Source organism: Lepidochelys kempii, chromosome 6, assembly GCF_965140285.1.
Source record: "Lepidochelys kempii isolate rLepKem1 chromosome 6, rLepKem1.hap1, whole genome shotgun sequence".
Classification (NCBI taxonomy): Eukaryota; Metazoa; Chordata; order Testudines; family Cheloniidae; genus Lepidochelys; species Lepidochelys kempii.
Genome location: NC_136385.1, coordinates 10,831,802 through 11,100,958, shown reverse-complemented (window position 1 = coordinate 11,100,958; position 269,157 = coordinate 10,831,802). Strand labels below are relative to the sequence as shown.

Here is a 269,157-nt window from a genome sequence, read left to right as displayed (position 1 = left end):
ATAAGCATGGGGGTGGTTGATGGTGGCTCTCCATTGGATGGGATTTTAATCCAATTCAGCCAATCCAGTTTAAATGCAACCTCTTTAGTTAATTTTGATTAATTTTCCTGAGCGTAGACAAAGCCTTTGGAACTTTGGACAATCCCACTCACATGGATGACAGCAGCGCCACTGTATTGCTCATGGCTGGGGAGGAGGGGGGACTCTTGCCCTACTTCATGTGGCCCTAGCTATGCAATGAGTTCTGGATGTCTGCCAGGCAGAGAGAAGGGTTTTAGCAGCTCCTGAACAGAGGCAGGGAGGTAGCTGGGCGCTCCATGGGGAAGCCAAGAGATACCACACTCAGGTCATGCTGCTGCCTGCCATAGCCCTAGCCATTCTCTCTAGGCAGCGGACGCATAGGGATCACAAACATTTTGTTCACACCGGTGCTAGCTGCATACAGGAAGCACCTGGGCTACAGCACTTTTGTCCTTGTGGAAGTAATGTGGTCAGTAATCTGGCCAGTTAGTTGTGTATACAGAGCTGTGGGAAGTAAAACCTATGGATGAGAGTGATGTCACATCTGAGGACTCAAGGACCATATGGGTCCAGCTACTTAGTCTCAATGTCTCCCTACCAGTTCGGAGGGGACAGGACCAAGCAGCTTCTGAGAAGAAAATCAAGACTGAGATCAGAAGTAAAGGAGAGTAAAGGGGTCACCTCTACTTGAATAGTAACTGAGTTCATTCATGGATTTTTATTAACCAAGTGCAGAGTGGCGTTGTGGTGACTGGGGGTTTGTGGCTGTGGCCTTCAAAAAGTACCAACCATACTTATCAGTGAGTCCCCCACTCCTTGGGACAGCTACCTGGGGTGTAGGAACTCTGAGGCCATACAAGTTCTTATCATCCCTTCCTGACCCGTCATTCAGGAAGCTGTTGGGTTTGGATACAGCATAAAACTTTCTCACTAAATCTTTTTCTTTTTTAAACTACCAATGTTGCTGTTTGCATGTAACCACTTCTTCTTAAAGCACAAACCGCTCTGGCCTGAGCTAAAAGACTTCCCTGTTAATCAAGGCTGGAGCAGGTTCATCAGCTGCTGCCTGGGCCAGTTACCAGTAGAGGGGGCCAGTGTGCTGCACTGAGCAGATGGGGGTCACACTTATTTGAAAACCTAAACATCAGTGGGGTGTGTGTGTGTGTCTGTCAGTGGAGATGGGGCATCTCTTTCTCAAAGCTCCACTCCAGTTCAGCCAGGAGTTTTGGGGCTGGAGGCAGAAATCAGTGTGGGAGATTCTCTGGCCTCAACATGTTTTTTACACCCAGGACTCAAGAACTGGGGCCAAAGCATGCTGGGTTGAGGGGATCCAGCTGAGGAATGAATGGCCAGAGGGGACTAAGTGAATGCAGAGTGTGAATGTCTCCAAGACATGCTGCCAAACATTCCTCTGTGAAAAGGCCTTTACACCATAAGAATGATAATTGCAACCCTGACCCTGTCTATTCAATAAGACCCAGATCTGACCCTTCTATCCCCAAATCCCAACACTAACCCCCTTTCTACCTAATAAACCCCAGAACCTTGTGACATCTACTGTTGGCCTTTTTGCAACATTAAAATAGACCATTTTCCCTCCCTTTTGTTGCTGCTCCAGGACGGTACTTTGCCATTCATCCTTCAGAGCCTCTCATGAAGTCTCACGGGCCAAAGCCTTTTTAAAAGTTCAAGAAATGACATCCATGACTTCTCCTTTAGCCACTATTTTATTGACACACTCAAAGAATTCTAATAGGTTAGTGATGCATGGTTTCCCTTTGGGGAGGCCGTGCTGGTTAGACACTAGCATATATCACTATCTTCTAGATGTTTGGTAACTCTATTTTTGTTTATTGTTTCAACCGGATTTAACAGATACGGAGAGGTAGGGCTCACTGGTCTGTCATTCCCGAGATCGCCCCTAACAGCTTTGGTAAAAATCACTTGCAAAAGACATACATAAAAGAGAATCTTTCGCCCCTACACTCTGCATTGATGTAGGGATTTCTAGTTGAGGAACTCAAAAGCTCTTTACTCATAGATGAATCCTCACTAGCCCAGATGGACAGGGAGAGGGGAAGTCAGTGGAAGGGCTGCTGAGAGAACCCAGGAGTCCGGGCTGCCCAGCTCCTGGCCTAATCACAAAGATGCTGCCTAGATTATCGTGTTAGAAAATAAAAGCTTTTCCCAGAAAGCGGTTCATGCTTACAGTGAGGTTGTCTGCATATCTGTCTCAGAGCAGAAGGAATGAATATCATTCCCTGCCTGTGTCTGCTCTACAATATTTTGTGTAGCCTAGGTGCTCTCATTATAACTGCATATTAGTGACAGGAGCACTTTCAAAACTGGGACTGCCAGACTGTATCGAACCAGGGATTCATCTAGCCCAGTGTCTTATGACACTGGACTGGCACCAGATGCTGCAGAAGAAAGTGAGAGGAACCCATGTTTGGGATCATCTACCCACATGAACGTCTCATCCTAAATCATAATAGCTAGAGATCACCTTAAACCCTGGAACTTGAGGTTTTATATTCTTTCCAAACCTGCTTCTTTATCATTTACTATCATACAGGTCTTGTTATCCACATAAACAACCAGTCCCTCTTTGAATCTGGCTAAGATCTCAGCTACAGCAGCAACCTGTGGCAGTGTGGAAGAGTCCTGAGGAATTGGTGGAGGGCTGGAACCTAGTTTTGCAAAAGGACGAAGATGGACATGCAGGTGGCAAAAAAAGGTGAGGGACTAGCTCGAAAAGGAGGCTAGGCACAAAGATCAAGTTTCCAAAAAAAAATCCTCTAAGCTTAAAGGTCTCTAGTTTCCCTCTATAGCTCTTTGAATACAGGAAGAGGCTCTCAGTCTTTGGCAGCCTGGTGATTAGGGCTTTGCTGTCTTCCTGAGCCAATCGTGGGTTTGAAGCTTGTGGAAACTGTCCATTTCTTCCCACAATTACTTTCCTGTCTCTTAGCTCCTTTCTGATTCACAATAGCACCTCACCTTTCACCCTGTGGTTAACAAAATTACTTAGCAGTCGTCTTAGTTGTATTAGACCCCAAAGCACAATCTCTCATTTCCGCATCCTTCTTAATAACAAAACTCCAAAGGAGTCAGCAAAATGAGAAGTTTAGTTTCAGTGTCATCAAAGATTTGCTAAAGACGAGAGTTGTACAATGGTCACCTAACAGAGAAAGTGAAATCTCAGCCACTAGGGATATGCAGAACAAGACTGGGCCAATACACTGTTTGATCAGTTCTGCATTGGACAGGGAGGCAATGGACAGCAGTACATGTAAGTGATGTAAACCAGAGACTGTGGTTGACTGTGTCTGTGCAGCACTGGGTGTGACAGGGCCCTGATCTCAGTCACTGTGGGTCTGTGCAGCGCCCGGCATGACGGGGCCTGATCTTGGTTTGCCTCCATGTGCCATGGCTGCATCCTGCTTCCCTGATGGAAAGGAACAACCAGGGCCATCCTGATGCAAGATAGCCTGGGTTCTCCAGCATGTCCATGGGATGTCCTGGTGGTCTCTTTATAGGGTCCCCTTGCTCGGAGGGGAGAGGGGGGAAGCAGGGAGGGGTCCCAGTGTTGCCTTGGCTCCTGGGGATCCCCATATGGGGTCCATAATAGGAGATGGAGCTTGGTGATCCCCATATGGGGGGATCCGAGAGTCCCAATACAGGGCCCCAGGCTCAGGTAGGTCCCAGCACAGCTCCCCTAGCTGAGATGTGTCCTCTGGTGTTTGCTGAAGGCTGAGCTCCAGCAAAAGCTCTTGCCACACTGGCCGCACTGGTAGGGGCGCTCGCCGGTATGGGTGTTCTGGTGCTCTAGCAGGTTGGCGCTCTGGCGGAAGCTCTTGCCGCACTGGGGGCAGCGGTAGGGGCGCTCACCAGTGTGGGTGCGCCGGTGTTTGATGAGGTGCGAGTTCTGGCAGAAACTTTTACCGCACTGGGGGCAGGTGTAGGGGCGCTCGCCAGTGTGGGTGCGCTGGTGCTGGATCAAGTTGGAGCTCTGCCGGAAGCCTTTGCCGCACTCGGTGCAGCGGTAGGGCCGCTCCCCAGTGTGGGTGATCTGGTGCTTGGCCAGATAGGAGCCCAGGGCAAAGCTCTTGCCACAGATGCCGCAGCGGTGGAGTTTCTGGCCGGCGTGCGTGCGCCGGTGCTCCGCCAGATTGGAGCTCTGGCTGAAGATCTTGCCGCACTCAGGACACTTGTAGGGTTTTTCACCGGTGTGAGTCACCTGGTGCCGCAGAAGCTTGGAGCTCTGGCCGAAACTCTTGCCGCACTCGGGGCACTTGTAGGGCTTCTCAGCCATGCGGCAGCTGCGGCGGTGCTCAGCCAGCCGGCAGCTCCACAGGAAGCTCAGGCCGCACTGTGGGCAGCGGAAGGGTTGCTCTCGCTGGTGATGTCGCAGGCCAGCACTCTGGGCATAGCCCTTGCCGCACTCAGAGCACTTGAAAGGTTTCTCCTCCCCGTCGGCGCTGTGCCGGGTGCGACGGTGCCGGGCCAGCTTGGCGCTCTCCAGGAAGCACTCCCCGCAGTCGGAGCAGGTGAAGGCCTCGTCGCCGGCATGGGTGCGCTGGTGCACCAGCAGCGTAGCGCTTTGGTGGAAAGCCTCCCCGCACTCGGAGCATCGGTAGGGCTTCTCGGCACCATGCTGGCTGGCTCGATGGGCAGCCAAGGCGGCGCTCCAGCCAAAGCCCTCCCCGCACTCCCCACAACGGTAGGGGCCTTGGCCGCCGGTGTGGGTGCGCTGATGCTTGGCCAGGTCCGAGCTGACCACGAAGCTGCGTCCACACTCCAGGCAGTGGTACGGCTTCTCTCCGGTGTGGGTTCGGCGGTGGGTCACCAGCGTGGACTTGCGGCCGAAGCTGCGCCCGCACTCGTCGCAGCGGTAGGGACGCTCCCCGGTGTGGGTGCGCTGGTGGTGCACCAGTGTGGAGCTCTGGCTGAAGCGGGCGCCACACTGGTGGCAGCGGAAAGGCTTCTCGCCGGTGTGGATGCGCTGGTGCTCCAGCAGGGTGGAGCCACGACTGAACTTCTTCCCGCACTCCGGACAGCTGTGGGGCTTTTCGCCAGCATGAGATTTCTGGTGCTCCAGCAGCGATGAGCTCCAGGTGAAGGCCTTGCCACACTGGTGGCAGCGGTAGGGCCGCTCCCCGGTATGGACCCGCTGGTGTTTGATCAGGTTGGAGCTCTGGGCAAACCCTTTGCCACACTCAGAGCACCGGAACGGCTTATCCTCCGCATCGCAGGCCTGCTCTCCCGCACCTGCATCACGCCATCTACCCTGTGGCCTCTCAGAGCTCCCGCAGGAGTCGTCCCCTTCGGAGCGGGCTGAGAATGGCCCTTCTGGCTCCCCATCATCCTCGTCCTGCTCCTGCACATCGTCCGCCTCCTCGTCCTCACTCAGGGCGCCGTCATCTGGCGGAAGGAAAAGAGAAAGGGAACCCAGACACACGTCAGTCATGCCAAGGGGAGGAAGTATCTAATGGGGAGGGAGGGCCCTGCACTGAGTCATAGGTGTCAAGGCCACAACAGCCCACTGTGCCCATCGAGCCCGGCCTCCTGCCTAAACCAGCCCAGAGCATCTCCCCCAACCATTCCTGCCTCCAGCCCAGTAACTCCTGGCTGAGCTAGAGCAGTGCTTGGAGGAAGACACCTCTAGGGTTGGTCAGGAACGCCAGAATGATTTTTCTGACGGAAAATAACTGTTTCTGCAAAATTTAAAATTTGCTACGGGAAAACTTCAATTTTCTGTTACAAAAATTGAAATGAAAGCTCCCGCTCAGCAGCTCTTTGACACTCACAAGGTAAAGGTGCAGACCCAGGGCTCGTAGGCTCCCTGGAGGAGCTGGCAGCTACTTCAGTACAAACAGTAAATAATAAAAAGGGGTCATGCAGTGAAAGTGAAAGGCAGCAAATTCTAAACCTTTTTCGTATGGTGTATAAAACAGCCCATGAAACTCATTGCTACCAGATGTAGTGGAGGCTGAAAGCTTAGCAGGACTCAGAGCAGTCCTGGCTGTCTATGTGGATAACAGGAACATTCAGAGCTACTTAATGCTAATGGCTCGAGCCGATCTCTAACGATTAGAAACCACGATGGGATCGAACATGGCAGCAGATTAGCCCCAATCTGCTACTGCAGGTTCTCCCACCTTCCCCTGCAGCATCTGGTGCAGGCCACTGTCGGTAACAGGAGACTGGGCTAGACAGACCTGGGTGCTGATCCGGTCTGGCAACTCCCTACGGTCCTGCTTCCACTGCAGGTTCTCTTCCGGAATTCCTCACCTGTCAGGACAACTCTCAGTTCCTCCCGCTCATCTGAGTCGGCGTCACATAGCTCCTCTCCTCGCTCCATCCATGAGAACTCGGCTGAGTGTGCCATCGGGAAGCTTGTGCATGGGAAAAGAAGACAGGAGACAGCCATTGGTATGGGTGAGACACTGGACCCCAGTTCGAGGCTGGTCCCCGCAGGGGGGAGCTGACAAAGTTAACACATTTTTATTGCGAGCCATAAATCAGTGCCAGCTCAGACCTTGAAACCACCCTTTCACAGGGCGGCTGCCTCTTTAAAGGGAGATAGGTCTTGGCCCCACCCAACTGTCCCAGGAGGGTGGGGAAGGAGGAATGGAAAATGCCATGTAACCCAATCAGGCCTCTGGGGCAGATAAGGAAGAAGCCTGGGAGAGTCAAGGCAGGAAGGCATGGGAGGGGGATTGGCGGGGCTGCAAGCAGTGAGAAGGACCCTGGACTTCAGAAAAGCAGACTTCGACTCCCTCAGGGAACAGATGGCCAGGATCCCCTGGGGGACTAACTTGAAGGGGAAAGGAGTCCAGGAGAGCTGGCTGTATTTCAAGGAATCCCTGTTGAGGTTACAGGGACAAACCATCCCGATGAGTCGAAAGAATAGTAAATATGGCAGGCGACCAGCTTGGTTTAATGGTGAAATCCTAGCGGATCTTAAACATAAAAAAGAAGCTTACAAGAAGTGTAAGGTTGGACATATGACCAGGGAAGAGTATAAAAATATTGCTCGGGCATGTAGGAATGATATCAGGAGGGCCAAATCGCACCTGGAGCTGCAGCTAGCCAGAGATGTTAAGAGTAACAAGAAGGGTTTCTTCAGGTATGTTGGCAACAAGAAGAAAGCCAAGGAAAGTGTGGGCCCCTTACTGAATGAGGGAGGCAACCTAGTGACAGAGGATGTGGAAAAAGCTAATGTACTCAATGCTTTTTTTGCCTCTGTTTTCACTAACAAGGTCAGCTCCCAGACTGCTGCGCTGGGCATCACAAAATGGGGAAGAGATGGCCAGCCCTCTGTGGAGATAGAGGTGGTTAGGGACTATTTAGAAAAGCTGGACGTGCACAAGTCCATGGGGCCGGACGAGTTGCATCCGAGAGTGCTGAAGGAATTGGCGGCTGTGATTGCAGAGCCATTGGCCATTATCTTTGAAAACTCGTGGCGAACCGGGGAAGTCCCGGATGACTGGAAAAAGGCTAATGTAGTGCCAATCTTTAAAAAAGGGAAGGAGGAGGATCCTGGGAACTACAGGCCAATCAGCCTCACCTCAGTCCCTGGAAAAATCATGGAGCAGGTCCTCAAAGAATCAATCCTGAAGCACTTGCATGAGAGGAAAGTGATCAGGAACAGCCAGCATGGATTCACCAAGGGAAGGTCATGCCTGACTAATCTAATCGCCTTCTATGATGAGATTACTGGTTCTGTGGATGAAGGGAAAGCAGTGGATGTATTGTTTCTTGACTTTAGCAAAGCTTTTGACACGGTCTCCCACAGTATTCTTGTCAGCAAGTTAAGGAAGTATGGGCTGGATGAATGCACTATAAGGTGGGTAGAAAGCTGGCTAGATTGTCGGGCTCAACGGGTAGTGATCAATGGCTCCATGTCTAGTTGTCAGCTGGTATCAAGTGGAGTGCCCCAAGGGTCGGTCCTTGGGCCGGTTTTGTTCAATATCTTCATAAATGATCTGGAGGATGGTGTGGACTGCACTCTCAGCAAATTTGCGGATGATACTAAACTGGGAGGAGTGGTAGATACGCTGGAGGGGAGGGATAGGATACAGAAGGACCTAGACAAATTGGAGGATTGGGCCAAAAGAAATCTGATGAGGTTCAATAAGGATTAGTGCAGGGTCCTGCACTTAGGACGGAAGAACCCAATGCACAGCTACAGACTAGGGACCGAATGGCTAGGCAGCAGTTCTGCGGAAAAGGACCTAGGGGTGACAGTGGACGAGAAGCTGGATATGAGTCAGCAGTGTGCCCTTGTTGCCAAGAAGGCCAATGGCATTTTGGGATGTATAAGTAGGGGCATAGCGAGCAGATCGAGGGACGTGATCGTTCCCCTCTATTCGACATTGGTGAGGCCTCATCTGGAGTACTGTGTCCAGTTTTGGGACCAACACTACAAGAAGGATGTGGATAAATTGGAGAGAGTCCAGCAAAGGGCAACAAAAATGATTAGGGGACTGGAACACATGAGTTATGAGGAGAGGCTGAGGGAGCTGGGATTGTTTAGCCTGCAGAAGAGAAGAATGAGGGGGGATTTGATAGCTGCTTTCAACTACCTGAAAGGGGGTTCCAAAGAGGATGGCTCTAGACTGTTCTCAATGGTAGCAGATGACAGAACGAGGAGTAATGGTCTCAAGTTGCAGTGGGGGAGGTGTAGATTGGATATTAGGAAAAACTTTTTCACTAAGAGGGTGGTGAAACACTGGAATGCGTTACCTAGGGAGGTGGTAGAATCTCCTTCCTTAGAGGTTTTTAAGGTCAGGCTTGACAAAGCCCTGGCTGGGATGATTTAACTGGGAATTGGTCCTGCTTCGAGCAGGGGGTTGGACTAGATGACCTTCTGGGGTCCCTTCCAACCCTGATATTCTATGATTCTATGATAAGGCTGCTGCAGGGGACACCAGGGGAGAAGAGACTCCAGCTCAGTAAGGGGGATTCCAGGCAGAAGGCCTGGGAGCGGCTGGATGAAGAGTCGGGAAGGATGGAAATATAAACCTCAAAGTATATCAGCTTCCGACTTGGACTCTCAGGGCTTTATTTTGTAGCCGTTTATGATAACAAACCAGCCCAATATGGGTGTTACTGGTTATGAGAAAGCCTCTGAGAAATTACTGAGGAAAGAGAAACTATGGCTGCAGGGCCAACCCATGTCTCAAGGGGGAGCTGTGGAGGCAGAAATCATTACATCCCCCTACAACGCAGTCTGATCCATTATTATTGTAATTTGTGTTATAATTGCACACAGCCCCTGCCCAGAAGAGCTTACAGTCAAAACAGACAAAGGGCAGGACAAGAAACTAGGCACAGAGCGGGAAAGTGACTTGCCTGAGGTCACACAGCAAGCCAGTTTTATAGCTGGGAGTGAACCCAGGTGTCCTATGCCCTAGGTCTAGGGCTCTAGCCCACACTGACTCAGTGGATTAATACAGATGGATGCTCCACCCTGCACTGGGCCTGTTATTTCGAAGCTGGGTCCACCCAGGTGTAAGGGTCAGATCACATGATCAGGGCCCACACCTGTAGTTAGAACCTTTCCTCTGTGACTCAGGCTTTAGCTACACTGGGGCTTAAGCAGCAATTCCAGCCCTGGTGCAAATCTCCCATGTAAACAGGGAAACAAGTTGTTTCCATAAACCACCAAGATTTGCATCAGTTTAACTCTGCTTCTGAGCAGGCTCCATCAGTGCAAATAGAGGGCCACTGTCCACATGGGATGAGGGGCAGATCGTGCACTTAACAGCAAGTGCCTTACAATGAACATTTGATCCCTGAGCTGGGAGGCTGCTTTGGCCTGGCCCTAAAGTTAAAGATGACTGAAGAGATTATTGCTCTTCAAATCCTTGCCCTGAACAAGATAGCACTGACCAGCCGCTTTGCATGGTTCCCACGCAGCCTGCGGCACTGGAACAAGGAACAAATTGCAGCGATCAGGACAGGAAAAAATGGGGAAGAACAAATTGTTGGCTGTAAATAAGTTGGCCCACAATTCTGCCAACCCAAAGAGTTCAAAAAAGACAAGTCAGGCCCCCAAAATATCAGAGCATCTTAAAAATGAGATTATTTTTATATAGCTACATTTTTTTAATTCTGCTTTTGGAACCTTTAGGACCCCGCCCCTCCAAACCACAAGGGCTGGAAATATACTCCCCCCTCCCCCCCAACATAAAAGCTGAGATTTTCCCATAAATACAAGGACCCAGTTGCTGGGGCTTTGAGGGGAAAAAAACAGGTAAATATCCCGACGCTTACAGTAAAAAAAAAATCACCAGAGCTGACAACACTGGGTGAACGAGTTATTTGATGCTAATAAATTAGCCCAGCTATAGCACATAGGGATTACTGGACTGCCTCAGCACCATGGTCTGTCTAGCCCAGGACTTGATACCGCAGAAGAACGAGCAAGAAACTCCACCGTTTATAGATTCATACATTTTAAGGAGAGCAGGGCCCATTGTGCCCATCCAGTCCAGCCTCCTGCCTAACCCAGGCCAGAGAATCTCACCCAGTGATTCCTGCCTCTGACCCAATAACTCCTGGCTGAGCGAGAGCACAGCCTTGAGTAACAGACACCCTATCTCCACTGACAGGCTCCCACTAATGGAAAATCCACCCAGTCCCTAGGGGAGCTGTTCCAACCATTAATTCTCCTCCCTGATAAATTATTTCTTATTCTTAGCCTGAATTAGTCTCCCTTCAGCTCCCAGCTATTGCACCTGGCTTTGCCTTTGCCTGGATGTTAAAGAGCCCTCTGCCCTCAGAAATCTCCCCCCATATTGGTGCTTAAAGACAGGGATCACGTCAGCTCTTAACCTTCTCTGAGTAAACCAAATACATTGAGCGCTGTTAGTCTCTTCATGGATGACAGGTTTTGCAGACCATGAATCATCCTTGTAGCTCTTTTCTGAACCGTAACAATTTCTCAGCATCCCTTCTGAAGTGTGGGCACAGTACCCAATAGTGGTCTCAGCAATGCCATAGAAAGAGGTACTCGATATTCCCCTGCTTACATAGCCAAAGATCAAGTTTGCCTTTTCAGTACAGCATTGCACTGGGGTCTCCTATGCCAGATGTTTTCACCTGTCCTTTCTAGAGTCACTGCTTTCCAGGATACAGGTTCCCATCCTGCATGGGTGACCCATATTCTTCATTCCCATGTGTGACCATGCATTTGGCTGGGTTCCAATGCACATTGTTCACATGAGCCCAGCTTACCAAGCAACATGGGTCTTTCTGTATCCCCACCACTAACTACCACTCCCACCTATACTTGTGTCACATTTTGTCAGCAGTGATTTTTATATTTTCTTTATGATTCATGTTCCAATTAGATTTTCAGTTAGAGGATACAGGGACAGACGCCTCCACTCCTTGCTAATAATGGAGAGCACAAGCAGATTGCGTAAAGATGCCCATATTATTATTATACTGTGGGTGCCTGTCCAGCACCCACAATTGGAAGCGGGTTTTCCAGGCAGTTAAGTCAGTGGTTAAATTTCCTAGAGCGCTAAGCACGCAGCAGCTCCCACTGAGAACAGTTAAAGTCCCCCTGGCCCTAGCATTTTGCTTGTATGTCACCTGTACTTTACTGTGTGCCTGGTGTGACTAGTTAGACTGTAGGCGCTTCAGGGCAGGGACTCTCACTGCATGTCTGTGCAGCGCCCAGCACAACTGGATCTCACATTCGGTCACTGTGTCAGCCTGTGACATGCCTGGCGTAACAGGGCCCTGATCTTGGCCACTGCGCATCTGTGCAGCGCCCAGCAAGACTGGGCCCCCTATGTGGTCACTGTGTGCCTGTGCATGACAGGGCCCAATCTCAGTGGAGATTTAGACTACACTGTAAAACAGATATCTAACAACAAAAAGATTGGCTCTTGCCTCTAAAAGGTATGCAGAGGATTTACAGATTATTCATATTTACTACTGATATCATGATACCACCAAGAGACCATAACTGAGGTCAGGATCCTGTCACTGCTAGCATTGCACAGACTGGGAATCGCTGGCCCAATAAGGGCTCCCTGCGCAACCAGCTAAAACCATTCTCCTCACTTTACTGTTGGAGAAACTCAGGCCCAGGCAGAGTCCATGACTTGTTTGAGGTCACCCACAAAGCATGTGGCAGCAGGAACTGAACCCGAGTCTCCACAGTCCCAGGCCTAGACCTTAACCCCAAGGACACCCTGGCCAAGTAGTAAGACCATCACGTGCTCAGCCCTATAAGGGGCAAACAGGCTTGGGCCATTACCTCTCCTCGCTGGGATCCTCCAGTGGAAAGGGGCCATTGCTCTCAGTATCAACCAGAAAGTCAGGGTACGTCACAGACTCCACCTAAGACAGGAGAGACAAGGGAGTGTGGAGGGATTTACGCTGGCCTGGTGGGACAGGGCAGCCCAGCTGAGATGTCCCACTGAGCCAGCTCCTCAAAGAGAGAAAGGGGTTGCTCCCAGCTCCAAGAGCCTCTGTGCTGGAAAGGCCCCCACACACCATAGGCCCCTGCCCCATAGGGAAAGTGAACACACAGGGTCCAGGGTAAATATCACAATCACATGCACATACACATAGACCCTTCCTCCAATATTGAAGGATCACACACACAAGCATTCTGGGATAAGTTACACACACTGGGGGCTGAGGCAAATCTCACACACCTGCACATACACACACTAGCATCTGCATGGATGTGCACACACACACAGGTCCCACGGTAAATCTCTCTCACACACACACAGGTCCCAAGGTAAATTACACACACTGGAATCCTGGGGGTAAACGACCCAGGCATGCGTGCAGACACACTGTGGTTCCAGGAGTAAATCACACAGGTGAGTGCACACAAGGGTCCCAGGAGTAAATCACACACACAGGTCCTGGGGGCACAGCACAGACAGACAGACACACACACACGGGTCCTGAGGGCAAATCACGCTCTCTCACACGCGGAGGTTTACAGGGACAGATCTCTCTCGCGCACACACACACACCCTGGTGTGGGGCAGGCGGGGGGACAGACGGGTCCTGTCCCCGCCGCAGGCCCCGGCCCCGGGCAGCGCGACAGGCTCCAGCAGGCCGCAGGGCCAAGCCAGCCCCGGGCCCCTTTGTCCATCTGCGCCTGCCCCGCGGCCTCCCCGCCGCGCACCCGAGCCCGGGGCGTTCCCCACCCCGCCGCGGAGCCTGGCCCGGGGCGCCCGCGGTGACAGGCCCGGGGTAAGACCCTGGAGAGACGAGAAGAGCGGGGCTGGCCTAGCCTAGCCCCCCACCCAGGCCGATCCCTTAGTGCACCGAGTCCGGGTGCGGGGGTCTCCGCAGCTTCCCCGCTACAGCCCTGCACCCTGATCCCGCTGCACATGCCCCCACCCCCCGCACTCAAATCGGGGCGTCCGAGTCCTCGTGTCTCCCCCTGCACATGGGCCCCTCCCCGGTGCCCTGAATCCAGCCGCTGAGGTCGTGGCATCTCCCCCGCCCCAGCGCCCCGCTCCCCTCCTTCCCTGGGGCCCTGAACCTGGGCGCTGAGTGCGTGGGACTCACCTTCTCCATCTCCCCCCTGTGCCCAGCGCCGGGGCCCACCGCAGCCCGCGAGGGGTTAAAAATCCACAGACAATGCTGGGGCTGGGAGGAAGGAGGTTGTGTGGGGTGGGGGTGGGGGGGGAGGAAGAGGCGCCTCCTCCCCGCTCATGCCATTGGCAGATCTGCCGTCCCCATCAGGAGCAGGCAGAGCGATTGATTTGCCTGCGTAGCGTGTGTCTGCTCCAACGCCCCCATTACCCAGGCTTCTTGCCGTGGGCCTACCCCCCCGACATTTCTGGGAGATCAGTGAGCTCCCAGCGCCCACGTGAGACGGTGTCCCCTCCCTTTCAATAACTGGGGTACTGGGTGGGGACACCCATTTCCAGCTCTGCCACTGACCTGCTTTGTGACCTTGGACATGTCACTTCCCCTCTTTGTGCCTCCATTTCCTCTCCCACTCCTTTGTCTGTCTGGTCTGTGAACAGTGTAAACGCCTAAGGGCAGGGATTGTCTCGCCCCACGGGGCCTAGAGCCTCTAGGCACTTCCGCAATACAAACAACCGATGCCTTCTGCACAGTCCCCAGGCTCAATCACGCCAGTGGCTTCTCTACAGCCTTACAGGCTGTTTGTTAGCACTTGCTGGCTGGCTGAATTTAATTAGCGCCTGCCAAAACAAATTCAAACCTAGAGTTAATTAGATTGAGCTCCATAATTCTATGTATCATTTGCACCTTTAAAGCGTAGTCTAGCCAAAGCCATAAACTCACTATGTCCCGCCTCCAATCCACTACTCTGAGCTACAGGCGTAGAGTTAGTCTACTCCAAAATATTCTCGTGTCTGGTCATTAACCAAGGTAGTGATCTGTCTCTTTTTTGTTTCTAGATGCATGTGCAATGGTTAACCACTAGCCAGGACCTAGAGATACCTAAGTTCAAATCTCTACTGTATTATAGACTCCCTGCGAGACCTTGTGCAAGTCACTTAGAGCAAGTCTATGCTAGAAACTGTTTGCTGATATAGCTGTAATAGCAGACCCTCATACTATAGACCCAATCTTCTGACAAATAAGTGCTTTTGCTGGCATAGCTTATATTGGTTCCATGAATGAAATAAGCTTAATTGACAAAAGCATTTTTATGCCAATATAACGGTGTCTAGACTAGGGCTTTTGCTTGTACAGAAGTGTTGTTTTTTAAATTGCATCCTTAACTGGTGTTACTATGCCAGCAAAAGTTTCTACTATATACTTGCCCTCAGTTTCTCTGTGCCTCAATTCTCCATCTGTAAAAATAGGAATATCTCCTTACCTCAAAAGAGTTTTGTGAAGATAAACACATTAAAGATTTACTTAGTTACTATGGTGAAGATACCTATAAAGTATCCGAGATCGACAGACATGAAAACTACATTCTTAAGATTGCAAAGTCAGATACACAAACATTAGGAAATGCCAGAGTTAAGGTTACCTGAACTTTAACTCTGCCCCTTTGTGCACGTGCATTAAAGTGCAATCTCTCCAAGGTGCTCCCAGCATTTATACTTCTTGTGACATGGACTGCCACTTACACCTGTCTGTACAGCACCTAGTGCGAATGCAACAAATAGATAATAATTGTAATGGGGCCCAATGTGATTGAGGCCTTTAGGAATTACCACAATATCAATGTTAAATAAACCAACAAACAGCAATAGTTGAATTTTTTCAAGCAAAAAAAATTTTTGTGAGAAACTGCCTTTTGAAATATAAATATTTTGTGAAAAGTTGACAGTCAAAAATGTTCTTTTGGTGCAAAAATACTCTTTCCTTTTAATTTTTATTTTAAAAATTATTTCAACATTTTTATCAAAACACTGATTTTGTTTCCCAAAAACTAGGCATTTGGTAAACAAAAAATTTCAGTACTATTTTTGATTTAAAAAAATTGTAAAGAATTCATAATAAATTGCAAAAAATACAAATTAAAATTAGATCAGTTTTAAATACTTTGAAATAAAAAATTGACATCTTTCCTTAAAATGGATTTTTTATCAGTCCTAGTTGTTAATCAACATTACTATTCATTCTATTAATAACATATTAATTGCATCATGTACTTTTTCCCCAATTGGGGCAGAGTCAAGGTTGCACAGACAACTTTAATTCTGATATTTCTTAATTTTTGAATGCTTGACTTTGTAACTTTAGAAAATCCATTTAATACAGTTTTGCAGTATAGCTGGGGGATATAGTTTCCTAGATTTTTTTTAGAACAATGACACAAAACTACCCAGAAATTCCAACATGTGGAGTTGTAATGACCCCAACATCTCCAGTGGAATTTGAATCCAGGCTTTGAAATAAATATCTAAGTGTCAGCTGAATGTTATTTACTTTGATGTGTGTGGTCCTAATAGTGATCTGCTGGTTTCTTTTCCTTGTCTAAGGTAAACAGGACTCCTGGGTTCTATTTGTGGCTCAAGGAGGGGAGTGGAATCTAGTGGGTGAGAGCAGAGGGGTAGGGTGCAAGTCAGGATGCCTGAGCTCCCAGCTCCCCTCTCTGTGCCTCAGTTTCCCCTTCTATAGAACAGGGACAATGATACTCCTTGTAAAGTGCTCTGAGGCCCACAGATGGGAACTGCTGCCTGCAGATTATTACATTTGTGTTTACCACAAATCTCAGTAACTGCTGGATATGCTGAGTAAGGAAAACAAGGCAGCTTTGAGTCCATCACTTTATGAATCCTATTGAGCAGGTGCTCCAGCATAGTGCATATGGGGAAGGATACCTCCAGGGTTTGTACTAACCTTGCTTTCCCTGCAGACGAGGTGAAGATGCAGCTGTAGAAAGCTCAGCCTTCATCCTCGGAGTCTGTCTTGGGGTTTGTAAATGTCCTTGCTGTTACTGATTGTCCCAGTTGTTATGCAGACAGATCGGGTGTGTTGGGGCCAGTGACCAAAACATCAGACAGGTGGGATTTCCAAGGAGGGGCATCTTTGTGTATTCCCAATGATTCACATTTATTTTTTTCCCAATGTATTAACATTGTTTTCCTTGTCCCTCTCTGACAGCTGGGACTCTACGCACCACACCAGCTTTTTCCAAACCAACCCGCTGACAAGTATCACCCAAAGTGAAAGGCCAGGCACTGAGCGGGATAAGGAGACCTGAGTTCTGTTCTTGGCTCTACCACTGAACTGCTATATAACCTTGGGCAAGTCCCCTCTGTGGTCAACTATTTGTTTATTCAGACAGTGAGCGCTTTTGAGCAGGGACTGTATCTCACTTTTTGTCTATGCAGCAAGGGGGCCCACATCTCAGTCACCGTGGGTCAATGCAGCACCAGGAAAAATGAAGCCTTAATCTCGGTCATGGTGCGTCTTGGCAGCAACAGAGCCAACATATCATTTGTTGTGTGCTTTGCAGCCCCTGGTTGTCGTGTGCCTGTGCCCAGCATGGCCAGGCCCTGATCTCCGTCACCACGCAAAGCGCTCAGATACTACAGCGATGGGTGCCATATGTCCCTCAGATAGATGTGTCTGTGCAGGACCTCACATGACAAGGCCCCAGTCTCCATGGGACCTTTCAAAAACTACTGTACTATAAATAATAGCAATCATAAATTAAGTCTGCCACCAGTCAACCTCCCGCAACCTACTCAGCTGTAGAAGCCTGAAAACAAAAGCTTTGAAAATCCCATAACAATCCTGTTGGTGCACTGGGCTGGAGTCTCAACCAGCCAGGATCGTATCCAAGCTCGTAGTCCGCTTAATCTATCTGGCAGAATGACCAGAATGAGATTCAGGGCAGGTGAATGCCTGGAGTGTGTTAAGGGGTGGATGGACAGGCAGAGGGGTGAGATGTATGGGGAGAGACAGTTAGATAGGTGCATGTGGTGATAAAAAGATAGAGGGGCAGTACGGGGATGAACAGGTAGAAGAGTAGGGCTAAGGAAAGACAGACAGTGTAGTGTTTATGGGGATGGGTGGATGAATAGATGGAGGGACTTGTTATGTTGTTATGGAATGGATGGATGGACAGACAAAGGGATGGTGTGTATAGGGAGTGATCAATGGGGAGAGAGAGAGAGGGAGAACATATGATTAGATAAAACATGTCTGGGGTTCGATAGAAGAACAATGCTAAGGTGCGACAGACAGAGTAGTGTTTTTGGAGATAGGTAACCTGTTTCTTCTCTATCCAGGAGAACAATGCAGTAGTCCCATCATCTCTGCATTGCAGTACTGTTGTTAAGTTGTGGCACTGGGGCCATTCCCATCTCACATGTACTGGGAACCCCCAGCTGCATCACAACCCCTTGTTACAGCAGACTCTGCCTCTTGTCCCCAACTAAGCTGGCGCTGTGCGCTTTCTGCAAGCCTCTGGCCTCTCCTTCTTGCTGCACCGCTGGTGAGAAATGAGTAGCCCCCTGCTGCGGAAGGCCTCCCCGCATCCCGCACACCGGTAGACCCTCTCGGCCGCATGGAGCCTCTGGTGCCTTGTCAGATTGGAGTTGCGCCCAAAGCTCTTGCCACACTGGTGGCAGCGGTGGGGTTTCTCGCCAGTGTGGATCTGCTGGTGTCTTGTTAGGGTGGAGCTCTGGCTAAAGCTCTTTCCGCACTCACTGCACGTGAAGGGGCGTTCACCACGGTGAATCACCTGGTGGATCAGGAGGTGGGAGTTCCGGACAAAGCTTTTCCCACACTCAGTGCAGTGGTGGGGCCGGTCCCCCCGGTGGATCCGCTTGTGTCTCAGCAGGTCAGAGCTGCGGCAAAAGGTTTTCCCACACTCAGGACATTTGAAAGGCCTGGGCTGGGGTTCGGGCTTCCCCAAATCTGGTAGGGGTGGGGCTGGTTCCACCTGCCTTTTCCCAGTGGGGCTCCCATGTTGCCTCCCCACCCTGCGCTGAGTCCGTGATGCCTTCCCTTTGTATCTTCCCAGGGACACCCTGCGTGGTCCTGCCATCTCTGTCTCCTCCTGCTGGGGACTTGCGCTCAGCACCACATCACCTGCTGGAATGAGAGGAGAGAGAATCCAGAGGTAAGTGGGGGGCGGGGGGAAGATGTGTTGCCAGCTTTCATGATATTTGCTCTCAAAGCGCCCAGTTCCTGGAGTCATGTGATTACTGGAAAATCATCATTTTTTTTAAGTGAGTCAATTCCTAGCCCTACTGTTTGAGGAGCAAACCTGGAAAATTTTAACCCCTAATGGCTCAAAATCCAGAAGGTGAATAAACAGAACCCAGAATGTACTAGTATTTTTTAAAAATCATGTTTTTTAAGCATTTTGGGGTTTGTGATATTTGTAAAGGAGACTGCAACTGTTACAGATCTGAAATCTAGAGCCAAACTCACTCCCTCCTCCCCACCGCACACATACTGAACCCTTTTCAAAGAGAAGGGAGCAATTTAGCTATTCCAAAACTCAGTGGGGGTTGAGTGACTGACTCCTTCAGGGTCCATCATTAGTCAGTATTTTCATAAATGACTTGGATAATAGAGGAGAGAGTATGCTCATAAAATCTGCAGATGACACCAAGCTGGGAGGGGTTGTAAGCACTTTGGTGAACAGGCTTAGAATTCAAAATGACCGTAACAAATTGGAGAATTGGTCTGAATTCAACAAGATGAAATTCAATAAAGATAAGTACAAAGTACTTCACTAAGGAAAGAAAGATCTACACACAACTACGAAATGGAGAATAACTAGCTAGGTAGGAGCACTGCTGAAATGGATCTGGGGTTATAGGGGATCACAAATTGAATATAAGTCAACAATGCGATGCAGTGGCAAAAAAACCACTAGTATCATTCTGGGGTGCATTAACAGGAGTGTTATATGTAAGACACAGAAGGTAATTGTCCTGCTCTACTCAGCACTGGGGAGGCCTCAGCTGGATCCTGTGCCCAATTCTGGGCTCCACATTTTAGGAATGATGTGGACAAAATGAAAAGAGTCCAAAGAAGAGCAACAAACACGATAAAGGAGTTAGAAAACCTGACCTATGAGGAAAGGTTAAAAAACTGGTCATGTTTAGTTTTGAAAAAGCAAAGGGGAACCTGATAACAGTCTTCAAATATGATAAGGGCTGTTATAAAGAGAACTGTGATCAATTCAGTGGACATGGAGAACAAGTAATGGGCTTAATCTGCATGAAGGAAGATTTAGGTTAGCTATTCGGAAACTTTCTAACTATGAAGGTAGTTACATTCTGGAATAAGTTTCTGAGGGAGGTTGTGGAATCCCCGTCATTGGAGGTTTAAAAGAACAAGTCGGACAAACACCTGTCAGGGATAGTCTAGGTTTATTTGGTTCTGCCTCAGCACAAGGGACTGGACTTGATGATTCTCAAGGTCCCTTCCATCCCTACATTTCTATGATTCTATGAGTTTAAGGGTTTGCTCTGAGAATTAAAAAGGAATTTATTTGTAGATTTTAAGGCCACTATGTGAATACCTTCACCTACAGGTCAAAACCCAGAAGTGTTATCATTATAATAGGACAGTGCCATCCTAATGTATCTGAAGAAGCAAGGAGGTATTACCCATTCCTGACACTCAGAGCATGTGAATCTCCCATATAACTATATCCCAGACATTGCAAGATATTTACGTGTCAGATATGGTAAACATTCATATGTCCCTTCATGCTTTGGCCACCATTCCACAGGACATGCTTCCATGTTGGTGACGCTCGTTAAAAAAATAATGCATTAATTAGATTTCTGACTGAACTCCTTGTGGAAAATTGTATGTCTTCTGCTCTGTGTTTTACCTGCATTCTGCCATATATTTCATGTTATAGCAGTCTCAAATGATGACTCAGCATGTTGTTTGTTTTAAGAACACTTTGACTGCAGATTTGACGAAACGCAAAGAAGGTACCAATGTGAGATTTCTAAAGATAGCTACAGCACTTGACCCAAGGTTTAAGAATCTGAAGAGCCTTCTAAAATATGAGAGGGACGGGGTTTGGAGCATGCTTTCAGAAGTCTTAAAAGAGCAACACTCCGATGCGGAAACTACAGAACCCAAACCACCAAAAAAGAAAATCAACCTTCTGCTGGTGGCATCTGACTCAGATGATGAAAATGAACATGTGTTGGTCTGCACTGCTTTGGATCGTTATCAGGAAGAACCCATCATCAGCATGGATGCATGTCCTCTGGAATGGTGGTTGAAACATGAAGGGACATATGAATCTTTAGCGAAAATGGCACATAAATATCTTGCAACCCTGGCTACAATAGTGCCATGTGAATGTCTGTTCTCACTTTCAGGTGACACTGTAAATAAGAAGCGGGCAGCATTATTTCCCGTAAATATAAACAAACTTGTCTAAATGATTTGCTGAACAAGAAGCAGGACTGAATGAACGTTCAGGCTCTAAAGTTTTACATTGTTTTGTTTTTGACTGCAGTTATATAACAAAAAAAATTCTACATCTGTAAGTTGCGCTTTCACGATAAAGAGATTGCGCTATGGTACTTGTATGAGGTGAACTGAAAAATACTAATTTTTTTGTTTATCATTTTTACAGTGAAAATCTCTGTAATAAAAATAATGTAAAGTGAGCACTGTACACTTTGTAGTAACTGAAATCAATATATTTGAAAATATAGAAAAACATCCAAAATATTTAATACATTTCAATTGGTATTCTATTGTTTAACAGTGTGATTAAAACTGCATTTAATCATGATTAATTTTTTGAGTTAATTGCGTGAGTCAACTGCGATCAATCAACAGCCCTACTTTGTATATTTTGACATGTGGATAATTTGTATTTTAACTGTTATAAGCTTTAACTTTTTGAATCTTTGTGTCTATTGTCATTTAATAATTATTGCCTCCTGCCCAAGTTGTCTGATTCCCTCATAATTTCCTGTAACTTTGAAAATTTAAATCATTAAAAACAAAAAATGCTTAAAAACAAACTGATATTATCTGTCTACATTATAAAAAAAATGAAAATCAAATTCTGCCAAGCTTAATTATAATACAGTCTTTAATTACATGATCACATACACTTTTTTCCACAGGACCCCTGTCTCCTTTAGTGCATAGGATGGTCTGTGTCATGGGGATGAGTCAGGGTTTTGTAACAAAGGCGGCTGTACGACAGTTGGCTCATTTGTCGCTGAAGTCGGAAGGTGTACAGAGAATGAGGCAAGGGATTGAAGGAAGAGGTCTCTTGGTTGAGGCAGTTAAATGCCGCCCTAGAGAAATAGATTCTGTTCTTGCCTCTGCCATAGAGTTCCTATGTGATGCTAGGCAAGTCACTAAACCAAATTTTCACAGGTGGCCATTGTGTGTTTCTCATTTTCTGGGTCCCCAGCCTGAGTCACCAGGGGTCAGAGCTGCAGATGTGCTGAGCACTCCGCTGTAACTTAGATCAATAGCTGTGCTTTGATAATATCCAGTGCTATAAAAATGCTAAGTAATCTGGGCCTGGCAATCTCAAATTTGAAACCCGAATTTGGTAGAGACTTTTTGATAACTTTGACCTTCATTCCATAGATCTAAAGTGGGGATAATACTATTTCACCTCACAGGGGTTTATGAAGAGAAATGCATTAATGTTTGTAAAAAACTAAGATATATGATGAAAGCAGCATAAAAAAGTCCATGAGGAAATTAATAATTCTGTATTCAATGCAGGGTTTGGATGGTGTGCAGTGAATAATGTCTGAAGCCCCACTCTGAAGGTGAAGGATAAAAAGAAATATTAACCTACCCATCATCCTGTGTTCACCATCCATTATGTGCTCTGAATGAGGCAGGGGGCCTGTGGAAAAAAACAGTATGCAACAATGTAATTAAAGAGCGTATCATCATGCGTATGCATGAGGACAAATTATAGGTTAATTGATTTTAAGTCTTGGAGTGACTGTTACGATTATCTGGTCTGTCCTCCTGCATAACCCAAGCCAGAGAATTTCACCCTGTGATTCCTATATTGAATCTCTGTGCATGTGAATCTCTAGTCAGCATGTTGGGGGCTTAGTTTCTTACATCAGATGCTGTGGATGCCTCCCTTGTAATCTGGGAGTTTGGTTTGAGCAACTGCTGCTCACTTGGGTTTTAACTTTTCCTCTCTAATTTTTGAATAGTGATATAAATCCCGCAGACGTTAATGTTTTTTCCTCATAATGAAATATTGATCCTAAAATCCCCTCAAATTCCTCTCATTGTCTAATTATTAAATATTGATAGAAAAATCTCAAAATTCACATTTTCCCTCTCTAATTACTGAAGGAGATGAAATCCCCTCTGTTCGTGAGGGAAACTGTTGCTCTGGTTTAATTATCCCAAAGTGGGGGCAGAGGGGCTTAAACTCCCTAAGGATCAACTTTTTCTCTTATCTTCGAGGGAGGGTCACAAGAAGAGAAAGGGAAAGCAGGTGTCCATGAGAAGGGATTGGCTACCCAAGGAGTTATTCCAGAATATTTTCTGTGGAATACTCTTATTCCAGAAAAAGAGTACCTTGACCCGCTATAGTCCAATCCACCTTTGAAAATGGCTTAAGCTAAACAGGAACAAGGAGGCACTCTTCTCTGGCGTAACAGTGTCCACAGAAAGAGTTATTCTGGAATAGATTTTCAAGTCACTCCCTGTCTTAATCCCAATTAACTTTCAAGTATAAAGAAGCCCTGATGAGTCTGCCCAGCCCCAATTTAATCCATCCTAGCTGCTCCTCAGACCCCAACGACCCAACCTAGCTCCCCACCTCCCCCTGCCATTCACTCACCCATCCCCCTCTGATATCCCCTCCCAACTGCCAGAGAATTCTCCGGAACTTTTAAGGTCCCTTCTAGCCCTACATTTCTATGATTGTACAATGCACTCCCCCCACCCCCGAAATACACCTCTCTCAAAGCACAGGACTCCTTATTGCCTATATCAATGACAGGGCCAAGCCACGGTGGCAGGGGATGGGGTAGGGACTGTCTAGCTATTGACTGAAATCTCCATGGGGACATGGGAGATCAGGTGGAGAGTGATTTCATCCCCTTTTCCTCTAAGTATCAATGATTGTTGGAAAATCTTAATTTTCCCCTCAGATTTTTCCATTTCTCTCTAATTTTGAATATTGATAGAAAACTCCCTCTAGTCTGACTTCCTGTACGTTGTAGGCCACAGAACCTCCCCCGGTTTCTCCTGTAATAGAACCTTAATCTCTGGCTGTGTTACTGAAGGCCTCAAATCAGGGTTTAAAGACTTCAAGTTACAGAGAATTCACCATTTACACTAGTTTAAACCTGCAAGTGACCTGTGACCCATGCTGCAGAGGAAGTCAAAAAACAAAAACAAAACCCCAGAGTCTCTGCTAATCTGATCCAGAGGAAAATTCCTTCCCAACCCCAAATATGATGATCAGTTAGACCCTGAGCATGTGGGTAAGATCCACCAACCAGACACCAGGGAAAGAATTCTCCGTAGTAACTTAGAGCCCTTCCAATCTAGTGTCCCATCACTGCCATTGGGGATATTTGCTGCTAGCAGTTGCAGATTGCCTACATGCCATTGTAGGCAGTCTCATCATACCAATTCCTCCTCCAAATTATCAAGCTCAGTATTGAAGCCAGTTAGATTTTTTGCCCCCACTGCTCCCTCTGGAAGGCTCCCTCTGATGGTTAGAAAGCTTCACTTAACTTCAAGCCAAAACTTGTCGATGGCCAGTTTATATCCATTTGTTCTTGTGTCCACATTGTATTTTTGTGGCACTTAACTTAAATACACTAGAACCTCAGAGTTATGAACACCAGAGTTATGAACTGACCAGTCAACCACTCAGCTCATTTGGAACTGGAAGTAGGCAATCAAGCAGTAGAGACCCAAAAAAGAAGCCAATACTGTACAGTACAGAACTGTGTTAAATGTAAACTACTAAAAAAATAAAGTTTAAAAGAAAGATTTGACAAGTAAGTAAACTCTTTCTGTGCTTCTTTCATTTAAATTAAGATGGTTAAGGCAGCATTTTTCTTCTGCATAATAAAGTTTCAAAGCTGCAATAAGTCAATGTTCAGTTGTAGACTTTTGAAAAAACAACCATAATGTTTTGTTCAGGTTTACGAACATTTCAGAGATATGAACATTTCAGAGTTACAAACAACTTCTGTTCCCGAGGTGTTTCTAACCCTGAGGTTCTACTGTAACTTCTCTCTCTCCCCCTGCTATTTATCCCTCTGATGTATTTATAGAGAGCAATCATATCTCCCCTCAGCCTTCTTTTGGTTAGGTTAAACTCTTTGAGTCTCCTCTCATAAGATAGATTTTCCATTCCTCGGATCATCCTAGTATCCATTCTCTGCACCTGTTCCAGTCTGAATTCATCTTTCTTAAACACGAGAGACCAGAACTGCACACAGTATTCCAGATAATGTCTCACTAGTGCCTTGTATGATGGTACTTCCCTGTCTCTACTGCAAATACCTAGCCTGATGCATCCTCACACTGCATTAGCTTTTTCATGGCCACATCACATTGGTGGCTCATAGTCATCATGTGATCAACCCACACAACTAGGTCTTTCTCCTCTTCTGTCACTTCCAGCTGATACGTTCCCAGTTTAGTAAAATTTCTTGTTGTTAGTCCCTAAATCCATGACTTTGCACTATTAAATTCCATCCCATTTCTTTTACTCCCATTTTCAAGATCATCCAGATCTTCTTGTATTATATTCTAGTTCTTCTTCTTATTGGTAATACCTCTCAATTTTGAGTCATCTGCAAATTTTATTAGCTCACTCCCAATTTTTGTGCCAAGGTCAGTAATAAAAATGTTAAATAAGATTGGTCCCAAGACCAATCCCATAGGAACTCCATTAGTAACCTCCCTCCAGCCTCACAGTTCACCTTTCAGAATGACCCATTGTAGTCTCCCCTTTAACCAGTTCCTTATCCACCTTTCAGTTCTCATAGTAATCCCCATCTTCTCCAATTTAACTAATAATTTCCCATGTGGAACTATATCAACGCCTTACTGAAATCCAGGTAGATTAAATCTATTGCATGTCCTTTGTCTAAAAAATCAGTTATCTTCCCAAAGAGATCAGGTCAGTCTGGCATGATCTACCCTTTGTAAAACCATGGTGTATTTTATCCCAACTACCTTTAAGCTCTATCTGCTTAACTACTTTCTCTTTCAAAATTTGTTCCAAGACCTTGCATACAACTGAGGTCAAACTAACAGGCCTGTAGTTTCCCGGATCACCGTTTTTTTCCTTTCTTAAAAATAAATACTATTTTTGCAATTCTCCAGTAATAGGGTACCACCCCCAAGTTTACAGGTTCATTACAAATCCTTGCTATTGGGCTTGCAATTTCATGTGCCAGTTCCTTTAATATTCTTGGATGGCAATTATCCAGGCTCCTTGATTTTGTCCCATTAAGCTGTTTGAGTCTGACTTCCACCTCGGATGTGATAATTTTTACTTCTATATCCTTATTCCATTAGCAACCCTGTCACTACCCCCAAGCTCTTCGTTAGCCTCATTAAAACCAGAGGCAAAGCATTTGTTTGGGTTGTTGGGCCATGCCTAGATTATCCTTAATTTCCACCCATCCTTCGTGTTCAGCCCTCCCACATCTTCTTTCCTTATTTTCTGTTTCTTTATATGGCTGTAGAACCTTTTTACTATTGGTTTTAATTCCATTTGCAACGTCCAGCTCTGATTGGCTTTCAGCAGTTCTCACTTTATCCCTACACTTTCTGATCTCCAAGAGATAGCTCTCCTTGCTGATCAATCCCATCTTCCATTTCTTGTAGACTTTCTGCTTTCTCTTGAGATGCTTGCTCATCCAGGTTGGTCTGAAACCTTTCCCTATGATTTTTTTTCCCTTGCTTGGGGTGCAGGCTTCAGATAATTTCTGTAACTTTCACTTAAAGTAATTCTAAGCCTTCTCCATCTTCAGATCCTTGAGTTCTTCAGTCCAGCCCACTTCCCTAACTAATTAGCTTAATTTTTTAAGGTTTGCCCTTTTGAAATTAAGGACCCTAGTTGCAGTTCTATTTTTGTTTATCCTTCCTTTTAGTTTAAACTGAATTAGCTCATGATCACTCAAACCCAGGTTGTCCTCTACAACTAGTTGTTTGAGGTCCTCAGTACTCACCAATACCAAATTAAAAATGGCATCACCTCTTGCGGCTTCAGCAATTATTTGGTGGAGAAATCTGTCAGTTATCACATCCAGGAAAACCCAGGCTCTACTATTATTAGTAGCACTTGTCCTTCAATCTAGTTCTTGGAAGTTAAAGTCTCCCATAATCATACAATGCCCAGTAGTATTTATTTAATTAAAACCATTAAAAGGTCTCTCTCTATATCCAAATCAGATCCCGGGGTCTGTAACACACTCCAAGTCCTATCTCAGGGAAAACTTTAGTAGCTTTCTTCCCCAAAGTGATTTTGGCCGAAACTAACTTTCTTATCCATTCCATCACTTCTAATTTCTTTACAGTCTACCTCATAATTAGCATACAATGCTACTCCACCACGTTTGTTGTCATTTCTGTCTTTCCTGAACAGCCCATACCCTTCAATCCCTGTACTCCAGTCATGACTACTAGTCCATCATGTTTCTGTTATCCCTATAATATCTGGTTTCTCTTCTTGCACCAGTAGTTCTAGTTCCTTCATTTTGTTACCCAGGCTCCTTGCATTGGTGTAAAAACATCTTGACTGGTGTTGCTGCTGTTCCCTCATTGCTGCCCTCTCCTAACTGTCACAGAACCTGCCATCCTCATCTCCCAACTGCCAAACAACTGCCCTTCCACCACCGCTTCCCTCTTCCAACTGTCATGGAACCTTCCAGCCTCATCTCCCAACTGCCAAACAACTGCCCTTCCACCACCGCTTCCCTCTTCCAACTGTCATGGAACCTTGCAGCCTCATCTCCCAACTGCCAAACAACTGCCCTTCCACCACCGCTTCCCTCTCCCAGCTGTCATGGAACCTTCCAGCCTCATCTCCCAACTGCCAAACAGCCCCTTTACATGCTGCTGTCCCTCCCAACCGTTTTCCTGCTCCATCCTCCCCACCCTTCTCCTGTCACAGCCATTTTGCCCTGTGCTCCTGGCTGCCTGTGCAAATGTTTGGTTGGGAACAAACCCTCACTTTCTCTAATTATCAAACGGATGTACAGTCTCCTCATATTTTACCACATTTCTATATCCCCCTTTTTAACTTCTGGTTTTAGAGGGAAACAATTGCCCTTAGTTGACATATCTTTTAGCCTGTCAACTTTCAAATATAAGACTTACTATGTGACAAAGGTCCAAAAGCATTAATAGAAATATACTATTAATTTAAATTAATAAATTATTAATATAAATCCCCTGGGATTTTACCCCTTGCCTCCCCCATCTAATTATCCAGTACTTATGGAAAATCTCAATTTCCCTCTCAGGTTTTGCCATTTTTGTCTAATTCTTGAATATCAATAGAAAATCCCAATGTGCTTTTCTCTAAGTAATGACCAAACATTGATCAGATTCCTCAGATCCCCCCAATAATTAAATATCAATATAAAGTCCCCTCAGACTATGCCCCTCTACATATCAATCAGTTATGTGACATCTCCTCAGACTGCCATTTTCTGTTTAATTATCCAATATTCATATTTGATATGAATAGCAAAGCTCTTTCAGATTTGGGGGTTTCCCACCCTTTTAAAGTGCCATAAATTCTCCTTATTTTGGAGGGGAAATGTTGCCTTGAGTCATTACCTCAGTTCTCCTTAGCTACCTGCTTCCCTAGATTGGTGGAGTCCCTTGACACCCTTGAACAGGCAACCTTAATTTCAGCATTTCCTAACTTTTGCTGCTGGACTTTGTAATTTTAATGTTCTTTTAACGTAGGTTTTTTAATGTTATTGATTAATACATGCTGCCTAGTGTATAAATATGCATCATGTAATGTATTAAGCACCATTAAGCACAAATATTGTAACAATGATATAGCCTAAACTGACCTATACCATAATCTTGTACACTTATACTAAGTATCCCTAACACCTTGAATTAGCTGAAGTAAACCTTGGCTTGAGTAGATAGAAAAACCGTCAGTATCCAGACAGATGATTACATCTTCATGACGGTAGGAAAGGAGTTACACACAAACCTAGGAGGTGCTTTCAAGTCCCTTAGTACTTGGAATGCATGTGCTCAAAACAAAAATAATGGTGCATCGTGACCTGAAAGACATAGGGTGACCAGATGTCCCAATTTTATAGGGACAGTCCCGATTTTTGGGTCTTTTTCTTATATAGGCTCCTATTACCCCCCACCCCTTGTCCTGATTTGTCACATTTGCTGTCTGGTCACCCTAGAAAGACATGGGTTCAGAACAAAAGATAAAGGAGTAAATCTGGTATCAAAACCAAACAAGGTAGAAAGCTGATTAATTAAATCCAGTTTCAAATGACGTATGTGATGCCTTTTACTGGTAAAAAAGTAGGGTACAAAAGAATGGCTTTAGGGGTGTAACTCTGGGAGGACACCTGTGTGAGATTAATATAACTTCGCTGCATGGGACTGATCCTCAGAAACTGGTATCATATAGTACCTTTTTCCTGTACCATATTGATAAACCTGCCTGACATGTAATATTTGGTCTCGGGAGTATATTTCATAACACAATAACAAGCCAAAGTATAGTCAAGCAATTGACTATACAATTTATCAACAGTGTAATAAAAAAAAAAACAGATCAAGCTTCTTGAACCTCCCACTGTAAGACATTTTCCAGACCTCAAATAATTCTTACAATCTTGTATTCCTTTTCTTACACTTGTTCTTGTAGTTCTTTTCTGAATCCTTTCCAGTTTGTCAAAGTCCTGTGTGAAGTGTGGACACCAAAACTGACACACAGTATCCAGCAATGGTCTCACTAATGCCATACACAGAAGCAACATCCCTTTCTCGGTCCTACTTCATATTCTCCTGCTTATACATATGAAGGCTGCATTCAGCCTCCCAGCTACACTATTGCACTGGGAGCTCATGTTCATTTGTTTACCTATCATGACCCCTAAGTCCTTTTCAGTATCGCTGCATTCCACGATACTATCCCCATCCAGGGAATGTAACCTACATTTTTCATTCCTAGATGCGTGATCATGTATTTAGCTGTATACACATGCATGGTGTTCAAATAAAACAATCCAGATTGCTATGTATAAATGGCTTGTCCCCATTGTTATTTGCCACTCCACCTAATTTTTGTGTCATCTGCAAATTTTACTACCAATGATTTTGTATTTCTTTCCAGATCACTGATAAAAATACTGAATATCATTAGGCCAAGAACAGAGCTCTGCAGGACCCCACCAAAAAAATAAACACCCACATGCACATGAGGAATCCTAACTTACAATTACTTTCTGAGATCTAACAACTAGCCAGTTTTCACTCCATTTAATATGGGTGCCCTGGTTTTGTATGGTGCTAATTGTTTAATCAGAATGCTGTGTGGTACTAAGTCAAATGCCTTACAGAAGTCTCAGTACATCATGTCAAGAGAGTTACCTTTGTCAACCAAACTTGTGATCTCATCAAAAAGTGACATCAGGTTTATTTGACAAGATCTATTTTCCACAAAACCAAACTGACTCACAGGCATTAGTTCTTTATTGATTGCAACCCATAGCAGCTGCTCTGTGATCTTCCCCAGTATTGATATCAGGCTAAGTGACCTAGAGATACTCAGGTTTACATTTTTAAATATTGGTTTGACACTGGGGAGTTCCAGAGGACTGGAAAAAAGCTTGGTGTTCCAGGATTTCTTAAAAATCACAATTATTCTCACAAATCTCCAGAGGAGTGAGAAACAGGGGAGAGGGGGCAGAGATGAATGGTGGGGGATATGAGCCTGGGGCTTGGGAAAGGGAGAAAATGAAGGAGCAGCCATGAGAGGGGGAGATAAGCAGGAGCAAATAAGATGCAGAAGACTGGAGCACTGAGCTTGATTAATGTGTATGTGACTTTCCAGGGACTTCCATATTACATTCAAAACCGTTATGTAAAACACAGTGTTACGGTTGCAAAGATGAACACTCAAAGGTTGGGAATGCCAGAATTAATCTTGCCCATGCAACCTTATTTCAGCTTCCTTGTGCATATGCATTATTATAGTCTTTAATTACATGATCACAAACTGTTTTTTCCTCATTCAGAGCACAGGATGGACAGTGTTCATTGAATGGTAGCTATTCAACAACCCTTTTTATCCTCCACATTGATCGTGTGGTCCCATGCGTTATTCACTGCACACCATTCAAACCATGCACTGAATACAGAATTAATGATTCCTCATGGGCTTTTCAATGCTGCTGTCATCGTAGTATCTTAGTTCTTTACCAACGTCAATGAATTTATCTTCACAACAACCCTGTGGGATATGGCGTTATTATGCCATTTATACACAGGGAACTGAAACACAGAGACGAAAGCCAAAATTGTCAAAAATGTCTTCTAATTTTGCATGCCCAATCAGAGGTGCTGAAAACCTGATTTTTCAGAGTACTTAGTATTACATAGCACCATATCTGTTCAAAGCAGAGCTTCCTTTGACCTCATTCACATTTGTGGTGCACAGCACTTCTGCAAATCAGACTCCAGGCTCTCAGTTGGGCACCTGGAAAATGAGGAACACACAGAGTGTGTCTACACTGCAATGTAATCCCAAGGTGAGAGGGACTTGAATCAGTTGACCCATGTTAGGGAAGCCTGTGAAAAGTTCGATTTAAGTGGCTTGCCCAACATCATATAGAACTGCATGGCAGAGGCAGGAATATAATCCAGTTCCCACACAGTTGTCAGAGAAAACTCCCCATATAGAATCATAGAAATATAGGGCTGAAAGGGACCTCAAGAGGCCATCTAGTTCATCCCCATGCACAGAGACAGGATTAAGTATCCTAAATGATTCCTGACTGGTCTTTAACTTGTTCTTAAAAACTTCCAGATATCTTTGCCCCAACTGGCATCTAACAACATATGAAATGCTGCTGGTCAAAGATTTGGGGAGGGGTGTATGTGAAAAATGTTGAAAGAAAATTAACAGTTTCATTCAAAACTTTTCACTTCCCCCTTCATTTTTTTAAGAAAAAAAAGCACAGTGAAATTTTTCAGTTAGAAATATTTTGTTTATATTTTTTTCATTAAAAAGTTTGGACAGAAAAAGGGGATAAAAATCTGTTTTGAAATTTTTTTTCTATAAAATTTCAGTTTGTATTCTGAATATCGCCTGTATTTCTCTCCAACACTGGAAGTGGACGGGGGTTTTCATATTCCATCGCTCCCCACCCCCAAGCAAGCCAGTACTCCCTAGTTCCCGCAAATGTTCAGCCCTGGGTGCTCACCTCTCTGCTGCCCCCTCAGCCCCGCACCTTCCCCATACCTGGCTTATTATTTATTTCCTGGAGGATCGGGGGCTCCTCTTTGGGGACACAGAGTGGTTCATACTGGTGTCCTGGGGTATCAGCTCGTCCCACCTCCTCCTGGGATACACATTCGTGATGGGGCTGCAGCTGCTCTAGCTGCGAGCCGGGAGCATCCCATAATGCCTCAGGGGAAGCAATCTTCTCCGAAGTCACTTCCTCAACCTTCACACGCACCGTGACCTGAGGATGAGCCAAAGACATCACAGTGTAGCTGGTCCCTGGAACCCACAGGGGAGAGTGGAGTCTGAGAGGGGAGCCTTCGGGGAACATCCTCAAGAAACACAGAGATGGTGGAAGGGACCACAGACCCAAGCTAGATTTCCAGGCTCAGCAGGGGGCACTGTGGAGGGCAAGTAACAAAACAGAGACCCTTACAGTAACACAGGAGCATAAGGAAGAGAATGCCCCTTGAACACACTCTGTGCAGGGCCTGAGGCACCATGTCAAAAAGCCAATTAATAATAAGAATAGTAATAAGCTAAATGAAGTGATGCCCACACAACCAGGTTCTGCCAGGTCAGACAAACAGATTGTCAGAGGCTTGTGAAATTAGGAACCCAGGAACTGCCAGACTGGATCAGACCAGTGGTCCATCTAGCCCAGTATCTCATCTCTGACAGTGGCCAGCACCAGACGCTTGAGAAAGAGGTGTAAGGACCCCATCATTATGGGGAAATCTTCTCCCCAGGAAAGATCGCTCCTGATCCCCAATCTCTAGAGGTCAGCTGAGGTAGGTGAAGTTGGATATATACTACAGGTTGTACCTTGCTGGCCCGGCACCCTCGGGACCTGACTGGTCCCGAACCAGGGAACTTGCTGGGCTGGGGGGGTCAGGTCAATGCCGGCCCCTCTGCTGCTGCCAGCCGTGGGTCTGTGCTCCGGCGGCAGCAGAGGGGCTGGCACTGACGGAGCAGAGACAGGGTGGCACTCCGGGGAAGAAGTGGGGCAGCTGCAGAGCCCTGCAGCCAGGGGCCCAGAGTGGAGCCCCGCAGCCGGCAATGGAGCCCAGGAGCACTCCTGGCCCCTGGACACAGGGCTTCACAGCTGCTTTGCTTCATCCCCTGAGCACCACCCTTTCCCCTCTCCTCTCCCTCCCTCCCCGAGCTTGAAAGCGGCAAATCAGCTGTTTGCAGTGCTCCAGAAGCTCTGGGAGGGCGGGGGAGGAGTTTCTAAGCCTGGGGATGTTGGCTTTTCCCTGTGATTGCTCCAGCCCCGGAGCACCCACGGGGTCGTAGAGGATGCTGGACCACAGATGTTGCTGGACAAGGGAAATCCAGATTAAAGAGGTACAACCTGTAGTATAATCCTGGAAAGTCCTTCTATCCATAAATATATCCAATCCATTTGTTGTACCCTGCTCCATTCTAGGCTTCAAATAGCATATTGTGTTGTGTGGAAACGGACTTGAAATTTTACAGTTTGCTTTATGCCTAGTGGCTTGCCATCCCCTTATTCATGTAATAGGAGACAGGGTGAATAAAAGATCCCAGTTCAATGCCTCTATGATATCCCTTCTTATTCTTCTCCTTTCAAAGGTATGCTGGATCCCTTTCTTCCTCTAGCTCTGATCATGAACCAAAGAGAATCTTGCAGCCCTTTAGTACCAGCTCCTACATCCAGCCATCACTCCCCGCCTAATAGGAACAGCCTTTGCTCTCTGCTTGCTCTAGGGAGAGGGACTGGATGCTGAGTTTACAGCACAGCAGTCTGGTCTGTGAGCATCCAGTCCCATCTGGAGCCTGTCTATATATTTGGCCTCTTCTTTCCCTCCCCACCAGTCTCCACTGGGATTATCAAATTAAAATATTCTTACCTGCTGCTCCCATAATCCAGCCTCTGGCTGCCTCAGTTGGAACCCCTCTGCCAGGGCCACCGCTTGGGCGCAGTTCTCTGGGCCACGTTCCCAGACCCAGTTCTGCATTTCCTCTGGCAGGATGGTCAGGAACTGCTCCAGGATCAGCAGCTCCAGGATCTGCTCCTTGGTGTGGCTCTGCGGCTCCAGCCAGCGATGGCAGAGTTCCTGGAGGCGACTGTAAGCCTCCCGGGGCCCCTCGGCCTCTTGGTAGCGGAATTGCCTGAAGCACCGGCGCCGTGTCTCCAGGCGGGTGTCCTCCCCTTGCAGGATGGCAGCTTTCACCTTCCCATAGTCTCTGCTGTCTCTAGCCTCCAGGCTGCTGTAGGCCTGTCGGGCTTTTCCGCTGAGTGCTGGCACGAGTCGCGTTACCCACTCTCCTCTCGGCCACTGACAGGCATTAGCCACATGCTCAAAGTTGGCCAGATAGGCCTCGATATCGTCCCCTGGTGCCAGCTCAGGTAGCTGTAGTGTCACTGGGGCCGGCACAACTTCAGGAGGGGTCCATAGGGCCTGCAGCACCTCCTGCCACTGGACTTCCCAGCGCTGGGGCGGCTCGTCCTGCCTCTGAGGCCTGGACTGTTGTGGAGCCGCCCATCTCAATAATTCCCCGATGGTCCCAGAGCAGACAACAAAGGGAAGGTTCTCTCCTTGCTCCACTCCTTGCCCTGGCTCGGGGCCTGGTGTGTCTTGTTCCTCCCTTTTTACTGGGGGCTGCACCCCCTGCTCTAAAGGCACCTGTAATTGGAGACCCAAATCTGCACTTGTACCCAGGTCTGTGGCCATGGTCTGTCTCCGGGGCGGCTGCACTTCGAGCTAGGGCCTGGACTCTCAGACGCCAATCTCAATAAACATGAGTGGAACCTGTCGGGAGCATCCAGCCTCCTCCTTCGCAGCCTGCAGCAAAAGATCCATATGAAACACTACATTAAAAGTATGGTACTTAGGTTGAAAAGCCAACCACTGGAATGTTAGGACATTCCAAGATTTGCCCATTCAGCATTAACTCTGCCCACTTGTGCATCCCTCTGGTGCCCTGAGTGTGTCCTGTGGAAAAAAATAGGATGAAACTATCTAATTAAATTAATGCAGATGAATAAAGCAGGCAACCGTGAATCTACCATTTCCTAACTTATGGGTGCTGCTTGACTTTGCTACCTAAACAATGTTCTTTTAACAGAGATTTTTGTACGTAATTTCCAAATATTTTTTATTTTAATACAGACATTCCCAGTACCGTACCTGCTGCTATTGGGTCATTGAGAGGCCAGCCTTACAACATTTCGGTGTTCAGCTATTATTTTGGCAAGCTGCTGACGTTTTCCTGAGGAACAAAATCAAGAGGAGGGAAATGGCAATTTTTAGCAGTTTATAACTCAGTAGGGTGACCAGGTGTCTTGTTTTTGGGGAGCTTTTCTTGTACAGGTGCCTATTACCCCCCACCCCCGTCCCGTTTTTTTCACAGTTGTTATCTGGTAACCCTAAAACTCAGCCAAATCTGAACAGAATTTCATGGGACAAAGAAGAGGCACTTCTCCAGCCTGCTGCAAAGAGCAGAGGAATGGGAGCGTCTCAAAGAAAAAGTTGCAAGAATTTTTTGTACAGAAAAGTGTTTGGTGACCTAAATACTAGAGCCCCCTGCAATAAATGTAGTGAGGGCAAGACCCACGACTTGTACCCCCAGCTCACTGTCCCCCTCAGCACAGACAGGTCCCTCCTTGACCCTCCCTCCCCCCCATCTCTTGCGGTGGGGGCTCTTGTTCCTCAGGTCCCAGAGGGAGCTGCAAAGAGAAAAGCCCCCACCGGGGGGACATGTCCTGAATGGGCATGTCCCCCTGAGCATCGGGGTGATGGAGGACTCCCCATTGACCAGGGCAGGAGGCAGGGGGCGGCAGCCCTTCTCCCTTGTGGCTCCTGCAGTGGGGACGTACCTGGGGCTGGGGTTCCTGTTCTTCCGATCCAGCGCCTCCGTCTGCTCTGTTCTCTCTATGTATCCAGCAACTGCTGAATCCCCGCCCCGGAGCCCGCAGGTGTTGGGGAGCTGGGACACTGGGAGGGGGTGTCCCTGAGCAGGGGAGCCCTAGACGATGCTGAGGGGCTGGTCCTACCTAGGAAGTGACAAGGATGCTGGAGAAGGGTTAATCCCACCTCTGCAAAACCAGGACTGGCTGGGCTTGCTGTCAGTCCGGCCGAATCCCTCCCCTGCCTTGACGGCCAGCCCCTAATTGGGATTGGATCATGTGGGAGTATTGAATGTCCAGCACTCCCCCAGGGCAACAGCTGCAGCCTCTTGTGAGGAAGCCTGACAGACCATCCCCTCACACAATACTGTAATACAGTGGTGAGTCTGAGTGTACTATCAGAGCCCCCCGGGATAGAATAGAATAGACTAGAATAGCCCCTCACTGTAATGCCACAGGACCAGTCTGGCACAGAGACATTTAACTTCAAATCCGCATGTTCTGCGGTAATTGGGGGATGCTGCACAGACACACAGTGACTGAGATTATTGTGCCAGCAGGCGCTGCACAGACATTCAGGGAGAGACAGTCCCTGGGTTGAAGTGTTTGTAAACTAAATAGGCTAGAGAGGCAAAGGGTGGGAGAAAGAGCGTATTGCTCCCATTTTACAGATGTATGGATTCTAAAGCCAGGAGTGATCACTGGATTATCTAATCTGACCTGCCTAATCTAAACCACATAATGAGATCTCAGGCACAGAGATTGAGTGACTTGTCTAAAAGAAAGAGGAGCAGAAGAGGCAATTGGGCAGAGGCAGAGTGGCTTGGTGGGTAACGGTGCTAGACAAAGATCTGGGAAACCTGACTTCTGTTTCTAGCTCTGTAACCGAGTTCCTCTTTTCCTCTCTCTGTGCCTCTGTTTCCTTTCCCATTCTTTATCTATCTGGTCTATTTAATGTGTATGCTCTTCAGGAACGGGATATTCTGTCACAGGATGTCTGTACAACACCTGGCACAACGAGTGCTGATCTCAGTCACTGTTTCAGAGTAGCAGCCATGTTAGTCTGTATCCGTAAAAAGAAAAGAAGTACTTATGGCACCTTAGAGACTAACAAATTTATTAGAACATAAGCTTTCATGAGCTTGCGCTCTAATAAATTTGTTAGTCTCTAAGGTGCCACAAGTACTCCTTTTCTCAGTCACTGTGTTTCTGTGCAATGCCCAGCACAATGGGGCACCAATTTCAATCACCTTGTGTTTGTGTAGTGCCTGGCACAATGGGGCACTGATCTTGGCTGCTGTGTATGTCAATTTCTAAATGTTTCTACACTACATCCAAAGAACCCATGTTAAAAGAATGTTAACATTGCAAAGTCAAACACTCAAAAGTTAGGAAGCACCAGAACTAAGGTTCTCCATGCAATCTTATTTCAGTTCCCTTGTGTGTATGCATTATGATTACAGTCTTTAATTACATAATCACATAATGTTTTTTTCCACAGGACCCCTGCCTTATTTAGAGCACAGGATGGACTGTGCTCACTGAATTATGGGTAGCTGCTCAATAATATCCTCATCGTTCAGTGTGTGGCCCCAGGCCTGACTTACTGCAGACCATCCACCCCCTGCTCTGCTCCCACAGTTATTGATTCCTCCTGGGCTTTTGTATGATCTTTTTCCATCTTCCCTCATAGGTCATGTTTTCTAGACCTTTAATCATTTTTGTTGCTCTTCTCTAGACTCTCTCCAATTTGTCCACATCCTTCCTGAAATGTGGTGCTCAGAACTGGACACAATACTCCAGATGAGTCCTAATCAGTGTAACCCTTCTGCCTGTCAGAGTTGGCAGCAACAAGGGCTGGGTTCAGTATCTAGGGGTTCCATTCCAATAACACAATGCAAAACCGGCTTGAGCCTCTACCCAGTGACCTGGGACAAATATATACCACCCCCTCTGGACGCCTCCAAGAGGCAATACTTCCCCTCTCGCAAGCACATAGTCTGAGTGTAGCAAAAGTCTTTTAATAACAGAGAGAAACAATGTGGCATTATGTTGGGGAAACACGACCAACAGGGTTCATAACACAACCCATGAGCAAAAACCCACCCCAAGCAAATTGGGGCATGTCCTTTCCCTTTAGTTCTTGAGTCCAGCAACCCAAAATCACCCAAAGTCCCAAAAGTCCAACAACCCAAAAGTCTCTGTCCCTGGTCAGGGCAGCCCCAGAGTTCAAAAGTTTACCTGCAGAGTTTTACCTCCCAACCTGGGTGGAGATTGGGGGGTGGGGGGTTAAGGGGCACCTTACATGGTCCAAAGCTGATGGCCCCACCTCTCCATGGGGCTCCACTCTGCCAGCCACCCATGGGCTGCTCTAGGCATCCAACAAACTGCTCCGCTCCACCAGCCGCTCCGCTCTGCTCACCGTCCCGCAAACTGCTCCACTCCGCCAGCCACTCCGCTCTGCTCGCTGTCCCGCAAACTGCTCCACCATATATCTTCAGGCTCCCCCACTACTTAACACAACACTCAGCAATTGCAGCTCTTAGTAAGTTTAGCTCTTTTGTGATTTCAGCTTGTAGTAGGGGAGCCTCAGTGCTGGTGCACTATTAGCCCAAAATAAATTCAGCTCAGCAGCCTGTAACTAGACTCCTAAGGGAATCAAAATTAGCTCTAATATTCCACAGTGGAAAGATGAAGCAGTACAATTGGCATATAAGACCCTCACTAGGGGAACTATACTACCAAGTACTAATACCTATCCCCAACCTCTCTCAATTCACAGAGTTTTGGAACCCATGTCCCTTGCCTAGCGAGTGCTACTTAGTTGATGGTGAGTCCCTCCATCATAACAAAAGGCCAAGTGCAGTTCCACTGTCCTTGATTCCCATAATCAGGGTAATAACAATTTATTCTTCCTGCCCCAATAACAGAGACACTGGGGATCCCACAGCAGCCAAAGTGACCATTTGGGCAGCTATGGCCTCATTCTAGGAGGGGTGGGTGTGCCTATGCAAATGAGATCAGCCCCTGAAGTTCTTTTCCACAACTTGCCACACCTCACCACCAGATGTCAGAGTGGAGCGCATCCTGACTCTGCTTACATCAGCATGGAGTAGAGTGGAAAAATTACTTCTCATGTCTTGCTTACAACACTCCTGTTAATACATCCCAGAATGATTGCTTTTTTTTTTTTGCAACAGTGTTACACTGTTGATTCATGTTTAGCATGTGATCACTATGATTCCCAGATCCTTTTTCACAGCTTGTTCCTAGGCAGTGATTTCCCACTTTTTGTGTGTGCAACTGATTGTTCCTTCCTAAGCTTGCATTTGTCCTTATTGAATTTCATCCTATTTACTTCCGGCCATTTCTCCAGTTTGTCCAGATCATTTTGAACAAAAGTAACATAAGTACAGCCATACTGGGTCAGACCAAAGGTCCATCTAGCCCATTATCCTGTCTCCCAACAGTGGCCAATTCCAGGTGCCCCAGAGGGAATGAACAGACAGATAATCATCAAGTGATCCACCCCCTGTCGCTCATTCCCAGTTTCTGGCAAACAGTGGCTAGGGACACCATCCCTGCCCATCCTGGCTAATAGCCATTGATGGACCTATCCTCCATGAATTTATCTAGTTCTTTTTGTAACCCTGTTATAGTCTTGGCCTTTACAACATCCTCTGGCAAAGAGTTCCCTGGGTTCACTGTGCATTGTGTAAAATAATACTTCCTTTTATTTGTTTTAAACCTATTAATTTCATTTGGTGACCCCTAGTTCTTGTGTTATGAGAAGGAGTAAATAACACTTCCTTATTTACTTTCTCCACACCAGTCATGATTTTATAGACCTCTATCATATCCCCTCTTAGTTGTCTCTTTTCCAAGCTGAAAAATCCCAGTCTTATTAATCTCTCCTCATACGACAGCTGTTCCATGTCCCTAATCATTTTTGTTGCCCTTTCCTGAACCTTTTCCAAGACAAATATATCTTTTTTGAGATAGGGTGACCACATTTGCACACAGTATTCAAGATGTGGGCATACCATGGATTTATATAGAGGCAATATGATATTTTCAGTCTTATTATCTATCCCTTTCTTGATGATTCCCAACATTCTGTTAGCTTTTTTGACTGCCGCTGTACATTGAGTGGATGTTTTCAGAGAACTATCCACAAGGACCTCAAGATCTCTTTCTTGAGTGGTGACTGCTAATTTAGACCTCATCATTTTATATGTATAGTTGGAATTATGTTTTCCAATGTGCATTACTTTGCATTTATTGACATTGAATTTCATCTACCATTTTGTTTCCCAGTCACTCAGTTTTGTAAGATCCTTTGTAACACTTTGCAGTCTGCTTTGGACTTAACTATCTTGAGTAGTTTTGTATCATCTGCAAATTTTGCCACCTCACTGTTTACCCCTTTTCCCAGATCTTTTATGAATATGTTGAATAGTACTGGTCCCAGCACAGGCCCCTGGGGGACACCACTGGTTACCTCTCTCCATTCTGAAAACTGACCACTGTTTCCTATTAACCAGTTACTGATCCATGAGAGGACCTTCCCTCTTATTCCAAGACAGTTTAACATGACATGAATTTTAATCCTATTCTCCAAAGCACTTGCAAACCTTTCCAGCTTGGTATTGTCCGCAAACTATATAAGTGTACTTTCTATGCCATCATCTAAATAATTGATAGAGACATTGAAAAGAACCAGACCCAGAACTGATCCATGCGGGACCCCATTCGTTATGCCCTTCCAGCATGACTGTGAACCATTGATAACTACTCTCTGGGAATGGTTATCCAACCAGTTATGCACCCACCTTATAATAACTCCATCTAGGTTGTATTTCCCTAGTTTGTTTATGATGTTGTTGTCCTCTTACTTCTTTACAGACCTTAATACATTTATATCTTCACAAACCCCCTGTGAGTGTAAGGAATAATTGTTTTCCCTATTTTACACCAAAATTAAAGCCAAAATTGTTAAAAATGCCACAAATTTTGGGTGCTCAACTGGAGATGCCTAGGGCCAGATTTTTCAGAGCACCGAGCATTTTTACAGCACTTTATATATTCAAGCACAGCTCCCATTGACCTTAGTTGCAGCTGTGTGTACTCAGCACCTCTGTAAATCAGACCCAGCTATCTAAAGTTGAGCACTCAGAAAATGAAGAACATACACTATCTAGTGGCTACCTATGACAAGTTGAATTTAAGTGACTTGCCAGGTCAGCATTCAGCTTCTTTAATCAGAAGACCTTCATCTTCCACCTTGTTGACTACATGCCTTCTATCAGAAGGGTAGCCATGTTAGTATGGATCTGTAAAAGCGGCAAAGAGTCCTGTGACACCTTATAGACTAACAGACATATTGGAGCATAAGCTTTCATGGGTGAATACCCACTTCGCCGGATGCATATATTCACCCACGAAAGCTTATGCTCCAATACATCTGTTAGGCTATAAGGTGCCACAGGACTCTTTGCCGCTTTTACATGCCTTTTGACACCCTGGTAGGCCAGTCTGTACTCCACTCTAGTTGCACATCTTGCTGGGGATGTTAATTGGTGGCTCCTCCATGGAGCTGTTACTGGTGTGGAGTTTGCCTCTCTGCACAGTTAGCATAGCCTAACCAAGACAAAAGGGAGCCTTTTAATCTTTTAGAACTTTATAAGGGAAAAACATCAAAATTGTACCAGGAGCATAAATACTGTAGAACATTACCAAAGACTTACTACTTATTCTAATAAACCATAGGTTACCAACTCATTAACCTTTGTGAGCTTGTACCTGCTGTGCAGTTAGTACCAAATGCATTGTTATGAACAAGAACAAGAGTTGACTCTCTGATATACTGGGTCACTTCGGAGAAGAATCAACTTTTCCTCTCCTTGGCAGCAGGTCCAGCTCCACTCTTGCTGTCCTGTTCTTTGCTTCTCTTCAGCCTGAAGTGCTCCGAAGAGTCGATGTTCCTGTGGCTGTACATCTTTGCACCGAGTTTATCCACAAGCGGGGTTTCTTCACCTAGTGGGCCCTCACTTCTCCATTAGGCACCTTTGAACTGTATTCCGTCAATAGATGTTCACACCGCCATTCTCTTTGCTCGTGTAATTTAAGTCCTTTGTGGGTGGGCATCTTGTTTTCCCTTTTCAGGATCTCTTTGCATCTAACACAGATCAATCCCCCTTTCCCTCAGTCGCAGTTCCTTCCAGTTTTTCCCTTGATCCTCTCTTTCTGAGTAAGTCTGTAGATTTTCTTTCTGTCCACTTCCCTTCTCTCATAGCGCCTGCTTGTGTACCCAGGTCTGTTTTTTTTCTTCTTCTCATGGCTCAACACCTTTCCTATTTTCCGTCTTTCACTTCCCAGTCCCTCACTTTTATTCTCTTGTTCTTTTTTTAAAAAATCACCTCCCCTTCTACCTAAGCTCCAGTTCATCCGCTAGCTCCACATCTCGATTCTTCTCCTTCTGTAACAGCTTTTCCCAGCTGCCCCTTTGAGTGCATTCCCAGCCCCCTCCCCAGCTCAAGCTGCCTCCTCGCTGGCTGTCTCTCTCCCCAGGACAGCAGTCTGTGCTGCTGCATCACAGCTGGATGGTAGCAGCAAATTCCATCCTCTGTTCTGGTTTTCTATACATAGGCAAAGCTCATTCCAGAGACAAAATAGCTCCATTATTTTGTATTTCCTGAAATGACAACCTAGTCTGAGCTGAGTCATGGCAGGATAGTTCAGATTATTCCTACAGTGTCCCCCATGGTCGATTGTGCAGTGTAGCCTTGTATAATGGGCTTAGTCGTGTTGTTACGCGGAATAGTAATAATCACAGAGCAAACACTTTTCAAAAAAGTACTGAAGAAAAAAAAAGTACTTTTACAAGCCTAATTTAACCATATTTTTTACTTTAATTTTTCTTCCCGAGTAGACTTTGTTCTCATGATAGAACAATGTTGTTTGGCTCATTATACTTGCATTATGTTAAAAAAAAATCCACCACCACCACAACCTTGAGAACAATACAGATGCAACCATGCAATGGGAAAAGGGGAGGGAGGAGAGCGGCGAGTGACGGGGGGGAGAGGGGATGAGGAGTAAATGGAGGGTGGGGCCTTGGGGGAAGAGGTGGACCAGGGGGTGGGGGGAGGTACCAGCACTCCTGCTGTACTGTCCAGTTTTGGGAAATTGGAAAGTTGGCAGCCCTAAGGCCATCACCGGCCGCCACTCTGCCAACATATACAGTTGTTTTTGGGGGGCAACACCCCCTCATTTGCCCCCAAACTCCACCTCTGGCAGACCACCTAGGACTGTGTTGTGGCTCACCTTTGGGCCACAGCCCACAGTTTGGGAACCCCTGCTCTAAGACACCAGTCAGAAAAGACTCCAGCATGGTAGGGGAGACTCCGGGCAGAAGGCCTGGGAGTGGCTGGATGAAGGATGGATGTATATAAACCTTAAAATATATCAACTTCAGACTTGGACTTTGATGGTGTTATTTTGTAGCCGTTTATGATAACAAGCCAGCCCAATATGGGAGTTATTGGTTACGAGAAAGCCTCTGAGAAATTACTGAGGAAAGAGAAACTGTGGCTTCAGGGCCATCCCATGCCTCAAGGGGGTGCTGTGGAGGCCATTATACACCCATACAATGCAGCCTGCAATTTGCGTTATAGTCGCACACAGCCCCTGCCTGGAAGAGTTTATACTCAAAATAGACAAAGGGCAGCACAAGAAACTAGGCCCAGAGCGGGACGGTGACTTGCCTGAGGTCCCAGCAAGCCAGTTTTAGAGCTGGGAATGAACCCGGGTGTCCTGTGTCCCAGTCCAGCATGCTAGTCATTAGATCCCATTGACTCTCAGTGCTGCATGTGGATCAATACAGGTGGATGCTCTTCCCTGTGCTTGGCCCTAGTCATTCCAAAGCATCAGCTCCATACAGGTATAAGAATCAGATCACATGATCAGGGCCCAAACATGTAGATTAGAGCCCTTCCTCTGTGACTCAGGGGAACAAGTTGTTTCCATAAACCACCAAGATTTGCACCAATTTAACTCTGCTTCTAAGTAGGCTCCATCAGTGTAAATAGAAGGCGTCCGTCTACCCGGGATGGAAGGCAGGGGGTAGATCGTCCCACAGAGCACTAAACAGCAAGTGCCTTATGATTAGCATTGATCCCTGAGCGGGGAGGCTGCTTTGGCCTGGCCCTAAATGCCAAGATGACTGAAGAGATTCTGGCTCTTCAAATCCACGCCTTGGACAAGGTGGCACTAACCAAGTCCTTTGCACCAACCGCACAGGGCGGGGTTCCCACACGGCCTGCAGTGCTGGAACAACAAGGAACAAATTGCAGAGAATAACGGGGAGGAACAAATTGATGGCTGCAAATAAATTGGCACATAATTTTGCCAACCCAGAAAGTTAACAAATGATGAATATCAGAGCATCTTAAAAATGAGATTATTTTTAAATAGGTACATTTTTTTAATTCTGTTGTTTTAATCTTCAGCGCTTATCTCTCCCCCACCCCCACCCCAACCTCTAGGGCTGGAAACATACTATTATTTCCCCAAACATAAAAGCTGAGATTCTCCCATAAACGCATGGCCTCAAGTGCTGGGGCCTTAAGGGAAAAAATAGTTAAGTATTACAAAGCTCGTAGTAAAAAATCACCAGAGCTGGCAACACTGGGCGTGAACAAGTTGTTTGATGCAAGTGAATTGGCCCATAGGGATTACTGGACTGGCTCAGCACCGTGGTCCGTCTAGCCCAGTCTCTTCTCTCTGACAATGCCCAGCGCTTGATACTGCAGAAGAAGGTGCAAGAAACCCCACAGTTCACAGATTTGTAAATTTTAAGGCCAGCAGGGCCCGTTGTGCCCATCCAGTCCTGTCTCCTGCCTAACTCAGGCCAGAGAATCTCACCCAGCGATTCCTGCCTCTGAGCCAGAGCTGGAGCGGAGCTTCGAGAGAGACGCCTCATCTCCACTGACAGACTTCCAGTGATGTTTAGGTTTTCAAAAAAGTGTGCCCCCCCCCCCCCCCGCAACACTTGCTCAGTGCAGCACACTGGCCCCCTCTAGTGGTAACTGGTAGCCGTACAGCAGCTGATGGAGCTGCTCCAGACTTTGTTAACAGGGAGGTCTTTTAGCTCAGGTTGGTGAGGCTTGTGCTTTAAGAAGTAGTGGTTACATGCAAACAGCAAAACTGGTACTTTAGAAAAAAAAAGATTTAATGAGGAAAGAAGAAAGTAACAGATTCATGAGAATGGGAAGGAGTGCTGTGGATAACTGACCTTAGATTTGGGTTTCTCTGGTGAGTTCCTTGCTGTTGCTATGACTAAACGTTGCTTTGCTGATAAATAAAATTATGAGTTGTTTTTGCTAATGCTAGGAGAATAGTTAGCCCACTTGGAGTAACTAGAAGTTATGTGCTTTGTTTGAATAATCTATAAAAAGATAAGTAAGAGTATGTAATGTAGATGAGTTCAGAGAAGTTTTTCTACAAGCAAGAAGCTAACATCTTACTCCCCAGCAGCTAGGAGGAAGGCTGATCACCTGAAACCTGCTGTTACCACTCAAAATCATCTCAGACTTTGGGTAACTATATCTGGGGTGCTCTAGACTATTGCTATTGCATATGTGCTTAAAACTCAATGAAGAAGGAGCTTTGGTTGAAAGCACTCTTTTTTGTACCACTGTGATCGGGTCTGCTTACCCCCACACTAGCCCAGACAGGGTTAATCCCATATTATTGACAGCAGAAGTCCTGCCTCCCAGGTGGGACTGGGCATGCTCCAAATGCTATAGCAGTATAAAGGGAGGAAGCTCAGCTTATTCTAGGCAGGTGGCCATAGGAGGAAGGATCAGTCTTGGAAGCACCTGTGGTGGACTCGCTACAGCACCTGTACATGCCAGGGACCAGAGCTTTGCTGGACCTGCTTGAACCCTGGCAATCAGAGAAGCTGGCAGCAGCAACTTGCACAGCAGACCATGGAGGAGCTGTAGCCTCATGGGGAACCTTCATGTTGATATTGGTAGGAAGTGACCCAGGGAGGGTGTTGGAGTGGTACCTCCCACCTGAGAACACTCAGCATGTTTTGGTAGGACCTCTTGCCACCCCTGCTGAGCCAGTGGCAAATTACTTGGCCACTGTTAGGGCCCTGGGCTGGGGCATGGTGGAGTCAGGTGGACCTGGGCCCCCCTACTGGGGCCACCATGTTCATAGAATATCAGGGTTGGAAGGGACCTCAGGAGGTCATCTAGTCCAAACCCCTGCTCAAAGCAGGACCAATCCCCAACTAAATCATCTCATCCAGGTCTTTGTCAAGCCTGACCTTAAACACTACTAAGGAAGGAGATTCCACCACCTCCCTGGGTAACACTGTGTGAGTGACCCCCTCCTGTGGGACTCCCCCTCCATGCTGCCCTAACCCCAGGGGACATTGCTTGTGTTTCAGGCCTCAGAACCTGACCCAATTGTCTGAGAAGCCTGGGGGTGGACTTGTAGGTGGTGCCCCTCCACCCTTAACACCTGTCGGTGCGAGGAGGTGGACACGCAGCGCCAAAGCCACTCATTTATCAACCAGTGGCACTGAGACATCCCTCCCCCTGCACTTGATTGAAATCGCCTAGAGAGAAAATTGTAAATTACTACAGATTCAGGCTCAGATAATCCCAGGTAACAGATTTTGTGAGCTAGCCAGGAGTAGTTTGTTGCAATAGGGACTAGAAGATGGAGGGAACAGGGTCGCAACCTGTAATTCCCATGTTGTAGTCTGCAAGTCAGTTTACAGGTGTAGTCTATTATGGGGACTTAGGCTGGTAGCCTGGTTGAGGGAGAAAATATGACAGACATAAAGAGAACATCTGAAAAAATGAAAAGGTTGGAAATAGTTTTGGGTAACAGCTTGACAGAATATGGTAATGGCCCCTGGCAGCGTGGAGCCTTCACCAGTCTCAGGGCATTCCCTCAGCTCTGTAAGCAGTGGGAAACCTGAGTCAGCATGGAGAGAGCTCCAAATGTTAAGGTGAAGAAACGGGCCACATTGCAGGGTTTGTTGTATGGTAGCAATGGCATTAGATAAAGAGCGAGATAAGTTAAAGGCAAGAGTGAACGAGTTAGAGACAGATAAAGTTGAGAGAAAAAGAAGCAACTTGCCTAAAGGCAGAGTCAGACATGCTCAGGGCTATGACCCTGACTCAGGCAGCACAGATAGTGGCAATGAGGAAGCAAGTGTGTGACAGTGAGAGAGAGGGGCTGGAGCTGGGGCAGTTGCCCCACACAGGCCTGGAAGGGGTTAATAGCAGCCCTTGAAGAGGCTATGCAGAAAATGGCCAATCAGGGCCAGGCTGGGCCCTATAAGAAGGCTGCAGAGCTGAGAGGAGCTCAGTCTCTCCTGGGAGCTGGAGGGAAAAGGACAGACTATCTAGAGAGATTTCAGAGTAGCAGCCGTGTTAGTCTGTATTCGCAAAAAGAAAAGGCGTACTTGTGGCACCTTAGAGACTAACCAATTTATTTGAGCATAAGCTTTCGTGAGCTACAGCTCACTTCGTCGGATGCATTCAATGGAAAATGCAGTGGGGAGGTTTATATACACAGAACATGAAAAATCGGGTGTTATCATACACACTGTAAGGAGAGTGATCACTTAAGATGAGCTATTACCAGCAGGAGAGTGGGGTGGGGGGAAGAAAACCTTTTGTAGTGATAATCAAGGTGGGCCATTTCCAGCAGTTAACAAGAACATTTGAGGAACAGTGCGGAGGGGGGTGGAGGAGAATAAACATGGGGAAATAGTTTTACTTTGTGTAATGACTCATCCACTCCCAGTCTCTATTCAAGCTTAAGTTAATTGTATCCAGTTTGCGAATTAATTCCAATTCAGCAGTCTCTCGTTGAAGTCTGTTTTTGAAGTCTTTTTGTTGTAATATTGTGACATTGGTAGATGTGCAGGTGAACGAGCCTCTGATAGTGTGGCTGATGTGATTAGGCCCTATGATGGTGTCCCCTGAATAGATATATGGACACAGCTGGCAACGGGCTTTGTTGCAAGGATAGGTTCCTGGGTTAGTGGTTCTGTTGTGTGGTATGTGGTTGCTGGTGAGTATTTGCTTCAGGTTGGGGGGCCGTCTGTAGGCAAGGACTGGCCTGTCTCACAAGATTTGTGAGAGTAATGGGTCATCCTTCAGGATAGGTTGTAGATCCTTGATGATGCGTTGGAAAGGTTTTAGTTGGGGGCTGAAGGTGACGGCTAGTGGCGTTCTGTTATTTTCTTTGTTGGGCCTGTCCTGTAGTAGGTGATTTCTGGGTACTCTTCTGGCTCTGCATCAGATGAAGTGAGCTGTAGCTCACAAAAGCTTATGCTCAAATAAATTGGTTAGTCTCTAAGGTGCCGCAAGTACTCCTTTTTCTTCTGGTTCTGTTAGCCACACTATCAGAGGCTTGTTCACCTGCACATCTACCAATGTGATATATGCCATCATGTGCAGCAATGCCCCTCTGCCATGTACATTGGTCAAACTGGACAGTCTCTACGTAAAAGAATAAATGGACACAAATCAGATGTCAAGAACTATAACATTCATAAACCAGTCGGAGAACACTTCAATCTCTCTGGTCACTCGATCTCTGACCTAAAAGTCACAATATTGCAACAAAAATTTCAAAAACAGACTGCTGAATTGGAATTAATTTGCAAACTGGATACAATTAACTTAAGCTTGAATAGAGACTGGGAGTGGATGAGTCATTACACAAAGTAAAACTATTTCCCCATGTTTATTTTCTCCCCCCCCCCCCCCCCCCGGTTCCTCAGACGTTCTTGTTAACTGCTGGAAATGGCCCACCTTGATTATCACTACAAAAGGTTTTCTTCCCCTCACCCCCCCGCTCTCCTGCTGGTAATAGCTCATCTTAAGTAATCACTCTCCTTACAGTGTGTATGATAACACCCATTTTTTTCATGTTCTGTGTGTATATAAATATTCTCACTGTATTTTCCACTGAATGCATCCGATGAAGTGAGCTGTAGCTCGTGAAAGCTTCTGCTCAAATTGGTTAGCCTCTAAGGTGCCACAAGTCCTCCTTTTCTTTTTCCCTAGAGAGAGTAGCACCTCAGACAGAGCAGTGCTGGGCAGGCTCAGGGGAGCAGACGTGAGGGAGCTCCTGCCAGACTGAGGTCACTGACTCAAAGGACTGAGGAGGCAGTAAGAGGCTGCCATTCGAGGGTCCCTGGGCTGGGCCCCAGGTTAGTGGGTGGGCCTGCCCACCCCCTTTGCACCACTAGCTGCTGGAGAGAGTGGCCAAGCAAAGGACTGCGGCTTGCCCCTGAGCGAGGGCCTAGGCTTGGGACTGCAGGTCACTGTGGCATGGGGCCAGACTGAAGATTGCCGGTTCCCCCGGAAGTAGGGAGAATGGAGTTGGGGGCACAGCCGGAGGGCCATCCTGTGAAGAGGACGCTGCAAGCCAGGGAGCAACATGGGTCCCAGATGAAGAGCAGGAGCAACAATGGTGCGACACCACCAGAAGGTGCTAATTCCCAAAGTGACCAGCAGGAGGCACCATGGGGTGAGTCCCAACCTTGCTACGGTTGTACTGCGGAGATCAGGTTGGTTAAGGTTAGAAATTCTCACAGCAGAGAGAGCCCATTGCCTCAGGAGAATTGAAGTAGGTTCCAATGAACTGTTAGGGTTGGGGTTTTTTTGTGCATTTATTTGGAGGCCTAACTTAGTAAAGAGAGCTACTGTCTGTTCAGTGGAGACTAATGCTGCTTGCTGTGTTGGTGCTTTCAGCAGGCAGTCATCCAGGTACAGGAATTTCACACCCCTGAGCCAGCAAGTTAGAGCACTTTAACTTGCTAGTGTAGACCTGGCCTAGGAGCTGGGCTAAGCTAAACAGAAATAAGCCAGTCTTAACCCTGTGAGAGTACTCTCATTTCAGTGTTTCACTAGTTTAACAAAATCAGTATAATTAAGCCAGTGGAAGTTTGAGAGCAGACTTGGCCTGAAATCACTATTAATATCAATTTAGTTAAATTACTGCAAAAGGCCATGTGGACATCACATAATATATCCCATTCATGGAAACCTGGTTTGTTTTGGTTCAGCTTAAACATTTTTCCCAACTGGCTTAAGCTGAATTGATATAAGAACTTAAGAATGGCCATACTGCGTCAGACCAAAGGTCCATCTAGCCCATTATCCTGTCTTCTGACAGTAGCCAGGGCCAGGTGCCCCAGAGGGAATGAACAGAACAGGTCATCATCAAGTGATCCATTCCCCTGTCGCCCATTCCCAGCTTCTGGCAAACAGAGGCTAGGGACACCATCCCTGCCCATCCTGGCTGATAGCCATTGATGGACCTATTCTCCATGAATTTATCTAGTTCTTTTTTGAACCCTAAAACAAATCTCTCAGTGGAAGAGCTCAGCCTTAAACTGAGTTAAATTAAACTGGTCCAGTTTCTTTGTGCAGGTTTTATGTGCCCCACCAGCAGCATGGATTGAAGCTGTGATTATTTAGAACTAACAGCAGGAGCTGTTCCTACCTGAGCTCTCTACTAGTAAAAGGCAGGAGCAGGCTCCTTCACCTACCTGGTTCCCCCATTGGCAGGAGAGGGAGGAGGGAGACAGATGGCGACAGTATGTAAGGGTGCATTATTTTGAGAAGACTTAAAGTAGAACTGAGATTTTTGATAAATTGTTTGCTTTTTTTCATTGATAAAGGCAGATTCATTGAACCAAGAATGGGGTTGGGTTCAAAAAATTTCCTGGCTCAAAAAAAGCTGAGGAAAAATGTTTCAAGATTGTCAAACCATTGTTTTGAGACTTTCTAAATGAAAATTGTTTTCTGGTGCAAATGACTTTTTGTTTCAGAATTGAAGCTGATTAGACTGAAAGCAAAAGGTTACAGCTTTGAAATATTTCATTTTTTTTCCTATCAAAATGTTTCAACTGATCCAAAATGGAAAAACAAAGTTAAGTTTGAATATTTGGGGGATTTTGTTTTCTTGACCTGATTCAAGATGGGGGTGGGAAAATTTTATCTTTTGAAAATATTCATAGAATGGAGAAATACTATTAAACTTCCTATGCCAATTGATTTCACTAGAAAGAAAATTTTCTCCCAAATGTGCATGCATGCACATGCCCCCACACCGCTCTCGCGCACACACCCCTCCCTTTCAGTCTTCAAACCTGGTAGTAACTAGAAGAATTTGACATTTTCTTGTTCCATTGTTTATTGAGAGGCACAGGGAAATGTCTGCACTGAAGCAAGGCAGGAAACTATAGCTGCAAATATTTTTTTCTAACACCTAATTTTCACGTAGCTGCAAAGTACTGAGCAGAGACTGAAACTGTAAGGCCAGACGGGACCACTCTGATCACGTAGTCTGTGATACAGCATATGCCATGACACTGCCCGAAAGAACTGGGGATGATTCCATCTGCTAAAGCACAAGTAAAGAGCTAGAAAATAATGGAGAGCAATTTGGACCAAGTCTGAGAATCCCTGGTTGAGAATTATCAGACTTTTAAAAATTAGGGGCCTAATGCCCTATTATCCATGGGGAATTCTCCTCCTCTGCTTTTCACCTTGTGTCATTCTTGCACCAAGAGAGGGCACCGCGGCTGCAAAGGACCTTTCTGATTTGGTGGCACTTTACACGTGCTTTGCTCAGGCGCAAATGACAGCAGGAGTAGCCAGGCTGAGAACCAGCCTTGCTGACTCCAGTGCAAGGCCTGGCCTACACTTGGAAGTTGTGCTGGTCTAACCATGTCAGTGAGGAGTGTGATCATTTTACCAAAATAGCTATATTTAGGCTGGGGTCAATTACACAAGTACAATAGCATCTGGCTCTTTTCATCTGCAGATGCCACAGCACTTTATGAAACCAATCCGTATCATTTCCCCCACTTTACTGAACAGAACATAGGTCTCCTGAGTCCCACTCCCTGGCTCTAGTCACTAGGCTTCAGTGCTTCTCCTTATAGTTAAGTGCACTTACAGAGGTATAGCTTATTCCCCTTCTCTATACTGGTATTGTTAAAGCACTACGTGCTGACAAGGCCCAAGTGGCACGAGACTCATGCCCATCATTTGTAGTTCTCGGTGGGTGAAATTCACCCACTTGCAGAGAGCAACACGCAGAGCAACATTAGCATAGCTGGTCATGCCCATAACATCTCCACTCAAATGCCCAGGCCAAGGCACCACTTCAATCCAATTGAAGGCCTATTTTGATTCAAGTGATGCATTGGCCTGGTGATTTGAGACTTTAAGAAGAAAGAAACTCTACTTCCTAAATCTCTGTGGATTACAGCAGGCTGGGTGCAGTAATTGGTTTTGGTATCCACAGGAAACAATTCACGGACCCATTCACTCTTGGCTGTAGGAGCGGGCGTATGTTTTGTTGATTAGCACGGCAGTTTTCCACACTGAAATGACCTTCTTCAGCTGAAGGTCCGGGCTCACGGCGCTGGTCAGATTCATAATGTAATCTTCTTCTTTTCCCTCTTTTTCTAAATATTCTTGAAAGGTCTCCACTATCCTGTTCATAAAAGAGAACAAGATTGTAAATGTTCAGGACACTGGTTTGGAAAGGCTAAGTGCCAAGTCTGACAGACACACCCAGTTTCTTGAGTTCCCTTTTAACACTGTTGGTCACTTCAGATGGTATAAAGTGGGGTATTTTTCTGCAGCAAGTTTTGACTTTCTGTTGAAAAATGAACACCCCCCCCCCCAACCTGAAAATAAGTTGCTGAAAACCAAACAAAGTAAACATTTTCAGCTCAACGCTACTGAAAAGTGAAATGTTGATGGCTCAAATGAAAAATGTCTCAATTTTTGGTTTTCTGAACCAAATTTTTTTGAGGCAGGCAGATGCTTCCTGAGAATTTACATTTAATCCAAAACTCAATTTTTCATTCAAAAAAGCCCTACATGTAAAGTTTCTAAAGCCTCAATTAGTGAATATTCAAGAGCTGTCAGACAAGAGGTAATGTTTCCTTCCATCAATTTTTAAGCAAAACAGTGTGCTCTTAAACAGCAGTGGGTGAAATTATCCAGTACTGGAGATAATTCTGGGGAAGAAAACAAGGCATTAAAGGGTCATAAGGAATAGATTCCAAAACTCCAGCCCTTACCTAAAGAATGAGATTTAATATCCCTGCTGGAATTTTTATCAACAACAGATGTTCTTATTATCCATAGACATGCCTAATCCATTCTTAAGTCTTACAAAATTCTCAGCCTCAATGACTTCATGTGGCAGTGAGTTCCACAAGCCATGTAAAAAACTACTCCCTATGAATTTCCTACCTTTCAATTCCATTGAACATCCCTTTGTTCTTGTGTTATGGGAGTGGAAGAACAGATGCTTCCTGATCTTCCTTCTCTAGACCAGTCAGTATTTTATAGACCATTATTCAATCTCCTCTATTCCTAGGTAACATCCTCAATCTGTTCAGTCTCTCTTCATAGTAGTTTCTCCACAAACCTGATCATTCTCATTGCCCTTCTCTAAGCCCCTCCAGTTCTGCAGTATGGAAAGTCTGAGAATCTCTAGCCTAGCAGGTTATCCAATTCTAAAGACTTGGAGGTCAAGGGAAAATGACCTTTTATACGTGATATGATTTGACCGTTCCCTTTTAATACAGCATACGAGTAATATACAGGCAATTTTAAGAGGCTGGGTTTCTTCCCCTTGATCTTTTAACCTGCATTTAAAAAAACAACCAAACAACCACCAAACATACCCACAAAGTCTCTTAAATCAATAGGGAATCATATCTAAAGTGGTTTGTGCCTGCTCCAAATGAGGAGAATTTTTTTTTTTTTTTACTTTTAATCTGGATCTAAATGTTCGTGCAGAAGGCCCTTCCCATATTAACAGACGAGAGAAATATGTTACCCCCAACTGTTTTTGTAGCTTTCCAATGTCACTGTGATCATTTCGTGCAGCTCAATGATAAAGAACTCAATATTGACAGTGGATAGCGCAGTTGTCAGCTCCTCCCTCTCCTGGGCAGCCAGCTCGTCATGGAAGCCCTTGTCTATCAGGAAGAAGGGATTCTGAAATGAGAAGCACAGTGTCAGTGGGGGCAAGTGCAGAGGTGCTGCAGGAGTGGCTGGATGCCCCATGCACAGAGCAGTTGAGGATGTACCTAATGGAAGAGTCTCCTCATTTGGCTCAGAGCAGGTGTAGCCTGGTGACTCTCTTGCTTCTACCCTATGCATAGGGGGTGCTCCTGGGGTGGGATGGAGCAGGTGGCTCTGCACATGACCTCAGGCCAGTGCTGCAGTCCCTGTAGCCAGCAAAACTTTCATAGCTTTTATTGACTAATGTCTGTCCATCCATCTCACATAATCAATATTGATACCACAATGCATTAAACACACAATATCAATAGAACATTATATTGTAGATAAATTTCTAGCAATTGCCTGAATTGTCTGTCTTTTTATAATCCTGTTCTCTTGTGCTAAGTATCCCATAACACTTTGCAAAACTGAAGTCAGCTTTGGCATTAGAAAATAAGAAACTTGCCAAACACAAAATACATTAATGTTGTGCCCAGTACAAGCTGGACCAGTACCTGGAACACTAGTATCCAAAACAAAGTAAGGGAAGACACAGAACAACGAGTTAAGGAACTGACACAAGCTGATGGGCTGGATTTTTGTGACGTATAAAGCATTTTGTAACTTGTAAACAATTCTATAAATACTATTTGCTGAAATATGTAACTGGGAGCACACCTTCTGTGTAAAGTGAATTGAACAGCAGCACAAGACAGCTTCACGGAAACGGCTATATTACAAAGCCTTTCTTCCAGTACTATGCTATTATTGTCAGTGTTGTTGTAGCCATGTTGGTCCCAGGATATTAAAGAGATGAGTGGGTGAGGTATTCTCACTGGAACAACGTATGTTGCTCAAAGAGAGAGACTTTTGAGATGCACTGAGCTCTTCTTCAGGTCAGGGAAAGACCAACAGACATCTCTCTCTACTCTTCCTGACTTTTAGCAATAAACCCGACTGATCTCTTGAATATACTTCATAACAAACCAAGATGTGGACAAACAATTGTCTATGCAATTTATCAACAGTATTAAGGCCATCAGGTCCCATCCAGCCCAGCCTCCTGCCAAATCCGGGCCAGAGAATCTCCCCCAGAGATTCCTGCCTCTGGCACAATAACTCCTGGATGAGCTAGAGTGCAACTTTGAGAAAGGGACGTCGCACCTAGATTTACAGACTCCAAGTGATGGAGCCTGACAGCAGCAGAGGAGGGACTGCACAGCAAGTGAGCAGAGAATATTGGTCATAACTAGAGCTGGTGGGGAAATGTTGGGATATTTTCCTGCACAAAACTTTGACTTTTAATCAGAAAACAAAACAATAACTAAAACAATTGTATCTGTGGCTTGCAGCATGACATTTGACAGTGGGATGGCCCTTGGGCCAGGCAGGTGCCATTTGCTGTGATCAAGAAACTCTGTTCAGATCTGGTGGAGTTACAAGCAATTGAAAATCACCACCCATTTCACAGTGCAGCTGGCTTTCAGAAATATGTCCAAAAGAGGAATAGGTTTTCAGCTGGAAAGTTTTCATGTTTTCTTTTTGCAGCAAAGTCAAAATTTTCTGTGGAAAAACTTCAATTTGTCAAAAACCCAATTTTCTGATTTAAAAACAATTGCACTGAAAGTTCAGCCTTATCACAGCCCCATCCCAGGCACTCACTGGGGTGGGTTCCTCCATTACCTGGTTCATTTGTACAAGTAGCACTGATCTCTTTGCTGACAGGATCTGCCACAGAGACAGGATGTGCTTCAGCCGGGTTTGTGGGACAACCTGGAATGAAACAACACAGACAGGGTTTATCCAGACCTTGGTACCCAGAAAGCCTTTACACTGTTACTTAAATCCTCATCACAGAAGTGAATACATTCCATATTCATTTCACAGTTGCCTTGCTTCTGCCAAAGTTTTAAAGAATGTCAAGCCACTGAGCTGCTGGGAGTCACTGGCTAAGTACCTGGAACCAGAGTTTGCTGATATGTGAAACCAGCTTTTGACAGCCTTTTGTAGGCACAAAGAATATTTTCTTTGTTTTCAGTTTATTCAACTAGTTCAGTTCAATGAACTATTCATTGAGTAGAATGGTCAAGCTCTGGTTTGAAAATCTGGGATCCTCCTGGTACCTGGTAGGCATTTTCAGAGACTGTGCCCATGCGGATTATTAATTAGTATTATTTATTTGTATTGCAGTAGCGTCTAGAAGCACCAGTCACCATGTGCTGGGATGTAACAAATAGACAATGCATGTCTCCAAATGAATACAGGGTAATCTTTTCAGAAGCATCTAAGTGAGTTAGGAGCAATGTTCCTTCTAATTATTTACATCTATGTGTGGAATGAATTTTATCAAAAGTGACTTGGGGGCTGTGGAGGAGCTGAAGAACCTGGGGAGGTAGGAGTTGGGTGAGCTGAATTCCTGCAGAATGTTTCAATTTAATCAAGTCGGCATTTTCTGACAGAAAACTTGACTATACTGTACTACACTCTACTATAGAATCTATATTGTAGGGTTGGTCAGAGAATGGGTTTTTTCCACAGAATATTTCAATGAAATGTTTTGTGGAAAATTTTCAACCTGAACAAAATGATGCTTTTGTTTTTTTCAGAGCAAAGTTTTCCATTTTTGGGATGAAACTCAAGTTTTTTCATTTCTTTTAATGGAAAATTTCAATTTTCCATGGAAAGCAGCAACAACAAAAATCCTTTAGTCAAAATCCCAAATTCCTCTCAAAGAACAGTTTTGAAAGAAACCTTACTCTATATACAGACTCTATAGTAGAAAGCATGAAAACACAAAATATTTATTATAAAGAGCTTCATTTTCATTGCTGTGAATTCAAACCAAAGTTAATCTCTTACCGGTAAGTCTCTGAACTTCTTTGCATTAGCCTCCATCTTCAGGTCATTTCTGACATACTCAGTCAGGAGCCGCTCTGGGTCCCCTCCAGTCACGGCCAGGAACTCCGCAGCCACTTTCAGGGTGGAGAGTGCTCTGGAAATGTCGCTCACTGAACCGGCCTCTTCCATAATGAGTTTAATCTGACTCACGCTCAGTGGTTCCTAAGGATAGCAACAGGAGACAAAAGGAGTCAGGCTGTCTGTAGGATTTCCACATCCAAATCCCCTAAGCAACTTTGAAAAACTCTCAGCCTTAAGTGTTTCCACACTGGCCTTATATGATCCACGGGATTGTATACAATGTGTGAAGAACCTATGAGGAATTTTGATAGAGGTGCCATATATAAGACAAATGAATATTAAATTAATAGATTCTACGGCCAGAAGTGACTGCTGTGATGGTCCACTGAGTCTGACCTCCTGTGTAACACAAGCCACAACTTCCCCAAAATAATTCCTGTGTGAACTACAGCAGCTCTTTCAGAAAAACATCCAATCTTGATTACTAGTGATGGAGAATCCACCATGGCCCCTAGTAAATCATCCCAATGGTTAATTATCCTCACTGTTAAAAATGTATACTTTATTTCCAACGTGAATTTGTCCAGCCACTAGAGCACAGTATGCCTTTTGTCTACTAGATTGAAAAGCCTTTATCAAATATTTGTTCCCCATGTAGGTACTTAAAGACTGATCAAGTCACCTTATTGTTAAGCTGTGCTAATAATGCTGTGTTAATAATGCACAGATACTATTACGTATTTTATCTCATTTTGGTAGTTAAGACCGTAAAGTCAGGTGACTCTAAGCAAACCTCCGACAGATTGCAAGCGCTATACATTTTTTGATTTTGCTATAGAATTCAATTGAGAATTCTTTCCCTGCTTGGAATTCTAGGGGAAGGTGACAAACTATAGAAAGGATATCATTCTCTATGAAACTGGAAAAGTTTGGAGATCAGGTTCTATGGAACCACATTAAAAGATCTTTCATCCTTACTAAATTTTATGGGATTTAGGAGAAAGGTACATGGGTATTCCCAGATGGGATCAACACCAAAGCCCATGTAGCCCAGTCACCTGTCTCTGACAACACCCAGCACCAGATGCTGCAGAGGAAAGTGTAGGAACCCCACAGTATCAGATGGGGGATGATCTGCCTGCCCCCCCCCCAAGCTAGGTCCCATCTAGTCTCTGAGATTTGGCTCAAACCCTAAAGCAGGAGGTTTACACAATTTTTGTCATCACTAATTATGCTAACTGGGTATTCTTGTGATCTACAGAAATGTCCAATACTTCCTGGAATCTTGCAACTTCTTTGGCTCTGACTTCCTGAGGCAATGAGTTCCACAAGATGATCACATATGTAAAAGTATTTTATTGGATCAGTTTTGAATTTCCACCTTTTTAACTTCATTGAATGTGAGAAGGTTACTCACTTGGTGCGCCAACTGAGGTTCTTCAAGATGGTTGTCCCTTTGGGTGCTACACTTTAGGTGACTATTGAGCAGTGCTCTCAGTGGAAGGGAGTGGCTTTGGAGTTGCGTTGTGGATGGTGGATAACACCATGAGTACAAAGCAAACATCTGATGCTGACTGTTGTATAGCAGAGTGTTTTGTGAATGGATGGGCTGATCCCCAAGTTTCTGCTCTGCAAATGCCGATAATAGGAACATTGAGAAAAGCTACGGATGCAGAAAGTGTTCTGGTAGAGTGTGTAGATGCCCGTTGGGACTTGTAAATGGAAGTTTTGATAACAAAGGTGGATACATCCTGATATCCACTTAGTTCCTCCCATTGATCATTCTGTTATAATGACAAATCTTGATGAATTTCTAAATGGTTTTGCTCTTTCAATGTAGAAAGCTAGAACTCTGCGAGTGTCCAGTGTGTGAAGTGGTGCCTCCCTTCCATCTGCATGTGGTTTTTGGGGGGGGAAAAAACAGATAAGTAAATGGGTTGATTCAAATGAAAGAGGGAGGCAACCTTGGTAGGAATTTGGGAGGTGGTCTTAAGGCTACTTTGTCTTTAAAGGAAGTTTGCTATTAAGGCACCCAGTTCTCCCACCCATCTGGCAGACATGATGGTGATGAGGAATGCCAGAGTACCCAGAAGTCACCTACTACAGGACAGGCCCAACAAAGAAAATAACAGAACACCACTAGCCATCCGCTTCAGCCCCCAACTAAAACCTCTCCAACGCATCAAGGATTTACAACCTATCCTGAAGGAAGACCCATCACTCTCCCAGATCTTGGGAGACAGGCCAGTCCTTGCTTACAGACAGCTCACCAACAACAACACACCACAGAACCACTAACTCAGGAACCTATCCTTGCAACAAAGCCTGTTGCCAACTGTGCCCACATATCTATTCAGGGGACACAGTCATAGGGCCTAATCACATCAGCCACACTATCAGAGGCTCGTTCACCTGCACATCTACCAATGTGATATATGCCATCATGTGCAGCAATGCCCCTCTGCCATGTACATTGGTCAAACTGGACAGTCTCTACGTAAAAGAATAAATGGACACAAATCAGACGTCAAGAATTATAACATCCAAAAACCAGTTGGAGAACACTTCAATCTCTCTGGTCACTCGACTACAGACCTAAAAGTGGCAATTCTTCAACAAAGAAACTTCAAAAACAGACTCCAACAAGAGACTGCTGAATTGGAATTAGTTTGCAAACTGCATATGATTAACTTAGGCTTGAATAGAGACTGGGAGTGGATGGGTCATTACAGAAAGTAAAACTATTTCTCCTGCTCCCCTCCCTCCCCCCCACTGTTCCTCAGACATTCTTGTCAACTGCTGGAAATGGCCCACCTTGATTATCACTACAAAAGGTTCTCCTCCCCTGCTCTCCTGCTGCTAATAGCTCACCTTACCTGATCACCCTTGTTAGTGTGTATGGTAACACCCATTGTTTCATGTTCTCTATGTATATAAATCTCCCCACTGTATTTTCCACTGAATGCATCCGATGAAGTGAGCTGTAGCTCACGAAAGCTTATGCTCAAATAAATTGGTTAGTCTCTAAGGTGCCACAAGTACTCCTTTTCTTTTGTGAATACAGACTAACACAGCTGCTACTCTGAAACTAATCATTTTTGTTGCCCTCCGCTGGACTCCTTCCAATTTTTCCACATCCTTCTTGTAGTGTGGGGCCCAAAACTGGACACAGTACTCCAGATGAGGCCTCATCAATCCCAAATAGATGGGAATGATCACGTCCTTCGATCTGCTGGCAATGCCCCTACTTATATAGTCCAAAATGCCATTAGCCTTCTTGGCAACAAGGGCACACTGACTCATATTGAACAAAACTGGCCCCACGACCAACCCTTGGCACTTGATACTGGCTGCCAACTAGACATGAAGCCATTGATCACTACCCATTGAGCCCAATGATCTAGCCAGCTTTCTATCCACCTTATAGTCCATTCATCCAGCCCATACTTCTTTAAGTTGCTGGCAAGAATACTGTGGGAGACCGTATCAAAAGCTTTGCTAAAGTCAAGGAATAACACATCCACTGCTTTCCCCTCATCCACAGAGCCAGTTATCTCGTCATAGAAGTCAAGTAGGTAGTCAGGCATGACTTGCCCTTGGTGAATCCATGCTGACTGTTCCTGATCACTTTCTTCTCCTCTAAGTGCTTCAGAATGGATTCCTTGAGGAACTGCTCCATGATTTTTCCAGGGACTGAGGTGAGGCTGACTGGCCTGTAGTTCCCTGAATCCTCCTCCTTCCCTTTTAAAAGATGGCCATTCCATTAGCCTTTTCCCAGTCATCTGGGACCTCCCCCGACCGCCATGAGCTTTCGAAGATAAGGGTCAATGGCTCTGCAATCACATCTACCAACTCCCTTTAGCACCCTTGGATGCAGTGCATCCAGCCCCATGGACTTGTGCTCGTCCAGCTTTTCTAAATAGTCATGAACCACTTCTTTCTCCACAGAGGGCTGGTTACCTCCTCCCCATGCTGTGCTGCCCCATGCAGCAGTGTGGGTGCTGACCTTGTTTGTGAAGACAGAGGCAAAAAAAGCATTGAGTACATTAGCTTTGTCCACTGGACAGAGTGGGGGCTGACCTAGAAGAAATATTCAAGTGGCTCAGTACGAAGCTGGATGAAGTATCCTCGGTACCAAGTAGAGGGGATTCTAGTGTTGAAGAGACTATTAGGTCCACATGTCTCATGAACTGTTGTGGAACTGTGAGCTTCAGTACCCGGGACGGTGTTGCTGGCAGTCCGGGAGTGTGAATTGTAGCCGCCAGTGCCAAGGGTTTTGAGCTGTGTGGCACAAGTACCGCAGGTGGCCCCATTTTGTCAGTCAGTGCCGAAGTTTTTTTGGCTCTCTGGGTGCTCATGTTGAGGGTTTCGTTTTGCTTTGCGAGCCTCCATTCGAGCTTGTCTTCATAGGGTCTTTCACTCTCTGAACTCTCGAAACCGGACAGTCCTGGTGTTTCATGATCCGACACACACTCGGTGCCGTCAGTACCAGAGTAGATTTTTTTCAGTCAGGGATCGCTTTTTCTTAACCAATTCCCAGTGCAGAAAAGTCTGGGAACGCTTTTTGGTTGCCTTTCTTGGGTAAAGGATCCTTTGTGGGCACTGCTGGGACAGAACCTCTGTCAAAGGCTGTCGATGGCAACAGTTGGCCCCAAGGTGTCCTGGACTTGGGGTCTGAGGCTAGCCTGAGGGATTTCTGCATCATAAGGTGTTTAAGTTGGAGATTCCTGGTTTTTCTTGCCCTGGCCATGAGGTTCTGGCAATATGGATACTTTTGAGTAATGTGCATCTCACCGAGACAGCAGACACTCAGTGTGTGCCTGTCAGAAACCGGGATTGACAGTCTACAAGTCAGGCAGCATTTGAAGCCCAGTGATCCAGGCATACCCGAGAGAGTCTGTCCCCCTACAAAAAAAGAGGGTAATAATCCTACTGGAGCTAAACATATCTTTCTACTGAGGGGAATAAAGGTACATAGGGAAGAAACTTAAAAAATAAAAATAGGTATAAAGGGTAGAATATCTAACTACTGCTTATACTATAAAGCATCTAAAAGCTAATCTTATCTAAGGTAAGAGAGGGTGTTGCTGATCGCCCTGACTCCTGCCAAAGGCAGGAGAAAAGGAACTGAGGGACAGTTAGTCACGCAGTACTATGTAACCATCTGAAGCAGCGCAAGATGGTAACAGTACATGCGCGACCCAACCGGGCACTGCTACCAGAGATCTCCAATTACAAGCGCAGGGCATCAAGACACCTAAAATGGAGCACCCACAGGCACATTCCTAAGAAGAACCACCTCTTGTTCCTGTGTTATGAGACAGGGAGAACACCTTTCTCTAGATCAATCATTGTTGTATCATGGGAATTATTTCAAAATGTGTTTGAAGTTTCATAAATGTTACATCAGTGTAATTCAGGAGTAAAATCCAGGCAGTCAGTGGAGTAAAACTGGTGTACAAGGGAAGAGAAACAGCCCCCCTGACTCCAAGTCGCCAAGGAACTGTACAAAATGTGCTTTTTAGTAGCTAAAGTTAGAGTCTGATGCTCCACTTGGCTCAGGAGCCTGATCTTGGTGTACTCTACAGCCACTTTGTGCTGCTCTGATGTCTCAAGCTGAGCACCCAAATCCTGGAGGCACCCAGAAATGATTGGATAGTTTAGAGAATGTTGCCCTTAATGGGCGAGTGGACATACTGTAGGTTTGGGATATTTACTCAACCTTCTGACCCTATAGTAGCTATGAAAGCTATTTACAATGGGCAAAAGAGAGAGGATTATCTGAGTTTGGAGCTGGGGAAAACCTAGAGTCGTTATTAATCTTACCTGGCACAATTGTTTAACATTAACTTTCGTGGAGTGCAGAGTCTTCACATTGTTCAGTGTAATGGATGGAGTTGTCTGAAAGTGAAAACATTAGTGATTAATAACTGGTTTATAAAGCACAGCATTGTTCAATACAGAAAAACAACAACCCTGAAGCCCATGCCATGGGTTAGAACATAATTTTCAAAAGCACCTAAGGGATTTAGGAGCCAAAGGTCCATTTTGAAAAGTGGCTTAGGCTCTTAGAACCAGATTTTTAAAGTTGCCTAGTGAGATTTTCAAAAATCATCCATTGAAATCAATGGGAGTTTAGGCTAAAGTGTTCAGGGCAGTCCTATTTTTAAAGATGATTTAATCATTTGGGTGCCTAAATCAGGGGTGACATAAGGCAACTAAAAGAAAAGGGGCCATGGGCACCAGAACTGTGACCCTTCCCCCTCACACAGACCCTTCCCCCAAGGTCCTGCCTTTGCACCGCACCTTCCTCCTGAGGCCCTGCCCTCGCACCACCCTTCTCCCCAATGCCCTGATACCACTTGCTCCTCTCTGCCCCCTCCCCCCATCACTTACACTTATGGCTGGTAAAAAGAGGAGGGGCCATGGCGCCTGTTCTGGTGCCCCTGGCCTAAATCACATGATTCCCATTGAAAAACAAGGCACCTAACCTCATTAGACATTTTTGAAAATTCCACTAGGCCCCTAGATGCCTAAAGACGTGGGGTTTTTTGTTTGTTTGTTTGTTTGTTTTGTTTTTAAATCTGGCTCCTAGGAGCCTACGTCTCTCTGAAAGTCTGTGCAATTTAGGCTTCTAAGCAAAGCTCTAAGGGAAATAGTTTTCCTATCTTGCAAGAATTTAAGAGTTCAAAAATTTTTCTCTTCCCAAATCAAGATGGGCACTCAAAATCTTGAAAATTTCAAAGACCGAAAACCTGAAAAAAAATCTTTGGTTTGGGTAAATTGAAATGTTTTGATAATCTCAAAATGTTTAATTTTGACTTTGACCTTTACTTTTATTTTTAAAATTTAAACTAAAAGAAATAACTAATTTCAAAATATACACCCGTTTCAAACCAGAAATCAAAACATTTTGTTCCAAAAATGTGGAAATGAGATGTTTTATACTGTATTTGCAAAACATTTCTCCAAATTTTCCATTTTTTTTAAAGTGAACAATTTGTCAAAATCAGCATGTTCCCACGGGAAGTTTCGGTTTTGATAAATTGGCATTTTCCAAGAACAAAATTGTATCAACAAATTCCCAAACCAGCTCTTCTCCTAAGTCACTTAGGCTCTTTTGAAAATTTTAAAATAAGTCTAAACACAGTGGAGCTGATTTGCCAATGCATTTATTCCCAATTTATACCAGTGTAACCCCACTGAAGTCACTGAATCTCAAAACGTATAAAGCTGGAGTAAGGCCAGAGTGGATCAGGTCTTTCACCTCCCATCACCATTTCCACCTATGCATTTTAATTTGTTTGTGGTTTACACTCATTTTGTTCAGGTGTGAATAACTCCACACAGGTGCCAGGCGGCAGAGCAGCAAGCACTGAGAGTAAAATCCTGGCTGCACTGAAGTCTATGGCAAAGCACCACCTCCATGATTTCATCCTGAACTCACCTGGGCTTTCACGACGGGCTTCCCGCTGATGAATCGGTGAATCACTTGCCTCTGCAGAGTCAGAAAATTATAGTGGGTGGTCTTGGTTCCATCTTCCTCTAGCACATACTGGAAGTTTGACAGCGCCATGGTGATCAAGTCGCTCTCGGTAACACTTAACACAGAGGCGTGCTTCACTTCTTCCGCTGAAACAGACCTGGAGAATAGGGCAGAACAACATGAGGGGTTGTCTTCTTTACTGACAAAGAAATCAGAGCTTGTTCCATCTTAGATGGGCCGTTTAGCCCATCGCTGGGCTTCCAACTCTTGGGAGTCTCGTGACATTAGGGGTTCCAGCTACTGGAGTCATGTGATCACAGGAGAAATGCAGCTTGCATTTAAAAAAGAAGTAAATTTGCCACCATTGTAACTACCAAGAAAAGCTTGAAATCTTGACCCTGGGAGGCAAATAAAAACACCTACACCTTTATTATTTTTGATCCTTTGGTCCAAGTAGTTAGCTAGCAGTTAGGGGCTTGTGGGATTGTTTCCATTAGGAGGAGAAATGGATGACGGGTCAGGTATTTCTTTGGTGAAACCCTGTTTATTTACAGAATGCACATGAAGTCCTGGTTCCTGAACACAGTAGAAACACACAAGCAGGAGGCAGGTCTTTGGCTCACCATTTCCAAGTCTGGAAGAACTCTGTCTCTGGGCCGTGCTCACCACTGCTTCTCTCATTTTCTGCTGGCTTTTTCCTCCCATCTTTCTGCTTCTCACACATACACACAGTTTGCCAAACAATCCACTAGCTCTTTACATTTGCAGTTAATTTCAGGGAAATCACATGGCTTACTTTCTGATTGGCCTTACCATGTGGCCTAGTGCCCTGGGCAGTGGCTTCTACTGTTTCCATCTATCATTATATACAGGGGTAGTTAATCACTCCTTTCAGTTAGCCAGAAATAAAGGTGCTTTGCAAACTCATCAGCTTTAAGGAAGTCTGTGAGTAACTGTAGATCAAAGACCCACTTGATGGCACCTTTGAGCATAACAATATTTTTAAAAGTATTCATCATCTGGACCCATGGGAAAGAAGCCCCTGAGGAATTCCACCATGATTTCAAGTATCAGGGGGTAGCCTTGTTGTTTTTGTGGATTCAGACTAACATGAAGTCCGGTGGCACCTTAAAGACTAACAGATTTATTTGAGCATAAGCTTTCTGAAGAAGTGCAGTTTTTACCCACAAGTTTATGCCCAAATAAATCTGTTAGCCTTTAAGGTGCCACCAGACTCCTTGTTGTCACCATGATTTCAACAATTTCCCTCCCATCATCAGCCTCAGCCTGGACCAATCCACACAAGCGGTCCATTTCCTGGACACTACTGTGCTAATAAGCGATGGTCACATAAACACCACCCTATACCGGAAACCTACTGACCACTATACTTACCTACATGCCTCCAGCTTTCATCCAGGACACACCACACAGTCCATTGTCTACAGCCAAGCTCTAAGATACAACCACATTTGCTCCAACCCCTCAGACGGAGACAAACACCTACAAGATCTCTATCAAGCATTCTTAAAACTACAGTACCCACCTGCTGAAGTGAAAAAACAGATTGACAGAGCCAGAAGAGTACCTAGAAGTCACCTACTACAGGACAGGCCCAACAAAGGAAATAACAGAACACCACTAGCCGTCACCTACAGCTCCCAACTAAAACCTCTCCAGCTCATCATCAAAGATCTACAACCTATCCTGAAAGATGATCCCTCACTCTCTCAGATCTTGGGAGACAGACCAGTCCTCGCTTACAGACAGCTCCCCAACCTGAAGCAAATACCAGCAACCACACACCACAGAACAAAAACACTAACCCAGGAACCCATCCTTGCAACAAAGCCCGATGCCAACTCTGTTCACATATCTATTCAAGTGACCTCATCATAGGACCTAATCACATCAGCCACGCCATCAGGGGTTCATTCACCTGCACATCTACCAATGTGATATATGCCATCGTGTGGCGGCAATGCCCCTCTGCCATGTATATTGGCTAAACTGGACAGTCTCTATGCAAAAGAATAAATGGACACAAATCTGACATCAGGAATGATAATATTCAAAAACCAGTAGGAGAACACTTCAACCTCTCTGGTCACTCGGTAACAGACTTAAAGGTAGCAATTTTGCAACAGAAAAGCTTCAAAAACAGACTCCAATGAGAAACTGCTGAACTTGAATTAATATGCAAACTAGATACCATTAACTTAGGCTTGAATAGAGACTGGGAATGGCTGAGCCATTACACAAATTGAATCTATTTCCTTATGTTAAGTATCCTTACACCTTCTTGTCAATTGCCTGAAATGAGCCATCCTGATTATCACTACAAAAGTTTTTTTTCTCCTGCTGATAATAGCTCATCTTAATTAATTAGCCTCTTAGAATTGGTAGGGCAACTTCCACCTTTTCCTGTTCTCTGTATGTATATATATCTTCTTACTATATGTTCCATTCTATGCATCTGATGAAGTGGGCTGTAGCCCATGAAAGCTTATGCTCTAATAAATTTGTTAGTCTCTAAGGTGCCACAAGTACTCCTGTTTTTTTGCGGATACAGACTAACATGGCTGCTACTCTGAAACTTAAAAAATCTTGTGACTTTTGAGGAATCTTGTGATTTCTGGGGGGCAGACTCATATTCTTTTTCATTCTTGGCAGAGCTGCTGACAGTGAGCGAAACACTATGCTCAGTCACATCAGCATAACAGTGCCACAGAAGTCAGTGGAGGAAGAGCCTAAAGCTGCTCTCAACGATGCGCTGCTAGGTTGAAGTTTCACATGCAGAAGCAGTGCTGGCTGGCTGTGTCACTTGCTGAATGAAAGAAGCCCTTGGTCCTCTCTAAAAATCTGAACACATTGAAAATTATGGGTACTAAAGGACTCTTTAATCTAGCGGTGAACAAAAACCAATGGCTGGAAGCTGAAGCCTGATAAATTCAAACTGGAAATATGGCATCAAATGTTGACAGTGAAGGTGATTAGCCCTTGGAGCAAACTGCCAAGGGAAGTGGTGGATTCTCCATCCCTTGATGGCTTCCAATCCAGATTGGATGCCTTTTTGGAAGATATTTTAGCCAAACACAAGTTATTGGGCTTAGAACTTGGGTAACCGGGTGACACTAATGGCCTGGATGGAGCTCAGACTGGATGATCTAAGAGTCCCTTCTGTCTTTAAATGAATATGAATCATTGTGATGTTTACCCTGACAGCACAACACCCCATCAGCTTGGCCAGCCCCACCGCTGGGCTCCAAATCATGCAGCTGGCTTAAGATTTAAAGAATATTATGTTCTGAGTCCTTTCTATTCACTTTCTGTAGTTGGTAGGCTTGGGGACCATGTTTCTAGTCTTTTCCCCACTGCCACCAAGGCCAGAAACTGACAGAACTGATAGGAAAGCTGTAGAACAGTGAGAGTTGGCAACACAGCAACAGGAAATCAGAACGGGCTGGGTCCCTATCCACTGAGAGGAGACAACAAGGGAAAATCAAGGAAAGACTCTGCAATCTCAAGCACTGAGTACCTTTGCTGTGTGAGCTAAAGGACCAAAGGTCAAAGATCAGCTTTACAAAGGTCTTTGGGTACCTACAGATGCAGATAATAAGTAATAACTTCTAGGTCTTGCCTCTCAAAGAGCCAAGTATCATTATCCCCATTTTACAGATGAGAAAACTGAGACACAGTGAAAGCAAAATTGATTTGCCCAGCATCAGCTACCAAAGCCAGGATTAGCCAGTTCTTCTGCGTTTTCGTGTTGCACTCTGTCCACTAGCCTGTTCTACCTCCCATTTCAGCCATTGAAAACAATGAGAGTTTGGAGCCTAACCTGCCTTGGCAATTTAGAAAATCCCATGAGATGCCTCTTTGCATTTTCAGGTACCTAAACACCTTTGTAAATGTGGCCCTAAGAGTTTGAACCTGCCCCATTAACGCCAATGGGAGTTTTGCTTTTGAATTCAATAGGAACAGGATTAAGCTCTATACACAGTGGTTGCATCAGTTGAACTGAAATCAAGTGCTTCTTGGCCTTTTGGCTAAGATCAAGTGCACCAGTTGAGCTGAAATCAGTTTAAAATCCATGTATTTGCACTGGTGCAAACCCTTGTGTGGATGCTCTTATATCCGTTTGCAGCTGACTTGTATGGGTTCAGCTAGTCTCCTCTAGAGACAGATCTTCTACTAATGTAACTATTTTGGGGTATGTGTGATTTTTCTTTTTTTTTTTTTAGCTAAATAGTTACATTGGTTCGACCCCTAGCCAGGTGCAGTTGTACCGGTATAAAGATGCTTACACCACCATTTATTCCCCTAAATTTATGGGAAACTACACTGCTGTCAACATCTTCATACTGGTACAGCTGGGATCACGCTCTGGGTTATATGCCACTAAATGTCTGTGGCACTCCCAGGTTAGCTTTAAAAAGGCACCTCCCTGCTGAGATCATAAGCATCTTGCTGTGCTCCCCAGTCCTTCCTTATGGTAACATGAGAAGTTACCCTGGGCTAATTTGGAGTCATCCCTTGATTACCGTGGGGTCAAAACTGGATTCTGATCTCAGCTCCTCTGGGATCAATCCTGAGTCACCTCCTGACTGCAGTGGGATCAGGGTCGGATTCTAATCTCACCTACCCTAAGATAAGTCTGGGACCAGGGTGCTGAGTGCTGAAAACCATTAATAAAACCAACAACTGTAAATCCTGTATATGATAGAAACCACTTCAAGCCAGGGGTGCTGCCGCATCCCCAACACCCCTAGTTCCAGTGTCTAGGACACTAAAATAAATGAGGATCACTGAACTTCCTAAATTGCAGTGCAGTTGATCAGTCCTTCAGGCATTAGATATAATTCAAGCTTATTCAAAGTATCTCCCTGAACAAACTAAATCAACTTTACACCCCACCTGAGCAGACCAGGCCTTGAGATGGTCTCAACCTAACTACCGCATTGCACGAGGTCATAAGAGTCATGTTTTCTTCTTGGAGAAGTCTGGCCTGGCCCTCCTCGCGTATATGGCTGTACATCAGGAGTAAAACCATTGACATCAGTGGAGCTATGCCTGTTTTATACCATCTGAAGTGAGAGGAAACTCAGGATCTATGTTTTAAGCTGAATTGTTGATTTATGGGTAACTAAAGTTACCTAGTCAGAGTGGTTCACCTCTAGGGGCGAGGATTGAAAGATACCTTTGCTTTTCCTTAGTGAGTTGAGCAGCGGTGTCAATGCAGCTGTTCTGGAGCTGTATTAAGAACCTCGTAACAATGGAAGTTATGGATGGAGTGGTTGGCATGAAGTCCAGGATGGCAGTATCAGCGTTGATCTCCTTACACCACAGGTCTTTAGGGATATTGATTTCTGTAATAAAGCAGAGAATCTTTCACACAGCGTGTATGGAATCACAGGAACCAGGATATCAAATGACAAGGGTAGAACTAAGGGGGGGGGACATTTTCCACAAAATAATTCTCCACATTTTACACACCTTTTGTCAAAATTTCAAATGAAATCTAAATAAATAAAATTCAACCAAAAAACCCCCAGAAAGTGTTTTGTTTTAAAAAAAAAAAAGTTGTGAAAAACTTGCAAAACTTATTTTTTTCTAAGTCACCCCCAGTTCTCGCTAGCAATTTCCACATAATGCTCAGTTAGCCTACATAACAGAGTGATCTGATTATCATTGCCCTACTAATAAGCAGCTCCCTTCCTCGTCAACCCTGCAAAGATTTATGTCCATGTTGAGCTTTAGACATTGGGAGTAGCCCCAGCGAAGTCAGTGGAACGACTCAGAGTATGTTAAGGATGTTTGCAGGATAGGGGTTACTTTGGATACTTTGTGTATCAGGGAATACTCGGTAATTACTCTGGAGTGGACTTGTACTCAGCTTCACAACTGAATCGTTTGTTGCGTGATAGAAAAATACTTAGAAAGGAAAGTAAAACACCATGGAAGTCAAAATACCTGAGATTCTGGGAGTTGATCTTACATTGCTCCACACTTTCTGAATAGTCTGCATTGCTCTTTCAAAAGCAAAACGCTGATCATCTAAAGTTGGAAGGGAAGATGGCATTTATCAACAGATGTTTTCCAGGAAAGATACCCGTTTCCCTCTTGCAAAAATATTTCTTATAGAAAAAAGAACTAATTAAAATTTTAACATGCCTTGCAACATTAAAGAAGATTTACCTACATATGTGAAGTAAAATTTTGAAAAGCGTCTAAATTTCTTGGGAGCCTAAGACTGATTTTCAAGAGATTTAGGCACCGAGGGCTAGAGCCACAAAGGGAATTGGACACCTTATTGCCACTTTATGCACCTGAGGCCAAAATTTAGATATTTAAAATCACTCAGCTGCTACTTAACTCTGCAGTTGCTTAAATTCCCACTAGTAAAGTCTCTGTGGTTCCCAAATTTCTGCTAGGCAGCATGTACACAGCCATCAAATCATGATGCCACTTAAGCCCCAGCAGGATTCATGGGAGGTAACCACTCCACTCAGCACTGCGGAGGCCTCAGCTGGAGTACTATGTCCACTTCTGGGTGAAGAGGTGGACAAACTGGAGAGTGTCCAGAGGAGAGGAACAGAAATGATAAAAGGTTTAGAAAACCTGACCTATGAGAAAAGGTTAAAAAAACCTGGGCATGTTTAGACATGAGAAAAGAAGACTGAAGGGGGGGACCCAATAACAGTCTCCAGATATGTTAGGGGCTGTTATAAAGAGGACAGGGATCAAGTGTTCTCCGTGAAGACAGGACAAGAAGTAATGGGTTTAATCTGCAGCAAGGGAGATTTAGGTAACATATTAAGAAGGGTCATTAAGCTCTGGAATAAGCTTCTAAGGGAGGTTGTAAAATCCCCATTATTGGGTTTTTTTTTGTTTGTTTTTTGTTTTTTAAGAACATGCTGGACAAACACCTGTCGGGGTTAATATAGGTTTACTTGATCCTGGACTTGACGAGCTCTCAAGGTCCCTTCCAGCCCTACATTTCTATCATTCTATGAACTAGACATCACCCTTCCTATCTCATCTGCAGAAGCCTAACCTAGCAGGCATTCTCAGAAGCCAGCTTACAAGTCAGGTTACGTTAGGAGTCTATGTTAGGAGCACTTTGCCTGTCTGGCTATACCAGTATCCTGTTCCAGGAAAGCGCTCCTAGTGTGGACGCAGTGTACAGTGGCAAAACTGCACTTTTGCCAGTATAGCTTATTCCCACCTCCCCGAGCAAAATAAGCTGTCCCAACAAAAACACAGTTCAGCTGGTCTAACTATGGATGTAAGCAGGGTCTGAATGAATGCATCTCTGAACTCTGGGATTGGTCCTGCTTTGAGCAGGGGGTTGGACTAGATGACCTCCTGAGGTCCCTTCCAACCCTGATATTCTATGATTCTATGATAATGCTTCCCTGACAGCTAGCTGGGAGGGGGAGAGAGACTCTAGGGGTGGTTATGTAAATACAGTTTGCTCCTGCTTTGTTTAGGTATGCTTAGATATTCAGCAGATGGAGTGGTGTTTTGCTCATTGTAATCAACTTGGCTGGTGTGGAGTCACAGATCACATTAGTACTGAATGCAGGGGTAGTGAAATGCTGTTATCAATGTTGTGATTATTGTGAGAATACAGGGAAGTAGGACTGTGCTTAACCTGTTCCAAATGCGGGGGTCACCCATAGTGGAGAGGACCTTGTTGAGCCAGGGGCTTGACTGGCAAATCCCTGGGAAAATAAGAGGCGGTGGGACAGGTGTGCTGGTCAGGAGTCTGCACAAACTCCCTCCACCCCCCCGCCCCCGTTCTCTCTAGACTGACTTAACCTGTTCTTCCCTGCTGTTCAAAGAATATAGCTAACTAGGCTTCATTAGGAGCCCCTTTTGTTATTTTAAGTGCTCAATCAGAACAGAGACCAGTTGTGGAACTGTGTTTCTGCCCTGCCTGCTAAGAGCTAAAATCACTGAGAGCTGAAATCACTTGAGTTGGGGCAATGTTTCTGTCCAGCCTGCAAAAGAGCTGAAAACAACTGAGAGACTGATGTGCAGAGGTCACAGCAGAGAGGCAGAAGGTGACTGACAGTTAGCTGGTGAGTGAGCAGCCAGCAAGGCAGTGGTGGAGAGGCGTGGTGAGTGGCCAGCAGGGCAGTGGCAAAGAGGCATGACAAGCAGCCAGCAGAATGGCTGGTGGAGGGGCACGGTGAGCAGGTGGCTGGTGAATGGCCAGCAGAGCGAAGAAGCGAATAATGCCTCTTTACCCCCCCCACACAGGGTGGGAGGTGAACTCTGCAGATGCATCTCTGAACTCTGGGTCAGCACTGACCAAGGACAGCAACTGTGAGTGGAGTGCAGAGAAGGGTTGGGCATGTGAAAGGGACTTTTTTTGTGGCTGGACTTAAGAACCTGAGAGGAAAAGGACCTCAGTAGACCCAACCAACTTAGGGGTGGGTCTTTTACTCATGGTTTATGTTTATGAACCATGTTTGCGGTGTTTTCCCAAATTAATGCCGAGTTACTTCCCTCCTTTTAGTAAAAGTTTCTTTTCTACACTCGGACTCTATGCTTGTGAGTGGGGAAATACTGCCTCTCGGAGGCGCCCAGGTGTGGTGTGTAATTTTCCCAGGTTAGTGAATGGGGACTCTAGCCAGTTCTGTGTTGTATCAATGGAAAGGAACCCCTAGATATTGAACCCAGCCCTGGTTGCTGCTGGCTCCATCTGGCAGAAGGGTTACGTCTCTGTACTAGGAGCTTTTGCCATGAAGCTCTGTCAGTCACAAATTGCACCTCATCACACCCTGACCAACCTGGCTATGCTGTCAAATGTCTGTAGTGTGGACCTGGGCCTCAGTCTTATTGAAAGCCAATGTCTCTTAGGCTCCTCAGTCACTGAACCATTTTGATTAATTGCACTCATTGGCTTGTTTGACTGATGTTTACAATTTGCACACAATTGCAGATCTGCAGGTGTTCTTTGTCCACGGGCCTGATCCAAAGCCCACTGCAGTAAAAGGGAGTTTTTCCCTTAGTCTCTGCAGTATCTGGCTCAAGCCCCAGGCATGTCAGTATTATCCCCTGTATAGAGACCACATGTAGCTCAGCCATGAAGTTCTTTATTGCTACTCAGGAAATAGGGTCGTACTGACTCTTGGGAGCGCTAAGACTGCTGGGGGTTGTCCCCACAGTGCAAAGCTGCCCTAAAGCTGGTGGATCTGGCTGCAAGAAAATCCCTGAAGCACTGAGGGATCCACAGGTGAGTAGAGCCAGTGCCCATCTGGCTCTGATGGAGTGCACATCTGGTACCAGCTGGAGATCTGGCCCTATCGACTCCATTGGAGACTGAAGCAATTCACATCAGCTGGAGATCTGGCCCCACTGACTCCAATACCGCTGCATCAAGGTTAGATTTGGTACCATAATCCTAGAAGTATGACGTGTACCTGAGAGGTCGTCCCATTCCAAGAACTTTCTCACAGAAAGCCTTTCACTTTCATGGATATCGCCGTTTTGGAAAAAGTGGATCAGAGAGCGCTGCAGAGCGAGAATTTCGGGCAGGTGCTGCACATGTTGGATGTGCTGGTGCTGTAAGAGAAAAGTAGCCACCTCTTTATCGTGATGTCTGTGTTCAGTGGGAGAGGAAAGATGTTATGGGGAAGGGCGTTGTGTGGTTTTGATGTTCCTGAAAACATCATGGTTATGTGAGTGTCTGGCTGCTTTGCATCATTGGAGCAGTGCAAAGCAGCCAGCGGGGACCGGTCCATCTGGCCCTGAACCTCTGTGGACTTAATAGTAACCTATTTTATCCCTGCAGGTCTCTATTAGACCCTAGGAAAGCTATACAAAGGGCCTGCTAACCCAACTCCCTTGCATATCACACTGGCAATTGCTAGCACACCCGTTGTAAAGCAAACTCAAATTGTCCATAGGCATGTGTTGCAGTAAAATGAAGCTGCCTGACTGGAATGGAAGCAGTAGATCACACCTGCCTTGTTTCTTTGGGCCAGATTAAGAGGCGTAGCATAAACAATGATGTAAATTAACCCCCTTGTGAGGTTAGCTGTACTATTTTTTACATGTGTAGCAGGAAGCCTGGTAGAAGGGGAGGAGTTTAAAGTAGGCAAAAATTATGCTTTTTGTTTTAAAGTTAGCTAACACATATTAATTAATTAGTTTTTTTTCCTAGTCTGGGCAAAGAACTTTAGGATTATAGCGAGACACTGGGTTTTAGGTGAACTATGGTTTTCTTTATTCTAATAAAGTGTCTTGTTCAGTGTTTGAAGAAATCAGCCATTGTCACATGACTCCTTTACACATTGATCAGTGAGTGTGAGTTGACTTAGGAGAGTCCAAATGAGAGTAAGGGAGTAAATCTTACACATCACCTCAGAATCTGGCTTTATGGGCATAATTTAAACTTGTACATTTATGTTTAAATACAGACATGATGGGAAACCTAGTATAATTATCTCCTATCTTTAAATCAAGACTTCAGTCTCTTTCTAAAATATCCATTCTAGGTCACCCAGAAAACGCTGGGTGAGGGTCTCTGGTCTGGGTTACACAGGAAGCCAGACTATAGACAATTGTAACAGCCCCTTCTGGTCTCAAAATTGATAAATATTAGATTTTTCTTTAACCTGGAATATCGCTTCATTATGGAGGAACAATGAGTTCAGGGGGGCGAACGCCAGGGAGGGAGAAGAGCTGAAGGACAATGTTGGCACAAGAACAAATGGAGATAAACTTGTCAGGAATAAATGTAGTCTGGAAACCAGCAGAGGAGGGAATAGCCTCCCAGTGAGAAGGGGCCCAACACCCTAACTGTTTTTAAGATAGAGCTTAATAAGCTACGAAGGGGTTTCTATGATGAATAATAGCATGGGACTGGACACAATGACGCAGGAGCATATTTTTAACAGTGAGAAAATTAACCACTGGAACAATTTACCATGGGTCATGGTGCATTCTTCAAAACTGACCATTTTAAAATCAAGACTGGATGTTCTTCTAAAAGCTCTGCTCTAGGAATTATTTTGGGGCAGTTCTCTGGCCTGTGTTATGTGGGAGGTCAGACTAGATGATGATAATGGTCCCTTCTGGCCTTGGAATCTATGAGCTCCCTTCTAGCCCTAATGTTCCTATTACTCTAAGGCTCTGTCTACACTAGAGACCTTACAGTGGCACAGCTGTACTGAAGTAAGTTAAGCTGACCTAAGGCCCTGTGTAGACAGTGCTACGAAATGGAAGAATTCTTCCACCAACCTAGCTACTGCGTTTTGTGGAGATGGATGAGCTACGCTAGTGGGAGAGTCCCTCCCACTGGCATAGGTATCATCTATACTGAAGTGCTACAGCGGCGCAGCTCTGCCTCTCTAGCAATTTAAGCGTATTCAAGCCCACAGAAACAGAGGTCAGACAAGATCAGACTGAGAGGGAGAGACTGCCACAAGGAGGGAGCAGCTGAAAGCTCAGTGGCTGACTCTGGCAGAAACTTGGGAAGAGGTCAGGTGCAGGCTCTAAGATTGCTCTTGGTGCTGGGTGCAACAAAAGCTGTTTCCTGCTAGTTGATTCCCCCTGTGTTCAGAGACACAAGACTTTGTACATTCCTTGTAAATAAACAAAACTATAGTTAAGAAAATACCAGGCTCCATCAATTTCTACTTCCAACCAGAACATCCACAAGGCCCCAAACTTTGACTGGCCTACTGGGCTGAAAAGGGGTTACAATGTATTCACATCTGCGTGTGTGTGTGTGTGTGTGCTGTTTGTTTGTGTGTACACATTAGTTCAAATCATCCCAGAGCACCTTGGACAGTAGTTCCAGGAGCACAGGGAACTGGTCTGCTCCATTTTCTTGTTGCACCAGATGGGTCAGTCGTTGGAGTGTCATCCTCTGTTCAAATCTCCACATGCAGGGCATGTTGATCAGCCCAAAGCTCAGCAGGTGGCTGAAAGGCGGGGACTGGCCATAGGCTACTTTCAGGAGAACATTTGAACTGTGAGCTCCCTCCTCTACGATCTGCTGCTTTGCAGAAGCAAGTTTCTGCTCCAGCACCTGTGGAAGTGAGATGTCAGTTAGCAATCGAGTCTTGTTATAAAGGGGCCTGGCTCTTCTAGTTGGTCTGAGAGGCAGCCTGGGCTGGCGCAGGTTTAAGGCACCAGACTAGAGATCTGGGTCAGTTCTTGGCTCTGCCGCCGACTCCGTGCGATCTCAGAGAAGCTATTTCGTGACTGTGTGTCTCCATTTCTCATCTGTAAAAAGGGGACAATAACCCTGCCCTTGTCTATTTACACTGTGAGCATAGATGGCCCTAGACCAAATGGGGCCTTAGGTGAGGAGCATCTTTGGTACCTCTCTCCCTGCAATTTGTTAAACATTTGAATATCTTCTGTATTGCATTTGTAGCACGATTTGCATGCATGATTTATCCCTCTCATATGAGATGATAAATTTGCTAACAAAAACAGCATCCTAAGCCTGGCGCTCACCCATGACCGGCAGCCCAGGTGGTTGTTGCCTGGGTTGCCAGCCTCTATATTTGGCCCTGACTATGAGCTCTTTGGGCCAGGGACTGTCTTTCACTGTGTGTCTGCACAGCAACCAGAATGACCGGTCTTTGACCTTGGTTACTGAGTGTCTGTGCAATGCCCGGCACAACAAGGTTCTGTGGGTCTGCGTTAGCAGCACCCAGCACAACTGGGTTCTGAGGGTATCTGTGTGCAGCGCCCGGCACCATGGGGCCCTGCACGTGTCTGTGTAGTGCCCGGCACAATGGGGCTGCGTTTGCGTGTGTGCGTCTGTCTGTGCAGTGCTTGGCACAATGGGACTGCATTTCTAGGTTGTGTGTGCGTGCAGCACCTGACACAATGGGGCCCTGATTTCAGTTAAGGGCAATAGGCCCTAATGGAAAAATAAAATAAATAAATAAATGCCAACAGAACTCTTGGAAATGCAGAGTGGCAGGCCGTTTAATACCAGGTTCATAGACACTCAAACACACAGGGTTTTCCTCTCTAGTATGCTGAACACAATGGACAAGTTTCTGCATTGGAAAAATTAGCCAGGCTTAATATAGTCTATGTTGTTCTATTCAGGTTCTTATAACGTGCCCATCACTGTGGCATCTGAGAACCAAGAGGCAAAACAATGGCATTTTAGAAACGTTGTGTGTGACTTCTGGTTTCAGATAGTGGCATGGAAGCCTCAGGTGGGCTTTTCCTGGCTTAATCTCTTATCCTGAGTAAACAATTGGTTATATTTGTGATATTTACCATGTATAGAAAACTGGTTCTCACATACCTGGAAGAATGACTGAGTTACGGCTTTGAAGCAGCTTTCCCACTGTACTCTGTCTGCTTTTTCATGCATAACTTTAATGGTCATGTTTGTGTCTGTAAGAAATATACACTTACACATCAGCTGTAACATCATTTAACATAAAATAACGAGCAGATCTAAAGTACAGCAGTTGCAGTAAATATTGTTACTCATAATAGTGAAATGAATTACAATGTTACCAGAGAACTGGATTCCTGAGTCATAAGATATAGGAGCACCTTCAAATGTTAGCCAGTTAAAAATCAGTTTATTAATAGGTTCATAGGTTATAAGGCTGGGAGAGAGCGTTATGATAATCTTGTCTGACCTTCTGCATAACACTGGCCATAGAACCTCACCCAGTGATTTCTACACCATGCCCATCACCTCTGTCTGAGCTATAGCAGATCTTTTAGAAAGAGATATCATATCTTAATGTCAAGACTCCAAGTGCTGGGGAATCCATCTCATCCCTACATGAGCTGTCCCGATGGTACATTCTCCTCTCTCAAACATTTTGAACCTAATTTTAGTCTGAATTTGTCTCACTTCAGTTTCCAGGTATTTGATCTTGTTTATTTTTCCAGATTAAAGAGTCATCTACTTTTAGAAATCTCCTTCCCTGTGAAGGCACTTTTAGACCAGGCTCATGTCACCTCATAACTTTCTCTTGGATAAACTAAATAGATTGAACTTCTTCAGTCTCTCACTATGAGGCAGGTTTTCCAGACCTCAGATTGTTCGTATAGCTCTTCTCAGAATCCTTAACCAATTTGCAAGATCCTGTTTGAGGTGTGGACATCAGAACTGGAGACAGTCTCCAGCAACTGTCTCACCAGTGCTGTGTACAGAGGTAATGCCATCTCCCTTCTGCTACTTTTATATATCCAGTGGTTGCATTAATTCCCTTAGCAGCAGCACTGCACTGGGAGCTCATGTTCAGTTGGTTTCCACCATGACCCTATGTTCTTTTCAAAGTCATAGAACCATAGAAGATTAGGGTTGGAAGAGACCTCAGGAGGTTATCTAGTCCAACCCCCTGCTCAAAGCAGGACCAACCCCAACTAAATCATCCCAGCCAGGGCTTTGTCAAGCCTGACCTTAAAAACCTCCAAGGATGGAGATTCCACCACCTCCCTAGGTAACCCATTCCAGTGCTTCACCACCCTCCTAGTGAAATAGTGTTTCCTAATGTCCAACCTAGACCTCCCCCTCTGCAATTTGAGACCATCACTCCTTGTTCTGTCATTTGCCACCACTGAGAACAGCCGAGCTCCATCCTCTTTGGAACCCCCTTCAGGTAGTTGAAGACTGCTCTCAAATCCCCCCTCACTCTTCTCTTTTGCAGACTAAATAAGCCAAGTTCCCTCAGCCTCTCCTCGTAAGTCCTGTGCGCCAGCTCCCTGATCATTTTTGTTGCCCTCAACTTGACTCTTTCCAGTGTGTCCACCTCCTTTCTGCAGTGGGGTGCCCGCAATATTCCTGATGTGGCCTCACCAGTGCCAAACAGAAGGGAATAATCACTTCCCTCAGTCTGCTGGCAATGCTTCTACTAATGCCCCTCAATATGCCATTAGTCTTCTTGGCAACAAGGGCACACTGTTGACTCATATCCAGCTTCTCGTCCACTGTAATCCCCAGGTCCTTTTCTGCAGAACTGCTGCTTAGCCAGTCGGTCCCCAGCCTGTAGCGGTGCATGGGTTTCTTCCATCCTAAGTGCAGGACTCTGCACTTGTCCTTTTGAACCTCATCAGATTTCTTTTGAACCAATCCTCCAGTTTTCCAGGGTACAGACCACCACCTGGTAAGTCTGACCTAGGCTCTTTGTTCCTAGATGTGTAACCCTGCATTTAGCTGTGTTAAAATGCCCCTTGCTCAAATTCACTGTACATTTTGTCATAACTTCAGCAGCAGCAACAAAAAACAAACCCAACAACAACAAAAAAACAGCCCCTAAAACGAGGCGTTTCTTTACCTGCTGTGCTGTCGAGGATGCATCTGAGGAATAGGTGGACTGTCATCGTTGCATCGTCTATGATTCCACTTAGTGACTCTGCTAGGAACTGGATGTCTTTTTCAAGGTGGTCCAAAAAGAACTTTTCTGAGTCCTGGGGCTTCACTTTCATTAGCTCCAAAATGGACTAGAAGGCAAAGTATTTCCATAGCTTAGCTCTGAGGAAGCATTTCCCCTCTTAATTGTACAGACACCTCCACAAAGGCAATGTATAACTCAGTCAAAGTTACCATTACAAATTAAAGCCTGTTAGTGGTACATACAATGCTGATCGGTTACGAAGACAGACAGAAGTGTTACTGGGGGCATTTGTTTTCCCACCTGTCTATCGGTAAATGTCCCCAGTAGCATTGAAGAATGGAGCAGTGCTCTGGCGATGCAGACTGAGGCTGCAGGCAGATCCCTCTCGGTCTCTTTGTTCCGTGAGGACGGACTCCCCAGCACGTAGCCTCTCTCTGTTTTATCCTTCGTGCTGTATTAAAAAACCACAACTCATTTGACAGTCAGAGATCAGACTTTTCTCCCAAAATCTTGTATTTTTTCAAAAAAAGAAAAGGAGGACTTGTGGCACCTTAGAGACTAACCAATTTATTAGAGCATAAGCTTTCGTGAGCTGTAGCTCACGAAAGCTTATGCTCTAATAAATTGGTTAGTCTCTAAGGTGCCACAAGTCCTCCTTTTCTTTTTGCGAATACAGACTAACACGGCTGTTACTCTGAAACCTGTCATTATGCAAGGCACTGCATTTAGCCGTATGGAGTGGAAATCTATCAACTGCATGAAAAAACTTGTACAGATACAGACAGACATCATCTTCCAAAGAGGAAGTGAGCTGTAGCTCATGAAAGCTTATGCTCTAATAAATTGGTTAGTCTCTAAGGTGCCACAAGTCCTCCTTTTCTTTTTGCGAATACAGACTAACACGGCTGTTACTCTGAAACCTGTATTTTTTCAGTGTTTCACCCTAACCAGTTCACAACTGTAGTGACCAGTGGGTCAGACTGGGGTGGGGGGAAAGCATTGGAATTTTGAACTTTCAATGAAATTTCCCCTATAGTTCACCCCAGTAAACAATACCCAGACAGCAATATGGGTTTAAGTTGACACAGTCCCATTCATTCCTTTTAGGTTACATGCAATGATTTTAAACTTACATATCTACTTCCTCAAATCCCTCCACAGGTTTGTGATCAGTCCCACCGATCTCGGAGCCACACAGACACTTGATAATAACATAGGGCCGTCCGCACTGTTGTCACAGGAATAATGTCAGCATTAGTCACTTTATAAAGAACCAGCAATGCAACAGTTGTACGGTGATTTGCTCAGCTGCTAGCCAGACAGCACCACTCTCTGCAGCTGAGCAAAAAACAGACGTTGCACAAACCACTGGAGGCAGAAATGTTCGGAAGAGTGAACAGGAAAGACAGTGAGTGTGCAATATACTGGTCTTGTGTGTAGGATCATGTTTCTCAGACTAGCCTAGTGGAGTTAGGGCTTGTCTACACAGCCCCTCAGTGCACGGGAGGTTGGGGTGTGAATGTACACGCACCAACTGTCTGCATGGCACCTGCTCCCACACGCTAAAAGTGCTGTTGAATCAGCAGGATGTCCAAGCGTGATACAGAACTTCTAGTGCACAAGAGGCAGCAGCGTCCACACGGTGACAGTGTGCAGGACTGTGTGCTGTACAGTCAAACCCTGGCTTGCTGCGCACAAAATGGCCATGTAGACAAGCCCCCAGGCTTCCCAAACACACTGAAATTTGGGGTGGGGGGTGCCTAGCTCCCTTTGTGTGTATAAAGCTGTGGTTTCACCAAATGTACGCTGAATGAGCATGACTGCTAGTGGCAAGGCAAAACCAGCTCGGTCAGTGTTTAAAACCATGTTGCTAGATGGGAGGAGGAGGATTAGGTGCAGGGAACTAAGGCCTGCAGTCGGGAAGGCCCAGATCCACCAAGACACTTCATGGCTAAGTCCCAATTTCAGGCATCACGGCGAGCCACAAAACTCCTGCTCTGCTATCACCTAACCCTGTAGATATCTTCACTCACTGAGCGCCTCTGTGTTCAGGATACAAGTTCCCTCAGTGCTGAAGTTTCTAACCCTGGGCACGTGCACTGCTGCCCCGCGCTAGCTGTCCAAATACTGATCTCTTGCTTCAGCCCCAGAGCGACCCACGAACTGGGGGAAGACAGGAAAAGGAGCTGGTTCAAAACCTAGCCAGAGGAGAAGGTTCCTTCACACCTTTCAGCCTAGTGGTTAGAGCACTCAGCCCCGGTGTGAAAAGCCCAGGTTTAATTGTCTCCTTGGCCCAAAGGATTTGACCTGGGGGCTCCTACTTCTCAGGAGGGTGCCCTAGTCACTGAGCTATGGGATAATCTGATGGGGCTCCCTCAATCTCTCCTGGTGACGCTGTTCAGCTGTGGCTAAGCAATGAGTCACTGGAACAAGGGGACTGGACCCTGGGATCTCCCACCTCTCTAATCACTGGACTGCAAACTCCTTCTCACCACCACCTCCTCCTCTATTTGTTTTGTGTGGAGTGACACAGGCTTCATACACGTACAGCTTTGGATATGATGAAACTCTAGTGTCACAGGGGACTAGCTTGGATGCACAGTAGTGAAAATCTCAATCTTTGTGTGGACCCAGAAACGACTTAGGCACCTAAGCCCCCTGACTCTAGGGGAGGGGTTCCCTAGCACTAGGCAGAGCTAGGCTGGTGCCTCCCTGCAGCCTGGACCAGGCACCTACCTCTGTGAGGGGGGAAGGGCTTAGCACCTACTCCACTGATCAGCATCTCCCCTTGGCTGGCTTAGGCAGCTCCTTGCCTAGCATGCTAGCTTGGTGTGTCACATTCCCATGTCTGTTTCTGTCCATGCATTGTATAGGGAGTGAGGCGCTTAACTCGGGCTCCTATGGATCTCACTTCTGCAACCAAAAGTTAGGTGTTGCGACGTGCAATGTCACAACGCCTAACTCCTTTGTGAATCTGGGCCTAAGGCATTTTCAGGGCAAAAGCAACTAACTTTACAAATACCACATGTTTTGCTCTTATAGGCCATGCCATGGAACTCTTTATCTTCAGTAACTGTCTATACAGACACATCTACACATGCAACCCACACTTACCAGTGTGGTGCCCTGACCAGCTCTAGGGATGGACAGACCGTACATAGAGGTTGATGAGCATTCTACAGCCTGGGCTAAGAAAGGTGGGTCTTTTGGCTCAGGCAGGAAAGAACTGTGCTTTTAGCTCTGGAGGAGGCAGGTTCAGCTCCCATGCAGGGGCTCTACCATTCTTGTGGAAGTGTGGGGGGGGTGCCACAGGAAGGGGCTACATGCAGATACGGGTTTGGATATGAAATTCTTGTATCACAGGAGACTAGCTTGGATGCACAGCAGTGAAATTCTCAAGCCCAGACACTACATCAGCCCTAACGTGAAAGTTTAGGTGCAATTTAAGTGCATATTTCTATGTAGGGAGATCAGGCTTGGAGTCAGCTTTGGCCTCCGGATCCTTGTCTCAGTGGCAAGTAGTCCTGTCCTGAGAAATCCTACATGTACATTCCAGAAACAGAGACGCAGCAAGAGACTGAAGATACATCTGCAACAAACAATAGCTACGAAGAGACACTTACGTCTTCAATGCGCCAGTGCTGCCCACATTGGCATCCTGTGTGTGAGAGGGAATCAGACCAATCAGCTACTGGTACAGTCACAAAAACAACACTAATGATAACGCACCAGAACCTCAGCTGGGGTGGATCAGCACAGCCCCAGCGACTCCGATGGAGTGACAACCGATCCTCCCCAGTTGTGGATCTGGTCCCATGGAATTGGAGCTACAGCTCATTTACATCAGCTGGGGACCTGGTCCCAAACTTCCTGGTTCTGTAAAAAATGACTTTGTGAAACAACATTCTAAACCAGATTTTTGGTCAGTCTGAAAAATGGTCAGTGCAGGACCAGACTGGAGGGACATAGCTGGTTTTAACGAGCCATTACCCAACCCTTGTGCCAAGACTGACAGACCCTGCCCCAACCTTGCTCTAATTTAAGACCAGTTCCTACAGCCTCACAGCACTTTTCTGTCAAGCAAGACTCAGCTGTGTTGCAGCATTGCCCTGTTTTGCAGTGGCTTGGAAATGAGGTGGCATAGGAACATCTCCATATGTAGACACCATTAGGGTTAAGCCAAATGGCTGCCTCTTAGAAAACATACCTTGTATTACAATAATGAGGCATTTAAAAGCAGCCAGGGAAAATATTGATATTAAGTTTTTCTGAGACTTACTCCACAGTTTTTCTCCAGGATTGTGTTTCCAATTCGTCATATCAAAGAGAAGGTCGCCCGGCATGGTCGGAAGGTAGGTCCCCTGGTAAACAAACCACAGTTGGACACCTTTACTACAGCACTGGGACAGAGCAGAAGAAAGAGGTCATGGAGCAGGTCCTCAAGGAATCAATTCTGAAGCACTTAGAGGAGAGGAAAGTGATCAGGAACAGTCAGCATGGATTCACCAAGGACAAGTCATGCCTGACTAATCTAATTGCCTTCTATGACGAGATAACTGGCTCTGTGGATGAAGGGAAAGCAGTGGACGTGTTGTTCCTTCACTTTAGCAAAGCTTTTGACACGGTCTCCCACAGTATTCTTGCCAGCAAGTTAAAGAAGTATGGGCTGGATGAATGGACTATAAGGTGGATAGAAAGCTGGGTAGATTGTCGGGCTCAACGGGTAGTAATCAATGGCTCCATGTCTAGTTGGCAGCCGGTATCAAGTGGAGTGCGCCAGGGGTCGGTCCTGGGGCCGGTTTTGTTCAATGTCTTCATAAATGATCTGGAGGATGGTGTGGATTGCACCCTCAGCAAGTTTGCAGATGACACTAAACTGGGAGGAGTGGTAGATATGCTGGAGGGTAGGGATAGGATACAGAGGGACCTAGATAAATTGGAGGATTGGGCCAAAAGAAATCTGATGAGGTTCAACAAGGACAAGTGCAGAGTCCTGCACTTAGGACGGAAGAACCCAATGCAGAGCTACAGACTAGGGACCGAATGGCTCGGCAGCAGTTCTGCAGAGAAGGACCTAGGGGTTACAGTGGACGAGAAGTTGGATATGAGTCAGCAGTGTGCCCTTGTTGCCAAGAAGGCCAATGGCATTTTGGGATGTATAAGTAGGGGCATTGCCAGCAGATCGAGGGAGTGATCGTTCCCCTCTATTCGACATTGGTGAGGCCTCATCTGGAGTACTGTGTCCAGTTTTGGGCCCCACACTACAAGAAGGATGTGGAAAAATTGGATAGAGTCCAGCAGAGGGCAACAAAAATGATTAGGGGACTGGAACACATGACTTATGAGGAGAGGCTGAGGGAACTGGGGATGTTTAGTCTGTGGAAGAGAAGAATGAGGGGGGATTTGATAGCTGCTTTCAACTACCGGAAAGGGGGTTCCAAAGAGGATGGCTCTAGACTGTTCTTAGTGGTAGCAGATGACAGAACAAGGAGTAAAGGTCTCAAGTTGCAGTGGGGGAAATTTAGGTTGGATATTAGGAAAAACTTTTTCACTCGGAGGGTGGTGAAACACTGGAATGCGTTACCTAGGGAGGTGGTGGAATCTCCTTCCCTAGAAGTTTTTAAGGTCAGGCTTGACAAAGCCCTGGCTGGGATGATTTAGTCGGGGATCGGTCCTGCTTTGAGCAGGGGGTTGGACTAGATGACCTCCTGAGGTCCCTTCCAGCCCTGATATTCTATGATTCTATGAAGGGCTTGTGGATAGAGCGTTGGATGGGGATTCGGGGGATATAGGTTTGGTTCTTGGCACTGCCCAAATGCACAGTGGCTAAGATCAGAACCTCATTGTATCGCACAGACATGAAGTGACTAAGACTGGGGTTCTGTTTGGGGAAGGCGCTGCACAGGTGCCCAGTGACTAAGATCAGAACTCATTGACCAAGCGCTGCACAGACATACAGCAACCAAGATTGGGACTCTGTTGTGCCAGGTGCCCACAGACACATAATGAGACAATCCCTGTCCCAATGAGCTTACAATATAAATAGACAAGAGGTGAGAGGGGAAACTAAGGATAAGAAAGGTGCAGTGACTTGCCCAAGTCACCCAGGGAGTCTGTGGCAGAGCTGGGAACAGAAACCAGGAAACCTGAGTCTTAGTCCAGTGCCCAATCCCCTCGATGACACCGCCCCTCTGAATGAGTAATAAAATACCGGTACGGAATCATAAAGCAAAATGGTCCTGTCAAAGTGCTCAGCCTCCAAAGCAGGCTGCTGGCTAGGCCACATCAATTCTCACAAGGGGTGTGTCTTATTTCCCTTTGAGAGACAAGCTGGGTGGCATAACATCTCTTATTGGACCAACTTCTCTTGGGGAGAGACATGATTTTGACTTGTCTTGTTCACCAACGGAAGTTGGTCCAATGCAAGATATTACTCCACCGACCTTGTACAACTTACTTACCTTTGATATGCGACACCCCTCTATGGCACTTTGTCAATAAAAGAAGCTGTTTGTGCTACATCAACCTAGCTTCTTGCCATATTCTCCCTTTTCGTCCCAAGTGCAGATTTTCATTCCTGTGTGCTATGTGGCTTTCTCAGCCTGAATAAAGACAGTATTCGTCCCCTGGGAATCTGGTGCCAGAACTTGGAAAGCTGATTAGATGAGCTCAAAGGGAAAGAGTCATCGATGCTAAGACCAGGAGGGACCTTTCTGATCACCCAGCCCGCCCTCCTGCATAGCACAGGCCAGAGAATCTCATGCAGCGATTCTTGCATCTAGCCCAGTGACCTGTGCAAATTGTGATTTCCCATTTGATTTCAACAAGAAAATCTAATTTTATCAGGTGACAATAATATAATGTTTCATTGCAAACAGACACACACAGATGGTCAGGCCTGCAGGCAGCTAATCCAGGGCGCCAAACGGGTAACTGTTTAAGATTCTCTGGCTTGGGTTATAAGGAGGTCAGACTAGATGGTTATAATGGTCTCTTCTGGCTTGAAATTCGATGAATACTATTTCCCTGGAGCCCCCAGAACCTCAGGCAGGTGCTGACATGCACATATCCCCAGCATTCGTCATTGTAGAGGCGGGGAAATGCAAATAGTGACTTTGGCGGGGGCTTGGAACAGAAAAGCCAGTCTCTGGTTAGTGACTGAGTTAAGAGAAAGGGATGAGACTCAAAAGCAAAGTATGGTGCAGGTGAGATGGCCATGATTTCAGATGATTTCAAACATATCTGTATTTCTAGGGACTGATCGTAAGTTCCTCCTACACCCAAAAGCTGCTGTAACTGACACTGCAGACTGACGTAGCCCCCAGCCGGTGCTAGGTTTAGGGCTGGTGGTGTCAAGAGGATAAGGTGCCACAGAGCTGCCGAAGCAGAGGAAGGATACACTCACTCTTTGCAGAAAAAGCTTTTGACTCACCTTGACAGCGCTGGGCTGGAAGCAGATGGATTTGAACAGCTCGGTGAGTGGGTTCTGGGACAGGGTCAGCGTGAGAGCAGTATGCAGCACCACTTCCAGCAAGGTTGCGTTTTCCTGGCTGCTCACGTCACTCATGATCTTTTCCAATTTGTTTTCTATGGATTCTTCTGATGGCAGCGATGCTTGTAGGAGTCTCTCCATGTGCTTTATAATGGCCTAAATGACAAACAAATAAAACAGAGAGGGGTTTAATGGGCTCCACTTTTCACATTTCATTCCAGAGGGTCACACCGATCTCTGTGGTGTTTCATAATCAGGGTGAAATTCAGCACAAGACCAAGGTGTGGTGTTCAGTGATTGCTCAGTGCATAGAAGCTTGTTCTATGTCTGGTTCCAACTGGCTGTGATAACAACAAGAGATTCACAGCACCTCTCCTGAGACTCTGTCTGGAAAGCTCAGTCCCTAAAGGCACATTCCCTATAACTACTTTAGGCACCAGTTAAGTCCCATTCAGATCCTACATGGCAGATCCTCTGCTGGTGTATAAATTGTGCTGGCTCTCTGTACAGGGGTGAATTTCACTTGTACAGAATCACAAACCAAACCGTGTTCCATTAAAATAGAAAACAGACACTCACTGTTAGTTGCTTGGCTTCTTCAGAGTCTGTGTTTTTATTGTGGCTTCTTGCTTTTTCTATAGTCACAAGTATCAGTGGTGTATTGGAGCTCATTTTTATGTCCTAAAGAAATAAATACTTTTGTTATAACAAAGCTGTTCATGTATCATTTATGTACTTATTTATTAAGGTACATCATTCTACACCGAGAGGTCACTAATGAATCCTATTACACCAGTTACATTTGAAGGCTAATCAAAATGTTTTTCATGTATTTTATTATTATTATTCTCATTTTATGTATTGTTTTATTATTTGTATTATGGCAGTGTCTAAAAGCCCCTGTCTTGATTGGGGCCCATAGTGCCAGGCATTGCCCAGACACACAGCGACTGACATCAGTGCCCCATTTGCATTGGGTGCTGCACAAATACAAAAGTCTGGACTACACTATAGACCTAGATCGGTATAACTATGTTGCTCAGGGTGTGAAAAATACCCCCCCATAGCGACGTAATTATGCCGACCTAACCCGCCATGTAGACAGCGCTATGTCAGAAAGAGAGCCTCTCCTGCTGATGTAGAACCACCTGTTGGGGAGGTGGATTAACTACACCGACGGGCTCTCCCGTCAGCGTATAGCATCCTCATTAATGTGCTACAACAGAGCTGCAGCTCTACCGCTACAGAGTTTTAAGCGGAGACCTGCCCACAGGAGTTGAGATCAGCACCCCATTGTGCGAGGTGCTGGACAGACATGTACTAAGAGACTGTCTCTGCCAGAGCCGTCCCTTGGGTATGGCGAATTGGGGCGACTGCCCCGGGCCCCACGCTTGGATAAAATCATGAGAAGGCGGGCGGAGAGGTGAGGTGGGAAGCGGGCGGACGAGCAGGGTGAGGAGGCGAACGGGGAGGCGAGCGGCAGGAGGACAGCTGGGAGGGGGGTGAGGAAGCAGGCAGTTGGGGGGGGAGGGTAAGGAGGTGAGTGTTGGCCAACCCCTTTCAGAACCTCCCCCTTTCCCCAGTATCTCCTGCCCGCCGGCGGGCCCCAGTCAATCAGTGCCTCCCTCTCCCTCTCAGCGCCTAACGCGGATCAGATGTTTCACCCATGGCGTCAGGAGGTGCTGAGAAGGAGGGGAGAGGTGCAAGGGCGAAGCATGCTCGGGGCCGGGGGGAGGGGGTAGGGACTGGGCAGGGAAGAGGTGGACCAGGGGTGGGAAGAGGCAGGGCGGGGTGGGGTGGGATCAGGAAGAGGCAGGGCAGGGGGAGCATCCCCCAGCAGATTAGAAGCTCAGCGCCTATGTCCCGGGCCCTGCATCTCCCTAGGGACAGCCATGGTCTCTGCCACAAAGAGCTCTCAATCTAAATACCAAAATCATTTTGAAAGTAAAACTCAAAAGCACAAAGGTAATATTTTAGCAATTCCGTGTGTGGGAACATTTTTTTGCTTATCAGGAAGTACAAAATTGCTTTCATGTGAATACAAAGTTCTTGAATTTACCATCCCATAGAAAGGAGATGAAAACCATTCATACAGTTTCTGTTAAGCATAAAATTCTGTCACCTTTGGAAGTCGCTTACCTGTGAAGTCTCAATCCCTCTGGGTAAAATCCACTGCTCTTGCTGAAGAATCTGCTCCATTATGTTCATCCCATAGAAATTGCAAAGATTTCTAATAAGGAATATTTGAGGCCAAGGTGTTTGGGCCTTTTCAACCAGAGTTTTCATTGAATTCACAAGCTGGGACTGTTTCTCTGCAGTTTCAGCACTGGTCCCTGTATTCTGGTCTGCAGCTGCCAAGCAGAGTTCAGTATTAGCCCCAAACCAATGCAATATTGCTGTCTAGCTTCACAGTTGTTCAAAGCTCATATGCAATGAAATCCCTGCAGTAATGTTACCATAGTATTTAAGATAAAAGCGAAAAAAGGAGAAAGTCAAGAAAGACCCCATTTGAATAGATACACTTCATCTGAACCAGAAGGAACAGTCCTTCCATTAACCCTTCTGAAGTGAAGATTTACAGGTATAAAATGCAATACCACCTCCCAGTGGAAAATTGCTTCATGGATAAAATTCACCCTGTAGGACTAATGTGGCCACCATTAATTTTATGGCAACAGCGAGTTTGGTCTGGCAGAACCTACAGCATTCAGAGAGGTCAGATACTTTTACAGAGTCACCAATTCTTAGGTAAAAAAGGCCCATTGTGTCCATCCAGTCCACCTCCTACATAATCTTGTAAATCAAGATCAGTTATTTTTCTTAAAGCTCTGCTCCAGGAATTATTTGGGGGAAGTTCTGTGGCTTATGCTGTACTAGATGATCACGGCTGCTACTCTGAAACCTGTCATTATGCAAGGCACTGCATTTAGCCGTATGGAGTGGAAATCTATCAACTGCATGAAAAAAACTTGTACAGATACAAATGAAGGGATAAACACCCATTTTTTCATGGTCTGTGGGTATAAAAACTTCCTCACTGTATTTTCCACTTTATGCATCCGATGAAGTGAGCTGTAGCTCATGAAAGCTTATGCTCAAATAAATTGGTTAGTCTCTAAGGTGTCACAAGTACTCCTTTTCTTTTTGAGAATACAAACTAACACGGCTGCTACTCTGAAACCTGTCATAGATGATCACAATAATCTCTTCTGATCTGTGAATCTATGAATAACCCGGGCCAGAGAATTTCCCCCAGTGATTCCTGCATCTGGCCCAATAACTCCTGGCTGAGCTACAGCAGCGCTTTGAGAAAGAGAAATCTATTCTTGATGTAAATACTTTAAAAATATTTAAAGAAGCTTTTACCCTATCTTTTAATTTGGTGACCTCATACCAAGTGAGATTGGGAGGAAAGATCATTTCATGAAAGTCAGCTGGGTAAATGTGCTGGCCATACAGAAGTGGGACACTTATTATTGTAGGTACCACACACTTCTGTACATCTTGCCATTTAAAGTTGTAATTTTCAGTAATGATCAGAGTTTGTTGGAAAATGGAATTTCTGTTCTGTGGGAAATTCTCACATTTCTAAATTTGTATTGTTCAAATCATGAAGAAAAGTCAAAATTTCGAAATATTTCATGTATGAAATATTCCGATTCAGAAACATCTGTAAGCAGGGTCTGAATGAGCTCTCCCCTGACATCGAGTGGTGAGTTAGGGAAGAGGACTTCAGGAGCCGACTTTGTTTGCATGGACACACCCACTCTGCCTAGGTGCGCAGCATGATGGAGCCGCTTTGCCCAAATGATCAATTTTAGCTGGTGCTGGGTTGCAAATCACTTTGGTTTTGGGTGCAGGAGTGATAAAGTGTTGGCATCCTTGTTGTGTGCATAAAGGGCAGAAGATCTGTGCTTGGCATACCCTGATTGAGGGGTTCTCCCTCAAATGAACTGCATTTGCTAAGCTGTGGGTAGAGGTGCCAAAGCCCAGTGCAGAGGTGAGAGAATGAGGACAGGTGTCTGTACATGGTGGCTTGGGCTCTAAGGGTCCTAGACACCATTTGTCCTTCCCCCGCTCCACTGTTTAATGACAGAGCTGATTAAGATTCAGTTGAGAGTCTTTTGTTTTGGATCCCTACAGCTGAAATCACTGATAACCAGGTCCAAGCATTAGAGCTGCTATGGGACAGCGTCTCTGGTAAAAGTGACTGCCCAGCCTGCCCTAGCAATGAGGCTCCCCCTGTAACAGCTGAAATCACTGAGAGCTGTGTTAAGTGGGGGGACCTCAAGATATTTCAGAGGTTGCACTAGAGGGCAGTGGTGGAGTGAGCGATGGCAGAGCAGCTGATATAGGAGTGAGCAGCTGACAGAGTGACCAATAGTGGAGTGAGCTTGCGGAGTAAGCGGCAGATGGCGCACTGAGCAGCAGCAAAGTGAGTGGCTGATGGTGGAGTGATAGCTGAGGCATTGCCCAGTGCCTTCTGCCCCATGGGTGGGAGGTGAACTCATGCGAATGCACCTCTGAAATCTTGGTCGTCAATGACCAGGGACAACAACTGTGAGTTGGGCACCCAGAGGTGGTGTTAGGATATAGATATTCAGGCCTGTCTGTAAAGGCCTGTACTCTAAGAATTTAGGTGTATTCTTATCACTTGGCTAGTTATAGAGGTACAAAAGAAAGAATCAAAATCACTGTCTGCCAGTGTAAGGTCCTTCTCTTACTGTGACAGTCTGAGGCCCTGTTCTTTGGCTAACGCCTTTGGCTAAGCAACAGAGGCAGCCATAAGATGGGAAGCGACCGGTCATATCCTCACATTCCAAACTAGTCACATTGAAAGAAGGTGCTATTGGGCTGTTAGGAATACAATCCTGTCCTGATAGTGCCTGTCACCTCCAGAGAAAGGGAAGTGCCTAGAAGATGTAAAAGGAAACTTAGTTTGATAGCATCCTGTCTGGCAAGAACTCACTTATCAATAGCTGGGATGTGAAATCCTCACTTCTGTATTGTTCTGTCATTATAGTTCCCACTTTGCTATTGTTTGTCTGTATAATCTCTGTCTGGTTCTGGGATTGTTTTTGTCTGCTGTATAATTAATTTTGCTGGGTGTAAACTAATTAAGGTGGTGGGATATAATGGGTTACATAATCATGTTACAATATGTTAGGATTGGTGAGTTAAATTTCAGGAAAATGATTGGTTAAGGTATAGCTAAGCAGAACTCAAGTTTTACTATATAGTCTGCAGTCAATCAGGAAGTGGGTGGGGGGAAATGGGAACAGGGAATGGGGGTAAGGAAATTGAAATAATGTTTTGCTAAAGGGGGAACAGGGAATGGGGGTGGGGAAACTGGAATCATGTTTGGCTAAGGGCAGGAATGGGAACAGGGACACAGGTGTAAGGCTCTGTGGTGTCAGAGCTGGGAAGGGGGACACTAAGGAAGGAAACTGGAATCATGCTTGCTGGAAGTTCACCCCAATAAACATCAAATTGTTTGCACCTTTGGACTTCGGGTATTGTTGCTCTCTGTTCGTGCGAGAAGGACCAGGGAAGTAAGTGGGTGAAGGAATAAGCTCCCTAACAGGTGGTGTGTAATTTTCCCAGATTCCTTGGTGGGTGCTTGAGCCAGTTCTGTAATGTATCATCAGAAGGAAGCCCTAGATATTGAACCTGGCTGGCCCTTATTGCTGCCAACTGCAGCTGGCAGAACGGTTACACGTAGAAATTACTCTGGACAAACACAACTCTTAAAGCAAACAACATCCATGGAGCTAAATGGTTCTCTAACCAATCTTCCCTGATGTCCAGTACAACTGGAAAACAGTTAGAAACTCCACTTACCACTTGGCAGCTGTCTGCCAAGCACAGATGCAACGTTACTGACGGCGAGTCGGAGCTTAGCAATGAACTGCAGGTTTTCAATGCTGGTGAGAGTGGCAGAGCTGGGAGCAGACAGAACTGCAGTGGAGAGCAAGTGCTCCGAATGCTGGCTGGCGTCTTCTTGAAAGGAGGAATACATAAAATCCTGTTCAAGAGAGAATTTTAAAAAATGTAAAGTAGTGAAGAGATAGTACTTCTGTGTAAAGGAGATGCAGTTGGTTGGGCCATCTGTATTTTTGTGACTCAACTTTTCCTTTCCCCTCACACCACACAGCAGACAATAACCTTAAAGGCTACAAAATATAAAATTGTTCTGAACCTGATCATTTTGAAATAATGCCACTGGATTAAAAATAACAGTCTCCCATCTGCCTCTCCCCACCTTGTATCTACCCCGCCATCTTCTGCTCCCGCCCCTCTCCCCGCTTCCCAGCTCCTAAGAGCCTCTGGGTAAAATTTTCAAAAATGCCAACGTGATTTAGGAGCCAAAGGTCACTTAAAGGCTGTGGGACTTAGGGTCCTAAATGACTTAGGCACTACTGAAAAATTCCCCCTAAGTCTCTTTGAAAGTCAGTGAGATTTAATCTCCTAAGTACTAAGTTATTTCTGAAAATGGGAGAACTGGCCATTAATTGTGTTTCTCTTTTTCTGGGTGCCCAACATGAGGTACCTGGGTCTGACTTGCATAAATGCTGAGTGCTCACAGCTGCAACTGAGGTCAACTGGAGCTGTGTATGAACTGTGATAAAGTTCCTCCTCTACCTTGGTGGGTCCTGCGCTTATTGGCAGATTTTGCTCGCCTCAGAGATTCACAGTAGCCCTCAGTTTGGCCACTTTCATGGCTCAAATCTGCCATTCACTCAGGTAACCTCATCACTGGCTAGCATGGGGGAAAAAAAGAATAAGAACAACCCTCGCAGTTTCTGATAATCCACCTTATGGGTTGGGGAACAGCCCAGAGAACTTCCCCTCTGGTGGAAGCTCCTGTGTTGGATCAGGAGTTGCGAGGTTTAGGGGTAACTCGGGCCCGCTCTCTACCCTGGTTTCCAGCCCAGGACCCCGCGGACTACAGCTATCTAGAGTGCCTTCTGGAACAGCTGTGCAACAACTACAGTTCCCTGGGCTACTTCCCCATGGCCTCCTCCCAACCCCTTCTTTGTCCTCACCACAGGACCTTTCTCCTCATGTCTGTTAATGCTTGTATTCCTCAGTCCTCCAGCAGCATGTCCTCTCACTCCCAGCTCCTTACACACACCTCACTAACTGGAGTGAGAGCCTTTTTAAACCAGGTGTCCTGATTAGCCTTCCTGCCTTAATTAGTTCTAGAAAGTTCCTGAGTGTTCTGGAATAGTCCCTGTTATTTTACCCAGGGAAAAGGGACCTGCTTAACCCGGAACTAATGTATCTACCTTCGACCACTCTCTTGTAGCCATATGGCCTGACCCTGTCACACAACATATAAAATGCTATAAAAATGCAAAGTACTCTGCTTGTCAGTCCCTGAGGATCTAAAATTGGGCACCCAAAATTAGTGGAGATGTTTCACAATTTGGCCTTAATCTCTCTGTGTCTCAGTTCGACAGCTATAAAATGGACAAAATAATATTACCTAATCTCACAGGGGTGTAGTGAAGATCAATTTTGTGAAGATCAATTCATTAATGTTTGTGAAGCACTCTGATACCATAGTGAGAACACCTCAGTAGTAATAATTTTGTATTCAGAGCAGGGTCTGGATGGTGTGCAGAGAATAAGCTAGGGCACCTAGTACAATGGGTCATAGTCCATGACTAATACTCCTAGGCACTACAGTAATACAAATAAATAAATAAATACATAAATAATAAGAAAAATATTGAGTAACTATTCATACAGTGAATGAGGCAGGGATTCTGTGGAAAAAAATAGTATGTGATTATGTAATTGCAGACTATACCATAAGGAATATGACAGAGCACATGAGGATCAAGTGAAGACTGCACAGGTAACCTTAGTTTTAGCATTTCCTAACATTCAAGTACTTGACTTTGCAACCTTAAGTGTTCTTTTAACATAGTTATTATGGATGTAATAAAACATCTACATTTATCCACAGACACCCCACTCATGGGACTCACCTCAAAGCAGCGCACTGCCATGAAATAGAAATCATCACGACTGCTTTGATTTAATGATAACGCTTCCTCCATCCTGGAGAGATACCCTTCCAGGTGTTCCTTCACATCGTCTAGTCTAGGAGGAAATGGATGTAACTTATAAAACTGAATATACCCATCGTGCATCTGTGAGTGAAATATAGTTAATATAGTTCATCTGGCTGGGAGGAAGCGCTGGAACTAACCTGCACCGAAGCAGCATTTTCAAAAGGGAGGACTTGACAGTAGGACTCGGGTCCATGCACTCTTCAAAGGGCGACAAGTCACTCGTTGGTTTGTACACTGAAACCAAGGAGTAGAATGGATTACTTTTTTCTTTTTGAGCATGAGACCAGATCCCCATCTGGTGTGAATCAGCCACAGCTACACTGGAGTCAGTGGGTCCCCAGCTGGGTATGAACTGACCCTATCTACACTGGAACCCATGGGCCAGGTCCCCAGCTGGCGTCAATCGTCCGAAGCTCCATTGGAGTTAATGGGGCTAGACCCCCAGCTGGTGTGAATTGCCCTAAATTCTCCAACACCAGAGGGCACATAGAAAGAACCACATATTTAGTGTTTGTTTTTTTCAGTCTCATGATTTTAAAGTCACTATCATGAGTTTTGGGGCCTGACTCAGGATATCTGAACAACTGAGATTGGCGGGATCGAGCCGTTCCCGTGTTACACACATCACTCACCCTTTCTAACCCCTTGATGTTCTGCGTTAGAAGGTTTGCAAGCCACGAACTTAATCAGTTGTTCGATGATCTCTGCAGATGGTGGGATTTTGTCCCCAAAACAGTAACTACTGACAAATTCCACAAAGAAGGAGTTGCACTTCCTCCTGAATTTGTTGTGATTTGCAACTGCCTCCCTAGGGCGAGAAAAAGATTATTTTTTAAAATGTCACTGTTTTAATATACAATGTAGCAGACAAAATCATAATGGCTGGAAGATGAATCTAAATATATTGAGAGTGGAAAAAAGACAAAAAAAATTAACCGTGAGGGTGAGTAACCATTGGAACAAATTACCAAGGGAAAAAGAAGTTTTGCCATCATATAAAATCTTTAAATCAAGACTGAATGTATTTCTGAAAGATCTGCTATAGTTCAAGCCAAAGTTATGTGCATGATGTAGAAACCACTGGGTGAGATTCTCTGGCCTTATGATCTAATGGTCCCTTCTGGCCTTAAAAATCTATGAATCTACAAATCTCTCTGTGCTGAAACATGCACATAGCTCCACAACTGCTGCTAAAGTTAAGAGGATTTGGTGTGTGTACCGAGAGTAGACTTCTGTTCCGCAAACAGGGCCTTGCCATAGAACAGGAGGTCCTACAAGGAGCTTGGCGAGCACGCACACCTATTGTGGAATACACATGAGCAATCACCCGAAGAAGCAGCAATCATTCTGGACAACTGTCAGTAACTCAGATTAACAGTTGCTAAACAAGTGTCCCAAATCACAGAGTCAGGCAACTGTACAATACCTGGTGACCTGGGAGGCGGTGGGCATGTAATCCTCGGGGACGCTCTTCTTGCAGATCTTGCACTGCCTGATGTTCCACTCCCGGATGCACTGAGTGCAGAAAATGTGACCACAGGGCAGCTCAGCCGGGTCAGTGATCTCGTTCTGGCAGCTTTTGCATTTGTTCACACCCTTCCTGAAAGACACCACAAAAGCAAGATGCAATTCACGGGGGTCTGATTCTCCGCTGCCTTGTGCCTTACAGAGTCCATAAAATAAATAATAATGAATAAAGACTTGCATAGCTGGGCCCAAGCTCCACGGCAATATACATAAGCCTGACTGTCACAGAGTGGCTGGCTCCTTTAAATGAAGCAGGTCCTGCGCCGCTCCACCAGAACAGGTGCTTCCAGTTTGGCCAATTAAAATGCAGAGCAGTATTTGGGGCTACAAAGGATCAGGGAGAATCAGAGAGGGAGGACATCCCTGAAGGAAGCTGCAGGAGGTTCATGGGGAAAGGCCAAAGGCAGAGGAGCAGCAGAAGGGTTCACTGGCTGACCTCCCCAAGCCAAAGAGCCAGGGCCAGAAAGGTTTGAAGGCAAGGGGAGCAGTGGAGGAGCTTACCCACTGACATCGCCACCTACGAGAGCTGGAAAAGTTAGTGTAGTAGGAGGAGTGATGGATGCTCCCTTGGTGAAGATGATCTCCCAGCAGAGAGTCTGGGGGAGTGTGGGTGGGCATTGATACTGGAAAGAGAAGAGTTGCACTCCAGCTGGAAGGGCTGGCGTGGTTTTCCTGGTAGAAGAACAGGAGACAACCAACAAAGAGCCCCAGTGTGGTGGAAGGTGCCAGAGAGTGGTATTTAAGGTCTATATGTACTGTGGGACTCTTGTTCTGGATTCTTTGCACTAGGTTTTTATAATAAATTGGCCCCAAGGAGGAATACTTTTGAGGCAAGAGAGCTGTTGGGGAGTTGTAAGGGGCCTGAGGGGAGAAATGGGGAAATAAGCCTGGTGTGAAGGTGCCCAGCCACAAGGGGGCACTGACAGGAGGGGGAGTTGTTCACATCCATGGTACATAATGCAAAATGCTTTGTGTATGTGTGGGTATAGCACTGAATGCTGAGTCAGGTATCCCATGGTATGTGGGAGGCTGCAAGCAGGTTTCAGGGGGTCCTCCAAGCAGGGACAGTGTTAGACTCGCTGGGGCTCAGGACAGAAAGCCGAAGCCCCACCACATTGGGCTGAAGCCTGGGACCCTAACTCTGCCACCCAGGGCTGAAGCCAAAGCCTGAGCAGCTTGGCTTCCCGGGGAGCCCTGTGGCATGGAGACCCAGGCAATCGCCCTGCTTGCTACCCCCTAATGTCGGCCCTGGCTTTTATATGCAGAAAACAAGTTATTGTGGCACAGGTGGGCCATGGAATTTTATAGCATGTTGTGGGGGGACCTCTGAAAGAAAAATGTTGAGAATCCCTGACAATATTTTTGTTAACTTGCAAGTGTAATTAATAGACACATTGCCTGCGAAAGATGCCCTTATTGAAAATTTACCCACAACGGTCTTTTTGCTTGTTTGCTTGACTTACACAAGGTAGGTGGTAGCAGCATTGTTGCAGCATCTCTTCAGCACTTTTGTCACATCTTCAAAAATCTTTGCTGGTTTACCATCTTCAATATCGTACAGTAACTACAGAAAATAAAGCATAATGCATGTCATTGCATTCTAAGTGATACAAGAAGTATTTAAAAAGTTACATTAGCAAAAGCAAGCTCTCAAAAGTTAGGATATGCCAGAATCAAGGTTGCCCATTCAACCTTAACTCTACCCCTTTAGTCTTGTATAAGATCACATAGGAAGTCTAGGGCAGAGCCCAGACTAGATCCCAGGTCTCCTGAGTCCCAGCCCAGAGACTTAAATACACTCCCTCATTCACTGTTCATTCTGTGCACTGAATGAGGCTGGAGTCTGACAGAACCCATAGCACATGATCATGTAATTAAAGATTATATCATAATGCAGAAGCATCGGGGCTGAATTAAGGTTGCAAAGGTTTTCAGAGAGATCTGGGGCCAAACTTTGCAAACTTGGGTGCCCAATATTACACACACATCTCCATCACTGGGAACACCAGCTGAGGATGGCTGGTCAAAACATGTTGTCAACAGAAAATTGGCTTATTTACTGAACAGAAACTTTAATGGGTGTTGTCTGTGTTCCTGAAAAAAACTCGTTTTTTTGTCAGAAAACCAAAACCCGGAAACCTGGAAATTATATTTTACACTGTAACACCAAGATGCTATTTTGTGTCATCTAATACCAAAACTATTGAAAATCATAACCAAAACGTGGAAATTTTGAATTTTTCAGCTTTTGTTTCAATTTGGAATGAAGCCAAATTTTCAAATCCTGTGCCAAACATACTTTCTGTCCTGTGCAAGGCTCTAATTCTGGGGTGAGGACTGCAGACAGCCTTAGTGTAGTGTGCACAGGAGATGGGGACGGTAAGTGGGGGAACTGTCCAGGGTCAATGCAGCTTGGTCCACCTGCAGGCTACCTCCTCATCCCTTGTGGGGACACCACGTCCCATGTGGGTGAAGGACAGGGTTGGGTGAATCCTCAACTGATGTGTGAATAATGGATTATTCAGAGCTAGGTGAATAATGGATTTTTCAGTTTGCTGGCAATTCCGAAAAAATTGGGGAAAAATGAGCTTTGTGTCAAATTTGTTTGGTAAGGAACAAAACATTTTGGAGAAAGCCGAAATATTTTGTTTTGATTTCGACCATTTTAATTGTATTAAAAAGTAAAATTAAAGGAAATTTTGAAATTGAAACAAAAAAATTGAAATATTTTGATTTTTTCCCTGAAACAATTTGGAAAAACTGACATGAAGCATTTTGGTATTGCCAACTCTGCATTTTTCTCCAAAAAAATTTTGGATGAAAAAGTTCTTCTAGTGGTCCTCCCGATCTCAGCTGGGTCCTAGGGGGCTGTAGCCTCTTGTTCCATGCGGTTTCAAAGGGGCAGTGGGGCACAATTTTATACACCTACATTCCAGAGGAAGACAAACTGCTTCACAACGAGCTTTAGCAGCTTCTCGTCCATATTGGTTTCATCGTGTAGCAGGTGATCGATGAGCAGGTAGACGATGTTGGTACAATTCCACTGGTGTCTGAAAAAGAGACAGAATTGCCTCACTGAGAGTAGCTGCGCCTTGTCTGCTGGGAAAAATAATTCTTCCCCACATCTTTGGACAAAACCAGCCACCTGGAGATAGGAACTGAACATGTAAACCGGTCCTTCAGCTCATAATCCCCTCAGGCTGGGTGTGATGGCTTGCAGTCAGGGACTGTTCAACTGTTACTAGCTCTTCAGGGAAGCTTACAAAATGAAGGGGAAGCTGATACAAGGGGGAATCAAAGGGGGAAAAAACCTTTGTCCTTTCCTCTGCTGTCTGCGTAAAGCTTGGAAAGCCTCGGTGGGATTATGGCCCAGGGTTTCTGAGTGGATTTGCTCTATCTTTGTGGCTAGAACAAGCTCTGGAGAAAGGGCCATGACACGAGTAATATCTGGGGTTTTAATAGGAATGTAGGACTGGAAGGGACAACTTGGGCTGTGGAGTCCAGTCCCTGCTATCACTGGCAACCCTGTCAGATAATCCTTTTCATAAATTTATCAAGCTTCATCTTCAAACCAGTTAGGGTGTTTGCTCCCCACCACTGCCTCTATTGGGGGCTCTTTCAGAACCTCCCTTTCTCTGATGACTGGAAACCTTCTTCTCATTTCCAGCCTAATTTCAGCCATGGCCAGTCTGTCCCCATTTGTTCTTGTTCCCACACTGTCCTTTAGCTTCAATAGCTCTTCTCCCTCCCTGGTGTTTAATGTCACCCCTCCCACTCCCAGTGTATTTATAGTGAGCAATCCCGATCCACTCCCAGCCTTCGTTTAGTTAGGCTCAAGAGGCCAAGCTCTTTTGGACCTGGTCTACATTGACGCTGTAAGTTGATCTAAGTTACACTAGTTAAGTTACGTAAGTAATGTAAGTCGACGTACCTTAGGTCAACTTACAGCGGTGTCCACACTATGCTATGTTGCTGGGAGATGTTCTCCTGGTGACATAGCTTCTGCCTCTCATTGAGGGGGATTACAGACGTTGACAGGAGAGTGCTCTCCCATCAATTTAGCATATCTTCAACAGACCTGCTAAATCGATGCCGTTGCATCGATGGCAACGGAACCGATTTAGCATGGCAGTGAAGACAAGCCTTTAGTCTCCTGTCCTCAGACAGGTTCTCTATTCCCCTGAGCATCCCCTTCTCAGTTCCTGGTCCAGGTTCTTGTCCCAGCTGGTGAAAGCACTCTCCAGCGCACACACCCAATTCTACAATATTAAAATACTCATTTCCAAAGGCAGGATTTGCACCAGCAACACAAGTAGCCAGCTGTGTGCAGGTGACATAAAATATTGAACCTTGAATCACAAGATGAGCCTGTTCCATTAATGGCTCTGATCCTCCATAGACTGGTGCCCTGCCTCATTATTTACATACGTGTAAAACATTCCCACTGGTGTGAGGGGGGAGTCTGATGTAGCAGACGTTTACATCCAGTCTGCGCAGGTGTAAACAGCATCACAGAGGACGAGGAAGGGGGACATCAGGGACGAGTGAAGGGATCTAGGATGGTTACATTTGAACTAATAGAGTAACGCAGCTGGCTTTTATCTTCTGTGCAGGCCGGCCACTAGTGAGGCCACAGCAAACACTGAGCCACCATCTGACAGAGTTGATTGGAACATGGAGGTTTTTCCCCCGTGGAAAATTATGACTTTTCACTGAAAAAACAAACCCCCCAATTTTTTCAGTAACTGAAGTTTTTGGTAAAAAAAATTGCAAAAAAATCAAAAATTTTTAAATTTTTAGTTTGCAAGTTTTTCTGTATAAATTCAGAATATTTGGAGAAAATCTGACACTTTTTGCAAAAAAAATTGTTTAATGGCAAACCCATCTTTTTGTCTGGGAAAATAAAGGTTTAACAGAAAATTTTTGACTATTATGTGTTTTAACAAAGTTTATATTCTTTAAAATACATAGACATGATTTTGGTGGGAGGGGGGTAACACTCACAATACGCTCTTCAATAATTTCCTTTTGTTACAGTAAAGTCTCATCTGGTAGTCGTCCAATGTGATCAGCTCCAGAATGTGCTTAATGGACTTGATCCTTTTCAGCCAGCTCAGGCAGGCGTTGAATGGCAGAAGCTCCTTCTCTGTGGGCTGCAGCTGCTTCAGGATGATGCTCACGGCATCAAGAGCTACAAACTAAAATGACATTTAAAAACAAATCCTGTGAGTTTCAGAGCTAGCCATTGTGTTTCAGGGTAGGAAGCATAGAGCAGATAAAATGACAGGGCAGGAGTATCGCTTGCTGAAGAACTGAAGCAACAGAACTGGAGCTGGTTACGAAGGAACGACCTGTGGCTGCCCACACATATATATACACGCACACACAGGCAAGACATGATCATCAGCAGGGAGCAGCAAAGACCCTTACCATCTGAGCTAAAGGGATAACCCCATTAATGGCAAGAAAGGAGTAGCAGCCGAGATAAAATCACGACTGCTGCACCAGTGTGTTCCACATCCAGCTGCCGAGGCAAAGGAACAAGCAGTACCTTAGTGGAACAGAGGGAGAGAAATCCCACACTTGTTTACAAGCAGTGCACACCATAATGGAGTGCCACAGAATATCATTCCCCCTCCTCTTCAGGACCTAAGTGCCCTGAGTTGAGGATCTTGTTACTTAACCAAGTTTGAAGCCTGATCTAATTCCCCATGAAATCAATCCACCTTCCCACTGACATCAAGGGGAGTGGGAGCCAGCCCTTAACCATGTTATTAAACTGGTTCAAGCTGCCTTGGATTTAAGCTGGTTTGGCTTGTTATTGTGGACAAGGCCAGGGCAGGGATAAGCCATTTTTAAAGAGTGGTTAAAACTGGTTTGGATAATACAGCTTCTGGTCCAGTGTTGACAGCACTTGCATCAAACAAAACCAGCTTAAAATTGTAGTGACCATCTCCCAGTGCAATGAACGTTATATGATAAAAAGCACATGTGACTCGGCAGCAGCACTGCTGAGAAGGATCTGGGATTTTTGGTGGATCACAACCTCAACACGAGTCAGCAGGGTGAAACTATTGCAAAAAAAGCAAACGCAGTTTGGGGTTGCAGTAACAAAGGCATAGCATGCAAGTCATGGGAGGTGATAGTACCGCTCTACTCAATGCTAATTAGGCCTCGGATGGAGTAGTGTGTCCAATTTTGGTCACCAATGCATAGAAAGGATGTAGAGAAGTTATGACTATTGGCTCTATACCTGGATTTCAAATGTTTGCTTCTGGGGTAAGGCCCACAAGGTATTTGCCTACACATCTTGGAAGGGCTATTCAAATTGAGTGGCCCATCAAAAGAACATTTAACTCACAATGGAAGATGCCCATCTACCTTGAATGGACTTTCCTGTGAATGTGCTGTTTGAGATATAGGTAATGGCTTCTACTGCATCCAAGCAGAATCATGCATGGACATGTGACTTCAAATACTATCTTGTCACCTGTGATTTTCCACTAGCTGTGCTGAGGGCTTTGTTTGAAACAAGGGGTTTCCCTCCACATAGCAGAAGCTATAAAAGGCCCTCCATTTTGCCTCTTTCCTGCTCCACCCTCTGGACTATGGACTTATACTAATGGGAGCATTCAAACCAAGGGAATGAGGACCTTTCAAGGATTTGGAAGCAACCAGAGACTTGACTTAGACCAGCAGTTTATTCCATCACTGCTACAATCCTGAACCAAGAATTTTGCATTTATTGTATGTATTTGATTCCTTTAACCAATTTTAACTCTCACCTTTCTTTCTTTCTTTTTATAAAAAAAACCTTTTGATTTTAGCTAACAAAAGATTGGCATCAGTGTGATTTTTGGGTAAGATCTAAGTTATATATGGACCAGGGTGTGTGGCTGGTCCTTTGGGATCAGAAGAACATTTTGTTTGATGAGACTGGTTTTAAAGAAACACTCGTCTTTAAATCCAGTGTTTTTGGTGGTAATACAAGGACTTGTATTACCACCATACAACCCTGATATTCTATGGTTCTATGATTAAAATACCTAAGAAAACTGCGTTCCTGACTTGTTGTTCGCCAGTGTGGTGCAACAGAAGTTTACTTTTGTTGCTGGTTTGGTATATCCTATTGAAGATTAACCACCAGTTTTGGGGTGTATCTGCCCTATTTCTCAGGGGTTTGGCCTGAATTTGGTATTCTCAGTTGTGACCCATGGAGGCACGGTTACAGGCTGCCATAAAAAAAGACGGAGAAAAGTTGTTCTCTCTTGCCACAGAGGGCAGGACAAGAGGCAATGGGTTCAACCTATAGCATATCAGATTTAGATCAAATCTCAGGAAAAACTTCCTAATTGTAAGAACAGTAGGACAATGGAACAAACGGCCCAGAGACGTCCTGGAAGCTCCTTCACTGTAGGTTTTCAAAAGGAGACTGGATCCATCTGCCTTGGATGGTTTAGGCACAACAAATCCTGCATTTTGGCAGTGGGCTAGACCAGTGGTTCTCAAAGCTGGTCCGCCGCTTGTTTAGGGTAAGCCCCTGGTGGGCCGGGCTGGTTTGTTTACCTGCTGCGTCCGCAGGTTCGGCCGATCACGGCTCCCACTGGCCGCGGTTCGCCGCTCCAGGCCAATGGGGGCTGCGGGAAGGGCAGCCAGCACATCCCTCGGCCTGCATCGCTTCCCGCAGCCCCCATTAGCCTGGAGTGGCGAACCGCGGCCAGTGGGAGCCGCTATTGGCCGAACCTGTGGACATGGCAGGTAAACAAACTGGCTCGGCCCAGCCCGCCAGGGGCTTTCCCTGAACAAGCGGCGGACCAGTTTTGAGAACCACTGGGCTAGACTATATGACCCTTGTGGTCCCTTCTAACCTATGGTTCTACAGATTCTATGATTGGAAGCGGAGAAATACATGGAGGATTCCTAGAATTAGAGATTACCACTGTGATCACCTAGTTTGACTTCCTGCCTAACACAGGCCATAGGACCTTCCTGAATTATTTCCTCTTTGAACTAGAGCAGATCTCTTAGAAAAACATCCAATCTGGATTGAAAAATTGCCAGTGATGGAGAGTCCACCATGACCCTTAGTAAATTATTCCAATGGATAATTCCTCTCACTGTTAAAAAATTATACCTTATTTCCAATCTGAACTTGTCTAGCTTCAACTTTGAGCCACTGGGTCTTGTTATACTTTTATTTTCTAGACTAAAGATCCAATCATCAAATATTTGTTCCCCATGTTGGTACTTATAGTCTTTACTCAACTCACCCCTGAGCTTTCTCTTAATTGAGCTCCTTGATTGTATCACTCTATCACCTGTGGACACCAGAACTGGACCCAGTACTCCAGCAGCAGTCACACCAGTGCCAAATATAAAGGTAATGCAACCTCCCCACTCCTACTCAAGATTCCCCTGTTTATGTATCCTGGCATTGCATTCGCTCTTTTGCTAACAGCATCACACTGGCAGTTCATGATAAGCTGATTAATCACCATGACCCCCAAATCTTTTTCAGAATCACTGATTCACAGGATAGAGTCCCCCATCCTGTAAATATGCCTACATTCTTTTTTCCTATACATATGCATTTAGCTGTATTAAAATGCATATTTTTTTCTTGCACCTACCTTACCAAGAAATCCAGATCGCTCTATATCAGTGACTGTTCTCCATTATTTACCACTCCCCCAATCTTTGTGTCAACTGCAAATTTTATCAGTGATGATTTGATGTTTTCTTCCAGATAATCAATAAAAATGTTGAATAGCGTACGGTGAAGGACCAGTCCTTGTCGGATCCAGTAAAAACACCCACTTGATGATGATTCTCCATTTACAATTATATGTTGAAAAGATCTACAATGAAAAACTATTCAGATAACCCCGCTCACCATTTTAGTTGTGTCTTCTTCATAAACTTTCAGCAGCTCACTGGTTAGAGTCTCCTCATTCTTTACTAAATTGATGAATAGCTGATAATTCTCTTGTAGGTAGAAATATTCAATGTGCAACCAAATCAGGGAAAACCCCACGTTGTCATGTGCCAAAGAGGTGCAGAGCCGCTTCGCACCCGTTACGAGAACATTAGACAAAATCTGGTGATAAAATAAAAAGTATTATTTCTACTCATCGTCAACCACAAGAATAGAGATTGACCCATAGAATTAAGTTCTCTGTTGCTGCTGTGTTTAATGAAAGATGTATGAAACTCTTACCCCAGTCAAAAATGTTGTTAAAATGCAGTTAAAGTTGAGAGCACTTAGCAGTAATTTAAGAGCAAATACAGTGTTTCAGTAAAGTGCATTTATCAAAAAACAGCAGAAGCGGACAGGAAGTGGTTTTATTTTTGGCAGAAAATTTTGACTGTTAAAAATCCAAAACCTTTTTTCCAAAAAGCTGAGGCAAGACCTTTTCAATAAAATAAAAATCTACAAAAAATTGAAAATATTCTGCATGAGCTGGCAATCTGCCCCCAATGACCTCAATGGAGTAAGGGCTGATTAACACCAGCTGTGGATCTGGCCCTAAGTTTTTTATTTTTTTCTGCATTAAGTTTAAATTGTCTGCTATACCATTGGTAACCCCATCCCAACCATTCAGCCTGGTGATGTTTAAAAGTGCTTTTCTGCAGAAACCCGTTTACCTCATAAACCTGAACATCTTGCCCTGGAAAAGCCATCCTCACAAAATCACTGGCATAATGCTGAACCATTTCTGGACTATTGCCATCTGGCACCGGCATGTTCATGATAGAGCTTTGAAACATCTCAGCAGAGTCCATAGTAGGGTCCTTTGGATAATCTAGGATGACACAGAATGAGCAAAGGAGAGGGGCTTATTGAATTATAGTAAATCACTATAAATATTGTTTAGTAATTATTAATATGCAAGTGAATGTGGGACAAGAGTATAAGCATGGCAGGGCAATGGGAATCCTGTTTTTCTCCATTATAAATGGTTACTTGTTTGAATTATGATGCGGTGTTCTAGGTCATTTTAGTTGGGTGGGGAGGCTCTAGGTCATTCTAGCTGGGTGGGGAGTGGGGCAATTGTGATTTCTTCAAGCAATGAAGGACTGGAGTTCGCAAAGGACAAGGAAGTTCGGACAGTCTAATAGGGCAATCTTCAATGAGGAACTCTTTCCCCCACCAGCAAGACTCCTTTAAGGAGCAAAAGTTTAAGCATAGGCCCTACTGATTTGCATGTCTGAGAGTACCTACATCCCCAGATCTATCTGCAGATTCCTTTCCCAAGTCACTGATTTCCAGGATACAGTCCACCATCTGGTAAGAGTGACCTATATTCTTTAATACTTGCATTTGACTGCATTGCAATTAGAGCTGATTGGAAAATCAATTTCTGTCCCATGGAAAATTTTGACATTTTGCATTTTTTGTCACAAATCATAACAAAAAGCCAAAATCTGAAAATTGTGACAAAATTAAGTTATGATTTTTTTGGTTTGGGACAATCAAGATGATTAATTTTGATAAATTTGCAATGGTTTATTTTGATTTGACCATTTTTAATTTAATTTTTTATGTATAAAAAACAAAAACATCAAAACAATGTCATTTAGAACCAAAAAAAAAATGAATGAAACTTTTATTCTGAAAACGTTGAAACAAGATGCTTTGACATTTTCTAGGTTTCAGAGTAACAGCCGTGTTAGTCTGTATTCGCAAAAAGAAAAGGAGTACTTGTGGCACCTTAGAGACTAACCAATTTATTTGAGCATGAGCTTTCGTGAGCTACAGCTCACTTCATCGGATGCATACCGTGGAAACTGCAGCAGACTTTATATACACACAGAGAATATGATACAATACCTCCTCCCACCCCACTGTCCTGCTGGTAATAGCTTATCTAAAGTGATCATCAGGTGGGCCATTTCCAGCACAAATCCAGGTTTTCTCACCCTCCACCCCCCCACACAAATTCACTCTCCTGCTGGTGATAGCCCATCCAAAGTGACAACTCTTTACACAATGTGCATGATAATCAAGTTGGGCTATTTCCTGCACAAATCCAGGTTTTCTCACATCCCCCCCACCCCCATACACACACAAACTCACTCTCCTGCTGGTAATAGCTCATCCAAACTGACCACTCTCCAAGTTTAAATCCAAGTTAAACCAGAACATGGGGGGGGGGGGGTAGGAAAAAACAAGAGGAAACAGGCTACCATTTTCTAGTTTTCCCCAATTTGTTTTCTAACAACATTTCATCTAAATTAACACAATTTCATGAAAAATTTCAGTTCTCAAGATGGCATTTTCTGACACCAAACTGTTTTGATTAAAATTTTTCAACCAACTTTACTTAAGCGCAACCAAGACTCCAAGTGATGGACATTCCACCCCATACCTAGGGGAGCTGGGCCAATGGTTAATTTCCCTCCCTGTTAAAAATGTACTAATTTCCTGTGTGAATTTGTCTCACTTCAGATCCCATGCAGTGGATCTTGTTCTGCTTCTCTATGCTAGACTACAGAGCTCTCTTTTATGGGAAATCTCCATCCCACATAGCTCTTCTAGAAACCTGATCTGGATTAACCTTGGCAAAAGAGAGAGGAGAATTGGGTCTCATATTTTCTTTTGCAGTTAATTTTAATAGATGCAGAAAGTGTGAAGTTACCTTTCACCCGATGGACTGTCTCCCATATCTTGTCCAGGCGAGCTTTCAGAACCCAGCTGAATGGAAAGCAGCACAACATGGACAGGCTGGAGTCTTCACTCATTGACAACACGGAAATCTTAGCATCAGGGGCCCTTGCGTGTTTAAAAACAAAGAAACATATACACACCCACATACACATTTATATATATAAAAGAGAGAGAGAGAGAGAGAGAGAGAGAGAGAGAGTTAAGCAATTTAGAGATGTGTCTTATTCCCCTCAGTCATCTCTAGACATGTTCTTCATTTAAAAGATAAACATGCCTACAAAGGAATTCAATAAAAAAGAGAAACTGCCAGGTGGGATCAGAGCCAAGGTCAGTCTAACTCGATCTCCTCTCTCCAACAGCACCAGATGCTGCAGAGGAAGGTGTCAAAACCCACAGGAGTAGATGGGAGGTAATCTGCCTCCCACATTAGGTGTCTAACAATTAGAAATTGGTTTAAGCATTGAAACATAAGGTTTAATATCCTTTCCAAACTTTTTGTCAGCATTCAATATGTTAACTCTGAATATTCTTGTGATCCTTAGAAATGTCCAGTCCCTTCTTGAATCTTGTTAAGTTCTTAGCCTCAATGACTTCCTGTGGCAGTAAGTTCCAGAGGATAATTACATGTTGTGTGGGGGAAAAAATATTTCCTTTGATTGGTTTTGAATTTGCTGCCTTTCAATTTCATCTATTGTCCCCTTTGTAAAAGGGTGGTCTGCCCCTTTAGGGGCCATAGGCCTGGGGCCAGCCAGCCTATTGTTCTATCTGACCTGGCTAGGAAGGGGTCAAGTGTTCTCTCTAAAGGGCTGAGAGTACTCAGTCAGCGAAGAGGCTGGCTCCTGTGACTTACTCTGCAGCAGACAAATGCAGAGTGAAAGGCCTCTGGGCCCTTACAGCAGGGGAATAACTTTGTTTTGTGTTAGTTTGTGAATTAATAAACTGTGCCCAGGGGGAGGGGCCTGAAAGAGATCAGTGATTAGGACTAGATGACCCTTGTGGTCCCTTCTAACCCTGTGGTTCTATTATTCTAAAACTCCCTTCTGATTTTTAAATCTATGGATCTATAAATACTCCTCCTCCTCCTAACACTAATAAATAATGATGCATATAAAAACTGGCAGGAATGACTTTGCCTGTAATTCTGTGCACATATTTGTCTGGGATTACTTGTGTTTAAATAGAACTACTAAATTTCTGGCTTCCAATACAGTGAGTTCCATACAGTTCTGATACAGTGAGTTCCATGGCTTAATTCTTCTATACATTTGTTGCTTTCCCACTTCCTTGCGCATGTACTTATTTAATAAACACACTCTCCACCATGTTTCCCACTCAGATCTAATCCTGAGAGTCCGAGCTTTCCTAGTGGTTTCTTACTTGCTAGTATACTTAATCTTCAGAAATGATTCATCTTTGAACATCTGGAGCCAGAGGTCAGAGAAAGGAGTTTCTTGAGAGATATGATCCAAGTTGTTGTTTGCATCAATTATTGCTAGAATTTGAGCAAACATATTTGCCACAATGTCTTCCAAATGATTCCAGACAGCATGTCTTAAAAACAAGGAAAAACATATCTTATAAAATAATTCTTTCACCTCCCCCTGCTTAATCAGCTCATTCTGTGTGTCTGTAACATGAGGGTTGCTTTGCAGGGCTGGGCCCTAAGATACAACTATGTAAATATCCAACAATCATAGTATCATAGACTATCAGGGTTGGAAGGGACCTCAGGAGGTCATCTAGTCTAGGCCCCCTGCTCAAAGCAGGACCAATCCCCAATTTTTGACCCAGATCCCTAAATGGCCCCCTCAAGGATTGAACTCCCAACCCTGGGTTTAGCAGGCCAATACTCAAACCACTGAGCTATCCTTCCCTCCCTCCTTCCCATCCACACAGGACAAAACAGGGAGCAAATTTAGCATTGGCTGGGTGATGTCTCTCAAGCAGTTTGGGAGTCAGCTGGCTGCAATGGCTGAATACCATAAATATGAATTTCCAAAACTTTCAAGTTATTTATCTGCAGGGTTCGGCACATTTCATTCAGCTGATCAATTTTGTTCTTGTTACAAAGAAGACCCTTTAACTGTCGAATGACCTAAGATTTTGTTGCCAGTACCCCTGATTAATTGTGATTTTTAAAACATATGCTAGTCTTCTATATAAGTTCTTATACCACCTCATCACAAACCCAAGCCCCTTACAGTAATCCTTTAAGTGACGTGAAACAAACATATCACATCTCTTTGGTATTCCAAAAAAATGGAACTATTTGAAATTCAAATGGCCAACATGATGCTGCTATAGAAGAACATACAACGTTACCTGAATGAAGTGCCTTCAAGTATGAACTCACTAGACAGAGCTCTGCAGAAAATCCACTCTCTAGGCTCCTTACTCAGCTTCTCTCGTTCTTGTAAAAGGTTACAAATTCTCCTTTTCAAGATGACCATAAAATGATGAGCAACTAGCCATAAAAGAAAAATAAATCACTTTATCTCACAATAGGGCTGATCAACATTTTCTTAATCGCAAATTGTGTTTTCAACTAAATGAAAAATAGGGCAGAAAGCCTCTGCTTTCCTCACATTTTTGATTTTTTGACAGAAAACCCAAAACCTGAAAATTTTCAGCCAAAAACGTTTTGGATTACAGCAGTTTTGGGCCAATTCTTTTTCCAGTTTTCAGGTGTTTGGTTTCTGGACAAAAAGTTGAAATTTACCATGTGGGAGGGGAAAAAATATTTTCAAGGCCACTCTCCTAAAAACATTTCCTGTTTGTCTTTTTTGAAACAGTTCCTTTGGCCTAAGCAATCTGACCTTCCAACTGGAATCAAGAAACTCTTAGATAAAGGGGTCACGGAAAAAAGTGAGCTGTAGCAACTGAGGGTTCCATGTGGCTCTCAGGTCTGGTCTACACTAGGGATTTACATTGGCATAGCTATGTCTCTCAAGCAGGTGAAAAATCCACACCCCTAAGAGATGTAGCTATACTGACCTATCCCCTGGTGTAGGCAGCATTAGGTTGATGGACAAATTCTTGCGTCGACTTAGTTATTGCCTCTCAGTGAGAGGGATTACCTGCACTGATGGTACCCATCGGCGTGGGTAGTGTCTACACTAAAGTGCTACAGCAGTGCGGCTGCGCAGTTGCAGCGTTTTAAGTGTAGACAAACCCTCACTTTTTTTCAGTTACTCTGGTGTAGATCTGTCATTATACCATTGAATTCAGTGCAATTACGTCCATGTTGTAGCAAAACCCACTCCCACCTGGGCTAGAAACTGAAGCAGTCCACTAGTATTTAAAGGTACAGCTGGTTAGAACTTCTTTTCTCCCCATGGAAGATTTTGACTTTTCAGTCAAAAAAAAATCTAAAATGAAAAAATGTTGATTCTGAAATGCCACCATGGTGCCTCATGGGAGTTATCGTTTGTGTGCCTGTGACCGAGAGCTGGCTGTAGCACCCTGATCACTGACATCACGGCAATACAGAAAAGCCTGCAAGCTTGGCTGGGAGGAATTAAACACTTTCCCTTGGTTGATTACAAAAACCTGTGTGGTAACTGCTGGATTGATGACAATTAGCAGGAATGGGGAGAATATAATGGGGAGGAACAGGAAGTGGGGGAAGAGCTCAGAGGGTGAGTTGTGCAGAGGAGAGAAGCTGTGTAGAAGTCTCCTCCTGCAGTGTCCCTGTGTCATGTTTTGTTTGCTGGAGAACTGAAGAATAAAGGTATACATGATGAAAAGGAAACAGCCTGGGCATATTTGTGTTTTAGGGACCGTGGAAACAACCTATGCAATGAGGCACACTGGATAGCTGAAAAAGCATCCTGTGTTTTAGGGACCATGGAAACAACCTATGCAATGAGGCACACTGGATAGCTGAAGAAGCGTCCTGTGAAAAGTGCCCCATAGCTCCATTCTCCTCTATGGGCCAGGCAACTCAGCCAGATGACATCTCGCACGATGCACTATGGTGTCTCCACTTCCTGAGGCACCAAGATATATCATAGGACTCCCATAGTCAGAGAGCATCATGGGAAATGTAGTCCAGCTGGGAGCCCAGCCCGCAGAAGAGAAAGAGGGCATGGATGTAATCAAACTACAGCTCCCAAGAGACATTTGGGTGGCATTTCCAAATTGAAAGGTTTTAGATATTGGCTGTTTGGTTGCTCAGTTTTTCGATGAAAAGTTAACATTTTCCAAGGAAAATGGACACTTTTCAGTGTCACCTGACACAGTGGTTCTCAACCTGTGGCCTGCGGACTGCTTGTGGCTCAATCAGCACAGAACAGCAGCCCATGTGACATCCTCAGAGCCGTATAGGTTGTATTGGATGTGGCCCACAACTGTAAATAGGTTGAGAACCATTGGGCTATAGTTTCTCTCCATTAAAAAAAAGCACCTTCCATCTACTTAGTTTGAAATATTTACACATTAGTTTGTTTAAAGTTGGATCCCATTTAATCACTAAGGACGATTGCACAGTTGCCTTGAATAATTGTGTAGAACATAACAAATGTTGACAGCACAGCAACATGAAAGACCGCCACACTCATTTTTCATTTGATGTCTAAATGGCATATTTTTACCCAGGAATCCACAGCTGTAAAGCTAGTGCCCTAGCTATTGTACCACTAATCCATCCAATTTGTTTTCTTAAAAGTTCTTGTAATGGCCAGTCACACACAAATGCAAGGCCTTTTATTTATACTCACATCTATTTTTGCTCTGAGACTGAAAAAGTGCACCACAGAGAATCTGTATCCTTTCTGTAGCTCGCTGGCTGTTGTCTTTCTTATCTTCCAGCTGGATCACAGCTTTCTGGACACTTTGTTTGATCATGAATTCAGTGTTGATCAGCTGCAGCTGGAAAAATTTTTGGCAGGGCAATGCTATTGTCCCCATATGGCAGATGGGAACTGAGACACTGAGAGACCAAGGGACTGACTCAGGGACACACAGCAAGTCAGCAGCAAAGCAAAGAATTGAATGAAGGTCTTCTGAGTCCCAGGCTAGTGCCCAGAATACTAGATAATCCTTCCTCTTCACTTTCATGGCCACCTGCAGAATGGCATCTGAGCTGCTCCCTGGCAATCTCTGTAGCAGTTTGGGGAGGCACGTGCCGCATCTCAGGGCTGCAGTTCCTGTATCTGTCTCATGTTGCCCCATCTCTGCAATATCTGATCACCTTACAAACACCAATGAGTTTATCCCCATGTCGTTGGCAGTGCTATTCCCCCTCCCAGCCACAGGTGGGGAGCTGAAGGCCAGAGACATTCAGTGACTTTCCCCAGGTCACACAGGAAGTCAGTGACAGAGCCAGAAATGGAACCAAGAAGTCCTGAAACTTACTCCTAATGCCTTTCCCACACTACTTAACAAGGGAGGATGGCTGGTGTTCTCCTCTAAAACGCCAGGCATGATGCCCTGCAACCTTTCCTCCCTTGGGTAGTGAAACCGGAGAAGCAGGGACCTCCCCAATTTGGACCTGTTGTTTCTGAAAAGGTGAGACTGGATTTGATAGTTCTAACTTATGGCAGGCAAGATAGATAAGACACTTACATTTTCCTCTGGGGAGTAATTGGCTTTTTGAGCATCTTCAGGGGCAATAGAATCCTCTGGACAACCTTGAATGATGAGCAATTGCATGTTACTTATCTGTTGCATCAAAACCTTCAGATATTAGATACTTAAGGACTGGCAACAGTGTGATTACTGGGTAAAATCGGAGTCCTACATTGACCTGGGTATGTGGCTGGTCCTTTGGATCAGAAGAACCCTTTGTTTGATTAAACTGGTTTTAAATAACCACTCATCATTAACTCTAGAGGTTCAACAAGGGCTGGAGTGCCTAAGGAGACTGCATTTCTGACTTCTTGTTAGCCAGTGTGGTGAGACTGAAGTTACTTTTGTGAGTGGTTTGGTAGCTCTCATGGAAGAATAACCACCGATTTGGGGTGAGTCTGCCCTGTTTCTCAGCAGTCTGGTATTCTCAGTTGTGACCCACTGAGGCACAGTGACAGCCCCTGCCAAGTGTGGGCCCAGTGCGACGGCACCATTTCCAGCATAGTAAACCCAATGACTGCCTCTGACTCCTGCGCAAGTGGACCCGTGGACTGGATGACCCAGGCAGGAGCATGACGGGATTCCCTACCCCCCTCTTACGTCTCTGTGCGGGTGTGTAGCCTAAATCACTACTGAGTCCTCACAGGGAATGCGCGTGGAACCCCACAGCTCCATTTGCACAGTCGCTTTTAAACGTACGGTGATGTCTCCTTATCTGATTAAACTTCACTCCACTGATGTTACCATCCCCTTATAGGGGCAGGGAAACGGCGGAAGGTAAAACAACACATCAGAGATGGGTTTAAAGCAAGAAGTTGGTTACTTGTGTCGGTTCCCTGCTGGGTGCTGATCATGAAAATCTCAGCAACTGTCATTTTGGAGAGCTGTCCCAGATTGGCTGCAAAGGTCTCGGGAGGCAGCAGGTCATCCAAGTGAACAGTGTGCCACTCACCTGCAGAGGCACAAATGGAATAGACCACAAAATGTCATTGAGTCACAGAGTTTTAGGCCAGAAGGGACCATTAGATCATCAGTCTGACCTCCTGTATAACACAGGCCATTAAATTGCACCAAGTTACCCCTGTATTGAGCCCAATAACTTGCATATCTTTCCAGCCAGGCATGTAATCTGGATTTGAAGATATAAAGGGATGGAGAATCCACCACTTCCCTTGGTAGTTTGTTCCAGTGGTTAAGTCTCGCACTGTAAGGCATTTTCTCCAGCCTTCACATCATTTTTGTGGCTCTGCTCTGCCCCTTCTCCAATTTTTACCATCCTTTTTAAAACATAAATATTAGAACTGGATGCAGTATTCTAGTGTTTGCCTCACCAATGCCATATACAGGGGTAAAATCATCTCCCTACTGCTCCTCACTCCTCCTGTTTATACATCCAAGGATCGCATTAGCCCTTGTTGTCACAGCATTGCACTGGGAGTTCATGCTGAGCTACTTTGTCCACTGTGACCCCTAGATCCTTGCAGAGTCACTGCTTTCTCAGATACAGTCTACCCTTCTGTCCATGTGTGATTTTTATCATTTGGGGAGAAAGCTCACTTTCTTGAACATCCAGCACCACCAGCCTTTTCCCCTAAGAGTTCCCAACTAGAGCTAACAGAATTTGTTTTGATTTTTGACATTTCTGTGACATTTTTCATCAAAACTTCAAATTTTGATCTAAAAGGGGGGCTGGGGTGAAGAATTCCCACCAAAAAGAACAGATTCCTGGGCAGGGGGGGAGGGGAGAATTGTTTTTGTTGAAATTCCACTTTTTGGTTAAATTTTGACTAGCTTTCCCCCATGTTACTTAAAGCACAAGTTCTATTGAAATGGTAGTTATGCTTCTAAGTCACTTAGGCCCAGATCTTTAAAGTTATTTAGGTGTTGCTGTGCTCAGCATTGCAACACAGAACTGATTTAGGAGCCTAAGTCTCAATTTCAAATGTGATTTAAGCACCTAGGAGCCTAAATCCCATTGACTGTCCTGAGTGCCTAAATCCCTTTAGAAAATGGGACTTAGACATTGCAATGGTGAGCACAGCAATACCTAAATACCTTTAAAACTCCAGGCCTTACATGCTACTGAAGATTCCACCCTGAACAGCAATTAAGATGGTTAAAAATTATTCAGAATGTTGCAATAATTGTAACAATCCCTCTTGCTTTCAATTTTTTCCAAATCAAGACACATTCTTACCATCACTGAATGCCAGGTAGCTGCACCCCCCAAGTATCCTTGGGACTTTGGTTATGACGACGACATGTGATGGACTGGTCTTTTTTGGTTTTCTTCTCTCATCCACTATGCAGTACCTGAAAACACAACAGAAGTAAGATTCATAGCTTCATAGATCTTCAGATCAGAAAAGACCTTCTGACCATCCAGTCTGACATTCTGCATGATAGCACAGGTGAAAGAATCTCACTTGGTGATTCCTGAATCCGGTCCAACAACTTCTGCGTGAGGTAGAGTTGAGTTTTTAGAAAGAGATGCCCGGCCATGATTTACAGACTCCCAGTGATGGAGATTCACCCCATCCCTAGGTGAGCTGTTCCAATGGTTAATTCCACTCCCTGTCAACAATTTGCACCTTAGTTCTAGTCTGAATTTGTCTCATTTCAGCTTAGGGTGACCAAACAGCAAGTGTGAAAAATCGGGACGGGGGCGGGGAATAGGAGCCTATATAAGAAAAAGACACAAAAATCGGGAGTATCCCTATAAAATCTGGACATCTGGTCACCCTATTTCAGCTCCCAGACATTGGATCTCATTCTGCCTTTTTTGCATTCAGAAATCTCCTCTCCACGTAGGTCCTTTAGGCCACAATCAAGACAGAAGATGTGTTATCTGTCTCTCTAGCAGTCTCTTCCCTCTGGTTGAAATCCTGATATCTTGAAATCAGTGCCAAAGCTCCCTTTGACTTCAGTGAAGACAGTATTTCACCCTGTTTCCATTCTCCACTGTAACGTCTGAGAGTAAGGCTATGTCTACCTTTAAACCGCTACAGTGGCACAGCTGCACCACCGTAGTGATTCAGTGTGGATACTCACTAGAGCAATGGGAGGGGTTCTCCTGTCGCTATAGATAATCCACCTCCCCAAGAGGCAGTAGCTAGGTTGACAGAAGCATTCTTCCATCAACCTAGTACAGTCTACGCTGGGGCTTAGGTTGCCTTAACTACATACAAGGGTATGAGTTTTTCACACCCCTGAGACTTGTAGCAAGGTTGATCTAAGTTTTAGACCAGCCTTGAGTCTGCTTTTGACTTTTTGCCATTATATGAGGTGATACCAGCACAATCAGCCATCCCTGCTGTTTGCAATGGATACTGACTGTTGCCAAGTCTGGTGATTTTTCTCCAAGCCCCAGCTCCCAAAATGGCTGGATTATGGGAAAACCTGCTTTTGTTTAAGGTTGGGTGCCGAGCTGGCCTTCAAGATTCTTTTGACAGCTTTATTTTTCCCATTCAGCCTCCCTCAGACACTGCAATGGAGTGGAGCGCTGGAAATTCCACCAGCAGGAAGATCTACTAGCACAGAACCACCATGGTTATTTTATAAGGCCCCAGTTCAGCAAATCATTGAAGCACATGCTTAACTCCTCCACTGTATTGGGACCTAAAATGATAAGAAAAGCTACTTACTTTGCACAGGCAAGAAGCCTTTTGCTGCTCTGCGGCTCGTCAAAGTTGAACTGGACAAAAAGCAGTTTCTCTTCTGTCGATTCTCTGAAAAACTTACTGCACAAGATGAAAAAGTCTCTTTAGATATGTCAAAAAAATCACACTGAAGACATAAAAAAAAATCACATACAAGACTAAACAACAAGAAAAAAAGTAGGACCAAAAAACTTGTTACCTAAGTTCCTGGCGGAATGCATGTTCTGTGTCAAACTGACTGAGAAAAAGACAGCGGATTTTATTTTGGAGGTTCAGCCTATCCCTTACCACTTCCAAATCTCTCTGGTTTAGAAGTCTGGCGTGTGTAGAAACCTATGAAAAAGAAGGTCAATTTAGGCAAGATTTTTGCACCTGATTTTGCTATTGTAAAGACATAGGAAAACTGCAATAAAAATCATTCCTTTACCGGACTTTTGAACGGTTGCCCAATAGAACTGATGTGAAAATGGGTTTTTCCCTCTCATGGAAAATGTTGATTCTTTTTGTTGAAAAACCAAAGCCACGAACCACCCCATTTCCTGCAGCGCAGCGCTCCCTAGCACTGCACTGGGGCATTGGGATCAGCACTGACTGAGAGGGGAGAGCACCCCCCACAGAGCCCCCACCCCACTCCCTGCAGCACAGCGCCCTCTAGCGCCACAACTGGGGCATTGGAGTCAGCACTGACTGGGAGGGGAGAAAGCCCTGTTCTGAAACATGTCCCCTCCAGACACATGCTGTATGGGTTTTGAGAAGACATAGCATGAGGTACCAACACCAAACATCAGTGGATCATAAGAGTTTCCTTGCAATGGCCACAATAATAATGACTCTCTCTCACTGGCCCAAAGCCCAGAAAGTGAATAAGGCGGGAGGATCTTAGGCCTGGTTGGGATAGCTGGGTAAGATGCAGACAGAGCTGGGTAAGATGCAGAGTTAGGCAAATAGGCACTTAGCAGAAACCCACCTACATATGAATTCAAAGTTGAGCAAGTGCAGAGAAGAGCTACTAGGATACTAAGTGCAATGGAGAGCTGATCTTACAAGATGATACTGAAAGAGTGGTTTAGCCTAACAAAATGAAGGCTGAGAGGGGATCCTATTGCTCTCTATAAATACATCAGGGGGTAAAAACCATGGAGTGAGAAGGGCTACTGAAGCTAAAGGACAATGTTGGCACAAAAATAAATGGGGATAAATTGGCCATGAATAAATTTAAAAGAAACTGGTTTTAAGATGCAGCTTGATAAATTTATTAAGGGAATTATCTGACAGAGTTGCCTATGTGAGCAAGGATGGGACTAGATGTTCCAGAAGGTCCCTTCCACTCCTATGTTCTTATATATAGAACTTACTTCTTAGTTTCTCAAAACCACAAACTTTTTACCTATAATGACAAAGTCAAAGAACCTAGAAAAACACTGCTCTGTAGAAAGACTGAAGGAGTGGGATTGTTACCAAAGTAAGGAGATGAATAAAAGGGGGCTGGATCCAAATCTTTAAAATGCTCACTAATCTAGTGAAGCAAGATAAGGAGCATCTGTTCTCCCTGTTTCATAACACAGTAACAAGGGGACAGTCAATGAAAATAAAAGGTGGGGAATTCAAAACTGATAAAAAGAAATCATTTTTCAAACATGTAATTAGTCTGTGGAACTCACTGCCGCAAGAATTTGTTGAAGACAAGAACTTCATAGATTCCAAGGCCAGAAGTGACCATGGTGATCATTTAGTCTGGCCTCCTGTCTAACACAGGCTATAGGATTTCCCCAGAACAATTCCTGTTTGAAGCAGAACAAAACGTTTTAAAAAATCTGACCTCAATGTTAAGACTGCCACTAATAGAGTTCAAACACAGCCCTTGGTAAGTTGTTCCAATAGTTAATAATCCTCACTGTTAAAAATGTATGCTTCATTTCCAATCTGAATTTTGTCTAGCTTCAACTTCCAGCCACGGGATCATGTTATACCGAGCAGACTGAAGAGCCCATTAGCTAATATTTGTTCCCACTTATAGACTGTCATCAAGTCAGCTTTGGACCTTCTCTTAGTTAAGCTAAATAGATTGAGCTCCGTGAATCTCTCGCTATAAGGCTTGTGTTCTAATCCTTTCATCATTCTTATGACTCTTCTCTGAACCCTCTCCAATTTGTCAACATCCTTTCCACATGTTTGTACAGTGCCTAGCATAATGGGGCTCCGATTGTGACTGGGGTCTATCGGTGCTACCTCAATGCGAATGATAAATAATAACAGTAGCAGCAGTCGTCGTCGTCGTCTAATACTGTGTTTTCAGGGGCGCTGCGCACCTGCAGTTATCACGGAAATCAGCTGGAGTTCTGGTTGCCCCCACCTCTTAGAATCAGGCCCATTATAACAACACTGAAATAAAACCTCTCACCTCCAGGCACAGTCCATTGGTGCCATCTGCATTTGACTCTTGATTCACGGCTCCCCTCAGAATGTCAATCAGGCCATTGTGCTTCTGCTTTCCAAAGTACAGGTCCTGAATCTGCTCTGCGTCCTCCAGCGGAGAATATTTGAGGCGCAGGATGGAATCGGGGGTTGCACACTCGATGAGTTTGCTTTTAGAAGCTGTGAGGACTGACTCTTCATTGGGCAGACAGATCCCCTGAAGGCCACTCGGAGAGCACTGCAGAACAACAGTGGCAGAAGTGTCATCGCTGAAACCAATGAAAACATCCTGGGGAGCCCGGTCTGCCGGCCTCGTGCAGCAGAAGTCCGTGTTCTTGATAGTGACGAACAACTTGGCCCATTTGTCCAGCTCCATCCTCAGGTCCTTCTGCTGCCAGTGTAGAATGGTGTTCATCTCCAAGCAGTGCTTCTCCAGCCTATTCAACAGTGGGGTGGGGAACTGTGTGTAAACCACGTTCTTCTCCTCAATCACAATCAACCTGAACTCCTCCTTCACGCGGCATTTAACTCTGTGAGTTCCAAGGCCAAGGTCGACATAATAGTTTCCTCCTAATCTGACAAAGCACTGGTTCAGCGCATCATAAAGGCTTTCATACAGGTTTTGAATGTTTAAGAGAATGACGGGCCTCCCTGTCTCCATGCAGATTTTCACTCTGTTAACAGACCGACACACCTGTGAATATTCTTGGTCCCGTGGGAAACCCGAGCCAAATATAATATCACAGTTCTCTATGTCCATGAGTTTGATCATCTGTATGATCTGGAAAGCTGCGTGGTTTGTTGTTAACAGCAACAAGTATCTAGATACAAACCCCATCTGTTTCTTGCCTAAATTTTCCTGTAACAAACGAACTGTATGGATGGTTTCTAAGTTGGAAGTCGGAGATATGGGTGAGTACTTTCTGAACAGCTCTAAAGGATTCATATCTTTGAAACCTCCAAAGTTTCTCAGAATTGCTTTTGAAATGAGCTTCTCTTCTTGAGAGATGCTTTTGTTCTTGGCGTAGGACAGTATCATTTTGATGAGGCTGTAGAAGTCACGGAGCCCAAAAAATTCCATGGACTGTTTCTTTAACACCTCACAATAGAAGTCAGCCAGGGGAGGGAACAAATGCTCAATCTTGATAACATGCATCTCATCAGCACAGATTCCCTTGGCCGTCTTTACCAGCTCGTCTTTGTTGAGGTCGGTCCGGAACACAAGGAGGCCCCGGTTCATTTTAGCAGGGTCCAGGGCCCAGTTCGAAATGCCAACAAAGCCAACTTTTTTGTACGGTTCTGGGGCTTCATCATCAACACAACCATCTTCAAGAAGAGGGTGCAGTGTCTTCAGGGGCATCTCAGGTGAGTCTTCTGCAAGGCCTATCTCATCCAGGATAACGACAGAGGCAAACTCCTCCAGTTTCTGGCCCCTTTGGAACTGTGCACATTGTCTGAAAGTGGAGATGATTCCTTCTGGCTTGGAATGAGGGCTGCACTGGAATGACACAAGCTGGACTTGCTTGCAGCGTTTGAACAATTCTGTTTTAGACAATCTGCCCTGCATTGCATCAGCGGCTATGGTCTTAGACAAGGATTTGGAGCTACCTGGCTTCCCGACAAGGAAGAGCGGCACTCTCAGGTCCATGCATATGACCATCATGAAGATGTTTTCCCTGAGGGCATCGTTCCGTGCTGTTGTCTTGGGAACAGAGAGGTTATCCAGGAACACCTCTTGGCAAAGTACAATCTCTTGCAGAAGCAGGGATTCAGGCACAGAGAAGCATTTCGCTATCTCTTTCAGATAATCTTGGCGACTCTCGAGAGATACATAATAGCAAACCCCAACTGCAAGAACCAGAGATCTTTGTGCTTCGTTTAATAGAGATATCTGATCTTTCTCACACCCCTTTGCAAGGGCATGAGTGGGGTCTTGGTCCTGTGAATGTTGAGCCCCACTCTTTTTTTTGTCGATAAGTGGAAAAAGCAGGTCTCTTAAGTTATAAAACCACAGCAGCACCCCCATGCAGCGCTCTATGTCCCGGAGACTGGCGATTCTGCATTCCTCTCTCTTTTCTCTTAAAAACTTCTGGGAGGTGGAAATTACGGAGGTAAAAACATCCATGTTGTCTTCGGGAAGCTTTTCTTTCATGATGGATTTAACAATCTGTCTGATGTACAGATTCTGAGTCTTTTCATTTAGTTCTCCAAAGTCCCAGACAAGAGGCAACATGCTCGGTGGAAGAGGCTGCACCCGATACACCAGCTGCCTCAAAGGGATGTAGCCCAGCTTTTCTAGGGTGTCTTCACTCCGAACTCTGTACCCCAAGCCGGCTTTCTCTAGCTTCTCAATGGTTTCCTTGGTGTGCCTTTTGTAAGGGTTGCAAGCAGCCACCACTTTTAAGCGAGTGGTGGAGATTGGCTCTCCATTCACACTCTGGTCACACAGGACCTCTTTAATTGCAAACACGGCTTCGGTGGTGTTGGCTTCATCAAAGAACAGCACCGTGTCCATGTTGTGCGTCTCTTCATTGTAGCATGCCAGCTCGATGGCTTCCTTGACTTTCTGGTGGATGATTTTGGAGCTGGTGCCTCCATGAACACGCACCAGGATCATATTCTGAACATCCCTTCCTGCTCTTTGCAAGCTGCACATGAACTGCACCAACTTGGTCTTCCCACAGCCTGTTTCGCCCATGACGATCACAGGGATCCCACATTGGAACCTCAGGTGAATGGCCAGCATTTTCATGGTATTGTCCAGGGTCAGTTGGTAGGATTCATCTGGGTCCTGGGAGCTTCTCACACCGAATACGCTGCAGAGAGTTTCTAGCTGCTCTTGTCTGGACAGATCTTCAAACTTTTTATTGAAAGGGACTTTCTGAGCCTCAAGGGTGAGATATAAATGTTGGTCAATAACCTTCTTCTCCAGAACAACCTGTGAATGTGCGTCAACAGCATCAAAACTCCGACTGATATGGAAACCCAAGAACTCCATGGAGTGGTTGTCAGCATGAAAAATTATGTAGGGGTGAGACTCTTGCTCCCACTTGCGTCTTAACTGGTACCCTCTCAATACACTGTCCTCATCCATTTTATCCTCTTCACTGGGTGAGCTTTCATCTGCCATGGCTAGGGAAGGCAAGGCAAAGTCCTTGGACATGGTGATCATAAATTTTACAATAAATGCTTTAAACCCCTTAAATTCCTCTCCAGCTAATTTGCTACTGCAGAACACTGAGTTTTCACACTTCATTAATTGGAGGTTTAGGAAGCGCGTGAAGTTGCTGAGCTCAGTCCAGGAAGGGTTTTTTCTCCCACAGGACTCCAACAAAAGCCTCAGACACTCTTCCTGGGTCCCTTCAGCCCTCCCAGGGGTGAAACAGAAGCTGTCAAGATCGGCCTTTCGCTGGTATCTGCTGATGTACTGGTATGACCTTTGGAAGGCATCACCCCTGAATGTGTCACTGTCCAACAGCTGCTGTTCCACTTCAGCAGCAGCTCCAGAACTGTTATTTGTAAGCATCTCTAGTACTTCTATTGGTGATATGCATTTCACAGCTGGAAGGAGATTTAGAAAGCCTGTCTCCATTTCACTGGTCATCTAAAAGCCAAATGACAAGGGGTTAAAGCTTCATAAACACTGAAGTTATAAACTGAAGCAATCATCTATAAATTGACATTTATATTATTCATGAGGACATGACTTAATTAGTAGAGCACAAAGAAATTGGATAAGGTAGGACCATGTTCCACAGTTCAAATCATTCACTGTGATACAGCCAAATTTAGATTCATGAAGTAATTTACCTAATCCTCAGATGGTACCATCTCATCTCCCTAAATGATAGTGTTTAATTCACAAAACTTTGAAAGATGAACAGTTGCCAATTTTAGGTAAACTATAAGCCCTGCTATGAAAAAAGCCTTACTCTGATATAGTCCAACAGTCTCGCCTCTTGCACACTTCTGTGTGTAGTTGATGCTCTAAAACAAGCGAAGCACCAACCTTGGGGCCTGATTTTCCACTGTTTGGCATCTTGTGCTGTCATTTGTACAATAGTATTAGATCAGAATGGTAGCATCATATAGGTATAAATAGATTCACAAGATTCAAGGTAGGCTCTAACTTTATTTATACATATATAATGTGTCCAATTTAACGCTATTCTGGATACTGACTAAAGTTGGCCAAAATTTTTTGTCTGAAAACATTTCCTGTCAGAAAATGTGGTTTCATTGAAATTGTTTGTAGGAAAGGATCAATTCTGATTACATTTTTATTACATTTTTCAATTTTCCATAAAAAAAATACTGAAACAAATTTTTTTTTGTTTTGAATCACATCAAAAATTGTTTTGATTTGATAATGTTAAAATGAAAAAAATGCATTTTGACATATCTGAACATTTTTTTTTCAATTAAAAATGTTGCCATTTTTCATTCTGATATTTCTGAATCAAAACTTCTCAGAACTTTCCAAAGTTAGGATGAAAAGTTGAAATAGCAGACTTTCCAACAGGATGGAAGTTTCATTTTTCAAGCAGCTCTGGTACTGATAATATGTATTTCTTCCAACAGCAATGATTTTATACAACTCACTCATTTTTCTCTATTTTTGGACTGTACAATACAGGCCAAAGATTTGTAGTTCCATCAAAGTCTTCTTACACTAAATTTTAACATGCTGCTATCACACAAGAAAATCTGCTATTCACAGTGCAGAATTCACATTTGGAGAATACCTCTTGTTTTCTTGTGCTGCTTATGCCTTTTCCTCTCACCAGGTATTCAATCAAATAAAGATGGGACTCTCTGCACTTCCAGACCATGCCATCAGGGCTTTGGATGTGTCTCAGAATGCACAGCTCAATCAGTAACTTGTAAAGACCCTTTGAGACCTGTCAAGAAAGATGCAGGGCTGGTCAGTTTTGCTTCATTGCAATGTCAACTGTTCATTGCTTCCCATTGTTACTAAACATTCTGAATTAGTGACGACCCAAAAAAATCAACAAAAGAGAAGAGATGCCCCACAAAAGTACATCCCAGGTCAGAACCTCAGCTAGTGTAAAACAGGCATGTCTTCACTGACTTCAAGCAAGCTACACTGATTTACACCAGTCAAGGATTTGACCCATTTATGGTCTCCCTGCTGACATAATAGTAAATGCTGGCCTGTCGCTGTGCCAGTGACAGAGACAATGGCAATACAAAGAGATTTGCTGGCATTGTGACAGAGTATCAGGTGCTGGGACACTGCACAGCGATGCAGAGTTAAAATCTGCTGGGAGCGTCATCTTCTTTTGGCATCACAAGTGGGTGGGTCGAGTTTGGTTTGTGGTGGAACTTCAGGTAGGACAACTAAATTTCAGGTAAGACAACTGTTCACAGTTTAACCCTTTGTTACAGAAACTGAAGGGTATTAACTGCATTGCAATTCTACCTACCAGTGGAAGGAATTTACTTATCCGACACTGAAAGGCCATTTTGAATGAGGCCCTGGAAAATCCATCTCCACTGTATATCATGGCCTGGAGATTGCTCTCGGAAAAGACACTTACCACAGGGGATACGTCAATATGGAAGATCCTGGGCCCAGCCTCAGTTGGTTTCTGTTCCAGTGAGCGAAGCTCTTCCAGGAGAAATCCTAAATCTATTTCTGACTCTGTCAGCCTAATGGTTTTGTGGCTCAGCCCTTTCTCTAGTCGGGTTTTGGCTTTTCTGGTGGTATTTGCTACAAACAATGACTTCCCTAAAATGAGAGAGAAGGTCAAGATTCAATTTCTACAGTGCTCTGCCTTCTCATAGTCTGTCTTTATGTTTCCATTTCTTCACCTGAAGCAGAGAAGGCCAGATCCCCAGCTAGTGTAAATCAGCCATAGCTCCATTCACATCAGTGGGCTAGACCCCTGCTACTATAAATGGGCATAAGTCACTTGGAGTCAATGGTCCAGATCCATTGGAGTGAGCCATTGGAGTGAGTGGAGCTGCGCTCATGTACACAGGCTGAATATCTGGCCTTTTAAAATAATTTTTCTTCAACTTGGGAGTTAAAGAAGTTTCTACACTTGAGAAATCTCACCTCTGCTCCACAGGTTAGGCATGCCACAACTTAGAACATAAGAATGGCCATTCTGGGTCAGACCAAAGGTCCATCTAGCCCAGTATCCTGTCTTCTGACAGCAGTCAATGCCAGGTGCTCCAGAGAGAATGAACAAAACACACAATCCTCAAGTGATTCATCCCCTGTCACCTCTTCCCAGCTTCTGGCAAACAGAGACTAGGGATACCATCCCTGCCCATCCTGGCTAATAGCCATGGACCTATCCTCCATGATTTTATCTAGTTTTTTTTTAAACCCTGTTATAGTCACTTGCTGTAAAATGAGCTTTCTTAATGGTAAAGGCCCAGTGACTGTGGTACCAGTTCAGGTTCTGAATCCCCACCCCCTCAATAAAGAGCATAAAGCAGAACTAAAACTGAGGGCAGATTTTCTGCTCCACTCTCTTCAGCCGGCTCCTTAACCACCCCCTGCAGTCCCAGAGCCAAGTCTGGACCCAACAGCCCATTTGACTAACAGTGTCTAAAGATATTCAGGAGCCTCACAGGGAAAGTGTGCCCCTGGCTACACCTCCAGCTAGACCTTGACCCCCCTATGTAGGTCATGGGTCTACCTGTTCCCTATGTACTCTGGGGCATCGCAGACTGATTCTGCTCCATCTCCCAGTGCATAAGGGCTAAGCAGAATCTAGCCCTTAATCTGTATTCAATTCATAATCATCAGGACAAGTATAATCCAGATTAAATCTCTACTAAAACCTACCCATGCCAGCTCGCTCTGAAAATACAAACTTCATGTTTTGTTGATAGGGTTCTTCAAAGACCTGAGCAACAGGTGCCACCCCATTGGGCACTTTCAGATGTGTCTTCAGGTATTTCTGAATTTCTACTTCCGAATCACAGGAAAAAGAGACTTTGTATGTGTCAAAGGCCGTCATAACATAAGAATTGTGAGCTTTGGTGTCACAAAAAATAAGAAACCTGTAATCAGCATTGCTACAAGATTGTGCAAAGTGGAAGAAGAGGGACTCCAGCTGTTTGGAGACTTTGTAAACTAATTTTTCTGCACCAAGCAAGCAATAGATCTTTTTGTCTCTCGAGTCTGGGGAAAGAGCTCTCCTTACAATCAGCTCAATGTCTTCTTCCTCTGTGTCGGAGGTACAGACCAGCACCTCATCGTATGTTGGAAGAGGTGCTCTCTCGGAGTGCCTATAGATTGACAGCAAGGAGAGTAACATCTGCTCTTCTTTACACGTGACAAGGCAAGGCTTCCCCGCTTCCAAACCTACTGGTAAATTTCTCTCAATGACAGCGGTTTCAGGAGATGTCAGGTTTTTCAGCATTTCACCGAAAACATCCAGGCTGATGTATTTGTCTGACACCAAACCAGTGAGCTTGCTGCAATAAGCGTTCCAGAGCAAATTCACCTTGTAATGGATAGACGGCAAACTCTCAAAGGAAGTGGCCAGTTCATCTTTCGCAAGGCTTTGGAAGGCGGATGGATCCACATCTCTGTTCCTGTTTTCAAACTTCATGGAATTCTGCAAAAAAGCTTCTCTCTGCTCATCATATAATCTGCACAGCTCTTCAATCTTTTCCTCTTCATCAGCGTAGTCTAAGGCAAATTTCATGAGCATATGCTCTGTAATGGCTGAGTTTGGCAGATAACTCTGCAGAGCTGCCTTACCCACTGATTCGTCATACCCAGACTCAACCAGACCTTGGATGAGCTGAGGAAATTTAACAATGTAGTCATTCCAGGACACAGATTGATCATCTTTCTCAGATATATCAACAAATTCTGCAGGAGTTTCAAGTGCTCTCTTTAATGCCTCTCCGATATCCTCTGCTTTAACATCATGCTTGAAAACAGAAAGCATATTGAGAACCTGTGGGTCTGTTTGTCCTTCATGTAGTTGGGCTAACTTGCTACACAAGTAGAAGAGTTGGTGTGCAGTGAACATGTTTAGATGGCAATAATTGTTCCTTTGAGTCTCCAGATATTTTTTCCACTCTACAAGGCAATGCTCCATGACTTTGCAAATGCCATCTAATTCTTCCAGGATGGGTTTGTTGGTCTGAACAATGATTCCGGCTATTCCAAACTCTGCGTTGATTGTTACCTTGGGGTTGGGTTCACAATAAATTTCAGCTTTCCAGTCTATGAAAAGGATGTTGCCAACGCTGAGAAGTTGCAAGTAGAGCTTCCCAACCATTTCAATTTTTTCCAGGATCTGTAATGTGTCAAATACACAATGGGAAAATAGAATTTATAGAATACTGCTTGTTTTCAAGTTCATTAGGGACTTTCTTCTAAGCACCTTTACAACTTAACCTGGGTAATTTGATTAAGTGGGGATTCATCTTGGGACACCCAACTTCTCTGTTTACATCAGGTAACCAGAATGCTGACATGAAAAGGATCCGCTTTCTGTGGAATGTTTTGATTTTTCATCAAAAAAATGAAACCTCTCGAAATCACAATATTCCCATGGGGATATGCTTCTACAGTGCCTCATGGGAGCTGTAGTTCCGCTGTTGCCTCATGTCACCGTCCTCCTCTATCGGCTGGGCTCCCCAGTGGGTCTCCACCTTCCAGGATGCCACCATTTCCCCTTGCCATGGATGGAATCACGGTGCATCATGGGCAGGGGTGAAAGTAAGTCGAGTGACTTACCGGTACACTGGGGCCAGCTCTGGCCCCTGGAAGGGGCAGGGTCTAGGGCAGAAGGGGCAGGGTTGAGGGGGTCAGAGCCAGCCCCAGCCCACCCTGTAATGTAAGTGTCCCCCCGTGGGTAGCAGCAGCAACAGCCCGGGGCTCCGGGGGCTATTTAAAGGGCCCGTGACTCCTCTCTTCTACTGCTCTGGCTGTTTAAATAGCCCCTGGAGCCCTGGGGTAGTGGTGGGGCTCCAGCTGCCTCTGCTGCCCTGGTCCTTTAAATAGCCGCTGGAGCCCCGCTGCTTCCCCAGGGCTCCGGGCGCTATCTAAAGGGCCCGCGGCTCCCCTGCTTCTACCTGGGGAGGCAGTGGGTCTCCAGCAGCTATTTAAAGGACCGGGGCTGTAGAAGCAGGGGAGCCACAGGCCCTTTAAATAGTCTCCGGAGCCCTGGGGTGCTGCTGCTGCTAGCCGGGGGGGACCCTTAGCCCTGCAGCCACTGTCCCAGGGCTCCAGCAGTGGGGCTCTGGAGGCAATTTAAAGAGCCTGGGGCTCCAGCCACTGCTGGGAGCCCCAGGCCCTTTAAATTGCCCCCTGGGGAATCCAGGCTGCCCCAGTACAGTGCACCGGCTCTTGCCGGGTACGCCATACCGGGGCTTACTTTCACCTCTGATCATGAGAGATGTAGCCCAATGAGGGAGTCCAGCCTATAGAGGAGAATGGGAACATGAGGCACCCAAACGACAACTCCCGTGGGGCAGGACAGTGGCATTTTGAGAGAAAGGATGGTCCAGTGGTTTGGGCCCTAGCCTAGGACTTAGAAAATGCAGGTGCAAGTCATTCAGCGTCTCAGATCCCCCCTCTGGACAATGGGGATAACTGCCCTGCCTCACAGGAGAGTTGTGAGGATAAAGACCTTAAAGACTGTGAAATCTTTAAGATCTACAGATAAAAAGTGCTATCTATTATTTCAGAATCAAAATATTTGGATTTTCAACTGAAAATTTTTGATTTTTTCACCAAAAAGTCAAGCTTTTCCCTGGAAATTGTCAGTGAAAACAATTCCCCCTCCCATTTTTGTTGACACTTTCCAGGGGGGAAAAATTGTTTTCCCACCAGCTCCACTCAAGAATCTCGGCTGATCTCACCACAGAACTACTATGCTTCTAAGAGAGCCAAGACCCAACTTATAGGGTCTGATTTTGGTAGATGCTGAGCATGGACCACACAACTGGGTTAGTGACAACTAGAGCTGGGAGAAGAAACATTTTAGCTGAAGCTTTTTTCCCCAAGAAAAAGCAGTTTCAGGTCATCTAAAACCTTTCATGAATTCATGTCAAATTTGTCAAATTGTTTTGGTCAATTCCACCCGCCCCAAATCCTAAAACCGAATTCTGAAAAAAATTGAAACATTTTGTTTAGATATTTTCTAAATGAAATTTTTCTATTTTTCAATTCAAAACCATTTTTTGTTTTGAAATGTACTTCAATTTTATTTTAAAAAAATAGAATACATTTTTAAAAGCTCAAAAATAAAATGAAATGTTTTATTTTGGGTTGATCAAAATGTTTTGTTTGACCCCAAATGAAGTTTACTTCAACTTTTTGACTCCATACGGCTAAATGCAGTGCCTTTTTGGTTGACTGAAAATTAAAAAAATATTGGGTTGACTTGCAAGATTCTTCTTTTTAATTTTATTTTTTGGAACAGCCAGTGGACAACAAAATCAGTCATTCACGTAGCTCTTGTGAGCCTTTCTGACAATCAAAGCATTAGTGCTTTGTTGATCAAACCCAACGTATTTCCCATTGACATCAATGGAACTGAATCAAAACTTCTCTCCATTTCTTATGGTGCTTAAATGCTGTCAGTTTTCATTCATTGCCACAACGTGTAACTGAGGACAAGAATGTGAAGGATTAAAAAAAGAAAAGTTGAGATGACTGGGGTGACAGAAGGATGCAGGCCCGTATCAAGTTATGCCCTGCTTTTTGCTTGTCTATACCAAATTATGCCATTTTGTGCCCTATGTTGAAAGTCAGTTTAATCTTTTAAATGTATAACTGGTGGATGAGGCAATGCCAAGACATATGCCTTGCCTAGAATGGGGTGTTGAGGAACTATATCTTGGCCCATCCCCAGTGAACAGGTGAGCCCTGCATGGCTGAAGGATGGAGCTTGGCAATATAAATACATGGCTGAGGGAAGAATTTCTCAGGCTGGGACTGGATTTAAAAACAGGGGGCTTCTCTGCCCCTTCCTACGGATTGATGTGGTAGAGGGGCTTGAGTGCTCATAATCCTGAAAGCTGAGCCAGGGGTAGATGTGCTACCAACAGGATCTCCCAAGCAAGATAGGATAGATGCCAGACCAAGGAGCAATCCATTGGTTCTCCAGCTTGGGGGTTCTGAATAAGGCTAACAACCGTATCCCATAAACGGTGCATCTGTTAAGGATTTCTCAAATAAACCTGGGAAAACCACAAATGATGATATGGATAAATGCCCTCAGTGACGGAAGGAGGACTGGATGCTTCATGGAATGTTTTGAGCTTATATAGGCCAGGAGCCCTCCAAAATATGGCAAATACACATGACATCCCTGCAAGAAATCAGATGACTGGGAAATAGATCAGAGGGCTGGGCATGTAGTTAGGATGATGGGAGACAGACCAGCTAAACATCTCTTGGAAGGACACTCGTATGGTGTCTGACCAAGGAGAAGATGGAGTGATAATACTGAACAAGGCCTAAGAACACTTAATGAGAATCACCATCAATTGGAAAAACATGCCTGAACTTAAAAAAATAAGTTTTGGATTTTCAGTAAGTGAAAAATTTTGACATTTTGACTTTTTGTCCCGATTCAGGTAGGGAAAAAATTTCAAAATGTTAAAAAATTCTTACAAGATAGATTCCCACCCAGCCCTCCTCCCAAGAGCCACCAGTTGCCTATTCACACCCTCAGAGCTGTACCTGGTCTGTGGCCACTCTGAGTTTGTGTTTTGAAAATTTAATTTCCTCTGACATTTCCTTTTTTGTTGTTTTTGTTTCTATGTGGAATGAAAACAAATTTCAAAAAATTGGAATCTCCCATGGAATGGAAATTCCAAATTTGGACCAGCTTTAGTTCCTATCTTGACCTCCTAGGACTGAACTAAAGGCATGAGACAGTCTCCTCCAAAACATCAGTTCTTCATCAGGAAAGCATGTTGCTGGAGAAATAGAACTTCCCATCAAAGGGAAGCACAAAAATAAAGAAGTGCAAAAAGTCTCACATTTTCTGGTTAATGCAGAGATCAGGATTTACCTCCAGAAACCTGTTCACCTCTTTTCTCCCCTGCTCAGCTTTTGTGGCTATCAGCATGAGCTTGTTCTGCAGCTCAGTGAGCTGAGCCAGACTGTACGTTCTACAGTCCGTCTTGTCTTTCTGGTCTTCTTGAGCATCCTTTTCCTTGACATCCCCTGGCAGTAGCAGTGAAATGCAATTATCAAGAGAAGGCTGGAAAACAGAGTTAAGAAAGATAAATGCTGCTGTGCCTTTATTCTGTGGGACCAACATGTGCACCAAACAAGGCCAATACAAAGCATTTCAGAATCTGTTATTCTGCAAGGGTTTTAATTGTAGAAATTTACTCATTTAATCTTACCAATGCAAGACAGTAAAGGTGGAAGAGTCATTCTAGATCTTTGAAGGTATTATGTACAGAGGGCCAAAGATATGCAGAAGCAATGGATTATTTGGAGTGCTATGATTTTTTAGGGACCAACTTTAAACATCTTAAAGGAGCCTGATTTTCAGACATATCCGAGCACCCATCATTAAGATGTTTCCAACTGGATATTCAAAATCATTAGTCACTTCTGAAAATCATGGCCAGATTCCAACTCTTGGGTCTCAGACTTCTAGTATGAACCAGGCCGAAATGGGGAAAAGGGATAATTCTAAGTCCATAGACTTGGTGATTAGTGATTTTGGGGGGCCAATCTGACCCTTTTTAAAAGATGCTGATTTTCAGACAGTGCTGAGCTCCTGTTATGTTCATGGCACACACAGAGAAGTTAAATAAATATATAAAATACTCTTGCTGGAAGTTTGCATCATGACACTACTTTATTTCTTAGAATTCAGAACAATAACACACAAAGATCCCAACAGAGAGAGAGAGAGAGAGAGAGAGAAACAAACAGGCTGCTCCCTAAGGCAGAGAGGCACAGCTCACTCCACCTTGTTCCAGGCTGGCTCTTTCCAGACTGACTCTGATTGCATGTTTCCCTAGAGCCTGCAAGCAGGATCAGGTAAAACTTCTGAAATTTAAAGTGACAGTCAAACTAGGTCTCTTTCAGGCAGCTCAAGTTGGTCAGCCGAAGTCACTTTGAAAATGTGGGCCCTTATATTAAATGCTGCTGAACTTTTACCTTGAATTTCTGAGGTGTGGAGATCATAAAAATCCCTTTGCCATTGATGGCCCTGGCCTGAGACATCGAGGAGCGCTCCACGGACCCATGACAATCATGGACCATTTGCAGCCACTCTCTGTTGTGACAGGAATCTTTCTATTAAAAACAATTAATGTGTTAGTTCCTGAAGAAGGAATAAAGCTACACACACCAGAACGCTATAGCATCGTTTGCTGAGATACCCATAGTACCCCAATCGCTGGAGTGTTCGCTCCCCTCACAACTTCCCAGAGAGAAAGAACTAGGATCATTTCCATTGGCAAAGATGGCAAAGAAGGCGGCAGCGCACAGGGGTTCTGAAAAGCATAAATGATAGATAGGCGTACATTTTGTGTAAGGGGCTAGAGGAATACTGAGGTAACATTATATATAACTATTACACTTCTCTTTTTTCTTCACCTCAGCTTAACTCTCACCAGAGTTCTCTTTTCAGCATTTATCATTTAAAAAAAGGATTACACCACATTAAACCTACCACTCTCCTAATGAGGGCACAGTTAAATCGATGTAATTGTGCTTATACCAGCATAGTTATTTCTGTATTGGAAGAGGAATAAGCTGTACAGGTGTAGGGCACTATTATAGAATATAGAATATCATAGAATATCAGGGTTGGAAGGGACCTCAGGAGGTCATCTAGTCCAACCCCCTGCTCAAAGCAGGACCAATCCCCAACTAAATCATCCTAGACAGGGCTTTGTCAAGCCTGACCTTAAAAACCGCAAAGGAAGGAGATTCCACCACCTCCCTAGGTAACCCATTCCAGTGCTTCACCACCCTCCCAGTGAAAATTTTTTTCCTAATATCCAACCTAACCTCCCGCACTGCCACTGGAGACCACTGCTCCTTGTTCTGTCATCTGCCACCACTGAGAACAGTCTAGAACCATCCTCTTTGGAACCCCCTTTCAGGTAGTTGAAAGCAGCTATCAAATCCCCCCTTATTCTTCTCTTCTGTAGACTAAACAATCCCAGTTTCCTCAGCCTCTCCTCATCAGTCATGTGCTCCAGCCCCCTAATCATTTTTGTTGCCCTCCGCTGGACTCTTTCCAGTTTTTCCACATCCTTGTTGTAGTGTGGGGCCCAAAACTGGACACAGTACTCCAAATGAGGACTCACCAATGTCGAATAGATGGGAACGATTATGTCCCTCGATCTGCTGGCAATGCCCCTACTTATACAGCCCAAAATGTCATTGGCCTTCTTGGCAACAAGGGCACTCATATCCAGCTTCTCGTCCACTGTAACCTCTAGGTCCTTCTAGTCTGTAGCAGTACATGGGATTCTTCCATCCTAAGTGCAGGACTGTGCACTTGTCCTTGTTAATCCTCATCAGATTTCCTTTGGCCCAATCCTCTAATCTGTCTAGGTCCCTCTGTATCCTATCCCTACCATCCAGCGTATCTACCTCTCCTCCCAGTTTAGTGTCATCTGCAAACTTGCCGAGGGTGCAATCCATACCATCCTCCAGATCATTAATGAAGATATTGAACAAAACCAGCCCCAGGACTGACCGTTGGGGCACTCCGCTTGATACCGGCTGCCAACTAGACATATTATAACTATGTCCATGCTAGGGGCTATGCTAAGTTAACTATTTTGGTCAAAAAAAGAATCACACCCATAATCAAAACAAGTATACAGAACAAAAACAGTGTGGAGAGCAAGGGTATCATTTTCCAGGGACTAAACGCCTCAGTGCCATTCTCAAAAGAGATTTAAGCACTTAGGTCTAGAGCTGAATGAATACTTGATTTTATTTTTGGTTAAGAGAGGGGGATGGGAAGCAAACTGAAAAATCCAAATAAAAATTCAGTTCAGTTCTAACCAAAATTGAATTTTTTTGTTCCTGTCACTGTGACCGAAAGTACCCATGTGTCCACACTCTACACATTGTTGTAATGTTTGTACAAAATATACCTTGTGAGGTATCATCTGAAAACTCATAATTTGCTGGTCTATACTGTCCTAATAAACTATGTGTGGCAAAACTGTATGTGAAGTTACAAAATTTCATTGTATAATGTTATTAACACATGTTCCAAACCGCAGCCGAAGTTGGCAAACAGGCCTGTCTCAAACAAAGGAATGCGTGCTCTGCTAAATTTGCATTTCAGCAGTAAACAGAGTCATCAAGCAGGAAGGGTAGTCAACGAAACCTCAAACAGGTGAGGAAAAGCATCAGGAAACATCCTTCTCCACAGACTCTTTGTCTCCTGAATCTCCTCTGGAAATATTTCTCAAGGGGGGGCTGACACTATAAAAAGGAGGGACAAGCACCCAAAGACACCCCTAGCCCCCTGCCCATCGGTTCACTGCACCAGAAGGGACAAAAGAAGCAGCCATTGAACTGGAAAAGGGTCCTAACCTAAGAAGTTTGGTCAGTAAGACTTCTGAGAGAATGTGGTGAGAAAACTTTGCTTTAAATTTAACAGTTTGTTAAGTTAGGTACTAGTCACGTTTTTATCTTTATTTTTCTCATAACCATTTCTGACTTTTATGCCTCATTACTTGTACTCATTTGAAATCTCTCTCTTTATGGTCAATAAACTTGTTTTATTGTTGTTTTTTCCCCCTAATCCAATGTGTTTAAATTGTCCGGAAACTCCATTGGGAGTAACAAGATGGGTGCATATTATTTCTATTAAAGAAATACAAACTTTATATAAATGTGTATTTCCAGGAGGGTGCTGGCTGGGCAGTACAAGATATACATGGGGGATGGGGAGGAGAGCGAGAATCTTAGACTGGGAGTAAGTTGGAATCACCCTGCAGTATAACCAAGGCTGGTAAGAACCAAGGAGTGGCTGGCTGGCTGCAGCACACACAGACGTAGCTGGGAGTGATTTGCATGCTGGAGGCTGTTTGTGAGCAGTCCAGGCTGGATGCCACAGTAGCAAAGCAGTATAAAGGGCACCCCAGGCTGGAGGGCAGGGGTGACACAGCTACTTATTAGTCTGGATTGTACCCTCATGTCACAGTCACCAAAACAAAAAAAAATTAGTTTTGGATTGAACAAAATGTTTCATTTGATCTGAAACAAATTTTGTTTGTTTGTTTTGCTTAGTTTTGGGTCATTTGGGGGTGTTTTCTACCTTTTTTATTTCAATTAGCTAAATTTTAAAATGAAATGTCATTTCAAAAGGAGAAGTCAAAACAAAATGTTTCAAAATGGCTGAAACAAAACATAGAAATGTTAAGACCATTTCAATTTTTAAAAAAACCCTTTCCTATTTTTTTTGGTCAAAACTATTCACCAAATTTAGCGCGAATTCACCATTTTGGTGCCCTCAAAAATATTTTTTTCAGCTAATATTGCCATGCTGTATTTAGAAACTTAAATCCCACTGAATTTCAATGTGGCATTAGGCTCCTAAGTACCTAAATCACTTCTAAAAATGTGACAGTCTCCTAAATCAATTAGACATTTATGAAAATTTTACCCCAGGAATTGATAGAATCAAAGAAATGTAGGGCTGGAAGGGACCTCAAGCGTTCATCAAGTCCAGCCTCCTGTGCTGAGGCAGGACCATCCCTGACAAATGTTTACCAAACCTGCTCCATCCTCCAAGGATGGGCTCCCTTGGAAGCCTATTCCAGAGCTTAAATATCCTTATAGCTAGAACGTTTTTCTTAATATCTAACCTAAATCTCTCCTGCTGCAGATTAAATCCATTACTTCTTGTCTTACCTCAAGCAGACATGAAGGACAGTTGATTACAGTCTTCTTTATAACACATTTGAAAACTGCTTTCAGGTGCTCCCCGCCCCAGTCTTATTTTCTCAAGACTAAACATATCCATTTTTTAAAACCTTTCTCACAGGTCAGGTTTTCTAAACCTTTTATAATTTTTGTTGCTGTCCTCTGGACTCTCTCCAATTTGTCCATCTCTCCTAAAGTGTGGCACCCAGAACTGGAGACAGTACTCCAGTGAGGGCTCACCAGCGCTGAATAGAACAGGGCTGTTACCTCCCATATCTTACATACAACACTCCTGAATTATATTAGCCTTTTTTGCAGCCGCATCACATTGTTGACTCACACTCAATTTGTGATTCGCTATAACCCCCACATCCTTTTCAGCAGTCGTACCATGTTGCTAATTATTCCCCATTTTGTAGTTGCGCATTTGATTTTTCCTTCCTAAGTGTTGTACTTTGCACTTGTCTTGACTGAATTTCATCTTGTTGATTTCAGACCAATTCTCCAATTTGTCAAGGTTATTTTGTTTTCTAATCTTGTCTTCCAAAGTGCTTGCAACCTCTCCCAGCTTGGTATCATCTGTACATTTTATAACCACAATCTCTACTCCATTATCAAAGTCATTAATGAAAATATTGAATAGTACTGAACCTGCAGGACCTCACTAGATACAACCTCCCAGTTTGAAAGTGAACCATTGATAACTACTTTTTGAGTACGGTCTTTCAACCAATTGTGCACCCACATCATAGTAATTTCATCTAGCCTTCATCTAAAGTTACTTGTTTTAAAATTCCACCAAATGTCACATCACAATGTGTCTTTAAGGTATTTACTTTGAGCAGAAAACAGTAAAAAACTTACTAGCTTCTTTGGAAGTTTATTGTCATTTTCTACAGCGTCTCTGATGGGACTCAGAGCTGAGGAAAAAGCTTCAAACCCTGATTCGGGAGTCAAATCGAATAAGATGGGCACAGAGGCAGAGACAGCGTCTCGGAAGAACCTCACTTTGTCAATGTCCATGTCATTTTCTCCTGCAGAAATGGACGCCAGCTCCACAAATGTAGGAAGTTCTGTTTTGTCTGCAAGAAGAAAAATCCACCAATGAGTGTAAAACAAGCAATCTAAGAATGCTCCAGAATCTATAAATAGTTTTAATCAAAACTTACAATGTCTTTGCCCTCCAAAGCTGAAAAATCCCTGTTGTTGCTCCATTTGGACATGCCAATTACATCAAATGAATAAAATCTTAGATCTAGGGGTGGTCCATCAAAACTTTTTTTAGAAATAAAATTGTGTTTTTGACTAATCACATTTTTTGTGGAGGTCTCTGTTTTCCTTGGAATTTTTTTATTTTTTATTGGAAAACCAAAAACTTGGAAAAATATTTTTGTTTATTTTTCATTTTTTAGATTTTTGGCAGTTTTCAGCTACAAGTTTTTGGTTGCCAAAAGACAGATTTTTTAGCGGATATTTATTTTCCATGCAGGAGAAAATCCCAACACTTTTCAAACATCTCTTCTCATTTCCACCAACAGTACGGGCACCTTCTCTGGCAGCTCACCTCTTACTGTGCTCAGAAAGTGCAACATTACAAGTGCAACGTGTAACGTCTTTCCTACTGACCTTACAAAGCGCTCTGCTACTGGACACCTTATGACATACGTGGGAGAAAAATATTTTGCTCATTTCATAATTCTCTACCCCAAACCAATGCCTGTCCAAGTGTTCTTCACAACACATATAAATGTCCAGTGACAACCCCTGCGTGCCACAGTCTCATTATTAGCTTTCTTTACTAAAAAAATAAGGAAATTGCTGCACAAAGATCATGATTATTTTCTAGTTAAAGTCACAGAAATATTGAAAAGAACCCTTACATGAAAACAGAACTAACTTTAAGATAATTTGATCTTCAGAAAGACCATGAAGCACCAATTAGGGAAATTTTCAGCAATATTTTATAACTGTTACAATTCATACACGTGAAAATCACCATAGACATTACAATAACAATCCTATCTCCGACCCACAATACGATGACTTACAAACTCTAGCAAGTAAGAGCTACACAATTGGCCCTACGTTCTTTCTTAGCTTATAAATAGTGGTATAAATTTCACCTTTTATGACAGTTTTGATCCAAGAGGTAAAGCCTTTCTTTGCACACTCAAGAAGTTCCTTCAAGAAGTCAAGCACACCCTTGGGGATATTACTCAGAGTATCTTGAACTTTTATAATATCATCGGTCATATAACCAAGAGTCTTGTCCTTGAAGTCCTTGTCTTCCTGTTAAAACACAAGATAAAAAATTATGTGTCTTAGCAAAGACATGAGACAAGCATTTATTTTAATTAACTTATTGTTTATGTTGCACTTTGAGCTGTACAAACACAGAGAAAAAGACTGTCCTTGCCCCCAAAACTTTGTTAACGCAGAGTTAAGGTTGCCCAGTGCTGCCTTGTGCCCTTCTAGAATGTGGAGTGGCCAAATTTAAATCTCTGAAATGCAAACCTCTGAAACCCAGAAAATCCAAAATTAAAAGTACATGCCACTCCTACTACACAGTCTTTAACATTGCTTCCTAAAGCTGGCAACAGTTAATAATATAATCCTCTGGGAGTCTATAAAAGTCTGCTCAGCCATAGTTGGATTTACTATTGTGGATTTGTATGAGATAATAAGGACTGGTATACACACAAACATGCACTGGTTTAAATAAATCAGGTTCTTAGAACCGATTTAAATATTTTGGTGGAAGTCTGTTTGTGGACACTCTCATTTTGGAATAAAAGTGGCTAAAGTTGAGTTAGCTAAAGTCACTTTTGACTTGGCCCACTATTATCCAAGAAACGAACTGTCCACCGAATTAACTGAATTGGTTCTAACTCACACCCTTTGTTATTAATGTGACTAAAATTATTGCAAAAATGCCTTAGGCACCGAAACCTCTAAGAGGGTTCCCAGCTGTGGATCCCTGACAGAGATAGGTGCCTCCATGCAGCCCTGACTTAGGCACCTATCTCCGAGAGAGGGTCAGGGTCAGCCCACACCCCTGTTGTAGGCATCTCCCATTGACTAGCTTAGGTAGCTCCCCATCTTGTGTACTGGCTTTTGTGAATCATATTCATAGGCGCCTATATCTCTCCACACATTGTATATGGAGCCTGGGCCCTAACCCAAGCTATGTGGATTGCAGTGTGGTTCCTGTGATTTTCTAGGCACCTAAAAGTTCAGTAGCTTTGTGAATCTAAGACTGAAAGTCTGTGCAGCACCTAGCGCAATGGTGGCTAGATCTCTGTCACTGTAAGCCTGTGCAGCATCCGGCCTAACAGGGCCCTGATCTCAGGTTACGGCTTCTAGTAGCTACATAATATGAAAAATTAAAAAAAAAAACAATTAATCTTTCTTTTGCCATTTTTACATCACTGGAACTCCACTATTTTCCATGGAGTCACTCCAGGCTTTCACCTGAGTAAATGAGATCAGAATGAGTAGATGTGTAAAACGAGACTGCATTTGTCTAACCAATTACTCTAATGATATTTATGAGAGTCCTACATACGTATTTTGTCAGGTCATCAAGGAGCCGGAAATCTCCATTGAGTCCCAGTGTCCTTCGTAGCTCATCTATCATTTTGGCTCTCTTCACCACCATGGAGAGTTTCACGTAGTTGTTAATCTTAACCACTGCAGCCTCAGCCCACTCAGACTTGCTGCCAGGTCCTCCCTCACTCTTCTCCATGATTTTAAATTCCTTTCTGAGCACCTGTTCATCTATTAGCTGCTTTCCAAACTGTCTCTCAATGTCACCAAGGCGGATGGAAAAATCTTTAAGGGTCTGATAGGTGCTTTGAAAATCGCCCGTGGCCGGGATGTAAATGTTTTTCTGCACTTCATCCAGGGAAAGAAGGGCTTTGTCTGGGAAATCACCCTTGGCAAGTTTAGCTTTCAGCTTCCACAGTTTCTGGAAGAACTGGCTTTCCTGGAGGGTATGAATTTTTCTAACCATGTCGTTGTGTTTAACAAGTGGGTTCGAATGCAGACCTTCACTTTTCTCCTCTCCACTTACGGAGTATTTCTTCACCAGTATCTGATCCTTAATGCTCTGTTTATCGTCATCAACACTTCGCTCCATGGCACCTACATCAACTAAACAGTGTGGGGATACAGATTTATTAATATGTAATTCATAGATTTCAAGGCCAGAAGGGATCGCCATAATTATCTAGTCTGACCATCTGTGTAACACAGGCCATAGAACTTCCCCAAAACAATCCTGCTAGAGCAGATCTTTTAGAAAAACATTTGCCCATTAAATGGCCATGACAACTAGATTGATAAACACTGGCCCCTTATTCCCAGCCAAAATTTGTCTCCCTTCAGTTCCCAGCCAGCGGTCTGGCTCTGTCTTTGTCTGGAGGGTAAAGACCCCTCTGCTCCCAGCTATTCCTTCCTTGTGTTGGTCCTTATAGACCAGGATCACATTACCTCTTAACTTTCTCTTGGATAAGCCAAATAGGTTGAGCTCCCTCACTCTCTCACTGTGAGGCATGTTTTCCAAACCTCGAACCATTCTTGAAGCTCTTTTCTGAACCCTTTCATTTTGGCAACATCCTTTTGGAAATATGGACACCAGAACTGGACACAGAGTATCCAGTAATGGCCTCACCAGTGCCATATACAGAGGTAATATCGCCCTGCTCCTACTTTACATGCCCCTTCTCATAACCCGGGACTGTGTTTGCCCTCTTAGCCACAGAATCGCACTAGCAGCTCATGTTCAGCTGATTTCCATCAGGACCCCAACCCCTTTCTAGTGTTGCTGCTTTCCAGGATGCAATCCAGTGAGTGTGTAAGTAATTCCATTATTATGTACTACAGGAGAACAGAACAGGATGGTACCTTTTAGGATGTCCGTGATGCAGCCGCACAGACGCAGAAATGCTCGTCTTTCCTCTGTTTGTTTTTTCAGCTGCTCCAACTCCTTTCCCCTGACATCCAGCACTTCCTTTATATATTGAGAGAAAGATGGCTCTGAAGAAGAGATACACAGGATTTTTGAGACAACTGCTATGATATGGGGAAGCTGCCCTGGAGTTTAACTGATGCAGGAACAAATATCTGCCTGAGCCAGCAAAGAGCTTCAGACAATAGCACAGAGATGTAGGTGGAGCTTATTTTGGGGGCACAACTTGGAAGAAAACTTCTGTCCTTCAGCTTTTTACTAGTCATACAAAGATTTCTGCAAGCAACATGAAGTATTGAAGCTTCTGATGAAACCAGCATAAAGAGCCAAAACTGAATATTGTAAATGCTTAGAATTCAACTGCATTTATTAAAATAAATGGTACTTCAAATATTCAACTGCTATCAGATGTACATAAAGAAGAGAATGTTTTAATATTAAAAGTCAATCCATCACATTTAACACAATTGATTCCAATTAAAAAAACATATTTTAAGACTCTGCCTTTGAATATTATATTTACCATTAATAATTGGTTTTATGTTCCATAGAAGTGGTAATAATGTATTGTTTTGCATTTTATACTCATTTTTCTTTTCTGACTGTTACATAAAAAAATTAACATGTTGGGTGCCTTTTGGGGTCAGAAGTATGAAGCTGCAAATTTACCAATGAGACACAGCATCTTGACAAATTCTTCTGTGTGTTGTAGAATGTCGGATAGCATGTTGAATGGGACGTCTCCGGAAAATACTCTGCGACCCACAAAGGAGAACAACTCAGATACCTTTGAAATCAGCAGTTGTGCATCTTTGCTAATTTTAATTTGACCTTTTTGCTTTGATTTTTCTGCAAAATACAAAAAATATAGTGAGATATTGGGGACGATTTCAGAACACATACTGGAGTTTTCTTCTTTGTTTTAACAATAAACCCAAGAAAATGTTAACCTGTTTCTCACATCCTTGACTTCATTGGGACCGTTCACCTGCATTAAGATAAGTCTTTGCATACTCAAATTTTTTTGAGTAGATCCAAATTTGAATATTTTTGAAATTTGTGGTGAATCAGAAAGTTGAAAAATATTGTTTTGATTTTGGGCATTTTAATGATCTTTTCAATTTTATTTTTATAAAATTGAAGGTAATTTCAAGACATACAGTTGTTTCAAACTGAAAAATTGAAACTTTTTTTTTCAAAAATGTCAAAACAAAACATTTCAATTTTTTCTTGTTTTCTTCCTCCACCAAAATAATTGGTGAAACAGACACAAATTTGTAAAATGTTGAGTTATTGCTCTATTTTTCTCTGAAAGAAAGTTGTGTCTGAAAAGTTTCAATCAGCTTTAGTCCTAAGTCCCTAAGGGCCAGATCTCCAAAGGCATTTAGGCACCTACAGCTAGAGATAGATGACTAGTGGGATTTGGCACCCAGCCAACTCCTTTTCACTTAATTATGATCCCAATAAGCTGAACCCATCCTGAGGTCATCAGAACAAAATGTCCATACAGAAACTCACGGACAGCTGATATAATATCCCAGCCCATGGAGGAGTTGAGCAGCCCTATGAGAACGCCAGCTGTCTTCTTTTCAAACCGGTTAGCATTCGCTATCTGATTCAATTCTTCAGTCCACATCTTTTCAATGATAATAGATAGGATTTGTCCAAAGATTGGCTTGTTCGTCTTTGAAAATTTGCTAAGAATATCTCGCAACTCTGACTTCTGTAAGAAAGAATATTTTCTAACTACATGGGTAGAGATATTACACACACACACACACACACCATCTCTCACATCTGCTGATGTTTTTGTACCCATGTGTAACATACTACTCATGTCTGTCACATGTCATAAGTAGAGCTAAAGGAATAATGGATTTTGCGTTTTAGGGGCTGACCTTAAAAAAAAATTGAGTTTGATTTGGACTTTTTGTTTATTAAATTTCTCATTGAATTCAAATCTCAAAAAATAACATTTTGAATCAAATAATATGTTCCTGGTTGGCTCAAAGTTTATTTTTTTAAGGTACATGATTTGTTTTAAGTCAACTGAAACATTTTAGTCATCTTGACTAGACACTGTTTTTGAGGTTTTCATTTTGGTTTGGCTGTTTTGGGGGTGTTTTACACCTTTGTGTGCATGTGTGGTTTTTTTAATTGGCCAAATTTAAAAATAAAAAGTCGCAATGTTTTGAAAAAGTCAAAATGTTTCAACTTTTATAATTTTTTTCAGGTTGTTGTTTGTTTGTTTTTGTCCTAAACTACTTGTTGAATTCAATCCAAAATTGTGAATAGTTTTGGAGCTCCAAAAAATGCACATTTTGGCCAAAAAAATCTATTCATCCCCTCCCCCAAAATTGCCCAGTTCTACTAACAACATCTATTAATCATTTAGTAACCTTTTAGAATCTATTTGTAAGTGTTCCCCTAAAGTGTACAATAAGTACGCACAAAGCCACCCAACATGGCAGAGTTGGGAACAGCGCTCAGGATTTCCTGGCTTCTGGACCCTTTGTTCAGTGAAGGTCAGGCAGCTCCTACACATGAGGAGAGAGAGATTCTGCTATACCTCGCTTTTTGTCAGACTTTCGATCCTCTGAACGATGTGTTGTGAAAAGCCATTTTCCAGTTCTGTGTCTTGGTACTTTCTAATAAAAGTCAAGTAGTGATCAAACAGGTGTTTATGGTTCACCTAGAACAAGGAAACATTTGTTATGCAACCGTCTTTTGTACCCTCAGAAAAACCTTTCTTAATGCACATGCAGAGTCAGATCCTCAGCTGGTGTAAATCAGCAGGGCCACATTGGAGTCACACCAACGTATACCAGCCGAGGAGCTGCCTATCATTATTTTGGTGTGTAAGACAGGGGTAACGTGGTAGTAAATCAGTCCCTTAAATATTATGGAGCTCATTCTCTCCTGCTTGGTGCTGTGGGACATCATTTGCTTCAGTTTCAAGTGGGGGTGAAATGACACCTGAACATGCCCCCTGATGGTAGCAATTTACATTCCTTTTGCACAGGTGGAAATGACGACACAGGTTGAAAAACCACGGGGAAGAAGGTCATAGATTCCAAGGCCAGAAGGGCCATTGTGATCATCTAGTCTGACCTTCTGTGTAACACAGGCTAGAGAATATCCCTGAATTAATTCCTATTTGAACTAGAACAGATTTCTTACAAAAAACATCCAAACAATTTAAAAATTGCCAGTGATGGAGAATCCACCACGGTCCTTGGTAAATTGTTCCAGTGGTTAATTCCCCTCACTGTTAAAAATTTACCCATTATTTCCAGTCTGAATTTGTCTAGCTTCAGCTTCCAGCCATTGGATTGTGTTAGACCTTCCTCTGCTAGACCGAAGAGCCCATTATTGGGTATTTGTTCCTTGTGTATTGTGACAAAGTTCCTCCTCTGCCTTGGTGGGTTCTGTGCTTTCTGGCGGATTTGCTCGCCTCAGAGGTTCACAGCAGCCCCCAGTTTGGCTCCTTTTGTTAGTGGCACAAACCTGCTGTTCACTCAGCTAACCTCATCACTGGCCAGCATGGGGAAAAGGAGGAGAACAGTCCCCACAGTCTCTTCTGACCCCCTAATGGGTCGGGGGACAGGCCAGGGACCTTCCCCTCTGGAGGGACCCACAGTCCAGGTCACCTCCTCTTGTATCAAATAGGGAGTAGGGGGGATGGGGGGAACCTGGGACCGCCCTCTACTCCGGGTTCCAGCCCAGGCCCCTGTGGATTGCAGCTGTCTATAGTGTGTCCTGTAACGGGGGAGCATTGCGGGGGGTAGATTTTTTGTTTTCAACCAACCAAAACAATTTAGTGAAATCAACATGAATTTGCAAAATTGTTCTGGTATCACTGCATCTGTTTTTACAGTAAAAAAAAATTTTCACCACAAATGTCCCTCAACAATACTTTCAAGGACCTTCACAGCCAGTCCCCATTCTTCTCCTCACTTCGCATAATCCACCTTCCTCTAAATCGCTCCCTTAAAAACAACTGATGCTGTGATTGTCACCCATGGACAGGTAGCTGGTGCGCTGTGACCGTTGCTTATTATTTCAGTAATAATAATCTCACAGCTCTCTTGTGCTTCCCCAACTCTCTGTGTCTCCATCCTGTTCTCTCTTGCCTTGTGCATAGATTTTAAGTTGTCTGATTTGTATCTGTGCAGCACCCTACACAAGGGGGCCCTGGCCTTCTCAGGAAAAGAGCTTGCCCAAGGTCTTTATTGTAATTAGTCAACTCACCTTTTTTATCCACTCTGCAAACAAAGATTTAATATGTTTTCGCCAGCCAAGTGTCCACTTATCACAAAACAGCCCAGCGGAAATGAGCTGCTGCCATTTCTAGGAACAGAACAAACCTATCAGTTGACTATTTTTTAAGAGGAATAAGAAATCAGTTTCAATGGTTTTCTGGACTCACATCAATGTCATGAAAAAAAGCATTTTCCTGATCATGTGGTTTGGGCAATAATTCCATGATCCATGATTTTGCTATATCCACAAATTCCTCAAGCCTGCTGGTCTGACTAAGGTCCTGAAACTCCTTGAAGATAAAAAAAGAGCAAGTTACAGAAGTAGCAAATCCTGCTTTTAATCTCCTTTATAGACATTAAATCAAACACTTGAAAAGAAAGCCACCAATTTCAAGACTGCATTTCAAGACTTGCTGTTATTCAATAGCCTAAATATGAGGTCACTGGAAAATTCAGCTGTTTAGAACTCATTAGCAAATGATAGAGAAATTATAGGTTTAAGTAACTCTGGAAGCTACAGGAAAAAATAACTGAAACCAGGAATCAAATTGGGCCAAATTGAAGCAATTCAGTGAGCAAACAATTTTTTAGGGTTGCCATCTTGTGTTTCAGAATTTAAACTTCATTAAAAAATGAAGTAATTCTTCTAAGCTGTTAAGGGTGCTAACATAACCTCCAAATTGTGTGTGATTCATAGATTTAAAGGTCAAAAGGGACCACTGTCACCATCTGGTCTGATCTCCTGTAAACACAGGCCAGAGAACTTTCCCAAAATAAATTCCTGTTTGAATTAGAGTATTTAAAAAAAAATCCAATCTTGATTTAAAAATTGCTAGTGATAGGGAGAATCCACCACAAACTTTGGTAAATTGATGTGACATCTGCCTGAGTCTTCAGATTGCTTAGGCCATGCTCCTCACTGTGGTATCAGAGCTCTCAGAACCATTAGCATGCCATCCCAGTCACACAACCACTCTCAGGTGAAGGTCCTTGGGAACTGTCTCTCTTGATGTTTCAGTGGAGTGTTAATACTGAAGCCTAATCATAATTGAAATGTCCACATTGTTAACTATTTCACTGTTGATCAAAACATCCAAGAGATGAGAGAGGGGGTCACATTGTGAAGCTCTCCACTATCTCCTGAGTTGCACCTCATTTTGGAGTCACAAGTGCATGAATGGAATTTAGTTTATGGGTGAAACTTGGGGAAGGATCACTGCCCCCTACCCTGTTTTGCCCCAGTTTGACTTGCGTCTAAAAATTAAGTATGAAGAAAAAAACGGTTACTCACCTTCTCGTAACTGTTGTTTTTCGAGATGTGTTGCTCATGTCCATTCCAATCAGGTGTGCGCGCATCACATACATGGTCGTCGGAAACTTTTTCCCTTAGCAGTTCCCATCGGAACTTGCTGGAGGATTCTCTGCTCCTTGAAGTCTTTAAACCATGATTTGAGGACTTCAGTAGCACAGACATACGTGAGAGGTTTTTTGCAGGAGTGGTGGGTGAAATTCAGGGGCCTGTGTTGTGCAGGAGGTCAGACTAGATGATCATAATGGTCCCTTCTGACCTTAATATAGATGAATCTATGAATCTATGAATTGGATTGGTTGGGGAGCCCCTTGGAGTGACACCTTCATGGCACTCAATATAAAACCCTGCCAACCCGACTCCACTTCAGTTCTTCCTTGCCGGCTACTCCGACACAGTGGGAGGAGGTTGGGTATTGGAATAGATGTGAACAACACATCTCGAAGAGCAACAGTTTTGAGAAGGTGAGTAAGAAGAAGTTGTACAGGAACGATGGTTCTTCGAGATGTGTGTCCCTGTGGTTGCTCCATTCTAGGTGTCTGTGCATCCCTGCACCAGAGATCAGAGATTTCTCGCAGCAGTACTTGGTCGGGAGAAGGGCGCACACAGGAGTCGTCTTGTGCAGCCATCGTCACCTCCTGTAGCGCGCGCATCCCCGACCTTCCCCTCCGTTCCTTCTCTACCGCAGAGCTCGGTGGTGTGAACTCCGAAGTAGAGGGGAGGAGGGTGAGTAGTAGAGCACCCACAGGGCCACATGTCTCAAAGAACCATCGTTACTGCACAAGGTAAGACAAGGTTACTCACCTTGTGCAATAACTGAGATTCTTCGAGACGTGTGTCCCTATGGGTGCTCCACTTTAGGTGTTCGTGCACTCCTGCGCTCATAATTGGAGACTTTTAGTAGCAGTGCCGGTTGGGTCGCATATGTGTGGTCCGTGTCTCGCGCTGCTGCAGGCAGTTAACCGACACTGTGCGACCAACCCCCACTCAGTTCCTTCTCTACTGAAGAGACTAATAAGGAAACTCTGAAGTAGAGGGGAGGAGGGAGGGTAGTGGAGCACCCACAGGGACACACATCTCGAAGAACCTCAGTTACTGCACAAGGTGAGTAACCTTCTGTTCTTCGAGTGCTGTCCCTGTGGGTGCTACACTTTAGGTGACTTCAGAGCAGTGCCCTCTGATGGAAGGAGGGGCTTCGGAGTTGAAGTCATGACCTCCGATAGCAGAGAGCATCCAAAGGAGGTATCAGATGCTGCCTGTTGCTCTAAGGCATAGTGCTGTCTAAAGGTATGGGCTGAGGCCCAGTCAGCAACTCTACAAATGTCTGTGATAGGTACATTATGCAGGGAAGCCATGGAGGCTGATAAGGCTCTAGTGGGACGTGAGTGAATCCCCATGAGGGATTGGCAGTCACACTGATGATAGCAGGGTTTTGTGTGATTATGGATCTACATGGAAAGTCTTTGTTTAGAGATGGTGCTCCTTTTGGAGCATTCAGTGATGGGTAGAAACAGTCTGGGTGATTTATGGGATGGTTTAGTCCTGTCTATATAAGAAGCCAATGCCCTCCGAACATCAAATTATGGAGTGTGTAATGTGTTCTATCTGTGTGAGGTTTAGGGGTGTGGTCTGAGGGAGGCTTTATCCTCAAAGAAGACCATGTATGGGGGTTCCGCCATGAAAGCCCACAGTGCTCCCACATGTTTTTCATAGATACTAAGGTCAGAAGGGACCATTATGATCATCTAGTCTGACCTCCTGCACAACGCAGGCCACAGAATTTCACCCACCCACTCCTGCGAAAAACCTCTCACCTATCTCTGAGCTATTGAAGTCCTCAAATCATGGTTTAAAGACTTCAAGGAGCAGAGAATCCTCCAGCAAGTGACCTGTGCCCCATGCTACAGAGGAAGGCGAAAAACCTCCAGGGCCTCTTCCAATCTGCCCTGGAGGAAAATTCCTTCCCGACCCCAAATATGGCGATCAGCTAAACTCTGAGCATGTGGGTAAGATTCACCAGCCAGTCATTATAGAAAAATTTTTTCCTGGGTAACTCAGATCCCACCCCATCTAACATCCCATCACAGGCCATTAAGCCTATTACTAAAACCATGTTATCCCATCATACCATCTCCTCCATAAACTTATCGAGTTTAATCTTAAAGCCAAGTAGATCTTTTGCCCCCACTGCTTCCCTTGGAAGGTATTCCAAAACTTTACTCCTCTGATGGTTAGAAACCTTCGTCTAATTTCAAGTCTAAACTTCCTGATGGCCAGTTTATATCCATTTGTTCTTGTGTCCACATTGGTACTGAGCTTAAATAATTCCTCTCCCTCTCTGGTATTTATCCCTCTGATATATTTATAGAGAGCAATCACATCTCCCCTCAACCTTCTTTTAGTTAGGCTAAACAAGCCAAGCTCCTTAAGTCTCCTTTCATAAGACAAGTTTTCCATTCCTCAGATCATCCTAGTAGCCCTTCTTTGTACCTGTTCCAGTTTGAATTCATCCTTCTCAAACATGGGAGACCAGAACTTAAACATGGGAGACCATGTCTGACAGATGTCATTGCCACAAGAAATGCTACTTTCGTAGAATGGTGTAGCAGTGATTATGTCGTCCTGGGTTCACATGGGGAAGAGGTGATGGTTCGAAGGACCAGGTTCAGGTCCCATGGTGTAGTAGGCTCACGTAGTTCAGGGTAGGCATTATTGAGTCCTCTGAGGAAACATTGGGTCAGTAGATGGGTAAAGACGGGATGGCAATCCACTTTGGGGTGGAATGTTGTGATGGTAGGTAGATGGACTTATTGAGCTCATGGATAGGTCTGACTATTTGAGTTCTAATAGGTAATGAAGTATAGAGGGTAATGTCCTGGGATGGAAGTCATCCATTTTAGTTGGCACCAGGCCTTAACTCATCTCACCCTTTAGGGTGTATGGGCAACAGTTCATTTCTGTTCAACTGTGTAACTATATTTTGTACTGCCTCTGAACAGGTCAGTTCAGGTTCCATGAGCCATGGAGGAGCCAAGCTCTGAGATGGAGTTTCTGTGGATGCAGGACACGGCCTCAATCCTGGGACAACGTGTGAGACAGAAGTGGGAGTGCGATTCATGGATGCATGGTCATGCTGAGGGGGTAAGGATACCATGGTTTGGTGAGATCATCATGATAGTAGAATTACTGTGGACCATCCAGCATGATCTTGTGGATCACTCGGTTCAAGAGAGAAATCGGAGGGAAGGCATAGAGAAGGGGAGCGTTCCACTTGAGGAGGAATGCATCGCATAACAACTGCACACCGAGACCTGCACCGGAACAAAAACGAAGGTGTTTGGTATTTTGTGCAGTTAATAAAAGATCTACTGTGGGGAACCCCCAGTGCTGAAATACATGCTGGATTATTGTGTTGTCGAGCTCCCTTCGCGGTCCTGAGAAATTTGTCTGCTGAGGGTATCTGCTGTGGTGGTGTGGATACTGTGTCTGATGCACCATCGTCAGGGTTTTATGGCTTGCACGCAGAGGTACTGTGAGTGTGCTCCCCTTGTCTGTATATATAATACATACAAGCTAAGGCTTCAAATAGCCTTGTCTGTGATGAGTGGCAGGAACTGGGAGCAAGAGTTGGGGACAGCTTGAAGTTCCAGTAGGTTTATATGTCGAAGGGATTCTGCAGGGGACCAGTGGCCCTATATAGAATGTGGGTGCAGGTGTACTCCGCATCCCAGGAATGAGGCATTTGTGTCTGAATGAAGGATGCCCCCGTGCATACGATGGTCGGTTTTGCCCACCAGAGAAGGGTGGGCCCTTTATTTTGCCCGATATTGTGGGGTGCTTGTTTATGCTGTGCCTGTGTGGAACAAAGTTGATACGTAGCCTTCCTTGTAGACAACGGATGTTTAATCTGGTGTGTCTGACAGCAAATGTTGTGGCTGCCGTGTGGTTAAGGAGTTGGAGGAAAGTCCTGGCAGATACCTGTGGGCTATTTCATGCAGTGGGTATGAGGCTGGTGAGAGTGAGAGAATGTTGTCTTGGTAGTGAGGCTATAGCCTTGATAGAGTTGAGGTGGGCCCCAATGAAGTCCAGCTCTTGCACTGTTGTGAGAGTGGGCTGGCCAGTATTTATTAGGAAGCCCAGATTCATGAAGAGGGTTACCACCTCTTCGGTGGCTTGCAATGCTGTCTGCTGGGTTGACACTTTTAGCAGGCAGTTGCTTATAGTGTATAGTATGACCATTTTGAATCATTGTGTTTCTGACAAACTTGTTGAATTATTGGAGGTCGAACATTGGTCTCCAACCACTGGAATTCTTGTTAGGGGAAGTTGATGGTTGGGATGCAGCAACTTGAGAAGTAGATTGTTGTCCCCTCAGGGCCTGTGTCTGCGACCCTGTGAATCAAATCACCACTGTTGTTGTGAATACATTGGTGGATGGTATCATTGGGATGTAAAGTAATTCCTCTGTTTCCTCTTCGGTTTGGGGTTATAGGTTCCCAAGGATCGGAGAGTCGCTCGTGAGTGAATGGAGTGAGTCGCCTGTCTTTTTGGCGAATAATTTGGGCTGGCAAGTCTTTCACCGTGAATTGCACCTCTTCGGGGAAGCCAGAAAGATAGAGCCATGAGGCACTTCTCATTACAACCACCGTCGACACAGATGTTGCAGCCCTGTCCTCAGAATCAAGTGCTGTGAATTGTTCTCCCTTGTCCTTGGCAATAAAATTAATCAATTCGGACATTTTTGTGTAGTTTGTATAGTTGTATTTTGTTAGTAATGTCACATAGTTGGCTTTGCGGAGGTGAGGGGTAGCCAAGGAGTAAGCCTTATTGCCAAAGCTGATCAAGTCTTTTCCAGTCCTTATCATGAGTTGTGTTTCAGGGCTGTTGTTGCATGCCACCTCACTGGACTGTGTCTATCACTAAGAAATTAGGCACTGGATGCGAAGTCCACACCCTTTGTTGGTATACACCTCCTGTCGGACCTCCCGACAGCTGGAGGGGCAGCCGCAGGGGTCCACAGAATGACCCCTACAGGGTCCATCAGTGCCTCATTCATGTGAAGGGCAACTTTTTTTTTTTAACAAAATGGATGTATGCAAAAAATCCACTAGCCCATGCTGTATCATGGGGACCTCCTCAAGGGAGATGTCCAGAGAGGGCCACTCTCTCAAATAAGCAATGGAACAGTTTGAAATCATCCCCTATATTGGGGGGGGAGGCATAAAAGTGTCCTCTGTGGACAATGATGGCAAGTGGGTAGGTGATGTCCTCTGCAGGGGCGGAGATGTTCCTCCTCTTTCCCCGGTACCACTGAGGATATTGGTACAGAAGCTGTTGGGAATTACTGTGTGCTGGGTCTGGCCGTGGCGGGCAGTCCCCCCTTGTGTGGGGCATATGACCCATGGAGGCCAGTATGCCCATGGGGATGGGAGCAGCATAGAGGGTCCCCATACCACTGTAAGTACCCGGAGACAGCATAATATGCCCCAGGAGAGACTCCTGGGTTGACTGACTCCTGATGGATAGGAACCGAGGGGGGAATACTCCCTGTTCTTCCTCATCTTCCTCCTTCAAATAAGGAGCGAGACAGCGAGTGATGCTGGGGACGCAGGGAGACTTGGTGCCGAGGGTCTCATGCTCGTATCGGTACCGCGAATAGAGGGATCAGGGGCAGAGCCGAATACCAGAACCCTCTGTCTGAGGAACTGCTGATGTGCTGGTTTGATTGGCCCCTGGGGCTGCCTCCTTGTCAGAGCCAGGGCTGCGGAGGAGAAGGTGGTGCTGCGTGTTGGGTGCACCTTTGAAGACGCCGCCTTTTGTAGCAGTGCAGAGGCACAGGGTTTCGGTTTCCCCTTAGTGCCTGTGTCGGAGCCGGCTCTTGTAGCGTCTCTGGCTCTAGCGGTGCCGGGGTTTTCCACCACCGCGGCTCCTGGCGCTGACAGCATAGCTGGTGCCGGCACTGGATGCCTGCCTGTGGAGCGACTGTGGATTGCGGCATGGAGGCACGGGGCTCTGAAGTCTCTGTCTGCAGCAGCGCTGGAGCTCCCAGCCACCGAAGCGCCAGACGCTGACAGCACAGCCGGTGCTATTATTATCCACGGGACGGCTGTGGGTTTTTTTTTATTATTATTATTTCTGCGGTGAGGACCCAGGTGCTTTCTCGAGTGACGCCCGGCAGGGCACTCCAATGTGGGGCTGGAGAAAGCACTTCTACGAAGCTGCCGCTGGCGAAGTGAGGGGCAGCGGGGTGGGGGGTGTCTCAAGCCTCATGCCCTGACGCAGGTCAGAGAGACCTCTCCACTCCCTGGCTTTCTGTGAGCCTGAGGCAACGCAACACTTTGTTACTGCCTGTGTTGGAGGCACTAACATGCAGGCAGCAAACACAGCTGTGGCTCACGAAAGCTTCTGCTCAAATCAATTGGTTAGTCTCTAAGGTGCCACAAGTCCTCCTGTTCTTTTTGCGAATACAAACTAACAGGGCTGTTACTCTGAAACCTGTCAGGGACAGGCACTCCAAGCCTAGAGGCAAGGCGCTGAGAGCCCAGGAAACTGGGCATTCCCATTGGGGGGCTAGGAGGGCTTTCACCCTCAAAACGGCTCTTTTTCTGAAGTTCCTGGCCATGAGGTTTCTTTTTTTTTTTCAACAAGGAAAAGAGGAAAGGTAAACAAGCTAAGTAGCTGCTAATAAGGAAACTAAGTAAGTGACCGTAACTAATTAACTACAAAGTAGTGAGGCGCTGCTGATTGCTCCGACTTGTAGCCAAGGGCGGTAGAGAAGGAACGGAGTGGGGGCTGGTCGCACAGCGTCGGTTAACTGCCTGCAGCAGCGCAGGGAGGCAGGGACCGTGCATGTGCGACCCAACCAGCACTGCTACTAAAAGTCTCCGACTATGAGTGCAGGGGCGCACAAACACCTAAAGGGGAGCACCCACAGGGACAGCACTCTAAGAAGAACTTCTTCGAGTGTAACGAACAGGAGGACTTGTGGCACCTTAGAGACTAACCAATTTATTTGAGCATGAGCTTTCGTGAGCTACAGTGAGAGAATAAAAATGTGTACTCCTTGGAGGGGACAAAGTATTTCCTCTCTACTCCCCTGGCGGTGGGTGGGATGGAGGCTGGAGTCTGCCACAGGGTTTTGTTATTGTTTTGTATGGTTTTTATACTGGGTAACACTACCCTGGAAGGACCCTCTAGGGTGAGAATATTGACCACTGGGTCCTCAGATTCAGCCACTTCCTCCACCTGAAGACCCATGTTCTGGTCGATGCGGTGGAGCAGGTCCTGACGTGCCCTATGGTCAATGGATGAAGGACCTGAGGCTGAAGCCTCTGCGACTACCTCATCAGGCAATGATGATGAAGAGGCCAGTGGGGGTACCGGGTCCTCCTGGTCCTGCAACTGCTCGGGAAGGTCCTGTGCTGAACTAGGGTCCTCCACTGGCCCGACCCAATCTGATGTGTCCTGGGGTCATGGGTGGTTCTGGAGCTGGCTCTGCCAAGTCCTCTGAAGTGTGAGGGGGCAGCCTGCAGAGGGTTGCTTCTGCAGACCGAGGAGCAGGCCTGATCACTGAGGACTGGGAGGGAGGGTGACTGGAGGCCACCAACCTGGAGGTTCTAGAGGGGGTACCCTGTGCCTGACGGTAAGCCCAGGGGGTCTAGAAGGGCCACTGTTGGTGCCAGGCCGCTGTCACTTCTGAACGGCGCCTACTCGAGCGATGTCTACTGTGCCTAGAGCAAGCAGAGTCATCCTCCAAGTCTGAGGATCCCGAGGGCGATGACCTCAGCGGCACAGATGATCCTTGCACAGGGGATCAGTGCCGTGAGGAAGGTGGCGGGGATTGGTGCCTCGATGATCGAGTTGGTGTCAACCATGACCAGTGCCGTGTATCTGGTACCCGTGAATGGGTGTTGCGCCTCCGTGCCAGTTCTGTGAAGAAGACCTGGATCAGTGCCACCCTTCCAGTACTGGGGAAATGGAGCGACATTCCTTCGGTGCCGGGCACTCACATGCCAGTGTCGCGGTGACGGAAACCGGGATCGGTGCCGGGCTCAGTGCCGGTCCGGTATAAGGGAGCGCCACATCATTGTGAGCTTACCTCTCAACTGAACGAACCTAGGGGGTGCTGGAGGCTTTTCTCTAATGGCCGGGGGCTGAGGCTCGGTGATCTCTATGAGGTTGTTAGCTGCCTCAAAAGTGTCCAGGGCGGAGGGGGGCTCCAACATCTCCACCAGGCACTCCCCCGCTGGAGAGTCACTAAGAGCTGGACTCAACGGTGCCTGCTGGGGTGCCGGAGTCAACAGCCTGAGTCTCTGCTGCTTGGGCGCAGAGTCCTTTCTCTGGTGCAGCAAGGTATCTCCCAATGGTCTTGTAGCTCTCTGGGGAGAGTGCCCTCTCTCCACCTTCTTGTGGTGCTTTAGAGACACCGGGCATGTGGAGCGGTGCTGGGGTGCTGCTCCATGCTGCGGTGCCAGTGATCTTTGGTGCTGAGGGTCTCTAGCTCAAGAGTCTTTCCTCGGCACCGTTTCTTGGACTGACGCCGGAGTGTTCCGCATTGAGTTCGCTCCCAGGCCCTGGTGGTCAGGTGCCGCTGGACGAAGAGCAGCTTCTGTCAGCAATTGTTTACGCCTGAAGTCATGCTCCTTCCTGGTCCTAGGTTTGAAAGCCTTACAGATCCTGCAGCGCTCTGACTGATGCACCTCCCCAAGACACCTCAGGCACGAGTCGCGGGGGTTGCTATTAGGCATAGGCTTCCAGCATACACCGGAAGGCTTGAAACCTGGGGCTGTCAGCATGCTTCGAAGCCCAGGGCGGGTGAGGGGATGTGGACCATCCCGCCCACCAATGTCTCTACTAAGAACGAACTATCTGTTAAGCTAAGGGAGACTTACAATCAGCAAGCGAGACACTGTTCCAATGTCACCATGGATGGTAAGAAGGAACTGAAGGAGGGTTGGGCCAGCAGGGTCATATATTGAGCACCATCAAGGCGCCACTCAAGGGGGCTTCCCAGCCGACCCGACGGGAGCTGCTGGAAAAAATTTCTGACGACCGTGCGTGTGATGCATGCACACCTGTTTGGAATTGATGTGAACAAGCACTGGAAGAAGAATAAAAAGTGCTTCAGATCTGGATTCAATGTTGAAGACAAACTACCCAAACATTTTTCAGAACCAGATGAGTTAAGTCGGGTGCCAGGACTGGGCATGTGCAATGTGTTATGCCTCTTGCCTTCCAGCAACTGATTTGTGAGCATCAGAGCCAGAGGTTCTAATGCTCCGGTCTGGTTGAGACGTGTTCAGTGCAAGTCCAGAAATGGGTAATACCAGAGGTTGCTTTAAACAAGCAAGCCCCTGTTCCTTAGGGGTAGTGAGTGAGCTCTTGAGAGTGTGTTTGTCTGTCTGCTTGCTGATTTGTTTTCAGTTTGCAAAATCTAATAAGGGACAGTGTGCTGTGACAGAAGCAGTGCCAATGATTGCAGCTGAACCTTGATTAAGGGGCAGGGCTTCCCTCATCAACAGTTCTATAAAGGCAGCCAACTGGCCAGTCAAAGGCACAGGAGCCAGAAAACAGAGCTAACACCAGAGAAGTTTGGGGAAGTGAAGGGCAGAGGCAGACAGTAACAGAAGATGGGAGAGTAAGGAAGAAGAGAAGAGAGCTGGTCCTAGAAGAAGAAGGTAAAAGACAGTGGAGATAGTCAGAGTTCAGCACTCCGGGAGGATAGAGGATGATGCACAGAAGATTGCAAGTGAGAACACAAGACAAGAGGACTTTCAGACAAAAAGAATAGAATTATGAGGGCCAGAGAATTGCACCAACACCAGGAAGACGTAGGTCACCAGAGATGGTCTGGAGAACAGAAGAGTGTGCTGTTTGCCAGGAGCTAAGATACAGGGTGTTGATCTGAGGCTGAAGAGATTCTAATGGGAGCTGGAAAGTATCCACTGATTGCCCTTCATGTAGGAACAAATGATACTGCCACATTCCCACTGGAACACATCAAGGAAGACTAGGCCAAGCTGGGAAGAGATTTAAAGAAATGGAGGCTCAGGTGATCTTCAGTGGGATTTTAACTGTCCCTAGAGGAGGAGAGAGAAGACGAGACAAGATTATGATGATCATCAGAAGGCTCAGGCAGTGGCAGGACTGGCTCTAGGCACCAGCAAAGCAAGCACGTGCTTGGGGCGGCACAATTCCAGGGGCAGCATTCCGGCCATTTTTTTTTTTTGCTTGGGCAGTTGCACTCTCGGAGCTTGGGGTAGCAAATTTTTTGCCTGGGGAGGCAAAAAACCTAGAGCCGGCCCTGGGCAGTGGTGCTATCAGGAGAGCTTTGGGACGTTTGACCACTGGGACACATTCATGGACAGAAGACTATTCTCATGGGATGGATTCCACTTGAGTAGGGAGGGAAATAGACTTCTAGGATGGAGGCTGGCACAACTGATTACAAGAGCTTTAAACTAGAAATGCAGGGGAGACAGTTGGGAGATGCTCATGGAATCACCACTCCTGATTTTAACACTGAGCGGGAAGAAAATCAAGTAAAAGAGGATACAGCAATGGAGAAAGGAACAACAGAGTGTAGGATAAAAATGGACAAGAAAAGATGGTGCCGATGACAGTGACAATAACAGTCAGGTAGGTGATACCAGCAGTCAAATGACTGTAACTATTCAGATGAGGAATCTGGGTAAAGCCAAGGAGAAGCAACTTACATGTCTATACTCCAATGCAAAGAGCCTGGGTAACAAAAATGGAGGAACTGGAACTACAGTGCAGGAAGCGAAACCAAATATTATCGGAGTGTAAGCAGAGTCAGGATGAGCTCCCCCCTGACATCTGGTGGTGAGGTGTGGCAAGTTGTGGAAAAGAACTTCAGGGGCTGATCTCATTTGCATAGGCACACCCACGCCGCCTAGAATGAGGCCATAGCTGCCCAAATGGTCACTTTGGCTGCTGTGGGATCCCCAGTGTCTCTGTTACTGGGGCAGGAAGAATAAATTGTTATTACCCTGATTATGGGAATCAAGGACAGTGGAACTGTACTTAGTCTTTTGTTATGATGGAGGGACTCACCATCAACTAAGCAGCACTCGCTAGGTAAGGGACATGGGTTCCAAAACTCTGTGAATTGAGAGAGGTTTGAGATAGGTATTAGTACCTGGTGGTGTGGGTGCCTTTGTGAGGGCCTGAAACACCAGTTGCACCTCTGTCTCTGTGGAATGTCAGAGCTAATTTTGGGTCTATTAAGAATCTTGCTACAGGTACTGTGCTGAATTCACTTTGGCCTTATGGTGCACCAGCACTAAGGCTCCCACTACTATGAGCTAAAATCACTGAGCACTGTGTCAAGTAGTGGGGAGCCTGAAGATTTAGAGTGCAGTGGTGCTGTTTGTGGATAGGCTGGCAGAGCGTTCGTGAGATGGTGACCAGGGTGGAGCCCTGTGGGGCAGTCGGCTTCAGGTCACGTGAGGTGCCCCTTACTTCTTCCCCCCCTACGCCAGGCACATTTTTACCCAGACTGGGGAGTAACACTCTGCAGATGAACTTTTGAACTTTGGGGCTGGACTTTTTGGACTTTAGGTGATTTGTGGATTGCTGGACTCAAGAGACGTTTGGGTTGTGGGACTCAAGAACCCGAGGGAAAGGACGTGGCCCAATTTATTGGGGTGGGTCTTTGCTCATGGTTTGGTTAGTAAACACTAGTTGTGGTGTTTCCCCAATTTAATGCTGATGTCGTTTACCTCATGTTATTAAAGATTCTCTGCTACACCGAGACTCTGTGCTTGCGAGAGGGGAAGTATTGCCTCTTTGAGGTGCCCAGGGGGTGTGTAAGATTTTTCCAGGTCACTGGGTGGGGGCTCGAGCCAGTTTTGCATTTGCTTTGGTGAGAGGGAACCCCTGTGTACTGAACCCGGCCCTTGCTGCTATCAACTTGGCCTGGCAGAAGGGTTACAGGAATAATGAAAACATTATTGGAATAATTGGTGGAAATGATGGAAATTGGTGGAATAACTGGAGTACAGGTATAGAAATTGGTGGAATAACTGGAGTACAGGTATAGAAGGGTATGTGTTGTTCAGGAAAGACAGTAATAAACGTACAGGTGGTGGAACAGAATTGCATGTGAATGACAAGGCAGACTGTAAAGAAACTGGAAATCATTGCATGGATAAAACAGAATCTGTTTGGGTCAAAATCAGTTTGGGGAAGAAAGGTAACAGAGGCTCCACTGGGTTAGTGCTTGGGGTCTGCTATAGAACCTTAGGATCCGATCTGGATATGGATTGAGACCTTTTTAATAGTTGTGATTAAATAAATGCTACTGAGCATTGTTTGATTATGGGAGGCTTTAATTTCCAGATGAAGGACAAGTGCCACTAATAATGGTGATAGCTGACAGATTTCATCACCAAATAGTCACCAACGCAACAAGAGGGGATGCCATTTTAGATTTAGTATTGGTAAGTAGTGAGGATCTCATACTGTTGGTTGTAGGGGATACCCCTTTTTCGAGAGATCATGAACTAAACTAAGCTTAAACTAAACGAAGGATAAACAAAAATACGTCTGCAACTAGAGTCCTTGATTTCAAAAGGGAAAACCTTAAAAAACTAAGGGAATTAGAGAACATAAGAATGGCCATACTGGGTCAGACCAAAGGTCCATCTAGCCCAGAATCCTGTCTTCTGACAGTGGCCAATGCCAAGTGCCCCAGAGGGAATGAACAGAACAGGTAATCGTCAAGTGATCCATCCCCTATCGCTCATTCCCAGCTTTTGGCAAACAGAGGCTATGGACTCCATCCCTGCCCATCCTGGGGAAGTGGATTGGACTGAAGAACTCAAGGATCTGAATGTAGAGGAGGCCTGGAATAAGTTTCTGCAACTTTGACTTAAAGTAATTGAAGTCTGCATCCCAAGGAAAGGGGGGAAATCATAGGAAATGTAACAGACCACACTGGATGAACAAGCATCTTAAACAGGTTAAGAGAAAGAAGAAAGCCTATAAGGAATGGAAAGCAGAAAGCCTACAAGGAAAGCTACCTCTTGGAAATCAGAAAGGGAAGAAATGAAAACTGCCAAAAGCCAAGCAGAATTGGACCTGACAAAGGAAAAGAAAAAAATTCTTTAACCGTATAAATAAAAAGAAAACAAGGAAAGGAGAAGTGGGACTGAAATTGCAAACCCAATGGCAAGGATTTTTAATGAATCCATACACTCAGGGGTCGTATCCAATGACTGGAGAACTGTATTTTCTGTTCTCCAGTCACTGGGTACGACCCCTGGGTTTATGAATTCATTAAAAATCCTTGCTATTGGGCTTGCAATTTCATGTGCCGGTTTCTTCAATAGTCTTGGATGGAGATTATCTGGGGCCACAAAATTTGGACACATTAAACTGTCTGAGTTTGGCTTCCACCTCGGATGTGGTAATTTCTACTTCCAAATTCTCATTCCCATTAGCTACCCTGCCACTGTCCCCAAGGCCCTCATTACACTTACTAAAAATGGAGGCAAAGTATTTGTTTAGCTCTTGGGCCATACCTACATTATCTTTAATCCCCACCCCACCCTCAGTGTTTAGCAGTCCATCATTTACTACAGTAGCTTTCATTGTGTTCAGTGCACTGTACTAAATGATGGAGGGATTTGTTGGAACAGGTTGGCAGAGCTGCCTGATCTCTAGATGACGTAAATCAGCCACAGCTCCACTGCAGGCAATGGGGCCAGATCCCCAGCTGGTGTCAATGGTCTGTAGTTCCACTGGAGTCAATGGAAGTTGTGGCAATTTACACCAGAGGAGGACCTGGTCCACTGAGGGCACACTCGGAAATTGTGTAACAAGATTCCACCATTGCTACCACTGGTTCACCCTGGTGTAGACAAGGCTCTGGAGGTTTCTGACATGTTTGCAAGGCTTTCAGTTAGCCTACTCTGAGCAGTTCTTTTGAGAAGGCTTATGAGGGTTCTCTGCCAGGTCACATGTAACACCTCGGTGACAATTCATGGTTTCACTAATGGACATTTTTGGCACAGCAAAGTTCATGGCTGCTAACGAGGGTATGAGCGTCCTGAAAGAAACCTTGGAACATTTACAGAAAAATCCTCATAAATAGCTTGAAATGTTCATTTTACCCTTTTGGTTTGCAATAGATCTGCTGTTCCAGAGAACAATTCCAAAATCTGCAGTAACATCATCATTGGGCTGAATGGTATTTTCTTTGGGTGTTTCAAGCAATTGTTGACCAAAGTGAATATTAAATTAAGACACTGCAGAACATCCTCCAACTCCTTTGGCTGCAGAGCATCCTCTGCATTTCCTGACTGACGTCTGTGGATACAGCAAGGGAAATAGCATTGAAAACTTGGCTCTTCAATAATTTGTGGCATTTTAACTTTAAAATATTTCAAAGCAAGCAAAATATGGGACTATTAGCATATTAGCCAAGCACTGCACAGACACACAGTGACAAAGATCAGGGCCTCCTCGCTCCAGGAGCTGAACAGACACACTGTGACTAAGATCAGGGCCCTGACACACAGGGTGTTGCACAGACACACAGCGAGAGACAGTTCCTGCCTTAAAGAACTCACTGTCTAAACAGACAAAGGAAGAATTATTATCCACAGGTTACAGATGGGGAGGTGGGGCCCAGAGAGACTAAGTGACTTGCCCAAATCACTCAAGGAGTCTATTGCAGAGATGGGAACTGACCCCAGACCTCCTGAGCCCTAGACCTCGTCTACACTGCAGATTTGCCCCTGTTCTAACCATCAGTGGTCAAAAGCCTCACAGCTGACAAGAACCTGGGCCAGTGCCTTAGCCACACAGCTTTCTGTCTCCTCTGAGCGGTAAACTACCCTAAACAGAGCCTGATTCTCCATTGCCACGGACCTGGTGGAGTTGTGTAGCATGGCTGTCAGATTCGGCTCTTCTGACCTGGTAGGATTGACACCTACCTGGCACAGGTGTAAACAACAAGGCACAAGGCAGGGGAGAATTAAATCCAATGTGTGAATATTGGCGGGTTCTTAGTTTTCAACAGCAGAAACTACACAGGAAATCTAACAGAGCTTAGACACGATATTTAACCAGTCGGCTGGCTCTGTGATCAATGTGGACAAGGAGCAGCTGTGTTAAGCATTATGCCAGCTAATCGTGAAATCCCACTGGGCCCAAGGTTTAACTGGAACTAGTTGGCATGACACTGAAGGTGACTTGCCTTAGGGTAAAATTTCCAAAAGCGCCTAAATGACTGAGGATACTGAAGTCGCACTTTCAAAAGTGATGCAGACTCAGACCCTCAAAGGTATCTCAGAGCCTAGAGATGCAGATGGGCACCTAGTGGAGTTTCAAAAGCAGCATCTGGACACCTGACTCCCATCGAAATCTTCCCTGATCGCGAGGAGAGCAGGGAGGATAAACCCATTAAAGACTGTGAGGTGCCCAGATATTAAGGCAGTGGAGACCAGATAAGTACCTGAGACAGACAGAGGTCAGTTGGGGTCAGAGGTAACTCAGTGCCTCTCTGTGAGGGCCCAATGTGAGTCATTCAGGGCCTAGTTAAGCACTAAGTTACACACAGCTCCAAACAGCCTTGATCCTCTACTCCAACTAGGGAGAGCTCAGAGTATTACAAGCAGGGGCCAGCAAGTGCTACGCATTATGGGATGTCTCAGGTCACACCTCGTAGCAGTGTAGGACCACATTCAGACACGAGGAAGCAGAGGGCTGTCAGGATCAGACCCTGGCCCTGCCTGAATCCCCACCTCCTGGCCCCATTCTTCTCCAGCAGTGGGTGCTCCTCACATGGATCTGTGGATCAAAGTTCTGTTGGCCCCCAGGGACACCTGCATGCCCAGTACCAGGTCTAAAATTCGTATGGAGTTGCAACTAATTAGCCCCTGGAGCAGTCCTGGGAACTTCTAAGTGCTGGGGCCTTTCAGGAAATTGCCCACTAGGCCACACCTGCTCCATGGTGTTATCTGGGCAGCAGGACACCATGACCTCCTCCTGCTTCTCTCCGTGATGGTGGTGGCTCCTTTCTGTTTCTTCACTACCTTGTTGAGAAGTCTCAGTGTAGACTACTCACCTAGCACCAAGCCAAATCTTTGTCCTTCTGGCCATGTCCCCCAAAACTGGATTGACATCATTTTCCTGAAAGGACAGAAAGAGTGCACAACATGGAAATGGGTCAACTTTAGAGCTCATCAAAAATTACATTTCTTTTCCACAGAGGACTTCAACTTTTTGTCCAAAGAAAGAAAAAACCAAAACAGTTTTGATTTTTGGATATTTGTTTCTTCTATGAAGAATCAAAATTTTTACACTAAAAGCATAAAAACACAAAACAAAGTTTTGTTGAAAACCCAAACTTTCTTGAAAAGCAGTTTTGACAGAAAATTTTCAGTGAGCCCTAGTCACCTTTATCCTCCCAGACTTTGCAGGTCCTGCACCCCGCATGGCTAAGCCACACCTAAGGATCACACTCTCCATGCCCAAATATTTACCATGTGTCCTGATCCAGCTCCCACTGAAACCAATGGACAAATTCTCATTACACTGGTGTGACAGCACCTCTAGACTTAAAGCTGATTAAGTTCAAGGGTGGGGATTGAGCCCAATGCTATTCAGTTAGACAAGCTGTGGTGGAAAGGCTTGGGTTGGGAAACAAGCAACGAAACCGAAGCAAAGCATCTTGCCAAGGCCTTGCAGAAAATTACTAGGGCTGCTCAAAAGTTTTCCTTCAGCATTTTTTTCCAATAGAAAATTGGGTTTTTGACTAAATGAAATTTTCACCAAAGGTGTCTGCTTTTATGAAAATATTCCAATTTTTTGTAAAAATCAACACACACAAAATCGGTTGTGCGGTGTACCCTCTAATTTTTCCCATGCATGTGCAGAATGAATTTTGTTATGTGCACCAATATGGAGATGATGTGTGACACAACATTGATGTGTGACACAACACCCCCATATTGGTGCACATGACAAAATTCATGTGATGGGATGGAGCTGAGAGGTAAGGAGTGCGGGAGGGGGCTCAGGGCTGGGGCAACGGGTGCATGGGGGTGAGGTCTCTGGCTGGGTGTGCAGGCTTTGGGGTGGGGCTGGGGATAAGGAGTTTGGGGTGTGAGAGGGAGCTCAGGGCTGGGGCAATGGGTTGGGGTGAGGGCTCCAGATGGGGGTGAGGGCTCTGGGGTGGGTCTGGGGATGAGGGGCTCAGGGCTGGGGCAGAGGGTTGTGATGCGGCAGGGGTGCAGCTCTGAGGTGGGGCTGGGGATGAGGGGTTTTGGGTGCAGGCTTCCGCAGAACTATGGCAGAGAGAGAGAGAGAAAGCTCCCCGCAGCTCTCTCTCCCTGCAGCAGCACCTGGGCTGGGGTGGAGAGGCACCTCTCCCCTGGCTGCAGCAGGTTCGGGGCTGAGGGAGAGGGATCTGTAACCCTGAGTGCTTGTGCAGAGCTTAATAGACTGCTGCGTGGCCGCACAGCTTAGAGGGAACATAGGATTTTGGCTCCTTTTTTTTTTTTTGTTAAGTGTTGGGGGCTCAGTTGCTGATTTCTGGAGGGAAAAAAATCAATATTTGGGTTTTTGTTTTTCCGATGAAAAGTCAAATTTTCTGCTAAGAATTTTGACTAGATTAATTTTTTTCTTGTTTTTGTCTAAATTTTCAGGTCTAGTATTTAAGTGCAACACACTAAGTTCCCCCCTCCCTGCCCATCCTCTCTCCACCACTCACTTCCCTACAACAATTCCCAGATTCAATTCTAGTGTCCCTTAGATCCCTGTCCCCCAATATTTGACCCCTACCTTTATTTTGTTTTAATTTACATTTTCCGTAGGAAAAACAAAGATTTTCTGACCATCTAGAAAATATGGCTTAGGAAATAAAGATTAATGGGAGGTGGCCCCATTAATGTGCTTGTTGTCTGTTAGCCTTACGTCTATTTTGCAACGCTCTGCTAGGCGATTGGTGATCCGCTGGTACACGTTGTTCAAGAGAAGCTGCAGGGGCACAGGTATCTGAGGAACAGGCTCTCTACAAAAATTCTTCAGGGCAAGCATCTCCATGACTTTCTCTGCCAGAGAAGCGCAGCTCCCGATGAAGGTCTGATGGGCTTTTACCATCTCCAGAACTTTCCTGTACAGGTGGGATAGAGCTCTATGTTAATAAAAGTCTGCATTTGGGAAAGCATTTGATGTGGTGGAGTGGTTTATTTTTTTAAAATACACTATCATTATAGTTTTGGCCCAAGGAGCTGGTATCCAAGGCATAAGGATAAGTAATTCTCTCTTCAATACCTTTGCTTTACACTGATTTGCAAAGGAAAATAAAACTTAGACTGGCGATGTTTTTGGCCTCTTCAGGATGGATGGTGATTTGTACTGTTGTGTGCTATAGCTGCTTGAACTCAATGCTGTTTATGTCAGTCACTTGTAAGAAAATATGTTGTGTTTTGTACATGCCTAGAATGTTACATCTGAACATCTATAAAACTACTGATTATACACTGAAGTGGTTCTTGGTGAATTCATCAATTTGTGGATTGGTTAAGAATAACTACTTGTCCAGCTCTGAGAAACACTGTCTAAGGTAAAAGCAGACCTGAAAAGAAGAGAAGGTTACTCACCCTGTACAATAACTGAGGTTCTCTGAAATGTGTCCCCCTGTGGGCGCTCCACTTCAGGTGTCGGTGCAATGATTAACTACCCTCACTATTCAAAACGTATGCTATTTCTAGTCTGAATTTGTCTAGCTTCATCGTCCAGCCATTGGATCTTGTTATTCCTTTGTCTGCTAGACTGAAAAGCCCTCTATCATCAAATTGCTGATACCAGGCAGATATTTATAGACTGTCATCTTGTAACCTTCTCTTTATTAAATTAAATAGATTGAGCTCCTGGAATCTCTCACTACAAGGCCTTTATAATCCTTCCATAATTCTCCTTGCTCTTCTCTGAACCCTCTCCAATTTCTCAAAATTAGTAAGCTAACACGTCCTGGGCTCAATAAAAAGGATTATCCTAATTAAATTCCACTCCAATATTGCCTATGACAGCTATCAAATTGGCAAATTTAGTTTCCTATATTTCAGCTTTAAAATCTAAAATCAGAAAATTCATAACATAGACACTCCCCCCATTCAGCACAAAATCTTAACAGTGACTTCATAAGCCTTATGACTTCATGACATTCATGACTGGCACATCTGACTTGCACTTGGCCTATGCATCTGTGAAATGATTCTGCTGTAACACTGCTGAACTCAAAAGAAAATGAGACAATTCACCAAAAGGGATGAGATTTTTCTCTCATTATTCTCTGTGTCAATACATTATTCATCAGTTCACCATGAAAAATTCAAATAGTGCTCAAAGTTTAGAATTTGTGTTTGTTTTTTCCTGTTAATCTGAACTCTACCACCCAGCCTGAACCACGGTGCAGCTACCTCTGAAAATCCATTAATTAAATAAATTCATGAAAAATATAAATACCGAAGAAACCCAGATAATACTCCCTAGCTCTTACATAGCACTTTTCATCTGTAGATCTCTGACTGGAAATAAGGTGTAAATGTTTAACAGTGAGAGTAATTAACTTTTGGAACAATTTACCAAAGGTTGTAGTAGATTCTCCAGTCACTGACAATTTTTAAATCAAAATTAGAAGGTTTTCTAAATGATCTGCCCTAGTTCAAATAGGAATTAATTCAGGGAAGTCCTGTGGCCTCTGTTATACCAGAGTCAGATTACATGATCACAGTTGTCTTTTCTGGCCTCGGAATCTATGAATCAAAGCACTTTGCCAAGAGGGGCCACATCTTCACCCCCATGTTACAGATGGAGGAACTGAGGCATGAGGAGGTGAAATGATTTGCCCAAAGCCTCCCAGCAAACCAGTGGCATGGGCAGGAATAGAAGTCCAGGTCCTCTGGGACACACACCAGTTGCTCTAACCACTAGCCCACACAGTCTTCAGTTTTACTACTTCATTTGGAGCCAGCAAGCAAAGTGCTTCCAAGTTATACCACAAATAGCTATATTAAAATTTGCTAGACGAAAGAACTACAACATTCTTCTACGGAATATTTCTCTTGTAGACTCACGTTTGCTTGTCTTTATCCTGCCTCAGCTGAGCGAAGGGCAGGGACTGCATGTGTTGTGAAGTTAAAGGGTACTCTGCATTTTCCAATGGTTCCGTTTGAGCTGCATACATCAAAGGAAGCAGCCAGATCCAGCACATGCTATTACGGTCTTTGGAGCTTTGGATGCAAACATGCTTCAGAGCTGAAACACACTTCCTGCAATGACAGGGATGCAAAATGTTAAACAAACAAAAAATTCCTTGTATTCAGACAAACCCTGAATCCACAGTTATGTCTGTGCAGTTCTTGATGAGTTTGAGTTTCAACTGCGATCTGGATGACTGACTGGACAGCAGAGTGAAGACATTGCATCCAGTTGTACAAATAGGCCCAAGGTTTTTCTGAGCGGTGATGAATAATTGATATTTTTGTTGCAAAATATTGTAGGAAAAAAAAACTCTGGTTCATGCTGAACCAAATCCAAAAATTCAGAAAAATGTCAACGAATCCAAAAAGTCCATTTTGGGTCAAATGAAACATGGTGCTCAACCCAAAACAGTTTCCAGGCATTTTCAAGGACTAGTTTCTCAAAATGATCAGAGAAGGATGTGCTGCCTCTTTTATAACCATTAGTCCAGTTGTGAGGGCACTCATCTGCGATGTAGGAGACCCAGCTTTGAATCCACACTCTGGAAGGGCTCCCCGGTGAGTGCCCTAACTGCTAGGCAATTCTGTGATGACGCTCTCTATTAGAAGCTTTGTATAAAATACTTGAACAGTCACTGGGCCAGATCATGCACACAAGAAAGAATGATTCTATAGCCTGGTGGTTAAGGCATTCACCTAAGATGTGGAAAATCTGTATTCGAGTGCCCCTGTTCCAATGTTTCCTGTTATAATAGGGGTTTAGCATCATACTCCTTGAAAATTTAAAACCCACTTTGCTTTAAATTAACATTTGCACTTGAAATGTCATTTAAAGTCAAAATGTTAATTTAAAAAGAACATTTTATTGAAACTTGACTTTTTAAAATGAAAAATGTCATCTCACATTGTTAAAACATTTTGTTTCAATCAGAAAATGTCAACATTTTCCATTGTGACATTTCCAAATAGAAATTGTTCAGAACTTTTCATTGCATGAAAATTTTCAAGATGTTGACTTTTTGTCCTGCGTTGCAAATTCTGTTTTCTGATAATAAGATTGCAGTAGCTTGAAAGCTGGCAGATGTTCCTCCTCTCACACCTGTATATCCATCTTTTCAGATTCAATGGGCATTCTACAAACCACAGGTTAAAGACTCCTGCACCTTAAGACTATCACAGAAAACTGAGGTTTGGGATCTTTTCTGTCAATCATTCACGTCTTCATGCAGATGGGGCAGCCCTGCCAGAGCTCTCACCCATCTGGAGGTAGTACCACTAGCAGCCAACTGGAGACCTGTTCCTTGGAAGCATAAATCCTCTGCTCCCATTGACTTTAAGGCTGTCAGCTCTGTTGGCTAGTCTGTTTCCATCTGATTAGCATTAGAGGAGAGCTAGGACTCTCATTACGTGCCACACAGCAGCCTCGATATTTGGTCTTGCTGGTTGGTATCACAGTTTCCAGCTGTTACTGCAGTACAAATAATACATTATAGTAATTGTCACCCTAGGGTTAACCCTGAAGAGGGTGATCCCACGGTAAGCCCCTATTATATATAATGAAAACCCATAAATAATTAACTCTCCTACTTTCCGAGCTGTGTGCTTTGCAAATATGTCAGTGCATAGCATTTAAAGGGAAGTGAATGTGTTACCTTTAAAACCACAGGCAGAGTTCAAGCAAATAAAATTACATATATAGGGAGTTAGATAGATATTACCTTTTTCTTGGTTCTTTCAAGTTTGCGAATTTGCCTTCCTGCAAGTCAACCTTTTTGGCTATTTTTTCGATCTTGCTCATGGTTTCTGCACTTATATGGATATTGTGGTGACATACAGTGCATAATGCAAAGAGGAGAACATCCATCGCTGGAATAGGAGAATTCTGAAATCTGGAGTTTCCGAGTACATTTTCAATGAATTTGCGGATGTCATCATAAACCTAGACAAACAGTAAGAATGTTGTACATTTTACCGGAAGTGTCTGACATGTCTGAAATAAAGTTCTCCCAGCATCATCTCAGCTACATTGGCCAGCGGATGGGGATGGATGATGGAGGAGGTATTTGTCATTACTTGCAAAGTGGAAAGGTGGCTTTGAGGCTGAAGGCACTAACATGGTGTTCAGCAGACTCATGTTCAACTCTGCCCTTTGCCACAGACTCCCTGTGACACCTTGGTCAAGTCAGTTAATTGTTCAACTTTTTCTATTTAGATTGTAAGATCTTCAAAACAGGGACTGTTCTTGAATATGTGACGTGTCAGGGCCCAAAACTTGGTCACTGTGTACCTATGCAGTGCCTGGTGTGACAGGGCCCCAATTTCGATGGTTGTGCATTTTTGCAGCACTAAGCACAATGGAGCCTGGCCCACACCTAAAACTTAGGTTGACCTAGCTATATCACTCAGGGATGTGAAGAATCCACACCCCTGAGAGAGATAGTTAAGCGAACCTAAACCTTTTTGTAGAAACTGCTAGGTCAACAGAAGAATTCTTCCATCGACCGAGTTACCACCTCTCAGAGGGGTGAATTAACTAGAGATGGAAAAACACCGGTCTTTATAGGAAGAGTCTACCCTATGCTGGCATAGCTACAGTGCAGTAGCTGTGTACTGTAGCATCTGTAGTGTAGACAGAGCCTATGAGTCTATATAGCCACTTCTCACCATGGTATATGAGTGCATCTGTTAGAACTATGCAGAGGATGGACGTTCTGCTTTGCGAAGAATTTTGAAATTCTTTGTTCTGAATCAGAACAAAATCCAAACATTTCAAAGTTCTCTGCAAAGGGAAATTCTGAAAAAAAATTATTTTGGGTCAGACATTTCAATTTCAACATTTTTTAAATTGTGTTATATTATAATATATATACACACACACACACACACACTATAATATAAAAATTTTAAAAATTCAAAACAAAGTCATTTCAAATAAAAAAATCAAAAGGTTTCATTCTGAAAATGCCTGAATATTTCCTCCCATTTTTCAAGATGAAATTCCAGCTTAATCAACCTGATTTCACAAAGCCTTTCAATTTTGATGGTACCACAGTTTCGCCAACCAGCTCTGGGCTTTCTGATTTACTTATCTGCAGTTTCCACAGTATCTAGCTCTCTCTCTTTCTGACCCTCTTCTTTCATTTACAAAAGCATTGCATTGATTTGTATTTTGCTGTTTTTCAAGCACAAGATTAACTTTTGCTGGGGTACAAAAGTATATTGTATATTGAACAATATACTAGATCGTATATTATTTGCAATGTTGTTGTAGCCAGTTGTTCTAATGCAAGATATTACCTCACCTACCTTGTCTCTCTGATAATCATATATTATCAGTAGTTAAGACTTGGTTGAGTTTTTATGTGGCTTGAAAGTCACCTCTGTGCAGAAGGGCCCAGCAGAAGATCTATTTGTAACTTAATTCCTCAAAATAGGAAATAAGTGCAATTTAAGAGGTTCACATGCCTGTGGCTGGACCTTCTACATGGGTGGGGTGGAAGTGGAATCAATGGGAAGATTCAATGCACTTTGGATCAGGACCATAAAATCAGGCGTAAGCCTGTTCATCAGTTAACAAAATATTTTTTTTTAAATGGGAAAGCTAAGAAATTTGTCCTGGAGCATGTCATCTTTTTTGTAACACCTTTTAACTAAAAATAAACTCAGACCCACAAAACCAAAGTTCTCATGCAGCCGCAGCCCGAAAATTCCTTTTTTTATCATAACTGACTGCCCTTTTCTCCATCATGATTACAACTGGCTGGGAAACGGATCTCTCTTCCTGCAAAATCTTGCATTTAAAAAAAGAAAAGAAAATCAATCCTGAACCAGGACGAAAAGTCAAAGCCACCTAAAGCCACAGGGTGGGATTTCAAGAATATTCTCTGTTTCAGGAGACCCTACATGGAATTTTTCAGCTCCCTTGCTATCTGCCTGAAGAGCTCTGTGTGAGCTTGAAAACTTGTCTCTCTCACCAACAGAAAGTGGTCCAATAAATATATTACCTCATCCACCTAACCTTGCCTCTGGAAGGTTCTCATCAATTTCACTGAACTTGAGAGCAAAACTGAAAAGAGCCTCCCAGTCTGGCTGTTGGAGAGACAGAGAGCTCAGCTACTCTTTCCCCTGTTATGAGGGTGGGGACGAGTGCCGCACCTCTCTGCCTTTCCAGCCCCGGAGCTGGGGAGAGGCAGGGAGAGTGACAATACATCTACACTGCAATAAAAACCAAAAACAACCCTGTGGCAGTGAGTCTTAGAGCCCAGGTCAACCTACCCAGGACCCTCCCACCTTGCTGGGTCTCAGAGTCTGGGCTCCAGCCCAAACAGTAACAAATGGCTGTCCAATATCTTGACAGATGAAAGGAAATGTCAGTCAGTCAATGATGCTTGACAGCAGTGTAGGAGAAGAGCCCAATATGCAAGTAGCAGACCTTCCCACAGTGGTTATAGATCCACTCACCAGATGGAGGTTGAAGTACACTCTTCTTCCTGGCTCACCTGTGGGCCTCAGCCTGGGCTCTCTGATGGCTGTCTGCAATGACTGCACCAGCCTTGACCTAGCTTCTCCAGACTGAGTGGGCAGGGTTCTCCCATTTGTCAGTGGGAATGCTGAATTTCTTGAGACCATGCCTGACCTTGTCACTGTATCGGAGGAGATTTGGCCTTCCTCTGCATCATGGGCAGTTCTTGAATTGGACACAGAACACGGCCTTTAGCAGATGATCTTGAGGCTTATGCTCCACGTGTCCAGTATAGTCTGCATAGACTATAGGCCAGCTCTCTCAAGGATCTTTTTGTTAGTGATCCATTGGTCGCTAGTGACGCCAAGGATTTTTCTAAGACAGCAAAGGTGGAAGCTGTTCAATTTCCGGTCCGGCTTAGATTATGTGACCCAGCTTTCACAGCTGTAAAGGAGGGTACTGAAGACACAAGCCTGATAAACAGACTTCACGGTTAGGAGCTTCTTGTTCCAGACATGTGAGGTAAGTTTGCCAAAGGTGACAGAGACTTAGCCTTGATAGGGAACTCGATGCGAGAATTGGCAAAGTGAGCTGGTTACAGTTGAGCCAAGATAGCAGAAGTGATCCAGGCTGTCCAGAGCTTCATTACTGACCTAGATTTTAGGTGGGATGTTGATGCCCTGCGACATGACAACTGTTTTCTTGATATTGATTACCATGCTGAACTTGATACATGTGTCAGAGAACTTATTCATCATGATCTGCAGTTCATCAGGTGAATTAGAGATGAATGTAATGTCATCTGCAAAGAGCAGATCCTGAATAGTGAGCGGGATGACATGCCTTTTGTTCTGAAATCATCTGATGTTGAACAATCCTTGATTCAATTACTACGCCAGATGGATTGTCTCCAAAAGCATATTTAAGAAGAATAGAGAAGAAGATGCCAAAGCCAGTGGGCACTAAAGCGCAGTCTTGCTTCATGCCAGTATCAATGCTAAATTCAGATGATGTTTCAATTTCATACTGGATGGTTGCCTTCATTCCCTCATGGACCTCCTTATATAGGGAGAGCACTTTTTGTGAACAGCCAATTTTCGACAGGATCTTATACATGCCATTCCTTCTAACCATGTCAAAGGCCTTTTGTAGGTCAATGAACACTACATAGAGAGGTGCCTATTGTTCACAGCTTTTTTCTTGCAACAAGCGCATTGTGAAGGACATGTCAGTCATAAAGTCTCCAGCTGTAATACACACTGTCTCTCAGGGTGAATTCTCTCAGCAAGAACTTGGAATCCTTTCAGCAGGACCCCTGCAAGCACCTTGCTGACCGTGTTAAGCAGAGATATCCTTCAGTAGTTGTTGCAGTAGCAGTTTATTTCTGTATAAAGAAATGATGTTTGCATCTTTCAGATCCTGGCGTATGTGGCTTTCTTCCCAAGTGCGTGGATGTCGCTCACAAGTTTTCTCCCCCTACCTTTAGGAGCTCTGGAGGTATCTGATCATTGCCTGCTACTTTCCCCAAACGCAATCTCTTTGATAGCTTTCTCTAAATCTTTGAGAGCTGGTGTTTGGTCCAGCTCCTGCATCGTTGGCAGCTGGGGAATGGCAGCTGTCATAAATATAAAGGGAAGGGTAAACACCTTTAAAATCCCTCCTGGCCAGAGGAAAAACCCTTTCACCTGTAAAGAGTTAAGAAGCTAGGATAACGTCGCTGGCACCTGACCAAAATGACCAATGAGGAGACAAGATACTTTAAAAAGCTGAAGGGAGGGAGAGACAAAGAGTCTGTCTGTGTGATGCTTTTGCCGGGGACAGATCAGTAATGGAGTCTTAGAACTTAGTAAGTAATATAGCTAGAGATGCGTTAGATTATGATTTCTTTAAATGGTTGAGAAATTAAGCTCTGCTGAATAGAATGGATATTCCTGTTTGTGTGTCTTTTTTAACTTAAGGTTTTGCCTAGAGGGATTATCTATGTTTTGAATCTAATTACCCTGTAAGGTATTCACCATCCTGATTTTACAGAGGTGATTCTTTTTATTGTTACTTCTATTTTACTGTTTCTTCTATTAAAATTCTTCTTTTCAAGAACTGAATGCTTTTTTTTATTGTTCTTAAGATCCAAGGGTTTGGGTCTGTGGTCACCTATGCAAATTGGTGAGGATTTTTACCAAACCTTCCACAGGAAGTGGGGTGCCAGGGTTGGGAAGATTTGGGGGGGAAAGATGTTTCCAAACAATGCTTTCCTAATAAAATAAACCCGGATAAACATTTGGTGGTGGCAGTGGAAGTCCAACGGCAAAGGGTAAAATAGTTTGCACCTTGGCGAAGTTTTAACCTAAGCTGGTAAAAGTAAGCTTAGGAGGTTTTCATGCAGGTCCCCACATCTGTACCCTAAAGTTCAGAGTGGGGCAGGAACCTTGAAAGCTGCTAAGGCAGTATCACAGATAATAACATCCTTTGAGTAGCATTCTTTGTAATGCTCAGTCCATTGGTCAAGTTGTTCTTGCCTGTCAGTCCGGATGATACCATCTTTCACTTTCAGGTTTGCAGACTTTTTACAAATTGGACTAAGTGCCTCTTTGATTCCATCATAGGTACCACAAAGGTCCCCTCTTTCAAAACAGGTCTGAATCTTTTTGCACAGGTCTTGCCAATACTCCTGGGCTAGGGTGACCAGATGTCCTGATTTTATAGGGACAGTCCCGATTTTTGGGGCTTTTTCTTATATAGGCACTTATTACCCACCACCCCCGTCCTGATTTTTTACACTTGCTATCTGGTCACCCTATCCTGGGCACATTCTCTAGTGGCTTTCTGGACTGCAGGCTTACCTTCTTTGAACTTAAGAGATCTGGACTTAGATAGTTGTTGAAGTAAAGTTAGGCAAGCTTGCTTTTTCTTTTCTATGAATGGGAGCAGCAGATGTTCAGATGCTGCAGACCAGTCAGGTTATTTTTTCTTTGTTGTTCCAAAGACATCTTTGCAGTAGCCAGTGTCTTATTCTTGAAACTTTCCCACAAGGTGTCAGAAACAGGGGAATCATGTTGATCATTTTCAGACATACGCTCAAGAGCGTGTTGAAACTTTGCTTAAGTGTCAGAGTCCTTCATGTTAGTAAAGCTGAGGCAACAAGGGCATGGTCAGTGTTGCAATTAGTGCTATGCATTGATCGAGCATGCAGTACATCACAAATGTTTCTGTGATGGATCAGGATGAGGTCAAGCTGATGCCAGTGTCCAGAGTGAGGGTGCCTCCATGTGACACTGAGGCTGCTACTGCCAGCAAAATAGGTATCTGAGACTATCAGCACACACAAGAGGCGCAAAGCTCAAGCACACATTGGCCATTTTCATTGAGGCTACTATGTTGGCTAATGCTGTGTCCTCAGTGCTCCCAGTCCCTACCCACATGGGCATTGAAACCATTGAGATCAGCGTGACTGTTCCTTAGAGGGACATTCTTGATGATTTGTTCCAGTTGAGAATAGAACTCATCTTTTTGCTGTTTGGAGCACAGTTATTTTTAGCCCTGTAGTGCGACCCCAAGTTAGTTGACTCAAGCTCTGAGACTCGCTGGGTTTTTTCTGCAGTGTAGACTTACCCAGAGAGTCAGAGCATTCTGCCTCAGCCATAGGCAGAAAATGAAATTGAGAAGAACCTTCCTCACAGGCAGCTGTGGAGTCATCATGAGGCTTGTGTGTGGGAAAACAGGGCCCAATTGTGCCAGTTGAGGTACACAGCACTTTGCAAATGACAGATTATTCCATTCACTGTCAGTTGCAAACAATTGAACAAAAATATTCATTATGGGTTGAAATGAAAGCAAAATTTTCAGAGAATCAGAAAATTTGAAGGAAAAAAAAACACCTCATTTAGGGTCCAACTAAACATGTTGTTTGACCTGAAACTGAATGTTTCCTTTGGATTTTGGGTTTAACTTTTTTTAAATTTTAAAAAATAAATTTGAAGGAAATTTCTAAATGAAAAATAACTTCATATTGAAAAATTGAAATATTTTGACTTCTTCAGCTTTTATTTCCAACCAAAACAATTTGGTGAAATTGACACAAATTTGCATAGTGTTTTGGTATCACCAAATCTATATTGTTTGCCAGAAAAAAGGTTTGGCCAAAAAAATGTGCCCATATACATATACGTAAGATTTTTGGGTGTTGGAACTTAGCAGTGAGCCACTGAGAAGTTACTACAGGGTTTTTCCAGCATGCACAGTTACTTGGTCATGGGAGCACCTCAATTGTTCTGTAACAATTTTCCAAGGGATGTGGTAGATTCTCCACCCCTGGCCATTTTTAAATCAAGGATGGATGCTTTTCAAAATGATCTACTCTAGTTCAAACAGGAATTAATTTGGGGAAATTTCCCTGGCCTGTGTTATACAGGAGATCGGACTAGATGATCACAAGTGGTCCCTTAGAATCTATGGGAAACTTCAGAAGGTTAGGACAGCAAGACTGTCTGAGAATGTGAAATTTTCAAATTCTCAGTTATGGATAGTGGCACCCCTGCTTCCACAACTGCAAAATGTGTCACCGCTACATTCCTTTCTGGGAATGGTCAGTTATCACCATAGGTGCTTTTCAAAAACAGCTACAGTGTTACAGCCTGTCATAAATATAAAGGGAAGGGTAAACCCCTTTAAAATCCCTCCTGGCCAGAGGAAAAATCCTCTCACCTGTAAAGGGTTAAGAAGCTAAAGGTAACCTCGCTGGCACCTGACCAACATGACCAATGAGGAGACAAGATACTTTCAAAAGCTGGGAGGAGAGAGAAAAACAAAGGGTCTGTGTCTGTTTGTGTGATGTTTTTGCCGGAGACAGAACAGGAATGGAGTCTTAGAACTTAGTAAGTAATCTAGCTAGGTATGTGTTAGATTATGATTTCTTTAAATGGCTGAGAAAATAGCTGTGCTGAATAGAATGAATATTCCTGTCTGTGTGTCTTTTTTGTAACTTAAGGTTTTTCCTAGAGGGGTTCTCTATGTTTTGAATCTAATTACCCTGTAAGGTATCTACCATCCTGATTTTACAGAGGTGATTCTCTTTTTACTTCTATTAAAAGTCTTCTTGTAAGAAAACTGAATGCTTTTTCATTGTTCTAAGACCCAAGGGTTTGGGTCTGTGGTCACCTATGCAAATTGGTGAGGATTTTTACCAAACCTTCCCCAGGAAGTGGGGTGCAAGGGTTGGGAGGATTTTGCTGGGAAAGACGTGTCCAAACTACGTTTTTTCAGGAACCCCGATAAAGTTTGGTGGTGGCAGTGGAAATCCAAGGGTAAAATAATTTGTACCTTGGGGAAGTTTTAACCTAAGCTGGTAAAAGTAAGCTTAGGAGGTTTTCATGCAGGTCCCCACATCTGTACCCTAGAGTTCAGAGTGGGGAAGGAACCTTGACACAGCCCCTGAATGAACTGTTACACAATGGACAGAAATGGTGCTGCTCCACACACCGAAGCTTATAGCATGTGGAAAGGTCCTTACCCTACACTGCATCTTTGCCTGTAAAGCTAGTTGGTGTCACTTTCCCAGATGGCACTGGAGCAGTAGTGTCTAATGTGGTAGCATCCCTTTCAATAGTTGGTGAGCCCTAGTGGTGCTTGTAACCCTGGCTGACCAGGTGCCAGCTCATGCCAGAGCCACAGGCCAATTCACTTGTGTGTTAGTAGATCAAAGTGGGTATTAAATGAGTAAGTGTGTATGCAGTGTTGAAACTTAAACTTAATGAAATCTAGTGGAATGTCACTTGCATTGCTTTTATGTACCTGTATCCTGTTATAACAGCAAATATTTACATTGTGTATGCCCCGTAACTAAATAACCAATCAAACGCGAATGAAGCTTTGTGGAATGCAAATGAAAAAAAAGGCCAATTTCAAAGCAAGTGGTCTGTGTGTGTGATGATCAGAGATCAAGGACCCAAAATGGATTCTTCGCTCTCCATCATCAAAGGAAAAGACCACATGAGTATAGACACTGTCAGCTTGCTTTCTGTCAGAAGAAGCTATGAATATGGATTCAAGGAAGGATCCTGCATCTCTGGACTGTTTGGACTCTTATTGGGAAGTTTACCAGATGCAAAGCAGAAATCCCCAGAGACAGTCTGAGTACCCTGAAAGACTTTTGGGAAACTGGCAGTTTATTACATCACTGCCACCATTTGGAATTACAAACTGTGACTCACCTGTACATTTCTTTTACCTGCTTTAAACCTCTCAATAACTCTCATTTCCTTTTCTCAGCAAATAAACTTTTAGTTTACTACAGAATTGGCTGCCAGCATTGTCTTTGGTGTAAGATCTGAAGTACCTATTGATCTGGGGTAAGTGACTGGTCTCTTGGGACTGGGAACAACTTGATGTGATGTTATTTTTGGTTTAAGTGACCATTTATCACAAAGTGTAGGTTATCTGGGTGGCAAGATAGACTGGAGAGTCTAAGGGGACTGTCTGTGACTCCATGGTAAGACTGGTATAGTGATCCAAGAGTTCACATTTGTCACTTACTTGGTGAAATCTAATTGTAGGACACACCACCAGTTTTCTGCCCTGTTTTCTGACAGTCTGTTTTGAGGTCATCACTCACAGTTCTGAGCCATTCCAGACAACGTGACAGTACTCACTGTGTTCTATGTTTTCTAAACCCCCAGAAACTAGTCATAGAAGAAGAAGATTAGGGTTGGAAGAAACTGCAGGAGGTCATCTAGTCCAACCGCCTGCTCAAAGCAGGACCAACACCAACTAAATCATCCCAGCCAGGGCTTTGTCAAGCTGGGCCTTAAAAACCTCTAAGGAAGGAGATTCCACCACCTCCCTAGGTAACCCATTCCAGTGCTTCACCACCCTCCTAGTGAAATAGTTTTTCCTAATATCCAACCGAGACCTCCCGTACAGCAACTTGAGACCATTGCTCCTTGTTCTGTCATCTGCCACCACTGAGAACAACCTAGTTCAGTGTTCTTCACTGCAAGGCCTGCGAGCCAGTGGCAGATCCCATGGACCTAAAGTTCGGCTCCCTGTTGATCATGATCTCCGGCGATCTCCAGCAGCACAGGTTCCCTGAGGCTCCCTGCCTGCCCCAGCCCTACGCCACTCCCGGAAGCAGCCATCACACCCCTGCAACCCTGGGGTGGGAAGCAGAGGTCTCCATGCACTGCTCCTGCCAGCAAGCACCGCCCCTCCAGGGCTCCCATTGGCCGGGAATGGGGAACCGTGGCCATTGGGAGTTGCAGGGGCAGTGCCTGCAGAGAGGAGCAGAGTGCAGAGCCACGTGCTCCCGCAGGGGCCACAAGATGAGTTGGCCCCTTTCAGGAGCGGTGTGGAGCCAGGGCTGCCTGAAGTAAGTGCTGCCCGCTCCTGCACCCCCACCTGGAGCCAGCACCCCATATGCCTCCTGCACCCTAAGCCCTACCCTGAGACCCCTCCCAGAGCCAGCCCCTCATACCCCTTCTTGCACCCCAAGCCCCTGCCCCGAGCCCCCTCCCAGAGACAGCACCCCATACCCCCTCCTGCATCCTGTACCCCTCCTACACCCTGTACCCCCTGTGCCAGCCCTGACCCCCCTCCCAGAGCCAGCACCCCATGCCCGTTCCTGCACTCCAACCCTCTGCCCCAGCCTGGAGTCCCCTCCTGCACCCAATCTCCCTCCTAGGCTGTGGTTGGAGACTGGAAATCAAAGGTAGTACCAGGTTAAAATGGTGAGGCAGGAATCAGGGTCAAAGTTAGGCTGGAGTCACAGACCAGGAGACAAAGCAAAGTCTGGCATTGCAGCAGGCCAAGATCTGTGTGGTTTCCCAGACAAATTCCTAGGGCAACTCCGGGGTTAATAGGGGCACTTAGCCAATCTGGGGGCTGCAGGATACTGTCATTCTGGCTCTTGTGGGCAGTAAGTCCTGAGGCACCTACTCTCCACAACTCTCCCTGGCTGTGCCCTTGCATGGCCTCCTAATGGTACTGTGGGAATATCAGCTGACCCAGGCTCTGCAGACCTAGGGTCTAGTCCCCAGGCCCTTACATTAGGGCTGCAGGTTTGTTACAGTGCAGAAAAAGGCCCAGACACCGTGATTTCTCAGTTAGTCTATACCTTTCTGAAGGTGAGTCACTGGCTCAGCACACAATGGGGAGGCAGCAGAGCCAAACCTGCGCAAATAGTGCTGCAACCAAATGCACTCATGGGCAGCGAGTTGTATGGGCCGGTGGTGCCCGTGCTCCACCAATATTTAGAGCACAGGACCCAGCTCCACCAAAGTTCAGTATGGGTCTCTCCCGCAGCCCCGCCTGCTGCCGCCCTTGCGTGCCTCCCCCGGACCCACCTGCTGCCCCCGGGTGATTTTCGCTGCCACCACTGGCAGAGTAGCGAGGCTAAAGCGGCTTCCTGCCCACCCACTCCGCTCCAGGTGGCTGCGGCCCTTGGGCAGGGTGTGTGTGTGGTGTCTCTGTGTAGTGCCCCCACCCCAAGCGCCCCTGCGGCCAATGGGAGCTGCGGGGATGGTGCCTGCGGGCAACAGCGTGCGGAGACCCCCTGCCCCACCTAGGAGCTGCTGCCGGGGGTGGGGGGTCACTTACGGGAGCTGCCCCAGGTAAGCGCCACACTCCTCCTGCAGCCTGCTCCCGCACCCAAACTCACTCGCAGAGCCCACACCCCAATTCCTTGCCCCAGCCCAGAGCCTGCACCCAAACTCCCTCCCACAGCCTGCACCCCAATACCCTGCCGAAGCCTAGAGCCCGCACCCTGCACTCAACTCTCTCCCAGAGCCTGCACCCCAAACCCACTCCTATACCCAAACTCCGCCCAGAGCCTTGGGGGTGGGACGGGTGGGACTTGGACCCGTTCTAGGCACCACCAAAAATTCTACAAACCTGCCACCCTGAATGCACTAGCTCAAAACATCCAGAGTGACCAGTCACACAGGAGCTGCCTTGGCTGAGTGTAGGACAGGCTCATTTTTCCTTCCTCACTGAGCTGAGATTAGGGTTGCAGTGCTGAAGCAGAGAGGGCTGCTATAGGTGTTCAATGCCCCCTCATTTGTCAGGGCATCATTTATCCAAATTCATGGAGCAAACACTAAACCTGTGAATTTTATTAAATTTACCATGACTGCTCTGTGATTTTTGATTAAAAAAAATGCCATGACACATCTCCAGCCCCCATCAGGTCCCAATCTGGTAGAGATGATCCCAGTGGCAGTCCAATCCAGCTCCCATTAAAGCAGATGGAAATCCTTCCATTTCAACAGGAGCTAGACTGGGCTGTTAGGATCTCATCCAAAGCCCACAAAGTCAATGGAAAGACTCCCATAACTCCAGTGATCTTTGGAGCAGGGCTCAAGGCTAGAGAAGGAAAGAGCAGTATATATATATATAACTCCCAGTTTTTAATGATTCTCTGATGATTGTCAATGCGCCATGCGCAGGTACAGCTATCTCCAGAAAGGTTCAGTGGGGGCCTTTCCAGCCATTGTGGAGCTGCCATGAGAGATGGGCACTGCTCCCTTACCTTTCTCTCGTCAAAGTCAGTTTCACGATAAATTATTTTTTCCTCTGCATCACCGATGCTCCTGCTTTTGAAGCACTCCTGGTAGCAGTGAAGCTTCCTTTCCACGTCACCAAAGTCCTTTCGGAGATAAAGTTCTTGGTATAGCTCATTTTCCAGGAACTGCAGAAGAGACTTGCTATCATTCTCTTTGGACATTCCTATTGAGAAAGAGTCTTTCCAGAACTTTTCTTGAAACTGACAGATGTAATCAAATTGGGTCCACACTCCTAATGAGAAATAAACATTGTAAGCCTTCAAATAAATGCCTGTAAACCTTCAAACTTGCAGGGGGCCAGATTGTGGGAGGTAATAGTCCACAATCTGTCAGAGTTAATGTTTTCATTTGATATTTTATAGTGCTGTTTGCACCATTCATTTAATAGATTCATCGATTCTAAGGCCAAGCAAGGCCCATTGTGCCTATCCAGGCCACCCTCCTGCCTAACCCAGGCCAGAGAATCTTCCCCAGCGATTCCTGCCTCCAGCCCAGTAACTCCTGGCTGAGCTAGCGCGGAACTTTGAGAGAGAGACGCCCCATCTCCACTGACAGATTCTCAGTGATGCAGAATCCATCCCGTCATATGGGAGCTGTTGCAATGGCTATTTCTCTTTCCTGGTAAACACTGTCCCCTTATTCCCAGACTGAAATGGTCTCCCATGAAGTTCCAGCCAATGGATCTAGGTCTGCCTTTGTTTGTGAGGTTAAACTGCCCTCTCCTCTCAGAAATCTCTCCCCCATGTAGGTGCTTGTAGATCAGGATCATGTCCTCTCTTAACCTTCTCTTGGATAAATAAAATCTCTCATGCTAAGGCAGGTATTCCCAGACTTTGAAATGTTCTCATAGCTCTTCTCTTGTGCCCTCTCCAATTGGTCAAAATCCTTTTGGAAATGCAGACACCAGAACTGGAAATGTGGATAGCACAACAGGACTTGAGTCTAGAGAAGATGGCCAGGCCATAGTTCCATCTCCTTCCCATGTCCCAGCTCGCATTATAGGACTAACACAAAGGAGCGAGTAAGCTACAGCTCAGGAAGGTGTGTAGATTCATAGATTCATGGATTCCAAGGCCAAAAGGGAGCACTGTGATCATCTAGTCTGACTTTCTGTCCAATACAGACCAGAGAGCTGCCCCAAAATAATTCCTAAAGACATAGGCATGGGAACTATGGGTGTGTGAATGGAGGTGGGGGGGTACCGCAGCACCGCCAGCTTTTGTGCAGATCCCACCCACCACTCCACGTCCAGGGTCCCAGCACTGCCGGCTCAGTATCCAGGGCTCTTCTCCTGGCCCCACACCTGGAGTCCCTCTGCTCCTGACCCCGCGCCCAGAGGCTTAGCTCCTGGCTGCCACCGACCCCATGGCCAGGGCTCTGTTCATGGCCCCACACCTGAAGTCCGAACACAGGGTCCCAGCCTTGGCCCCCTCACCCCTGTTCTCATCCCCCTGTCCCCAGAGCCATGGCTGTGCTCCTGGCGGCCCAGCTCTGGGGAGTGGGGGGCATTGACAGGAGTAAGGGGGTAAGGTAAAAAGTTTGGTGGGAGGACTACTGGCTTTCAGCTTCCCCCGCCCCACACGCACACACAGTAAAAAACATTCCAGAACCATTGCCTAAAGAATATATTTTTTCGGGAAAAAAACCTAACCCAAAGGGTTGGGCACATCCCACGTGCCCCTGGAATCTCTGCTAGGTACTGTCTCCCCAAACCAAAATATTCATTACTTATTGGGCTGTTCGGAAATGTTTCCGCCTAAATTTATTTTTGATGTGAAATTGGGTTGTCAACCAAACAAAAAATTGCACTGAAAATGTCTTATTTCCCTTGTTTTTTTTTTTTTTAATTTTCATTGGAAAACCCAAACCCTGAAAACTAAACTGTTATGGCTGACAACCCCAAATTTTTCAGATTTCAGCTTATACAGAATGAAAAATTATTTTTTCTTGAGACAAAAGCCTCATTTTCCAACCATCTCTAATTATTTATATTGTAGAAGCACCTGAGAGCTCCAGTCATCATCATTTATCGCAGTGCAAAATGTGATTCTTACCTCCTGCTTTGATGGCCGAATCGGGCACAATTAGAACTCGGTGGAACTCAGCCTTTTCTTTTTTTTGCACTGTTTTATAAATATGCTCTAACTGAATTGGTCTTTTACTACTGTGCATGTCAATAACCCCATATTTATAATAGATGGGTTGTCTGCTTTGTAGATCCGAAACAGGAACTTTTGCTTCACATACCGTAAGCATCCCATACTTGTTGCTGACACTAGGAAATTAAAACAAAACAGAAGAGTTGGCTGTTTATTTTAAATCATAAAGAGCTCCAGTTGACCTCCCCTTGCCCTCAGTGGGATCATGATCAAACCCCAATAAGGCATCGATTCTGCAATGAGGTCAGTGCGACAAGACCAGAGTTACCAGCCCTCAGAATATTATTGCAAGCTGAGAATCTCAGCTCTCATTAAAACAAAAAGTAAGATTCTAGCCCTCGTGACTGCTCAGAAGAGCTTGAAAATGTGACCAAGACCCCTGTAAAGGCTCAGAAACCAGAGGATAAATAGAATGAACCCATGGCATTTATTTTGTAAAAATCTCATAAATTTTAAGCCAATCTCATGATTTTTGAGGACTTTCTGATTATTTATTAGCTGAGAACCTCAGCTTTCTTTTCTTTTTTAACATACGCTTCTAGCCCTCACAGTTGCTGAGAAAAACATGACAATGCTGATACTAAATGCTCTGGCACCAGGAAGCAAACAGAAACTCCAGATTTAACATTTTAAAAAAAAATTCATGATTTTAAGCCAATTTCAAGATGGGGGGGGGAGGCTTGTGGGAACTATGGTTTTAAATTGAGTTGGGATATTAGCATAAGCAATGGGCCCGAAGTATGTGTCCAAAAAGAATGAGATCTTGAGAAAGAAGAGTTTTTGTGTTAAACTTGCAGTGAGCCTTCGAAATACCGGTGTTATCCTATTTAAGGTTTGGGTTGAAGTAAGAGAAATAAAACATGGTTTTCTGGGTACCAGATGCAATAAATAATTGGCTACATAAGTTTGTTTTACGTATTATAATAAAACTGCTTCATCTGGCCTTAGCTAAGATCGGCTAATGGCCATTGACATCACTTGTTTGTTAAAGTATAAAAAAGTAAAACTCTTGAAGGGCTCTTTGCTCACACCTGCCCGACCAAGCTGGAGCTGATCGATATGGATCTAAACACCCCTAGGTCCAGTCCATTTGTAAGTATCTTGATCAAATGCTCATAAATGTTTAGTTACTATTTGGATATAGTACATTTCTTATTATTTAGGTTTTTAAGGCATGTTTAGAGGAAACATATAGGTGTCATTTGGCATTTGGATTTAATAAAGGAATTTATGGTTAAATTAGTATCGTGGTAACACCCTGCATAAACAACAACTCCAACAGGTTTTTGATTCTTTAAAGCTTGGTAATGGTGATACTGCAAGATTGAGGCCTAATTCAATCAACTTGGTAATGATAAAGACACATATACAACGAGCCTGATTATTCTCTGTTAAACCAGTGTTACTCCATTACTCCAGTAACTTTAATGGGCTTCTTTGGATATGCACCATCATGGGCTGAGTGCAGGGTTTGTATCTGGAATGTTCAGCACTCAGACCATAAGCCTCTACCACTCGAACTGAAGGACTCAGGGGCAGATTCTTACAGGTATTTAGGTGCTTGACGATGCAGATTTTCAAAATCCATCTGGGTGCTTATCTGCATGGTTAGGGCCAGATTCTTACAGGCACCTAAGTTCTGCTCTCCATGGAAAAGTTGCTCGAACTGAACTAAAGTGTGTTACCTCGTGACAACCACACACTGGAAAGAGGCAGAGCAGGCTGAAGGAACTGGTGATCAGAGTGCACTCAGAGAGGAAACATGTCAGACAAGAACTTAGGAGAAAGAAGATCTGTCCCCGCAAACCAGGCCCCCACCCATTAGAAAAAGGAATAAGCAAAAGAACATTCAGATGTTCAAATTTCACTGTGTTTGAAACCTTGTGAAAAACATTAAGGCCCAGTCCCCACTGTATGCCGTGTGGATGGCTGCTCTGAGAAAATCCTTGATCCCCAGGCCAGTTTTATGCCAAGCCTGGTGGTGTTTAGAGCAACATGGGTAATTCCTTTATTTCTCCTTTTTTAATTCTGCCTTTCTCCAGCTGCTGCTGCTATTTCTTTTTTGTGTGGTCTCCCTCTCACATTGGAGGTGGACGTTTGGCATTTTTGCCAAAACCTTCCTTATCAACCATGTGCAACGGGGCCAAGAGATATAGTGCTTAGGGGTCAAGCTGTTAAAGTAACCCACAAATTCATAGATGTCAAGGCCAGCAGGGCCCATTGTGCCTATCAGCCTGGCTTCCTGCTTAACCCAGAATCTCCCCCAGTGGTTCCTGCCTCCAGCCCAAAAACTTCTGGGTGAGCTAAAGCAAAGGTTTAAGAAAGAGAAACCCCATCTCCGTTAACAGATGCCCAGTGATGGAGAACCCACCTCACTCCTATGTAGTTGCATTGACTGCCCTCTAGGTATCAGTATGTCCTGGAGTCTGGCTTTCCTGGCGCATCTGACATGTAACCTTGATTAACCCCCCCCTAAGCTAAAGTTGTCAGATGCAGCCTCTGATTGTGAGCGTCTCCGTTTTGGGGGAAGTGGAGCTGACATGAGGCACCTTGGGCCTGATTTACAGGGCAGGGTACGAGCCCCTGCAGCCCCCACTGACTGTAATTAGGGCTGTGGGTTGCAGCCCCTCTGAATATCAGGGCCTACAGGCCTCAGGCTAAGCCCACCCCACAGCAACTGAGGCACTTGCGCTCCAAGGCCATTTTGCAAAATGTTGGCCGCAGATCAGTGGATTATGTAGAGGCCAAATCCTCAGCCCCCATCTCCTTCCTGCTGTATAACCCCATGGTGAGCGAGTGTTAGTGTCCCCTCTCTGCCAATCCACACAGGAAACGAATCTGCTGCAGCCACCGGCTATGGGGTGTTAGTTCAAGCTGTAGCAGCATAGGCTTTTCATTCCGGAGGGTCCCTGGTTCAATCCCCAGTGTGTTGGCTCTTACAATCCTCCCATGGCTTGACAAAGCCCTGGCTGGGATGATTTAACTGGGAATTGGTCCTGCTTTGAGCAGGGGGTTGGACTAGATGACCTTCTGGGGTCCCTTCCAACCCTGATATTCTATGATTCTATGATTCTATGGCTCACTGGAGCTGGATACAGCTCTCCCCCTGCTGCAGGGATATAGCTAGCTGTCCTAATTGGCTCTGTGCCACTTCATTTTGACTCCTGCACCTACCCATAGTGGACACGAAAGGGGGTGTGGCAGGTCATTTTGCTCCCCAGCAATCCCAGGCTGGTTGTTCCAGTCCATACAAGTTAGAGCTGCCCTAAGTTGTGCCAGGGGTCAAGCCACCCCAAGACTGCTCCTAGGAGTGGGGGAACAGAGAGGTGACAGTTGCCAATGTCTCCACCTGGAGGGGTGCCAAATGGAGCTGTGGTGGTGGACATTTGATTCTGCCCTTGCATTTCATCATGGCTACTCCTCCTGAGTGATGGAGTAACATTCCCAGTGCAAGTTGGTTTCTACAGGCCAGAGGTGACTTTACCTGTGGGATTTCCCCACCTGCTGCCTGAAATGTGTCTCATTATCACATTCTTCCCCGCACCAAGAAAGATCAAATGACCCGTCAGTGTAATCCAACTCTGGCATCGTTTTACCTTTTTTTCATCCTAGCAATTTCTCCGTATCTCCTGGGACCCATGTAGGCTGCAACAACAATCTTGTCAAGGTTTTCATCAAACACAAAAATTTTAGACCATATGACAACAAACTCCAGAGTCATCATCTCCTCCAATGCGCATCTTGTGTTTGTAAAATATGGATTTTCCAGTAAAATGCTAGAAAAAAATTAAAATGGCATAAGATAATCTCTGTGCCATCTTCCACACAGCCCCCCAGGCATGAAAACCCTCAGCATCTGGACCCCTCCACTCTCCCCAACTCTGCCCAAAAGAGAGGAGAGATGATTTGGAGTTAAGGCAGGGAAGAGGGGCTTAGGGGACCTGGGTACAGATCTTGCATAACCTTAGGCAAGAGATTCCATCTGCCCCTGCCCGCCCCTTGCCCCCTTAGCCTTCTAAGTAATCACTTCCTAACAAAACCTACCCCAAACAAAAGCACGTGACCCTAACGTGACATTTGCCAACCATCTCTCTGCTGTACATGGCATCTCAACTCCTCCCCTGTCCTATCTACTTAAATTATGAGCCCTTTGGGGCAGGGCCTGTCTCTATCTGTATAGCACAATGGAGCCCAACTTTGGTTGGTCCCTACATACAGCTGTAATAAATAATAATACCCTGTGGCTCAGTTCCCCATCTGGGAGAATAAACCTTTCTCTGTATATGTATTTTATATACTTTCACCGTGCCCCTCTTCCAGGTCTCCTTTCCAAGGTAAGCAACCTGAGTCTTTTCATTCTGTCTTCTTGTAAGAGTGCAAAGCAGGTGGAAAAGGCTAGCTGATGGGCATGGGAGCATGTCCTACCTATTCTGCACTCAGTGTACATAGTGGTAAATGAGTACACAAGGGGCAAGGACATGGGCAATCAGGCCCTGAAGCTCTACTTTAACTCAAAAAGTGAACACAGCTTAATTGCAGATTGGCTCTTGGTGCCCCCATAACATTTCTGTGGGTTAAATCAAGGCTCTCCTACACATGCTACCAAAACTATTCAAAGGTTTAAGGACAGAGAATGCATCCAGCCTGGCCCATGTAATCTCGCGCAATGATTCCTGCCTCTGGCCCAAAAACTCCTGCCTGAGCTGGAGTGGAGATGCCCCATCTCCACTGACACACTCCCAGTAATGGAGAAGCCACACCACCCCTCAGGGAGCCATTGCAAGAGTTAATTCCCCTCCTTGTTGAACATGGTCTCCTTACTGCCAGTCTGAATTTGTCTCTCCTCAACTCCTAGCCAGTGGTTCTGGCTCTGCCTTTGTCTGGAGGTTAAAGACCCCTCTGCTCTCAGAAATCCCATTCCCATGTCAGTGCTTGTGGACCGGGATCACATCCCCTCTTCACCTTCTTAACTGAATGGATTGAGCTGCTTCAGTCTCTCACTCCAAGGCAGGTTTTCCAGATCCTGAATTGTTCTTGTACCTCTTCTCTGAAACCTTAAAAATTTGGCAGCATCCTGTTTGAGGCGTGGACACCAGAACTGGACACAGGATCCAGTCATGGTTTCACCAATGCCATACACAATGCCCCTCCCTGCTCCTACTTCATATTCTTTCACAAATGACTCAATTATGAATATTATGGGTGACCATTTATATTATGGTAGCACTGAGATGCCTCACGGGGTCCCATTGTGCTGGGTGCTGTTTAAAAGGAAGACAGAGAGGCTATGGCTACGCTGCAGTCAGGAAATGCAATTGCAGCTTACGTAGGTGTACCCAAGCTAGTTTTGATATAGCGAGGGTTAGGGTTAGATCAAAGCTGGCTCAAGTAACAATAGCAGCGCAGTGAGAGCTCACTATGCAGCACTTAACTCTCGGGTCTCAAGCTTCCTTGATTTTCAAGCAAAATCGGCTTCTTTTACACTCTTATTTGCACTGAGTCTGCTTCACAACATCCATTTCTGAACAATGCAACAAACCTCTGATCCGATGTTGAGGTCTCTTCATTTCCCTTGCGATCTGCAATTTTTATAAAGAGCTTTCAGTTAAACTTGCAAAGGGTGAGGAAAAGTTTCACATGCTTAAAACAAAGGAAAGAAACTTCAAAGTACAAAAATGGGGCCTGGTCACAGGTCGAAGTGCCTCAAAATACTTTGTTACACCTTAGCTCGCATGCGGTCAGTAGAATGCATTTGACATCTGCTGCTCCAATCGTCTTGTTGCCCTTCACCCAACTTCATTTCTTTAGCTAGTGGGTAATCCACTGGTGAGTGTGAGAGACAGGTCCCAATTTGTGCCCAATCCACAGAGGATATGGGCCTGTTGTAGCCCCATTCAGGCACAGTTAGCTGTGTAGCTCAAGCTGTAGCAGCACGTGCTTTTAGCTCTGGAGGGCCCCAGTTAAATCCCCAATGTGTTGGCTGTCACATTTGCAGCAGATAAAGTTTTCTTTCATTATAGTAAAATTGAAGAAAAAAAGTCCCATTAAAATATTTTGTTCACACTCTCAGCTAAAGCTAAAGTTCATCTGGGGAGCAGATGAACAGAGTAGGAGTCACTGAGAGAAAGGGAAGGAGTACTTGTGGCACCTTAAAGACTAACCAATTTATTTGAGCATAAGCTTTCGTGAGCTACAGCTCACTTCATCCGATGCATTCAGTGGAAAATACAGTGAGGAGATTTATATACACACAGAACATGAAAAAATGGGTGTTACCATACACACGGTAAGGAGAGTGATCACTTAAGATGAGCTATTACCAGCAGGAGAGCGGGGGGGAGGGGGGAGAAAACCTTTTGTAGTGATAATGAAGGTGATAATGAAGATAATTTCCAGCAGTTAACAGGAACGTCTGAGGAATGGGGTGGGGGGAGGAAATATGGGAAAAAAGTTTTACTTTGTGTAATGACACATCCACTCCCAGTATCTATTCAAGCCCAAGTTAATTGTATCCAGTTTGCAAATTAATTCCAATTCAGCAGTCTCTTGTTGGAGTCTCTTTTGGAAGTCTTTTTGTTGTAATATTTCGACTTTTAGGTCTGTAATCGAGTGACCAGGGAGATTGAAGTGTTCTCCGACTGGTTTTTGAATGTTATAATTCTTGACGTCTGATTTGTGTCCATTTATTCTTTTACATAGAGACTGTCCAGTTTGGCCAATGTACATGGCAGAGGGGCATTGCTGGCACATGGTGGCATATATCACATTGGTAGATGTGCAGGTGAACGAGCCTCTGATAGTATGGTTGATGTGATTAGGCCCTATGATGGTGTCCCCTGAATAGATATGTGGACACAGTTGGCAATGGGCTTTGTTGCAACGATAGGTTCCTGGGTTAGTGGTTCTGTTGTGTGGTGTGTGGTTGTTGGTGAGTATTTGCTTCAGGTTGGGGGGCTGTCTGTAGGCAAGGACTGGCCTGTCTCCCAAGATTTGTGAGAGTGATGGGTCGTCCATCAGGATAGGTTGTAGATCCTTGATGATGTGTTGGAGAGGTTTTAGTTGGGGGCTGAAGGTGATGGCTAGTGGCGTTCTGTTATTTTCTTTGTTGGGCCTGTCCTGTAGTAGGTGACATCTGGGTACTCTTCTGGCTCTGTCAATTTATTTCTTCACTTCAGCAGGTGGGTATTGTAGTTGTAAGAATGCTTGATAGAGATCTTGTAGGTGTTTGTCTCTGTCTGAGGGGTTGGAGCAAATGCGGTTGTATCGTAGAGCTTGGCTGTAGACAATGGATCGTGTGGTGTGATCTGGGTGAAAGCTGGAGGCATGTAGGTAGGAATAGCGGTCAGTAGGTTTCCGGTATAGGTGTTTAGGTGACCATCGTTTATTAGCACTGTAGTGTCCAGGAAGTGGATCTCTTGTTTGGACTGGTCCACGCTGAGGTTGATGGTGGGATGGAAATTGTTGAAATCATGGTGGAATTCCTCAAGGGCTTTTTTCCATGGGTCCAGATGATGAAGATGTCATCAATATAGCACAAGTAGAGTAGGGGCATTAGGGGATGAGAGCTGAGGAAGCATTGTTCTAAGTCAGCCATAAAAATGTTGGCATACTGTGGGGCCATGCGGGTACCCATAGCAGTGCCGCTGATTTGAAGGTATACATTGTCCCCAAATGTGAAATAGTTATGGGTGAGGACAAAGTCACAAAGTTCAGCCACCAGGTTTGCCGTGACATTATCGGGGAAACTGTTCCTGACGGCTTGTAGTCCATCTTTGTGTGGAATGTTGGTGTAGAGGGCTTCTACATCCATCGTGGCCAGGATGGTGTTTTCAGGAAGATCACCGATGGATTGTAGTTTCCTCAGGAAGTCAGTGGTGTCTCGAAGATAGCTGGGAGTGCTGGTAGCGTAGAGCCTGAGGAGGGAGTCTACATAGCCAGACAATCCTGCTGTCAGGGTGCCAATGCCTGAGATGATAGGGCGTCCAGGATTTCCAGGTTTATGGATCTTGGGTAGCAGATAGAATGCCCCAGGTCGGGGTTCCAGGGGTATGTCTGTGTGGATTTGTTCTTGTGCTTTTTCAGGGAGTTTCTTGAGCAAATGCTGTAGTTTCTTTTGGTAACCCTCAGTGGGATCAGATGGTAATGGCTTGTAGAAAGTGGTGTTGGAGAGCTGCCGAGCAGCCTCTTGTTCGTATTCCGACCTACTGATGATGACGACAGAATCTCCTTTGTCAGCCTTTTTGATTATGATGTCAGAGTTGTTTCTGAGGCTGTGGATGGCATTGTGTTCTGCACAGCTGAGGTTATGGGGCAAGCGATGCTGCTTTTCCACAATTTCAGCCAGTGCACGTCGGTGGAAGCACTCTATGTAGAAGTCCAGTCTTTTGTTTCGACCTTCAGGAGGAGTCCACCTAGAATCCTTCTTTTTGTAGTGTTGGTAGGAAGGTCTCTGTGGATTAGTATGTTGGAAATATTCCTTGAGTCGCAGATGTCGAAAATAGGATTCTAGGTCACCACAGAACTGTATCATGTTCGTGGGGGTGGAGGGGCAGAAGGAGAGGCCCCGAGATAGGACAGCTTCTTCTGCTGGGCTAAGAGTATAGTTGGATAGATTAACAATATTGCTGGGTGGGTTAAGGGAACCATTGCTGTGGCCTCTTGTGGCATGTAGTAGTTTAGATAGTTTAGTGTCCTTTTTCTTTTGTAGAGAACTAAAGTGTGTGTTTTAAATGGCTTGTCTAGTTTTTGTAAAGTCCAGCCACAAGGAAGTTTGTGTGGAAGGTTGGATTTTTATGAGAGTATCCAGTTTTGAGAGCTCATTCTTAACCTTTCCCTGTTTGCTATAGAGGATGTTGATCAGGTGGTTCGGCAATTTCTTTGAGAGCGTGTGGCACAAGCTGTCAGCATAGTGTGTGTGGTATGTAGATTGTAATGGATTTTTTACCTTCAGTCCTTTTGGTACGATGTCCATCTGTTTGCATTTGGAAAGGAAGATGATGTCTGTCTGTATCTGTACGAGTTTTTTCATGAACATTATAACATTATAACATTCAAAAACCAGTCGGAGAACACTTCAATCTCCCTGGTCACTCGACTACAGACCTAAAAGTCGAAATATTACAACAAAAAGACTTCCAAAACAGACTCCAATGAGAGACTGCTGAATTGGAATTAATTTGCAAACTGGACACAATTAACTTGGGCTTGAATAGAGACGGGGAGTGGATGTGTCATTACGCAAAGTAAAACTTTTTTCCCATATTTCCCCCGCCCCCACTCCCCACTATTCCTCAGACGTACTTGTTAACTGCTGGAAATGGCCCACCTTCATTATCACTACAACCGGTTTTCTCCCCCCCCCGCCCCCCACCCCGCCGCTGTCCTGCTGGTAATAGCTCATCTTAAGTGATCACTCTCCTTACCGTGTGTATGGTAACACCCATTTTTTCATGTTCTGTGTGTATATAAATCTCCTCACTGTATTTTCCACTGAATGCATCAGATGAAGTGAGCTGTAGCTCATGAAAGCTTATGCTCAAATAAATTGGTTAGTCTCTAAGGTGTCACAAGTACTCCTTTTCTTTTTGCGAATACAGACTAACACAGCTGCTACTCTGAAACCTGAGAGAAAGGGATGGTTTGGAAGAACAGATCCCTTAGCTCCATCAAGGGGGGCATCCCCAGGAGAAGAGCTGGGAAGGAGCTGTTAGTGCTAAATCTCTTGGCACATGGCGTGATCTAGATGCCTCCCTGCACCATGCCTGAGGCCACTGGAGACCAGCTGCCTTGCCTTGTAAGCAGAGATCCCCTCCCTATGGGCACCAGTTACTAGGCCCTACATTCATAGATGTCCTTGTAAGAACCAGGCTGCAGCTGTGTGTTGGTGAGACTCCACACACAGTGACAGCTTCTTGTGCCCCCAAGGAGAAATGTTTCAGCTCAACAGACTTTAGGGGGAAACTGGGCAGATTTTTAAATCACAGATTCACAGATCTGAACACCAGCAGGGAGCAGACTCCAAGTGATGGAGAATCCACCATGTTCCCTAGGTGAGTTGTTCCAATGATTCCCCTCTCTGTTAAACATTGGCCTCTTATTTTCAGGCTGTATTCTTCTAGCTTCACCTCCCAGCCACTGGGTCATGTTCTGCCTAGGTCTACTAGATTAAAGAGCTCTCCACTATCAGAAATCTCCTTCCCATGTAGGTATTTGTAGATTATGAGATCAAGTCACCTCTTAACCTTCTCTGGGATGAGCTAAATAGATTGAGCTTCTGAGTCTCTCACTAAAAGTTTGTTTCCAGACCTCAAATCGTTCTTGCAGCTTTTTTCTGAACCCTTAACAGTTGGTTACCATCTGTGTGGACACCAGAACTGAACACAGCCCTGGTCTACACTGCAAAATTACTTCAGTATAACCAGGTCACTTCGGGGTATGTATAATCCACACCCCGGAGTGATGTAGTTATACCGAGCTAAGCACCGGTGTGGACAGCGAGCGCTATGTCAGCAGGAGAGCTGCCACCAGCATAGCCATCGCCTCGCGCGGAGGTGGATCTATGAAGCGGATGGGAGGGCTCTCTCCCGCCACTTAGTGTGTCTTCACCAGAAGCACCACAGCAGCCCAGCTGTATCAGTGCTGTACGTTTGTAGTGTAGACCTGCCACAGTCTCCAGGAACGATCTCTTTAATGCCATGTACAGAAGTAACCCGGCCCCTCTGCCCCTGCTCGATATCCCACTGCTTCTCTCTCCAGGGATCGCCTTGCCACCATAGGCACAGCATCGCACAGGGAGCTCCTGTTAGGCAGGTTTCTACCGGACCCCCTTCTGCCCTTCCCAGGCAGAGCTCCTGCTTTCAAGGATACAGCCTCCATTTGGCAAGTGTGGCCTATGTTGCTGGTTCCTGAATCTTGCCCCTGGGCTGTATTAAAATGCGTGTTCCCATGGGCCCATGGGCCCAGCTGATCTGGAATGCTCTGTGTAACTGCTCTGCTTCCACCACTATTCACTACCCACTGATTGTGTCATCTATGAACGACATCAGCAGTGATTTTGTATCTCCTTCTGGATCATCAAGGATGATATCAAAGAGCTTTGGGCCAAGGACAGATGAACAAGTTTGTGCTAATATAATGGAATGGTTACCTGCTCTGTGGGATTTCTCCTCCAGCTCCACTGCCTCCTCTCTCATTGAGCTGCCAGGGCTCTGGGTCTTTGAAAAGAAAGTTTTAAAACATAAATACCAGTTAAAGCACCAAATTGGTGACCCTTTAACGGCAGGGCCTACGGTGTAACCGAGATGGAAGGAGTGCATTGGCCTGTTCCCTGTCTCTGTGCAGCAGGGAATGCACTCCTGGCATGAGAGTCATCTCTACATTAACTGAAAATGAGAGATGCAAGCAGCCCAGTAAAATGGGTGTCTTGGGGGTCTGGCTTTCATTGTAGTGCCAGAGGGCTGGGCTTTAATCCTGAGGCAACCCTGATGGTGAAAGTTACGGGACTCTTAATTTATAAAATTCTGACCAGGTTGGAGAAGGGAAATTGGTCACACCTGTTCTCCCCATCCTGTAACATAGGAAACTGCAAGGTGGAATTTTCAAAACTGAACAAAAGAAATACTTTTTCACACCACATATGATTAGTCTGTGGAACTCACTGCCACAGGAATTAAGCCAAACTCTTGCTATCAGAGACCAGGATGAACTCTAGCATAGTGGGCAGATTACCCCACATCTGTTACTGTGGGGTTTTTTATCCCTTCCCCTGAAGTACCTGGGGCTTGGACTGGGCAAGATGGACCTTGGGTCTGATTCTGTCTGGCAATTTGTAGGCTCCTAAACTGTGGGTTAGTTCCTGGGGTTTGATGTGGACAAAACACAGAGGAAATGTCTTTCTTACCCAAGGCACTTAGAGAATAGCTGATGCAGATTTAATTCTCTTGCGTATTGTGCCCCAATCTGAAGTAACTCCTGATGTTTTCATTATCTTTATAAAAGCCCAGTTCTTCTTTGAAACTTGCTAAGCTTTTGGCTTCGGTGATAGATGGTGACAGTGAGTTCCACAGGCTAATTACACATTGTATGAATAAATATTTCCTTTGTTCAGTTTTGAATTTCTCACTTTCAGTTTCATTGAACGTACTCTTGTTCTTTTGTTATGAGGCAGGGAGAACAGAAGTGACCAATCTCCCTTCTCCAAACCACTCAGTGCAGGCTTTTATCATGTGTCCTCTTACCCATCTCCTCGCTAAAGGAACCACACTCCCAGTCTTTTCAAACTCTCTTCATAGAAGATAATTTCCAGGCCCTTGATCATTCTCGTCTCCCTTTTGTGAACCTCTCTAAGGCCAGGTCTACACTATAAATTTACATCAGTATAACTAAGTCGCTCAGGGATGTGAAAATCCACACCCTAATCCTGGTGTAGACTGCACTATGTCAATGGGAGGACTTTTCCTGCTGACACAGATACCAAATCTCACAGAGGTGGATTAATTACGCCAGCAGGAGCTCTCCTGTAAGCATAGTAGCGTCTTCACTGAAGAGCTACAGCTCTGCCATGTTTTATGTGTAGACCTGCCCTAATTCTGCAATATCCCACAGGAGACTAATTGACCCAGCACTGCACACAGTATCCAGATGGGGCAGCCACACTAGTTTATACAAAGGCATCAGAACAGTCTCTGTAATATTCTCCATCCTGTCCTACTACATCTGAACATCTCGTTTGTTTTTTTGAACACAGCTGCACTTTGAGCAGAGGTATTCACTAAGCTGTCTATAATGGACCCAAGGACTTTTTCTGAGCTGGTACAGTTACAATAAACTCCTGTAAGGTGTATCAGTATTTGAAATTGCTCCTTCTAATGTCCATTACTTTGCCTTTATCATCGCTGAATTCTCTCTGCCGGGGTATTTCCCATTCACCTTGCTGGGTTAGGTCTCACTGATTTTCCTCACAGGATTCTGATAATTTTGCTCCCTTCCTGCTTAGCCTCCTTTCCAGATATTTACTATATATTTTACCACAGTTTCCTCCCACAGACTCTTCTTTTACCACAGTTTCCTCCCACAGACACCTCCATAGTTAAGCTAGAGCAATGTTGGGAATTGTGTCTTTTGTGCTTTACACAACAAACAACAACATCAACAACATGGAGAACCCTCCTCCAGGCACAGCTGATCTCAAACAGAGCTGGGCAAAAGTTTTCTACTTAAACATTTGTTCAGTTAAAAAAATGCAGATTCAGTGTGTAGGGAGCCAGGATGGCTTCCCTCCGAACCAGAGGGAAAGAGCCACCCTCTCACCCTGAGTGGGCGGGGCCAGACCCAGCTTCCACCAATCCCCAGGAGGGGAGGGGTGGGACAGGAAGTACAAAGGGCGGGGCCCTTTGCCCAGCGAGGAGAGCACCAGGGAGGGAGACGGACGCAGGCTGCTCCCTCGCAATCCTGCTGCCAACCCAGGGGAGGCCCTGGGCCAGGAGGAACCTGACCGGGAGGAAGGCCTGTCGCGACCAGGACTGCCAGCCGCTGAGTACCCGGAGGGGCCTGGCTGTAGCCCGGGCCGGCGTGAGTCCGACACAGAGTGGGAGCTGGAGCTGCCAGCAGTGGAATACCCGGCAAGCCGGAGGGACCGGAGAGACGCGCCAGAGAGACCGGGTAGGAAGTAGCCCAGGGGCAGAATTGCACCGTGGGGGGGGGGTGTTTGGTCAGCGGGCGCAGATGGCCCCCCCCGCTGACCCAGCGGCAGGACCTTCGCCTCCCGCCACTGTCAGGGCCCTGGGCTGGAACGCAGTGGAGTCGGGTGGGCCTGCGTTCCCCTACCCCGGCCAACCCGCCTTGGGTAGCAGGACTGTGCGCTGCAGACTCGTCCCGGCGCACCCCTGCCCGCTAATTCCCCAGCACCCGAAAGGTGTGACTAAGGCCTGCCAGTGGGACCATAGCTCTCCATCGCCCCCTAGGGGCTCGGAGGACCGACTGAAACCTGTCACACAGTGACACCAAAATATTTAGCAAATTCATGTACCTTTTGCCAAATTGTTTCAGTTAAAATACTTTTAAAAATATATTTAAAATGAAGCATTTCATTTTGATATTTTCTAAACAAAATGTTTCAATTTTTCAGACCGAAACAAACTTTACTTAAAATATAAAATTAAGGAAATATCATAATTTAACCATTAAAATCCATTTTAAAATGCTCAAAATTGAAATGAAACAAAATGTTTAGTTCAGCCTGCAATGAAAACTTTTCAACTTTTTGATCCACTCAAAAAAAATTGAAAAATGTTGTTTTTGGTTTGACACAAAACAATTGTTTTTCAATTTTTCAGAATTTCCAGTGAACCGGAAAAAAAACGTTATTCACTCAGCTCTAGTGCCAAATAACTATGTCCACTGAACATGCAAAGACAAGGCCCAGCTACATACACATGGCTGCTCTGGCTGGTTCCTAGGAGCTTCCAAAAGACAGAACACAGTGAGCACCACTAGAGGGCTCCCATACTAGTTAAAGGGACGCTCCCTTATGCACTACAGGAATGGTCTGGTTTTTCCTTCTCTTTGTTTTCTTTCTTTTAGACAACATCTGATCCATGATAGAACTTTGCTTCTTTATCAACCAGGTTATTGAAAGTTTAAATACATTTACCTGGGATTTAGAGGCTACATGTGGTTTATCCAAACGTTTACGACCCAACCTTTTTTTCACCTCCTTTGGCTGGGAAGCGGAGCCTGTGAGGTTGTCTCTCTCCACCTTCACTGGTGACTCCTGCTGGTGCCCAGAGAACTGTTGAATGCTGGTCTCTTGTCCCGGCAACAACAGAAGCCTCTCGTTGTGGGGAGACATGATTTTATTGAAGGATGCAGCCTTTCCTCTGGGATATGGTGTTTGCTACAGTCACCCTGGCCTTTGTCACAACTAGATGACCCCAATCCAAGTTGTTTTTCATGGACTTACAATTTAAGAACCCTCATAAATAGAGCTGGGCACATTTTTTTAGGTGAATAATATATTTGCCAAAAAATGCATTTTTGAGGCAACGAAACTATTCAAAAAATTGGATCTAATCTGGCAAATTGTTTTGGCTCAAAAAAAAAACGGGGAAAGAATTTGAAGATATTAAAATAGCTTATTTTTGGCAATTTCAAAACAAAACATTTCAACTTTTCACCCTGAAACATTTCATTTTGACCACTTTGAAATGAACCGTTTTGAGTTTTTGTTTCAAAATGGCCATTTGTTTTGAAATTTAGCTGAGTGAAAAAGTGAAAAAACAAACCCAAAACAACCCAAAATTAAATGAAAAATCCTTCAATTCAAAATGTGGGGTTTTTTCCAGATTTTTGAATTCAACCCCTGAATTGAAAAATCAGGTATTTGCTCGGCTCTGCTAATAAAGTCAATGCAGATGCAGGCTGTGGCTGCGCTCTTGGTATGCCATGCATCACAGTTAGGCCACATACCAGGGCTCCAAGGTCAGCACTGGCTGCTGATTGGCAGTGCAGTGTAGGATTTTGGTTTTGACTCGGAAAGCCCTAAATGGCTTGGGATCTTCCCGTTGAAAATTCCGTTCTCTCCCCATGGGATACCTCTACAGCTACGACCAGCAAAGGCAATCAAGCTAGTAGGCCCCTGGTTTAACAAACAGGGATATTTTCTGAAAGGAATTCACAATCTTGCAACTCATTTCACGCCTCCAGATCTGTTGACCTTCAGGGATTACAAAACTCATCTGTTTTCTTGGCTTGCAGGACTGAGTTAATCTGCTCTAACTCAGCCAGGCGTTATAGGGCTGGATGCAGAAATGGCTGGGAGAGATTCTTTGGGCTGGGTTATGCTGGAAGCCAGACTGGATGGGCACATTGGGCCCTGCAAACCTTCGAACTGACAAGCGTGTCACTTGTAAATGAAAAAACAATAACCCACGTGAAGGCTTCAGGTATCAAAGGGGTTTTATTTTGTTGTACAGTGTCTTTGGACAGAAGTACTTGGTGCTTCTACAACTATTAAAACCTACAGGCAGTGATAACTATGCTTTGTACAAATCGGCCTAAATTTTCAGAAGAGGCCACTAATATTTGTGCGCCACCACAATGTTTGGCTGCCCAGCTAGGGTACATCTACACTAAGACCATGCTTTGACTCAGGTTTAAGCCCAAACCCCCTTCCGTTCACACAAAATCAGTCTGACTCAGGTCAGCCAGCACTCAAGACCTTGCTAGGGGATGGGTCAGAGCCCAAATCCCACTGTGACTCAGATCCAAGCCCTGTCATTTTGCAGTGTGGATGCAGGTCAAGTCAGAAGGTCCGTGTAGTGCAGTATGGAAGTGTTAGCATGGCTGTGAGACCCAGGTCCAGCAATTGTAAACACAAGTTTACAATGCAGTGTGGACACTCAACCTCATTTAGTTGAAAATCCAATTCTCCATTAAAAACCAGTTTGGATGGAAATATTTTGACCAGCCCTAGCTGAAATAATCATAAGTAGCAATAAATCTCAGTGCAGATTAATAATAATAAATCTAGATCCATTTGCCATTTAAAATTAAAACAAAATTAAAAAGCTCAGTTCTAGGGTCTGCTCTGGATAGAGCTCTTCTGCATCCTCTCTGCGTAGGAGCAATCTCGGGTATTTTAAGAGCTGCTGGAGCAGCTTTACAGCCCTCACCTCCCAGCCCGCTGGCCCGCAGGGCACTCCCAGGGTAAGGGGATGCCAGTGCAGCATCGCTATGACAGAATCTGGGCCAGTGTTTGTAAATAAGCCATCCATTTAGCAGTCACTTGACGGCAATAGAAAGTGGTGCCATATTCCACCCTGACATGAGGTTGGGTGAGGTTCTCTGGCCTGGGTTAAGCAGGAGACCCGATTTAGATGATCATAATAGTCTCTGTGAATTTAGGCCCTCTTGGTCCAAACTACAAAAGTTTGCTGGCCAGACTTGAATTGGGATCTTGCTCTGCGGCACCACCCTGTGCCACCAGCCAAACTGACATGCCTGCTAATTATTGGAATAACTATGCTCAACTGATCTTGACTGAGTTAAATAAAACTCCCACCTCATCTGTTACTCCAGCTACATGGCACTGCAGCTGTGATCCAGGTCCCAATTCCCGTCCTGAACTCAGTGGATGTGCTTTGTCTTGGTTCAGTTCTAGGTGCAAAATAAACAAGTAGTGAAGATCACCAGTTTTTACCCATCCCAGCCTGGTAGCATCCTTCACACATGCCTCGTGCCCCTCCTTTCTGGAGCTGTCCTGCAGGACACAGGAAATGAGGAAGGAGTTTGGTTTTCTATAATTTTGACAGGACTTTCTCCAATTGGCTGCTTGCTCCAACCCTCCCCGTCCCCACAGTAAACTCACCTCAGTTTCATTCCACACCTGTCCCTCTTACCCTTTTCTCTCCTGCCCTGTCCCCCTCAGCCTCCCTTCCCTTCTGTGTCCCCTCTCACTTCTCTTTTCTGTTTGTGTAGTTGGTCCCCTCCTAACTAAATCCTCCAAAAACGTTTTGCCACCATTCCACTGGCTCACTCCGCTGTTGTGATCTACCCCTTCTCCCACCCTGGGTGTGTCTGGTTTGTTAAGATCGTCAACTCTTCGGGACAAGGACATCTACCACTCTGTGTCTGTGCAACACCTAGGACTATGAGGCCCCATTCTTTTGCCCTGAGGCACTGCCGTAACAAACATGATTCCTAATGACAATAAGGAAACAGGCTCTCAACTTCCTTTGAAGCTGAAGACAAGGCCATTGTGGAGAAGCTAAATGAGCTCTTTGCATTGGTCTTCACTGCAGAGGATGTGAGGGAGAATCCCACACCTGAGCCATTCCTTTTAGGTGACAAATCTGAGGAACTGTCCCACACTGAGGTGTCAATAAAGGAGGTTTTGGAACAAAATTTTCAAATTAAGCAGCAATTAGTCACCAGGACCAGATGGTATTCACCCAAGAGTTCTGAAGGAACTCAAATAGGAAGTTGCAGAACTACTAATTGGTATGTAACTTATCACTTAAATCAGCTTCTGTACTAGATGGCTGGAAAATAGCTAATGTGATGCCAATTTTTAAAAAGGTTCCAGAGGCAATCCTGGCAATTACAGGCTGGGGAAGAGTCAACATGGCTTTTCTAAAGGGAAATCATGCCTCATCAATGTATTCAAATCCATGAGATGGGGGTAAACAAACAGGTGGACAAGGGTGATCCAGTGAATATAGCATGCTTGGACTTTCAGAAAGCCTTTGACAAGGTTCTTTGCCAAAGGTTTTTAAGCAAAGTAAGCAGTTATGGGATAAGAGGGAAGGTCCTCTCATGGATCAGTAACTGGTTAAAAGAAAGGAAAACAAAGGGTAGAAATAAATAGTAATTTTTCAGAATGGAGAGGTAAATAGCAGTGACTCCCAGGGATCTGTACTGGGACCAGAACTGGTCAACGTATTGATAAATGATCTGGAAAAAAGGCTAAAGAGTGAGATGGAAAAGTTTGCAGATTGTACAAAACGACTCAAGACAGTTAAGTCCAAAGCAGACTATGAAGTTACAAAGGGGCCTCACAAAACTGGGTGAGTGGGCAACAAAATGGCAGATGAAATTAAATGTCGATAAATGCAAAGTAATGCACATTGGAAAAATAGAATCCCAACTATACATACAAAATAATGCAGCCTAAATTAACTGTTATCACTCAAGAAAGAGATCTTGGGGTCATAGAGAACATCTGCTCAATGTGCAGAGGCAGTCAAAAAAGCTAACAGAATGTTAGGAACCATTAGGAAAGGGATAGATAATAAAACCAAAAATACCATAATACCACTATATAAATCCATGGTATGCCCACACCTTGAATACTGCAGGCGCCCCATCTCAAAAAAGATGTATTAGAAATAAAAAAGGTACAGAGAAGGGAAACAAAAATGACTAAGGCTACGAAACAGCTGACATATAAGGAGAGATTAAAAAGACGGGGACTGTTCGGCCTAGAAAAGAGACAACAAATGACAGAGATCTATAAAGTCATGAATGGTGGGGGGAAAGTGAATAAGGAAGTGTTATTTACCCCTTCACATAGCAGAAGAACCAGGAGTCACCTAATGAAATGAATAGGCAGCAGGTTTATAAACAAACAAAAGGAAGTCTTCTTCACACAAAGCAGAGTCAGCCTGTGGAACTCATTGCCAGGGGATGTTTTGAAGGCCAAAAGTATAACTGAGTTCAAAAAAGAATTAGATAAGTTCATGGAGGATAGATCTATTAGCCAAAATGGTTAGAGATGCAACCCCATGCTCTCGGTGTCCCTAAGCCTCTGACTGCCAGATGCTGGGCCTGGATGACATGGGATGGCTCACTTAATATTGTCCTGTTCTGTTCATTCCCTCTGAAGCACCTGGCATTGGCCACTGTTGGAAGACAGGATACTGGGCTAGATGGACCTTTGGTCTGACCCAGTATGTCCATTCTTACATTCTTATGTTCTGTAATGCTGGATTTCAACCAGTCACTTAGAGGGTACGTCTATGTTTCACTAAAAGACCCATGGCACTGCCAGGGTTGGCCCGGATCAGCTGACTCAGGCTCAAGGGCTCAGGCTGCAAGGCTATAAAGTCGCAGTGTACATGAGGGTGGGTCTTAGACCGCAGGCTCCAGCAGCTACGGTACAATTTTTGGTCCCGCAGCCTGAGCCCTGAGAGCCCGAGTCAGCTGACCCAGGCTCTAAACTTGGTGCCAGAGGTTTTTTATTGCAGTGTAGTCGTACCCTCAGGGTGTGTCCATGCTCTAGACTCTAGTGATCCACCCTCACGTTTCTTCTCTTCTGTTAGCCACACACAGCCTCTGAAACCCACGTTAGCCTGTCTTGTGGGAGAGCAGCCACGCTACAGAACAACAGCGGAGGTCTGCAAGGGTAGCTATAGTACATCCTGAGCCCCCTGGAGCTTGGCTCGCTGACATGTGGCTCAGAGTTCTGGGGCTCCACGCCAGGGTTCGTAGCACTCGTGTGAGCTCCACCTCTCTAGAAAGGCTTTCACAGTATACAGTGGGAAAACTTGTCTGTCCCTCCTGGGGGTGATGGGTGGCAATGGCATACAGAGTGGTGAGAACAACGAGGAGTCCTTGTGGCATCTTAGAGACTAACAAATTTATTTGGGCATAAGCTTTCGTGGGCTAAAACCCACTTCATCAGATACATGGAGTGAAAAATACAGTAAGCAGAATATATATTATAGCACATAAAAGATGGGAGTTGTCTTACCAAGGGGGGTGTCCACCTTAATTGAATTGGCCTCATTAGCACTGACCCCCCCCCCACTTGGTAAGGCAACTCCCATCTTTTAATGTGCTCTAATATATATACTGCCTACTGTATTTTTCACTCCATGCATCTGATGAAGTGGGTTTTAGCCAATGAAAGCTTATGCCCAAATACATTTGTAAGTCTCGAAGGTGCCACAAGGACTCCTCGTTGTTTTTGCTGACACAGACTAACACGGCTACCCCTCTGAAAACAGTGGTGAGAGTTACAGCCCCAAAGACTCAGTGTGTAACTTAGAATCATAGAATCATAGAATATCAGGGTTGGAAGGGACCCCAGAAGGTCATCTAGTCCAACCCCCTGCTCGAAGCAGGACCAATTCCCAGTTAAATCATCCCAGCCAGGGCTTTGTCAAGCCTGACCTTAAAAACCTCTAAGGAAGGAGATTCTACCACCTCCCTAGGTAACGCATTCCAGTGTTTCACCACCCTCTTAGTGAAAAAGTTTTTCCTAATATCCAATCTACACCTCCCCCACTGCAACTTGATGATACTCACAGCATCAGCTGTACATCTTAGACACTAGTGCAAGAGGCAGAGTCTGCCTGAGCTATGCTCATTCTCCATTTCCTGTGCCAGGGTGTAGGCGACGTCCAACTGGCAGCTTTGTGACCTTACACCAGCTGAGAACTGCCTTGCATAGGGGAATTCTCAGCTGGCCAGTATGAGCAAGACCTCACCACTGGTGAACCCGCTACTAGAGATCCTGACCTGGATCTGCTCCTGGCTTTGCCTGGTTTAGATAAAAGTGTTATCCTATTGTTAAGTGTGGTGCTTGTCCCAGGGGTTAATTCTGACACACACACCCCGAGAGGGAAGGTTGGGTTTTTGCAGAGGTGCATGGATAGGACCTGGGACCCCTCTCCAGACTATAGAAATCCCCCACCAGACACCCAATTACAAGGCACCTCTGCCACTGCCCAGTATACTGCCCTGGCCAATTTGTGTGGCCCCTCAGTCACAAACACACACCAGATTGTTACCCATTCACCAAAGTGTGTATTTATTCTTTCCTTGCAAAGCATAATAGTGGACTAGGGGTTTACGACAAGCAGAGGCTGCCACACAGCCTTCACTCCTCAGCCCAGCTTCAACTTCTTAGCTTCCCCCTTGCCTCCTGTTCCTTCCACTTGTATCCTACCAATTACATTGTTAGCCCGGCAATTACCACTCAGGTGCGCATAATCCCCCAGCCGACAGTGTTTAATTGCTCACAGCTGAGCTTGCAGCCTTCTTCATGCTGCAGCGACATCAGTGACCAAGGAGCTACTAACAGTCCCCGTCACACACCCCTTTTGTCAAGCACTTAGAGATAAAACAACATCTAACTCTTATCTGTGTAAGAGCCCTGGATGTCAGTTTTGTTCCCAAAATGGTCATAAAAGGGTAGGAGATGCCCCTCTGGTCTGCAAAATAACAAGACAGACATTACAGGGGAGACGGACTGGTGGAAAAAGAAAATCTAAACAAAGATTTTCTTAAGCAAATTGTTTGAAGCTGGTTACCTGCACTGGGGCGTAGAATCACCCAGGAGGAGTTATCCCGCAACTGCAGGTCATCACCTCTCTCTGACTCAGCGAGGTTGCTCTCTGAGCTGGTGTCCTTGTGTCCCTTTGAAAAGAAAAGTTACAAGCTAGAAAATAAAGGCCATACAGCCCTGAGAGAGCTCAGTAAAGCCCGGAGAAAGACCAAAGGTGTCCTGCCTCAGATTGGGGGTCTAGACTAGATGGTCTCTTAAGGTCCTTTCCAGCTCTACATTTCTATAATTCTGTGTCCTGTAACAGGCAACTAGCTGGGGTGAAATTCATGCCTAGACAGAAATCCAAAGGCAAAACAGCTGCCTAGGCCCCTTGGGAGCTCTCTACGATCTGGATCGTGCAGAAAACTTGATGTAACTTTACAATCAGCCTCAAATAAGGAGTAAGGCATACCTCTGTCAGGCCAGGAATAGCCCAAAGAGCGCGTTGTCTCTTGCACACAAGGACTGTATGTTGTTAAGTCCCGTTGCTTTCAGGATTGAGGCGATGCCCAGAATTTGTGCTGGGGTAAATTTCATGCAGAAAAACTTTCCCTCTCATCTTTTGTTGGCTGAACACAGGGGACCTTTATATTGAACGGGTCATTCACTGGAGGGCAATTTCCTGGGCTTTACTATGGACAAAACAGATCCATAGATTCCAAGGCCAGAAGGAGCCACTATGATCATCTATTCTGACCTCCTGTGTATCACAGGCCAGAACATTTCACCCCGTGATTCTTTCTGACTCTTCACATCACCTGTGAGAACCCATCTGCCCACCAAGCCACTGAAACCTACTTTCCATCATCATGTTTCCTTCCAGGAGCCATGGTATCAAATCAGCTCCTAGAAGCCCTTCCTTCCACACATTTCACAAGGTGTGCGATAACACAGAAGCAAGATCCAAGCAGCATGAGGTCTGACTAATGATCCGTCCAGCCCAGCAGACTCTCCCGCAATGGTCAGTGACAGCTTCTCCATAGGAAGGAACCCCCATGTGGACATTTATGGAATAACTTATTCCTATCCACAGTGGCTGGCTCATTCCCCAAAGCAGGTGGGTTTGTTTATTATAGTGTTTTACCAAATCTACTCAAACTGTGCATAAACTTATTAACCATATAAATGTCCATACCTTTTTATTGGAATCCTAAGTTCTTGGCCTCAAGAATACCTTGTGTCGGCGAGTTCCACAGGCTAACTATCTCTCCAATAAAGAAATAGCTACTTTGGTCAGTTTTAAATTCCTTGCTTTTCAATTTAGCTGAATCTGTCATCTGCTCTTGCGTCATGAAACGGCATAAATGGAAGCATCTGACTGACCTCCTCTCTGCCATTCATTATTTTAAAGTCCTCCATCAGGCCCCCTCTTATTCTATCTCTGGTATTTAGATGGCCCCCATTACCATAATATATGAGTACCTCACAACCTTTGCTGTATTTATCCTCACAATACCCCTAGAAGGTAGGAAATGGCTACAAAGCTTCTTGTACACTTGAAAAATTGAGGCACTGACGTGACCAAGCTCACACAAGAAGTCAGTGGGGGAGCAAGGAAATGGACCATTACATCCCAAGGGCTAAGCTAATACCCTAACCACCCTTCACCACCCTTTCAAGCTAAACCTATTTAGACTGTAAGCTCTGAGGCAGTGATCATCTTTTGTTGTTTATTTGTGCAGCTCCCTGCGCACTGGGCCTGGGTCTGGGCCTGTAGGCACTGTCACAGATAAATAATAATCCTGATGTTTCGAATCATTCTTCATATATAAGTCTCCAGGCATTGATCCTTCTCATTGCCCGATTCTCACATCCTTTCTGAGATGGGGTGACCAGAACCGAATGCACTATCCATGGGAGGGCATAACTCTGGCACTAGTATATCACAGAATCATAGGACTGGAAGGGACCCAGAGAGCTCATCTAGTTCAGTCCCCTGCACTCATGGCAGGACCAAGCACCATCTAGACCATCCCTGACAGGTGGTTTGTCCAACCTGCTCTTAAAAATCCTCAATGATGGAGATTCCACAACCTCCCTAGGTGATTTATTCCAGTGCCTAACCACCCTGACAGTTAGGAAGCTTTTCCTAATGTCCAACCTAAACCTCCCTTGCTGCAATTTAAGCCCATTGCTTCTTGTCCTATCCTCAGAAGTTAAGGAGAACAATTTTTCTCCCTCCTCCGTGTAACAACCTTTTATATACTTGAAAACTGTTATGTCCCTTCTCAGTCTTCTCTTCTCCAGACTAAACAAACCCAGTTTTTTCCAATCTTCCCTCAAAGGTCATGTTTTTTAGACCTTTAATCTTTTTTGTTGCTCTTCTCTGGACTTTTTCCAGTTTGTCCACATCTTTCCTGAAATGTGGTGCCCACAACTGGACAGAGTAGAGTAGAAGAAGTATTTCTTGTTTTTTGTTTACAACACTCCTGTTAATACATCCCAGAATGATGTTTGCTTTTTTTTGCAAGAGTGTTACATTGTTGATTCACATGGGTGGCGGGTATAATAGGCCAGGGGAGTTTAAGTCTCCCCTGATCCAACCGCCACCCCGCCGCCTTTCAGAGTGCAGATGCCAGGGCTATGGCCCCTCGCTCTTCTCCCTCCCCACTCCACCTCCCACCCTCCCCTCGCTCCACCCCTTCCCTGCTCAGCCCCGCTGCTTGCCCTTACCGCCGAGGAGAAGAGGAGCGATGGAGAGCGGCAGGCGGGGGGGGGGGGGGGCAAGTGGGGAAGGAGCTGAGTGGCTCCGCCCATTCCCACTCAGCCCCGCCGCTCACTCCTCTTCTCCGCAGAGGACTCCTCCTATATCTTGGAATAACTGATTTAAAAAATAAAGCTTGAAGGCAGAAAAGACACATGCCTGCTGATAGTAGGAGGGCAGAGTGAGGGAAGCCAGCTTCAGCAGTGTTACTGAGCATGCCCAGTCTGTGTAAGCATGCTCAGAACAAGCCAAGCAACAAATCTGGGGGGACACGTGACCCCACATACTGTCCCACACGCATCGCCTCTACTGGAAATGACACTCCTACCTCTGTTTTTGCCTGAAGCTGGGATCCAGATCCTGATTCCTGCCCAGACAGGTCATCTTTCAGAAGTCCTGGACTCACAGGTTTTCCTTCATTTATTTCTGGTTCTAAACTTCCAGATCCTGGTTAAACCAAATGTTAATAAAAATAACACTAATAATAATTAATAAACAGTTCTCCCACTCACTTATCAGCCTCCCATTTAGTCCAGCTGAATCCCTAGCCCCTTTCTTTAACTAGTTTTGGGAAAAATTGAAAAAATATCTACTTAAAAAAATTAAACTCAGAGTTAGGGCTGGTCAATATTTTTTTAATCAAAATACCTTTTCAAGGGAAATACCTTTTCATTTTAATCTAAACAAACATTTTTGCAGAATGTGTCTTAATACATTTTTCATGGCAAAACTGAAAACTTCAGTTTTTGGCTGCTAAAAACTGAAATTTGTTTTGTTTGTTTTCAAGTTTTCAACAAAATGTTAAAATATATATATAAAATATATATTGTGACAGGGTCAGGCCAGATGGCTACAGGAGAGTGATAGAAGGCAGATATATTAGCCCCAGGTTAAGTAGGTCCCTTTTCCCTGGGTAAGGTAACAGGGAAGGTTCCAGAACAATCAGGAACTTTCTGGAAACAATTAAGACAGACAAGCTGATTAGAACACCTGCAGCCAATCAAGAAGCTGCTAGAATCAATTAAGGCAGGCTAATCAGGGCACCTGGGTTTAAAAAGGAGCTCACTTCAGTTTGTGGGGCGCGTGTGAGGAGCTGAGAGTGAGAACGCGTACTGTTGGAGGACTGAGGATAAAGAAGGTGTTGGGAGGAGGCCATGGGGAAGTAGCCCAGGGAGTTGTAGCTGTTGCACAGCTATTCCAGGAGGCACTCTAGACAGCTATATTCCACAGGGTCCTGGGCTGGAACCTGGAGTAGAGGGCGGGCCCAGTTTCCCCCCAAACCTCCCAACTCCTGGTCAGACCCAGGAGGAGCTGACCTGGACTGTGGATTCACGAAAACGGCCAAACTGAGGGCTGCCATGAATCTCCGAGGCGAGCAAATCTGCAAATAAGCGCAAGACCCACCAAGGCAAAAAAAATTGGGGATTGGTCCTGCTTTGAGCAGGGGGTTGGATTAGATGATCTCCTGAGGTCTCTTCCAACTCTGATAGTCTATGAGGAGGAACTTTGTCACTATATATATATATATATATATATATTTTCACCTAAATTTTTCCCAGAAAAAAAAAACACTCACTTTCTGACCAGCAATATTCACAGCCTCCTGGGGAAGAGACTAATGAGTCAATGTGACAAAGGGATGGTTCTGAAAAACAGAACCCTTAGCTCCATCAGGGTCGGGATTCCCAGAGCTGTTAGTGCTGAACCTCTTGGTAAATGGCATGATCACCTTGGTATCAACCTTGCGTTGCATCAGAGAAAATGAAGACTTTCTGGACAGAAGTCAGCATTTGGTTCTGGAGGTACAACATGCTGAAGAATCAGAGAGTGCAGCGCAGAATGGGGAATCATAGAATATCAGGGTTGGAAGGGACCTTAGGAGATCATCTAGTCCAACCCCCTGCTCAAAGCAGGACCAATCCCCAATTTTTGCCCCAGATCCCTAAATGGCCCCCTTAAGGATTGAACTCACAACCCTGGGTTTAGCAGGCCAATGCTCAAACCACTGAGCTATCCCTCCCCCTGAAGAATATTGGCAGCATGTGACCTCCAGAAGAATGAGGAGAACCCATGTACCCCCTATGCCAGGGGTGGGCAAACTACAGTCCACGGCCCACATGCGGCCCGTGGGACTTTCCTGCCCGGCCCCTGAGCTCCCGGACAGGGAGGCTACCCCGGCCCCGCCCCTGCTGTTCCCCATCCCCCGCAGCCTCAGCGCGCCGTGCCGTCGGCACAATGCTCTGGGCGGCAGACTGCGAGCTCCCGGGCCAGCGTGGCTGCAGAGCTGCAGCCTGACCCGGTGCTGCACAGTGCATAGCTGCCTGTCCTGGTGCATCCGCACCACCAGCCACCCGTGCTCCAGGCAGCACAGTAAGGGGGCGGGGGGGGGGGTGGATCGAAGGCAGGGGAGTTTGGGGGGTAGTCAGGGGGCGGGAGTGTGGATAGAGGTTGGGGTGGTCAGAGGGCGGGGAACAGGGGGGTTGAAGGGGGCAGTCAGGAATGAGAGGAGGGGTTGGATGAGGCAGCAGGGGGCAGTTGGGGTGGGGGTTCTGGGGGAGGTCAGGGGACAGGGAGAAGGGGTGGTTGGATGAGGCAGGTGTCCCGGGGGGGCGCGTCAGGGAGGAGAGGAGAGGAGTTGGATGGGGTGGCAGGGGTAGTTAGGGGTGGTCAGGGGACAGAGAGTGGGGGTGGATGGGGCAGAGGTCCCGGGGGAGGCCATCAGGAAGGAAAAAGGGGTTTGGATGGGGCAGGAGTCCTGGGGGGGCTGTCAGGGGGCTAGAAGCAGGGGGGGTCGGATAGGGGGCGGGGGCCTTGCCACGCCTGGCTGTTTGGGGAGGCACAGCCTCCCCTAACCGGCCCTCTGTACAATTTTGAAAACCCAATGTGGCCCTCGGGACAAAAAGTTTGCCCACCCCTGCCCTATGCAGATAGAGGTAAGAAACTGTTTTCAGGCTTTCTGCACACATACTACTGAGGAGAATGATTTGGAAGAGCCATCTGAGGGAAGGGATCAGAAGGAGACCCCATCAACTAGAAGGCATGAGATGCATTGTCCTAGGGATGGGGGTTCCATGACCACCACTCCCAAGAGGAGGAGACGGGTGGTGGTGGTGATCGAGGACTCCCTCCTAAGGGGGACAGAGTCATCCATCTGCCAGCCAGACTGAGAGACTCGAGAAGTGTGCTGCTTGCCTGGAGCTAGAATTCAGGATGTGACTGAGTGTCTGCCGAGACTGATCAAGCCCTCAGACTGCTACCCTTCTCCACATGGGCACCAATGATACTGCCAAGAATGACCTTGAGCACGTCATTGCAGACTATGTGGCTCTGGGAAGAAGGATAAAGGAGTTTGAGGCACAAGTCGTGTTTTCATCCATCCTCTCTGTTGAAGGAAGAAGCCCAGGTAGGGACTATCGAGTTGTGGAGGTGAATGCGTGGTTATGCAGGTGGTGTCAGAGAGAGGGCTTTGGATTCCTTGACCATGGGATGTTGTTCCGGGAAGAAGGATTGCTAGGAAGAGGTGGGATCCACATAATGAAGAGAGGGAAGAGCATCTTCGCAGGCAGGCTTGCTAACCTAGTAAGGAGGGCTTTAAACTAGGTTCGCTGGGGGACAGTGACCTAAGCCCTGAGGTAAGTGGGGAAGTGGGATCCTGGGAGGAAACACACGGAGGAGGGTGCAACGGGAGTGTGGGGGGTGAGCGTCTGATTCATACTGAGAAAGCAGGGCAATTGGCTAGTTATCTTAGGTGTATGTACACGAACGCAAGAAGCCTGGGTAACAAGCAGGAAGAATTGGAAGTCCTGGCACAGTCAAAGAACTATGATGTGATAGGAATAACAGAGACTTGGTGGGGTAGCTCACTGGAGCAGTGTCATGGATAGGTATAAAATGTTCAGGAAGGACAGGTACGGGAGGAAAGGTGGAGGAGTTGCACTGTATGTAAGAGAGTGGTATGATTCCTCAGAGCTCCAGTATAAAACTGGATAAAAGCCTGTTGAGAGTCTTTGGGTTAAGTTTAGAAGCGAGAGCAACAAGGGTGATGTCGTGGTGGGCATGTGCTATGTGCATCCAGAAGGAGGAGGTAGACGAGGCTTCCTTCGGACAATTAACTGAAGTTTCTAGCTCACAGGCCCTCGTTCTCATGGGGGACTTCAATCACCGTGGCACCTGCTGGAAGAGCAATACAGCAGTGCACAGACAATCCAGAAAGTTTTGGAGAGTGTTGGGGACAACTTCCTGGTGCAACTACTGGAGGAACCAACCAGAGGCCATTCTCCTCTTGACCTGCTGCTCACAAACAGGGAAGAATTGGTAGGAAAAGTAGAAGTGGGTGGCAACCTGGGCAGCAGTGACCATGAGATGGTTGAGATCAGGATCCTCACAAAAGGAAGAAAGGAGATTAGCAAAATATGGACCCTTGACTTCAGAAAAGCAGGCTTTGACTCCCTTGGGGAACTGATGGGCAGGATCCCCTGGGAGGCAAAGTTGATGGGGAAAGGAGTCCAGGAGAACTGGCTGTATTTTAAAGATGCCTTACTGAGGGCGCAGGAACAAACCATCCTGATGTGCAGAAAGAATAGCAGGCAACCAGCTGGCTTAACAGTGAAATCTTTGGTGAGCTTAAACACAAAAAGGAAGCTTACAAGATGTGGAAACTTGGTCAGATGACTAAGTAGGAGTATAAAAATATTGCTCAAGCATGCAGGGGTGTAATCAGGAAGGCAAAAACACAACTGAAGTTTCAGCTAGCAAGGGATGTGAAGGGTAATAAGAAGGGTTTCTACAGGTATGTTAGCAACAAGAAAAATGAACAGGGGAGGCAACCTAGTGACAGACGATCTGGAAAAAGCTGAAGTACTCAATGCTTTTTTTACCTTGGTCTTCACAGACAAGATCAGCTCCCACACTACTGTCCTGGGCAACACAGTATCGGGAGGAGGTGAGCAGCCCACAGTGGTGAAAGAACAGGTTAAGGACTATTTAGAAAAGGAGTATTTAGAAAAGCACAAGTCCATGGGTCTAGATTTAATGCATCTGAGGGAGCCGAGGGAGTTGGCCGATGTGATTGCAGAGCCATTGGCATTATCTTTGAAAACTCGTGGCAATTGGGGGGAGGTCCCGGACAATTGGAAAAAGGCAAATATAGTGCCCATCTTTTAAAAAGGGAAGAAGGAGAACCGGGGGAACTATAGACCGGTCAGCCTCACCTCAGTCCCTGGAAAAATCATGGAGCAGGTCCTCAAGGAAACCATTTCAAAAGCACTTGGAGAAGAGGAAGGTGATCAGGAACAGTCAGCATGGATTCACCAAGGGCAAGTCATGCCTGACCAACCTGATTGCCTTCTATGATGAGATAACTGGCTCTGTGAATATGGGGAAAGCAGCAGACATGATATATCTTGACTTTAGCAAAGCTTTTGATACAGTCTCCCTCCCACTGCAGTCTTGCCTAAAAAAGTATGAATTGGATGAATGGACTATAAGGTGGGTAGAAAGCTGGCTAGATTGTCGGGCTCAACGGGTAGTGATCAATGACTCCATGTCTAGTTGGCAGCTGGTATCAAAGGAGTGCCCCAAGGGTCGGTCCTAGGGCCGGTTTTGTTCAACATCTTTATTAATGATCTGGATGATGGGATGGATTGCATCCTCAGCAAGTTCACAGATGACACTAAGCTGGGGGGAGAGGTAGATACACTGGAGGGTAGGGATAGGATACAGAGGGACCTAGATAAATTGGAGGATTGGGCCAAAAGAAATCTGATGAGGTTCAACAAGGACAAGTGCAGAGTCCAGCACTTAGGATTGAAGAATCCCATACACTGCTAAAGGCTGGGGACCGACTGGCTAAGCGGCAGTTCTGCAGAAAAGGACCTTGGGATTACAGTGGATGAGAAGCTGGATATGAGTCAGCAGTGTGCCCTTGTTGCCAAGAAGGCTAACGGCATATTGGGCTGCATTAGTAGGAGCATTGCCAGCAGATCGAGGGAAGTGATTATTCCCCTCTATTTGGCACTGCTGAGGCCACAACTGGAGTATTGTATCCAGTTTTGGGCCCCCCACTACAGAAAGGATGTGGACAAATTGGAGAGAGTCCAGCGGAGGGCAACGAAAATAATTATGGGCCTGGGGCACATGACCAAAGAGGAGAGGCTCAGGGAACTGGGCTTGTTGAGTCTACAGAAGAGAATCATAGAATATCAGGGTTGGAAGGGACCTCAGGAGGTCATCTAGTCTAACCCCCTGCTCAAAAGCAGGACCCATCCCCAATTAAATCGTCCCAGCCAGGGCTTTGTCAAGCCTGACCTTAAAAACTTCTAAGGAAGGAGATTCCACCACCTCCCTAGGCAACGCATTCCAGTGTTTCACCACCCTCCTAGTGAAAAAGTTTTTCCTAATATCCAGAAGAGTGAGGGGGGAGTTGATAGCAGCCTTCAACTACCTGAAAGGGGGCTCCAAAGAGGATGGAGCTCAGCTGTTCTCAGTGGTGGCAGATGACGGAACAAGGAGCGATGGGCTCAAGTTGCAGTTGGGGAGGTCTATGTTGGATATTAGGAAACACTATTTCACTAGGAGGGTGGTGAAACACTGGAATGGGTTCCCTAGGGAGGTGGTGGAATTTCCTTCCTTAGAGGTTTTTAAGACCCGGCTTGACAAAGCCCTGGCTGGGATGATTTAGCTGGGGTTGGTCCTGCTTTGAGCAGGGAGTTGGACTAGATGACCTCCTGAGGTCTCTTCCAAGCCTAATCTTCTATGGTTCTATGTCTGAATCCACTAGAGACCACATTGCGGTGACCCCATCCCCGCTGCCAGACCACAAATTTCTGGCTGTCCATTTAAGGCACTAACCATGTCTCTGTGACATTGTGCACACAACGTCTTCACTTGCTCCCAGGTGGTAATAGTTCACATCAGTAGAGACTTTACAGGTGGAAGGGGCAGATTTTTGGATTACATTTATCTTTATAAATAAAAAACTTGTAAATAAAATTACTAGAGCTGCTCAGGGAAGGGAATTTCTATTCTTGGGGAAATTCTGACATTTCAAAAAAAAAAATGTTCTGAATTGGTATGAAAAGCTGAAATTATGAAATTTCCTGAAAATGAACATTTCAGAAATTTTCTTTTCAGGAATATTGAAATTCAGTGGTCATTTTTACTTTTATGTTATATTTAAATGTTAAATATCATATATACATATTATTAAATATCATACATGTGATACTAAACTTAATATAAAAGTCAAAACCAAAGTGAACCAAAACAATATTATCAAAACAAAACATTTTGACATTTTCTAAATGAGATGTTTCAATTTGGACAAAACTGCATGGAAACTCTTCCATTTAAAATTTTCAAACAGCTCTAAAAAAAAAAACACACACAGGGAATTAAATGGTTACCTGTACCATCTGCTGTGTTCCCCTCCTTCTGGTTCTCTGTCTCTGCTTTGCCAGTGGCTCGATCTGTAGCTCCGACCTTGTGTTCCTTGGTAAAGGAAATGAATCAAAGCATGAACGGGGTGACTAAACACAGCAGAGGCTTGATTTATGCCAAATGCAGCCCTTTGACAGGTGTGAGGGTAGCTGCATAAACAACTCCTCTGCTAACCGAAGGCAGAAACAGATTAACGGAAAACGTTAATAACAGCCGGGTTATGGCTCAGATTTTCAAAAACAGGAGCCTCCTACATCCATAGTTAGGCAATTAAATGAGTGGACTGATTTTGAGATGTGCTGAGCATCCAGCAGCTGAGCTGATTGGAAAATGGGAGTGGGAGTGGTTTTCATAGGAAAAAAGCAACTATTTGTCAAAAAGCCGCTAAACCCAGAACTCTTCAGCCCAACAGTTCCAAAAATCAAAATAATTTTTGCCAAAAACTGTAATAATTTTGGCCCCAAACTGCCAAAAACCTTAATAATTTTGGTCAATAATAATTAAAAACAGAATAATTTTTGGCCAAAACCTGCTAAATAATAAAAAGATTTTGAGGAAAGTGGAGACTTTTCAGGAAATTTTGGTTTAGTCAAAAAAAATTTTCCACCAAAAAGAAAAAGTTCTTGGAAAGATTTCCACCAGCGTAAGCTGGCAGATCCCATTGACTACACTGGGAGCTGCTGGGTGCCCGATGATTCTGAAAATTAGATCATTTATGTCCTGATCCATAGCCAGTGGAAGTCAGGGAGACCCCCACAGTAAGGAGCAGCCCAGACAGTCCCCCGCTGCACATTGGGAAACCTAGAACACCTGAGAGCACCAGATCCAGCCAGGTTGCCAAGAACTTCCAGAACTGTTACACTCAGGTCTTCATGGCAGGAAGCCTGGAAGCCCTAGGGTCTCTGCCCAGTTGCAGTCCGCCTGGTGAGGTTGCCCTGAACCCATGTATTCTGTAATGCCAGGCCCCTAAGCACACCACCAAGCGAGCTGGCAGGAAATCAGGCCTGTGTTTTGGTGAAACTTTATTGAAACTGAAATGTGTCCGCAAGGAATTTCAGTTTCAATAAACCAGCATTTTGTGACAAAAAAACAACAACATATCATTGGAAAGTTCCTGATTAGCCATAAAACTAAGTCTCAGTTCCCATTGATCCTAAGGAAACGAACGCCCCACCTCAGTGGCTGCTTCAGCAGAACCAGCTGGCGACTGGGGTCCAGATCCCGGGTCCTGTTCAGCAGGGGCATCTTCTGACAGTCCTGACCTCAGAGGCTTTGGTTCATTTTTATCTAGTTCTAAATAGTTCGTTCCTGGAATGAAAAAAAAATCAAAAACAGAAAAACAGCATCTGTTCACTGAGCGTAACAGCAAATTCCCAGTGTTCATTTAAATGACCATTTGAGAGAGAAACTATTACAGTAAGTTTCGATCACAGGGAAAGTATTTTCCCCATTTTATTCCACTGCTGAGTAATATGGGGAAATATACATTTTTCAGTATGTTAACTCTTCACAGTAGGGTCAGTATCTTCGTATATATCTGTGCAGCACCCAGCACAACGGGACCCAAATCTCAAGCCCTCAGCAAGATGGGGCCGTGATCTCCATCACTGTGTGTCTGTGTAGTGCCAGCATGATGGGGGCCCATCTCAGATAAGGTGTGTATTATTATTTATGGTAATGTTAAGGAAAAGTTAGCACATGTGACTCCATTTTGGTTTGGGGCCCACCATTGTCTAAAAGCAAGCACATCATGCACCAGGAGGCGTGTTCCTTAGACATTGCATTCCTGTGAAAATCCTCCTCCTTGTCTCCAGCCTGCCTTGACTCCCAGTATCTGTTTTTTTGTCAGTCCCTAACTCCCTATCTCCTGGCCTTTGATGTGAGGCCTCCCATCCTGATAATAAAAGTTCCTGATGCATGGCTTTAGGACCATGCTGTGTAATTAACATACTGGTTTAGCACGAGGAATGAACCAAGCAGGGATAGGTGGTAGATAAGAAAAGGGTTTGTTTATTGGCTAAGGTTTCCGATGCACGAGGGCAACATGCTTTGCTAAAAAGTATATAACCTTTGTATAATCTGTATTCGGGGTCCCCTCCTGGCTAGCAGGGGGGCACCACGCTCAAGCGTAATGAACTTGGTGTTTTTTGGGAACTCTGCAGTTGTGGACTTTGTTTATGTACCTCAGCCTAGATTTGAACTGTGCATGACCTACCAGGTATAATTCGTAGCATTTGTGTGCGTGACCTACCAGCTGTAATTCGTAGCATTTGTGTGCTTCTCCTACCAGGTATAATTCGTAACAGTAATAATTATTAATGATAATAATTAAGTGGAGTGGCAAAACCAATAAATGTTCAGGAAGATGTTCAAAGATGTAAGAATGTTTTTGCAGAAATTTTGTGAACATTTTCTAAATATTTTAATGAGGTTTGGGGAAATATGACGTTAATAGCTATTGGTAAAGTATCGACAAAACAGAAAGCAAGTGCAAAAGAAGGAATTAAGATCACAACACACTTGAGGCCTCAGCTTTGGATCAGACTCTTAATTTGATAATTCTGTCAAATTGAACTTCTCTAAAGAAAACCAATGAATATGTTAGTATTAAAATGGACAGCTTCGGAGAAATCTAGGGGTGCTAAGAGCCACTGAACCAAAGAATAAACCCTATATATAATGGCAACCACTTCAAGCCAGGGAGTGTGGCAGCACCCCTAGTTCCAACACCTACGGAGAAATACCCCCGCCCCAGCATGCATGTCATTAGCAAGAGACAGAAATCCTGCTATAAAACAACTTTCCCTATTGTATGCTATAGATGGTCAGCCCTGCAGGGCTGACCGTCCTTGCTTTCACTGGTGGTAGGGAGTCACACACACTTTGCACAAGTGTGAATGATAACACAAAGTGCAAGTATAACCCACCGCTGAGTGGGCTGCAGGTGCCCATCTGTGCCAATCCACAGGGGATGTGAGTTGCTACAGCCCCCAGCTGCAGAGGATTGGCTTTTTAACTCAAGCTGTAGCAGCTTTTGTTGTTTGCTCTGGAGGTCTCTGGTTCAGTCCCCGAACACTAGCTTAAGGGTTTGTCTACACTACAGGGGCTGTAGCAGTATAGCTGCAGTGCTGTTGTAACCTCACAGTATAGAGGCAGTCTACAGAGACAGAAGGGTTTTTTCCATGACTGTAGGTAAACCAACTCCCTAAGCAATGGTAGATCGGTTAACAGAAGCATTCTTGATTCTTCCATCATCCTAGCTGTGTCTACACCGGGGCTTAGGTTGAAATAGCTACGGTGCTCAGAGGTACAGACCAGGCCTATTGTGTCATGTCCCTTTCCAGTGGCTCAACCACTTAGGGGGAGATTTTCATAGGTGCAAATTGCAGTTAGGCACCTAACATCCATGACTTTGAAAATTTAGCTGATCGAGGATAAAAACCTACTATTGCTTCCAGCTAACAGAGTTGCTCCTTCAGCTCAACTGGTACAAGCCTGCACTGTGGAGGTAAAGATCTTTGGGTCTCTCTATACAGTGGAGAATCAAACCCTGTGAATTTAGTTTCAAAAGACTCAAGATCAGCGTGGATAAAAAAAATGGCAATTCCAATGAAAATTTTCGATTTTGAATTGACAGTTCATTTAATTTCAGCTTCAAAATGACATTTTATTTGAGATTTGGAAACTAAAACATTTTGGTTTGGAGATCTGGGTTTTTCCTGCCCTCTTTATCCCCACACCCACCTTTTACTTTCACTGAAAGAAGGGGAGGAAAGTTTTTAAAAAGTGAGAAGCAGTGTGTGTATGGAGAGGGAATCCACTTTCTCCCACTTTCCCCCCGTCCTCATTTTTTACTCTTTCCAGCTTGGAAAATAACTAAAAAGTGAGAGAGTTTTTTTGGGGGTGTCATAAATATAAAGGGAAGGGTAACCACCTTTCTGTATACAGAACTATAAAATCCCTCCTGGCCAGAAGCAAAACCCTTTCACCTGTAAAGGGTTAAGAAGCTAAAATAACCTCGCTGGCAGCTGACCAAAGTGACCAATGAGGAGACAAGATACTTTCAAAGCTGGAGGGTGGGGGGGAACAAAGGGTCTGTCTGGCTGTGTGATGCTTTTGCCAGGAATGCTCTTCATAACTCCTTAAGTTAGTAAGTAATCTAGCTAGAAATGCGTTAGATTTCCTTTTGTTTAATGGCTGGTAAAATAGCTATGCTGAATGGAATGTATATTCCTGTTTTTGTGTCTTTTTGTAACTTAAGGTTTTGCCTACAGGGATTCTCTATGTTTTGAATCTGATTACCCTGTAAGGTATTTAACATTCTGATTTTACAGAGAATTTTATCTTTTTCTTTGTCTCCTGGTTTTTGGGCCTTTTAGGGATCATGTTGTGTAGCTTTTCTCCCCAACAACGGAAGATAGGATCTGACTTTGTTTTTAAATGGAAGCTGAGTCTCACGTAAACACCTGACTCCAGGAGCTGAGGATTTTAAAAAGCACCAAATATCACAAAACAATAAAATTATGAGAGCAGCAGCCAACATTGTATCAATTACAAATCTGAAAAACAGCAGTGCCTCCACCTTAGTATTCAGGTAAGAGAAGTAAAGTGATGTAGGTAAGGGTTGTTTTTTTAAAAACATTTTAATTAATTCTGAATCTCTAGTTTTGTTAGCCTCAGTTCTCTTCAACACTTGATCCCAGGTTTGAATCTCAAGGCAAAAACTATCCAGGATTTGAATTTCAAGGTAAAAGCTATCCAGGAAGAAGCAGTCTGTGTGAAGATGCAAGGAAGTGAGAGAGCTGTGTCAAAAGTTGTAAACAAACCTAACAAATTCAGCTCAGCTTGCAAGGTTGGAGTGTAAAGCTTTTCATTGAAGACACAAAATGAGGAAGTAAAACTGAAAATGCATTCTCATGCTCCCCCTGCCCCATCCTTCCATCAGCACAACTGCTTTAGCAAAAAATAATATTTGTCAAATCTAATCAGCAGCATCAAGACATATTAAATTAGGTGACGTTGATAAATCCCATGCAGTAGTGCATAGACAAGTAAAAAATAGTTTTCACTATATGCAAAACTGTTCTCCTCATGAAAGGACAGTGGAAGAAGATGGGACTGTCAGATGGTAATATTTTACACTCTTTTTCATGCAATTAATATTGTTAATGCATTATGCACAATGGAACATAGGCCTTGATCTGGCAAACACATACACACCTATGTAGGGGTTTACAGGATGGAGGCCAGAATCATGGGAGCTTTCTCTTGTGCATTTCTGAGCTACAAGCATTAAATTTTCAAGCACAACATTGCAATTAATTTGTAGCACTTATTAACCCCTAGCAGATGGGAACAGAGGTGTTGTTCTCCTTTCCCCCACCCCAATCCATCTCTTCCCTCCCCTCCTGTTCCTTTATCTTTCTGTTCTCCTGCCTTGCTTGCTGTCGTCTTAAAAAAAAAATTACTGCATTCACTTTCTCTTTTGTGTGATTTTATACCTAACACTGAGATTGGCTCATTGAGTAGAAGGAATGAACTTACAGTCAGATGAAAGAAACCATGTCATTTCATATACCACCTGCTATCTGTCTGTCTGAGCAGCACCTAGCACCAAGGGGCTTCATTCTTGGTTGTCCAACTGGCAGTTGTGATTATTATACCCAGGGAGTCTACCTGTGACACAGAACAGGGTTGCTGACACAATCTATCTGTACATGTTTTTTCATTATGTCTGGCAGACTTTTATATATAATTTTGACGGATAATATTGATATTTATTTGTAAGCATTTTTTCTATTTTAATCTATTTACATTTTCACTGTTGTGCAAAATTATAGGTTTTAAGCAATTTTTAGATTTTTATCTATTTAAATTTTCATATTTGTTGGAAATGAAGAAGGGTCAGACAATAATTATTTAATGATGTAGATGTTGCAATTCAAAAAGTTAAAGCTTTTTAACCATTAAAATGTAAATTGTCACCATCACATGTATTTAAATAGCCTTAAATCGAACTCTGATAAGTTCTCAAACAGCATTTTTCTTACTTTGCTCATCTGTAAATTTAGATTATTATTGATGGAAATATTTTTTCCATCAGTTTGTGGGTGTACGGTAAAAATCAATGTTTAGGGACATTTATAGATAAAAATATATTTCTTTTGCAAGCCTATTTATCATACAAATTCTTGATTGCTGGACAATGGCTGTTTTGCTGATCTAATTGTCATAACTGTACTTCCCCCTCTAGATTTGTGATTTTGTGTTTCTCCTACTTGTGAGGGGGAGGGAAAAATCTATAAAATGTAAATAAAAAATAAATGTGTTTACATTCAGTTCCCTTGTTTTAGCACACAGGTATAGGACAGCATCCATGTAAATACTTTGGGACCCCTCCCATGGCACTCACTGTGTTCTCTGCTTTAGAAGCCAGTCGAACTTTCTCAGAACAACAGTAGCTGGGCCTGGTGTGTCTGTGTGTAGTTAGTAAACATAGTGATTTGGGGCCAGCTGAGCCCAAGAGAATCTAGGGTGACCAGATGTCCCGATTTTATAGGGACAGTCCCCATTTTGGGGTCTTTTTCTTATATAGGCTCCTATTACCCCCACACACACACACCCTGTCCCAGTTTTTCACCCTTGCTGTCTGGTCACCCTAAGAGAATCCTTCAGATTGTTTTTGTTGTGTAAAGAGCAAAAGACACAAGGTTTTTGAAAAAGCCAACTTGCCCTCTACTGGCAGATTTTGCTCCAAAGTGGAAATGCAGTTAAACAGAGGAAGAGCCCCCATTCTCTAGTTCTTATCATCTGTAGATCTCCAAGCACTTTACAAAGGTGACCAGTTTCATTATCCCAGTTTACAGATGGGGAAACTGAGGCACAGACCCTTGCCCAAGGTCACCCAGCAACCAGAGCCAGGCCTCCTCAGCCCCTGTCCAGTGCTCTACCCTCATTTTCCACTGGTGTTAATGATGGCACAAGGTGAAGGGCAGGGGGATTCAACCCAAATGGCCAAGCCTATGGTGTTTCTTTGCACACAACACATCACCGCAATCTCACATTTTTGTCAGTACAGATATCGGACCTGATTCTGCTCTTAGTGATCTCAGAATTAATCCAGAGTCACCCACTGACTGCAGGGCACTTGGGGCCAGATTCTGATCTCAGCTCCCCTTGAGTCAATCTGGAGTCACCCATTGACTGCAGTGGGGTCAGGGCTGGATTCTGATCTCAAAGCCCACAGGCCAAGTCCGGGGTCTCCACTTGCACACAACACATCATGACAGTCTCACATTTTTGTCAGTACAGGTGTTAGACCTAATTCTCCTTTCAGCGACCTTGCTCTAAATTCAGTCACTCGCTGACTACAGTGGGGTCAGGGCCAGATTCTGATCTCGTTTATCCCAGGGTAAATCCAAAGTGACTGTGATGGAGTCAGTGCCAGATTCGGATCTCAGCTCCCTTGAGGGTAAATCTGGAGTCAGCCCTTAGTGCACTGGAGTCAGGGCTGAATTCTGATCTCAGTGACACCACCACTACTGTAAATCTAGGAGACTCTGAAAAAGTTAATGTCATTATCCCAGTTTAAAAAAAGACGTAAATAAGGAGGCACATCTATGTTAAAGGCATATATCAGAATTTATACCACAATGTATCAATTCCTGTGAATCAGAATTTAGAAAAGAATTTCTATAAATATTCTATCCTCCATTCTAGTCATCAATGCAATTTCACCAAGACAGGAAATGTAATTTCCGTGTAATACGGCTCATGCAGAGGAAGCGGCAGCTATCTGTTTATCCTTAATCTAAAGATTTGTTGTGAAATTCAAAAAACACAGGGAACTCCTGCCGGCTTAACTCAGGCATCACAAACCAAGTGAGAAAGCCAGTTAAAAATATCTTAACATTCATTTTCATAGATTCATAGATACTAAGGTCAGAAGGGACCATTATGATCATCTAGTCCGACCTCCTGCACAACGCAGGCCACAGAATCTCACCCACCCACTCCTGCAAAAAACCTCTCACCTATGTCTGAGCTATTGAAATCCTCAAATCGTAGTTTAAAGACTTCAAGCAGCAGAGAATCCTCCAGCAAGTGACCCGTGCCCCATGCTACAGGGGAAGGTGAAAAACCTCCAGGCCTCTTCCAATCTGCCCTGGAGGAAAATTCCTTCCCGACCCCAAATATGGCGATCAGCTAAACCCTGAGCATGTGGGCAAGATTCACCAGCCAGATACTACAGAAAATTCTTTCCTGGGTAACTCAGATCCCACCCCATCTAACATGCCATCACAGGCCATTAGGCCTATTTACCATGAATAATTAAAGATCAATTAACTACCAAAATCATGTTATCCCATCATACCATCTCCTCCATAAACTTATCGAGTTTAATCTTAAAGCCAGATAGATCTTTTGCCCCCACTGCTTCCCTTGGAAGGCTATTCCAAAACTTCACTCCTCTGATGGTTAGAAACCTTTGTCTAATTTCAAGTCTAAACTTCCTGGTGGCCAGTTTATATCCGTTTGTTCTTGTGTCCACATTGGTACTGAGCTTAAGTAATTCCTCTCCCTCTCCAGTATTTATCCCTCTGATATATTTATAGAGCGCAGTCATATCTCCCCTCAACCTTCTTTTAGTTAGGCTAAACAAGCCAAGCTCCTTGAGTCTCCTTTCATAAGACAAGTTTTCCGTTCCTCGGATCATCCTAGTAGCCCTTCTCTGTACCTGTTCCAGTTTGAATTCATCCTTCTTAAACATGGGAGACCAGAACTGCACACAGTATTCCAGGTGAGGTCTCACCAGTGCCTTGTATAAGGGTACTAAAACCTCCTTATCCCTACTGGAAATACCTCTCCTGATGCATCCCAAGACCACATTAGCTTTTTTTCACAGCCATATCACATTGGAGGCTCATAGTCATCCTATGATCAACCAATACTCCAACGTCTTTCTCCTCCTCCGTTACTTCTAATTGATGCGTCCCCAGCTTCTAACTAAAATTCTTGTTATTAATCCCTAAACCTTACACTTCTCAGTATTAAATTTCATCCTATTACTATTACTCCAGCTTACAAGGTCATCCAGACCCTCCTGCAGGATATCCCGGTCCTTCTCTAAATTGGCAATACCTCCCAGCTTTGTATCATCCGCAAGCTTTATTAGCACACTTCCACTTTTTGTGCCGAGGTCAGTAATAAAAAGATTAAATAAGATTGGTCCCAAAACTGATCCTTGAGGAACTTCACTGGTAACCTCCCTCAAGCCTGACAGTTCACCTTTCAGTAGGACCCGTTGTAGTCTCCCCTTTAACCAATTCCTTATCCACCTTTCAATTTTCATATTGATCCCCATTTTTTCCAATTTAACTAATAATTCCCCATGTGGCACAGTATCAAATGCCTTACTGAAATCTAGGTAAATTAGATCCACTGCATTTCCTTTGTCTAAAAAATCTGTTACTTTCTCAAAGAAGGAGATCAGGTTGGTTTGGCACGATCTACCTTTTGTAAAACCATGTTGTATTTTGTCCTATTTACCATTGACTTCAATGTCCTTAACTACTTTCTCCTTCAAAATTTTTTCCAAGACCTTGCACACTACAGATGTCAAACTAACAGGCCTATAGTTACCCAGATCACTTTTTTTCCCTTTTTTAAAAATAGGAACTATGTTAGGAATTCTCCAATCATACGGTACAACTCCTGAGTTTACAGATTCATTAAAAATTCTTGCTAATGGGCTTGCAATTTCATGTGCCAATTCCTTTATTATTCTTGGATGAAGATTATCTGGGCCCCCCAATTTGGTCCCATTAAGCTGTTTGAGTTTCACTTCTACCTCAGATATTGTAATATCTATCTCCATATCCTCATTCCCATTTGTCATGCTACCATTATCCCTAAGATCCTCTTTAGCCTTATTAAAGACTGAGGCAAAGTATTTGTTTAGATATTGGACCATACCTAGATTATCCTTGACCTCCACTCCATCCTCAGTGTTTAGCGGTCCCAGTTCTTTTTTTGTTTTCTTCTTATTTATATGGCTATAGAACCTTTTACTATTGCTTTTAATTCCCTTTGCAAGGTCCAACTCTACTTGACTTTTAACCTGTCTCACTTTATCCCTATATGTTCTGACCACAATAAGGTAGCTTTCCTCGCTGATCCCTCCCATCTTCCACTCCCTGTATGCTTTCTGCTTTTTCTTAATCACCCTTCACCTCTCTGAGATGCTTGCTCATCCAGCTTGGTCTACCTTTATCCTACCTTCTATTGGATTCCCAGCCATAAAGATGCCTTCATGTGCCTTTGTCTTCACCAGGAAATAACATCTGTTTCGTGTGTGCTTGTATATACTGGAGTCAAACTGCCTGCCCAAACCACATGATTTCTTTGCTCTCTGTCTTGTAAGTAATATGCATTCATTCTGAAAGTGAAAGTAATTCAGTAATATTTCTAATCTGTGCAAAAGGCTAATATTGTACGTAGGGTTTTCAGTTACCCCTATGTTCCTAACATACTTCTGGGCAAGTCTACACCACAAACTTACATTGGTATATCTACATCGATCGGGGGGTGAAAAATCCACACTCCTGAGCGACAAAGTTATACCGATCTAATCCCCGATGCAGAAAGCGCATAGCTACGGTCTCTCACGGACATGGATTAACTGCACTGTCAGCAACTCCACTGAAGCATTACACCATCACAGCTGCACAAATGCAGCTGCGCTTCTACAGTGTTTTAAGTGTAGATCTGCCCTCAGTCTTCTGAAATGAGGGAGGTTACAGTGTAACTAATAAATATGGAAATATTAAGAAACAGGGGTTTTCAGTATCACCAGCCATTCAAAAATCATGGGGTTGGCTTAAAAATCACCAGAGTTTTAAAAAATAATAAATTGGGGGAGGGGGATCTTTACTTTTGCTTTCTGAGCCTTTAGGGTCACACTCAGGACATGTTTTTAAGCTTTTCTCTGGAGTCAATAGGACTAGGAGCTTTTTAACTGAAAGCTGAGTTCCTCACGTAATCCTGTGACTTCAGGAGCTGGGACTTTAGAGGAGAGACCTACCATTATGGTAAAATTGCCAAGTTGGTAATGAATTTATTTCTTCTTAAGGTGCAGCTCTGCTTTGGAGTCTCCATCTCTTGATATCTTAATATTCAGATAAGATGTCTTTTTTGAGGATATTTTTGCCAAACACAAATTTTTGGGTTCAGAACAGGGGTGATAGGTGAAATTAAATGCCTTGTGATATACAGGATGTCAACTAGATCAGAGGTTCTCAAACTGTGGTCCGAGCTCCATTCAGGTGGTCCGTGGATAGTTCCTTCTAAGCCTAAGAGTATTTCCATTGACTCTTAAGTAGCAAGCAGCACTAGGTTTGGTGGGGGTGCTGCTGGGTGTTTTGTAGGATAAAGACCTTATTTGCAAGCTCCCTGAAGCAGGGATCTGTCTGCAAACTCCAAGTCATGTGTTAATGAATTCCAGCACTCATAAAAACTCAATGAGTGCACTGTGAGTTTCTGAGTTGGTGACACACAACACAATGTGAAACCAGGAGAACTTTGTCTGTTTCTACAGGGCTCTGGTGCATTTGCACAGGGTGGGTCCTAAACCCTCATTTAAAATACCCATAACCCACCACTTGATATTTTCCTTTCCTTTGTATTTTTGTCACTTGGTTTGGTTTTCCTGTTTGTGTCACTTTATTACTTAATTTTGCTGTTCTCTGCGTGTGAAGTATTAATCAAATTTAGAGTGGATATCTCAGAGAAATTGCATAAGCCTGAGTGAGTGCCTTTTACTCTCCTTTCCAGTCTCAGAAAATATTGTCGCAATGTTTGCAATGAGAGCCTGCCTATTTCTAGTTGACTCATAGATTTGTTTAGAAGCATAAAGCTGAGCTATGTGCACAGATAATATGCGTGCAAGAGGGACAGTTAATTATTAAGGGTTTTTTATATATATAGCGCTTTTGTCCAAAGTGCTCTACGATAATTAGCTAACGGTGCAAACAACATTTGGAAAGATCATGAAGTGGTCCGCCGAGACCCTCTGCAATTTTCCAGTGGTCTGCGGAAAAAAAAGTTTGAGAACCACTGAACTAGATGATCTAATTGTTCCTTCTGGCCTTGGAATCTTTGAATCTCTGAGAGTGACTGTGTAGCAATGGTCCCATCTTACTCACCATATGCATCCTGGTAAGAAATGCTGTCCTTGTGACATTTCCCCCCCCCCCCATTTCCTTTTTCACTCTTGTGATCCACACCAGCTCAGAGACAATCCAGTCTTTCTAATTCCTGATCAACAGGATTGTGTTCTGGGAGAACGGTAAGAACCAGAAGAGAATTCAATAGGGCCAGATTCCCTGCACCTTCCTGAAATTTACAGTGGTGCAAACTGGGTGAGAAACCACTGACTAGTAACTGATGCAAGAGTCTACAGTCTCAAGAAATCAGCACAGGTTTGGGAACTAGGATTCTTGGGTTCTATTCCTGTCTCTGCTCCTGAATTCTATGTGTTTTATCATTTCCGTGGAGTGGACTCCCAGAAGCCTCTCACTCCCAGACCAGGTCTTTGGCTACAGCCCTCTGCTCACCAACCAACTAATTGGCCTCAACCCCTTCAGGAATGGTGATGAGCGGTTAATACTGTCATGAGGCAGCCTTCTTAAACTAAAGTATTATTAAACCCTAACAATAGGAGCACAGAACAGCACATGAGAACAAGACAATAGTCCACATGCATGTCTCACTTCCCTAAGCCTCACCAGACTCCTGGAAGTTCACCAGTTTCTGACCTTTCTGAAGGGTCTGCCTTATCTGTGTCAGTCTGCTCCATGACAGTTGCCTCCCTGGACAGAGTTTTGTGTCCTTTTAATCTGTCACTGTTCCCAGCCTTAGCAAAACAGCTGTTGCTGGAGCCTGAAATTAGCATCTTCACAACTCAGAGATCAGGTATTGTGTCTCACCTCCTGACTACAGCTGGGCAAAAGGTTTCACCCGGAACTTTTTTCCCGCAGAAAAAGGCAGATATGGGCCAACTGAAGCATTTAGTAAATTTGTATTGAATTTGCCGACTTCTTTGTTGGAAACAAACCCAAAATAAAAAAAAAATCCAAAAGAATCAAAATGGTTTGTGTCAGTGTGTTCAAAATGAAATATTTTATTTTTTAGTTGAAACAGCTTTTGGTCACAAAACTTTTTTTTTTAAACAAAATGGAATGTTTTTAAAAACTCAAAACTGAAATGAAACGTGTTTCAGGTCAAACAAAAAGTTTAATTCAATCCAAAATGAATTTATTTACTTTTTGGGTTACTGAAAAAATAGACTTTTTAAATTTCAGGTTAACCCAAAAAATTTGGGGGGAGGAGAGGCCCCAGTTGTATGACCAGCAAACCAAATATCAAATATTCACCCAGCTCTCTTCCTGACTTTCTTTCCTACTAGTTTACTAACAGCCCTGCTATTAAATTAAATACTGTGGCAAGGCACTTCTTTTGCCACCTCAGCATTTCTCCCTCTGCAAGGGCCAGTATGCCAGAATAAATCAATCATATTCCAGAGATCCTTAATGCTTAACTTTGGTATATTTACAAGGTGGACCTCAAGATAGGCCCAAGTAATTCTCTTAAGCAAAAGACCACCCGCAACACAAAAGACATACATTCCTTGTGTAAGGGGACTGTTGCCCCCTTACTAACATTCAGTGGGGGTGTTTTGGTTGGCTAGCTCCCAGTACTAAAAAGGGGGAAGGGTCGATGAGGAATCAGGACCATGAGACTGACAGCCCCCAGGAACAATGGAGAGAGGCCAATGCTCCAGGTCAGCCTGAATGACAGGGGGGGCAGGCTAATCAGGGAGGTCCCGTCCTCCGTGTGAGCTGGATTTGCCTGGGTCAGACAGAGTGGGAGCTGAGCTAAGGAGAAAGCAAGGGCCCAAGGTAAGCTGGGGAGCAGAGCTGTGCCAGATCCAGAGGGGCCAGAAAAGCAGCCCAGGAAGCAGGTCAGTGCTGGGAGCAGAGTCACAGAAGCAGCCTGCAGAGCAGACTTGCCCTGGGAGCAGAGCTGCAGCAACCTTTTTCTGCGGAAAAGGACCTAGGGGTGACAGTGGACGAGAAGCTGGATATGAGTCAGCAGTGTGCCCTTGTTGCCAAGAAGGCCAATGGCATTTTGGGATGTATAAGTAGGGGCATAGCGAGCAGATCGAGGGACGTGATCGTTCCCCTCTATTCGACATTGGTGAGGCCTCATCTGGAGTACTGTGTCCAGTTTTGGGCCCCACACTTCAAGAAGGATGTGGATAAATTGGAGAGAGTCCAGCGAAGGGCAACAAAAATGATTAGGGGTCTAGAACACATGACTTATGAGGAGAGTCTGAGGGAGCTGGGATTGTTTAGCCTGCAGAAGAGAAGAATGAGGGGGGATTTGATAGCTGCTTTCAACTACCTGAAAGGGGGTTCCAAAGAGGATGGCTCTAGACTGTTCTCAATGGTAGCAGATGACAGAACGAGGAGTAATGGTCTCAAGTTGCAGTGGGGGAGGTTTAGATTGGATATTAGGAAAAACTTTTTCACTAAGAGGGTGGTGAAACACTGGAATGCGTTACCTAGGGAGGTGGTAGAATCTCCTTCCTTAGAGGTTTTTAAGGTCAGGCTTGACAAAGCCCTGGCTGGGATGATTTAACTGGGAATTGGTCCTGCTTTGAGCAGGGGGTTGGACTAGATGACCTTCTGGGGTCCCTTCCAACCCTGATATTCTATGATTCTATGATTCTATGAACCAGAGCCAGAGAGGTCAGAGAAGCAGCCCAGGGAGCTGGAGGCAGAGCAGCAGCAGTGCAGAGACAGAGTGGTGGAGCTGGGTGCGGTGAGCAGCTGGGGAAAGTCGGGGGGACCCTGGGCAGCGGGCCTCTCCCTGTGCTGGGCCCGCTGCCCAGGGTCCCCCTCGCTTTCCCCAGCTGCTCACCACACCCAGCCCTCCAAAGAGACATAAACTCAGTGTTTACTGAGGGAGGAGAACAGCCCTCTATGAAAAGCCTTAGTTTCCTGCTTCTTCTAACCTTACTGCAGAGCACTGGGAGAACTCTCTCCCCAGCGCTGGCATCCATCCACTCTGTCACATTAAAGTGCTACTGTAATGAGACTGGCAAACCTTTTAAATCCAAACCTGGTCCAATTCCAATAGGATTGTTGTCAGTCACAGCTCTTTGAAGAATTTGGCTGTGTTAGAGAGGTGTCTCATGCACTGCAAGGGACAAGGTGTCATTAAACACTCTATTTCCTGTTGTAACTGAAAACCCTGGGTGTGGTCTGCAATTTCCCGTCAAGTTATTGCTCGTGGCTCCTGTGGAAACCACTTTCTAGGAAAAAAAAACCGTGAGCTCTTACCAAACACAAACAGGAAAAAAAAACAGCTAAAGAGTTTGAAATGTAAAGCTTTCATTGCAACAATATCACTTACTCCCTTTCTCTTAGAGAAGAGTTTGATAATATTAACTGTCCTTTTGGGGAGAAAAGTGGCAGCTGCAATGATCTGGAGTGATGGTTGGTGTTGCTGATGGGCAGCTGCAATGATCTGGAGTGATGGTTGGTGTTGCTGATGGGCAGCTGCAATGATCTGGAGTGATGGTTGGTGTTGCTGATGGAGCTGGATCCTGTTCCCTTTCATAAAAAACAAACTTGTACTGAGAGGTCAAAAGGAAGAAAATGCAGTCTCTGTTTCTGGCGCTGACTCATACTTATAGCCTCACTGCTGGAAAAAGAAGCCCAGCACTGTGCTCTGATCAAACCACTCTGAGACCTGACAGACTTTTACCAGACTCGGGCAATTTGAGGCATTGCTTTTAGCTTCTTCTCTGGTCACAGGCTCACAGCTTTGTTGCAAGGAGTGGAGGTTTTTTGCTGACTAATCCAAACTCTTACTAGATAGAAGGCAAAAAGAGAGAGGCAGGGAAGAGAAGTGAAAAGGGGACACAAAGTGACACATGAAGGAGTGTGTGGGAGCAGGAACTCAAGTCTCTCACATCCCAGCTGTTGGTCAGGAGTTACCATGAACTGGTGGCCATGCAGCTGTCATTGGTTCCTTCTCTCTGGTCGGGACACCTTCCATGCTCAGGACAATGGAGGCCCAATGGTGTCATGGTGGATCCCAGGGTCCCAAGGTGAAGTAGGGGTAGAGGTAGAAGAGCAGCCATGATGCTGAAGCTTGCTCCTTCCAGTCCATATGTCCTGCTGCTCCATTTAGGGACTCCCAGATTAACAACATCCAGAAAGAGGGTGGCAGCCTCATCCCATAACCAATCAAATTGCATTTGGGGCTGATTATAACTGAACATTTCCTCCCATTTCTAGAACCTTCCATCTCACCATCCTGCCAACCCGAGCTGCCTTTTTCATAGATTCCAAGGCCAGAAGGCACCAGTGTGATCATCTAGTCTGACCTGCTGTGTAACACAGGCCAGAGAACTTCCCCCAAATAATTCCTACAGCAGATCTTTTGGGAAAACATCCAGTCTTGATTTGAACATTGCCAGTGATAGAGAATCCACCACTACCCACAGTATTGTTCCAAAGGCTAATTACCCTCGCTTGTTAAAAAAGGAAAACCTCTTCTCCTGGCTCCTTTCCCCGGAACAATCTTAGTTCATACCAGTCATTCTCCAACTTCTGCTGGCTTTTATAAACAATATGATAGCCTAGTTGATTTTCTGTTACTCTTTTAATGTGGGTTTAATGTGTATGGTGGCTAATTAGAGTGACTTGCTTGTGAACAGATACCTGAGTTTTTGGAAGTACAGCTCTGTTAGCTCTCTCTGAAGACCATGAGCATGAGCCCTCCTTATGGAGCTCAGGGAAGGGGTTGCTCCCAGGGCAGCTGCGTTTTTTAACCCATGACACACTTTTCTGATCAAACAACAGAACCAGGCTCAGCTTGGTGGGTCAGAAGTTCACTTCACTTTGTAACTGTACTACCAACTCCCTAGTGTTCAAAAATCCTGAGATACGATTTTTAAGCCAGAGACGTTTTAAAAATAATAATGAATTTGGGGTTCCCCTTTGGGACGTTTGATATATGATGAGTTAACCATTTTGCAGAATGTAACCCTACAGGTGATATGGATGCCAAGCTGGAAGAACACAATTTTAAATTGGCCACAGCCTGAAGCTGAGAATATTCCCCGACATGCAAACGGATGGGAACCATTGTGGGAGCAGGTTCAGCCAGCGCTTTTCAGTGTGTCCTTTCACTCTATTACATGGGTCGTATGCCGCAAGGGATGGTGGGTGGACTAAATTCATCCCAGCTGTAGTGCATACAGAAAAGGATTGAAACAACAACTTGATTGGTGGGTGAAGGGGCGCACCTGGAATCATCGTTGGAAAAGGGGATTGTGGGCAGCAGGGAACACTGTGCTGGGTACATGGAATCTGAGGGGCGAATGGGTAACCAAACAATTGATAAGCCAAAATGTGAGATTTCAACAATGAATGAATGGCACAGCAACTCTCGGCAGATGCCACAGGATGGAGGACGACAGTAGAGGTGAACCTGCGGTTAACTCATTGGGTAGGAGACCTTGTGACATGGGTGGGGGATGGCTTCAGAAGGCTAACATGGGGAGAAGTGTGTGTAGATATACAAAATGCTCCATTAATAATGTTAATGGATATCATGAGAGACGCTTGGTCAGAACAATGACCTATGGTATTAAATCGGGATGCTGACCCATATTTATCCACACTTGCGAAAACATACCCATCATCCTGGAAAATAATATCCCCTACCTGTGGGGCCAGTTCTTGTGTAATTGTTACCATGATACTGTGGGAAGGGAATGCAACTAAGGTGGTCCCCCGAACCCTATCGGAGTAACGAGAAAAGGAGGCGTTTGTTGGGAGCCTCTGGGAAATAGATGGGGAGGGTGGAATGATGTGAATGGACTATCATTACGTTAAGCAATTGTATACCCAGAGGAGGCATCTGGGTGTGCCCCTCTCCTATGACTATGGAGGAGCAGGATCAATGGCTTCTTGCAAGGGGGGGATATTTAGGTGTAATATATAGGGGTGCGGGGTATGCTGTTGGGAATGTATGCAATCCTGTAATATAACACTAGGAGGCAAAATCATACCAGCATATGACCAAATTATAAGTTTCTATACATTGCCAGCTGGACTATGGTGCACGAATGGATCAGTGGACCTAAGCATTGTAAACAATCGAACTCGCACCTATTACCCCATCCCGTAACAAGTAGTCGAATTGGTGTGGACAATACCGAATTTCACTGTGGATATTCAATGGGCATAAAATATGGACAAGAGTACACAAAGATTACAGGAGCAACTCACCGTGGCCGCCAATAGTTGGACACACTTCAGGATGGCGCTGACAGAATTTTAACCCTATCGAAGGAGGAGAAGCAGTGTTTTTGGTGGTGGCCAGGATCTTGGACTATACTACAGTGGTCAGAAGTCTCAGTGTTGCTGTGGATTGTCATGGAGGCTGGTGTATTGTTAAGTATACTTGTGTTACATTGCATATGGAAGCCTTCAAGAGAGGCACAACTCTCTAAAGAACAGCCAATAATTATAATCCATACGTAATACAGTAAGCCCCCCACCCCACGTACTAGACAACCCGGACTCAAACTTCTTGGGCCCACTATAATGGGAAGTCTGGAACACTAATTGGAATAGGTGTGGTATGCCCAGATGAGCGAAGGTGCAGGGCATGGTACTATACAAGGAGCAGTGGGACAGATGGAGCATCGACACATTCCACCTTGATGCCTGGCCCTATCAGGAAATGTGTCACCATATGTCCTATGCCTTTCCAGGGATACCTGGGCAGGAGGATCCCAAAAGAAAAGAAAGGGGTGGACTGTTAGAATATAGATATGCAGGCCTGCTTGTAAAGGCCTATACTTTAAGAACTTAAGTGTATTTTTATCACTTAGCTAGTTATAGAGGTATAAAACAAAGAAGCAAAATCACAGTCCACCTGTGTATGGGTCTTCTCGCACTAGGATAATCTGAGGCCTGGTTCTTAGGCTAAGGGCTTTGGCTAAGCAGCAGAGGCAGCCATAAGCTGGGAAGCGAACAGTCACATCCTCACATTCCAAACTAGTTACATTGAAATAAGGTGCTATTGGGCTGTTAGGAATACAATCCTGTTCTGGTAGTGCCTATCGCCTCCAGATAAAGAGGGTTAAAGAAAACTTAGTTTGATAGCATTCTGTCTGGCAAGAAATCACTAATCAATGGTTGTGGTTGTGAAACCCTCATTTCTGTATGTTTTATCTTTATGGCCCACACTTTTCTATTGTTAATCTGTCTGGTTCTCTAATTGTTTCTGTCTGCTGTATAATTAATTTTGCTAGGTGTAAGTTAATTAGGGTAGTGGGATATAATTGTTAGAGAATTATGTTACAATAGTTTAGGATTGGTTAGACAGATTTCAGTAAAATGATTGGTTAAGGAGTAGCTGAGACTGTTACTATATAAACTGAGGTCAAAGAGGAAATAGGTGGTGAAATTAGAATCATGCTTGGTGGAAATTAACCCCAATAAACATCACATTGTCTTCACTTTGGACTTCTGGTCTTTTGCTGCTTGCTGTCTGGGTGACAAGAACCAGGGAAGTGGGAGAGTTGAGAGAAAGCCCTTTAACAGTCTGCAATTTCCTGTCAAGTTATTGCTAGTGACTCCTGTGGAAACCACCTTCTATAAAAAAAACGGTGAGCTCTTATCAAACACATACAGAAAAAAAAAACAGCTAAAGAGTTTGAAATATAAAGCTTTCGTTGTAACAATATCACTTACTCCCTTTCTCTTAGAGAAGAGTTTGATGGTATTAACTGTCCTTTTAGGCAGAAAAACGTCCGTTTCAATGATCTGGAGTGATGGTTGGTGTTGCTGATGGAGTCTGATCCTGTTCCCTTGTACTGAGAGAAAGGTCAAAAGGTAGAAAATACAGTTTCTGCCTCTGGTGCTGACTCTCACTTTAGCCTCACTGCCCAGCAAGCTAAAACAAGCCCAGCACTGTGCTCTGATCAACCACACTGAGACCTGACAAACTGTTACCAGACTCAGGCGATTTCAGGCATTGCTTTTAGCTTCTTCTCTGGTCACAGTCAACATGGATTCACCAAGGGCAAGTCATGCCTGACCAACCTGATTGCCTTCTATGATGAGATAACTGGCTCTGTGGATATGGGGAAAGCTGTGGACGTGATATATCTTGACTTTAGCCAAGCTTTTGATACCATCTCCCACAGTATTCTTGCCAGCAAGTTTAAAAAGTATGGATTGGATGAATGGACTATAAGGTGGATAGAAAGCTGGGTAGATTGTCGGGCTCAACGAGTAGTGATCAACGGCTTGATGTCTAGTTGGCACCCGGTATCAAGCGGAGTGCCCCAGGGGTTGGTCCTTGGGCTGGTTTTGTTCAATATCTTTATTAATGATCTGGATGATGGGATGGATTGCACCCTCAGCAAGTTTGCAGATGACACTAAGCTGGGGGGAGAGGTAGATACGCTGGAGGGTAGGTATAGGGTCCAGAGTGACCTAGACAAATTGGAGGATTGTTCCAAAAGAAATCTGTTGAGGTTCAACAAAGACAAGTGCAGAGTCCTGCACTTAGGACAGAAGAATCCCATGCACCGCTACAAGCTGGGGACCGACTGCCTCAGCAGCAGTTCTTCAGAAAAGGACCTGGGGATTACAGTGGATGAGAAGCTGGATATGAGTCAGTAGTGTGCCCTTGTTGCAAAGAAGACTAATGGCATATTGGGCTGCATTAGTAGGAGCATTGCTAGCAGATCGAGGGACGTGATTATTCCCCTCTGTTCGGCACTGGTGAGGCTACATCTGGAGTATTGCATCCAGTTTTGGGCCCCCCCACTACAGAAAGGATGTGGACAAATTGGACAGAGTCCAGAGGAGGGCAATGAAAATGATTAGGGGGCCGGGGCACATGACTTACAAGGAGAGGCTGAGGGAACTGGGCTTGTTTATTCTCCAGAAGAGAAGAGTGAGGGGGGCTTTGATAGCAGCCTTCAACTACCTGAAGGGGGGTTCCAAAGAGGATGGAGCTCGGCTGTTCTCAGTGGTGGCAGATGACAGAACAAGGAGTAATGGTCCCAAGTTGCAGTGGGGGAGGTCTAGGTTGAATATTAGGAAACACTGTTTCACTAGGAGGGTGGTGAAGCACTGGAATGGGTTACCTAGGGAGGTGGTGGAATCTCCATCCTTAGAGGTTTTTAAGGCCCGGCTTGACAAAGCCCTGGTTGGGATTATTTAGTTGGGGTTGGTCCTGCTTTGAGCAGGGGGTTGGACTAGATGACCTCCTGAGGTCTCTTCCAACCTGAATCTTCTATGATCCTATGACATTTTGTGTTCCTCATGGTGGCATGGGGTTTGGTTAGTGACCCAAATTTAGGGCCTTTTGAACAAGCGGCTCACAAGATACTGGCCCTCCACACACACACATGAGCGCGCGCGCCAGACTAAAGTTGACATGTTTTGGCAATGATGTTTTGCATAGGGATAGAGATCAAAACAGGGCTGAGGTCATCGCACCAGGCTCTCAGTCATTTGAAAGTTCCCCCAATGCATGTTATACACCAGCCCTTTGGGAGAAATCAAATTACAGTGTTATCCGCCAAAGAGTTTGGTTCTTCTGTTAGGTGAGTCACCATGCCTTGGGTCACATGCCAAATAGAGTACACTGAGCATGCACAGACAGTGATTATAGACTACACGTTTAATTGCAGCAGGATAGCCCAAGGCTACATGTAGGTAAGCCTTTAAACAAGACCCACCTCTCCCTGTCCATTTAAGTCCCGCGCTTGGCAGAAATCTGGAAAAAGTTGGAGAAAAAAATCTGTTGCTGTCCAGGATTTTTATTATTTTATTTGGAGGCAAAGTAATCAAAGTATTTTTGTAAAAAACTTGTCGTGAATTGGGTGGAGGAGTGGGGGGAATGGGGGGGAGAGAGTTTGGGGGCTGCACTGAGGGGACTGGGTATTGTGGGAAGGGGGATAAATGGGGATGGGGTGGTGAGAAGGGTTGGGGGACTCAGGTGAGGGGGAAGGACACAGGGAAGAAGGAATATGGGGTGAGTGGCAGGAAAGCTGGAGGAGAATAGTGGCAGGAGTGCCTGTCAAGTCAGCCTCATATTTCCCCCTTCTGTGTGTGTGCTAAGACCTGGGGGGCCTAGCCCCTCTTCCTACCTTTGCGTGTGTGCCAGGATCTGTCCCAGCAATGGCATCTGAGCCCCTTTCCTGCCCCCACTTGTGAGCTGGGATATAAGGGGCCTGGCCTCTCTGGGGGTAGCTGAGTCCTGCTCCCTGCTCCTGTCTATGTGTGCCAGCGTCTGGGGCCCCTCACCCACTTGTGAGAGCCTGACCACCACCCCCAACCGTGCAATCCCCCACGTAGCTGGTTCTGGAAGGGCCTGAGCCCCTCTCCCTAACCCTTTATGTGAGTTGGAATCAGGAGGTCCCTGCTGACCCCTAATGCACCCCACAACTCTCCGACACCTGCTCCCAAAACATCAAAGCATTGACAGGCCAGAAAGCACATCTAGGGGTGAGGAGACAGCTAACCCCGGTGGGATCACACACAGGACCCCAGGACTGTAGCCACTGGACTGTGTGTGCTTCTAACCACCCTGTGTGACAGGGGACATTGCTAGAGGAACTGAGAGTGGCAAGGATGACAAAGGACAATCCCTTCCTGTTCCCATTTATCTCCTTGCCCAGACCCCAGTCACTCCTTCCGCAGTTAATAATAACCCCCACAATCTCCTGATGCAATTAGCCCATGCCATGCTGAGAGGCTGTAGAGCTGGGATCCCTCACCCACCGCTGAGACAGAGCTGCTTCTCTAGTGGGTGGTGGGGGCTGTTTATACTGGGATCACCATCTGCCATTAACACAGATTTGGTGTGTGGAATGAGGGCTATTTTATAAGGGAATCTGTCCCCCACCACTGAGATGCAGCTGCCTCTGGTGTGGGTGGCTGGGGCTATTTACATAGGGATCTCTCACCTCACACCAAGAGACAAACAAAGAGACGGTTAAGGGATGACTTGGTTACCTCTATAAGTACCTGTATGGGCAACAAATCTTTGATCATGTGTTGTTCAATCCAGCAGAGAAAGGTAGAACAGGATCCAATGGCTAGAAGTGGAAGCTAGACAAATTCAGACTGGAAATAAGGCCTCAATTTTGCATGGTGAGAGTAATTAACCACTGGAACCATTTACCAAGGGTCGTGGTGGATTGTCCATCACTGACAATTTATAAATCAAGATTGGATGTTTTTCTAAAAGCTCTTCTCTAGGAATTACTTTGGGGCAGTTCTCTGGCCTGTGCTTTACAGGAAGTCAGACTAATGGTCCCTTCTGGCCTTAGAATTTATGAATCTAGATGCAACCACCTCTGGGGAAGGGCACAACGGCAGTTTATAAAAGGAACTCTTGCCCAGTGCTGTAATGCAGCTGCCTCTGGGGTGGGACAGCTGGTTGTATAACCATCATTTGCCGGGCAAGATGCATCCCCTGCCAGAGTATACCTGCTATCTGTATGGGGATCCCTTGCCCGGTTCTGAGATGCAGTTTCTGGAGTGGGGCAAGAGTTTATGGAGTGGATCAGAAAGCAGTGTGTAATCTGGCTGGACTCTGATGTGACCTCTAATGGAGGCTTTTAATGCCTTGAAGGTAGGAATGCGGGAAGGAGGGTCAGTGTCTCTGTTTGATGTCACAGGAAACCACATACCCAACCCCCAGCAGCTGCCGAGGCTGATATGAGGGGTTGGACTCAGGATCCCTGATGCAGTCAGTCAGCCCAGTGGGAAAAGCTGCCCCCAGAGCAACCTCTCAATCCACAGCTGGGAGTGTGGGAGACACAGGTAGGAGAGCAACCCCAGCAGAGACCCCCGGTGAGTCCATAGGGACGGGAAATCATCAGTGAGATGCAGTCACCTCTGGGGTGGAGCAGCTGTTTGTATAGGGAACTCTGGGTGGGGGGAAGCTGTTTAATCCGGGGATGTACCACTGATGGCATGGGGTGCAAGGGCTGTTTATACAGTGATCCCTCACCCGGTGCTGAAGGCACTAAATGCCAGATGTTTTAATCATGCTCCCCTCACGCAGATGGCACTGGGGGACCTAGTTGAAGCAAGAGCAGGGGATACAGGCAGGCGGGGACTGGACGTGGTAATTACCTGGGGGGGGGAGGTGGCATCTCCTCCTGACTGGACCAGCTGCTGTGGGTGTAAGGGGAGCAGAAGATACAGGGTTGGGTGGAAGGAAAACTACAGGGATTGATTCAAACCTTTTGAGTTTAGTCCAGTCTGCGGTATGGGGAGCAGGTGTGAGGGCGTCAACTCCTTGTAAGTGGTGTCAGCTCCCTGACACTGTTACAGCACCAGAAGGGTTAGTGTAAATGGTCCCCAGCGTGGTCAGGATGCAGGTGCAATGATCTCCTGCCTGATGGGACAGAGAGCACTGGGCAGCAAGGGAGCCCTTGTTCTTAGAGCTAGTATCTGCTCAGGGGACCCAACGCTGTTGCAGCACCAGCCGCCTTAGTGTAGATGGGACCATTGTGGGATATCCCCCCTAGAGTTGTCCCCCAGCACTCCAGACTGGGGAGTCATAAACCTCAGTTAGTGTTCACAGGGTTGCTGTATTGTTGCAGTCTGAGCTGGTTAGTGTAGACATGCCCTGTGATGTCAGTGCCCTGAGCATGCTCTTGGCCTCCCCTGCAGACCATGCTGTGCCCCACCTCACCTCACCTAGCCCTCCTGGCCCTGGTCTCTGTGGCTGGCGCTGTGGGTCCGGGGGAGCCATGCCAGTCCGAGATGAACCTGATCAAGGACCAACTGCAGGTCAACTGCTCCGGGCAGGGGCTCAGCATGGTGCCACCTTCCCTGCCCAAGAACACCGGCATCCTGCTGCTCAGCACCAACCGCCTGGCGTCCGTCTCTACTGCCTCCTTCCAGCACCTCCCTGAGCTGGCTGAGCTGGACCTGTCAGGCAACGGCCTGGGTGCGCTGCACACTGGGCCCCCCCTGCCCTCGCTGCAGGAGCTAGTCCTGTCCCACAATGCCCTGGGGGTCCTGCCCACCCTGCAGGGCCTGCCTGCCCTCACCCGCCTGGCCCTGGCTCACAACAACATTTCAGCGCTGCTGCCAGGGGCCTTCCGGGCTGTGGGGCAGCTGAAGGATCTGAATCTACGGGGGAACCAGCTGCGGACGCTGCCAGAAGAGGTCTTTGAGGGCCTGGCCGGGTTGAAGGACCTGGATCTGTCTGATAACGCCCTGGACGAGCTGCCGCGGGGGCTGTTGACTGGGCTGGAGCTGGAGACACTGAGGCTGTCAGGGAACCAGCTCCGCACTCTGCCCAGCGGCTTCTTTCCCGAGGAGCACATGTTCGCCTTCGTCTTCCTGGCAGGGAACCCCTGGCGCTGTGACTGTGGCCTGGCCTATCTGCGGGGCTGGATTGCGGACAATGACTTCAGCGTCTACACCCAGGAGCAGAGGTCAGAAGGGCTGCAGATCGAGAATGATCCCCGCAGCCCCGTGTGCGATGCGCCCCTCAGACACCGAGGGAGCCCCGTCCTCGAGTTCAAGCAGGCCTGCGGCAAAGCAGGGGACGCGGACTTGGATATTGATGGGACAATGACAGAGGAGGGAATCCCTGTGCCCTCCGCTACTGCCCCCTCCGCCACCCAGCCCCCAACCACTCCCGTGCCCCTCACTACTGCCCCCTCCGCCACCCTGCCCCCAACCACTCCCGTGCCCCTCACTACTGCCCCCTCCGCCACCCTGCCCCCAACCACTCCCGTGCCCCTCACTACTGCCCCCTCCGCCACCCAGCCCCCAACCACTCCCGTGCCCCTCACTACTGCCCCCTCCGCCACCCTGCCCCCAACCACTCCCGTGCCCCTCACTACTGCCCCCTCCGCCACCCTGCCCCCAACCACTCCCGTGCCCCCCACTACTGCCCCCTCCACCACTCTGCCCCCAACCACTCCCGTGTCCCCCACTACTGCCCCCTCCACCACCCTGCCCCCAACCACTCCCGTGCCCCCCACTACTGCCCCCTCCACCACCCTACCCCCAACCACACCTGTGCCCCCCACTACTGCCCCAGAACCTGCATCCCCAGCACCCCCACGGCTCCCCAGCACCCCCATGACTCCCACCACCACCACCCTTATCCCCTCGCCTCCCTTCCATACCAGCCCTCTCCACATCACCCCCTGCCACCAGCCACCCCCTCCAACGGGGGCTCCCCGCCTCTGCGTGTGTCCCACCCCACCCCCAGCGATGCCCGTGGCTGGGCGTCAGCAGGGCAGGGAGGGCCCAGCGTGGGGCCACTGGGTGCTCACCCACTGCTGCCTGCTGCACCTGATGCTCTACCTGGCCTCCTTGCTGCTGCTGCTACTGCCCATGGTGGCTCTCATGGGCTGGATGAGCTGGGTATATCTGAGCTGGTATCGCCCAGCTCTGAGGGGTCCCCCGGGGGCACGGCTGGTGCGGTACCAGCTGCTGAGAAAGGGGGAGCTGGCAGCGCCCACCATGATGCATCTCAGCAGCTTCAAGAGCCCCACCGAGCCCCCGACCTTCCGCACCACCAGAGAGCTGCAGATTCACCGTGACCCCCCTGTGCCCTCCTTCCGCCGTGTTACCAGGAGGCTGCTGAGTGTGGGGGGGCTGGGCCCCTGGCGGGCTCCCTCTGCCTACAGCCTAGACAGGGGGGAAGCAGCTATTGGGGCTGTCAGGGTGAAATATGCAACCACCACCCTCTAAGGGGGGCAGGACACCTGGGTTCTATTGCTAGGGCTGGGGAGGAGGGTCCTGTGAGCTAGGGCAGGGGGTGCTGGTCGCCAGGACGCCTGGGTTCTAGTTCCGGTTCTGTTGCTGTGACCATACCCACTGTGCACCGGGGACAAGATTCCTCCCACTGCTGCAGTACCTGGGAGGCTCCCTTAATATATGTAGAACCCAGGAGTCCTGACTCCCAGATGCCCCTCCTGTCTCAGACCAATGGGACCTTCTAACCCTGTATCTCCCGCCCGCACACACCTGTTGCAGAGGCCAGATCTGGAATAACTGTCCAGAAGGACAGTTTGCCCCTAAAACCAGGCACTTCAGGGCTGGCTTGTGCCCTGGCAGAGCCCTGTAGATATTTCCTCCACTCTGTATCAAGTCTCTGGTTGTTCTTATAATACACATAAATGTTGATCCTACTCTGAATCCTGTGGCAGACAGTTCCATTGGCTAATCACAGAATAAAGACCTTCCCTGGATGCATTTCAACTAGGTCACAGTTCAAAAACACTGGGTCGCTAGTTGTCTTTGCCGGAAGTGAATAATGGTGCTCAGTTTATCAACTGGAGCTGACAACCTCTAGATGGGAAAGGCCCCATATCATATGCCCTGACCTGTGTGGGCCAGCCAATTCCCTTGCCTTGTGTGTGGTTCAGAGACAGCACCCTCTAGAGCAAAAAAACCCCATATCCCAATCCCCACCACTCTAAGCTAGCTAGATCCCCTACCCTGGGGTCACATCAGCTGGTGCCCCCTAGAGGAGAAATGCCCATCTGCCACCGCCCTAAGCCAGCCAATCTCCCACCCCGGGGCTGGATTGGAGCTGGCACCCCCTACAAGGGAAAGGCCCCATGTCCTACTCCCCACCCCCATCAGAGGGCCAATCCCCTGCCCTGAGGCTAGATTGAAGGTGGCACCTACTAGAAAAGACAGGCTGCATGTCCCATGCCCCGCTGCCCTGAGCCAGCCAGTCTCCTGCCCTGGGGACTGATGGGAAGCGAGGACAGTGCCCCCTAGAGGCGAAATGCCCCATCTCCCAGTCCCCAGCACTCTGAGCTGGCCAGTTCCCCCACCTTGCAGCTGATTTGCAGCAGCATCTTATAGGAAGGAGAAGAGTGGGTAGTTGTATGATTGTTTGATGGCTTTAAGTTCTGGCTTTATTTCCCATATCATATTTCCCAGTCAAGTGTCTGATTTCCCACATCATTCCAATGCACTAAGCTGCGGCTGGAACACTTTCTAATTTCTATTTCCTCTGTAACTAACACACAATATATATATAATCCAAACCCCATTTCATATGGCAATGCTCCTTGAGAGTCTTAAAGAGAAATCACAGATGGTTTTGTGGAGATGTGAGGAGTCTAAAATTTTCCTGTCTTTCAGTTTCAGAGCTTGTCATAAAAATAAAGGGAAAGGTAAACACCTTTAAATCCCTCCTAGCCAGAGGAAAAACCCTTTCACCTGTAAAGGGTTAAGAAGCTAAGACAACCTCACTGGCACCTGACCAAAATGACCAATGAGGAGACAAGATACTTTCAAAGCTGGAGGGGGTGAGGGGCAGGAAACAAAGGGTTCTCTCTGTCTGTGTTGTCTTTTGCCAGGACCAGAGCAGGAATGCAGATCAGAACTCCTGTAAAGGGTTAATAAGCAATCTAGTTAGATATGCGTTAGATTCTGTTTTGTTTAAATGGCTGATAAAATAAACTGTGCTGAATGGAATGTAGATTCCTGTTTTTGTGTCTTTTAGTAACTTAAGGTTTTGCCTAGAGGGATTCTCTATGTTTTGAATCTGATTACCCTCTAAGGTATTTACCATCCTGATTTTACAGAGGTGATTCTTTTACTTTTTCTTTCATTAAAATTCTTCTTTTAAGAACCTGATTGCTTTTTCATTGTTCTTAAGATCCAAGGGTTTGGGTCTGTGTTCACCTGTACAAATTGGTGAGGATTTTTATCAAGCCTTCCCCAGGAAAAGGGGGTGTAGGGCTTGGGGGGATTTTGGGGGGAAAGATGTTTCCAAGTGGGCTCTTTCCCTGTTATTTTTGTTAGATGCTTGGTGGTGGCAGCAATAAGGTCCAGGGACAAAAGGTAAAATAGTTTGTACCTTGGGGAAGTTTTAACCTCAGCTGGTAAAAATAAGCTTAGGGGTTTTTCATGCAGGTCCCCACATCTGTACCCTAGAGTTCAGAGTGGGGAAGGAACCTTGACAGAGCTAGAGCAAATTACAGTCCAGGTTTTTAAGGGACATTGCTATAGTGTAGGGTCACATCCCAAATCTGTCCGAATAACACAAGAAGGGATCCAGTTAGTTTAGCAGCCAATGTCTGTAACCACACAACTCCTTTGGAAGGAAAAGAAAGCATTTACAGTATGATGAGAAGGGAAGATCAAATCAAAGAACTGGCAACAAAAGTTTATCTGGCATGAATTAAAATTGGAGACGGGAAATATTTTGTATAATCAGATTTAATTCAAATTTTAGAAGATAGTTTTCTCTAGTTCTATGGGAGAATGAGATTTCATGATTGATACTTGTCTACACCACAAGGGACATAAACCCACAGGTGGTTTCTCTAATGTAGTTGTCATAAATATAAAGGGAAGGGTAAACCCCTTTAAAATCCCTCCTGGCCAGGGGAAAGCTCCTCTCACCTGTAAAGGGTTAAGAAGCTAAAGGTAACCTCGCTGGCACCTGACCAAAATGACCAATGAGGAGACAAGATACTTTCAAAAGCTGGGAGGAGGGAGAGAAACAAAGGGTCTGTGTGTCTGCCTATATGTTGGTTCCGGTTCTGGGACTGGTTCCGTCTGGGTCTCTGGGACTGGATCCACTACTGCTGTTGCAGACATTGGCCTGGGGTCCGGGTCCATCACCTCTGACCGGGTCCTGATAGAAGTTTCCGGAACAGAGCTAGGCCTCACGGCTTGTTTAGCCTGGCTGTGGGTGACCGTTCCCACCCTCTTGGCCTGTTTCACATGATTGGCCAAGTCTTCCCCCAACAGCATGGGGATGGGATAATCATCACAGACTGCAAAAGTCCACATTCCTGACCAGCCCTTGTACTGGACAGGCAACTTGGCTGTAGGCAAATCGAAAGAGTTGGACTTGAAGGGTTGAATCGTCACTTGGATCTCTGGGTTGATTAAATTGGGGTCCACTAAGGAAGCATAGATAGCTGACACTTGTGCTCCAGTGTCCCTCCACGCAGTGACCTTCTTCCCGCCCACACTCACAGTTTCCCTCCGCTCCAAGGGTATCTGGGAGGTATCTGGGCCTGTGGACCTCTGGTGTGATTCCGGTGCAATGAACTGTAATCTGTTGGGGTTCTTGGGGCAGTTGGCCTTTACATGCCCCAGCTCGTTACATTTAAAACATCTTCCAGCTGACGGGTCACTGGGGCGAGGAGGGTTGCTGGAGAACGGGGTGGTGGGACGATAAGGGGTCTGGAGGGTTCTTTGGGAGGTAGGTGGGGCTTTGGACGGCCCCCGGTAATAGGGTGGGGTCTGGGGTTGTCCCTTCTGGTCTCCGCTCCAACTGCGACCAGTTTTCTTCTTCTCTGCCACCTCCACCCATCTGGCTCCAATCTCTCTCAGTTTTGTTCAATATCTTCATAAATGATCTGGAGGACGGTGTGGATTGCACTCTCAGCAAATTTGCGGATGATACTAAACTGGGAGGAGTGGTAGATACGCTGGAGGGGAGGGATAGGATACAGAAAGACCTAGACAAATTGGAGGATTGGGCCAAAAGAAATCTGATGAGGTTCAATAAGGATAAGTGCAGGGTCCTGCACTTGGGACGGAAGAACCCAATGCACAGCTACAGACTAGGGACCGAATGGCTAGGCAGCAGTTCTGCGGAAAAGGACCTAGGGGTGACAGTGGACGAGAAGCTGGATATGAGTCAGCAGTGTGCCCTTGTTGCCAAGAAGGCCAATGGCATTTTGGGATGTATAAGTAGGGGCATAGCGAGCAGATCGAGGGACGTGATCGTTCCCCTCTATTCGACATTGGTGAGGCCTCATCTGGAGTACTGTGTCCAGTTTTGGGCCCCACACTTCAAGAAGGATGTGGATAAATTGGAGAGAGTCCAGCGAAGGGCAACAAAAATGATTAGGGGACTGGAACACATGAGTTATGAGGAGAGGCTGAGGGAGCTGGGATTGTTTAGCCTGCAGAAGAGAAGAATGAGGGGGGATTTGATAGCTGCTTTCAACTACCTGAAAGGGGGTTCCAAAGAGGATGGCTCTAGACTGTTCTCAATGGTAGCAGATGACAGAACGAGGAGTAATGGTCTCAAGTTGCAGTGGGGGAGATTTAGATTGGATATTAGGAAAAACTTTTTCACTAAGAGGGTGGTGAAACACTGGAATGCGTTACCTAGGGAGGTGGTAGAATCTCCTTCCTTAGAGGTTTTTAAGGTCAGGCTTGACAAAGCCCTGGCTGGGATGATTTAACTGGGAATTGGTCCTGCTTTGAGCAGGGGGTTGGACTAGATGACCTTCTGGGGTCCCTTCCAACCCTGATATTCTATGATTCTCCTGCCTCGATTACAGTTTTGGGCTTCCCATCTAGGATGTATCTTTCTATTTCCTCAGGAACACCCTCTAAGAATTGTTCCATTTGCATTAGGAAGGGCAAATTTACTGGAGATTCAACATTTGCTCCTGATATCCAGGCTTCCCAATGTTTCACAATGTGGTAGGCATGTCGGGTAAATGACATGTCTGGTTTCCACCTTAGGGCTCTGAACCTCCGACGAGAATGCTCGGGTGTTATCCCCATTCTGACTCTCGCCTTCGATTTAAACAGTTCATACTCATTCATGTGTTCTCTAGGCATTTCAGCCGCCACCTCAGCTAAGGGTCCACTGAGCTGGACGCCCCATCATCTCAGGCACACAAACTCACTCTCCTGCTGGTAATAGCTCATCCAAACTGACCACTCTTCAAGTTAAAATCCAAGTTAAACCAGAACATCTGGGGGGGGGTAGGAAAAAACAAGAGGAAACAGGCTACCTTGCATAATGACTTAGCCACTCCAAGTCTCTATTTAAGCCTAAATTAATAGTATCCAATTTGCAAATGAATTCCAATTCAGCAGTTTCTCGCTGGAGTCTGGATTTGAAGTTTTTTTGTTTTAAGATAGCGACCTTCATGTCTGTGATCGCGTGACCAGAGAAGAGTGGTCAGTTTGGATGAGCTATTACCAGCAGGAGAGTGAGTTTGTGTGTGTATGGGGGTGGGGAGGATGTGAGAAAACCTGGATTTGTGCAGGAAATAGCCCAACTTGATTGTCATGCACATTGTGTAAAGAGTTGTCACTTTGGATGGGCTATCACCAGCAGGAGAGTGAATTTGTGTGGGGGGGTGGAGGGTGAGAAAACCTGGATTTGTGCTGGAAATGGCCCACCTGATGATCACTTTAGATAAGCTATTACCAGCAGGACAGTGGGGTGGGAGGAGGTATTGTTTCATATTCTCTGTGTGTATATAAAGCCTGCTGCAGTTTCCACGATATGCATCTGAGGAAGTGAGCTGTAGCTCACGAAAGCTTATGCTCTAATAAATTGGTTAGTCTCTAAGGTGCCACAAGCACTCCTTTTCTTTTTGCGAATACAGACTAACACGGCTGTTACTCTGAAATTTATCCTTATAGTTTGCCTAGCATAGAAATAAATTGTCTTTAAATATAACGGAGTTGAGTTAAATCACTTTTCAGAGTCAATAGTTATTTATTCATTTACTTAGCATTTGTGTGTTCATCGAGCCAAGCAGTCGCATTCTCAGTGGCCAAGTGGAGCTCTGAATTTGGTTAGCGAGCACTCGACAATGTGTATCATTGCTTGATCTGCGCCACAGCTGCAGCTTGGGTTGTCTCGAAGACCCCAACAGTGCTGGTTGGCTGCACATAGGCCTTGCCCTGTCTGGAATTGATTAGAAGGACCCAGTGATGACATGGCAGGTTGAAGCTGAGCGGGTGAGCAGCAGGGTCTGTGATGAGGAACTGATTGGTGGTTGTTGTTAAGCACTACTCTTCCCACTACAGGGACTCTGTCACTTCCTGGCTTGGCAGCCTCGACCACAGTGGGTGTTGTGATGAAAGACATGTGGCAGGTGGGTTAAAAAGGTTGTTGAAGAAGGGCAAGCTTGGGTTGGCACATACCTTCCCAAGAAGCTTGCCAGCTGCAATCTCCCTCCTGATGTAAGGTGTGGGCGACGTGGCTCAGAACTGGAAGCCATGGAAGATGAGTTGGTTGGAGAGTTCCTGTGATGATGCACACTGCTGAGTTGAGTTGCATATCAACCAGTTTGGTGTATTAAAGATGTGTGTTGTTTTTCATTTCTTAGGTTCTGGTGCAATGCATGGCCATTTTGTCTCATTCCTTTCTTTTAAAATGTTAGTGATTTCCACAGAAACATTACTTCTTTGGGAGAGACTATGTTCATTTAATCTACGCCCTCACCCCTCCAAAAACAGAGAAAGATTGAAATAGTCAAATCTCAGTAGAGCCAATATTTTGTCAGATTTCCCTCCATGAAGAAGCATGGAGAAGTCAATCCTGCTGTGTTAATGCTCCATAGCATGCAGTGAATATGTTGTAAAAATAACAAGATCTTACCAATTTCAGACCATTCTTTCCCATATGCTGATAACTGATCTGAGAGCAGATTAGAAACCATCGTTTCTGGGCATGTTATAAAGGGACCTGGGTTTGGATGGGTTTTTAGCACCCTGCCCCCTGTCATGGCCAGCAAAAGTTATATGACTTGCCAAGGTCATTCTGTCCTCTGCAAAGGGAAGGAGCAACTAAGAGCTGGCTAGTTCCTGGGGTATGAGGGTGCTGGACAGGGCAAAGACGTCCCTGTCATGGAGACACCAGTCACCTCCCACCAACATCCCTGTGCCAGGCCCGATGGCAGCCATCTGAAATATGCTGTCCATTGATCTATGCAGAGAAAACAACAGACTGGACTTCTACGTAGAGTGCTTCCGCCGACATGCACGGGCTGAAATTGTGGAAAAGCAGCATCACTTGCCCCATAACCTCAGCCGTCCAGAACACAATGCCATCCACAGCCTCAGAAACAACTCTGACATCATAATCAAAAAGGCTGACAAAGGAGGTGCTGTCGTCATCATGAATAGGTCAGAATATGAACAAGAGGCTGCTCAGCAGCTCTCCAACACCACTTTCTACAAGCCATTACCCTCTGATCCCACTGAGAGTTACCAAAAGAAACTACAGCATTTGCTCAAGAAACTCCCTGAAAAAGCACAAGAACAAATGCGCACAGACACACCCCTGGAACCCCGACCAGGGGTATTCTATCTGCTACCCAAGATCCATAAATCTGGACATCCTGGACGCCCCATCATCTCAGGCATTGGCACCCTGACAGCAGGATTGTCTCGCTATGTAGACTCCCTCCTCAGGCCCTACGCTACCAGCACTCCCAGCTATCTTCGAGACACCACTGACTTCCTGAGGAAACTACAATCCATCGGTGATCTTCCTGAAAACACCATCCTGGCCACGATGGATGTAGAAGCCCTGTACACCAACATTCCACACAAAGATGGCCTACAAGCTGTCAGGAACATTATCTCTGATAATGTCACAGCGAACCTGGTGGCTGAACTTTATGACTTTGTCCTCACCCATAACTATTTCACATTTGGGGACAAAGTATACCCTCAAATCAGCAGCACTGCTATGGGTACCCACATGGCCCTTCAGTATGCAAACATTTTTATGGCTGACTTAGAACGCTTCCTCAGCTCTCGTCCCCTATTGCCCCTACTCTACTTGCGCTATATTGATGACATCTTCATCATCTGGACCCATGGAAAAGTAGCCCTTGAGGAATTCCACCATGATTTCAACAATTTCCATCCCACCATCAACCTCAGCCTGGACCAGTCCACACAAGAGATCCACTTTCTGGACACTACGGTGCTAATAAGCGATGGTCACATAAACACCACCCTATACCGGAAACCTACTGACCGCTATTTTTACCTACATGCCTCCAGCTTTCACCCAGACCATACCACATGATCCGTTCATTGTCTACAGCCAAGCTCTATGATACAACTGCATTTGCTCCAACCCCTCAGACAGGGACAAACACCTACAAGATCTCTATCAAGCATTCTTACAACTACAATACCCACCTGATGAAGTGAAGAAATAAATTGACAGAGCCAGAAGGGTACCCAGAAGTCCCCTACTACAGGACAGGCCCAACAAAGAAAATAACAGAACGCCACTAGCCATCACCTTCAGCCCCCAACTAAAACCTCTCCCACGCATTATCAAGGATCTACAACCTATCCTGAAGGATGACCCATCACTCTCACAAATCTTGGGAGACAGACCAGTCCTTGCCTACAGACAGTCCCCCACCCTGAGGCAAATACTCACCAGCAGCCACACAACACACAACAGAACCACTAACCCAGGAACCTATCGTTGCAACAAAGACCGTTGCCAACTGTGTCCACATATCTATTCAGGGGACACCATCATAGGGCCTAATCACATCAGACACACTATCAGAGGCTCGTTCACCTGCACATCTACCAATGTGATATATGCCATCATGTGCCAGCAATGCCCCTCTGCCATGTACATTGGCCAAACTGGACAGTCTCTGCGTAAAAGAATAAATGGACACAAATCAGATGTCAAGAATTATAACATTCATAAACCAGTTGGAGAACACTTCAATCTCTCTGGTCATGTGATTACAGACATGAAAGTCGCTATATTACAACAAAAAAACTTCAAAAACAGACTCCAACGAGAGACTGCTGAATTGGAATTAATTTGCAAACTGGATACAATTAACTTAGGCTTGAATAGAGACTTTGAATGGATGGGTCATTACACAAAGTAAAGCTATTTCCCCATGTTTATTCACTGCCTCCCCCCCCCCCACACTGCTCCTCAGATGTTCTTGTTAACTGCTGGAAATGGCCCACTTTGATTATCACTACAAAAAGTTTTCTCTCCCCCCTCCCCGGCTCCCGCTCTCCTGCTGGTAATAGCTCATCTTAAGTGGTCACTCTCCTTACAGTGTGTATGGTAACACCCATTTTTTCATGTTCTCTGTGTATATAAATCTCCCCACTGTATTTTCCACTGAATGCATCGGATGAAGTGAGCTGTAGCTCACGAAAGCTTATGCTCATATAAATTGGTTAGTCTCTAAGGTGACACAAGTTCTCTTTTTCTTTTTGGTAATAGTGACTCTCCCCAGGCAGGCAGGGAGCAAAAGGAGAAGCCAGTGGCTAAGGTGGCCCAGTAAAACATCTGTGAATGGCCTGGAGGGTGAACCAGATTTAATAAACAGTTGACAGAATTTGAAAAAAGAAATTAATTTATAAAACCCCAAGAGTGTTCTGGGCTAATTTGAGAAGAGGAAAACTGGCCAAATACTGGGGCAAACTGATTTCCTCTGTCCAGTTTGAACCATAGTCCTTTAGCATTAGAAAGAATTTATTCAGGTCAATATTTTCCGATCGGAATAAGTGCTGTACTGCCTGGTTAGTTCAGCTGGTAGCACATGAGACTTTTACTCTCAGGCCTGTTGGTTTGAGGGCTCCCCCCCATTGGGATATGCCTTAGTATTTTTAGGCTGATACAAACTCCCACTAAGGGATGGAACTGAAAACTTTTTTATTCCACATAGCAGAGAGCTGTTTCCTACCTATTTGGCTGGGGATTATTCGTGGGAAAGATAGAGAAATCCCCTAAAAAAAATCTTTGTCTATGTTTAAACTGCCTCAACCCGAAACTACCCCTTTTTGCCTCGGAGAAAAAGAAAAGCACCGGCCTCTCTGAGAGCGATGTACCCCCCGGGCTCTGTCAGTAATGCTGAAAGTTGTGCCACTCCGTGCATGTGTTCCCACCTCTCTCCAGAATTGTGGCCAGAGCTCACATCTCACGAGACATCAGAGGACCCACACGTCTCATAACCATGGGCATAGCTGCACAGCAGGTCCTGAGCAGCTGCTGCCCCACAGCAGCCCCATGGTAGGGGATCTTGTGGCCTAGCATGTGTCAGGTATCTGGGCCTCTGCCCTGGTCACACAGATATAGAATGGGAAAGGATTAGGGAGAAATGTAGGGAGCACTTTCCTGGGGTGACTGACTGCTGTGAGGAGGGATGTGATAGGTGATCACAGTGAGAAGCAGATATGGTCTTATGTACCAAGAGGTTGGGGCGGGGGTGGGCTGGGAATTCTGTTCCCAGCTCCAGGAGAAGTGTGACATCTAGATTTGGAGCAGGGACTGTCAGCTGGGAGATCCTGAGGTCTGTTCTTGAGGCTACAGATATGTTTTCTCCCCATGCCCACACCCTTTATTTGTAAAAGGCTTTTGGCTCCCTGGGTGGAAACACTGTTAAGTAGTAAAAAGTAAACAGTGTCTTAAGGACAGGGATGCATTTGCAGCCAATAAGAATGGCCAAACTGGGTCAGACCAGAGGTCCATCTAGCCCAGTATCTTGTCTTCCAACAATGGCTAATGCCAGGTGCTTCAAAGGGAATGAACAGACAGATAATCATCAAGTGATCATTTCCTATCACCCTTTCCCAGCTTCTGGCAAACAGGCAACAGACACCATCCCTGCCCTTCCTGGCCAATAGCCATTGGTGGACCTGTCCGTGAATTTATTAAGTTATTTTTTGAACCCGGTTATAGCTAGGGCTCACCATCCATCTTGGAGCTGAACGCCAGATGTGAGCTGATAGATTGTCCTTGGCGGGCAGTGTTCTGTGTGTGACGGAGCTGTGTGCCAGAGAGGGCCAGGAGCAGATGCACCACGCCTGGCCAGGACCGGGCTAAACAGCCTGTAATGCTAGGTGAGTCAAACCACAGCCACAATACAGACACCCTGGGCATCCATGGGGACTGAATCTGGGCCCTTCACTACCAAGAGCACAACTCATTTAAATTTGAGTCACGACAGTGGTGACCCCTGCCAGCCCCTCTGAGGTGGGTCATTATTATCCCTGTCAGCTGGGGCATACGGATAGAAAGCAACTGGCTGCAAGGTCACACACAGCGTCACTGACAGAGGCAAGAAGGAAGCGTGGTACTGATACCAGTCCAGCGCCAGCCACTAGACTCCTCCACCCACTTCCAAAGTCAGAGAACCCAGGAGCCCTGACTCTGACAGCTAGGCCTTAAATGACAAGACCAACCTCTCTCCCACTCAGGAAGCCATAGAAGGGACCATCTGCTGAGCTCCCCTTTGCAATGCCACTGTCGAGACCATTGCTAGTGGGTGCCAAGTGACTGAGCAGGGAACTCCTTGAGAGCCTCCTAGAGACTCACAGGTATTTCACTGGGACCCTCTGGGAGCCGTGGAAAGAGTGCTGCATTGAAGACACTCTCCTGCTCTAACAAAGGATTTCTGTTCTCCAAGACAATCAGCCAGTGAGGCCAGTTTGCAGAATGTGGAAGAGCCCTTTGGCGATGGGTTGGGGGATTCACCTTGTGGGTGTCAGCAGCTGCAGTGCCTGGGGTCCCCATGGGCCAAGCCTCCCCTCCTGACACTCCAGGCTAATCTCCCACTGCTCTCAGTGGGGCTTGGCTTTAGCTGCGGGGCCTGTGTGCCTAGACAGAGGACTCAGGGATTTCCATCAGGCTGCTCAATGGCAAATATGGCCACCCAAAGAAGTGAAGAAGAATGGAAGTAAAAGAGCAAAGCTGGACCATCCGCTGAGCTGCTGCAATCAAGTGAGCGGAGGTGGGGAGAGAAGAGGGAGAACTCGAAGGTGGCTGGCGGCATTAGGGAGCAGAAGCCGTTTGGGAGCCAGGAGAGTAGAAATAAATAGTTAATGACAAATACTGCAGGCTTTGTCCTGTGTGGTGAAGGGTTGAAAAGGGGTCTCTTTACTATCACACTAAACTTTAAAATAGCTGTGTATGGTGAAAGGGCAGGTCTATAAAGATAAGAGGTCACTCTAGGGGCTTGAAGTCCCACATTCTGGCACTATTGCCTGCTTCTACCAGCTGATCTCAACCCAGCAAATCCCTCAGGTGGTAGCAGTCGTGAGCTCTCGTCCTCCTTTTCTGGACTAGCCACCAGAGAAAGGACACGGTACATGTGGCCAAGGAAATAGAGAGGCAGTGTTGCCTGTTAATATGGTTCTTGTGGGGGAACACGGCAGGTTACTTTGGACTAGGTAGGAGCCACATGTCTCCAAACCTGCACATCCCGAGGCTCCAGAGACCTCTCTCCCGATCCCAGAGTTTCCTCAGAGTCCTAAAGAGCCAGATGGAATCTGGCCTCGCTCCCCGCACCTCAGCAGTCCAGAAAAAGTTAGTTGTAGACATGTTGTGTGTCCTCTCCTGCCACACTCCCCTGTTGGTGACTAATGCAGTCCCAGAGTCCAGGCTTGGTGTCATGCATTCCTCTGGGCTGTGACAAGCAGGAGAACGTGAGCTGCAATGGATCCTCCTGCGTATGGGCTGAGTGGGCAACGTCTCTACTGCCATATCTGATTTCCAGCCCACACGCACTAAGGAGGAAGTGATGGACTTACCCCAAAGGTGGGGGTGGGAAGAAGCAGAGTAAAGAGGTGATCAGAGAGCCATCCCCTAGCATTCCTCCTGGAGTCACTCCAACAACCACCTGGCTCCTTCCTGCCGTAGGCCGCAGCCCCTAGATGCCACAGAGAATTTCTGAATTAACTCTCTAGAAAGCTGCCTCTGGCTTTCTACAAGCTCTCACACAGGCCTGTCATGAGAGGTAAGGAATAAGGTCCTGCCTCCCTCAACTGCTTGGGGGAATCCTCTCAAAGAATCAGTGCAGGGCTTTATGCATCTCTACGAACAGATCACTTGGCGTGGTGTTGTCAAGAAGCTGCACACCCCTTGGCAGCTCTTTTTAGAGCAACATTAACTCCCACGGGGATTTCTGCTTTAAATGCTCCAGGCCTGAGGGAAGGATTCTGTGGAAAACAGGCCTTTCCCTTGCTCCAGTCCAGGCTCTGCTGTTCTGATGCTGCAGAGGCTTGAGGGTTCCTGGAGAGCATGCTGCAACGCCAGCAATCCCATGCTGCCTCAGCCCTGGGGACACGTTCTCTTTCTCCCCCAGCACCTTGCAAAGGAGGGAAGAAAGGGACACGTGAGATGGAGTCTCTCCCTGGCTTACAGATAACCCGTCCTGTAGTAACACAAGGGTGGACTCAGGGGAATGCTGTGCTGCGGTCAGGGGTGGCAGGTTTGTAGAAATTTTGGTGGTGCCCAGAACCTGCCCCTGCCCAAACTCTGCCCCGTACCTGCCCAAGGCTCTGTGAGGGAGTTTGGGTCGGGGAGGAGGTCTTAGGTGCAGGCCCTAGGCTGGGGCAGGGGATTGGGGTGCAGGGTGCAGGCTCTGGGAGGGAGTTTGGGGATGGGAGGGGGTGCAGAGGGAGGGGGTGCAGGTTCTGGGAGCGAGTTTGGGGATGGGATGGGGGGCAGGGCTGAGGGCTGTGGGGTGTGGGGTATGGGAAGGGCTCAGGGCAAGAGCAGGGGTGTAGGGGGAGAGGGCTCTGGGGCTGGGAATGAGGGGTTTGGGGTGTGGGAGGGGCTCAGGGTGAGAGTAGGAGTGTGGGGGGTGAGGGCTCTGTCTAGGGCTCGTGGCTTTTGGGGGTTTGAGAGGCTCAGGGCTGGGGCAGAGAGTTGGAGTGCAGGGGGATGAGGGCTCTGGCTGGGACTGGGGATAAGGTGTTTGGGGTGTGGGAGGGCGCTCAGGGCTCAGGCAGAGGGTTAGGATGCGGGGGGATGAGGGTTCTGGCTGGGGCTAGAGATGAGGGGTTTGGGGTGTTAGAGAGGCTCAGGGCTAGGGCAGAGGGTTGCGGTCTGGGGGGTGAGGGCTCTGGCTGGGGCTGGAGATGAGGGGTTTGGGGTGTTGGAGGGGACTCAGGGCTCGGGCAGAGGGTTAGGATGCAGGGGGATGAGGGTTCTGGCTGGGTCTGGAGATGAGGGGTTTGTGGTGTTGGGGGGGCTCAGGGCTGGGGCAGGGGGTTGGAGTGCAGGGGAATGAGGGCTCTGGCTGGGACTGGGGATAAGGTGTTTGGGGTGTGGGAGGGGCTCAGGGCTAGGGTAGAGGGTTGAGGGTGCGATGGTGGAGTGAAAGCTCTGGCTGGGGGTGTGGGCTCTGGGATGGAGCAGGGCTGGGGATGAGTTTGGGGTGCAGGCAGTCTGCTCTGGGACAGGGGCCAGAGAGGAGGATTCCCCCAGCCCTTTCCCTGCCGGCAGCAGCGAGCTCTGTGGGAGGAGCCCCCCTTTCCTGCCCCCCCAGCAGCACACTCATCCCCACCACTGTCACTGCATGTGCTTCTAGGGCCTTCTCAGGTCCAGGAATTTCGCTCGCCTCCCCCATGGTGGGTGGTGGGGGCTGCTGCGTGTACCTCCTCCCCTGCCTCCCATTGGGCTCTGACCCAGGCCACTTTGAGGGCAACACAAGGTGGTGACACTTCCTAACACCCCGCTATTGTCAAAAGTTTGCAGTTTATCGCAGGAAGCTCTGAAGGGTGTCAACTCGCTGCTTGGCACCTCTTCACGGCCAGGCGTGGCATGGCAGCTTTCTTCTTCTTGGGGTGGCAGCTGCCTGTGTAAGGCTGACAGATCCCGGTCGTCGGTGGGCGGGATCGAACCGGGGACCTCTGGAGCTTAGTGCATGGGGCTCTACAGCATGAACTAAAAGCCCCCTGGCTGTTAGCGAAGGCTGTAGAGAAGACTCGTTTTATCTCTCCCTCTAAGTGGTCTTGGTGCCACTAGCTGGGACACACACTGCACCCAGAAGGTGTGTGGGTTACATACTTCCCCTAGCTGCGGAAGCGCGTCCTGGGAAGTCTCTGAAGCTCAGTTGTAATCCTGGACGACCCCTGTAACAATGCGGCCTCTGGCGGGACACTACTGAGAGTATCAATTCAGGACAAATTGCTTGGAGCAGGGCAGTCACAGCCCAAGGCTGGGTGTCCTTTACTATTAAAGCACGCCAAACCAGCCATACAGAGAGGACTTTGGTTTTACCCCACTGGCTAATCGGAAGTCATAAAAGCAATTCCCTCAGATATTCCAGTTCCCTTGTATCACCACCAGCACCACTCCTTATGGGGATGAATGGTTATGAAAACCAATACCCCAGTAAAAGAAAAAAAGGTTCTCTCAAAGGACCGCAAAGGACCAAGCCCCAGACCCAGGTCAATATACAAATCAGATCTTACCCACAAATCACGCTGTTGCCAATCCTTTAGAATCTAAAATCTAAAGGTTTATTCATAAAAGGAAATAAATATAGATGAGAGTTAAAATTGTTAAAGGAATCAATGACATACAGCAATGGCAAAGTTCTTGGTTCAGGCTTGTAGTATCCACAGGTCAGATGGGTCATTCAGTCCTTTGTACAGAGCTTCAGTTTGTAGCAAAGTCCCTCCAGAGGTATGAAGCAGGACTGAAGACAAGATGGAAGTGAGGCATCAGTCTCTTGCAATGTGGTCTTTGCTTTCTTTGTCCCAAGGACACTCTATCCAGCACCTGGCATAGAAAAACCTTAAGAGTTCTGTCCATAGGCAGGTCCCTGCATACCTTGCTGAGTCACAAGGTGTTTATGCCTTCTCTCAGTGGGTTGATTGTATCGCTGATGGTCCTTAATTGGCCATCAAGCAGGCTAGGCAGAGCTAACACCAAATTGTCTGGGGTGTTCCCCGGAAGCAGAGCACAAGTTTGAAATACAGACAGTATAGAGCCAATAGTCATAACTTCAACTACAAAAATGATACATATACACAGACAGCATAATGAGAATCAGCCAATCATAACCTCTCCGCAGACCCCTTACACGACAACCTTTATACAATAGGGGCTGCAAATATATAACAGTGGTCGCAACAGTGATCTATAGAGTTACAGATTATGTCAATAACCTCACAGGAGGTGACACGGCATCAGTGAGACTGATATTGGAATACTGCCTCCAGCTTTGGTGTCCTCATTTGAAAAAGATGTTGTGAAATTGGAGCTGGGGCAGCAAAGTGCCACCAAATGTTCTGCGAGCTGGAGAAAAATGCTTTCTCGTGAGCTATTGAAAGAGCTCAACCTGGTTAGCTTATCAAAAGAAGACTGAAAGGGGACTTCATTGAAGTGTCTTAATGGAGAGAAGCTATTGGGTATTAACGGGCTCTTTAATCTAGCAGAGAAAGGCAAAACAAAACCCAATGGCTGGAAGGTGAAAAGAGACAAATTCATATTACAAGTAAGGCACAAATATTCAACAGCGAGGATGATTCACTACAGGAACAAGCTACCAAGGAAAGTGGTGGATTCTCCATCTCTTGATGTCATTTAATGAAGACTAGATGCCTTTCTAGAATGTGTTTGCCCAACAAGTAGCTATTGTGTCATACAGGAGGCCAGTGATACGCAGGGGGTCAGATTAGACGCTCTAATGGTCTCTTCTGGCCATAAAGTCTACTCATTTCTGAAAAACTGAGTGGAGCATTGCGAGCAGCGTCTGATGTTTTACTGTCTAGCCAGCTTGCTTCCGAGAATGAACACTCATTGAGTGGGCTGATCCACAGGGAGTAGCTCAAACCTCCAAAGTGCCTGTCCAGCGGCAGGACATTAGCACAGCAAGGGAGGGGTGTGGCAGTGACATCACAAAGGCCTTTTGCAGGACCTCAGACTATTGGTCCAAGGTGGTGAGGAGGTGGTGACCTCACAGAGAGATGCTGACATCAGCCAGGCAGGACAGGGGCGAGGGGCCAGGGAAACCTCACAGACCTGTGTGGCTTTGCTTCAGCAAGTCTCCTTCTCGAGGTCTCTCTTTGAGGACTGAGAGAGTATTAGCGTTCACGTATGTGAGTGGAGGAGGAACCTCTTTTGAGTTTTCTTCTTTCCTTTTACTGATTTGACTAGAAAACAGACATCCCTGTTTAGAAGGTAAGAGCCTCCTCAAAGTTTGAAACCTGCTCAGTCTGATCCCTCTGGTGACAGTTGAATTCTAGGCGTGGAAAACATGAGTTTAAGGAGGCAGAATTTTATTCCACACCTAGAATTTTGTCCCTTAGAATCACTAGGGACATTAGGGTTTGTCCTTTTTGTTTCACCTTTTCCTCCATCCCTCCCTCCTTTCTCTTCTTCTCTTGCTTCTTTTGTCCTTTCTCCTGTTCCCCTCCCAACACCAGGAGGTGTGTCTGTCACGGGGGAGAGCTCTGCAGCTCCCATTGTGGGAGGTCCCCCCAAAAATGTGGGGCTGAAATAGTGCTTGGGCAGTGATCCCCACCAGTGACCTGGGCCATCCTTTGGGCTCTCTGGTGAGAACCCTCAGCCTTCCATCCTCAGTCTCTACCCTGATTGGCTGAGCAGGGGGTTATTGACAGGGAGGAGACTCAGGTCATTGTTGTTCTCTTTTAAGACCAAGTAAAAAAGTCATAACCAGTCATATCTTTGATGAATTTTGCTGCTTTTTGGCATTAATTGTCTCTGAGCAGTTCATGCTTCTCTCTAACATTCCAGTTCTCCTAAAATACTTGCTGAATAATTCCTGTGTAGTGTTGTTGGTCTGGAGCTCATTTGAGAGCACTTTATTCACGTCATTCAATCTATGAAATTCAAGATCCGAGGGTTAGTTTGAAAATCAAGGCTCTTGGGTCTTATTCCCAACTCTGCCACTGACTGGCTGTGCGACCTAAGACAAGTCAATTCTCCTTTCTCAGCCTTAGCTTCTCTCTCTTTCATGTAGGGACAATAATGATCCTCTCCTACCTACCTCACGGTGGCTGGAGGATGGGGATCCATTGGAGAGTTTCACTACGAGAAGTGCGTAATATGAGGTTTACTCAGATCAGATTATGACATCATAGAATAGCTGAAATAGTCTATTTTATTTGTATTTTTTTATTTTGAAATTGTTAAGAGCAGCAACTACTTAGCTCAGACTGAAGCATCTCATCTAATCTTCGAGATCTAAGTGTCTCCTGTTTGTGTGCGATGAGACAATTTAACACACTCTGATAAACAGGAGGTGCTTTTGTTTTGCAACAAAATATTTTTTGCAAGAACTTTCATCCCGCTTGTTATGATTTCAAGAAACAAACTGGTGTAGTCTGAATGGGATTTTCTGACAGAAACGGTTTCAATGAAATTGCCCCACCATTTCAATTCCTGGACTCTATCCCTACCTCTGGGTGGTTTGTTGTTCGTTAGAACAGGAGTCAGGACTGGTGGCTTCTCTTTCTGGCTCTGCCACCACCTTGCGGCGTAGGCCCTTGTGTAGATCACTTCCCTTCTCTGTACCTCAGGCTCCTCCCCATCTGTGCAATGGGAACAGGGACAATTCTCTAATTCTGGGCAGTCATGAGCCCAAGTGAGATAAGGGGCGTTAAAGCCCTCTGTGAAGGAGAAATGGGAGTTTCACAGTGTTTAGCACCAAGGAATTCTAAAGTTTCCTAAAATGTCTAGTCTGCGGAAACAAGAAATGGTTGGGGCCAAATTTTGTAACCCTGGCCTTTTTAAAGCCCATTCAGGGATGTGAGTCCCTGTCTTTTAGGTACCTGGGGTTCTTTGCCAGCAGGAAAGAAGAGGTTCCTGCCTCCATTTTTGTGGCCCTAACAAATCAGGTGCTGTTCCCCAGCTTTCATCTGAGATCCCTGAAAAAGAACATCTTCCCATCCATTAACAAGACAGGACCTATCTTTAAAAGGGGAACAAAGAGAACCCTGGGACTTACAGACTAGTTAGCCTCACTTCCATAGCTGGAAAGATACTGGAATACATTCTTAAACAATCAGTTTGTCAGCACCTACAGGATAATTTCGTTCTTAGGACGAGTGAGCATGGATTTATCAAGAACAAATCATTCCAAACCAATCCTATTTCCTTCTTTGGCAGGGTTACGGGCCTGGTGGAGGTGGGTAAACAGTAGATGTGATCTATCTTGGTGTTACTAAGGCTTTTGACACAGTCCCATGGGACATTCTCACAATCAAACGAGGGAAATGTGGTCTAGATGCAATTAGTGTAATATGGGTGCTGAGCTAGTTGAAAGCCCATACTCCAAGAGCCCTTCTCCATGTTTGGCTGTCCAATGGAGAGGATGTACATAGTGGGTCTGGCAGGGATCAGTCCGGGGTCCAGTACTATTCAATATTTTCCTTAATGATTTGTAAAATGAAGTGGAGAGTATGCTTCTAAAATTTGCAAATGACACCAGGCACTTTGGAGCACAGGATAAAAGTTCGAAACGCCCTTAACAAATTGGCGAATTGGTCTTCTTGAGCCAAACTCCATGGCTGGGCCCCTCTCTACAGACTGGGCTGAAGTGAAACCCCAGAGCCAAACACTCCTCCTCCTGCACAGTGCGCTCCGATCTCTAATGGTCAGATGCTGCTTAGCATTGTCAGAGCAGCTTTTGCTGAGGGATTCTCCCAGCACTTTCCAATAGCGGGAAAGTATTAAATTCCTATTTGACTGCTGGGGACAGAGCCATAGACGGGGGAGCATCTTGCCCAAAGTCCCACAGGAAAAGGAAAACAACCAGCAATGGATCAAATAGGAAACCCAGCAATGGAACTCAGGAGTCCTGACTCCCAATTCCCTGGTCCAGTCACTCCAGCGGAGCACACTCCCTCTGAAAGGCAGAGGGAGCGGACATGAGGGCCTGGTTGTAATTGCCAGCTGTGGGAGGGAGTGTGTAGCAGTGGTTAGTGAAGGGGCCTGGAAATAAGGACTGCTGGGTCCCATCCATAGTTCTAACACTTGCTGTGACTCTGAGCCAGTAGCTTCCCCTCCCCAGGTCTGTTTCTCACGAGTAGGGTTGAGGTCGCAATCCTGACAGCCCAGAGGGTTTGGGAGGCTTCAGGAAGGTGTGTAAAGTGCTGGGATGTCAGGATCCTGGAGGCGCTGTCACCCGCGCACTACGGCAGTGATCTGTACCCCCTGCTGCAGGCCGAATTTCTCCGTCCCTTGGCAATAAGACAGACTCTTGTTTTCACAGCCAGTTGATTGCCCAGTGTCATCGCCCTGCCTGCTGGCTGGGCAGGGTAACTACTCAGGTCACCACCCTCTCCAGCCTGCCTTAGCTTGGAGAGTGAGGAGAAGGGCGAGGGACGACACTGAACATCCTCCATCCATCGCTCCATCACCAAGAGCAAGTGAGTGGCACTAGGGTTCCTCTGTGGTGTTCTCTGTCTGTCTGGGGAGAGGCAGAAAGAGGGGGAGAGAATCTCTCCCAAAGGAGATTGGATTTGCAAACAGCCCCCAGGAGCCCCTCGCTCTCAGACCGGGGAGGGGCTTCTCCAGAGATGTCTCCAGTATGTTTGGAAAGGTCCCAGCAATGGGGCTCCCAGCCCTTCCCTTGTGGGAGACAGTTCCCCAGGCTGAGAGTCTCTGAGCTGGGCCAGACCCTGTGAGCTGCTGAACATGAAAATCAGTGGGAAACAAGGGGGCCCTGGTCTTGCTCAGCCTAGGGACTTTGAAGTGGGGAATGGTTTCCCAGGAGAAGTCCGGACTCCTGGGTTCTGTTCCTTCTCTAACCTGGGCAGGGGGAAGTGTGGCCTGGGATGGCAGGAGGGAGCTGCTTGTCCAAAGTGACCGATGGTCTTGTCCAAAGTGACCGATGCCCAGTGCTCGAAAAGGATGAGACTCACCAGTTATTGCAGCACCAGGGATGACGAGGGGGAACGCTGGGAGTAGATCATGCAACGAACTCCTGCTTGCACTCCCTGCACCCTTGTGGGGGGAGGAGGAGCTGCTCTGGCTGGGGCAGGGATGGGGAGGGACAAATAAGGCTGGTTCATGAGAGGCTGCCTCGACCCCAGACTCACGCCTACTCCCCGCTTGGTTCCAGGATGGCCAGGCTCCTGAGGATGTTCAGGAAGAAGGCTCTGCAGGTGGAAGTAGCTGCCATCTTCCCCAGGAGCACAGTGGCCCCTCCATCCCCGCTGGTGGGGAAGGAGCCCCTAGCCGGGCCAGGAGGTGGAAGTGCCCAGCCTTCTGGCAGAGGAAACCCACTCCTGGCGCAGGTGCCGAGGTGGGAGAGGCAGTGGCCAGGCCAAAATGGAGTGGAGCCAGGATGCGGCTGGGCAGGCAGGACCCAGCCCAGGAGCAGAACCGGGCAGGGTGGCTCTGGGGCTTGTTGTGTGGGCAGCAGTGGCCTCAGGAGCCGAGCCCTGATTTCCAGCAGGAGGCATCGCCCTGCCAGGTCCCTGAGGACCTTCCAGCCTTCCCAGGGCAGGAGGTGGAGGATCCCTGTCCCAGCACCAGCAGCTCGGCCCATTCCCTATGGGACAGCCGCAGCGCCTGGGACTCGGGCAGCAGTGAGGCCGATGGACGCTTCTGCTTTGTTCCAGGTGAGGAGCCAGGCTGGGCTCAGGTTGGGGTGAGGAGCGGGCTGTGAACCTGCTGGCCCAGGCCCTCGACCAGTGCTATGGGGGTGGGTCCCCAGCCCAGGTGTCTGGCCTGAGCCACGTAAACCCCACTGACACTAGATGCTGCCACTTTGGTCCTTGGTGCTCCATTGGGCGGGGGTGGAGGGTGGAGGCAAATCCCAGGGAGTCCAGGAGAGTGGGTGGGAGGGGTGTCTCTTTGCTGTGGTCTTGTGAAGGGGTTGGGGGCTGAAGGCATCACTGAGGCAGGGGGGAGTGTGGGGCCCAATCTGCCCTTGGTCCCAGAGGTGGGAAGGGGGCACATTGCCCCACCATGCCCCTGTCCTTCCCCCAAGTAGCAGCAGGAGTCACCCTGTCCCCTTCTCTCTCTTGCGCAGGGACCGCCAGGGACTCAGAGGACGATGAGGAGGAGGAAAGGGTGGACGTGGTCACAGAGGAGGCTGCTCTCAAAAACATCCGAGATCAGCTCCAGGGCTGAGAAAAGGTACAAACGTCCCCCAGCTGTGCTAGAACCGAGATTGTCCTGCTCCTTCCCAGCATCCCAACCCCCTGCAGAGGGTCTTGGCCCTCATGAGCCACCACCCCTAATGGGGACCTTTCTCCTCCATGATCTAGGACCCCCAAGATAGGGGTGTTTGTCACACACCAGCCGGGGTCTCCTCCCCCACAGGCACTGTCCCAGTTCCTGACCCTGCTTGTGTAGGAGTCGTGGGGGATTTGGACAATGGGCGGGTCCCCACTATCCCCCATTCAGGCCTAAGTCCTGGAGCTGGTGTGGCTGGGGCAGGGAGGTCCCTGGCTAACTGGCTCTGTCTCCCCTAACCCCACTCCTGGTGGGTGCAGGATGAGGTCCAGGAGCTCCTGTTCCTGCACACCATCCACCCCGCGTGTCTCGCTGCACAGCAGAGAGGGCAGGACACACTGGAGCCGCACTGCTGCAAGGCGGCTGTGGTGGAGAGGATTGTGGTGAGCGAGACAGGGCGCCCGGCAGCTAGAGGGTGGACAGAGACATGGGAGGGGCAGGGGTCTCCCCGGGCTGATGGTCGGGGGATGGCTGGTGCTGGAGGGGCAGCTGAGGGCAGGGATTGCTGGGGCTGAAGATTGCGGAGAAGAGATGAGAGAAATAGTGGGCAGGAATCGGAGGAGCGGGAGGCAGGTGGGGGGATCCTGCTGCCTGTGTGGGGTACTGGCTGTGTAATCTCCTCATTGGGAAGCGTGAGTGAGGCCCAAAGCTCACATGCTCCTTTGGGTCTCACAGGAGCTCAATGAGGAGCTTCCCGATGACTCTCCACCCAGCGCTGTCCTGGCCAACTCTGTAACTGCTGTGGGCAACCTCAGATACCAAGACCCTCTTGCCCGGTTCCCCGAACCTCAGTGCTGCTCAGGCCCATGGCTGGGAGTCACTGCCCCTCCCACCTCACAAGGGTGGCTCCTCTGGCAGAGGTGGCAGAAAGGTTCACTCTCTCTCCTGGCTGCTCTGATCTTTTCCCTCCAGTAACATTGCAATGGCTTTGGGGAGAGGCTGACTCACAGGATTAGATACAGGAGGGGCAGCAGGGTCCAGGGAACAGGCACCATTCCTGCCCTGCCACTATCTGTCTGGGAAACCTTGGCCTTATCATTCCCTGGCCCAGTGCCTCAGTTTCCATTCTCACCAGCCTCTACCTATTTCCCTGCAGCTTCACGTCCGTGTTGGTGCCAGTCCCACCCCTGCACTGCACAGTCTAAAACTGGCTCCTCTCTCTTGCCAGCACCATGACACCTGCCCTTGAGCCAGAGCTGGAGACCCACCTCCTTCGAGCTGCCCTGCATGCAGTCTTCACCTTGGGCACAGAGAAGGACACCAGCCAAGTCCAGGTAGATCGTGCTAAATCCTGGATTGAAGAGCCAGCTGTCATCCTGCCATGAATCCTTGCTAATTGTCTGCAGTGGGATGTGAATGAGAGAGGCCAGGATATGTGTTTGGGGGTCTCACCAGTGCTTCCCAGAGCCCCCCTCTTCCCATCCTGTGGCAGGTGTAGCCCCAGTTTCCCTAACTCTGACCCACAACTCTCCCTTGCTTTGCAGGATCTGCATAGGGTCTTGCCAGACCTCCTGGATGCCATGCTGGGGAACCTGCTGGCAGAGTCCCCACACACCAACAGGCTCCACTACACCTTGGAGGTGAGCCTGATGAGAGGGGTGGGGGCAATTTTCCCTTAACTCTTAGATCCCTTTTCCAGTCTGTCCTCCTAGCTGGGCCCCCAGTGGGCCATCCTTGGTCAGGGCAGTCAGTGCAATGTAGTGTCAGGCCCTTCCTCCTTGAAGGACAGAGGAAGGAGCTGGGACTTCAAGCCAGAGCTCTGCCTGGTTCTGTTGAGCACTAACCATGGGGCCCTGGCTGGCTTGGGGAGTGAGAGTCTGAACCCCTCCTGTGAGATCCAGAAGATGGTCCTCAGAGAAGAGTCACAAGCTCGTTCCTAGAGAAATAGGAGGACCCCAGAGAAGCAGCCCTTGTCTCTGATGGGCCCCGAGATTCCTGGGGGGATTGTGCTCACACTCAGTTCCTTCACCCAACCAAGTACTTGAGGGAGGGAGGGGTGAGGGGTCTGTCTCCTTCCTGGTGAGCTGTTCAGGAATCAGGAGTTCAGGGAGGATGGGACCAGCCCTGACACCGAGTATTGTCCCAATGTAAAGAGACAATGACAAGCTGTGTCCTACAAGCATCATTCTGGGCACAACAATCCCCTTCTAAAGCTCTGCGATCAATGAATCAGATATTCCACCCCGCATACAATGTCTCAGCCCCCTGGGGATGGGGAGGGGCTCATTAGCACAACACATGCACCTGCCCATTGATCCTGAGCTGCCGCCTTTCCCCACAGCACATTAACTACTGGATCGTGTCCAGGGTGTCACGAGAGAGAGCCTGGGCCATTAGGAGCAGCACGGCCCTGCTCAGATCCACCATTACCCTCCCTGAGTTCGACGTAAGTGGCCTCTGACCCCAGCTTCCTGACTCCAGATATAGGTGGGCTGGCTCCTACAGGCTGTTGGATCCGTTGCTGCAGGGGCTGTGGGTTAGGAGTGCTCCTCTTGGGGAGGCAGAGTCGAAGCAGAGAATGAGCCTGGCTTGAGTCAAGTTCTTCTTGTCCTGGTTAAGTGGCGACTCTTGCTTTTGAGGGGACCATGCTCCAGATTCATGCCTTCCTGTCATCCTGGAGCAGCTGGGGAAGCAAATCCTCATGGAGAGCCTTGCCCGCATCCCTGTGCTCCAGGCTCCCTCGTGGGCAGAGACAATTAAGGATCCTATCTTCTAGCATCTCCTGCAGAGGGGCTGAGGGGAAGGAGAGTCCTGGCCCAGGCGGGGACTGGGAGCTGACAGGAAAATGCTGATGGAATCCCCTCTCCCTCTCCCTTCCATTAGAACTCAGCCGAATTCCCCAGGATGGGTCACCATGTGGCACAGCTGGCTCTGTTCATCGGTGACCCAGCCAAGGACATCACCCAGCAGGCCAGGGAGGTGGTTTACCGGCTCTACCAGCTGCTGCTGCACCAGAGGGGTAAGGAACCCAGCTGGGAAATGGCACCCAAGAGAAGAGTGAGACTGGGACCCCAGCCAATTTCTCTCAGACTGACCCTGGCTGGAAGATGAGTCTCTCTCTCTCTCTCTGTCTTCTACACCACCCCCTGCAATTGTGTTGGGCCAGGCACACAGCAAGGACTCTGCCCACTGTGCAGCCAGCAATAGGATTGGAAGGACACAAACACTGCAACCAGAACGACAAATGTGTGTGTGTCTCTTTCCCAGGCCTGACCGTCCATGAGGCCGAAGACCTGTGGGTCTGGGACTGGCACCAGGACTGCAGGCTCCTGGGCTACAAGAACACAGCCAGGGTGGGGGAGGTAAGGACACTCTGCCAGGGCATGACACAGCTCTGGCACTGCGGGTGGCTGCCTCCTGGAGCCACTAGACGGAGATGCCATTCTAGTCCAGGATTTGGAGCCTGGCTCTGGGCTATCTGCTGAAGCCTCACATCCGGTTTGTTTAGGTCTTCGGAAAGTTCTTCTCAGAGGGGCAGAGAAGATTCTTCCTGCGGACGGCAGTGCTGGCCATCCAAGACCCCCTGCTGTGTGTCAGCCAGGCTGGGCTGCTCCTCACCTACTCCCTCCTGGGGGAAGCCCAGCAGCTGATGGGGGACAAGGTAAGCAGCTGCATTAGACTCAGGAGATTGTGGCGGGGCCCAGGTCTCATTCCCATCCTATGGCCATTCCCTGGCCTGGCAGCAAGGAGACTGGTGGGGAATGAGAGTGAGAGCAGGTGCTACTGGAAAGGGAGATGAATTCACCTCCATGAGCAGGAGGGAGCCAGCTTGTCCCAGGAGCAGCTCCAACCCTGCTCTTTAGCAAGGCTAATTAATGACCAGCATTGCCTCATCACGGACTTATGTTCTTGGGAAGGGCAGCAGAGTCCTCTAAGTGCCCCCTGCGAGCCTCTCCTGTCACCTGAACCACCACACAGAGTTGCTCCCATCACTGGCAGCCTGGGAGGCCAAAGACTGATGGGTGATGGCGGCTGACCAGGCAGTTCTGAGGCACATGGGTCAGGGAAGCTTGTCCTGCCGCTGGCAGGGCTGGACCTGCTCTAGAGAGAACGGGAGGATTCAGTCAGCAGGGGCTGCTGATCTGCCCCATTCACCAGGGCTCCATCCTGCGGCTTCAGCAATAGTGGCTGGGATGACTTGGGGAAAGGTCTCAACCTCCCCACTTCCCACTTCACTGCTGCCAGAATCCCTCCTTCTGCCCCCCTCCCCGGCTAGAGCCCCCTCCCTGCCCAACGTGGGTGGGGGTGGAGGAGAGGGGTCTGAGAACTTGAGCTGCGGATTGGAGGTGGAACAGCTGTCAGGGGCACTGAGGGGGAAGTGGCAAGAGCTCACCCTACAAGGAGGGGCGTTGGCACTGGAGGTCACTAGAAAGGACAAGAAGACTCCATTCTGGGGGTCAGGAGGGGGAATCCATCCCTCAGAGGTGGGCGGGTGCTGGGTGGAAATGCTGCTGGTTCCAGGTGCCCTGATTCCGCGGG

At 45.8% G+C, this 269,157-nt stretch overlaps 3 protein-coding genes across 4 annotated transcripts; 1 reads left to right on the top strand and 2 right to left on the bottom strand.

The window, feature by feature from the left end:
- Positions 1 to 1,729: 1,729 nt before the first annotated feature.
- Positions 1,730 to 35,937, bottom strand: LOC140913015 (uncharacterized). The gene is made up of 11 exons (XM_073348590.1): positions 35,769 to 35,937; positions 35,080 to 35,161; positions 33,799 to 34,734; positions 31,943 to 32,165; positions 22,277 to 22,327; positions 17,892 to 18,552; positions 16,628 to 16,688; positions 13,960 to 14,151; positions 12,302 to 12,384; positions 6,313 to 6,416; positions 1,730 to 5,442 (listed from the first exon to the last, which is right to left on the bottom strand). The coding sequence occupies exons 3-11, from the start codon at positions 34,621 to 34,623 to the stop codon at positions 3,737 to 3,739; spliced, it is 3,906 nt and encodes a 1,301-aa protein (XP_073204691.1). The 5' UTR covers positions 34,624 to 34,734; positions 35,080 to 35,161; positions 35,769 to 35,937; the 3' UTR covers positions 1,730 to 3,736.
- A 15,095-nt stretch (positions 35,938 to 51,032) lies between these two features.
- On the bottom strand, positions 51,033 to 226,210 carry LOC140913638 (E3 ubiquitin-protein ligase rnf213-alpha). Its single transcript, XM_073350368.2, has 69 exons — positions 226,120 to 226,210; positions 217,016 to 217,149; positions 215,808 to 215,892; positions 208,733 to 208,851; positions 205,687 to 205,792; positions 200,934 to 201,028; positions 195,021 to 195,087; positions 189,414 to 189,453; positions 187,471 to 187,650; positions 183,770 to 183,990; positions 181,682 to 181,947; positions 169,421 to 169,641; positions 167,577 to 167,771; positions 165,412 to 165,610; positions 163,562 to 163,626; positions 161,604 to 161,799; positions 146,324 to 146,446; positions 146,146 to 146,244; positions 144,464 to 144,586; positions 143,413 to 143,617; positions 142,564 to 142,743; positions 141,831 to 141,962; positions 140,491 to 141,077; positions 139,049 to 139,214; positions 137,790 to 138,007; positions 133,182 to 133,319; positions 132,073 to 132,264; positions 126,870 to 128,340; positions 125,608 to 125,798; positions 124,792 to 124,947; positions 120,033 to 123,650; positions 117,831 to 117,964; positions 117,617 to 117,712; positions 116,170 to 116,285; positions 114,796 to 114,924; positions 113,970 to 114,034; positions 113,123 to 113,273; positions 110,727 to 110,868; positions 109,782 to 109,955; positions 108,376 to 108,509; positions 106,382 to 106,539; positions 105,630 to 105,833; positions 101,741 to 101,934; positions 99,666 to 99,786; positions 98,200 to 98,300; positions 96,636 to 96,809; positions 95,842 to 96,017; positions 95,347 to 95,443; positions 95,123 to 95,237; positions 92,967 to 93,150; positions 89,265 to 89,476; positions 87,705 to 87,806; positions 87,066 to 87,281; positions 83,913 to 83,994; positions 83,257 to 83,291; positions 80,767 to 80,861; positions 79,934 to 80,084; positions 79,574 to 79,739; positions 77,581 to 77,672; positions 76,087 to 76,335; positions 73,721 to 73,862; positions 70,260 to 70,343; positions 69,487 to 69,655; positions 64,248 to 64,443; positions 62,627 to 62,701; positions 56,741 to 56,941; positions 55,565 to 55,654; positions 53,712 to 53,872; positions 51,033 to 52,349 (listed from the first exon to the last, which is right to left on the bottom strand). The coding sequence occupies exons 1-69, from the start codon at positions 226,139 to 226,141 to the stop codon at positions 52,178 to 52,180; spliced, it is 15,165 nt and encodes a 5,054-aa protein (XP_073206469.2). The 5' UTR covers positions 226,142 to 226,210; the 3' UTR covers positions 51,033 to 52,177.
- A 13,496-nt stretch (positions 226,211 to 239,706) lies between these two features.
- On the top strand, positions 239,707 to 244,424 carry LOC140913655 (uncharacterized). Of its 2 annotated transcripts, none has more exons than XM_073350415.2 (2): positions 239,707 to 239,777; positions 240,636 to 244,424. In XM_073350415.2, exon 2 carries the CDS (start codon positions 240,639 to 240,641, stop codon positions 242,679 to 242,681), a length of 2,043 nt encoding a protein of 680 aa, XP_073206516.2. In that variant the 5' UTR covers positions 239,707 to 239,777; positions 240,636 to 240,638; the 3' UTR covers positions 242,682 to 244,424. The 2 variants fall into 2 exon arrangements, with proteins under 2 accessions (XP_073206516.2, XP_073206515.2); XM_073350414.2 differs by having other exon boundaries at positions 239,707 to 239,807.
- Positions 244,425 to 269,157: the final 24,733 nt, after the last annotated feature.

What these genes read in the sequence shown, in the direction of transcription:
- LOC140913638 (XM_073350368.2), bottom strand. Translation starts at nt 226,141, where the DNA reads ATGGCTGGGAATCCAATAGAAG. An exon ending in AAGATTTGGCTTGGTGCTAG is followed by an intron (nt 161,800 to 163,561) that starts GTGAGTAGTCTA and finishes CTGTATCCACAG; the next exon opens with ACGTCAGTCAGGAAATGCAG. An exon ending in TCCTGGAACTACTGTCCAAG is followed by an intron (nt 73,863 to 76,086) that starts GTGCTCTGGGAT and finishes TTTCTCTTACAG; the next exon opens with CACCAGCACATCCAACATGT.
- LOC140913655 (XM_073350415.2), top strand. Translation starts at nt 240,639, where the DNA reads ATGCTGTGCCCCACCTCACCTCACCTAGCCCTCCTGGCCCTGGTCTCT.
- LOC140913015 (XM_073348590.1), bottom strand. Translation starts at nt 34,623, where the DNA reads ATGGCCACAGACCTGGGTACAAGTGCAGATTTGGGTCTCCAATTACAG. An exon ending in TGGTGAACACAGGATGATGG is followed by an intron (nt 18,553 to 22,276) that starts GTAGGTTAATAT and finishes CTCTCATTCCAG; the next exon opens with CAGGTGATGTGGTGCTGAGC. An exon ending in AAGCGCACAGCGCCAGCTTA is followed by an intron (nt 16,689 to 17,891) that starts GTTGGGGACAAG and finishes TATCCCGCTCAG; the next exon opens with TGCCTGGCCTTTCACTTTGG.